At 42.5% G+C, this 288,358-nt stretch overlaps 5 protein-coding genes and 2 long non-coding RNA genes across 7 annotated transcripts; 1 reads left to right on the forward strand and 6 right to left on the reverse strand.

Annotated features, from left to right (window-relative positions):
- Positions 1 to 5,058: 5,058 nt before the first annotated feature.
- On the reverse strand, positions 5,059 to 6,942 carry LOC308309607 (glutamate--cysteine ligase catalytic subunit-like; the record flags this gene model as incomplete). The annotated part of the gene is made up of 1 exon (XM_080755516.1): positions 5,059 to 6,942. One exon carries the CDS (start codon positions 6,940 to 6,942, stop codon positions 5,059 to 5,061), a length of 1,884 nt encoding a protein of 627 aa, XP_080611642.1.
- Positions 6,943 to 37,965: 31,023 nt separating this feature from the next.
- Positions 37,966 to 42,531, reverse strand: LOC308309608 (interferon-induced very large GTPase 1-like; the record flags this gene model as incomplete). The annotated part of the gene is made up of 2 exons (XM_080755517.1): positions 37,966 to 39,122; positions 39,444 to 42,531. Coding segments are annotated over 2 exons (4,245 nt in total), but the record flags the coding sequence as incomplete, so codon positions are not given.
- A 29-nt stretch (positions 42,532 to 42,560) lies between these two features.
- Positions 42,561 to 45,462, reverse strand: LOC308309981. The gene is made up of 4 exons (XR_013963444.1): positions 45,341 to 45,462; positions 44,128 to 44,269; positions 43,873 to 43,910; positions 42,561 to 42,699 (listed from the first exon to the last, which is right to left on the reverse strand). It is a non-coding gene; the product is annotated as an uncharacterized lncRNA (long non-coding RNA).
- Positions 45,463 to 47,187: 1,725 nt separating this feature from the next.
- LOC308309982 lies at positions 47,188 to 49,992 on the reverse strand. The gene is made up of 3 exons (XR_013963445.1): positions 49,861 to 49,992; positions 48,532 to 48,601; positions 47,188 to 47,277 (listed from the first exon to the last, which is right to left on the reverse strand). It is a non-coding gene; the product is annotated as an uncharacterized lncRNA (long non-coding RNA).
- Positions 49,993 to 118,521: 68,529 nt separating this feature from the next.
- On the forward strand, positions 118,522 to 232,133 carry LOC308310227 (matrix metalloproteinase-17-like). Its single transcript, XM_080756445.1, has 11 exons — positions 118,522 to 118,902; positions 118,933 to 119,083; positions 161,146 to 161,278; positions 162,176 to 162,311; positions 179,486 to 179,772; positions 213,099 to 213,275; positions 216,226 to 216,328; positions 221,265 to 221,347; positions 224,492 to 224,644; positions 226,797 to 227,057; positions 230,280 to 232,133. Exons 2-11 carry the CDS (start codon positions 118,937 to 118,939, stop codon positions 230,603 to 230,605), a joined length of 1,806 nt encoding a protein of 601 aa, XP_080612571.1. The 5' UTR covers positions 118,522 to 118,902; positions 118,933 to 118,936; the 3' UTR covers positions 230,606 to 232,133.
- Positions 190,898 to 194,633, reverse strand: LOC308310228 (uncharacterized protein). The gene is made up of 5 exons (XM_080756446.1): positions 194,430 to 194,633; positions 192,703 to 192,996; positions 191,747 to 191,889; positions 191,181 to 191,284; positions 190,898 to 191,076 (listed from the first exon to the last, which is right to left on the reverse strand). The coding sequence occupies exons 1-5, from the start codon at positions 194,611 to 194,613 to the stop codon at positions 190,953 to 190,955; spliced, it is 849 nt and encodes a 282-aa protein (XP_080612572.1). The 5' UTR covers positions 194,614 to 194,633; the 3' UTR covers positions 190,898 to 190,952.
- Positions 232,134 to 234,393: 2,260 nt separating the features above from the next.
- Positions 234,394 to 236,904, reverse strand: LOC308309609 (conserved oligomeric Golgi complex subunit 3-like; the record flags this gene model as incomplete). The annotated part of the gene is made up of 1 exon (XM_080755518.1): positions 234,394 to 236,904. One exon carries the CDS (start codon positions 236,902 to 236,904, stop codon positions 234,394 to 234,396), a length of 2,511 nt encoding a protein of 836 aa, XP_080611644.1.
- Between the last annotated feature and the right edge of the window lie 51,454 nt (positions 236,905 to 288,358).

Below are 288,358 nucleotides of genomic sequence, written 5' to 3' on the forward strand. Positions count from 1 at the left end.
AATGGAATAAATGAGAGGGATTAGTTCTCAACACAACCCTTAGCTTGAGTCCTAAACAAATCCAAACGGCGCTCTCAGCGAGAAATTATTCCTCCCACGGGACAGACAGCACAGCAACTTTTACAACGTTATTTATATACAGTAGCACATTTGAATGAAATGTGCTTGGTCTAGATGCAGTTGGATTGAGTGCTTGATTGACAACATATATCTGCTTTTTGAGTGGTGCAACCACTCCTACAATCAGCAATGTCCATGTACCTACCTGTGTGTACACCTGTGTGTATGAGCCTGAGTATGTTACTGATTTATACCAGTAGGGGGCGGCAGAAACAGAGGGAGGGGTAGTGCTGTGTAATGAGAGAGAGAGAGAGAGAGAGAGAGAGAGAGAGAGAGGGAGGGGGGGGGGGGGGAATTGCACCACTCAGTTCACACGTGTGTGATTTTACACATAATTAAGGCCTTATTGAATTTTTTTCACAGCAGTGAAATACGTCCTCATTCTCACTGATTGCTTTCAAACTGCAAGCAATCAAACTTGTTCATCATTCTGATCTTAAAGGACCACTTCACCACTTTTCAAGTATCTTCATATAATAGGTCCTCACTAATAATCATGATAAAATGGCACGATTTGTTTCTGTGTCTCATAGGAGTGCTGTGGGCAGTTTAGAAACTGTCCTCCAGTGACATCATTAGGCAGGTTTTTTTTTTAACAAATGTTTAGATTTTCATTATCGTGAGAATGATGACTTCCATTTTCGCATTGCAACTTTTCAGGACTAGAAAGCCTGCAGTTTCTATTAGCTTGTATTCCCCATCAATGATGTCACATGGAGGACGGTTTCTGAACTGCTCGCAGCCCTCCTATGAGACAGACCGAGTAGAAAACAATTGCGCCATTTTTTCATGATTATTAGTGAGGACCTATAATATGAACATGGGTTGAAAAGTGGTGAAGTGGTCCTTTAAGAGGTCCTGTGGCATTCAAACATGTCGATGACATTCAAAGGGTTGTCATTCTGTGCTGTTTTTCCACCTTGACTAAACAGTTTAGTTTCCTAATCCGTGTCTTTGTCTGAATGGTTGGTATGAATTTATTTTGTTGTGATGCTGTTTTTTTTTGTTGCTTGTGTGTTTGTGCCCACGTGCACGCCTTTCTTTGCAGCTGTCGCTGTAGTTACACTGATGGATTGAGCTATAAATCGTTTGCAGCCTCAACCCTTCTCCTCCCTTCCACCTACCGTCTACATTGATTTATTTAGAGAATCCATCTTCAGGACGTAGTCTATGCATATTGATTGCATTCAGTCTCATGCCCTAATTGACTTTTACTGTATTCTTTCACAGTCACATACTGTGTTTGCGTCCTTCAACAAACACACGCACGCACGGTCGCACACATGCACAGTCGCACGCACGCACACACATGCGCACACCAAGTTGCTTCTGTGGAATATTAAATAAGTTGTTGTTCATGTCAGATGCATCTAGGTGTGTCCATGTGTGCGTATTAGTATGTGGATACTACACACTCAAATGCGTACACGCATATATGAACAATAATCTGTGTTTGAGTCCATGTGTGGTGTATGCACAGTTAAGTGTATACAGCATAGCTGTGCATGTCAACACCAACATCTGACTGATAACTGCACTGTGGAGCGCCTATCTCCACCAGGGGCTGTGTAAGCGGCAGAATGTGACATTGCAGGGATAATAATGTGTTTTTAGATTAGATTAGGTGTGTTAAATTGGAGCGTAAAGCTGTTGGACTGTATGCTAGTGGCATTGTTTGAGTAACAGAGTTCAAAGAGTGGCATAACGAATGCAGTAGTTTGTTGTTGCATCATTGAATGGTAGAAATTATATGTTACACAATGTTCTTCTCCATTGCATGATCAAGTACCAGGAAACATGTCCCAATACTATCTGTATTGATTTGGAGTTCACTGGTTCACATGACTTCTGTTAGCATAGTGGAGTATGGGCATCCAAATATGAAACGTTTGACTCTGTGTTGTTTAGAATACAATGTGGGTTCAGTCAGATTATGTTTTCATGATCGTAGGCATTGTTTGTTAAAGAAAATCTATAGCTAAGCCAACTGTAATCATGCATAATAAAAAAATATGCATGATAACATTTTTATAACATTCGTGTTACAGTATGTGCAGCGCCACTATGCTGCCGATTTGAAAAATATGTGGGGAATGACTTCTTTAGCCTATATAGCATGCACAAGCCATTAACGTTGATCTGTGTTGTATAGTTTATACGAGATTAGATCCAGACACACAGACAGACAGGGGGTGAAAAATAGGTGTGTTGCCACCGCAAGTTAAAATGTCTGTCTGAGCAGAGCGATTGCATATACAAAGTCAATGCAGAGGGGCGACGTGAACGAAGCATTCAGTTCCTCTCACATTAACTAGCAACATTGACCCCAAAGTGAAGTGATTCAAGCGGCTAGAATGATATTTCATCTTGAGGCGGGAACGCACAGTTATGCCTGGCAGATATGTGATAGTCTTAGAGTGTCTCTGCGGAAGACTTCATTCTGATTAATATTGCAATAAATTGCCATGTGACGTGTCACTCGACAAAATAACACTTTTTTTCCCTTGAAAATGTGTTCCTGCTGCTATACGCCGTACGGCACTCTGAGTTGAATTCCTGACTTCCATGATGTAACCTAATACTCCAGCGTTATTGATGTGTGTCGGACTCGGTACCCTGCCTTCCCTCTCCTGTGGCGGGGTGGTGATGCAAGCACGGCTGTCTAATTGATTGGACTGTGTGTCTGCCATGCTGTGTGCCATCCTCAGTCCCATTTGGCCGTTTCTAAAAAGGCCTGAAATACTTCAAATATTTATATAGCAGAATCAATGTTTTGGCTTCCAGCCCAGAATGGGACAGACACAAGGGGCCCAGATCTTCAGAGAACCTGTCATCACAATAGCAGGTATATAGCTCCCTAAGCAAAGTCTCAGAGAGAGACCTCGGGCAGCCTAATTTAACCCATTCTGACCTGAGATCAGATTCTAAAAATGTCTTCTACATCCTGACAGTTTTCCATTCTGACCTGAGATCAGATTCTAAAAATGTCTTCTATGTCAGTCGCTCTTCGATTTTTCATAAATAGCAGACCTACAAGCTCGTAGCCACTCGGTGGCGTGCTATGAGCTTGTAGATCTGCTATTTTTCAATAGCTAAAGCACAACGTAATGCTAACACCAAAAGGGGTTAACACTGACTGTGACACAGCTCAGCCGGCTAATGAATGCCTTTAGTGACATATTCCACAACGTACACTGCAGACACACTGTCACTCACGAAGTCTGTCACTTTCTCTGAACCCTGGTATGCAGATGCACGCACGCACACATCCACACGGATATCAAAATGGTACTGTACATACACCGGTACATGAGTTTTGGATAAAATCTGAAGAAGTAGTATCAAGTGTTTTGAAGAAGATGAAAAATTTAATGAAAACGATTAACATACCAATAAGAAGCCCTGAGGGCGAGAAGGCGGGACCGACTGACCCACCGACTTACGGGAAACGCAGGTTTTCATTAGGCTAGGTTTTCATAGTAAACTGCGACCTATATGTTAATGGTCGCAATAAATCCAGAGTGGAAGTGAAACGTGTGACGTCACTACCCGTACCCAGGCAGCGATCATTGCAGTCTCCATAGGGCTCTCTGTCTCCACCTCAATGGCACTCCACTGACTCATTCATTTTCTCGCACCGCCATTATTCAAACACCAAGGTCAACTGGGCTATTAGCCAACCATGAGTGGATGGAACAGTTTAATCATTTTAGACTTGACTGTCACAGAGGCATAGTGGGGGGGGGGGGGGGGGGGGGCAGAGAGGATCATCAGCCGTGTTTATAAGCGACGTCTTTGGCCTTGTTTTTCTGTAATGTTGCTTCTTGTAATTGCTTCTCAAACATTTTCATAATTATACAAAATATTTCACATTTTTCTTTTGAAAAGCTCACAATGTGTCACAACATGACACTTCAGCCACAGCCAAACACACATGGAGCTGAGCAGAAGAAAATTCTTAATTGACACAGCCACATTCACTGGATAGATTATACACATACAGGATACAGGCTGAAGCTGAAATACTATTTTAACACACAATGACTCTTCACCTCTTAAGCACAAGTTTATCTACCAGCCCCAGATAGATTTATACCTCTTTTCTGGATCTCTTGGCCCCCCTAAAGATAATTGAACCCTGTAGGAATATTCATGATGAGATGAGATCTGTGTTAAAATTACTCTTTTGTTATTTTAAATCTGAGCTATTGGTTTAAAAGGACAGTTTCATTAGTTCGAATACTAAATAAATCTTCAACACACTCAAGTATATATTTGAGAAAGACCGATATGGGTTATGGGTTGTATGTCCTGCCTGCTGTGATTGTGAATAAATGTACCTGGAGCGTTACAAAGTGAGTTGCGAGTCCTTGCTTTTGTTTAAGCACAGCGAAGCAAACAATTCTCTTTAAAATGCTAAAGGAAAGACAAAATGCCCAAGAAGGCATTATCTGTGACCAAAATACATAATTTATCGTAATTCATTAATATTTCGAAGAGTGGAACACAGTATTTACAGTACAAGATTAAAAACAAGCTATTGTACAACTGTACTACATTGCATATCATTATTGTACATCCACTACATCTCTATGCATGACACTAGCCTGGAATCCAGACTGATACACTTGGCGGATATTTTTTTCCCACTTGGCTGTCGAACAGATAGAACCAGTTTGAATTCCAGGATAGTGTGACACCACTGTACGATGAAGTATAATATAGGGTTAAGCAGACTAACCGGAAAGACACCCTGTGGGCGAGAAGCGACCTTGCCCTTTAGGGCGTGGTCGCTTCTCAAAAAAATTAAAACAGTATTGTTTTTAATATTACATTTTTCGATCAATCAAAAGAGTAATCGATAAAAGAATCATTAAGAACATGATCGATAGTTGCAGCCCTATTATATTTAGAATCTTTATGTGCATGAAACATTTCTCATGTGAATCTGTTGACCGGGTCTCCAATCAGTTCGGGACATCTCTCCTCTCCCTTCGCAATCCTGTCACACTTCCTCAGTAAGTCATAGTTGATCTTGTCAGTTATAACACTGTCCTGCTCATACTGGGGATGCTCTGCCACAAACTCTCTCATCCACTTCGCCATCGTCATCAGCTCACCGGAGGCACGTTTCTGTATGAGCTTCTGGTAATTCAGAATGGTGCGCTTGGTGTCGACGTCCACTTCTGTGTTTTCCAGGTAGCTGTTGACGACCGGGATAAGCCCTTGAAAGACCCCCTCCTTCCCGTTGATGATTGTGTCTATGCTCATCAGTGTGTACCCCTCGCAACCATCAATCTCCAGGCCGTTCTGAGTAGAGGTGTCGTCAAGTGGGTAGCAACCTTTGAAGATGTCTTTTCTGAAGTAAAACATGCCCTCCTGCACGGCGCTTCTTTTCTGTGCAACCTTCATGTTTTCGTCAACCTTTGACAAGGGGATCAGGAAGTCCAGTTTGTAGTACAGGATCACTCTGGTCAGCAGGACGACAAACACCACATATGCGGCGTTTTCAAAATCGGTGAGTTGAACCTCCATGGGGCGGAACTCGACCCTCCAGCCAATGTCTGAATTTGGAGGCGGCGGTTTGAACCTCAGTGTCTGCCAGTTGGTCGACTGTATATTCTCAAAGTGATCGGACTCGTTTTCATCGTCCAGGTTGATTTTCTCCTCAAAGAGCGCAAGGGGATCCCGGATGAAAAGGTGAGCTACGTGTTGGGCCAGTAGCTTGTCGATCCCTGCTGCTAGAAGTTGTCTGTTGATGTCCTCGTCTATTGTGAGATGAATGTCGTTGTACTTCTCACCACAGCTGGACAGGTAGCTGTCGATTGAGTCATATCTCGATTTGAAGATTCGGTACTTGTTGTCCTTCAGAGGCTTCAGCCCCCGCTCTTCCTGTGTCCTGTCGTCCACAGAGGCAGAAATAACCCCCCAGCGACAATCGATGTCCGACACGTGGCCTCTGTAGAAGGGCGAGGCGGCACTCAAAGCCATCAATATGGGGCAGAACGGTGCTAGTTGGTCATAAAGGTACCTTGCTTCGTCAATGCTGCAGGCTTGGAATGTCATCTGAAGGCAGCAGTTGCCCATTCCAAAGCCCATAGCGTCCATGTAGATGTGGTCTGGGAGAGCTGCGCTGGCTAACTCCCCGTCATCTTCGGGATACGTTTCCACAAATGGTGACGGGGTGTTTTTGTCCTTAAATATTGGCACGTTGATCACTACTTTCTCGCCTCTTCTGTGGCGTATGTTCCTGGTAAGGGTACTAAATCTTGGGTGTCTACATATGGCCTCGTCTGGAAAAAACAGCGACTTGGACACACCCATTTCGACAGGCGTTGGCTGGCGTTCCGGCCTAGTGAACCCTGGGCAGCCAAGCCTTGGAAATGAGGTGATGGTGCAAACCGTTTGATTGGCGTTTAGAACCGATGAGGCCTCTCTTCGTCTCTTCCCCATGTTATCCTCTACCATGTTGAGCTCCAGCATGGTCCCGCCGTAGGGCTGTCCGGGGGTCCCTTCGAGCATGTAGCTGGCATATTCTGGACTCCAGTGGGTTGGATGGTTGGGTTTTGTCTTTTCCCCTTTCTCTTGAAGCGTGTCCAGAACGTCCCCTGCATTCAGAAGAAGGCAGACCTTTTCATTATTTTCGTCCATTTCAATCAACATGTACTCCACCTCATCACCCCATTTCAAAACGTCCTTTTGACGATCCTTAACTTTATTATAGATGTTGAGAAACTGGATGATGCCATGTTTCCTGACATGGTCTGCATGTTTCTTGCATTCTTCCCAATTGAGCGGTGAGCCTTGAGACAACAAGCCCATTCAATCGTGCCGTGAACTGACGTTATGCTCTGAACTGATATTCCCATTAATAATACTGAGATGGAGAAGTGAGTTGATGTTGGGTTCTGGTCCAGTTCTTCCCTGCAGTTGACCTACAGTATGTCTCAAAAGAACAACTATACAGGTTCTTCCACTGACATCGTGGAATTTCTTTATTTAAGTGTATTGAAGTAACGTGACCATCTATGACGCCATGGGATTTCTAAATTTAGTAGATTGTAGTACCACAAACGTCTATATAGATTCTGGGTAAATGAGATCCCTAGATCCTAGATCCCGATATGGGCATAAGCACCCCATATATGGGCATGGATACTTGCGTAGGAAAGAGATGTCTGGAGCACTTGATCAAGTGGCCATACCTGTATTTGGTGATTTGGGATGAGCGTAATTTTGTTGAATAAATACAAAAAAGCATCTTCATAATGACAAAGTATACAGTATATATACTGTATATAAAAGAAAGAAAGAAAACATGTCACGGACGCCCTCCATGGATTCATGATAAGAAGTGTGATCCATTGAGGAATGTCCAAAAACAGATGTTTGGCCCGTCAAGGATTGCAAATGTCTTATGTTAAAGTATTTTTAAGAACTTTGCTACTGAACAGCCGTTCACATTTCTCAATGTAATAGACAGAGCTACGGGTGGCCAGAGCAGGCCATCCTACCTGAGAGCAGGATCCAAAGTAAGAATTGTTCGCGTGTTGTTTAACCCAGAAAAAGAAAATAATAAGACAGCTGCCAGATACTTTAACACCCAGGGCAATACCATGTCACTTTAACACTAGGTATAGTATAGGCGTATATTTCCACACGGTAGCCGTGTCACAATACTGTGGCTTTCCAGAACAAAGGCTATACTGACAGCATGCCCAAACTGTCAAGGTACATGTATTGTTGTGTTGGCCTTTTATTTGCCCCATATGACATGGCGTTGGGGTTGGGGGGAGCCCAGCAGCAGGTTGGTTGCCCAGTCTGATGAGTGATTTTTCGGTGAGACGTTCCAGGCCAGAGCAGAGTAAATCAGAGTTAAAGTAGGACTCTGCCACGGTCACAGCACACAAGGTCACCCCAATGCAGTTTTATTTGCAGGCAAAGAACAGTAAATTCTGGCAGCTCTACACACGGAATCCCGCCTCTCTCTCTCTCTCCCGCCAATGATTTTCACATCTCACTCAGCAGCCTCTCTTACATAATATCTGAATTGCACAAACATGGTTAAAGTTTGAATTATTCTTTGTGTTGTAATCTGATCGCCCATGGCTGTGTACTGTACTTGTACGTGAATACACAATGTACTAGATATGTATTGTGTACTGCCTGAACTGTAGCATACTTTATAGTTAGCTGCGGAGACATCTCAGACAGCAAGGTCAGCTTGCTGCAGTTAGCGGTTGTTATGTCTCAAGTGGTGTTGTCAGTTGTCACGTCATTAGGATCCAGCTCATATATATATATATATATAATATGGAATCAATTCAGGTTGGTATGATCCAGTGGGAGGGGCTTAGCCTTTATAAGTAGGGAGGCCTCCCACTGCCACTCAGTCAAGGTAGGATTGTGGAGGTGGAAGGATCTAGACTAGAGCCATCTGTCCAGTTAGCTGTAAATACCTTTGTTCTTCATTCTTCATGAATGGTGTGTAAAAGAAAGAAAGAAACCGCATCTCTGCATCACGAATCGCCTGGAGATTCTTCTGTATCGTTTCCAGTTCTTGTCAGTTTTTTCCTACCTGTCCTGAGCCTTTTATTTTGGCAAACACTACCCACACTATGAGTCAAAGTGTGACATTTCTCCATATCAATCCCTTCCTTCCTTCCTGACAGGCTGCCTAACTTCATATGATTTACTATGAACCTGCTTTCTCTCCCCTTCCTGTCGCCATGCCACTGTGGCACACACCTATTTATCATTTTTTCAACAGTTTCTCTTTGCTTCAAGTCTTCTACTTCACCCCAGTCTAACCTTCACTGGTTTCTCTCCTCTGTCCCATGTCATCTCTTCTTGATTCGTGCCGTCTTTTCTCTTCCTAATGATTGCCACCTCTCTTCGTCTGTAGCACACAGGCTTTCACGGTGTGATGCATTGTGGGCTTGTGGATAGACAATTTTCTATTTTACTATTATTATTATTATTATTATTATTTAGTCTGACCAGACTATAGTTATTGTCACACTTTGTTTTATTCTTCCGGAGTAACCTACCTAACATTACATTTCCATTGATAATGAATGGAAAATCTTACGTCATATTGTCTGAGCAAATAGAGTAAAAGTCTATGGCTATTTTATACATGAAACAGTTTAATATTTGAACTGGGGACCCCCCACTCTGAAAAGCACTTGTTGTAGGAGTGGGGGGTCCCCCATCTAAATGATGTATGGGCAGGTCAAGGAAAGTTTGCTGAGACAATATTGTATTGAAAGAGTGGTTTATGTATCAAAATCTTTGATCCAATCTGTAAAAACAGCAACACAGGATCTGATTATTGTCCATGACAGAGAAAGGCAGAGTGAAGAGGTATCAGCATGCATTCGCGTGAACTGACATTCAAAGTCCTTTCATGGAGGTGTGGGACAGTCACTAGACCATACACTCAGGGTCTGTTAGTTTGAGGGGGAACTGAGTTGGGCAACAGCAGTGATGCAAATTCATAGCCAGCCAGACTTGAAGTTGCACGGTTATGGTAGTGCAGACAAGTGCCACACACCTCCTTCGGAATATCACCCTAAACACCACCCTAAGTCCCACTAGCATCCCAATGCCAACCGAAAGTGAGTAGGCTACTTACTCACTGGGATGAGTCACTGCAGCATGTCAACCCAGTGAGCAGGCAAGCCAACTCTCTGACGATTATGGCAGCAATGGACAGAATGTATGCCAGCCGGCAAGGAGGTCTGCCTCTTCTGGGAGGCAAAGATCTGATCCGATGCTGGCTAGAAACGGGTTCATCAGAATTTTATATGCATGGGAAGAGCTTCCCCACTGTACCAGAGCTAAAAAGAAATGCATCTAAAATGCGACACATTCACAGATGGGTTCAAGTTCAGCAAACCTGTCCAGCCAAATTATTATATTTATGGAATTGAAAAGGCCGCCTTACCTTCCAATTACGCAGTTTGAAAGGGAAATCAAACAGCGAGACACATCTGAAATTAAACTGCAGCATCGAGGCTTCTAACTGGTATGAATTCATCACGTTGAAAAGCTATTGACCTGTCCTCTTCTCCCTCTCATATTCCTCTTTAATATTCCTTCACTTAATTCCTCTGTCCTCTCCCCACCACTCGTCTGATTATCTCCTTTGTCCTTTACTTAATTCTCCTCTCCTCCTGTCTACTCTCCTATCCTCTCATCTCCTCTCCATGCTCTCCTCGCCTCACATATCTGCTGTCTTTTGCCCGTATATGTTTGGGAGCTGACGTCCCTATCGCAAGAGAGCAGGTGTGAGAGCCTTTCTTCATCTGGCTCCGTTCCCCAGGAGGAGGATAAGCCTGCAAAATGTCAGGCCTATCTTTAACCTAAATCCCCTTTCCAATCAGCCATTTTGTGGCTCCAGGCCAATGCCATGCAATAAGCATAGGGAACAGAATTACATACAGTACATCCCCAGCTCGTTTGCACTGATTCGTCTTTGTCTATTGTTTGGCGCCTCTTACTTTGTAGTTTCTCTTCGCGTCCCTCCTCACCATCTCTGGTGTTTTCCCTCTACTGCCTGTTCTACAAGACTGCTCCGCTCATCTGCCTACTCGTTTGCTTGTTTCATCATTATTCTCCCTCTGTCACTGAGTGTGACCCAGAGAGAGAGAGAGAGAGAAGGGGGGGGGGGGGGGCAGGGGGAGGAGAGAAATAGTTTCTCAGATGAACTGGGACACCTTTATTCGTGTTTTAGCTGAAGACGATGTGTCCTGGTTAAGTCAAGGCTCTTGAGATATTCCTGACCTCCCTCTCTCTCTCTCTCTCTCTCTCTCTCTCTCTGCACGCACGCACTCATACACACACACACAATAGTGATGACCTATTAATACCTAATAGTACCATGTATTATTAATTGCCTCCACAGAAGCTGATTTCTTTACAGTACTGTAGTGTACAGTGTGTTCTCGTATCATCGTATACATCATCCTCACCGACTTCTTACTGACAGTTGAGAGTTGAAAGCCTCTTATATACACAACATATCAATGTTTGTGTAGGAAAGATTGTGCGTGGTTGTAGTGCCCTTCAAAAATGAAACACTGTTTGGCACAGGCCCTGTTGCAGGATGAGTGCCATATCACATCCTGCCTGATGGAATAGAAGGCAGGGGGATCTGTAGGCAGTTCCCTGCAGATAGGGCCAACCTTGTTTCCAATATAGAACATTGTACTCTGTTCATTGACCTGAATGGAGAGCACAAGTGAAACAGACGGGAGAGGAGCCATGTATATTAAATAGTGTGTGTACTTGATCATTATGTTCCTAGAAGTGATGGTATCACTGCTGGCATTGTTTCGGCCTATCTAGGGAGCTGTTGCATTCTGCTGGAACGTTCTACAGTACCTACCATACACTGTCACAGTTAATATATCTGCTGCTTTTGCATATCATTTTCTATATAGTTGCACCAGTACATGCATGCACCGGTTGTACTATTGAATTGAATTAAAATGAGTTGAGTCGAGTTGCCCCTTCACTGCATGTCCCACTGGAGGAAGTTGTGGACCAAGGTGTCTTTCACAATTCCTCCGGTCAATGATGCAAACATTGGTGGAAGGTTTCCCAGTTCGATCCCGGGCTCCCCCAGAGTTACTGTGCACCAATGGTAAATGCACCATTTACAACAAGCACATGATAACAGGGTCTCCACTGTGACGCCAGTATATAGCAAAGGCACACTCAGTTGGCAGTTGGGGAATGCCAAGGAATGTCAGGAACATTCTTGCATAGTCTTGCAGGAGACAATCCCAAATGGCATCACACACACTCCTGTCAGTACCTGACACAGTGCTGTTCCCCCATCCTGTAGCTAAAAGCAATGGAGCTTAGATGAGTCCTGGATTATCAGGTATAGGTGCCTTGTAAAATAATTTTCTTAAATTTCCCACAATTTTGCACATTGCTCATACAGTCTGGTCTGAAGCTGACCTGATCATAACCAATAAATAAAATCCTGTAGGCTATAGCTCCTTATTTCTTCCTCATATAAAGTCTAGACAGTGGCAGTGCCATGCAGGGTTGATGATGTCTGAACAGGCCAGCTCTTCTGCTACCCTATAGCCTTTATCACCGTTCTCCTCTTCGTCAAAAGATCCAACCCTATTCTTATTTGTGTCTGCTTCTCCAGCTGTGGACACGCTGAAGTGCTTAGATAGAGACTTCTGCATGGGCTTACATCACCCATGATGTAACGAAACATATTAAATGTGATTCATGTCATCAATACTAATTAACATGACATGTAGCATCTGGTAGCGCATCACTTAGTTATGACTATAGGGATGTCCCGATCATGTGTTTTTTCTCCCGATCTGATCATTTGATTTGAGTATCTGCCGATGCCGATTTTTGAGGGGCTCTCCTATATAGCTTTTGTCCTCACACGTCTCAATATTTGCCATTGACCATGAAAGGAGAAATTAGGTCAAATTTCCACCAAATATGACGTAAATTAAACATCAAAACATTAAACGCCATTGACAATGAAGGGAACATTTACACCATGTAGACGATCCGATTCCAATCATTTGAAAATAACGTGATTAAACCCACGATTTCCGATCACGTGATCGGCTTGGGACAACCCTAGTTGTGAGTTATCTATGACTTCAAATAGTTTATTGTGTGGATGATGGCCCCACTGATTATAATACTCTTAACCCTGCCATTGTCAGTGTCATCTTACACAGAAACCTTTGTTCTACTATATGGAGGATCATCCTCATAGTTTTGTTGTTGTTTAATCAAAAGGAATCCCAAACACTTTTATGTGTGCTATGTTCCACACTTTGAAAACATAGAATCTAGCTATTTATTTTACAGCAACTAAAAAAATATAGCCTATTCCTTCTTTCTTGGTTTGAATTGTCCATGCTGTGTTCTACTCTTTGAGATATACAGGTAACACAATCGCCCAGACTGGCAGTATTTTGGCCATCCAAAACTTTGAATTAATTTTAAAGCACAATCTATGTTTTCTTCGCTCTTGGATTTTAATTGTTTGCTCTCTGCTCCCTGTTATTAAAAGTGAATGTGTATCTTTGTCCCTTTTGATTGCACGTGGAATCGTGGATAACAATAAGCTCAGAGTTGACTGATTAAAGCCTTACTCTGCCGTGTGAATGTACCGGAAGGCCAATGTAATTTTAAAAGACAGACACGCACATGGGGGTAATTAGCGACACTAATGTAGCTGATGGTGGCCACGGGCCAATTATGTTACTTTTTAGATTTATTTTATTTATTTTGGAAAGGCAGAAGGCTGCATTATGTTGTGTAACCCGCACAGTGTTTTAATTAGTAACTACTGAGACAGTTTGTGTTTGTGTCTTTTGATAGAAAGGTGTTGTAGGTTGGGTTTATTTGGAAGGTAATTATGACTCTAGGGGAGAGAGGGCCTGCACGGGGAAGCTTGACTCAACCTGTCCCTCAACACACACAAACACACACACACACGCACACGCACACGCACACGCACACGCACACACACACACAAGCATGCAAGCGAGATGTTGTTTATAGAGCAAGACAATTATGAGCACAACATAATCATTATACAGTGGTGGGAAGTACTCACATTCTTTAAGTAAAAGTATCAATACTAGTACTGCAATATAGAAATACTTTGTACGAGTAAAAGTCCAGTAATCAAATTTTACTTGAGTAAAGAATAGCCTGATGAAGGCTGTATAGCCCGAAACGTTGCTGGTTCCCTATTAAACATTTTCACTGCATTTGAAGACTGCAGTGTGCGGATGTTTCTTCTTTTGCATGACGTCGGGCACTTGGTTGTCCTTCTCCTACGCACCTGTCGCTTGTAGGTGTGCAAAAGCCTTGCACACTATTGGCATCAAAATATACTTGAAGTACCAAAAGTAAAAGTACTCATTTGTCCCGTTTTCAATCATTATTTATGACCATTGTAAAGTACAAATACTACAAACTTGTACTCAAGTACAGTACTTGAGTACATGAACTTAGTCACATTCCACCACTGCTATTACATTATTCTATTGCGTATTATGGAAGACTTGCTATAGACGCATACCTACAGTGCTCAGAATCTATAGGGGTATACTGAGGTAGAGTCAGACTGGACTCAGAATCTATAGGGGTATACTGAGGTAGAGTCAGACTGGACTCAGAATCTATAGGGGTATACTGAGGTAGAGTCAGACTGGACTCAGAATCTATAGGGGTATACTGAGGTAGAGTCAGACTGGACTCAGAATCTATAGGGGTATACTGAGGTAGAGTCAGACTGGACTCAGAATCTATAGGGGTATACTGAGGTAGAGTCAGACTGGACTCAGAATCTATAGGGGTATACTGAGGTAGAGTCAGACTGGACTCAGAATCTATAGGGGTATACTGAGGTAGAGTCAGACTGGACTCAGAATCTATAGGGGTATACTGAGGTAGAGTCAGACTGGACTCAGAATCTATAGGGGTATACTGAGGTAGAGTCAGACTGGACTCAGAATCTATAGGGGTATACTGAGGTAGAGTCAGACTGGACTCAGAATCTATAGGGGTATACTGAGGTAGAGTCAGACTGGACTCAGAATCTATAGGGGTATACTGAGGTAGAGTCAGACTGGACTCAGAATCTATAGGGGTATACTGAGGTAGAGTCAGACTGGACTCAGAATCTATAGGGGTATACTGAGGTAGAGTCAGACTGGACTCAGAATCTATAGGGGTATACTGAGGTAGAGTCAGACTGGACTCAGAATCTATAGGGGTATACTGAGGTAGAGTCAGACTGGACTCAGAATCTATAGGGGTATACTGAGGTAGAGTCAGACTGGACTCAGAAACAAGGAGCTCAAAGGGCAAAGAGAGAGCACCACACCTCGCCCACATCCTCTTCCTCGCCCACCTCCTCAAGACGAAAAGAAGGAGGAACACAAGAAAAGGTCATGGTCACAGTCAAGGTTGAGGTCAAAGTCCAGACAGGCTCTATAGGACACTATGAGTATTGATAAACAATATGACACTATGGAACCAGCTCATTTGGAACCTCATTTGTACCTTCTAAGAACTTCACTTATATATCCAAAAGATTACATGAATCTATGCAACCTAAGGTCCCTGGGAAAATGCCCTACATGCCCTTGTAGGTCGACACCAGTGTTTTGAATTGGATGTGAGCAGTTTCATAACAGGAGAGCTTGTGAGCGGAGATGACAGAGCTATGGGGTCTAGAGAGCAGAGGAGACAAAGGAGTGGTCCATGAGAGGGTGATGAAAATGAACCTGTCCAAACACCTTGGAAGGTTTGGCCAGACAAGCAGGAGGAGAACCACTAGAGACAAGGTTTTGGGATAATTAGGTCAGAATGGAAAAGCCGGTGGTTGACTGTGTCAAATGCTGCAGATGGGTCGAGATTAAGATGGATGAGGACTAGTGTTGGAGGCAGCATGGACTGTGAGAACTGCTGTCTCAGTGGAATGGGCAGGTTTGCATCCTGACTGGTTCGGTTCCAAAGGTTATTATTTGAGATATTGAATCCAGTATAGGACTGAAAATAACCAATAGACAAGCTCATAGCACATTGCATTGTGATGCAATTTAAGCTTTAAGCTCAGATCTTTGCCTATTTTTTTTATTTATGTCTGTCTATTATGACACATGAAAAGTTAAATGGAGTAAATTGAGATTTTGAAGGCATACAAAGCTTATGCTTTCATTTCATTGTGAAAATTAAAACGTCATGAATGGAGTTGATGGAGGGGCCACATTTGCACAATCTTAAATTAATTTTGTTAAATGTCTTGCTGTATCCCTCTTCTTTTATGTGCCTCTCCCTTCCCAGCATTTTATCCCTTGGTAATCCAGACCAATTTCTCATTATCAGTAGCTGATTGTAACTGTAATTATGCCTGCTTCTTGGTGTCACTTTGACAAGCCCTAATGTAATTTCTGCAGATGGAATCGTTTGAACCCCAGCTTTTAAATCACTTACAGTATGTGAATTAAATAGCAGCGGTCGGGGGGAGTTATATTCTGTGTCAGATGTTATGCTCCTCTATTTTACATCTTGGTGATTATAAAGAATTATGAAGGAAACTCTCACGTACTGTACAGTATATCTCTGCCTCCCATTCTCGTTTCTTTTGATTGGATTTCTTATTATTTCCGTGTGATTGTTAAAAGGAGGTGCATTTGGTTACATTTGTACAGTGGTGGAAAACGTTCTCGCGCATTTTTTTAATTAAATGTACTTGAGTAAAAGTACAAAAGTATTGGCAATTTGGCATCGAAATGTACTTAAAGTACCAAAAGGAAAAGTATAATGTATACAAATCATTTGTAAATAGCAGATGTACAAGCATTGAGATGCATTATGAGCTTGTAGATGTACATAGGGTTGAAGTGGTTAATGTATGTAATAATAATAAAAGTATCTATAACAAAAAAATACATCGCATGGATGCATCTGTTGACCTCAGTGATGTATCCTGAGGTCAACAGGATTTCGGGTCTACCAACATCATACCCCTCACTCAGGCGACCCAGCCGGGGTGATCAAGTCCCGACTTACGTCCCAGTAGCTACCCTCAATCAGTCCCACTAGGGCAAAACCAGGGCCACACAATCCGTTGGAACTACTCCAGAACTACTCTGCCAGGGCTGGGAGGTACACTCAGGAGTGGTGGGCAATGGTTCCGCAGGGACATGGTGCTGTGGTTCCGCTTACTGCCTTGCATGGCCCTCCTAAAGGCCTCACGAGGGTTGTTGGGCTTCCCCCTCACGGAGGACACATGCTGGGGCGCTAACCCATACTGCTCACCCGGGTGCCCGTCTACATTCCGGCTGTCACCCGTCTCTCCGGTGGTCACCAGACTATACCTGGTTGTCACATAGTCTATTCCTATGACTCACTATAAATATAATAACTATAACGACTGTGTGCTCTTTGTGACCTGGGAGTTGTAGAGGATGAGTTTGATTTTGTCTTCTATTGTCCACTATACCATGATTTAAGAAACGTTTTATTTGACGCGGTCCGTGCGATATTAGTCTGGTTTATTAACCAGGCTAATTGGTGTTAGCATTACGTTATGCTTTAGCTATTGAAAAAATAGAGCTTGCAGATCTGCTATTTTTGAAAAATCGTGAAAATATTTATTTCAGAAAACTGTAGGATTTAGAAGAATTATTTTACTTTTCACTACTAAAGGGCGCTCCGCGGGTCGCATTTGGCCCGCGGGCCGCCAGTTGAATACCCCTGTCCCATAAGGCATGGAACAGAACAGTTGAATACCCCTGTCCCATAAGGCATGGAACAGAACAGTTGAATACCCCTGTCCCATAAGGCATGGAACAGAACAGTTGAATACCCCTGTCCCATAAGGCATGGAACAGAACAGTTGAATACCCCTGTCCCATAAGGCATGGAACAGAACAGTTGAATACCCCTGTCCCATAAGGCATGGAACAGAACAGTTGAATACCCCTGTCCCATAAGGCATGGAACAGTTGAATACCCCTGTCCCATAAGGCATGGAACAGAACAGACAGTTGAATACCCCTGTCCCATAAGGCATGGAACAGTTGAATACCCCTGTCCCATAAGGCATGGAACAGAACAGTTGAATACCCCTGTCCCATAAGGCATGGAACAGTTGAATACCCCTGTCCCATAAGGCATGGAACAGAACAGACAGTTGAATACCCCTGTCCCATAAGGCATGGAACAGAACAGACAGTTGAATACCCCTGTCAACAGAACAGACAGTTGAATACCCCTGTCCCATAAGGCATGGAACAGAACAGACAGTTGAATACCCCTGTCCCGTAAGGCATGGAACAGAACAGACAGTTGAATACCCCTGTCCCATAAGGCATGGAACAGAACAGACAGTTGAATACCCCTGTCCCATAAGGCATGGAACAGAACAGACAGTTGAATACCCCTGTCCCATAAGGCATGGAACAGAACAGACGGTTGAATACCCCTGTCCCATAAGGCATGGAACAGAACAGACAGTTGAATACCCCTGTCCCATAAGGCATGGAACAGAACAGACGGTTGAATACCCCTGTCCCATAAGGCATGGAACAGAACAGACAGTTGAATACCCCTGTCCCATAAGGCATGGAACAGAACAGACAGTTGAATACCCCTGTCAACAGAACAGAACAGTTGAATACCCCTGTCCCATAAGGCATGGAACAGAACAGACAGTTGAATACCCCTGTCCCATAAGGCATGGAACAGAACAGACAGTTGAATACCCCTGTCCCATAAGGCATGGAACAGACAGTTGAATACCCCTGTCCCATAAGGCATGGAACAGAACAGACAGTTGAATACCCCTGTCCCATAAGGCATGGAACAGAACAGACAGTTGAATACCCCTGTCCCATAAGGCATGGAACAGAACAGACAGTTGAATACCCCTGTCCCATAAGGCATGGAACAGAACAGACAGAATAACAGAGAGAGAGAGGGATGAGTGCAGACGGAGGTGGAGAGAGAGAGGAGTGACAGAATATAGAAGAAGAGTGAGAGAAAAGGCAGGAGCACAAGAGCGAGGGATGAACACGGACCGGAGGATGTGCTGCTGCATGGGTGTTAACCCAGACAGACAGGGCTAAGTAATAATCCTGCTCCTGTCTAGCGTGCGTGTGCGTGTGATAAATATACAGTTTAGGTTGTGTGAATCTGGACTCTGGTTGTGTACATGGAATTTAAATGTGAATGCTGTATTAAGCCTTTTTTCTGCTTGTATACGATTACGTATACGTTGTCTGCTTGTCAAATAAAACAAGCCTTAAACATTCGAGCTCACCCAATACCTCCTCAAGCTGTGAGCTGTTGGCAAATTGAGCTGAATTGTGTGCGACTTCACCTTGAATAAATTAATCAAATCCAATCTACGAGCCTGATCTTCTTGCGCAGGTCGTTCCAAAGCCCAGGCAAGGCAATGTACTTTTATTTATACATAATAGAGTGTCATACACAATGGCAATTCAAGGGGCTTTACATAAGGCATACATATTCTGTAGTAGTATATGGCTGGTTTAAAAGAATATAGTTCACACAAGAAATTACTTAATTTCTATTTTTACTCGCCACACGATGTGTTGCATGTTTTTGGCTAGGAGTATACTCAGCTGATAGACAGCTTGCATCCGATTGGCTTTCCACTCCATAGTCTCGTGGACATAATATTCTGGAGGGGTGGTGCGATTATGAATTAACAAAAATATTGTGTCATTGAACAAATTTAAACATACTGAAACATACATATGACGTTTTTGGGCTGCTGGAAGTAATGATTGGCCTATAGTATTTTGTTATATGATATTAGGATATAAGGAAAGCTCCACGCACGCACACATGTACACACGCACACACGTATTTTGAGAGAGTGGACCTGTACCAAACTTCTTGAAGCTTCCTGATATCTGAGTAATGAAAAATGTAACACTTAAGAACACTTCAGTCCAGAAGAACTAGAACTGAAAATGTGCACTATAAGTGCTTGAGGTAAGCTGATAGCTTGCTTTCTCCTCCCTGTATGCTGAAGGCCTGTCAAAACACAACACTGGCCTTTGACAATCACCCATCAGCTTCACTGACAGGATTTAGAGGCCTGCCTGTACCAGCACCACTCCAACTACTAGTGCTTCTGCTATACACACATCTCCAGGCTATGGGACATGTTTTTGATGGTATGGAGTGGGTCAACAAAGAAAGTGCAAACCTTCATCAATAAATGTCTCGAAAGAATCCTGAATATACACTGGCCAGACAAGATCAGCAATAAGGACGAAGACACAACAACGACCAGCAGCAGACGAAATTGAGGGAAGAAGATGGATATGGATCGGTGCACATACGCAAACCACTGTCAAACGCCACCAGGCAGGCTCTAGCCTCGGTACCCAGGCTTTTGACAGGCTCTGACTTGGAACCCTCAAGGGAAGAGAAACAGAGGCCGGCCCCAAAACACCTGGCGGAGGGATCTCCAGTCAGACACCAAGAGGCTGGGATGCACCTGGTCACAGATAGAAAAGAACGCCAGTGAATGAGAACTCTCGAGGTCCCTTGTCAACGGCCTTGGGCATATACCCTGGTAAGGGTGTCAGGCATAAGTAAGTAAGTATTTAGTAAGTAAGTGGGGCTAATCGGACACAAGATGTCCATCTTGCGTATGTGTACCAATTGGCTCATCCTTTCAGCTGAACTTGAGGCCATGCTGCTATATTGCCATGTACCATGTAGTCAATAATTTATGCATGTAAAAATATATTTTCCAGCTGATCTGATTCTGTTCTATCAAGTACTATCAAGTATGATTGCTGTAAGGTTTTCTGAGGTGTGCGGTCCCATTAGTAGACCTAACCAGACTGGGAGGTCTGAAACCTTATCTTAGTCCTATTGAAACGTGCCACTGGCTCTGATGTCTCTGAAAGGGTTCAACGTGATGTAATTAGTTGTGGGTATGTAAATCCAACAGGTAATCTTTGGTTTTAACTCCTTAATTAGGCTTTAGAGTCCATGCCTCTGAGTAATGTTTGATTTCATGTGTTTACTTTCATTCAAAGTCTGAGGAAAGGCAGCTTATTCTCTGCCGAACAGCAGCACCAGCAAAAATCCAAAATCGATGATTTCATGACTTATCTAACTTACTTTATTCATGCTCTCTAATATAATTTGCTACAGTATATATACCTCTACACTTTGCTCCTTAAACCATCAGCTGACCCTTCCATGCCATGAATTGCATCAGGCTATAGCGGTGCAACAGTTAATTGAACTAATTGATCTTAAATAATCTATTTAAATGAAATCAATGTTCAGAAATCCATTGTTTTGTAGTATTCTGTGAGAAGAGAGCGGTACAATCTCAGACAGCAGAGGGAAATGAAGAGATGGAAAACCACTCAAACAGAACAACAGATGCTCACAGCGTGCCACATCACGACATTGTGAAATTGTAGATTGGCTACTTTCACTATTATCCGAGTATCCAAAAGAAAACATTCATGAATAGTTCTATTAATCAAACAAGTAATAATAGCTAAAAAGGCCATTGATAGTCCCACATCGGACCCTAATGAACACAACCAAGCTCACATTTGTGTACGTGCAGCGTGCCTATAACTCCTGTCCTATCTATCCTATAACTCCTGTCCTATATCTTTATACTTTTTCCCCATTTTCCTGTCCTCACTACAGGCTACCCCCTCCCTCCCTCTGTCTCTGTATACTTCCTCTATTATTCTCTCTTCCCTCTATATTCTATATCCCTCAATGGGCAGTATTACATCTTGTCTCCAAATTTCAACTTTTCACGTTGAAATATGTAAAACAAATAATGCTCCACTTCGCCATACAAGTGTGTCACCACAAAAGTAGGGGGGAAAAAATCAGATCTACATGCTCACAACACCTTGCGATGCGTGAAATGTTAATAAAAAAAAGTTAAGTTTTGGGACATACATGGTTTCCTTCCACCCGACAGTGAAGATATGATATCTTTATATTGTGCCTGTCCTCGCCACAGCCTATACCCCCTCCTCGCTCTTTCTTTCTCGGTATACTTTGTCCAATATTCTGTCTTGTCTTGTCTTCCTTTTGGCTTGTCTTCTTTTCTTTTTTTACCTCTCTCTCTCTGCCTCCTCCACCTACCTGTACATACCTTCCACAATGCTTCCTCCCTGGCTCTTGGCTCTTTCTCTAGAGGAATAACTATATTCATGACTTTCTTTTTCTGAGTTTTGCCACTGGCCTCATGTTGCCTTTTGGTGTGTGTGTGTGTGTGTGTGTGTGTGTGTGTGTGTGTGTGTGTGTGTGTGTGTGGTGTGTGTGTGGTGTGTGTGTGTGTGTGTGTGTGCGCACATATATGTGTCCATGTTTGCGTGTTACTATCTCTCCAGTGTCTCTAGAACCTTAGCGTCAAGGTACACATTGCTGTGATATTGCATGGAGATGTTTGAGTATTGAGTAGAATTTGTGTGTCTTATATGCACTGGTTCTCAAAGTGCGGTTCCAGGGTGTCCCCAGCACAGCACAATGTTTTAAATACAGCATCATAATCAGCTATTTGATCATATACCATCTCCGAGATGTATTTATTCATTTATTTGGACAAACGTGTAATATGTTTTGAAACACTTTTTGAAATGTTGTATGGGGTTGCCTGGCAAACAATCTTTCCAGATGTAGGTCCGTGACCAAAATACATAGTCATTTGGGGGTCCTTGACCTGAGAATGTTTGATAAGCAGTGTATTAAAGGACCCTGGTTTTTTGGCGGCATTATGGCCATTGACGGGTTGAGTTGGTTTGGCTTAATCTGTACTATATGGCTTTAATCTGGGTTGGATTTGCTGCAGGAGAATCCCCCCTTCTGCTCATTAGGTTTGGATGACCAGAAGGGTGGGGATATATTGTATTCCTTGCTTCAATTTAAATACAAATTTATAACCATGGTGAAGACTCGCATATGGCAAAAACCTCAAGGAGGACTGTGGGAAATGACAATCTTTATGAGCATATACAAAAACATATACAGTATATGCTAAAAAATTTCTCTACAGTATAGTGCAAAAAGTGTGAAGTGGTGTACAAACATTTTGTTCGTGCAACCATCGTTTGCGACCATTGTCAGTGCCAACTCACAAGTATATAGTTTTTAAGCATGCCATTTTCAATACTTAAATATTACAAATTGACTGAGCCAGCATTTCAATTGGACAGGGAGTTAGGTGTAATCTTTGACTCAAGTACTCAAGTACTAGTGTTGAGTACAGACAGTAGAGGTAAAGAAGAGAGAGAGAGGTAATATATTAGAGATTAGAACGCTCTGTATGCACCATTTGTCTGTCGGGTTAATGTGGACAGTATCGACCACAAAGCCACGAACCGACATTATACTGCTTTACTGCCTGGTCTTTAAAGACGAAGGATGCCTTTCTCTTCTACCTCGTGCCATTTCATTTAAAAAGCTCCGTGTCCAGAATTAAATGATGACGTTCTACAAACCCATACTATAGCTGGCGGGATGAAATAAATTCAGCTCTGCTTTCTTATTTTAAACAAAACTGTGCCGTGAATTAAGATCTTAATTAGGACCATGCATATTTAATGTGACGCTCCGTCCAGCAAAGTTTTAAAAACTAGATTTTCCAATTGATATTTCATTATGATTAAAATAGTCCACAGTTTCAACATGCAGGATTTATACATGATCTTTCCAAATTATTGGAACTAGGTTATTGGAACTAAAGTGCCTGGCACATCCGCAGCTGTTCCACTGGCACTCACAGTTGAATTGGTACGTGCGCGCATGCGTGCGTGCGTGCGTGCGTGCGTGCGTGCGTGCGTGCGTGCGTGCGTGTCAGTCTGACTGTCTGTCTGTGTGAGTGTGTGTGCTCTGCATAGCCGAAATGCATAAGCGTTCCTTTTTTAAATTCCTATTTTTGAGTCCACTCCAAGGAACAGCAATGTCCATATGTGTGGTTAACCTGTGTGGTTAATGAGCACCATATAATGAGTACCAGTAGGGGCGCTGTTGTGCCATGCAGAAACAGAGAGAGAGAGAGACACTGTTCCCTGCTAATATGAGAGAGAGAGAGAGAGAGAGAGAGAGAGAGAGAGAGAGAGAGAGAGACACTGTTCCCTGCTAATGAGAGAGAGAGAGAGAGAGAGAGGAGATGGGGGGGGGGCGGGGGGAGGGGAGTTGCACCACTCGGTTCACACAGGTGTGATTTTTGATGTACATATACTGGATTTGGGTTTGGCACTCCACTGAAAACCATATGATGTGCAACTTTTTTTCTCATTCAGTGTGTGTGCCTGTCTGTCTGTGTGAGTGTGCGTGTGCGTGTGTCAGTGCATGTGGGTGTGTGCAAGCGTGTGTGCATGTACTGTATGTGTGTGCATGTATGTGCAAGCATGTGTGAGTGTGTGCGTGTGTGCGTGTGAGTGCGCGTGCCAGTGGCCTGTGCAGCAAGGAAAGAGAAAATTGGGTAAGTGTGGCTTCTCTCTCTCTGGTCACAGGAAGGGCAAACGTGTATTAAGTCAAACTGCAGAATCCATGGTGTTGATTTAACTCTGAGGACATGTGCAGCCGCGGGGTCCATTTGGTTACACACCCCACCCTCAGAGTTAAATGACCACGGTGGATTTCACTGTGTGTACTCGGCGGTCCTGAGCAGCCTCTCCTTTCTGCTCCCTGCTCACATTGGTGAGATAATATAGCGTCCCGCTGCAGGCAATCAGCAAAATGTAAAAGTAGTACATGCTGTATATTTCATCCTTAATTCTCTTTTTTGTCTCTCTCCCGTTGCCTCCCACACATTGGGAGTGTGTGTGTGTGTGTGTGTGTGTGTGTGTGTGTGTGTGTGTGTGTGTGTGTGCGCGTGTCTACGGCTAATCTCACAAACCATTGGAATGATCAGCACCAGCTGTCTTGTGCAAGCAGCCAGTATAGGCCAAGGAAGTAAATATATATATTGTGTGAATTAACCATCCCTCCAAATGGAGTGATATTTGATGTGTATATTCTAGTGCATGGGTCTTGAACAGGGGGAGCACCTGTGGAACATTAGCCGGAAATCTACAAGCTCACAATGCCTCGCACGTTGTATACTATAATAATAATGTCGGCTGGGAGGTATAGAGCTGGTCGTCCAATGATCCGTGGGTCAGCGGTTCGAATCCTGCAGGCTCCTCCTGTCCACATGTCGAAGTGTCCTTGGGCAAGACACTGAACCCCGCCTTGCCTCCAGTGGTTGCCACCATTGGTGTGTGCATGTGGGAAGTGAGGACGCTGGCGTTGACTGTTCGCCGCTTCACCTCCCAATGTATGGATGACCATTGTAAAGCGCTTTGAGTAGGCACGTAGTGCATAGAAAAGCGCTATAAAATGCAATCCATTATTATTATTAGTGACTCAGTGAGGGTCCATGTTTCATCATCACTGTCTCAGCTAAGGGGTCATTGGAGCCCTGCTCTAGAGTGTATTTGACTTTAATGACATACTGTACATACTGTACTTTTTGGTTTTGTTCTTCTACTTCTTGGAAAATGCCCTATAGCTCCCTTGACATGCCTCCAGTAGATGAAGGGTGTTCACCTATGGTTAGGAACTATATATTGTGCTGTCATTTAGTACTAGTCAGTTCATATTTATCACCTTTTAGGATGATCTTCTGTGTGTATAATACGTGTTTGAAATGACACCTCTGCCCCGAAGGTGCTTTTGCTGTGAGGCCGTAATGCTGTTTTTCTGTTCGAAGCTTCAATAAATTGTACACTTCACCCTGCCTGGAATATTAATAAGAGAACCACGTATGCTGGATGGAATGCAATGAATGGCAGTGGTCTTGTGGTGGGTTTTGATTAGGTGCACTTTTTTAGCTGCATGGCTTTTAGCCTGTTTTTTTTCTCCCCAATGTATTTGTTATGCCAATTGTTATTCATCCCCACACATTTCTGTATGTTGTCAGTCACTGTTGTATCCTACTGGCTCACACCTGCCAGTGAGGATCCCCCACCGGGAGGATGTGGTTCCTCCGTCCTACTCCTCCCGCCCAACACCTGCTGTCAGGTGCCGGCCCAGCCCGTATGAGTACGTGCAGTGACAGATATCACCCTCCCCGCCCGGCTTCCCTTCGCCACAGGCCAATATGGGCCTTTCTCGGCCCCACCCCTCTCCCACTGTGTATATTGTGTTTTATATGGAGGGGGTGGGGCGGAGGTGAGCGGGCGGGGTTGACATACTGTATGCCCTCACTGGGCTGCGTTCAAGACACTTGCCTTGTGTCTGACACCTGACTTGTGTCTGAACACAGAACACAATTGGAGAGGGGTGGGGCCCTTATTGTGTTTGTATAAACTGCTCGACCGCTCGCTTCTAGACTACTCAGTGGTGGGCCGGTATTTTACCCTTAATCCAAACACCCCCCAATCGGTGTGTTTTGAACAAGCGAACAACATTACCATCCTCAGATCCTCGCTCTCTCACTAGCGGGGCTAAACATACTGTACTGAAGGTCTTAAGATATTTAGTATTGGCATAATACTGTCACAGTCAGTAGGCCTACATATATTTTTTATCATACAATAATGTCAAATGTTCCTTCTCCCAGTCGGGTCCCTCTCGATCTACAAGCTCACGTAGTGACACGACCTGAGCTTGAAGATTGACTAGTTGTTGACACTCAGCCTGCATTTTCATTTCGTTTCACTTCATAATGGGCGTGGCTAGCGATTCAGTGCTGGAGCCAGGCCGGTAAATGGGGAAAAGGAGGGGACCTAGTAATAGACCTCTGGGGGAATCTGTATATTGTTTAAGTGGTTTAATGTTCTTAAGGAAGGTTCTGTCAGGATTACCTTCCCATGCCCTCTCATGTAGTTTAATGTGTAAATCATGCAGGCCATGAATCACGGCAGTAAATCTGTCAAGATTGGAACTACTTGGCCATCATCATAGGTAACAGAAAGTCATAAAAAAAACTGCTAATATGATTGTCATCCCTCTGCACTGATACCCTGTGCCTTTGAGCAAGCCGTTGACACACACACACACACACATGCACACACACAAGCGCACGCACGCGCACGCGTGCGCACACACATGCACACACACACACACACACACACAAACACACACACACACACACACACACACACACACACACACACACACACACACACACACACACTGATGATGTGCTGATAATATGATATATGTGTTCCACCCTCAGTCAGGCCTTTAGGACTCCCTCCAGAATCGTCACTCTGGGCCTGCTTTGTGTGTCAGCCAACTCAGCAGAACCAGATAAAAACGTCCACAGCTCACTGGCACCCTAAAACCACTTAAACCCTTTTCACAAGGTTGACCGCAGTCTCCCAAGGCTCTATACATAGGCATCCTAATTTATTTTCCCCCACTACACCGCGGGTGCATTTCGATATAGCGCACTGGTGCAATGCAAACCAATACGTGAGTGTGCTCCCGGCACACATAATCTAACGCACCCCACATATCTTTGCCAAAAATAGTTAATCAGCTCCGAATTCCGCCCAATGTTTTCTCCAGACTAAACACATATGGGTTTGTAACAGAGTGGTCCTCTGTTACTTATTCTGCACAACATATTGGCACTTTATTAACTTGCACAGTTGTATTTTGCAGTCATGATTTTATTGTTGAATACCGTTTCCTGTTTAGCTGAGATGGCCACTATGTTTGGGAAGTGCAATAATGTGGAGTTCTATTGTTGAGGTTTGATTGAATGCCTAACAATTGTCTGTGATGTGTGATTCAGTAAGGATTGGGCTGGACCATGTCAGGATAGCGGGGTGTTAAGATGTGCGCTTGGGATTGCTTATTTATGTTGTAGTGTTGAAGGACTTATTATATAACTTGTATAGTTCATGTAGGTCACAGAAACTTAACATTTGTATGGTTTAAGGTTATTTATTTATATGTAATTATTGTATGCTTATTTATGGTATGTTAGCATGTTCTCATTTGAAGACACCCTGTAAATGGGATAGTCCATTCTCATTATCTCCAGCTGGGTATAAAAGGCTGCCATTTCCTGCATTTATGCCAGTTGGTAGTGCTCCTTTGGTGAATAAACATACCATTGGTTAACCTTTACCAATGCCTCTGTGCTGTTTCTCCAGCCACTAACGCGGTCAGTGAACCCAAAGTTAATAATTGGTGGCATGTCTGGTCTTTTGGTTGGTACCATGTTAAGTGCATATTGTTAAGTGGCTGTTTGTCAGTTTTCCAAAAGAAAGTTGAGCTTGTACGGTGTTCATTTGGTCTCTCTTTCTTGTTTGGTTGTTGCTAAAACTGAGCCCATACTCCTATATGGTGTCTCTTTTTTAGTAATATTCGTTTGGTGAACCTGTATTTGTTAAAAGAAAGTAACATGGTGTTTTTTCTTTTTCTCTGTCCTGTTTGTGATCGGCTGGAGTTGCTGTGGTAGGTATGTGGCTCGTATTTTGTGCACCTTTAAGTTTGGTTAGTTTAGGTGAATTGGAAAAACTAAAAACTGTTAGACTACCAAATCTCTTAATTAGAATCTCTGTAGTGGGGCTGCTAAGAGGCAGAGTTAAGAGTGGTGGCAGAGCTGTTGGTTCTAGCCTACGTGGCAAATGTGGCGTTCTATGGAAAGCGGGCCAGTACAGATCTGGTTCTGGAGGGTCGGGTCCCCGGAGCCGTGCTGGCCTACCGAGAGTGACTGGGGGGGGCCCAGTCACCACCCTGGGGGCTTGGGAGCATCCATCGTCTCCGGGAGGTGGAACTCAAGGTGACTCTGCTATGACAGCGGGAGAAACTTGGGTGACACCACCTGTCTGACGGGGTGCCTCCTATCGGCATAACCACCGCTCCCCCAGTCTGAAGATGCAGCCACGGGAGAGAAATGCCGGTCTGGAGCGCGGTGCTCCTGCTCTAAGCCCACCACTCAAGTGCCTCGGTCCCATATGCTGCAGAGAAGGTGAGAGTGAAATTCTGTTTTTCAGCGTTTATGTTGAATGTGTTGCTGCCACGGGAAGATTGGCTTAACCTGTGAGGAGCTTGTTATACTAAATGGTGCAGGAAATCGAGTCATATAGCTGCTTTTGCCCTCCGTTCAGTTGTGCTGGTATCGCACTAATTTTGATATGATGCAGTGGTGCTGTGATGGCACCGTTCGTATTTCTGTAATCCATAACCTTATACAGATGAGGGTGGACAAGAAATGTAGTGAAATGTTTTGTTTGGCCGTGTTGTGGTGTGTGCAAACTCCGGAGGCTGGCACCCATGGCAGCAGTCAAACCTTGTAGCGTTTCTTTTTGTTTCGTTCAAGTTGTCCTATGTTGGACTTGGGTACATTTAGTGGTTGTGCATTCAACCGTAGAGGTTATTTAAACAAAGTGGGTTTTTATACCTCGTTCTGGGGTCATGTCGTTGGTGGTAAATTACCTAAACCATTGTGGTCTGTTAGTGTGTAATTCAAACTGATTCTGAAAGTGTGACAGGTTATTTTATAACCTTACCTTGCGTACCAAATGTTGAATGTAGTTTGGGTATTCGTTTTGTTAGTTGGCAAGGCATTTACCACACAACAAAATGTGGTTTTGATATATGGTGTTTTAAACTGTTCAGGTACTACTCGTTTCTTGTCACTGCTATTTTGATATGGACAGGCCGCGGTTTTGCGTCTATTTTTGCCATGATGTTGTAGAGGCTTCAGAGGCTTCTTTAAATTATATTTGTAGCATTTTTCTATGCGCGTCCGCGACGCTGTTTTTTTTAGAAATAGTCGGATTTTTGCGAGCAGAAACCAAATTCGTTTTTGCATACCGGTGGTTACACTTTTTCGTGGATTCCTAAATTGTGAAGGGGTTTGGTGAGCCATTACCCTGACGTACTAAAGTGGAATTCAGGCATGTGTTTTATTGCCACGGTTTTTTCGATAGCACTTGACACTTTACACTTTTTGGAGTAAAGGCTTGTGTTTTGTGTCTGCTAGTGCTTGAACAGGTTGAACTTTTGTTCAGTATGTATTGTCGAGAAAGCGTCGAGGCGTACAAGTTAAGTGATTGTGGATCCAATCAAATTTAGTGATCATGTAATTGAGCAGATTCATCCTTGGATTTTTTTTTTTTCGCACTAAAAAGGTTGAGATTGTGAAGGGTGGTGCTCTGAATGTACCGTGATTGATCTGTCATGTGGTTTTGCTTGAACCATATTGGTCTGTGTAGTGATTTAACTAGTTCTAACGTGAGACAGGTTATTTGGCATAACCCTACATACCGATCTGAACCAGTTTGATGTTGGGCATATGAAAGTTAATTCTAAAATGAGAAGGGTTACGTGGTAACCTGACGTACCAAAGTGAATTTGTTTATGTGTTCTGTCTTTGTTTTTTTTTTTCCTGTCAAGGTTTTGTTACACTGAAGGTCTGGTCTAGAGAAGACTTTCACAGGGTGTAGTTTCTCTCTTAGGGTGGAGGGTGTGACAGCTGTTGGCTGTTTTGATTATGTTTGATTAATGACTATTTAATATATATAGAGCTGGTGCTATCATATCTCTATATATTTATTAGTATGCTCGTTTAGCAGGTACTAGGTTATAGGAGGAGCGCCTATTATGTTGCCTGGTACTGGTTGTTGCTTCTGTCCCCTGCAGGTGCTGAGCATTGTTGTCCCTAATGTGTTGCCGTCCTGAGGAGGGCCTGGCTTGGAGCCTGATCAGCCCTCGGATTGGTCCTGTGGCAGCTCAGGCCTTGCTTCCTGGACTATAAAGCTCACTCTCTGTCTGGACTTCGGGGTGGGAACACTGCTGCGTATGGTGTGGGAGCACTCCAGCGTGTGGCCTTCCCTCCAGCCGACTGCTTATGTGTTTCATGTCAGGTTTAGTTGTAGTTCCATTTGTCTGTGTGTTAGGTTGTGTCGTTTGTTCATCATCATGTAAGTCATTCTATAATTCTGGGCTCACAGAGCCATTCTGGTTATCATTCTGTCCGCCATTTTGTCATGCACTAAGCCACTTTGTTATTTATTCTGCTGTGAGTATTAAACCAAATACTCTTTTATGAGCCGTGTTGTTCTTTCATACATGTTACGGGCAGTAAAACCCCTAGACTTGAACCGTTTCGTAACACCTACAGGGTTAAAAAGTCAAACATTGCTGGCAGCTGAGAACACTGAACACATTCTTTAAGTGTACCAGCAAATCAATCTGAGAAACTCATCCCTGACAAACAGTGCAGGTTAAAGAATCGTACGTTAGATTTGGTGGACTGCTTTCCCCCTGCAGCCTGAACACTGGAGCAGGTGGGGGACCCGGGGAGTTGTGTAAGACGGCAGCTGAGTGCCTTGCGTCTTGCCTCTCCCCCGCAGCTGGGGCGATAACCACAGACACACACTCTTCACTCCACTCCAGCATGATAGAGGTGCTCTCTCAGGGCGTCCACAGATGTTACCGTCACCTCCATCAGATGGCCTCATTTGGTGCAGCCAGACAGCCTCTCTGAGGATTAGCTCCAAAAAAAACTAAAGAAAGATTCTCCAGTTAGGGATGTCCCGATTTTTTCGCTTCCGAACCGATCCCGATACCTCAATTTCTGTGTTAGCCTATACCGAAAACCGATACCAGTGTCGTGATTTCATGTTGTGTTTATAGCTATCTAGCTATGTATCTCGTGTTGTGTTTATAGCAGACTCCTCACTCAAATGTGCACTTGCAGTTTGGGCAACTCCAAAACAAATGTACCAACATTTTATTTACCTGCCATAGTGTCAACCCCTTACCCCTGTGTCGGATCTGTGGTTAGACTGGCGATACCGATATGACCCGATATGACAAATAAGGGCCGATCCGATACTTTTCCCAATACCGATACAGTATCGGGACATCTCTAAAATTTCTCCTCAATTAGTTTTTGGATCGAGAAGCGTGGTTCTTCTTTTGAATAGACTTTTGAAATAATCAATGACTTCAGCCCAATTACTATTACAATGGCGGTGTGCAAAAGAAATAGCGGAAACAATCAATATACAGGTTCACAATGTGTCATATACCACGTGTTGTGAGCATGCTGTAGATCTGCTATCGTATCAGCTATTTTTGCTATGAATACGGGTGTGCCTTAGGATTTTTCACCTGCACATTGGTGAGCCTTGCGCACAACAAGTTTGAAAATCACTGATAGGAATTGATTGCCTGTAAAATTAACCACAGTCATTTTACCAATAAATGAATCATATTTTTAAAAAACCATGCCATCATCTATCATCATAGCACCAACCACTAAGATTGAAGACGACATACAGTGTGCGGTCCCCATTAGCTACAGCAATGCTACTGAATGGCCTGCCCAATAAAACACTGTTGAATAGCTGCTCTGTTTGGCCCATTGGGTCGAAGAAACGGCCATTACATAAACATTTTGATCATTTTCACACACTGTTTAAATCCATCTCTAGCCTATAGGTTCCCCTCAGATGCCTTTACTACATTGTTGTATCCAGTTTAGAGCCTTTTATAATTTGGTTCAGTGTCTACCACATTGAATTATACAGCCCAATAGCTTTTACTGTACTGTGTGTAACAGTGTCTTCTTTAAAATCAGCGTAGTTTATTGTTAACTTGAATGCCCGGATGTAGTTGGAACTGCCTGCAACTGCCTGTCATAATTACACCCCCCTCCCTATCTAAGTATTGGACAGTATTAAGATGTTGATATTGATTTTGTATTCATCTCTAGGGCCCCTAATCACACCTTAGAAAGCATGAGTGTCTATTTCAAACACTGTGTTTTTAGATGGGAGTGTAATTATGCCGCTGAATTATGAGCACCTGTTATATGGTCTATTTGTTTTGGAGTTGCCCAAACTGCAAGTGCACATTTGAGTGAGGAGTCTGCTATAAACACAACACGAGATATTCATCCTGTTTCCACCTTTACCTCCCCTAATCATACCCTGGCTACAAAACACTATAGTGTCTAGTGTCTACAGTACTTCAAACACAGTTAGAACACTGGGAGGCGGTGGGGCCTGGGAGGACAGACACCCCAGGTGTCACCCGTGTTTTTCACCCGTGTTTAGTGATAGAGAGAAATCCCATACACCCACGATGGCCGTTTCTTTAGTTCTTTTCTCTTTTTGCCATTCTCATATGTCCCCGGAACGGGTGGACTAAAGGAGAAGTTCTAAGGCAGAAAATGATACAACAACAACAACAACACCGGCCTCCGAACCGAAAAGCACCGAGAGGTGTCGGAACCGGAGCCGAACGTAACTACCTAGAATATGAGCACTGTTAGGGCCGATTCATACTCCTATTTTATAGCCGAATAAAAGTCGGTTCGGCGCTGTAGAGCCTACAATTTGACGTCATTTGAGGTTCGGGGGGGCGGGTACCGTCCTAAAGTCGGCTCTTCGGTGCTACTGAAAATTTCTGACGAGCCGAAATCATTTCGGCACTACAGCGCCGAAACAGCGGTAAAATAGGAGTATGAATCGCCCCTTACCCGTACAAAACCAGAGGACCCGAAATTAACAAATGCCAATTTTATCATTAAGAGTTGTAGTATATTATTAACTTATTTCTTACCTAAATGTACCCCGCTGTTGTTAGTGGTGCTGCAGCGTAGACAGTCAATCATTGCGGACAGTTTGTAAATAAAAAAATCACACCCGTGTGAAGTGAGGGGCACAACTGAATTTATTTGATTGGTTAGCCGATTTGCTCGTCTACATATGAAGTAAATGTTCCCTTATTGTCAAAGGCATTTAATGTTTGTGTTGGCACAAATTTACGTCATATTTGGCAGACATTTGACTTAATTTCTCCTTTCATTGTCAATGGCAAATATTGAGACGTGTGGGTCAACTATTAGCCTACAACAAACTAGGTCCAAGCGGGACTATTTCCATTTGGTTTGCAATTTTCGTTTCACCTTCTGTCGGAGCAGCAGACCATATTGTTTTGGTGCTTTCATTGTGCTTTGCAGAGCATATCAAGTTAAACACGCTATGACAACTGTCCGTCTTTGCCGTGTCATATTTTAGGAAAGAGTCGCATTCCTTGCATTTTGCAGCGCTGACCTTATTCCCATCATTGTAAACTATTATAACAAACGAGGTCCAAGTGGGACTGTTCCCATCTGTTTTCTCCTCATGGTATTGGTACACTCTGTCACACAATTTTCATTTCACCTCTTTCATTTCCAATTTTTCCACTGCTTTCTTTCTTGTTGTTGCTGTCTCTATTACTGTAGAGGAGGGAGCGGGGGCTATTGACAGCTGTAGCGGCCAATCGCCGGGTCCACTCGGGTTTTAGTCATTACTCGAGGTCTGAGACATACCGCTCCGAACATACTCTTCTTGTGATTGGAACCGGAACCGGTTCAGTTCGGACCCAGGGTATTTTCGGATCTCTCTGGCTTACCCGAAGACCTCTAACAATGAGTCATCAGGGTGAAAATGGCATTAACTTCAGAAAGGGAAAGTGGAAGATGGAGGCAGGATAGAAGGAGAGAGACATAGGCAAATAACAAAGAATTGAGAACTGTATAGAAAGAGGCACAAAGAGAGATGGATACTTCAAATACACGGAAATCAAACAGAGCATGCAGTACGCACACATCTAAGCCAGAAATGTTAAATATGCGTTTAAGAACCCCCACTGTGGTGTTCTTTTATCTCTCTACCCTAACTGAAGGTGCCTCCAGGCCTCTTTGCTTTCATGACCAGCATCATTCATTTATCATTATACTTTTTAATGCCAGAGTACCTCAAAGACCACAATACTACTACTACAACTAATACTACAACCCAGAACTAAGATTTTAAATATGACGGCTGAATGTCAAAGTCGAAGAAAGTCAAAATTAAATTTGACTTGCTGTTGAACTCTGCTTGTCTACAGCTTATGGCTAAATGGTTGGAATAAAAATTGCTTTAATCTCAGAGAGAGGGAGAGAGCAATAATAATAACTATTAGTAGAAAATGGCAGAGCGGGACCAGCAGAAAGCCTGAGGGGGGAGAATAGTGCTAGTGAGAAAATAAAAATATGGCAAGGAAGGCAAGGAAGTAATTTAAAAGTCACAATTCATCATCAGTCTCTTTCTATATGACTTGAATTGAAATGTAAATGTTTTTAACCACTAAAACCCTCTAGTTGACCAGAGTCCCACCGGGTTCTATACTAGGCCCAGTCGCATTATCCCTCTATACACCAAATATCTTCACTAAAAGTAGTAACCTACAAGCTCACAATGTGCTGTGTTGCTCCTTGTTGTGAACTTGTAGATTTTCGAAGAACGTTTCACCCAGAATACGGATGCTGTTCATGGGGAAACCTCACTCCTTCCTTTTTTTTAAAAGCACTTTTTTTCTCCTATGTCCTATCCTATCCTATCCTATCCTATATGATGGTATAAAACCGTTTGAACACGACAAGGTTGAGTTCCTCCAAACGTAAGCACACCATTGTTGAGATAATTAGCTGAGGGAAAGCAACCACACATCCCTTGCCTCCGTACATAAATATATTTATAGACCAGTGATTCTCAAAGTGGGGTCTGGGGATCCCAGGGGTCCTTGAAGGGGTTCCATGCGGGTCCCTAGCAAAATGAATTAATACAGTATATAGCATCAAAACGACTTTAACCCTATTTTTTCTTTGTCGATTTGAAAATAGCAGATAGCAGAAGCTCACAGCGCGTCAAAAACCTTGAAAACCTTTTTATTAACCCGAGAATGTAGCGCGAGAATGTAGCGCAAGCCTGCGATTTCTAAGCTTGGATTCCCACTCGATGATGTCACTGGTAGGCCACAGCCCTTCTCTGAGACACAGACCAAGTAGATGACCCAAAAAGAAATGTAACCGTTGTATCATGAGCGGAAGTGAAGACCATGAATGTATAATGAAAATCGGTGTGGTCATTCTTCAACCCATTTAGGCCTGACTCGAAAAAAATAAAAATAAAACGTCTAAATCCTGGCAGTTTTCTGAAATACCTCATGTTTCTCTGTGAGTAGATTGTGGTCTGGGGTTTTCTGGCTCAAACAAGTGCTCAGATCTTCCTGTGGAATGTGACATAAGAGCCAGCAAATCCCATATATGTCAATGGGAATTTCCCAGCAGATGTCACATGTTTTTCCTGTTTTCATTGCAGCTCAAAAAGCTTCACAGACACAGAGAAAATCCCAGCCCACAGAAAATCCACTGAATGTTCAAAGTTCAGATTTTTGGGTATAACTGAGGTCATAAAACAAAACAAACAAAATGTATTAATGAAAGAACATTAATGTCATGAACCCTTTAATACATTAAACTGTATAATCTTCTCATTGTCAATAACGGTCCTTTAAACGATGCATGGGCAACAGGCGGCCCGGGGGACACATGCGGCCCCCACCTTCACTTAATGCGGCCCTGCAGGTTCCAAACATTCAAACAAGACCGAATTTAATTACTTCAGTATTAAAATATTATTGTCTTGTTTATGTCCAATTTATTTGTATTTAGTTTATAAAGTTAACATAACTATTGAAGGCATTTTAAAGGAATTTGAAAATTCAGCATTTCAATTCAAATATAGCAAAACTAACTGATCTACAAGCTCAAAATTCATCGCAGTGCGATGCGTTTTGAGCTTGTAGATCAGCAATTTTTGCTACAACAGTAATGCAATGTGGCCCCTCTGGAGGGTGTGCGGAAATATAGTGGCCCTCTCCATCGTCAAAGTTTCCCACCCCTGCATTAAACAATACACTCTAATGGATATATTGAATCTGATAATACAATCTTTCTACTTGTATTTGTCACTGTTGTTGCTTTTTGCCATGAACATAATTGTGTGTAAGTGTTTTTGCTGTTTTGTTGTTAGTACTGACCAAAGAAAAATTCCCACATTGTGGACGAATTAAACTAACTAACTAACTTTCAGTTATACAAAAAACAATCAGATGTTTTGATCAATTACAAAATATTTATTTGATGATTTACAGTAAATGACTTACAACAAAAAGTTCAATCAACTAATAAAGTAGTACCGGTATCCATGTATCACTTCTATAATGTTCTGTGAAAATGGACAGATTTAAAATGACGTGTCGATGAAGTAATACATATTTTCATCAATATTTGTTTCCACCATATTTTAGAAAGTAAAACATATTTTCATGTTTTTGTTTCAAATGAAGTCTTCTTAAATGCTGCATATTGTTTAATCTGTTTCTCAAACACCCTGTGATAAATCTTAATCTAAATACATAGAAAATGACACATTTTGAATGAAAGAAATATATGTTCATGTGACAGTTAAATGTTCACTTTATCATGATGAAATAAAGGAGAAAGTACATAATATATTCAGAAACTAGTCTGTATGATGACTTAATTGTCGCATACATAAATGTAGAATCAAAAAAACTTTTAGTTCTGCATATTATTCAACAGAATGTGTTTTGGGAATCTCAGTTGCCTTTAAAAACTAAAGTTAACCAAGCCTTCTTCTAATACATTTTCATAATAAAATCCACATGGGGCCATCTATAGGTCTGTGAGTGAGTCTGTGTGTCTGGCTAGGACTAATATTGCAATTTGCAATTTCACAAGTTCACAATTTGTGAACTCAATACTGCCATCATCTGACGGAGTCAGGTTAAGTCTAATCAGCATCAAATTACTTTTGCTCACTACTACGCCACAGATGTGTTGTTTTGTGTATATTTAGCTGTTAGTGTTCTTTAACACTCGCATGTCTGAAGTAAGGCCAGGCACCACACAAGCTGACTTCAGGTCAAAAATACCTTTGTTCATGCAATGTTATTGACTACTGTCTCCAGAGGCTTTGACTTCCCCCGGCGGGGTAGAGACATTGTTATTGGCTGTCTCCAGAGGCTTTGACCTCCCCCAGCGGGGTAGAGACATTGTCTTTTAAATTGGACAATGGGTGTGTAGAGCCCAGGATCACAGATGATGATTGACACAAGGGTGAAAAATGGGTTACAAAATCGTGGGATAAAAAATATATTTAAAAAAAAAACAGGCAGAGATGCTATAAGTATGCCGACATTCCTATTTAGAAAATGTTTCAGATGTAAAAGAAAAAAAAGAACAGTTGATTTGAATCGAATATTTACGAAAGGTCATGGAAGGAAACCTTCTGAGAGCTTCACGGGCAAAGATAATCAACTTCAAAATCTCAAAATGGGTCAGAAAGACCTCAAAAACACTCAAGTGTTAAGAGTCATCAAACGATGGTATCGGATTGTGTCACTTTGAAGAGGGTTGTGAATGTTTCAAGTCACAGATTACATCTCCTTCAAGCTTTCAATAGCTTCCTTTTGGGTGATCTCTCTCCATTCTTCTGGAATCCCTTGGCTGCCCACAAACTTTTTGCCATAATTATTCTCCAGTTCCTCTTGAAATGCACAGATAAACCACTTCCAGTAAACCAATTTTGATTCATCAGGTGTGATCTTCCAGTTGGCATACTTTTCACCAGCTTTTCGATACTCTTTGAACAGAAAGAGATCTGAACAATCTGCTGAATTGTAGAAACTTCCATCACCTCCAACCTCTGTTGTGCAGAAAGGAAGAGAAAGTATTAGTGTGCCTATAAGGTGCCATCCGCAAATCCCTGGCGAACGATGAAAACGGACGTTGTGATCGTCGTCAGGAATGTGATTCTCTAGGGTGTTGGTGCAAATGGCGCCACAGAACGGACACTGTGCCCAGCAACACTTGCACAAATGGTCGATGAGAATTTGATCTGGGCTCACACGGACATCCTCCGTGTTGATCGAGAGGCTGTTTAAATCCTCCTTCATGGAACGGAGACCTTTCTTGATCTCATCTTTAAGAAAATCAAATTGGTTTATGTCATTGAAGTTTCCCTTGCAGTTTGTGTCGAATCTTAGATCATCCTTTAACAGACTGGAAAACTCCTCCAGCCACATGTTGGTGTTTCCTTTCCGAGTCGTGACTTTCTCTGTCGCGTCATGCACTGCTTGATCCAGAAGCTGGCACACATCATCCACATGATTCTTCATGATACCGAGTACCCTGTCATGGTTGGTGGTGATGTATTCCTTCACCTTTTCTTTTATAAATGTCTCCATGTGTTTCCTTGGCTTTGTGATGTAGTTCATGTAACTGTCAAAGTCCGCTCCCTCTGCCAGTGCTCCTAAAACGTGTCTCTCCAAGTTCACCCTGTTCCCGCTGAAGGGAGAGAGACTACTTTTCATCTCTCCAGCCAAGTGAAGGGCGGTCTTGTCATAGACAGACTGAGTGGCAGACTCCTTAAGTTTGCTACAGATCAACTCACCGAGCACAGCAGCAGAAGAGTTTCCTTTAAAATAGCCTATGAACACGTTGTAGTATTGGTCCTTTTGTTCTTCCAAATGAGTGAGTGGATCATTGTTGATCTTGAATTCTTTGTGAGACTTGGAAAGACAACTCTCTGCAGCTTGAAATACATGAAGTAAAAGATCAACTTTAAACGCAGGTTTAAGGGCGTATGACTTGGCTGAATCAAATTGTTTGAACTGGTGTATGACCTTCTTTGCTAGTTCTTGCAAGTAACTGCTATTGTAGCCTCTGGTTCGAACAGGTTTGCTCTCAATCAAGGCAACGGATTGATCCACAATATTGCGAATGAAGGTTCTAGCCTTTTCATAAGGAAGTAGGTCTGCATTAAACCCAATCTTTTTCCACCCTTTAGAGACCAGGCCTATAGGGCTTACATAATCTGAATAATCCCCTAGATGTGATAGGTTTTTGTATTTACCACAGCTTCTGCGTCCATGATAATGCTCAATGCCCATCTCCTGAAAGATATCATCTTCATCCTCTTGAATGTTGATCTCTTTTATGGAAGGAATATCAGCTTTGAATTCAGTAACCCAAATTTCCCAAAGAACATTGAACGCCTTTTTGAGTTCCTTTTCTCCCTTTGCCTCCCCTTTTAATTGACCGGCAAGGGCTTTGCTCTCCTGTAGCAGCTTGTTCTCGTACACCGTCTTCTTATCATCCAGCTTCTTCCGAGCATCTCTCTGCTGAATAATCTCCTCAAGCTTCTGTTTGGATCCTTTCACCAGTTCACCATGGAACTCTTTAATTTTGTTTTCAAATCGTCCTCTCCACTGAACCAGTATGTCTTTATCTTTAATGGCATCAAAGTGCTCTTTCATCTGTTGTACCACTTCTTCATGAGACTTGTTCATTCCTTTGACGAGCTCATTTTGAATCTTGACAATGGTTGTGCCATTATCAATCCTGGTGTGGAGTTGGTTTTCAGTGTTCAACATGGCTTGCCTTAAAGCAAAGGTCCATTTCCCATACTCTTCTTCAAGTGTTCTGTACACTGAAATTTCCCTTGTGTTTTTGAAACTGAAAACAAAGTTTTCTTTCAGCAGGGCATTCCAGAGGTCTTCGATGGTGCTTTTGAATTCTGACAGTGGAATTCCACGAGACTCTTTTGCTTTAGAGAGGATCATGTCCTTCAGATCTTGGATGCTCTCACTATAGCCCGGGTTTGGAGGAGCCATGGGTGGACTGCCTTCCCACAGCTGGGCAAAGTATTTCACATCGGTTTCCACATCAAATGCAATTATATCACTGAAGAACTCTGCATTGACCACTTCCTCCTTGGCAGCTAGCTTCGTCATCGCATCAAGATCTTCTTGTAGTCGTCTCTTCCCCTCCTTGTTTTTGTTACCAGCCTCGATATCTGTGACATTCTGATGAACAAACATACAATTTGGAGTCATCTTAACCTTCTTCATCCTCATGAAGGCCTGAACGGCAATGTGAAGAATGTCTTGCATGTCAGACGTATTCTCTCCAAAGATGTTGATCAGAGTCATGTTTCCCAGGCCAATGACAAACGTTGCCAGTTCGTTGTCATGGTGATACGTATTCTTCCCCGCCAGCTCGAGAGCACGCAGGCCTTCGGTGTCCACGACCAGGACGTAGTCGAACTGGTAGACCTCCTGTTTCTCCTTTGACACTTTCACCAGCTGCATGAAGGCTCCTCTGGTGCACCTGCCGGCGCTCACCGCAAACTGCAATCCAAACATTGCGTTCAGCATGGTGGATTTGCCGCTGCTCTGGATGCCTAAAATTGACAAGACAAAAACCCTCTTGTCTCCCAGTGTCTTGACGACCTCGTCTAGAACACTGGTGATCCACGTTAAAGGCACGTGAGCTGCATCTCCGTCCATCAGCTCCATTGGATGTCCTGCGATCATGAGCTCTGCAGCCAGCTTGGGGTATTCAGAGTGTCCTACTTTATTTGGAGATGCATGAGCTTCGTACATTTGTCCCAATTCTCTCAGGATGTGCTCAAATCCAACTGTCGCTGAATACAGTTTCTCGGCAATGACTTCCAACTCCTTTTGCTTCTCCTCCAGTTGTTTTGGATTGTCACGCTTCTTTTTCAAAGCCAAGACCGCTGACCACTTTGCATCATATTCCTGGTTGATTTGATAAAGATCGTCTGTTGAGAAGGTATCCAGTAAGATTCCAATCCATTTTAGGAAGTAACGTTTTTCATCCCCTTTCAGAGACTGCAGGTTTTGAACAAACAGCTTCATCAGCTCACTGGAGGATTTGTGTCGTTGTTCAGTTCTTTTTTGCTCCATTTCTTTTTCTTTTTTAGATTTGTCTTTCTCCTTCTCGTCTCCTTGGAGACGATACCGATCTTTATTGAGTTTGCACCACTCATGCCACATTTTGCCTTGGCATGGCAGAAATGTGTCTTTGATCTCTGAAAGCTTCTTTCCTTGAAGCAATGTCAGAATCTGCACAGCAGCAGATTTCCCTCTTTGGCATGGGCGTTCAGCTTCATCTGTTCTGATTCCAGAGGCACTTGCCATGGTATCAAGCTGGAAGGATTTATGTGGTGTTGACAAAATCTTTCTAAGTATTGTTTTCAATTCTGTAGCCACATCTGACTGACTTCTACCCTTCAGACCCATTTTATATTTTCCTGATCCTATCCCAGCTGTAGCAGAATCATCATCAGCTCGGAGACAAATGAGATGATTTGGAAGCTTGAAAAGGTCTGACAGAATTTTCCAACCTTTGTCACCTTTTCCCAGAGTAGGTACAAGGACAACGTTGACTGAAGCCTTGTTGATCAGTATCTCACGCTGTTTTTCATGTAATACAGCATCTCCATGAAGGTTACAGAAGGCAACGCAGTCAGAGAAAGTGTCATTGGCTTTTCCAGCAGGGAAATACCAGGCAATCTCTGCCATACCATCTATCAGGCAGTGAGATTTGGTGGCGCCTGGACAGTGCCTATGAAAGAACGTGCTGTGACGGTCATTGACTATGGTATTCATCAGCTGAGATTTAGATGACGACAAGGTGTGATCATCTCCGACAGAGGTGTCGGAGCCAAGACGGAAAAATGACACCATAGGTATCTCAGCTTGACAGATGGGCATGTTCTTACTTGTGATGTAACCTGATTTATCAGTCACCTTCCAGGATTTTCTGAGTTGTCTAAAAGTCCATAAAGGACACTCGATATCCCCTGTGAACGGGTCTGGCACTAGCAAAGGTAAGGCATACTGACACTGGGCTAGTTTAGTAATCATGTTCTGCCTGAGGAAGCTATCTGAGCAGTGAAACACAGCCATCTGAACATCCATCGGATGGACGTGGCTCTGCTTCAGGCTCTGGCTAGTGTCTACATTGGAGCCGAATATAATATCAAAGTCACAGTCTTCTGTGTCAACGTCATCAGCGACTTCAGTAATTGCTGAATGCTTGTCCTCGGTACTGCCCACTGCTACTGGGATGTACCTGGCTCTGTGGTCTAGCATCAACAACTTCTGAAGGAACGTGTGAGCTACGTCTTTCTCAGTTATTTCATCATGCTTCTTTATAGAAGGGAGAATTTTCAGAAAGTCAGCAGTAGTCAACTTATCTTTATAGTGGTGTTTGAGGTTAAGTCTAGAAAACAGTTCATCGACTTTCCGAAGTTGCTCTTCTGGGACGATGTGATTCTTCACAGGTTTGTGTACTTTGCCAACCTTTAAAAAGAAAAAGAAAACACATAGAAAACAAAGTTAATACATTTACACATAATGATGTTAAAGGTAGTGATTTTCTTTTTTTAAATAAGTGTTGTGATAGTAATCATTGTTATAGAGTGTGTGTTCAGTAACGGTGTTAAATAGCTCTATATTGTGACAGTAATCATTGCTATAGAGTGTGTGTTCAGTAACGGTGTTAAATAGCTCTATATTGTGACAGTAATCATTGCTATAGAGTGTTTGTTCAGTAACAGGGGTCTCCATGTCTCTCCAGCTTTTTTTTAACAGAAAATGCATTGCAATCAGGATACAGATTGGCTGAAATCTTGTCACCTACCTGAAAATGCCTTTTCTGTTTATTAAAGAGCTGGAGAGACATGGAGACCTCTGTTACTGAACACACTCTATAGCAGTGGTAACCAACCTTTTCAAGCCCAAGAGCCCATTTTATTCCCAATTGTAAGCCAAGATCTACCACTAAAACGTGTTAGAAAAAACACTTGTTTTTTTGCTATTTCTGACAGGCTCAATGCATGTGCACACATCCACACAAAGACTAAAGCTTAAATTAGAATAAATACTTATAGTAAGTTATATTATCAATGTCAAATAATATTAAGACAAATTAGAAATAATTAGTATTAGAAATACTAAATCTGGTTCATATTTAGTGATTGCCAGTCTGAGGGTGTCATTAAGATGTGAGTCAGTCATACGAGTTCTAAACTTGGATTTTATTATTTTCATTTGTGAAAAGGCCATTTCACATAAGTACGTGGAACCAAAGTATAGGCATGCAGCTTCAGTGCACACGACACAATCAGGGGATACTTCTCTGCTTACAAGAGACCAAAATTCCTTCTCTTTAGCTCTGACCTGCAGGTGACAGTCACTTACTAATCCAATAATCTCCATTTAAATATCTGAAGTTAATGCAAACACATCCTGCATTTTATCGGACAGCAGTTCAATGACAGTAGGCTCAGTAAAGAGGAAAGGGTTTGATACAAAAGCAGCTACTTGAGCTACAATGATTACTGTCAGAATATAGTGATTTAACCTTTTAACAAAAAATATCACTCACACTACAATTAAATCAATCCGATATGATGCAAACAGTCAGGTCAGGACTAAATAATGCACTTAACTTAAAAAATTAAGATAACTTACATCATCCTTGTTCTTGATTTTGTCTTCAATGGCGGAACCTGTTTGAATCAATAAGGATTAAAGAAGGTTAAACCTATAGTAAGCATCTTAATGCTACTTTAAAAGCTAAAGTTACAGTATTTTGTGATTGCAAATGTTTTCCTGAAAGTCATTGCAAAAAGCAATTGCAAAAATGTTCTGGTTTTGTCAGTTTTTGTTGTTGTTTAAGTTTAAATATTCAAGTATTGAAATTATGAATAATTGCACCTGTCTCACTTTTATCATGTGTGTGTATGTGTGTTTTATCATCAGGATTAGTGCTGCTGGTCTTTGAAGACTTTTTCCATCCGCTGTCTCTGAGCTTCCAGGAACATCCTGGACCATCCTCCTTCTCTGAGCTTCCAGGACCATCAGCTTTCTAAGAAAATGGAAACATTTTGAATTACCGGTATATGAAAAACAGTTAAAATGTATCTCCTCCCAGAATCTTTGATCAAAATGCACGAAAACTAATACACTTGAACTTTGGACCTATACGGACAAATAATCGTAGCACATTTTTTCTAAGTGAAAAAATTAAGTTTTTATGAGCCAATGAAAATTGCTGTTTTGGGAAACTTCTTCTGCACCTAATACCTATATGAATACTGCATGATGTTACTGTTTAGAATGAGTCAACTGACTGTGTCTGCATAGCTCTACCCAGCCCCTGCAAGACTGTAAGTAGGCTTAATTAATTGACCATTCACTGGGCTTCGAGCTTCATTAACTGACGAATCACAGGAGGGGGCTTCATTAATCCACCATTCACGGCGCTCCAGGCTTCATTAACATAACTGACCAATGACGGAAGCTGGGGAAGATCCCGGCTTCATTAACTGGCCAATGGAATGACTTGACGGCAGCCATCTTGCTTTTTATTTATATGGGCGAGTGGAAATGTAATGCTAATTAATTAATTATAGGTCCAGCAAGCAAATCATGATGGTCTGTTTGTAAGACATGGACGCAGAGGTTGTTGGTGTATTGGTAGCATTGATATTGCTACAGTCAGGGTTCCCACAAGTTTAGTTCCCACAATTCATTTTTTTAACAATTCATATTCTACAACATTTCCAAATGTATTTTTACCCCATTTCCAGGCCTAAATATATAACAGCCTATGGCAAATAATGGCCTAGGTCCTTATAAACGCCCGGGGTCCGAATCGATTTTGCATATTAACATCCCGGGCTACTATTTGGTATACGGTAATTACTTTTTAAAAGCAACTTGAACAACACTGCTGATTATTGGCTTAGGAATGGAACAAAAAACGAACAATTGATCCTGAATAGGATGGGGCAGGTCTACGCTGCTGTATTTTAACATCAGTTATTATGGTGGTACTTGGAGAGTACAGTATTCTTCTGTGGTGGTATAAAAAGGTTAAAATCCCCTGCTTTAAAGTAAATTATTCAAAAAACATTTGAAAGGTATGTCATCTTACCTTATTCCTTTTCTCAAGATTTCTCTCCTTTTCTCTTCTTTCTTCTCTTTTTCTTCTTCCCCCTTCTTCCTCTTCCATTTTTCTTCTTCCCCCCCTCTCACAGTCTAGTGTTCCTTGAACCTATTTGGATTAAAACAAATAATAATAATAATAATCAGGTTAAACAATACAGTTCACATCTCATGCTGTTTCATTTAAATGTAAAAATCACGATTCACGACCCCCGGTCATGTAAAAGAAACGTCTGGGGTGTTCACTTAAGTGAAATATCCCTTTAACTAACGTCGATAGCGTATCATCAGGTGCATTGCTCACACGCCTTTATATCTTATCTCAGCTACTATGTGTAAATATTTAGATTATTTGTTTCCCTTTATTTATAAAAACAATGGAGTGATGCACAAAAACTAATTTCACACTGTTTTACACTTGTAAACTGTGACTATAGAGAGTATGCACATGCATGCTTTTCCCATCAGGACACGCCCCCCTCATCTAGACTGAGTGGCAAAACATTGAGCAGCATGGAGTGTTGGAGTTTGGAAGCGCTCGTTGGAAATCCCGTCCTGCGTACCACCTGTTTCTAAATGTCACATAATGCAGGAGGCAGCAAAATGTTGTGTTATTGAAAACAAGCACTTCCGAACTCTGACACTTATATCTGCAAAATAATCAAATGCAGGGCATTTCTTGACAGAAAGTAGCTCATAACGTTTCTATAGGGGATTTTTATCCTTTGCAGATAGAAAGAGGATAATTCAAGCTTTTCGTACAGCTGCAATGTTGGTGAGTTTAACATTGTGTAATGCAATCAGACAGGACTTTTCTGTTTGGATGAATGGGCTGTCAAGGCCAGAAATAGTTTTTTGCCACGCGCATATACCCTCTATAAAGCTGACATGTTGTTCATTTATGACACACTACAGATAAATAGGGTAAAAACGTTAACTAATAGCTATCACAATGACACTTCTCCAGTTGATACTTACATTAAGAGTAAGACTTGGCTTTTCTATCACAAGTTTTCTGAAATTATATGTTTAAATATGCAAATTCTGCATTATATGTGCTAATTTGCATACTTTTTGGGATAATACATCTGAAGATCGGATAAGGCCCTGCAGGTTGAAAATTATTGTTTCGTTTTCTTGACATATTATAGAGACAAAGGAAATTACAAATGAGGGGATTTTAGAATATCTCTTCTCATCGCTCCAGAAATCAGAAAATACTGTCAACAGGCCAATTTTGTTGTTTTTAGGAATAAAAGATGTAAATCATGCTATGTATATATAATTATATTATATTAATATATCAACAAACCTTTCTGTAAATACCTGCAGGAAATAGATATGAATAAAACTGGAAGGTTTGGTGTATGTGAGCAACTGAAGTGGAGATTCTTTGTTCCAGGTGGAAAACTCAATTTGGGAAAACTGCTTTTTTGTATTGATAGATAGATTTGTATTGTAAAATTACAAAACGTTTTATTTGAAGCCATTAATTTGAGACACAATATCTCATCCAATATACTTGGCAACAACATGTCATTCCATATACCGTTGGAAAGGTCTGGACCTCGAGCTGACTGTGGTTTAATCCAATTCATAATTTAATTTTCACCCAGCAAAACGAGCCGTCATTGGCTAAAATAAACATCTAAATGTGTATTTTGAAGGTTTATTTTGCATTTGTTTGAAAGAAGATGTGTAGGAAGCAAAATAGCAAACATTCTCAAAACTATTTCCACCTGCCATGTCTCGCCTACATAGGCATTCATTATGTTCAGTTCTGAGAATGAGTTTTTCTTAAAATCGAAGTATTGACCTGGTGAATAAATGCTTCTTACCTGCTGTCTCCATTGCGTCTGAAGCTCTTCTCAGTTGTGTCGTTATCTTCTCCAACTAGTTGTCATCTCTCAGCTTCAGCATCGACAGCTTTGAGAAGGAAAACAGGACATTAACTGGTTTGTTCTGGTATTCAGACAGTTTTTAAGTTGCTTGATTTAGTATTTGATATTGATTTTAGCTGCCATCAAAATATTTTTGGAAAATTAGCATCTCCATGAAGCTTGTTAGCATACTGAAGCAGATAATATGGCCTAAATCATCACTTTTTTCCCAAGTCAAGAGTCTCAACAAAACCATCTATTATGATATGATACATAATACATATCATATCTTCCTTTTCAGGCAGCACTTGGCACCTGCCCACAGAGCCAAAACTACTACTAGTTTCAAGCCTGTTTTCAACTCGCTGTTTCTCTGCAAGACATTACTCTACAAGCCATATCTCCAAAACAGGTGGGTCAAACTGAACAACCAATATGTCAAATTTGGCAACAATTATTACTTACAGTAATTATTATTACTGTGTTAAAACTACTAGTAACTGGTGTACTGACCATGGTATTACTGTGCTTAACTGACCAGACAACTGGCCTGACCTGAAACTCACAGAGAATCTAGGTTGTATTGTCAAGAGGAAGGTGTGAGACATAAGAATGAACAATACAAATTAATTTACGGTGGTTATCAAAGTAAACCTGGGCTTCCATAAGACCTCAACAGTGCCACAGGCTGATCACCTCCATGCCACGCCCCATTAATGAAATAATTTGTTCAAAAGTAGCCCAGACAAAGTATTAACTGCATATACATTTTTGATGGTCGATATTTCTCGTTTAAAAAAATATCTTTCTTAGTAGTCTCGTAAAATATTCTAATTTGAACAGAGATAGAGGTATAGGATTTTTTTGATTTTCATGAGCTGTATGCCATACTAAAACAAAAAAAGGTTTTAAATACTTCACTTTATGGACAATGAATTGAGAATATATGAAAGTTTCACTTTTTGAATTATATTACGGAAGAAAATGAACTTTTACACAATATTCTAATTCATTGAGATGGAGATGGAGTGTGTGTGTGTGTGTGTGTGTGTGTGTATGTGTGTGTGTGTGTGTGTGTGTGTGTGTGTGTGTGTGTGTGTGTGTGTGTGTGTGTGTGTGTGTGTGTGTGTGTGTGTGTGTGTGTGTGTGTGTGTGTGTGTGTGTGTGTGTGTGTGTGTGTGTGTGTGTGTGTGAGTGAGAGAAAGGGAGGGAGAGAGGGAGAGAGAGAGAGAGTGCGTGCGTGCGTGCTCCAATGTTCATGGTCAAATAATTGCACATAATGATCCTGACGGTACGGTACCTGGCTGGTGGCTGCAAGGAATTCTGACGTTCCTGACGATCCTGAGGATAAACCAGTCACGCCAGAGGCTCTGCACAGATAAACACAGTTCAAAGGGTTAATATTACTATAATGCTTCCTATCCATACATTCTGTAGTCTGATATGACAACATTAAAACATAGATTATAGTGGCTAACAAATACAAAACATTCAAAATGCATACTTAATTCCCTCTCTCTTGTCCGTGTGTAGAAAGATGCTTAAGGATGTCAGTGGTGCATCTAACATCTCACTGCTGATCACCACAGTATATATATATATATATATATATATATATGCTGTGTAGGGACCACGTACAGCTGACTCAGACAGGCAATATCTTCATAAGACATTAACCTCTGTACTTTAAGAATTAAATCTGATATCATGATGTGTGAGTGACATATTTACTTTTACTCCCCTATTGTATTAGTGTAGTTCTATAAAGAAATGTAGTTTTATGATTTCCATGAAACCATGTGGTTTCAAGGGAATAACGTCCGATACACAGCTCAGCAAATTTAATGTCAGTAGGTTGGGGTGCAAAACCCAAACTCAACTGTACTACACCATAGGCTACCGTACGTGGGGATCTGTAACTGACACTATCGAATAAGTAATTGCATATTTTGTCCCCAAAAGTCTTACTTTGCATTTTCAACATTAGCAGTCCCCCCTCCCCTATTCTGCAGTGTTTATTTACCTCTAAAAGGTGTACTGTATAGTGTACACATTATAAATAAACACTCAAACCCACAGTTCCACCAAGGCTCTAGAAAATAGTAATAATTAGTGATGCACCGAATATTCGGCCGCAGAAAGAAATCGGCAGAAAATGAATAGTGTATGCAATTAATGCATTCAAAAGAGCAGAATAAATGTTTTATGGATCCATAACAGTGATTATTATTTAAGTTAAGTTTTGCCATAACCATAACATAACATTTGTAGAATCAAACTCAGGTCTTAATGGGTTAAGTGGGGATACTAAAACAGCGATATTCAGTTACACTTCATACCAATTATACTGTGCGGATGTAGGTATGTTAAGTACATGGCATTATAGGCAAAAGCTTTCTAAATCTTTCACATTTTCCAAATATTTACAAGTTTGTAGGTCAACTATTTTCGCTATTTGTTGTACAACAAAGTATATAGTGCTCAAGTGGCATTCTGGACTAGACCTGTCTGACTGGAAACATTGTGGTTGCAAGGACTGACCTTCTGACCTGTCTGACTCTGAAATGACAACATTAAAACATAGATTAGTTAGCTTTGCAGAACTAAAAACAACATTAAAAATGCATACTTAATTCACTCTCTCTTGTCCGTGTGTAGAAAGATGCTTGTTCCTTGTCAGCATTGCATCCAACACCTCACTGCTGATCACAGAATATTGGCGTACAGAGTATAGAGTAGGCTACTTCATCAGGCCTCTTCTACTGCAGTGAACGGTAGAGTGACTGATGTTAGTCTGCCACAAACGTTACTCTTTTACCTGCATTTTATACTAACACTAACATTCCAAAGATGCCCAGAACATGATGAACCTGTTTAGTTTATGGCTGCTCCAACAGTAGTGGCATCATTAAAAAAAACAAAAACAAAACGGAATGTCAAAATATCCACCGCAGGGTCTGAGACCAGAACATTTAGTAATGGTTGAGACGAAGCAGTGAAAGGTCCTGAAAGATACATAACGTCAGTCTTACCCAATACCCAATCTTTCAGTTTTATGATCACATGGCTGCTGTACTTTATACCTTATACTAAGCATTTAAAGTATAAGGTATACAGTACGGCAGCCTTGTGTTCATAAAACAGAAAGATTGGGTAGGCCTATTGGGTAAGACTGACGTTATGTATCTTTCAGGACCTTTCACTGCTTCGTCTCAACCATTACTCAATGGCTCTGGTCTCAGACCCTGCGGTGGATATTTTGACATTCCGTTTTAGTTTTTTTGGAACGTTGCCACTACTGCTGGATCAGCTATAAACTAAACAGGTTCATCTCGATGTTCTGGGCATCTTTGTAATTTGTTAGTGTTAGTAAAATGCAGGTAAAAGAGTGAGTTTGAGGCAGCTACTAACTTCAGTCACTCTACCGTTCACTGCAGTAGAAGAGGTGCGCCTGGTGAGGGTTTAAACCCCGCAGATATGTCGAGTCCGCCTACAGGAAATACGTAAGCTGCGACCTGCATGAGACCTGAATTCGTCTATAGTGGTTGCACCACTCAAAAAACAGGAAAAGAACACTTATGCTAATATCAAACTTATGCCACAAAAAAAATCACAATATCCAGTCTTATTATATAAATACAATTACTGATGCCTAGGGTGACTAGATCCAAAGTGTTCATTTGAGGGGCAGAAATATCACTTGTGTGGGACAGGGGGGACGGGACGGGGTTAGCGACTTATTACTTAAAACCTTTGTGTAGGGTTAGACAACATTAAATGAGAAGGTTGCCTCTGGCTATATCACATTTTTCCGATTTTGATTCTGGAAGTTTCATGGTGATGATTTCTTAAAATGTGTCATCCAATTCACCTAGGTGAAACTAACATGTAAATATATAAAAAACTCCTCCTACTTTACTTGAAACAGTTTAAACTATATTAACCCATTTAGGCCTGACGTCGAAATTTAAAAAATGTCTTCTATGGCTTTGCCTACTCATTTGGTAATCTCGTCTCAAAAACTCCTGGGAACCCAGATTAGGTAATCATAGCCCACATTTGGAGGTCTAGCTCACAAATGCGGCATGTCTGTCATGAGATTGTAGATCTATTTTCTATAGCTATTTTCAACGAAGATATGTAGTGTAGAGCAGTGCATGGTTCCCAAACCTTTTCATCTCAAGGACCCCCAAATTGACACTAATTGGCCCGTGGACCCTCCATTTGAAGAGATATGCCAGGGACCCCCCCCCCAAATAAGAGATGGTTGTTTTACGGCTCTAGCAGTGATTCTCAACTTGGACCCCCAGTTTGAGGTGCATATTAGTCTACTACAGTTTAATGGCATTTGTATCTCTGGGACCCCCAATTTATATTGTAAAATCAATGTAAATTTAACTCTGAGAGTGTACAAATGGAACCAAAATGGACCTGTTTGGTTCCAAAACTATCATTTAGCTGGGGACCCCCTGGAACTTTCTCAAAGACCCCTGGGGGTCCCCGCCGGACCCCACTTTGGGAACCACTGGTGTAGAGTGAAAACAGAATAGTCATTACAAAAATAACATAAATGCATATTTGTCCACAAATAGAAAATAATACTTTCACCCATATGATGGCATGCCTTGAACAGGTCCGTCCAGGTTCATACAGTGAGAAAAGATTAACTAACTGACAACACTGAAGGAGTCGCATGTCACCGTGTCCTCTTATTGTGCTGTTCTGCATACCAAACAAGAACATTCATGGTATTTTCTCATTACTTGACTGTGTTACTTATTGGTAATGCCATGACTCATCAGGGCTGTGTGTGTGTGTGTGTGTGTGTGTGTGTGTGTGTGTGTGTGTGTGTGTGTGTGTGTGTGTGTGTGTGTGTGTGTGTGTGTGTGTGTGTGTGTGTGTGTGTGTGTGTGTGTGTGTGTGTGACCCAAATCATGAGTTCATGACTATATTGTTCTCTTTTCTCGTAGGCTACCAGTAATGTAAACCAACCAGAATCTCAACTGAGAATACAGGTTCTGTTTAAAGCTCCGTCTATAAAGAGACACAATTTGGCCATGCAGTTCAAACCAGGAAGTTATGCGGGAACGCCTATGAGTGCCAAAAAAATACTTTCTAGCATTGACAGCTCATACGTACATCCAAACAGAAAAGTCCAATATGATTGCATTAAACGACGTTAGACAACATTAAACTCACTTTGCCACTCGATTTGCCATTCACTTTATGCATGCGCATACCCTCTATAGCTAAAGTATGACATAATGATTAAAACACCGAAAGGGGTTCCCACCCAAAAACTGAAAATACACTAGTATAGAGCCCTGAAGGACTCAACAACATATGCCGTTTAACTGGTAAAAATTTCAAAAAGTAATTCCATGAATTAGGAAAAGAAAAATACATCATGTACATTTTTGTATGTTATGCTGAAAAGGTTTGGGAACCCATGAAGTAGACGGAAAGTAATTACTGAAAAACATGCCATCGTCATCCATTTTTAATTGTGTGCCTCGTACCGCGGCGTCGTACTGGAAATGAACATGCAGACCCACCAGGACACAGTACCACAAACCACAGCATATTCCAGCACTGCATTGCATGCACGTGTGCATTGCATATTTTTTATTGTCATATCTGTAACACCATTGGCTCATGTAAATCGTTTGCTGCCAGGTGGAAAAGAAAACTTGTATTCCCAATGTTTCTGATTATTATTTAAAAAAAAAACATTTTAAAATTGTGAAAATGTATAACCCATCTACAATTCCACTACGTTTGTGCAACACTTGTATGATGGAACTAGGACATTCATTTGGGATTTTCTTTTTAATATGTAGATACAAGGTTTCTGCCTGAGATATTGCTTAAAGCAACCGTTCAGAATGCACTCTGTTCATTCTGAACCTGAGAAATACAATCCTCCACAATACTAAATGAACTTTGAAGACAACACTCCACTAATGAGCTTGCAGAACTCAAACAGATTTCTTTCCCCCTTAACTTCCACATTATAATTAACTTTTTTTCTTTTGAATTTGATATATCGGAGCTGTTTTCCTTATTCATTAAGAACACAGAATATGCTGCGTTACTCAAAATGACGGATGGTGACGGAGTGCGGCTGTATGTTTTAGCGGGCCTCACCACTCAATAAAATCAATAGTGTTAATTTATCCTCGTGTAACACTGAGGATGGAAATGTAACCACATGGACCCTCGCGGATCCATTTAGTTACATGTGCACGTTCTCAGACTTAAATTGACACTCAGGATTTGTCTGTGCACCCCCCCCCCCCCCCCCCCGCTGTGATTAGAATGCCACCAGGAGTTACTGCAGGGGTTGTTAATAAGGGAGATTAGGTGGATCAAGCTGAATAAGTGGCACACACACACAATAGCTTCTTGTAATTTGTGACCTTATGCCCGCAATCCATTACATGATCATGACTCCACCATCAGTAAGACCCCTCTGGCTTCCTGTCTCTCCAGTATAATATATGAATTTGTATACATTATTGTATATAGATATTTATGATATGCACAAAGGAGACGCATGTCAGCAGTGAATGTCACCTCCTGTCTACGGTGAAATTGTGTTCACCTCCCCTTGTACGTCTCCTGACAGATGGCTTTTGAGGCCTGTTTTGAAAGAAGCCATGCAGTGCATCCACATTTTTCAGGGAATTCCACACTTGAATCTTGAATGATTCATGTGACACAGCTATGACATCAGGGACAGGAAGTCTGCCGATGTTCAATGTGGCAATAAGACCGGTTTAGCTTGTTTTCCAGAGGGGAGGATCAGGGTCTTGGGGAATATTCTGCTTGAAATTCTCTGCAGAGAGTGTTGGAGAAATGTGTCAGTTGTCTCTTGCTGGGTCTGACCTTTTCAGTGCAGGTGCCTCCACTTTTGTGGCCATTTCCCCACAACTGTGTGTGTAATACTGTGTATATATCATTTATGTTATAATACTTGCATCAAACATTCCCAATGTTCACACACGTTCACACATTTACATTTATTTATTTATTCACGTATGAGGAATATCTTGAAACTTCATGACTTACGAACGGTATGTGTGAGACATGATGCTGCGCTATGGCTATTGTTACAGTACGTTTTAACAGCGGGAGACCTGAGAGACCAATGGCGAGCATCGCTTGAATTTCATTGGCTTCCGCCCACTATCGCCGGGCCACATCAAAGTGCCACATCAAAGTTCCGCCTGTGAAGTGAGCACATTCCCCAAATTGTCTCTGCCAAGACGACAAAAGAAATGCCCCACAGCACCGTGGATGGACAGGCTTTCAGACTTGAGCGCTAATTGCCTTTTAGAACCAAAGTGAAAGATTCCCAAACGGAAGACGATTACTGCAAGAAGCGTTACAATACGAGAAAGTAGAAAAGTTGAAAACGGAGCTCTGTGAAGCAAGGAAAATAGCAATTGCCCCAGACTCACTGGTGTGGGTGATGGCTGATTTAAGCAGTCGCACCTGATCACAGTCCAATTAGTTTAGACTGAGACCAGGTGTGACTGCTTATATTGGGCTTCACCACAGCTCTCATAACAGAGTCATTACAGTATGGCACCATCAGCTGTCATGACTGTCACATCCTTCTCCAGTGACTGGGAGATTGCTGTGCTGTCCTGCAAGCAAAGCTCAGATGAAAGACACTCCACAGAAAATAGAGCAGCTCAGTTTAGAGATGCCACTTAAGAAGAATTGGGGTATATTAACGTGTGTATGACAGTGCCACAACTTTAGATTGGGTATCTTCAGTTCTGCACACTTTCAAACAGTATAATTATTAAAGGGAAACTTCACCATTTTTGCAAAATAAATATATGTTAATGACGTTTAGAAGATTTTGAACACTTTCCTGGGGGTCTTTATGTGTGTAATAATATGTGGTTTTAGATATTTTAGATTTTAGCAGTGAGCCCAGTCAAGTCTGTTTTTTTTTTTTCAGAGATCCTTTTCTTTTCTTTATAGGCTAATTATTAGTATAATAAGTTGCTAAAACATTAATTATCATAGACATACATAGTATTTATGATGATAAATGCATCAAATCTTTATTATTAGGATTATATGGTCATATTATTGGGTTAGTTTTGGCTTGTTTTTGGAGTTGGGTTGGCTTATTTCTGTCACGAGTTGGCAACACTGCCATGGAGCAACATGGCGTCGCCCGTACGGTCTTCGCGTCTCGTCCTCTTTAGATAGTCCTTGGTGTACATGTTGTCTCAGTAAGACAGCCCTCCCCCTAGCCACAAGGAGGAGCAGTGCACCAAAGCATTATGGGAATTGTAGTCCAGGAAGGAAGTGAGCCCAGTGTCCATGACATCAGAGACACTGGGCTCACTGCTAAAATCTAAAATATCTAAAACCACAAAGACCCCCGGGAAAGTGTTCTAAATCTTCTAAATGTCATTAACATAAATGTTTTTGCAAAAAGGGTGAAGTGTCCCTTTAACAGTGTCAGAGCTATTAACATATACAATATATTGTCAATTTGTAATCCCAGCAGTTTTATTGGGTCTCTGCCCACCTGGCCATAAGATTCAGAGTAGCGAACAAAGATTTATGGATTTATGTTTACTACAAGCCAAAAGGGCTATAGCCTTATCGTGGAAAAAGATAGGCAAACCTAGTATTGCTCAGTGGTTTAGGGAGTTGTCATTGTGTCTACCTCTGGAAAGAATCACGTATGCTTTAAAGAATAAACAGAAGATATTTGATAGGATATGGGGAAAGTTTATTTAGTATATTACGGTTAATGACTTGTCTTATTTAATGGGGGAAATTGTTTGATCTTGTTCTCTGCAGCTGTTTGTTTTTGGTCTTGTTTGTTGTTTGACTCTGTTATTGTTGCCATTCGAGTGCCATTATTATTATTATGTACGTACTGTATGTTGTTGTTTTGTTTTGTTTGTTTTTCATTTTGGGTAATTGTATTGTCTGTATTGTGTATTGTTTTGTTTGTTGTATTGTCTGTTTGTACAAAAAAAAAATGCAATAAATATATTGTTAAAAAAAAAAAAAAAAAAGAACAGTCACTCTGCAGTTGAATGATGTATCAATTTAGGGGCAATTCACACTATGGTCCCGGGTGTGCACTCGGGACCACTTCGAAGATGTTGTGGTAGTGTGAATGATGCGTATACCGTTCCCGGGAGCGGATCGCCCCAACCGTACCCGGGACCGCATGGGGGGCGGGTCTCTGGACCGTTGAAGTGTATTCAGTTTTATTAATGAGGTACTCAGCAGCCCTGAGACCCGTAACAGAGGCTTGTCATGTCAGCTGTCAATCAATCAACTCAATGAAGGCCAATGGAAGACGATTTATTGGGCTGTAAAACAATATGCCCATTTTGACCTATTTTGTTTTTCCCGCAAATATTTGATGCTGCTGCTTTAGATTCTACCAGCAGAGGCCCACAGCAGAGCATACCCTGCTCTATGCAGGGTATGGCAGCATCCTGGGTCCTAAGGCCTTCAGGAGGCTGAAACCCTGTACTGGCATAAGCCAGTTGGATGGCCTCCTGCACAATACACCGGGAAAGCCATACTTTAGTAATATGGGTTTTCTTTAGCTCTGGTACCCCATGTTACAAATACCCATACCCTTCCTGAAGGGAGATGTCTTGGTCATGTACAGTCTGAATATTTCATATCTTTTGTCAGGTGTGCGCTGTGAACAACAAGTGTGACTCAGCCTTTTTCCACATTACCACATTTAACCAGACAAGGAAGGTAAAAAATATATATATACAAGGAACAAGGAACTGAAAAATTATACTCTGGGAAATCGAAACAATAAAGTTCCTTTAAGGACAGCATGGTTTTGTTATGCGTACACACCCATGGCACTGTGCCAAGAGAACTCACAAAACAAGATAAACGCACGCACACGCAGTCAAGTTGTCTACCGATGTTAACCATCTCAAACCCTCACCCTAACCTAACCTCCCACGGGACAGCACACCTAAACCTAACCTAACCCTTAACGCACCCCTCACCAACCTTAATCCGGTCGTCTTAACGCACCCCTCACCAACCTTATGTCTAACCAAAGGATGCCTCCAGAGCCACTTCCAATGTGATTGAACTATAGGCTCTGGGGCTGACAAATATTAGCCCCAATGTTGAGTAAATCAACAAAGGTGTGGCAGCACCAGGAGAGTGTGACCCAACTTAATGTGTTTTAAGAGTGTTTAATTATTTAATAATTTCGTTTTATGAAGGTTTACAATTAATACTGTGAATTAATTGCACTAGCAAAGTGTAACATGCAGTGAGGACGGAACGTTTGTTCTAGCCCAGGTTCTCTGGGGTCCCAATATAAGGAGCACAGCTTCCGGTTCCCCTCAGTTACATTCTGGAAAGAAAAGCAATTTCATTGCTCCGTCTTTATCCCTGTTTATTCAGGTTCAGTTTTATTAATGAGGTACTCAGCAGCCCTGAGACCCGTAACAGAGGCTTGTCATGTCAGCTGTCAATCAATCAACTCAATGAAGGCCAATGGAAGACGATTTATTGGGCTGTAAAACAATATGCCCATTTTGACCTATTTTGTTTTTCCCGCAAATATTTGATGCTGCTGCTTTAGATTCTACCAGCAGAGGCCCACAGCAGAGCATACCCTGCTCTATGCAGGGTATGGCAGCATCCTGGGTCCTAAGGCCTTCAGGAGGCTGAAACCCTGTACTGGCATAAGCCAGTTGGATGGCCTCCTGCACAATACACCGGGAAAGCCATACTTTAGTAATATGGGTTTTCTTTAGCTCTGGTACCCCATGTTACAAATACCCATACCCTTCCTGAAGGGAGATGTCTTGGTCATGTACAGTCTGAATATTTCATATCTTTTGTCAGGTGTGCGCTGTGAACAACAAGTGTGACTCAGCCTTTTTCCACATTACCACATTTAACCAGACAAGGAAGGTAAAAAATATATATATACAAGGAACAAGGAACTGAAAAATTATACTCTGGGAAATCGAAACAATAAAGTTCCTTTAAGGACAGCATGGTTTTGTTATGCGTACACACCCATGGCACTGTGCCAAGAGAACTCACAAATCAAGATAAACGCACGCACACGCAGTCAAGTTGTCTACCGATGTTAACCATCTCAAACCCTCACCCTAACCTAACCTCCCACGGGACAGCACACCTAAACCTAACCTAACCCTTAACGCACCCCTCACCAACCTTAATCCGGTCGTCTTAACGCACCCCTCACCAACCTTATGTCTAACCAAAGGATGCCTCCAGAGCCACTTCCAATGTGATTGAACTATAGGCTCTGGGGCTGACAAATATTAGCCCCAATGTTGAGTAAATCAACAAAGGTGTGGCAGCACCAGGAGAGTGTGACCCAACTTAATGTGTTTTAAGAGTCTGTTTAATTATTTAATAATTTCGTTTTATGAAGGTTTACAATTAATACTGTGAATTAATTGCACTAGCAAAGTGTAACATGCAGTGAGGACGGAACGTTTGTTCTAGCCCAGGTTCTCTGGGGTCCCAATATAAGGAGCACAGCTTCCGGTTCCCCTCAGTTACATTCTGGAAAGAAAAGCAATTTCATTGCTCCGTCTTTATCCCTGTTTATTCAGGTTCAGTTTTATTAATGAGGTACTCAGCAGCCCTGAGACCCGTAACAGAGGCTTGTCATGTCAGCTGTCAATCAATCAACTCAATGAAGGCCAATGGAAGACGATTTATTGGGCTGTAAAACAATATGCCCATTTTGACCTATTTTGTTTTTCCCGCAAATATTTGATGCTGCTGCTTTAGATTCTACCAGCAGAGGCCCACAGCAGAGCATACCCTGCTCTATGCAGGGTATGGCAGCATCCTGGGTCCTAAGGCCTTCAGGAGGCTGAAACCCTGTACTGGCATAAGCCAGTTGGATGGCCTCCTGCACAATACACCGGGAAAGCCATACTTTAGTAATATGGGTTTTCTTTAGCTCTGGTACCCCATGTTACAAATACCCATACCCTTCCTGAAGGGAGATGTCTTGGTCATGTACAGTCTGAATATTTCATATCTTTTGTCAGGTGTGCGCTGTGAACAACAAGTGTGACTCAGCCTTTTTCCACATTACCACATTTAACCAGACAAGGAAGGTAAAAAATATATATATACAAGGAACAAGGAACTGAAAAATTATACTCTGGGAAATCGAAACAATAAAGTTCCTTTAAGGACAGCATGGTTTTGTTATGCGTACACACCCATGGCACTGTGCCAAGAGAACTCACAAATCAAGATAAACGCACGCACACGCAGTCAAGTTGTCTACCGATGTTAACCATCTCAAACCCTCACCCTAACCTAACCTCCCACGGGACAGCACACCTAAACCTAACCTAACCCTTAACGCACCCCTCACCAACCTTAATCCGGTCGTCTTAACGCACCCCTCACCAACCTTATGTCTAACCAAAGGATGCCTCCAGAGCCACTTCCAATGTGATTGAACTATAGGCTCTGGGGCTGACAAATATTAGCCCCAATGTTGAGTAAATCAACAAAGGTGTGGCAGCACCAGGAGAGTGTGACCCAACTTAATGTGTTTTAAGAGTGTTTAATTATTTAATAATTTCGTTTTATGAAGGTTTACAATTAATACTGTGAATTAATTGCACTAGCAAAGTGTAACATGCAGTGAGGACGGAACGTTTGTTCTAGCCCAGGTTCTCTGGGGTCCCAATATAAGGAGCACAGCTTCCGGTTCCCCTCAGTTACATTCTGGAAAGAAAAGCAATTTCATTGCTCCGTCTTTATCCCTGTTTATTCAGGTTCAGTTTTATTAATGAGGTACTCAGCAGCCCTGAGACCCGTAACAGAGGCTTGTCATGTCAGCTGTCAATCAATCAACTCAATGAAGGCCAATGGAAGACGATTTATTGGGCTGTAAAACAATATGCCCATTTTGACCTATTTTGTTTTTCCCGCAAATATTTGATGCTGCTGCTTTAGATTCTACCAGCAGAGGCCCACAGCAGAGCATACCCTGCTCTATGCAGGGTATGGCAGCATCCTGGGTCCTAAGGCCTTCAGGAGGCTGAAACCCTGTACTGGCATAAGCCAGTTGGATGGCCTCCTGCACAATACACCGGGAAAGCCATACTTTAGTAATATGGGTTTTCTTTAGCTCTGGTACCCCATGTTACAAATACCCATACCCTTCCTGAAGGGAGATGTCTTGGTCATGTACAGTCTGAATATTTCATATCTTTTGTCAGGTGTGCGCTGTGAACAACAAGTGTGACTCAGCCTTTTTCCACATTACCACATTTAACCAGACAAGGAAGGTAAAAAATATATATATACAAGGAACAAGGAACTGAAAAATTATACTCTGGGAAATCGAAACAATAAAGTTCCTTTAAGGACAGCATGGTTTTGTTATGCGTACACACCCATGGCACTGTGCCAAGAGAACTCACAAATCAAGATAAACGCACGCACACGCAGTCAAGTTGTCTACCGATGTTAACCATCTCAAACCCTCACCCTAACCTAACCTCCCACGGGACAGCACACCTAAACCTAACCTAACCCTTAACGCACCCCTCACCAACCTTAATCCGGTCGTCTTAACGCACCCCTCACCAACCTTATGTCTAACCAAAGGATGCCTCCAGAGCCACTTCCAATGTGATTGAACTATAGGCTCTGGGGCTGACAAATATTAGCCCCAATGTTGAGTAAATCAACAAAGGTGTGGCAGCACCAGGAGAGTGTGACCCAACTTAATGTGTTTTAAGAGTCTGTTTAATTATTTAATAATTTCGTTTTATGAAGGTTTACAATTAATACTGTGAATTAATTGCACTAGCAAAGTGTAACATGCAGTGAGGACGGAACGTTTGTTCTAGCCCAGGTTCTCTGGGGTCCCAATATAAGGAGCACAGCTTCCGGTTCCCCTCAGTTACATTCTGGAAAGAAAAGCAATTTCATTGCTCCGTCTTTATCCCTGTTTATTCAGGTTCAGTTTTATTAATGAGGTACTCAGCAGCCCTGAGACCCGTAACAGAGGCTTGTCATGTCAGCTGTCAATCAATCAACTCAATGAAGGCCAATGGAAGACGATTTATTGGGCTGTAAAACAATATGCCCATTTTGACCTATTTTGTTTTTCCCGCAAATATTTGATGCTGCTGCTTTAGATTCTACCAGCAGAGGCCCACAGCAGAGCATACCCTGCTCTATGCAGGGTATGGCAGCATCCTGGGTCCTAAGGCCTTCAGGAGGCTGAAACCCTGTACTGGCATAAGCCAGTTGGATGGCCTCCTGCACAATACACCGGGAAAGCCATACTTTAGTAATATGGGTTTTCTTTAGCTCTGGTACCCCATGTTACAAATACCCATACCCTTCCTGAAGGGAGATGTCTTGGTCATGTACAGTCTGAATATTTCATATCTTTTGTCAGGTGTGCGCTGTGAACAACAAGTGTGACTCAGCCTTTTTCCACATTACCACATTTAACCAGACAAGGAAGGTAAAAAATATATATATACAAGGAACAAGGAACTGAAAAATTATACTCTGGGAAATCGAAACAATAAAGTTCCTTTAAGGACAGCATGGTTTTGTTATGCGTACACACCCATGGCACTGTGCCAAGAGAACTCACAAATCAAGATAAACGCACGCACACGCAGTCAAGTTGTCTACCGATGTTAACCATCTCAAACCCTCACCCTAACCTAACCTCCCACGGGACAGCACACCTAAACCTAACCTAACCCTTAACGCACCCCTCACCAACCTTAATCCGGTCGTCTTAACGCACCCCTCACCAACCTTATGTCTAACCAAAGGATGCCTCCAGAGCCACTTCCAATGTGATTGAACTATAGGCTCTGGGGCTGACAAATATTAGCCCCAATGTTGAGTAAATCAACAAAGGTGTGGCAGCACCAGGAGAGTGTGACCCAACTTAATGTGTTTTAAGAGTGTTTAATTATTTAATAATTTCGTTTTATGAAGGTTTACAATTAATACTGTGAATTAATTGCACTAGCAAAGTGTAACATGCAGTGAGGACGGAACGTTTGTTCTAGCCCAGGTTCTCTGGGGTCCCAATATAAGGAGCACAGCTTCCGGTTCCCCTCAGTTACATTCTGGAAAGAAAAGCAATTTCATTGCTCCGTCTTTATCCCTGTTTATTCAGGTTCAGTTTTATTAATGAGGTACTCAGCAGCCCTGAGACCCGTAACAGAGGCTTGTCATGTCAGCTGTCAATCAATCAACTCAATGAAGGCCAATGGAAGACGATTTATTGGGCTGTAAAACAATATGCCCATTTTGACCTATTTTGTTTTTCCCGCAAATATTTGATGCTGCTGCTTTAGATTCTACCAGCAGAGGCCCACAGCAGAGCATACCCTGCTCTATGCAGGGTATGGCAGCATCCTGGGTCCTAAGGCCTTCAGGAGGCTGAAACCCTGTACTGGCATAAGCCAGTTGGATGGCCTCCTGCACAATACACCGGGAAAGCCATACTTTAGTAATATGGGTTTTCTTTAGCTCTGGTACCCCATGTTACAAATACCCATACCCTTCCTGAAGGGAGATGTCTTGGTCATGTGACGTCAAACTCCATTTGAACTATGTTGGATGCATTGAAAACACCTGTCCTTGCTTCTGAAACTATATTAAGTATGAACTATACTATAGGATGCCGGGAAAACAAATGAACCTATAGCATCTGTCTATATAATTTAAATCTAAGTCTAAATTAATCTGTCATGCATGACATGCATCAATGCATCAATTCTCTGTGTGCATTTAGTTATTGAATTGTTGTCGACTTGATGATAGTTCACACAACTGTGTGTGTTGCAGTGCGAACACTCTACCCAGTATTTCCTACTGTACATACTACAACATAAAATGTTGAAATGAGGTTTGGACAAAAATACTGTTCTTTATGTGAAACCAGGAGACACAAACAATGAATTGGTGCATGGATAAGGTTACTTATAAGTTAAAACCATAGAGCTCACCTGTCCAGCATTACTCAGCACCCTGGACAGCTCACAGTTCATGTGGTTCAGGACCATGGACAGAGCTCACCTGTCCAGCACTACTCAGCACCCTGGACAGCTCCACTCTGCTCAAACCTACTGTAGCCCCCTTTTTGAAACTAGCTCCTCGCCACTCCCTCTACACACTTCCACTTGGTTTGAGAATAGAGGTATAAATAATAGAGACGACACTGGATGGGAGAGGAATCCCGGTGCCGTCTCTATTATTTATATATCTATGCTCAAACAAAGTGGAAGTGTGTAGGACGAGTGGCGAGGAGCTAGTTTCAAAAAGGGAGGCTCATTGCAACACACAGCTTTCCGTATTCCGTACAGTTTAGATGCCATGACCGAGATAATGAGATTAACCTAAAAGAAAAATCTGCACACCAATTAGCCTGTCGCTAAGTCCCACCCAAGCCCGTTGTTGGCCAATACCACATTAGCAACGGTTACTAGGTTAGGATCCTCGGTCAAGCTTGCAATGCTGGTCAAAATGGTTAAGCAGTGTCAATAAATATATTTGACGTACAGCATGTGTGGGTTTGTTTTCTTACCTTATGAGCAAACTAGTCCATTCCATGAATTATTTAGCTCCGTTGTGCAGTTTAATAGTAGCCTACATATTAGAAATAAAAATAGGCTCTCATTGACTTCCATTGTAACAGGGAAACAACTCTCAAACTCACTCTTTTAGAACACTAGGCTGATTATGACCGTTTTATTTTTAATAAAAATATCAACATTGTAATGTTTTTGTTTTGACTTCGGTGTTGCCACATTGTGTGAGAGATATAAGCCAACCCACCTCCAAAAACAAGCCAACTCTTAAAGCCAAATCAAGAAAAACAAGCCAAAACAAACACAATAATATGACCATATATAATCCTAATAAAAATATTGTATGCATTTATCATTATAAATACTATGTAGGCCTATGTCTATGGTAATTAATGTTTTGGTAATGTATTACAGTATACTAATTAGCCTTAAGCCAAAAGTAGCGGGAAATAAGCAGACTTGGCAACCCTTTCAAGTTTGTGTGGAAAGAAGTTCCTGTTTGCCTACAAAACGATCTGATTGGTCCAAATCTGTACACACACTTCTGAAGTAGCCTCGGTCCCAGACTTACCATCCAGACCGTTGGATGTAAACAAATGCATTTGATCTCGTCCATGACCACTTGTCGCAAACACCATACACAATATTGGACGTGTTTGAGGGAGACGCTTTAGGAGAATTATCTTGGACTGCAGCTGGGTGCATCTCAAACAGCATGGCGACTTGTTTACAAACGATCGGCACACCAGAACCGCTTCACTGTATATCTCCAACCAATATAGTTACTTTATAAATCTATCAAAAGACGAAAATAAGATGGCATGAGTTTTCCTGATGTCATAAACTGTCAGAATCAGCTTTTGTTGTGTTTGCTTATGTGCTATCTGACTGATTTTGAGAGCTGTTTCCCCGTTACAATGGGATCAATGAGAGCCTATTTTTATAGATACTATTAAACTGCACAACGGAGCGAAATAATTCATGGAATGGACTAATTTGCTCATAAGGTAAGAAAACAAACCCACACATGCTGTACAGCAAATATATGTATTGACACCGCTTAACCATTCTGACCAGCATTGCAAGCTTGACCGAGGATCCTAACCTATAGTAACCGTTGCTAATGTGGTATTGACCAACAACGGGCTTGGGTGGGACTATAGCGACAGGCTAATTGATGCTCCCAAAATATCTTTACTGAATGGTAACGTTTCGGGCCGCAGCTCTTCCTCAGACCTTCAAGGTCTAAAAACTTTCAACAAAACTTTCACTTCGAACAAAAACAAAGGCCGCTGCTAAAATGTTTTACATGATTATTTATCTCATGTATAGGCAAGGCAGTGCTGTTTGCAGGCAGTGCACTCATACCTGTGAACCCCGTTGTAGAGCAGCCTCTTCACCCAGACAGACAACCGCTGTAGGCTATAATGTGCATGAGAGAAAATGCAGGCTCACAATACAGACAGCTGAAGACCAGACTGCTCTGTGCTCCCTCACCTATCAATCAGCCTTCCACACCTTTATTGGAATGCCTACTATACAGTAGTTCATGAGTGGTGCTCACACATTTTCTTGTCAATGACCCAAAAATGTGTGTGTTTGGCTGTGGGAAAATATTTGATGCCAGGGACCCACTGGAACCCTGTATACCTCTGGGATTCTCTGGACCCCACATTTAGAACCATGTGGTATATAGAATAGATGTTTCATGTGTAGTGTTCTGTATCCTGGATGCCAAATTATTATGGTGAGGGTAACTCTCCCTGACCTCTCATTATAAAGTTAATACGATGTTAATACAACCTTGTGTTAACCAACCCACATGCAGCTAACTGTATATATTGTGACATGGCTTGACTCCTAGCAACGTGAGAGCATTTGGATGAAACATTGATTCTAGAACGTCTAGTGCAGGGTGGAGAACCAAAGTGTATGACGAAATAGTAACATGGTCGCTGTGTGAAATGTGGTCAATAGCATATCCTTTACGGTCGGTCACGCACAGCCACCCACTGCTCCCACCCCAAACTGTGGCCCCCATACAGGCAACTCATGATCAATAATTCACCCATTGCTGTCTTCCCACTCCTGCAGTGTAAGTGCCAAATCTAAGACGCGCTTTTCATTGCCTGACTCTCTGTGAAATACTTGATCTCTTTCCAAGTTTCCATTCCAACCTCTGCTCAGTTGGACATCAGTATCATTCACTTTTTAGATTTCCCTCAGTTCATCCTCGGTGACAGCTGGACAGACGTTAGTCGGCCTCATCACTGTTCCCCCAACGCAGGGGGATACTGTGCCCCGTCACTCTCCTCCTCTCGCTTCTCTTCTTAGTTTCTCTGATGTCTTTTATCATTTCATCCCATGTGACAGCTAGGCTTTCCTTCTGCAATTGGACCTTGACCGCTATATCTGTATATTGTGTTTCTCTACCCCGCAGTGGTGTAAAGTAATCTTCTAAATCCTCCCGCTCGTAGCGCGCCACTCGGTGGCTTATGAGCTTGTAGATCTGCTATTTTTCAATAGCTAAATTATAACATAATGTTTATAACAAAAGGGGTTCCCGCCCAAAATGGGTTTTGAAGTATTTGTACCTCAAAACACACATTAAGCACTTCAGCCCTACATGTCGGCCATTCGAAAATAGCCAATCTGAAAGCCCGCAATTTGTCGTGATGCGACACATTGTGAGCTTGTAGATCTGCTATTTTCAAAATATTTGTATACATTTGAAAACTTGAAATGGGACATTCTGCATAATGGGTACTTTCTACTTTTGGTACTTTAAGTACATTTTGATGCCGATACTTTTGTACTTTTACTCAAGTACATTTTGAATTCCAGACCTTTACTTATAGCCTACAGCCCTACACAGTATTTCTATATTGCAGTATTGATACTTTTACTTACGTAAAACAATTGAGTAGTTTTTCCAGTACTGCTACCCTGCTCTAATGCCAGCTGCTGAAGACAAGAGGACAGCATTATGATGCAGCTCAATGAGCAGCATCATTTCCTCTCTGTTGATCTTAACCCATTCTGACCTGAGATCAGATTCATACGAGGTTTCCACTGGACACACACTGGTCTGATGAACCCATTCTGACCTGAGATCAGATTCTAAAAATGTCAGTCGTTCTTCGAATTTTTCAAAAATAGCAGACCTACAAGCTCGTATCGCGCCACTCGGTGGCGCGATATGAGCTTGTAGATCTGCTATTTTTCAATAGGTAAAGCATAACATGATGCTAACACCAAAATGGGTGCCCGGTCAGAATGGGTTAATGCTTACACTGTAGCATTCCTGTAGCGAGTCTAGAGCATTCAGCTTGTTGTATTGGTACTGTTATTTTACTGTTGCAGCAGCAGCTGTTGTTTATTGATTAATCGGCCAGTTTGTTAAAGAAACCTACCGATGTCAATACATGTCTATTCCCACCTTCGGCCATAACAATATAGACAGTCTCAATCAATGAATGGCTTTATTGTTATTTTCATTAGGTGTTTTGACTTGTGGATAGTGGATACATATTTCCAAGATATTAACCAGAATAATCAATGTTAGTGTTGGCTATGTATATGGCACGGATGTTTCCATTTTATTCATAAATGAAGCTTTTCTATTTTCACCTATGCTTTGGAAAATGCGTGGCAGTCAAGTACACCTTAAGTAGCATATACTGGTATAGTATGCTACTGAGGACGATGTAGACGGAGAGACTGAGAGATGGGCCATTAGAAGTTGTGTGTGTGTGTGTGTGTGTGTGTGTGTGTGTGTGTGTGTGTGTGTGTGTGTGTGCGCGTTCGTCCGTTCGTGTCTGCTGCGTGTGTGTCCTACTAGTCCTGACAAGCTTGTGTGATTTAATACGTATGACAGCACCTCATGACAGCGATTAGAGTTGTACAGTTGTAACATCTATCGGGGAGGCCAGCGGGCAGGCATGCATGAGTACTTCACAGAGTCTAAATTAACACTTAATGTGTGTGCGTGTGTGTGTGTGTGTGTGTGTGTGTGTGTGTGTGTGTGTTTACCCTCTGGACAAAAAAAAGGTCGCCTGATTGATTTAGATCTTGTGGAGAAGAAGGTGATAATTAAAACGTGCTCCTGCCCACCCAATGTGCCCATACACTGGCTGTCTGCCGATAGAGCCTGAGAAGGTAATTTGTTTGTTTTAATATAGCAGCCTGAGAAGCAGGCGGTCCCAGGTTTGAATCCCAGCCCCGGCAATGTGTGTTAAAGGTGTCCCTCAGCAGCAAGACACTTACAGTAGCCCCTAACTCGACTGCTTGCTCCCCCATCATGTGAGTCAAGTTTTGAAATTGATTCTACCATTTTGCACTGACAAAATGATGTGTCAAATCGGCGTTCTAGGCCTCGACGGCATCGAATCCAAAACATCTGGCATCGTTCGGGCTCTGTTATATAGTGGCTTTTTCCAAAGCACTTCACAATGAATGCACATCCACCCTTTCACACACACACAATGCCAGGAGCGGGGTCCTGAACCGTCCGGGAGCCTTCTGAGTTCCAGATGGCCGCTCTACCTCCTCAGCCACTTCTTCCGGGAAGCACCATTCCTCTTCAATTCCTTTTACATTTCTTTTAAGCCTTTACCTATCCATGCGAGTGAGCTTATTCAGCAATGTCCTCTAATATTAATAAAGCTATGCATTTATGGATATGTATTCACCTAGGAGCTGCTTTGTAAAAAAAAAAAAAAAAAGTCTTCCACTGTTGCTCATTGAGCTGCTCTGTCGGAGCACTGTGGGATTAAGTGCTTGGGGAGACAAGGGACTGGGGATTAAGTACATACATTATACTTTAGGGAAGTACTTTAAAGAGTATTAGTCTCTACTTACTGTCCTAACTGCACTAATGCCATTGTGAACGGTTATGGAATACGTCTGGTATAGCTCCGCAGTCGGTGTACAATTTAGTTCCAACGTTGACTCTGTTGTCTGTCTGTCTGTCTGTCTGTCTGTCTGTCTGTCTGTCTGTCTGTCTGTCTGTCTGTCTGTCTGTCTGTCTGTCTGTCTGTCTGTCTGTCTGTCTGTCTGTCCCTCCCTCCAAATGTGTAACATCTATCAGGGGAGGCCAGTGGGCAACCATGCATGCATGTGTACAATGCAATGACTTACGATTCCAAGCCTATTCCAATGCAACTACGGTGCTGAGTCTGCAGAAGCTCAGCATTGTTACTCACTTGGCTAGAGCCTCGCAGGGATAAGCTATAGGACACACATGCCATGGCAGGGAGGAAAGGGGAAGCGCAATACCATCATTGGGGGTGGTCATTTTCATGGTATTTCGTGCGGTTTGACATTATAATGCATAAACACTTCTTAAAGTTTATGGAATTCAACTTCAACTGAAGGGTATAGTAAAATATAGCAAGGCTTCACAACTACCACAGATGGCTAGCATAAATCATACGATATCTCTGCAAGTTATCAATCTGAAGTGCGTCATTTTCGAAACGATGGCTTGTTACACTTTGGTTCAATTTTAAATTACCTTTTCCCAAATGTCCCTTTCCCCTCCAGTATCTTTCTTCAGTATAGAAACCAGAGAGGAAGATGATGATGAGGCAGTTTTATTGTCAATAACTAAAATATTATATAATCCTGCAGGGGCATAACCCACCTCTGGCTTCCATATTTCAAACCACCAGTTGTGAGATTCAATATGTCTGTTAATGGAGGCAATATGAATTTTGGCAATTTGGGGGCATATTTTCCTGTCCCAGACATGAAAGGGAGAGGGAGTGAGACTGCTGCAGCACGTGAAAGACTGCTGCAGCAGGACTGGGAAGTAAGATGAATACAGGGCTTCTGATGGATGATTTCTCTATCAGCCATGGTTGTCTAATAGAATAAGCAACCCCAATCTCTTCCTTCACCTCCCTGTTTCTGTTCGTCTGCCGACGTCACGTTGTCTCTTTTGTTCAGATGGCTGAAATGCAGACAATGCTCGCCACCTCCACGACCTTCCGGTACATCCTGGAAAGAACAGCGATTGCAACCCTATTGCCTTTTATTGAAAAGACATCCCCTTGAGTTGTATCATCTGGTTTTCGAGGGGGTCCTTATAACAAAATGACAGCGAGTATGGTAGACAATGCAACAAATACATCCATGCATATAAACAAGGACAACTTGACAAAACAGAAGCAAAGGTTCTCCTGAAACTGGCCGCTCCCACCAAACCTGACACCATATTACATAAAAGAATGAAAATGTAATTATATTGTGCATGTAATGTGCATATCATCACCTGCACACCAGATTAGAGGAATTTTCTAAATATGGATTAATTAAAAACGATATAAAAAAAAGGCGTCCAAAGGCGCCATTGGCACTCTTCGCCACCAGGGGGAGGCGTCCAAAGGCATCATGTGGCATAGAATGAGTTTGAATGAGATCAGTGCAGATTTGCAAAAGATCATTTTCAGTCTTGGGATTTTTTGTGTGGCTTTAAGCCCTGTCTCTACCTCACCATGGTGGTGACATGGAGCCACAGTCCTTCAGCCATATACTCGGCATGTGGTATCCGTATCCTTCCCCTCCCGGAGCTGTACTTGGCCTGGATGTTTTGAGCTTTCATCTCCCTGCTTGTCTTGGTGTTTTGTCACCTTCCTTTGATCCAGCAGCGTGTGAGTATGATTAGGAGTAATGCAGGTATACCATGTGTTTCTCCGGCATTGTAAAGTGTGATTTGAGGATTTCTTGAAGTATCTGACATTTGTGGCCTGACAAATCCCTCTGTATATCAGCAGGATGGATGAGACACACAGTCATATTTTTTGACTATTGTCTTTTCGGTACAAGCATGGAATGGATGATTGATATGGTTTCTTGTATCGTGTCTGAAAAGAAGCATTCAAAATGTTCTCCAAATTGATGACGGAGTCATTCTTTGCTGCATAGAATAATTGTGCCAATGCCAGGGGATTCTGTGAAGAATTGCATTGTTTTGTTCATTTTATAGCTCTCCTCCCCAATCCATCCCTCTCAGATATTCACTCTCTCATTTGCTCATTCTCTCCCCATCTGTCTTTTTCCTCCGCACCTGGCCGGCTTCACTTTAAAATCTGTTTTGTTTGATGATTTTCACTCTGATGTCTCTCAGCTTCACTGTGGCCTTCCATATTTGAAACGGAGCTACTTTCTAATGCAAACTGTCAATACATTTTGAATAAGAATTTCCCAAGCGTGTTGACTTTTTCACTGAGAAGTGGGGTTTGATAAGGTCATGGATCCGCTCAACAAACAATTGAATGTCATTAATTTCATGATCGATTCACTACCATCTACCGGGCATTTGTATAAATATTGTCAATGGGAAATGTGGATTGGAATGAAACTGCTATTGCATTGTGAATCAATGACACTAAATTACAAGTTCAGTGTCATTTCCTTTGCCAATAAATGACGTTCATTATTATTTATTGTAAATTATAACACAGTCAAATTGGAACTTCCTGCAAGGTGCAGTCAACCATTGTATGAAAGCAATAATATACTCAAGGCTGTTATGTATGCTTTCAGGTGTGTTGTTGCCATGCACTCCACTTTGCATCGAGCCAACAACGCCCGTAGCCACAATGCACAACCATGGCCTTTTGTGTATTGCTGTTGCATAATGATGATGTATTATAAAGTGACTGAAGTCACTTCACAATGCCAGTAGCAAAAGCAATGTATCTCATGCACAACATATTGTTTTTCTTTTCTTTAATTTTTGATGCTCTTCTCTGCTTTTAGTTTCCTATGCCGGTTAATTAATTCCCACACATTTCTGTGTTTCTCTTTGCTCTTGTAACATATACTGACTCACCGGCCAGGGAGGAGCCCCCATCGGCTTCTGTCGTATAATTCCATATAAATGAAACCAAATTACTAGGCTAAGTCAGTAAAATGTCTCATCATTGTAGGACTCATCATATAGTATAGTTCATAACTACTTTAATATACAAGGGTCCGTCGTAGACTTCTCACTTTCCAGAGCCAGGAATGTTTACACTTCACACCTGAATCTGAAGCTATTTTTCTAACCCTTTTGAAGCTTGCTCTCCTGGGGTGGGACTCCAGAATCTTCCGGTGAGCATTTGGTCACTCTCTGTCACTGACTTTCACTGAGTAACTGTTCCACAGTTAACTTAAAGAATGACTTTCAACAATCTGTCAGTATAGAATAATGAGAAACGCTATAACTATTAATAGTGAGTGCAATTTGTACTGGTTTAAAAGGTGCTATAAGATTATAGTTTTCGTTACTGGGTTAAAGTCTGTTCAGTTCCATTTTAGTTCAGTTATGTTTAACTATGTTCATTAGAGTGTGTTCAGTTTCATCTATTGCCTAGTGCCGATTATGTTTAACTATGTTCATTAGAGTGTGTTCAGTTTCATCTATTGCCTAGTGCCGATTATGTTTAACTATGTTCATTGTATCTTTAAGTCATCATTATCTGTTGTTCTATTGCAAAGTTAGAACTAATTCCATGCACAGTGTCTCTGCTGATAGGCCGCCTCTCTGTAAACTGAAGAAGCCACTAGCCCAGATTTAATTTGTCGAAAAGTCAGGAAGTGCCTAGTTCATGTACTGGAAAGGAGGGATCAGATCTGTGTATATAACGCCTTGTAGTATTTGTGAATGGGGCTGTTCGAACGAGTCTTCATTTGGCTCTTACTAGGCTGGTTGGAACAGACAACTGCATGTACCTTTTTAACATGTTTGCTTTCTAGCGAATGAATCTCTTGTGTTTTACCAAATAAATGCTGAGATCTGGAGGACCTTTGTCCTGCCTTCCTTCTTCACTCCCCGTGCGGACGACACACACATCGGTGATCTTATACGACACCTACACTACACTACCTACCACTCCTACAAACACTGGTCAGTTGTGTGTGTATAGATAGACGCTTGGCCAAACCAGATGCACTGCAGTGGATTCAAACCCCTTGGCACCCCAATTACTTTGGCCCTCTGTCACCCGAGCAGACACACACACACACACACACACACACACACACACACACACACACACACACACACACACACACACACACACGTGCTGGCCAGTTCTGTCAGTGTTATCCTAGCATTGGTGAGTTGCAACTGTGGCACTCGGCCACTGGGGAGAATGCTTTGCAGGTGGAAAAACTCACACATTGTCCTCAATAACATGAACACTTGCTCAGTCGCTCTCCCAACACACTTATACAGTGTACGGCAGAACTTGGTTAACTGTAATAATGGGCTGGACCTATCGGGGTCCTTTTACTATCTCTGAGTTCAACTAACACTCTGACATAGCGACGTGTGCACTGCAGGGGCTTTGTGGTACACTGAAAAGTTTTCTGTTCAGTATAGACAGATACAGTATAAATGATGCCATAGACTCTTTGCTGTCCCTTAATGACTGTAAAATGGTTCAACTGGAAACTTTATTGATTCCACTCTGGACTAGAGAGCGCCTGACCTGATGACGAGACCACATCTTTGGCTCTCATTATTCCCGTCTTGCCTCAGCACTGCGTGACACGCGGGTCTAGAATCCAGCAGCTCGCCTCGCCAATTCCTTCGTTTCCTTAGAGGCTTTCATTTGATCATTATTATTTCCCTTTCTGTAACTCAGTGCAGCTGCAGTGGCTATGATAAGACAGATGTGATGCCTTGTACAGCACTTTTACTGGGTAATTGTCCAGTGTTGCTGAAGACTAGATGCAGTAAGTAACAAACAGAATGCAGCACGAATGCTTTCTCCCGGAAGAATGTGTCTGCGCCCCTTTTCCCCAAAGCAGAAGTTATTTTATGCCTTCTAAGCACGCCACTTGTAGAGTTTGTGTAACACTCAGCAGCTCCGTTGGTTAATAATATTCCAGATGCCAAGGGGGAGTGTTTGCCCGTGCAGAGGGGCTGACGCATACTGAGTAGAGTAGACTGATGTTTTCTTCAGCCTCGGACAGTATAAGCACTTCATTACCTCGCTCAGTTACCCACTTCGCATGTTCAACATCATTGTTCGCCGAGGACACACTGTTGATGGTGTCGTCGTAATTGTGACTATATAGCTTCAGGGGCGATGGCCTCCTAAGCTGGAGGCTGAGAAATACTGCATGTGTACTGTACTATACTGTACGTATAGAGTTAATTGCCTAATGGCGTCAAAGTGGCAGTGGCGAGGTTAGTTGGTTTTAATAGGGCTCTGCCATAGGAGAACAGGACATAACTATGTGTTCTTTAGGCTACTAAATGTGGTTGTGCTGAGATGGGAGTTTGTGTGGAGATCTGACAACTTCTTCCTTTGGTCCTTTAAGGCTTTTTTTTATTTTGATCTTTTACTTTTAATAAACTGGAACATGAACGATGTATGTATACATCCTACGAATTATGCAACCTAGTGGCTCTTTTCAAGGTGTTCAAGAAACATATTGAACATATTTTATATGAATGAACTTGAATAACCCATTCTGTCTTGACTGCTCATAACCCTTCCAATGGTGCCTGAAATAATGACAACACCCCAGCCACACTTTAAATCACACTTCTATATAATAATAATCAAATGGAGCTCATAACATCTGCACTGATTGATTCCAGACAAAATGGTTTCCTGGCTCTCACACTTTAATTAACTTCCACTGAGTTGGAAGTGTGATACAATGACAATGTGGAATTGTGTTTGTGGCTGGGTTTCCTGCTCAGAAATGTTTGTTTAGATTGCTGTTTGTTTTCGAGGGTCCCTCCTATGTCCAGCTTTGAGGGTTTGTGTCTGGGCCATGGCTCAGTGGTCCAGGCACGCAGTGTGCCGCGTGTTCGACTCCCGATCCCGACGGCCTTTACTGCATGTCTTCCCCCCATCTCTCTCCCCATTTCCTGTCAGCCTACTGTCTGTCCCTCCTTAAAAAATATAAAATAAAGCTTCTTGTAGGCAACCCAGAAATCTGCAATGGGTTCCCTATAGATTTCTAATGGAAATTGTAATCATTTGGATTCAATAAATTAAGAAAATAAGCTCCCTGGCAAACAAAGCCTTAACAGCTTTTGTTCAACAAGATAATCTTAACAAATCAACACACTTTTAATCTTTTTTTCTTTCTTTTAAATACAAATACAAATATAGTTAAAACAACACATAAGCGCTTAACTCACTTTGGGGTTTAAGGATTACAAACTAACACTCACGGAAGAGGGATATAATTTGCTAGTTTTAAATGGCTGTCACTAATCAAAACATGCACACAGTGCAATATGGTGATGGTTTAAGCATCACTCACAATGTTTGGGAATGGTGGTGCATAATGGGATAAATAGTTAGTGCCCAACTATCACTTCCACAATAGGGAGCTGTTTGTGATGTCTTTGCCCATCCGTTTTACAGAGGCTAACCGTAAGATAAAGGCATACCATGACTAATGTGCTGCTGTTAGTAATCCTTAGTTGGGTTGCACATTTTGCAACCCACATACAGTATGTACAGTACACAGTGTATATGTACTACTATGTGTACTGTACTGATTACTCAGACGCTTTAAAGTCCTGTGGATCATGGTGATTATTTGTGACCTTTTCAAAGTGAATGTTTATGCTATTCCTTCAGTTTCTCAGTAGGAACTTGGGGCTCTGTTAAGCCCTTTGATTATGCAAGAAAGAAATGCAAAGTTCATGGCAGTGACTTCCAAAAGAGGCTCTGGCAGGATTAATGCTTATGTGCCACACTTTCAACTATTGTCACTCTGTGTCCTTTGTTTTTGTGCCCCCTCTCGATCTGAAGCCCCTTTCAGGTACCATGTGACTTCAGAATGTCCATTGTCCAGGCACCTCTCTTCAAGTGGGTTTAGACAACAGTATACCAAAACGTGAAATTTAAACCCTATGAGCAGAAAAATAATGAAGTGTGTGTTTGACTAGGGTTTGACTGCTTTACACGCAATTTGGTCATCAAGAATATGGGATAAGAGAACCATTTTAGAGAGTGCCAGGGAGATTCTACAACTATATTCATATTGTCTCAGCACAAGTATAATTTACACAACGAGTCTCTGTTTTAATATTTGTGACGCTTTTTGATACATATCGGCAAGACTAACTATTCAGGAGAAAGCTCATTATTATTTTATTTTATAACCGAAATGAGTTAATAGCACAGGCAGAATCTTCACATTCTAATCTAGAGCATGTCTGAAATAAATCGACTGCTTAACTAGGTGAAATGTTGGCCACAGAAGTGAACCTTTCAAGCCTGTTTTCTCAACTCGTTGTTTTCTGCAAGACATTGCTCTATAAGCCATATCTCTAAAACTGGTGGGTCAAACTGAACAACCAATATGTCAAGCTGTGATGAAGCTATGATTCCCTGCTTTCATATGATGGAAATGAAAAGAAAATCAATGACTTAGCCTCGGTCAGAAACTGTCAAATTTTTCATATTATGGAGCATTTGAACTTGCATGGGGTGTGACAGCAAAATGTGCTCCAACTTTGGAGGACACACACAACAACTAGTTTCTCTGATAGGTCTCATCATGAATTGTTTATTGTTTCAAAGGTAATTCAATTCTATTACATTATAGTGATTCTTCTGGTTTTATTTCTTTAGTTAATCATTTATACACTTTGTTCTCTAATTTCTCTACAATGCATAGATGTGTACATATCACAGTACAAAGACATCTGAGAGGATATTATCCTCTGCTCTTTGGCTACATTTCATACATAGCTAAATCATGGTCATTCTGACGTTCGTTTTATTGGTCCAGGGGGACTTATCCATCCAGCACAATAAATTATTAGATTAATTTCTAAAGAAATGAACACCCAGTGTAGTTGAGAGAGTTTTATATGAATTCTATACTCTAGATAAGATTTACAGACAACATAATTGTGTAGTGAATTAACCATCAAATTAATTGTTTTGTCCTTGATGCTCTATTACTAATAATTACTAATGTATTGACATCTCCAGCCAAACAAAGAGGCACATTCATTAGGACACTGAATTGAATCTGCATCTCATTACCATTTTATGAATATCACTTCGATTTCAAATGCCAATTTGGTGCTCGCACGCACGCACACACAGTTATTTCACAATGAATTTGATATGCACGACAGTACACAAGATCACGTGATCACCAGAGAGAGAGAGAGAGAGAGAATTAAAGGGAGACTGCAGGGCACTATGAAGTGATATAGGAAGGGAATGATTCATTGATTCATTGATTCCTTTATTGCACACATACACGTCGCAGGCACATACACTGCCTGTATATTGTACACTGTGTACAGGCAAGTCTGCAGGAGACAGCTCGTGTGTGCAAGACACAAGAATGACGATTAATCCTAGAATACTAAACACAGATGATTTTCACCTGGACAATTATATATTTGTATAAATTTCATAATGTTCCTGATGTCTGAGGTGGGTGTGGGTCTTTCAGTACCTTCATAATGCTCAGTGACATCATAGAAGGTAGAAGGCCACATCCCTGGCTTTATTGTACAGACAGGTGTTCGGGTGAGTTTCACCCACGTTCAGTGATGGAGTGAAAAAGTCAGCTATACAAAGATGCAAAGCTTTGCATCTTTGTATCTCTTGCATCTGCCCGTGTGAACGCAGCATTACACAAGCCGACCAACCTGCCCTCTCTCTCGCGCCCGTGGCGTGAACACTGCCAAATGGGCTTGTTGTATAGCCGAAGCGCCTGCGGGCCGAGCCAGAGCCACTATGGCTGCCAGGAATTGATGTCAGCAGGCCTGAGGCCTCCCACGCAGACACCTCAGCTTAAAGATCATGGTGCTGATTAACCACAACATCCGTATTGTGGGGGGCAGCTTTCGCAGGAAAATAGCAGACCGACAAGCTCACAACACAAACTGGATCGACCGAGCGCCACATGTCTTTTACTTTAACTCCATTCACACAACAATTATACACCTCAAATAACATTGGTGAAAATAGCAGATCTATACAAGATACTCAACACGTCTCATTGCGTTGTGCGCTTGTAGTTCTGCTATATTAGCACAGCAGAATGTCTGTCCCAGAATAGGGTCCATGTGGTCATTTAATACAAGGCCAGTGACTAAAGTAGCTGCCTGGAGAGTGAAAAACCTCAGGGCACCTTGGTCAGAAATGCAGACAGAGTGGTCTAATTTAGACCGGCAGAGAAAAGACGCCTCAGCATCTCACTTGGTAAACGTTAGGAATAGACATACTCAGTCTTTCTCTTCATGCCTCTCTCTCTTTCTCTCTCTCTCTCTCTCTCTCTCTCATTGGCCATTGGCCCACCAGGCCAATGGCAAAAGTATGTTTTGCACTCCGTCCGTCCGTGTGTGTGTGTGTGTGTGTGTGTGTGTGTGTGTGTGTGTGTGTGTGTGTGTGTGTGTGTGTGTGTGTGTGTGTGTGTGTGTGTGTGTGTGTGTGTGTGTGTGTGTGTGTGTGTGTGTGTGTGTGTGTGTGTGTGTGTGTGTGTGTGTGTGTGTGTGTGTGTGTGTGTGTGTGTGTGTGTGTGTGTGTGTGTCTGTCCGTCCGTCCGTCTGTGGACAGCTAATCTCCGGCACCGTTGGCTTGATCGCAGCCATACTCTGCACACACACTCCCTAAATGCCACAGCTGAACCTCTGCCCCAAGGTTTTCCGTGAAATTGTGCATGCACATTCCCACTAGGCCGAGGAAGAAATGCCAATTGAACATTATCAACTCATCCTCATGGTTGCGCTATAACTGGTCGATTAGTGTTTTCACCTCTAACTGCACAGATCTTTTTCACATCTGCTCTTTGTAGCGCTACCAGGAGGCCGACATATGTAAAACACATTTTCTAATATTACTCTAATATTATCCAAATTTCACGCAAATCGGTACACATGCTCTCCATACTCATGTGATCGAGACGGTTTTGTTTAATTTCTCATAATCCACTCTGATTGGCTACAATTGGCTTCTAAACACACACAAACACACACAAACATGTACTCCTAAACATTTTGCCAAACATCACACACACTCCTATCCTCCTGGTCCACTCCTATCCACCTGTGCCCAGAAGGGCACTTTTTCTAGTTCTTTCTTTCTTTGACGCTCCCTCTGGTGATTTGGAGTTCTTCCCTGCAATTTATAATTGAGAGAACACAGTCGGTGACAATCCTTCTTCTGTGTACCTCAACTCGGGGCCAGCTAGGGCCGCTCCTGGTCTCACTTCAGCTTCATTTCCACAGGTCTTAATTAGACCACTCTACTCTCTGTCTAGTGTCTGTGACCATCAAGGTGCCCTGTCCTCGGCTCACTCCACATAGTTTTCACTAGTTTATTTCTTTTAAATCCCACTCCCACCCAAACAAACAGATACGAGGCTGGCCCATCAAGATAATGTGATTGCTATGTTAATCTACGGATCGTTTTCCTGTATAGCCATACCTCAACACTGCCAGATGTGCCCTGGATATCCTTCAGAGATAGGTGGAGTTGAGGGGTCAGTTTCCCACTTAATTTGTTTTGCTGAGCCTGCGTTCGGGCAATGTTTCGTAATCAACAAAGTCAATTCACCCTCGCTGCAAGTTCGCAACTTCAATCAACTTTGCTATTGGAAACACATTGGGGTGTATGCAAAACAGGAAGCTGCATGCCTTACTCTTTCAAAATGTATAACTTTATTTTTCTTCAAGGATTAAAAAGAACTGTTAGAACTTGTGACTTGAAAGGAAGGTACGTTTCTCAGAGCTTTGATTTGGTTATTTTCTCCCCCGCAAACTTTTGAAAATTGGCTCCTTTTGTAATGCTCATCAAGGTGTTTTTAGTTCCCCCCCCCCTCTTCAAAAAAGAGTGCTGGGTTACGCCCGGAAATAGCTGATCTAGAAGCTCTCAACGCATCGCAACTTGTAGATCTGCTATTTTTGCTATCGTTGTCCAAAAATGCCCTCTTATGGGATTTCCTGCCCCTCTAACACTCTCTGCACGTCCCTGGTACACAGTGGTACAGTCTCAGTCAACGTAAGGGGGTGGTGAAAAGCAGAGGGAGAAAAAGGCATTTAAAAAGAAATCTAGTTTAAGATGCCGTGCACATGTATGTAATGAAGCTTGTGTCCCTGAAAATGTTCATCCCCGGCCCCACAACAGCAGCAGAGAGACGCTAGCAGACACCGTCAAGGCTGCTTGCCGAAGTTGCCGTGCCAGCCAAGCCTCAGAGTCAGTTGTTATTATTTAAGTTTCAGATCAATACGTTGGAATGGATAACTACGGAGCCCCTGAGTGGCCATGGTATAAGAAAGATAAATTAGAGAAGATATCTCGTCCGGACCAGATAATATCTTGTACAATATATTATCTCGTCCGGTCAAGATGTTATCTCATCCGGACAATCCGTAGATAACAAAGCCCCTCTCTGGTTTAAACATAATCCGAAGTGCACCAAATCAGGTAATGTTATTAAAGAATGTTGTAGGTATAAAAACAGTTATTGGAAGAAAAAAGCATGTTTTTTTCCCCCCCAAGTCAAACAGTCAGACAGACGGTCTCGCAGCAGGATAAATATAGGGGGAGGTGTGTAAATCTTTTGCGTTTGTTTGTGTCAAACAGTGTACACTACATACACTATTCATGAATGACTTGAGAGAGTTGGAGATAGAGAAAGATAGAGGGCGAGAGATAGATACGTATTTGTATGTCGTCTGCAAAGCAGTGGTGGCGGATCATCGGATGTTAAGCTTTAGCTTATGTGTCTGAGTGGTAATATAAATGGAAATCGATCTTTAAAGGGACACTTTGTGTGTGTTTAAAGGGACACTTTGTGTGTGTGTGTGTGTGTGTGTGTGTGTGTGTGTGTGTGTGTGTGTGAGAGAGTGAGAGAGAGACCCCCCGGGAAAGTGATCTGAAACGTTTACAAAGTATTTGAAATAAGACATTTAACCACATTCATTCAAGGGTTGTCAAGTATGGCAGTTTCCATCCATAATATGTCACTTTCAGTTTGCAGCAACAATCCCACGTTGGAGCAGCAAAAGGCTACTGCAGTGTTGCGATGGGTGTTTTTTCATCATCGTGTTTACGTGCATTTGGAAAGGCTACTGGGAAATAAGAGTTGGTTCCCAAGGGAGGGCACATTTAATTTACTGCCTCAGCTTCACCCAGCAGATGGCTGCTCGCTCGGATTATCCAGGAATTAAGTGTCTTGCTTGCTTCAACACATGGGCGAGCCAAGTGGTGAACTTTCCGATTCCCAGAGGGCCTCTGTGCACACTCACCTATAGCCGCATTTGGTATTTGAAGATCCAGAAGTAAAAAACTAAAATACTTTCAATTTACTTTAGGAGTCGGGATTGTTTGTGTTTCTGTGAATATACAGTAAAGCAGAAAAACACAGTTTAGAGCTCAGGACAGGGAATTGAATCTACAATTGTGTTTGTGTGCATTATCTGGATATCTATTCAATTGAGTTGAGTGGAGTGCATTGAGTGTATTTGAAGTGGATGTTGTTTGCCTCTTCGTTGCAATGCAACACTTTGCGAAATTGTCTGTCATCATGACATCACGAGTTGCATGATTTATGAGTAGGCCTACAACACTCATAAACACATTATTATACTTTATGAGTAGGCCTACAACACTCATAAACACATTGTTATTATACTTTATGAGTAGGCCTACAACACTCATAAACACATTATTATACTTTATGAGTAGGCCTACAACACTCATAAACACATTATTATACTTTATGAGTAGGCCTACAACACTCATAAACACATTGTTATTATACTTTATGAGTAGGCCTACAACACTCATAAACACATTGTTATTATACTTTCATACATGTCACCCACTGTCAGGTTTTTTGGACCTTGTCCAAAAAACTGTTACGTTTCAGGAAATGGGAAAATACATACATGTATGCCATAAATTAACACGATTTGCCTTCGGTTCATATATTTGGGAAAGTGACCCAGACTAACATGTGTTCCAGTGAATCCAATGTAGTTATTAGTCACAAGCCACAAGCTATATATTTATGTATTTATTTATTTGTCAAACCTGCAGACACAATTAACAACTTTCACTTCAAATTCAAAACTAGTTGCATTGTGAGGTGTTGTAAGCTCGGCTCGATCTGCTATTTTTGCTATTTTGTGTGACACTGTAGTTAGTATGACATTGGAGTTAGTTAGTTAGTTAGTTTAAATTTGGAGTTAGAGGTTTCTGTCCGACAGCAACGATACGATAGTCTATATTGGTTTAATACCTTACATCTTTTTCTGTGTCGTCTTTTCTCGCTGACTCTGGTCTCTTCCAACTCTTTCGAGGCAATGTCCACAGTTAAAGTTAAGGAAAGAAATGTGCTACAGAAATAAAAGTTTAATTGTCTCTCCGCAATAACAAAATGACAATGGCCCCCTGGCCTCTAAAAGTCAACAGATGGAGAAATCCCTTTTATTTTATTTTATTGTCAGCTTATGTTACTGTACTTATACAGTACATTGCTGAAAAAATAAAACTATTACAGTAAAGTAATAAGATTCAAACAGTAGCCATACAAATAGAATGTATCATGGTGTACAAATAGAATATAACCATGGTAAAACATAACTCCTTAAACCTAAGCTCTAAATGTTTAATACAAACACTTAAGCCCAACCTCAATCTTTTCGTGCGTGAAAGCATAACTAATATTTAAACCATAAACACAACCATTTCCTTTGTTGTGGTCGAGGATGAGGACAATAATATTGTTCCCAATTGTTCTCAAATTCTACTATACTTGTGCGGATATTTGGCGCTAATACAATATGCACACGAATGCACGCACGCACGCACGCACACACACACACACACACACACACACACACACACACACACACACACACACACACACCTTAGTAGATCAAGGAGCATGCCACTGTCTCGTTACACCTTGATTTCTGATGGGACTTTGATTGCCTTGTAATTGCCTAATCTCACCTTGTGATCAATGACAATTGGTACCACGTTGGACTGCAATAAAGGAGGAGAGAGAGAGAGAGAGAGAGAGAGAGAGAGAGAGAGAGAGAGAGAGAGAGAGAGAGAGAGAGAGAGAGAGAGAGAGAGAGATCTGTAATGCCTATGTGTACAGTATGTATGTGTCTATCAGACATTGAGAGAAAGATGTTTTCCCTCACCAAGAAGCACTAGTCATGTAGCGGCCATATATTTATTCTTCATGTTCAGCTAGTTAGTCGCTAATAATGGACAGGCTGGGTGGTGTCTGTATTTAGTTTTCAGCCTTCTTTAGCACATTTTATTACTCTGCCTTTGGTCGCATGTGTAGCCTACACTCTCAGACTTTTAACACTGAGAATTGTTAAAGATGCATACCCAGACTTTCACAGATCTTCACCTGTTGCTAATAAGTCTGTTGATGTTCTAATTCTGTGTGGGCGAGCAGTAAAAGAGATACAAAATGTAATGAATATGAAAACCTGCCTTGCAGAACCAATGTGAACTGTGAACTGGAGTGTCTAATCTGGACGTATAGGCATACAGTCGGCGTAGCCTGGGATCAATACCTGGGATCAATTCCATTTCTGCGTTTCTGATCCGGTTACAAGAAGTCTCTAAGAAGAGCATACCAGCACTCACGGACATGTCGTTTAAGGCACTTTATTGTTTTATGGTTGCCATAGTATATGCTGAAGAGCAGACAGCACAACGTATGCCTTTCGGCTGGTGACGCGAGATTATAGTCGGTGTGGTAAAAAGGCCTTCGCCAGCCGTCTAAGCCCTTACAATGAATTTAAATGTATCCAGACGATTGGTGAGTGGAGTGGAGATGGGTGTAGATATCCTATGGTCTGGCTATGCACGACTATACGTTTCTGCTGCCAACTGAGTCTCCCCCTGTGGGATGGACCATGTTAACCTCCATCATCCGTCCCAGAGACATGAGACTCTGTGGTAGCAGCAGCAGCTCAGTAGATCAGTCGGTATAGGGACTTGGCTGTGGAACCGGTGGGGCGGCTGGTTTAGGTCCAACATTGACCACAGCCTGCAGTGTGGAGTGGTAGCTGGAGATGTGCCAGTTCACTGCTGAGGTGCCCTTGCGCTGAAACTCTAACCGCCCCCGGGCCCCGCTACTTGGCAACCCGTCAGTCTGCCATCTCTCCACATTGCATTAGTAAAGTTAATCTTTTCTTCTGGAATTGAAGTTGAGCTCAAACTCATTCTGTTAAGGATAGCTGAGAATGTCTGAGGGCTCCGAAGTACATATTTGCAATCTATTTTAGCTGACAATTGCAGTGAGTTACTTTTTTATGGACGTATATGGCCTTAGTTGTCAGGGTCTGTCTCTGCACGGACCATGTCTCCACCCTGGCCACTCCCTCATTCCATTCCATCACACTGCTCACCTGTCTCCTACTCCCTCGTCAGCCCGCCCCACCTGTGAACACTTTGACAATTTACCTGCTCCCTATTTAACTGGACTCCTTACAAACACTCACTGTCAGAACATTTGTCTTCGTCCCTGAGCTGTACCCCTATGTTCCTGGTTCTGTTTCTCCTTGAAAGGTTTGCGTTTTTGGACTTTATGACTTACTGCCTTGTTCTCTACAGTGTTGCCTTTTGGACTTCCTGAGCTTACAGCTACTTTTGTTTTGTTACCCTTACTACCTTGGCTTAAATAAATCTTTGAATTTTGAATCTGGTTTGTGGCTCTGCATTTTTGGGTTCAGTCATCTTGGTATCATAACATTAGTCCTACTCCTCCTCCCAGCCAACACTCCCCACTGACAGGTAGTTACTAGTTACCCCCCCTTTTGATTTACATCAAAATGGCATGTGAGCACAAACCCACAATTCAACATTTTGGTTTTAAGATGTTGATGTTAATTTTGTATTCATCCTTAGGACCCCAAATCACACCTTGGAAAGCATGAGTGTCTATTTCAAACAACTGGGGGGTCATATTTTGACAGCCTGAATAATTTGACCCCCCAGTATTAGGATTAGGGATGGAGCTCGTTAGTTTTTATTGATAACGATCACCTTATCAATAAGGCTTATCGAGCCGGGTTCTTATCGAGCCCACTATCGAGCATTTTCTATTATTTTGAGGAAAGACAGGAGACAATACATTCTGTAAAGAACCAGTATCTTTTACTAGGGCCTTCAAATACAGTACATTTCTAACACGGGGGTCAAATTATGACTACCTGTGGTATGTCAGTGGGGAGTGTTGGCTGGGAGGAGGAGTAGTACTAAGGCCCTATACGTCATATCTGGGGGGGGGTACTACCTGTCAGTGGGGAGTGTTGTTTGGGAGGATGAATGAATATCAACATCCTAATACATCCTAATACTGGGGGGTCAAATTATGACAGGAAATTTGCATTTGTGTGACCTCCCCAGTCAAAAAACATGTTTGAAATAGACACTCGTGCTTACCAAGGTGTGATTTGCGGTCCTAAGGATGAATACAAAATGAATATCAACATCTTAAAACCAAAATGTTGAATTGTGGGTTTGAGCTCACATGCATTGTGACCATGTTGTAATGCTGTATGATAGGTGTGAGGAAATCATAGCATGCATGTACTGTACAGCTGTGCAGTTTTAGCTGATAAGTCCCTTATGTCAAACACAATACAAAATTGGTTTCACCTTCTTGCATATATGCTTTACCTGTTTTTCAAATTTTAGGTTTTTATCCAAGATAATTCCTAAATATTTTACTTCACTCATTTCAACAAGAGTTTAATTTTTTATGGCCTTTTTTAGGTCCAGGAACACTGTCCCCACGACATGTCCCTTCGCCAGTCGACCTTTGAACCTGTCAAGTAAGTAACAGTTAACTGTCTCTGTGGAATGTTTAGGTCTAAATCCAAACTGCTGTGCGTGCAGTAGTTGGTTAGACTCTAAATGTTCAGTTAGTTGCATAGCAACAATTCTTTCCAATATTTTTGAGACAACAGGAAGAATATAGCAATAGGTCTATAATTTCCAGCTAAGTCCTTGTCTCCTGACTTATGGATCGGAGCAATTATTGCCATTTTCCAGTTTACATGACGTTCTTACATTGCTTCCTTCTAATGTGTCTGTCAGTCCATCGAGAACTTTAATCCCACACAAGATATCTCGAAAACAATGTATCTACTGTATTGAGTTTTATTTATATATTATCTATTTATTTATTTATTCTGTTTGACCAGAATGGAACAGAGCCTTCATTAGTATCATCGGTAACACCTGTGAAGGAAGTAGGCAAGAGGCCCAAGTTCTTTCCAAAATGGTGTGTGTGCATATAGCCCATATTTCAGGGGATCCACTGGGTCTGAGCAGCCAGCAGCAGAGTCAGATGCCCCCTCCTCTCCTGGCGTCTGCTGCTGCTGTCCAGCCCTGTTCTCACAGACAAACAGTCCTGCAATGCTTCTCTGGACTCCAGTGTAGAGCAGCCAGGTTCATTCTGCATCCTCCCAGGATCCCAACTGTGGAACATTGACAGAGCTTTCAATACAATGCCCCCCTGAGCAATGTGTCAGTGAGAGCAGACAGAATGCAGACAGTGTAATTATTGATTGGCTGCCATATGGACCAGCGCCCACATGCCTGGAGAGGTTGCATTGTCTCACTCAGTGATAACGATTGGCTGATCCTCAAGTGTGAGTGTACGTTCAAACTGGCATCAAGTCTGAACAGCAGAAAAACACATTACCGGTACTTTTTTTTTCTCCAGCAAACCAGATTTGAACCTCATTCCACGGTGGTTTGAAATGCAAATTCAAATCAGATTTCTAAAGATGTGTCTCAGTCTGGAGACGTGGACACTGAAGCCTGATTTATAATTCTGTATAAGAAATCTTCGCTCGCTGGAAATAGCGGATCTCCAAGGTCATACCGTGTCGCATTGTGCTCGCATTGTGACATTGTAGATCTGCTATTTTCAGTGAGCAACACTGTTGTAAAACAGAGTTAAGCATTATTCACACCTGGGTCATTATGTCGACTCGTTACCACAGCAAACCAATGCAGAATCCGATCGGATCACTTACACAGAACAGTGTGGACAGTCAGTCCACAAATTGGATTTGCCTACAGTCTGTGTGCCCTGTGCTTATATATCAGCAGGGTGTGTGGTTTTGTGTGTGTTTCTAAAACCCATAGGCGGATTTACCATTGGGCTAGGGTGGGCTGCAGCCCGGGGGCCCCCGACTGAGATCAAGTGAGATTTATGTTTAGTTATTGCATATTTAGTATTATGGTTAAAACATTGAGAGCTTCTGCTCTGCTGTCTGCACTGACAGTGACAGTGACGCTGTGTTGTGGGGTAGCTGTGACCCCCTGCCAATGTCGACTAGTTGTCTGTCTGCCTGCCTGCCTTTCTCCTTTGGGGGGGCTGGGTACCTCAGAATTACAGCAAAATTAAAACAAGATATTCAGTCTGTTAGCATTTGTCCCATTTTGTATTCACGCTAAAGTTAGTAGCGTTCCAGATGCCATGTGACTAAATTCATGTTGCATTCTGTTTGTGCCACCCCACCAGTATGCCAGTTAAACTGTCATGCAAAATTAATGAAACTTTATGGCAGCAATTTCATTTCCAAGCCTGCCGAGTACACTGTACCCTTCAGTGAAAAGCCACAAGAGGACTGGAATCTACTCATTTTCTTTTGGGCTAGAGCCAATTTGTTTCAAACTAATGTATTATGTCAGAGCTGGTATTTTTCTTCTCCAAAGCAAACTCTGACAAGATAATTCTTTATTACTCTGTATTAGTTCTGTGCTACTGCAATAGCCAGTGAATTACAGGATGTCATGACATTTTTTCCATATATTAATCTAATCAAATTTAGTCTTCACTGTGGTAGTCCCACCAGCATCAAGCCGGTTTAAATCGGATTTGAAAATAAGACCCTGTGTTGATTAATAATATGTTACCTACTGAATTCACAGCATTGACTCATAATATCTTACTTACCATATATTGGTGAAAAGATTGGCTTTGAAATAAGCTGTTTTTAAGTGATTTTCTCTATATGTAATGAGACAAGAATCGTGGTGGTGTTGTATGCCTTATACATAGACTATACTGTAATTTGCACTCTCTAATATTATTTGACTTAACAGAGCTTGAGTTTACTATTGATACTACGGGAACGATACAAGTTGGAAATGCATGACCCCACTCAGTTATGCAGTACCTGTTGTGTTGTCAGACTACCAGTTGTACCCATCTGTGTCAGCCTGTGTACCTTTATGCCCAATTGCCGATATAGCAATAATATGAATATTTTATCTGAGGATTGGCATTTGGCACTATAGTAATAGATGTTGCATGAAGAATAAGGCAATGACAAAGTCTAATGACATACGCAAGCATTCGGTCCCATTTTAGTCTGCCTCCGAGCAGACGCGAGTTTGAGCAGGCATCCGTCAAAATTCCCGGACAAAGAAAGAGTGATGAATCAGACTCCTATAGCGTGGGAAGTTGCATAAGTCTGCATGCATGCGTATGAGCAAAATATGAGCAATCTTAGCGGATGAGGCCCAATGTAGCGGTAAATGCTTCTGACCTACAGTCATTGTTCATAACGTCAATGGTAGACATGTTGAGATAATGTGACGTAATATACCTCCAATCACTGAAGAAATCATCTCTCTCTCTCTCTCTCTCTCTCTCTCTCTCTGCCTTCCCCCCCAAAAAAAACATTTGAGTACATACCTGCATTCCATATTCCTGTTGTCATGTTAAATGCTTATAATTTGACAGTGAAACAGTCTGCCATGAGTCCATATTCATAATGCATAATGCAATGTGTTTGATAATGTGAGTGATACAGCTGTATTTGTTTTTTAAATAATAATAGTATTTTAGCCACATTGTTTAGTATAGTCTGTCGTGTCTACCAAATTCATGCAATTTGAACATAATTCAGCACTATGTGTTTCCATCCAATAGATACAGTAGGTCAATGTGAGGCCCTTTGCTCACTTCACCAAAGTCAGTATATGCTCCCCTTGAAGAAACTGCTGCCCACCCTTGCCCTGAGCCATATACATAATACTGTACAGCTTGTACTGTACATCTGCTATTGTTGAACATTTAAAAAACAGAATCTTGAAAGTGTGAGAACGACATGGTTCCGAAGGCCTCCGGCCTTAATGGCCCCCTTGCTGGGGTAAGAAGACAGTTCTACAAAGGAGAACATCTACTAGCCGGTGGAATGCTGTGCCTTCCCTGACCATTTTTTACAGCCATGCAGCCCTAATATTTCCCGACACTGTCTGAGAGAAATGAAGGGATTTGTACTTAAGAGTGGGTGCCTGACCTGTCACGTACTGCACTGAGACACGAGCCAGCCATACTAAAATACATTAGAGCAGCTCAGCTGGGGAATCTAATTTAAGGAAAGGATGGGTGAGAGGGGAGAGGGAGGGACAGGGAAGACAGAGCACTTGCATTTATCTGCAGGATTGGAGTGGCAGTGGCTCAGTATAGAGCCATCGTCTGGTAACCAGAAGGTTCCCAGTTTAATCCCCGGCTCGTCCTGCCATATTTCAAAGTGTCCTTGAGTAAAGACAGCAACCACCTCTATAACTGCTCCTGGTGGTTTGCGTCTGCTATCAGTGGGTGAAAGTGAATTGTATATCGTTGCTGTCTAGAAGACTGGCACAAACCTGGTATCTTTTTTGTTTATTTATAAAATCATTTTCGTGAATTAATATCCTATTTTATACTTTGTCGTATGACATGTGTCATGCGAAAGTAGTGGGAATTTCCCATCCACAAGCACTGCAGTTGTGACATTTTAGATCTTCTACTTTTGCAACTTTTGAGAAATGTTGAAATGTGTGTCAATATTTTGTCCAATTAAGGGACACACCAGGTTCAAAGGATTATGCATGGTCGGAATGAGATGATGTATGATGATAAGAGCGCCCTTCACTTCACACGGGTGTGATTTATTTATTTATTTAGTCAATAATCAAAAGAAAAAAAGTTGTTTTGGGGTAAACTATCCAAACCCATTCAGGACGGGAACCCCCTTCAGGGGTTCTTGTTGCCATGTACAGTATAGCAACATGACATTTTAGAAAAAATGTAATACACATTTTTTAATTTGAATTTCAGTATTTAGAAGGCATTTCTTTAATCAGCCTCAGTCCTAAATGGGTTAACAAGAAGTTAAAGGAAGAACTTCAAAAATATGAACAAGATAATAGCTACATTGGGTCACGGTTTGCGCTTGACAGCATCAGTATACAGTAACAAGAAATGCAGACAAAGGGAGAGTTCAATTCAGCTCACCCATATCCTTGCAGCGGGAGTGCATGGCAAGGCTCTGAGCTATAGGGGACGGGAGGGAATCAATGATGAAGGGCCACCGAGTCAGGGTTTGCCGTTGACCTCTAACACTACATCATGTGCCTGTCATCGCCACGATCTCTCCGAGAGCTCGGGAGTGACAGCTAACCTTACTCTCGCAGCCAGGTGTTCATATTTCATCCATTCTCTGTTGGGATTATATAGCAGCCCCACAGGAAATAGACGCACGCACAAGTGACTCCCGGCGGCTGGGATATAACAGCCCGCCGTCTCGACATTAAACAAATAAACACTGGAGGTCGCGACCTGTCTGGGTCTGAATGACAGGCATGCCACCCGGCCCGGCTGGGTGTCCCCATGGCAACAGCACACTGTTCTTATTCTGGCCTTTGACCAAATTGTCTATAAAACACACAGAATCCCCCCTCCCCAGGGGCTGTGAGAGACACAATAAGGAGGGAGGGGGACAAAAGCTTTGCAACCACTCACAACAGTTTTGCGTTCCCTCACAAGTGTTAATGCATGCATTTAATAACATCGCACACAAGACGTCTGCAAGAGGAGGCATAAGTCATGGGTCTCATGGGGAGAGTAGGTCCTTTATACACGTCGGGAGTGTGACGAATAAAGGAATGTTAATTTGGTGATGCCTCACTCGCACAGGTTGATTCTTTTATTCACTGTGACAAATCGACCTAATTAAAAAGAAAAAGAAAAAAGAAGATGCAGCTTCATGGCCGCGTAGTATTGCCATTCTCTGTCGATGTGCCGACACAAACGGCTCTTTAGATTAATGTGAATTAATCTCACAAAATAAACACTCTTAGTGTGTAAGGATTATATATAAAAAGATGGGTTATATGGATATATATATATATATTGCTCCAGATCTGCGCCGTGCATCAGTGATGGAAAGATTGATGCCAGCTTTAATCACAAGTCCTGACCTATAGCATGGGAGAAACGAGGCTCTGAGACAGACATGGCCATTAGAGACTTTGACAGCCATGTCTATAGTTAATTAGAGGACCAGGCCCGTGAAAACAGCTCAAATTCCTTGTAAAACACACTAGCGCTGCGCTCGCTGCACAGACTGCTGCAGGGGGGGTCACACTGGGTGGGTCATATTCGCCCCATGAAGTTTCCATGTATGCATGGTGTGGAACTGTGGATGATTGACGGCTGACCACATGAAACCCAGGGCGTCAAACCAGACTGTATAGACTCCCATAATGTTGCCTAGATTCTAGGCCAATGGAAGCGCTGAAAACGTTCCGGGGTCAAATGTATGTCCCGCCTCCCCGCCACTTACATTCTTGTAAATAAAATGTATCGAAGTATACATTATAGCTTGCTGCTTAACATAAATGGAAAGTATATTTAAAGATGAACGGAAATGATGAGCAGATGACAGCTGCGCCTTTCTCAGCTTTTGGGAGGTACTTCTAGACTATCAGAGATTCTGCAATAGTTCTCTATATGTTGTAGTGACATTTTATTGTAGGCCTATCCTGTTTTCTGTGGTGTACTTTAGTTTCACTAGAAATCCCCAGTGTTTCCTGTTTAACCTCCTAGTTGTCTGCGTTGTCTGGACATACCTTGTGGACTATTGTGAATTTGTGTCCTGTTTGCCCCAGCCAATCCCTGTGTCGATTGTCTTTGAAGTTTGAATTTCACCATGTGTCTACATTTTGAGCTTGTATGGCTGTTCTCTGCAAATATATTTGGTGTAGAGGGGGGGGAAAGGGAGAGGACCAAGTACAGAGCCCTGGAGACCCCAGTCAATTAAGTATAGGGTTACAAATGTTACCATGTGGACCCCTAACGGTCCATTTGATTACATTTGTGCACTCTCTGAGATACGAATGGTTAAATCCCACTCAAGGTCCTGTGGTTCCAGTTGGACTCTTGACTGTGGCTGTGTCCTCATCTGCTCCAGGCAGCGGCATAAAGTATTATGGCCATTGATTTGTGGACTTTATTGACCCTTGATCAAGTAACTCTTCATGGAATAGAAGATTAAGGGCTAGATCACATAAGAAAAAGCGGCAGAAAAAGGTAAAAGCGGCACTATGTAACGTCTCTATATGAATTTGACCTGATGCTAAAGCAGGTAGGCTCTATTAGCTCAATGGTAAAGAATCATGTGTGAAGTGAGGGGCGCTCTTATCCTCGTACATCGTCTAGGCGACGTAAATTCTCCATTCATTGTTAATGGGAATTTTGTGTAGGACAAAAATACTGATTTGCTCGTCCTATATACCCTCAAAAGTCACACCCGTGTAAAGTGAGGGGCGCTCTTATCGTCATACATCATATCATTCTGGCCAATCACATTTTGCGTCCTCGCTTTTGTCTTCAATGTTTGTGTTTACACAATGTTCGTGTTTACAAAAAATGGTCATTCAATAATGACAGATCCAGATTGGAGCTGGGACACAGTGTGGTCTAATGTTATGCTGTCTTCTAGGAATCCTGATTATCAACAAATTCATTACAATTTTGTTCATCGAATGAATGTACTTGTCCCCCCCGTAGTTTATGTGCTATGAGGATTTTAACCCATTCTGACCTGAGATCAGATTCATACGAGGTTTCCACTGGACACACACTGGTCTGATTAACCCATTCTGACCTGAGATCAGATTCTAAAAAATGTCAGTCGTTCTTCGATTTTTCAAAAATAGCAGACCTACAAGCTCGTATCGCGCCACTCGGTGGCGCGATATGAGCTTGTAGATCTGCTATTTTTCAATAGCTAAAGCATAACATGATGCCAACACCAAAATGGGTGCCCGGTCAGAATGGGTTAAATAATCCCAACTGCACATTCTGCACTTCGAACACCATAGGAACATTCTTCCATAATGGTTTGGGAGTGTCCAAGTGTTCTCACATTTTGGAATATGGTTGCTGCTAATCTTTCGACACTTTTACAAATTAACATTACACCCTCTCCATCTTCATTCATATTTGTATCCCAATTGCCATTAAATAATACCCGTATCCGTGTCTTCTTTGCTGGCGTAATGGCCGCAAGGAAGATGGTTGCTATATACGCGCTGGAAACCTCCTCATACATTGAGCCAATGGGCTTTGACCTTTTTAGATATCATCTGGAGATTGCACGGAGCGAAAGAGAAAGCATTAATATTTGGTCTAGTATTGTAGAGATGGTCAAGGACATGATTTAGTCTTTATTTTCCTGTTGCACAGTGGTAGGAATCTTGGCACAGGTGTGCATTCTTTGGCACCATGGTTCCGGGGGGAGGGGTTGTTTTTGTCTTCCTTTTCTTTTGCTGTTTTGGTTATTCATTTATGGTGTTTGATTGTGCTATTTTGTCTTAAATAAAAAAACATTTGATAACAAAAAAATTATAAAAAGCCCATTCAATGTCAATGGCATTCAATGTTTGTGTTTACACAAACAATCAAAGCTGGACATAGGAGGGGCTAGCGCCCCTACAAAAAAAACAGTTAATTAATTCATAACATTGTGCCAGTTTAACCACCTTAATAAGTTCAATCACAAAAAACAATGTCCCTATAACCGTAACCCTACCTTGAGCTCACTAAAACTATGCCTAAAACCAACCTCACACTAACACATTTATTGCATTGGCTATTGAGACGCAGGACTAATGGACGGCTGACAACTCAAGTAGGTGTTCTATTACACAATTTAGTCAGGTTTGAAAACAAAGCTATTTCAGACTTCAGAGTGAACGTCATTATATTTAACAACCGACCCTTTCATTTTGTCTAGAACTCAATTTGATAAAAGGTCCATTACACTTAATATTAGTAGAAACAAAAATATGTCATTCTTTTATTTGTATTCAAAAGTCTCTAACGGCTCATGTTAGTCTAGAAGTATCGAAAGTGTTTGTGGCTGCATGGACATATTGGACAGGGGAAACTGTCCAGACTTTCAAGATGGAGATTTACTAAGGATTAATGTATACAAGCAGCATATCCACTGGCCTGCATTTACTCTGCAGAAAGGATTGTGCTGAGCACGGAACCGTTATTGCTTCTTGGCGCTCTACTGTTCTTTTCTTGGCCCTCCAAGGCATGTTTTTTCATGCCCTGGCACAACAAGCGTCCCCATTAGGCAGAGAGAAATATCAGCATTTTGTTCTTTTTATATACCCATTCAGGGAAAAAAGAAAAGTTCTGAGGGGGTATTCAATGGGAAATTGTCCCATAGACCAGCGGTTCCCAAACTTTTCCGTGCCAAGTACCTTCAAGTAGTCTATTGTCTCTGGCCCTATTGTGAAATGACTTAATAAGGAAAATAATCTACAAGCTTACATGCATAATGACTCATACAGCTGCTTTTTATAGCCGTTTCTATTTTCGACAGGACCGAAATAGGGATGCCAGTTTGCAAGCTTTGAAAACCACAGCCGTAGACCACCCATGCTCTCACACACACACACACACACACACACACACACACACACACACACACACACACACACACACACACACACACACACACACACACACACACACACACACACACACACACACACACACAGCGCATAGATACATCTCCAGTAGCACTCCACCACTGGCTCCACGGCCCACACAGCCCACATGGCCAACATAATCATTGTGTGTCACTGTTGCAGTGCATTGTCCTGTGTCTCTGGATTGACCCCTCTCCCATCATCCCCGGAGGGTTTGCTGTTTTCCAGCCAAATCTCGCCTGTGCAGTCACTTGTAACTCCCAGACAAAGAAATAAGTAAATAAATGTCTAAAACCAGCATGGATTTTCAGACTAGGCCATTCTTTCTCCAGACCGCGCAGTTTTGCAGGCCGTGTTGTGGGCTCAAACCCGGTTACATAATGCACGTTAAATGGCTGGAAATAGGGCACTGGGAAGTCGTTGGATCACGCCAGATACCAACAAAAGCAACAGCGGATTTCCCTCTGAATGAACTCTCCTGAAATATAATATTTTTTTTTTGGTCTGTGTTTATTTTCTATCCATTTCATGTTCCAGTGATCTCACATCCTCTGCTCGTCCCGGAGCAGAGGCCCAGAGCAAAACATATGAGTAGTCACATCCTCTGCTCGTCCGGGAGCAGAGGCCCAGAGCAAAACATATGAGTACTTATGGACTGACTAATTAGAGCCTGAGAGCGCTACGGGGATCCACCTTCATTTTAAATTGTGATTGTGTGCTATCATTTACATCCCTCGTGTGTGTGTGTGTGTGTGTGTGTGTGTGTGTGTGTGTGTGTGTGTGTGTGTGTGTGTGTGTGTGTGTGTGTGTGTGTGTGTGTGTGTGTGTGTGTGTGTGTGTGTGTGTGTGTGTGTGTGTGTGTGTGTGTGTGTGTGTGTGTGTGTGTGTGTGTGTGTGTGTGTGTGTGTGTGTGTGTGTGTGCGTGCGTGCGTGCGTGCGTGCGTGCGTGCGCGCACGTGTGTTGGTGTTCATTTAAATATCAACATTAATTAACGAGAAATGTATATGTTGATGATGAAGTGTAATGCAGTCAAGCATTTATTCCAGCTGTGAACAAATTTCAATATGAGCAGCAGCAGACATCTCTTTACCAAGGTCATCTTAAATACTGTTTGTCCGTCTGTCCGTCCCTATAGTGTGTGTATGTGCGCATCCAATGCATATTGGACTGAAGGGAGACCGTGGGGCAGGCTGTTCGGGCAGACCTCTGATGTCACTCCCTGCCATAACCATCTATCCATCTACTTTCTCAAATGAATCTGCAAGAACCTAAATTCCCGTAATGCCTCGCAACTCCAAATGCCCCAATTAGCATCTTCCCCGTTGGATTTATCTGTGCCTCGCATCACTTTTGTCCCACCCTGCTAACTGAGATCCTCTAGACGGAGAGAATTGGTTAGCTTCATTTCAGCCTCAGGATGTTGAAATCACGGGGGAAGCTTGTTCTGGCAAAGTGTGGCCTAATTGTGTAATTCCCCACAGACTACTGTCCGGTGTGTTATGATTCAGAATCATCTCTATGGCGCCCTCCGATAGACATTTATGGAAAGGCTTTTATAGGCCTCCACACACAGGAGGTCATTTCACTAACTTAGAGATTCTTCTGACAGAATGTCAACAGTCAACAGTGGTACAATTGATTGATATCTATTGACAAAATGCACATGCAGGAAGGAACATTATAAATATCTGTCAAACTGATAAAACACTAACGCGCTTACTTCCATTGTGGTCCTTTGACAATGTATGTGAAAGTCCATACCCTATCCAGGGCACATTGGCATATATCCCTTTCACAAGCATATGATTTCTTCGCATTATTATGTCACTGGTAGTGGTAGGTGGGTTTCCAACGCCCTCCTCTTTAGACATAGACCGAGTAGAAACAAATGGTACCATATTATAATGAGCATTAGCCACGAGGAATTTTATGAAGATAGGTTGAAAATTGGTGAAATTGTCCTTTGGAGCAGGGGTGGACAATGGAGAGGGCCACATGCACTCACTCCAGAGGGCCACATTGCATATTACTGTCGTAGCAAAAATAGCCGATCTACAAGCTCAAAACCTGTCGCAGTAGCTTGTAGATCAGCTCATTTTGAAATCCTGAATAATGTTTTGCTATTTTTGAATTGGAATCCTGAAAAGAACATTTGTATTGAATTTCAAATGCATTTATTTATAGTTATGTTGACTTTATGAACTAAATACAAATACATTGGACATAAAATAAAAGACAATAACATTTTAATACTAGTAATTGGCTGAAATCAATAATAGGTCAATAATATGTATCGGGTCGCCAGTTTCCCATGTAGCTTTAGAGTATCAAAAGTAAAAGTAATCAAGTAAAAAAAAGCAAGTGCACTAGTATTTGTTTACCCCAGTATGTGTTTACGCCCTGCTTCTTCACTGACATTTGACACTCCTCCCGTGGTCACACTCAAGGGTTCTGCCACCTTCCAGATTCCAATTTAACCTGTGGCCATATAGTCTGCTTTGAATGGGTCAAATGCAGTCTGACCCCATGCTCAATGGCCCGCGTCAATCCCGCGTTTTTGTGTCTGCAAAGGGTAATTCAAATGTTGTCCGTGTCACTATGGCCAAGCATCAAACAGTGTGGTGTCAGTTTGTCATGGCCGATCATGTGACTGGGTTGAGAAATGGTCCTTGATGTGATTGAAAACGGTGAGTCACAAAGACAACGTGTTAGTCCAGTGGGAGGGCTGAATTCTCCCTCTAAGAAAAACTGAAAAGAACCATATTAACTCTCAAATCAAATTCCCATCCAGTGGTGCCGTCTCCACTGAGAAAATGGGACATATTTCTAATCTACAAGAAATGCATTTTTCTGCCTGGAATAATAATAATAATTATAATAATGATGGCATCCTGTCAGCGACCGGGTGTGATTTTTACGGGGGCCAGTTTCGAAGATAGAAACTCCAGTCTATAGAAATGTAATCAAAGGATAATGAGCACATCACACAGCTAGCTCTGCATGAATCACATGTAATTCACTGTATTAGTGATTCATTGAGTTGATTGAGTTGGAAAAGAAAGAAAGAAAGAAAGAAAGAAAGAAAGAAAGAAAGAAAGAAAGAAAGAAAGAAAGAAAGATAATTACACTGGCCTTGTACGGAAATGTGATAATTTCTACCGGCAGAGAGTAAAGCTTCAATGAAATTATTATCACAATCTGATGCCAGGGAGGAGAAGAAAAATGGATGGACCTTGGGAACATAATGGCAGATCTGCAGAGGAATGATGAATGGGCGTCTTCTATAATGGCCTCTCTGCTGCGTGGCTAGCATGCATGCAGAGGCTGCTTGTCCCTTTGGAAGGGAGAGAGGAATGCAGCCAAATCCTCTCCTCTGATCCTATTGATGGCCCAAACTGAGCTCTGATTGAGAAGGTAGTCGCTTCAGAGAGCACGACTCCCTCCTGTATTTCTCACTAATGCAGTTCCTCTTGAGCTGAAAAGATGTCATTTGCTCCCCGGTGGTGTCTCAGACAGTCACAGCCTTGTGCTAAAACCCTTGCGAGTTGCATTGTAATGTTGAAAAGACAACCTGAATCCAAGCAAATTGCTTACCGGTAGATTGGGGTTTTCCCCCTTTTTTTTTGAGGGATGAAGGGGTCAAGACATTTTGAAAATCAATAAACAGATAAGTCACCACTAGGTGGTATAGGATGTCATGCCTTGTGTTTACCCCGGTTGAACATAAACAGCGCACGCACACACACACACACACACACACACACACACACACACACACATACATACCGGTGCTGTGTGTTACACAGCGAATCTCATGGTGCTTCCTATAGAGGGCTGAGGAAGTGTGTGTTGCTGTTTGATGATGGTGCACTGATGCCAGGTGACTTTCATGGCCATTCGATTAGCTGATAACAAACCAATGTGGAACATTAAAGTTGTTTTGTTGATGGTGCAGCTGTGCAGTCTCTCTTGGGAAGACACGGTGACCTTCATGATGATTTAGCCTATAACAAGCTAGTTTTGGTGTTATAAGTGTAGAGTGCTGAGAGAAAGAAATTCTTGGTGGCATTGGTGGACCAAGCAAGGGAAAACGGTCAAAAGTATTTCAAGGTGCAGGCAAACTGTTTTGTCATGTGGGAATTTGTTGGCAAGCTTCCGTCGGGAAAATCACTTTTGGTCTCAGTATAGAAAGTCAAAACAGTAAAAACTAGGGATGTCCCAATACACTTTTTTAGCTTCCGATCCGATCCCCGATACCTCAATTTCTGTGTTAGCCGATGCCGATACCGAATACAGATACCAGTGTCGTGATCTCAGTCAATACAGTAACTATTATGATACAATAATGAATCATTCCAAACCCTAACCTATATGCAGAGCAGAATTAAGACGATAGTACCCATTCATTACCAAAGTTAAGAAGAGAGCATTTTCATTTTAATTAATAACCACCTAAAAGAAAGCAACCCAGACACGCCATTAGTCAGCTGGTCCAGGGACTGTGTGCAAACACAAGCCAGACGGAAAACCCATTGGACTTTACCAGATTATAAGAAAACAACCTGACATACTGGAAAGAGACAACCCAAAACCAAAATGGAATGTTATCTAACCTATCCTAAATAAGGAATGCTGCTAATTGTCCCAAAGGTGACTGCAAAAGATTGCTATTTGTGATCCCCTCCAACTATATACTTTCCCCATTTCTTTTTCTTAAATTGTTCTTATTATGTTTGGATACTTCTCGTCAGTGGGGCGAACGGTTCTCGAGTTAAGTGGATTACAACAGTACACACACACAGACAGACTTGGTGCATTTATAGATTAGATACAACATACACAAAATGCAGTGTACTGTGCGTTCAAGGCAGAAGAGTGCATCGCCAGTTCATTTGTATAGAAGATTGCAAGTGTGTTTTTCTTTTGTGGCACATGCACAAAAGGAAATTTCACAATTGCTCATTTGCACATCACATCATTGTGCAGGTCAATTAACAAATGAAATCGTCATCTTGACTTATATAATCATGCACACCCGTGTGAAGGGAGGGGCGCTAATATATAAAGTCTAACTCATGTTGCTACTGTATGATATGGTGATGTAATGGTGAAGAAAAACAAAGACAGACAAAACAAACATTAAACTCTCTTTATTGTTAATGGCATTTAATGTTTGTTTAGCTAAAAACAAACATTAAACCCGAGGGGATAGCGCCATTCAATAATTACCTAACAAGCTAAAAAGTGAAAAAATAAATGAATGCAACAGCACGCATTCAAATAGCTCAGTAATAGTATCACACACAGTTTCCCTCTGGGTGCATGCAGGTATAAAATGGTGAAATCAGCCTTGAAAATGTGTGGAATGGCATGGAAGAGAAACGGAAATTGATTATCGGTGGGACGGAAGGGTAAGGGAAGGTCGTGGGGGTGGAATGGATGTTAGACGGAGGGGGTCCTTTTAGTTGGTCACATTGTCCTATACCATCCAGGAGTTGAGTCTTCTGCATGCTCTTTAGTTCTTTCATTGGGGTGACTCGCCATCACGGTTCATGAGAAGCAGTACTGTTGTCTGTGGTGATAATGAACATGACACCTTCACATCTGCCTGTTCAGGGGACTATTTAAAAAAATCTTTATAGTCCAGTTCAGGGGTATCTTATCTTCTTGTTTTTGAGGGGCGCTATAGCCCCTCCTATATACAGCTTTTTGTCACAACTCATGTCACATTTGCCATCGACAATGAAAGGAGAATTACAAGTGTCTGAGCAAATCGGCTTTTTAAACACAGTGCAACTGTTTTAATTCAGCTCGTGGCTGATAAGAGCTAGCGCCCCTCACTTCACACGGGTGTCCCAGTGGTATCTTGTTGTAACCAGGTACTTATCCTTGTTTCATTATTCTTATTTTCCACATGCATCTTGTTTAAAGGTGTTAAACTGTCTTTTACAAGCGTAGCACTCACGCTGCTTAATGATTCGAAGGGCCTATAAAACACACTCTGCTCATGAAGTTCACAGACTTCACTCAGGGTGGGGCTCAGACCCGATACTAAACTCTGTTTGGTCAACTTTAAGTTCATTGCCGCTCTTCTCTGGCATGAAGTAGTAAGACGTAATTATTACTACAGTAAAATGAAGCATAATATCATAATATTTTGACGAGGGGTAACATCCTCCCTTCTTAAAGCTATGCACTCCAGGTGCAGCAGACATGCTTGCAGGGTTGTGATCCGGGGTGAGGGGTTGCGGGGACAAGCTGCAGTCTCCTACCTACAGCATATGGGACTAGGGAAGGGGGTATCAATGGTATCACTGCTACTGGTGAGTGGGGGGCCCGGCGTTCCAGCATCCCCTCCTCAACAGCAGTGCTTGACTGTTTGTTTACAGTTATCCATCTGGCCCACACTACCACACACACCCCCTGGAGCTGTTAGCCTCCAGGTTGTCCTCGGCTGCCCCTGTAGACCCTTCAGGCTTAGCCCGCTGATATATGCAAATACATCAGCAAGCTTGAGTCCGAGCACAGGATTATGTATCCATGTTGTCTTTCTTGATCAAAGCAGACAAATTTGATGGATACAAATTAATTGTATTAAATGTATGCATCAACTTAAAGAGATTAACTGCAACCAGGGCTGGCACTAGGCAATCAGGCGCTCTGGGCAAAATAATGAAAGTGCAACCTTGGACTTGGACATGTGATAAAACACCTCATATTACTGTCAGCTATTTAAAACCATTATGTTGTTAACTTAACACCAACATTGAGTGTAGGTCATAACAAAATACAACACCATCGACCACACATAGTGCTACAGGTACAAATTTATTTTCTGGGCAAATGTAACTCAAAATGTGGAAAATGACAACAGGAGCCACCGGGATAATACAGCACACAATGCACATCTTAAAATTTAATTCATATAGTCTATACAGCAAAAGTTTCCCAGTGAGTGAGTGAGCGAGTGAGACATTATATTTCACTATGATCAACTCCTAATGATAATGAATATCCGTAGATAATATCCACGATTATTATTATTATTATTATTATTATTATTCTTTCTCTGTTTTTTAAGAAAAGGTTCTCCATTCGATATCTCTGCTGAGGGATTGACTGAGTCTTCGTTTTGCAGGACAATATTGTTCTTCAGCTGCTTTGGGCTCCTTAATTAACACGCTCTATTCTGACTGTGTCTGAGATGCAGTGTCTGAACTGGTAGTCAGATAGCTTACAGTAAGCTATAAAAGGCAGGTCAGCAGCCAAACCCACCTGCTCTTCTCTCTGTCTCACTACTCTTGTGTTTGCTGGCTGTGCTGCTGTCTTCCTTCCACTGCTATACCTGTGAGTCCCAGCCACACCACTCTCTTCCCCTGCTGCCGTGGGCTCCATTTTTTGACATCGGTAACGGTAGCCACAGCCGGCAACCTGTGAAAAGAATTAATTAAACAATATTTTGTTAATTTAGGATGTAATTCAGGGCTGTGTGTGTGTGTGTGTGTGTGTGTGTGTGTGTGCGTGTGTGCACTGACTGTTTGCGTGCGTGCGTGGTGTATGAGTGGCATGAATGGATTAAATCTGAGCCTGTCTGTTGAAGACCACAGTGTGGCTGAGGGCACCAAGCAGCAATATCCGAGTGTAAAATTACACTGCTTCTGTCTATAGTGCAAGTGTCCTGTTGACAGAAACAGTGACAGTGTGCCAAAATCACACGGCATCCTTGGTTCATTTCAGTCAAGCACAAAGCACCACAGAAACAGAGACAAATAGCACACTGTGTAAGTGGGCCAGTCAGTGGACCCCGGCCCGCGCGTTGGGAATCCATGCTTTATCGCAGTGCTTCTCAAAGTCGAGTTCGAGTTTGAGGAGGAGTCCTGCAGGGGGTCCCTCTGCAAATTTATAGCTATATAGTGTCTTCCCCTGAACAACCACTTTTACCCTATTTTATGTATTGGCTATTAAAATATAGCATTCACAGCAGACCGGGTCTGCAGCCCCTACAGAGCATGTATAATGGTCCCGCAGTTTAAATATAAATCTAAGCTCTCAGTTAAACTATAACATCTTGTATCGTTACTGTCTATATAACCCAGTGGTTCCCAAAGTGGGGTCCGGGAACCCCTAAGGCTAGGGGTTCTTGAGAGTGTTCTAGGGGGTCACCAGCTAAAATGATAATTAGGAACCAAATGGACCCTTATGGGTCTGTAACTCAGAGAGGTACACTCTCTGAGTTACAGACCCATAAGGGTGGCAGCGGGGGGGGGCAGTGTCTTGAATGTACAGGGTTTGATGAGGGCCCAGGTCCCTCATCAAAATGACTCCCTGCACAGATAACTTTGGGGCAGTCCCGTCATCTGCCAGACGATGGCGCCGCTCGTCGGCAGTCTCGTCGTACTGCCGGGGCAGATGGCCGTGTGCACGGCTGCACGCATCCACCTGGGTGACGTCAGACTGCTGGGCGAGTTGCTTTGGCATGGGATCAACTTTGACCAAGAAATGAAGAAATGAATAGAATTCTTGTAAGGCCGGATGATGCTATGGTACTGCACTTCTGCTGTTTCCAATGCAGGCTCATTAGACGGGGCGCACACCAGGACTAATGATATGGTGATGGATGTGATCTCCGTCTGGCTTTGAATTGGGACCAGAGCTCGTCAGCAACAAAACGTAACACAGACAGACGAACAATTTGAACCCTATAGTGTCCCTATTCTGGGGGCGAAGAAAATGGGGTACCCCCACATGGGGTACTCTGGTCAACATGCAGTATAACTATAGCACGTATAAGCTTTAAGTGGTTAAAAACACAAGTCCAAACAAAGAAAAACTTTCCGTAAATGGCATTGTTTTTTGCTTTCGACTCATTTGCATGCAGGCATAAATAAGCGGAAGCTGCTGTGTTTTCATTGATTGATGTTTGTATTTTTAGGGACAACAGCAATGCATAACATGACCATTATATTTGTACATATCTGTCATCTGTCAAAAGTTTAAAGCACAAAAAAGACCTTGAGAGCTTATTGAGGGATGACGAGTGCATTTTCCCGCCGCCAATATGCCGACAACACCCGTGTTTGGCTGCCGTGGTGTTTCTCTGCGGCCTCAGTCCGACTCCGACGCCCCACCTGCCGCTGCCGGAGAATGAATGTACTCGCTCCTTCTGGGAGGCTTATTTCCATTAGAATGAATGCACTCGCTCCTTCTGGGAGGCTTATTTATATTAATGAATGCACTCGCTCCTTCTGGGAGGCTTATTTCCATTGTGGTCCTTTGAGTGCAAATGTGTTGGGTAGTAGCAGATACCTTAATGAACCTATAATCATTATGTTCAGCACCTGCCTACTATAGATAGGAATGGACAGGGAAAAAAACAATCATTATTTATACAATTGTAATCTTCAGTAGTACACTTCTGCTGCACAAGCACGTACTGCTGTTAATTGGATCCTTTACTCATACAAGGATCGTGTATTATTAGCAATGATGCATTACGAGGCAACGCTGCAGCTTCAGAAAGTAGGTTGAAAACATGCAATTAATGACCCTACATTCACAATACTTTAGACCAGGAGACCGGGAAAGCAGCGCATGGTCGCAGCAGCACGTCTTCTGACGATCAGTTCTACCAAGATGTGTGTAATTCACATAACGTTCTACTCTGTGCATGGGGTTCATTGTCCATTCTGCTTCATTCCCCTGCTTCTCAGACAAAGGGCTGTGCAGATGACTGAAGTAATCGAGGGAAAGGTCCCCGTCCCCCGTCCCCCCCCTCCACCCACCCTCACCCCAACATCCCTGTACGTTGGCGGGCCCCCCCGCCTTGCCACTCACTCTGATTTAGCTGCTAATTAAGGGAGTGCTTTGAAAGGGTTAGCGGGCCTTGTGCGGGGACACATAAAACCATGAGCCTTTTCTTTTCTGTGTTATAGACTCATGCTGCCACAGCATAACCTTCACAGCTTCTCGGCGAGCAGGCAAAAATGTCTGTCGGATGTTTTTTGCTGTTTACATAATAATAAATAATAATAATGTGTACACTTACAATTTGGGCATTTTGCAGACATGTGATACATGTCTGCAAAAGTGCTTTCAAGTGCTTGCTTCTGCTTGTTTCACGCAGGCTCAATCACTTTCAATGTTGGCAAGTCCCTGTTTTGGATGTGACAACATTGTGAGTTTGTAGATAAGCTTGGGGGGGGGGGGGGGGGGTAGATCTTAAGTGGTTAAGTATGTGTGCTATTGGCATCCTTTGCAGGTGTCGTTCTGCGGAGCTTACTTACTTTACTTTACTTCTGCGGAGCTACACACACAACACACAACAAATGTATGTGGCCGGCGTGAAGGAAGAGGAAGAGATGAGGATGGCTGGGTGAAGCGAGTACGGATTGACTTTGTGTTTGAGTAGGGACGCTCTGTGATTGGCCAGTAGACACTTTTGAGTGGCAGTCGGGGCGAACGCTCTCACCAGAAATTATTTACTATTCTGTGCCTATTGGGTTGCACCTCGAAAAGGTGAGCAACACATAGGTGAACACGGACATTGCTGTTCCTTGGAGTGGTTGCACCACTCAAAAAGGTTTGCACACGGTATGAAACAAGTTAGCTTTTTTTAATTCCAAAGTTTTCTCAGGCGAGACGTATACAGTGACGTGACATTTTGGTATCTTCTAGCTGCAGTGTGACATTAGCTTTGGAAAGAGGGGGAACAGAAGAGAGTGTCAGGCGGGAGCAAGGAGGCGTGTAAAGGATAGCCAGAGAAATAGGTGACTGGGGGAGGATAACAGGAGTGAGAGAGTCTACTTACAAGGAGAGAGAAGCAGGTGGGAGAAATGGGATGGGGAGAGAGAGATAGAGGTAGAGGCCACATCAACGTCCGAGGCCTTAATGCCTTAATGCACATTAGGGTGGCTGTGGCTCAGGAGGTAGAGCAGGTCGTCCAATGATCCCTGGGTCGGCGGTTTGAATCCCGGCTCCTCCTGTCCACATATCGAAGTGTCCTTGGGCAAGACACTGAACCCTACATTGCCTCCAATGAGTTGGTCGGTGTGAGCTTGCCACCCATTGGTGTGTGAATGTGGGAAGTGAGGACGCTGGCGTCGACTGTTCGCTGGCGTTGACTGTTCGCCGCTTCACCTCCCAATGTATGATTGAATGAACCATTGTAAAGCGTTTTGAGCACTTGGAAAAGCGCTATAAAAATGCAATTCATTACAACAGAAGACATGGGCAGCTTAGGCAATTTCATGGAGTCCGAGAAGATGGCGATAATCCAGTTAAATTGAAGAATGGGAATGTCAATGGATCCTTGTTCATCCAGCTATTAATCCTTTTATACATCCTCGCACATGGATAGCTTTATATGGTTAGAATTGACTGGGGATAATACTTTATTCAATACAGCCCTACTGATATACCCTTTCTTGCTACTGGGATGATGGTGATGCTGTTGTTAAATATTTGGTCTTGATTGTGTAGGATGGGACACAAAAAGCCTGTTAGTATCTGTATTTTAAGCTACAGTGCCTCAGGGACGCTTGGCTGTGAATAGTTCTTCACATTGCATTGAACCTTTCTAGTTTTAATGGAATGACTAAATGGGATGAGACAAGACAGCCACAGAGGTTTAACAGAGTGTGCCTTTCTCTAACTGCGTGCGTGTGTGTGTGTGTGTGTGTGTGTGTGTGTGTGTGTGTGTGTGTGTGTGTGTGTGTGTGTGTGTGTGTGTGTGTGTGTGTGTGTGTCTGTGTCTGTGTCTGTGTCTGTGCGCGTGCGCGTGCTGTGTGCGTGTTTCACCATTGAGTACAATGACAAAAGTGCAAGAGTGTTCCTTTGTGACATTGGTGCAGAGACTTCTGACTACCGGTATTCACAAGGTAGACTCAAGTGGTACACAGCACAAGTCCCTGCGACATACTAGCGTCATGTCCAGGGGGTGTACTTGTACATCAAGCTGCCTCACGCTACAGAAACAGGAGATAGGAGCTTCCCTATGGGCCTCATGGCTCGGCAAGGCTATGTACACAGCACACCATAACATACAATATTATTACATATATAATGCAAAAAGCGACAGGCCTAAGGTTGAGATGGGTTACTTGGGGTAATGCTAAGTGATTTCTTTGTGTTATTGTTTAGCCTACTGTCATTTTATTATTATCGTGTGATATTGTCTTGTTTTCTTATCTATGGAGAACTGTATTTTTTTGTAAAATTGTTATTCTCCAATAAAATTATTTATATATTAAAAAAAAGAGACAGGCCAAGACGAACTTTGGACGGTACGGTATACATACTGTATCACTCCATATGTTCGGACTGTAAATCTCACCATGATGTGTTGAAGTCTATAACACCCATACAGTACGTTGGCGAGCTGTCACCTCTGCCTTTTCAAAAGATTCATTTGTTCTTCATGTGGAAGCCACAGATCAAATGTGTGGACTTTTGTTGGATTTACGAGGGAGGGCGGCTTCTCTGATATGGATTACGATGGGGTTACATTTTTACAAAATGTATGTAAGGCCTGACATTTTGAAGGGCTGACCCCCCTCAGAAGGGTACATTTATCTTCCTGTTAAAAGAATCATGTGTCTCGGCTGTGCTTCTTCTTTAAAGCCAGATAACCAGTCTTCTCCATATATGGTCATCCAGTAGAGGGTTTGATGATGTCAGCTTGACATATGGAGCGTGTCACGGGGTGTGATGTCACTAGACGTGATGAACTGACAACCATATATGGAGATTTAAGGGTCTTCGTGATGTCACATGACGTCACGAGGCGTGACCATATATGGAGACGTGATGCCACGAGGCGTGACCATATATGGAAGCGTGGGTGACTAACTAACGGACGGACGGACGGACAGACGGACGGACGGACGGACGAGAGATGCAGGTTTTCATAGTAAATGCGACCTACAGTTGCAACAAATATTGTTTCGCATCAGGAAGGGGAAGGGTTAGTTAAGTTATGCAATGATTCTCCACCAGCAGGGGTTCGGGGGTGGAATTCAAATTTAGTTTAGGGTTTAGGCTGTGGCAGGATTCCTATTTCATTCACATCGAAACCACCAATCAAATTTCAGTTTTAGTTGTTACTGTAATTTCCCTGAACACCCCTATCTCGGAAGCACACACACACACACACACACACACACACACACACACACACACACACACACACACACACACAGGCGAACCGATAAACAAACAATGCAAAGAAAAAGAAAATAAATTGAATGGGGTAGAGAATGAGATATGTGGATGCCAGATGGACTCTCGAATGGTTTTCATTTAACAAACCAAATGGAATGTCAAAATGAGGTTGAGTTTGTGAGTCACAAGCCTATTCTCCCTGTCTCATAAGGATTATAAATCCTCGTGTAAATGAAGGGGGTCAAGGCTCTTTCTGGTACACAGAAGGTATACATACCAGGCATGTTCTCTCAAACAGCACAGCAGTGCTGTGAAGATTGTCTCGTCACTGTTTATCATTCCATTAATGTTCATTTTAGGTATCAAATCAGGAAATTGACTATTTAGATCCTGGATAGTGACCATTATGTATAATGAATGACACATAATTGTTGTAGTTGAACCTCGGTGTAGAAGGGTGAACTCACAGACTTTGCTTGTCTTGTATAGGTGTTGTATTTCTATGTCATGTTCTTGTTCTAGTTGTTTTGGTTCTATGTTTCATGTCAGCTTATGTGTAATCAGACATCATCAGTATATTAGTTTTGTTCCCCAGTCAGTCCTTATCGTTTGTCTGTATTCAACTGTTCACTTGCATTAAATTCCCATTCTTGGGTTTTGAACACTATTCTGCCTATAGCTGTCTGCATTTGGGTCCTCACCAGCACCACCAGATCGTGACAGTGAATATCTTGTGTCTAAGGGCCAGGTCCATTTTTAAAAAGGTTACCCCTGGAGAAAATCTATGTACCGTACTCTGGTATAAAATTCAATTACTTTGAAAAGTGGCATGCCACTTTGAAAAGTGGCATCACCTCCACCATCTGTTCTCTCCCAGAGGAGGCATGTGTCAGTGGAGTGGGATGTTCTGAAGCCGGATTGGAATTTGATACTTTTCAACCTGTTCATAGACTATTTTCTCCATCACTTTTGAGATGGAGCTAAGAATAGAAATAGGGCAGTAGTTGCCGGGGTCTAATTTGCTCCCTTTCCTGTGCAGGGGGGTTTACTTTGGCCAGGGCCAGGGACAGGGACAGGTCCCCCAAGATATCATCTTGGGGGACCTGTCCCTGTTTGATGGAGAGGTTTATTATGTGGGTGATGATTGGAGCTATACTGTAGAGATGGCCGAGTCGAGAAATATTGTCATGGCCAGTGGCCTTGTGGGGTTGAAGGGCACAGTTTTTTAAGTAGCCTACCGCCTCCGTTGTTACCATTGCTAATCTTTACAAACACCTAGGTTTTTGTAGAAGGCTTTGATGTGCTCTACACCAAAGCGCCCGGAGTGGAAGGGCAGTTTGTTGCAATGTTTGTAAAGAAGAGGTTTCAAATTCAATGTTCAAGGTGTTTATTTTCACACACAATACAGCAGCGGTGACATTTGTAACAGTTTAGCAATAATAAGAACAAGATAAAATAAATCTAAACAGATACCTGTATGTTTGATCAGTAGGGATTCAATTTAAACAGTCTTATCTTGTCTTGATTGAAAACCATGCATTTTGCACTTATTTTTTTACCATCAGATGATGAAATTCCCCAGAGATGCCACATATTTCAGTATCTTGCCATCAAAGCACAGCATTAGCATAACGTGTGACTGCTGTAATTATGTCATGCCATATGAATGCCATATTGCCAAGTATATATACGGGAAGGGTTAGTTAATAGTTATGCAGTGAAATAGGAATCCTGTCCCAGCCTAAAACTTCACAATTTGAATTCAATTCCTGAACCTCTGCTGGCGATGATTCACTGCATAACCCTTCATAGTTAGATATAATCCATTTTTCGCAAAGGTTCTGGGTTAAATCCCGGGCACTGCCAACTCAGCATATCTAGTAGCACATCTTGATGTAAGTGCTCCGCCTCAGCAATCCATCTCCCAGTGCGTTGTAAAGGGGATGCACACCCTGATACTGACAATAAGCCACTCCAACCTCTTTACTTATTCATGGAGCCCCTTTAATCACTTATAGTATCTTCGCACAGCAGCATCTTGGGAGATATAGCGGCCATTTGGGAACTGTACGTTTCCCTGTAGTAATCCTCGGCTCTTCCTGGCTTATTGACAAAGTGTCCTTGAGCAAGACACTGAACCCCAACTGCTCCCTGGGTGCCGTTCAATAGTTGACCACTGCTCCTAATAGTTAGGATGGGTACATGTAGACGTTAGATTCAAGGTACTGTATGTGCAAAATGTGCACATACAGTAAAAAGTTGGAAATCCATGCCCCACCGGCACCCAGGTATGCAATAACCGTTGTACCCTTCTGTCTGCCTGTCTGTTTCCGGTGTGTCTGAGCAACCAGATTGCCATGATATGCCATTGGCGTATCAGTGGTGCTGGAAAAATGCCTATCCGACCGTCTTGACACCGCACTGCCTTGGGACTGTCAGACGGTTCTCGTGATATGTGAACAGACACATGTACACACGTACACATGCACAGACAGACGTATGGGGATGATTTAGTTAATTCCCTTTTCATATAGGTAATAGCCTTGCCATTAGAATTCACTGCATGGTTTCACTTTTACACCTTCAGTTTTAACCATTACAATTAAGTCACGTTTTATAGGTGTGAATAATAACTGCCAAGCATCTGTTGATTTAATTGATTTTCCGTGTTTTAATTAACACCCAAGAGTATTGTCGGTAATAGTTGTATCTATTACTTTAAAGCACCCTTTGTTTCCATACTTACACAGTAGTTATTATGAGTCATGAGACAAAACAGCAGGCCAGCCATTTGGCCCAGGACTATTATTAATGGGATTACAATTTACACATTGCAATGCACACACATTTAAAACGAATCCGCAAAAACGGAGTACATTTTGTCATAAAAAGCAGGCTATGTTTCCACAAACAGATGCATTCTTCATTTGTTTTCTCGTCTGCATTTGTGACATATGGGTGCCATAAATACTGGACTATCCTTCACATGCCGGTTGTACAGGAAAACAGAAAGATCATCTGTAAAATGTATACAAACAAACAAGGCTGGTACTGTGTTAAAACAACAACACTACTAGGGCTTTGACAAAATCTGCCCTATTACAGTATGTCCAAATATAGTCCATGATAGTGGGAAAGATTCATCAAGGTCTGGACTCTGTGGGACTTGTAGGAAGCTGTGGACTGGTAAGGTAATTAGCTGGAGAACTAAAACGATATTAATACCAAGCTTTTGACTGTGACTGACTAATATTAGACTCTAATTGGACTCATCAGTTTGCCTCCATGGCCTAATTCTGCCTTTTTCCATGCACCATAATTACAATGAAATGTGTAAACAGTAAAAAAGAAGATTTTTTTTACTTGTAATGCATTGATCAGAGCTATGATCACAAAGATGTGGCCATGTTACAGTGTTGTAACACTGCTTTACTCCGTGTTTGGCACAAACACTGGACAGTGTTTGTGCCAAGTTTGGTGCGGAGCAATGGTGTGCCTCGTGCCTGTGTGGCTGGGTTGTACAACATGGTCCTTGGTGTGATGTGTTTGTGTCCACCATCCACCGTCAGTCCGCCACCCTCTAGGCAATTTTAAATTAGGATGTAATAGCCACATAAAATACCTTATCTCTCCTTGCAAAAGTGTATCTATAATGTGAAGCGTAAATATTGAATTGACACTATACTAGAGTATATCTGTCTGTTCATAGTCAGCATAATTTTATTTTTTACCAGTGCGCACGGTGACGGTGTTTCAACAGACTTAGTAGTACACACACACACACACACACACACACACACACACACACACACACACACACACACACACACACCTTGTCACATAAACAAGATTTATGAACTTGAAATGAACCTATAGCTCTCTTTCCCTGGCGCCCCTTCAGCCAAAAGCAATAATTAGCAAAAAACATTTATCCTAACCTTAATCAAATAATTACACTGCCACTGGTACTTGCAGCAGGGTCTCAGATTGTTGCTATCCTTTTCAATTTCCTTTTTTTCCCTTTTTTTACTCTACTCCAACACTGTATAATACCAGATTTTCTATCCAAAATGCATGCAACTCCGTCATTAATCACAGCCTTCTCTTTTGGGAGGCAGTGCAGGGACTTTTCGGTAGCCTGACAGCCAGGAACAATATATGTCCCATGGGCTAATTTACTGCTCATTTTATGCTATCTCTGTACTACATTAGATACTGAAGCTGCTATTTCACCTTCAACTTGAATTGGGTTTCAACACGCACAGGCGCCAGTGGCGTGGCTACAACTATGATTCTATTAACCTTGTTCTGCTCAAAGATGATTGGTCAGCCTCCATCGACATCTAAAACAGGATGAAATACCAAATGGCTCGTAAAACAGATGATTTTTCCTTTCTTTCTGTCTAGTTGCAGATGAACTGAAAACAAAAAGTAAGATTTAATCAACACCTGAGTGCGAAAACAATGCAAAACAGAAACACGTAAAAGCATTCTGACCACATGGGACCTTTAAAATTCCTATGATGCATTACTTTTTGATTTATAGGTTTATTCATATTATAGTCATCTAAAATGTTTTAGTTTTAGTCTAGTATTAGTATTAGTGCGTGTGTGTGTCGTGCAGATGGGATACCTGTTAGGTATTGAGTGTGTGTTGCTTGCTTGCTTTGGCAATGTAAACATATTATGTTTTCTCATGCCAATAAAGCCTAATGTCAGTCTATATTAAATTGCATTACCGACACTGTACATAATTTGGTTTTATATTCAAACGGGTAAGGACTAGTACACATAGTTTGTCAGTTACCCCCATAGTATATTCAGACTCACAGATAAACTTCAAATGGAATCAGACAGCATTCATTCTTATTCTCATTCTGTGTTTGTGTTCCAAACAGTGAATGGAAAGGGGGACAAGACGCATGTGGAGGCTTGGGAATAAATTAAGTTACCTCTTGACATCCGTAGAAAGACCCAAGCTCAGCCTTAAGAGCACCCAATCTAAGAGGATTCTTAGATAACGAAAATATGAGAGGCCCATATCTGTTGCCCACATATCACCAACCTTTTGGATTCTCTTCTTTTAATATCCTAAAGTGTGCTTCTTTTAGACTCAAAGGACGAGGAAAAGATGGTCATTTTATTTGATTTTATTTTTTTAGAGCAGCTTTGCTGTCTCTCTCTCTCTCTCTGCCTTCAGTCCTTTATCAGCTGGGACATTTCAGCTGATTGTATCGGTGCTGGGTTACATTCAAAGGAATTTCCAGCACTCACGGACGGGGTACCTTCAGGTACTTTATTTAATGGGTACGGGCAGAGCCATAGAGTAAGACAGAGTTATGACAACTCCGTTCACTTCATGGGGCCAGTCCAATGTCTACATAGAAGAGCATGGCGAAGCGCACAACAAGTCCTGCATGGACCGGAAGTTGGCAGAAATGCATTGGACTCAGGCAACAGCCCAGCTTTAACGATCTAAAATCCCTTTATTTTAGATAGTTTTTTAGTAATAGTACAACATAAATAATTACAGAGACTTTAGTTGTTACTGTGCAATACTTTACAACAGTTGGTGTGTTGCACACATGCCTAGAATTGCTCTTATTTGCGCCGCCCTCGTTGAAAACAATGTATTTCAAACTCCAGCTTGTCCCAGTTCAGGCTGCATGAACAGCGCTCGAGCGCTCAGTTTTCTGCCCCCTCAATGTCGTAACTCTGTCTTACTCTGGCTCTGGGTACGGGCAGCACACAATCGTATATATGGTATGTACGCTATTTAGATAGATGCATGCTGGTGAGAATATAATTTAGAGCAGGTCTGTTTACTTGACCACTTAACCTGTTGGTGTTCTTGCCACATGCTCTGATCTTGCACTTTAGCCTATGTCACTCTGGATGAGAGCATGCTAAATGCCTTATTGATTATAATTGAAATCATTGACCTTCGTCATTACTTTGCTTAGACGTTGGTCAATTAAATGAACAATATCGATCTGGATATTAAAGTCATGTGTCGGTAATAGAGTTATAATCAATGTCCCAAGACAGGTTCACAGAATGCAGATTTTACGGGGGCCAGTTTCGAATTGCAGCTGTCCGTAGGAGCCCTCTGAGAATGGTTTTGAAGGACTCAAGGGAGTCTGAAGGAGTCATGGGAAAAGCCTGGTCTTTCTTTCAAGGTCACGATCTAAACGAACAAAACAGCAGTACAAGATGTCCTGCAGTTCAAGTGAGACATGACAAAGACTAATTTGTTGGCAGAACCTTTTGAGAAGAGGTTGTGCGAGGTGAGAGCTTTTATATGAGATTGGGATGAGATAGATTAGGAATTAAATGTGATCTGTACAGTACTAGCCTCGCTAATGTAAATTGCCCCAGGCAGATTGAGTCTGGTGTCGCTCAATTGATGGCGTATTTCGCGGACCCGCGGTAGCGTAAGGGTTCGTCTGGAACCAGGCTATAACCAACCAGGGCCCAGTATGCAAATATAGGTGTACTGTCTGTGACGTACATTGCAAGAGATTAATTTTTCACAACAAAGATGGATGCAGCCATAATAAACGGGACATTTGTGCTCGTACTGGCTAGTACGTGTTTTTTTTATTTTAGGATTTTTAGGGTTAGGGTTACGTTGTGGCATCTCCCCCGGTCACCAGGCCCCCTGTATCCCCTTTGAGATGAACTAAACCCTGCAAAATGGTGACAGCCTGGGAGCCCAAGAGCGTCTCTTCCTGTTTTTGGTGGATGGAAATGACGCTCGTGCATACAGTAGCTTCAACTTGCAGCGTCGGCAAAGCGTTTCCGTTTTCTTTTTTACGACACGTCACGTCAACTTGCAGCTGCGAGCGATCGTCATTTCTATGCACCAGCTGTTTAAAAACCCGGAAGAGACGCCTGGACACCGTGTTTTGTGCACCAAAGGTGTGCTCACGCCCTCTGTCTGTCTGTCCGTCCGTCCGTCTGTCTGTGAACAGATAATGTCATTATCTCTGTTGTCATGTGATCAAGACTAGCTTCCAAAGTCTGCGCGTGCGCAGTAGTGGCCCATTTTGCACAAAACACAAATCATGAATGCAGCGGCTGCGTTCTGTTAAACTTTGCATGTATACATTCCAGGAAGAATTGCCACCCTAAATCTATCTGTACTCTACTACTATTATCTGACAGCGTATTTGTACAGACAGACAGTGTATTTTGTACTATCTGACTATGTGTTTAAACTTTGCAGTGTAGTACCATACAGTATGTGACGGGTGTTATCTGACAGTGTGTTGATTTGTTCTGACAGTATGTCTGTACTATGTGACAGTTTATTTGACCGTGTACATGTACTGATGGTGTATTCATTTGTACATCTTATATCTGTACTCTACTACTACTGACAGTGTATTTGTACAATATGACTGTGTGTTTGTACTGCCCAACAGTGTGTGCTGTGAATATAACTATATCTCTGCGTTTGTACGTGTGTACTATCTATCTGACATTGTATTTGACAGTACTAATACTATCTGACATGATCTGACTTGTCTGACTGTGTTTGTGTGTTACCTTATGTGTGATTTGTGCATTTATCCTAAACGTCCTCGCAGACTGGATGTGTTTTTCAGAAAAACAGTGGAAAAACGCAGCTAAAAACCCCCAAAACACAGCAGTGTGCACTGTGCAGACACCTTTAATATTCAGATTGTCTCGATTCTGTATAATTATCTCTCCGGTTTAGCAAATTGTTTGTGTGCTTTCCTGTAATGGCTTCTCTTCTCTTCTCTTTTTGTGGAGATTGCAGAGTAATGAGGGGTAGAAAATAGTGTCTCTGCATTTCAGAAGCGCGTGCTCTTTCTTCAGTCCAAGAAGCTAAAACCTGCTGATATGTATATTTAATTAGGTGTCAGTTCACTCCGTGAACATTCCTTCTGGGAGCTCATGACTTAAATGTCAAAAAAATAAAAAATAAATAAAAAGAACAGCCACAGCATGTACCGTAGAACTGGCTGACTAATTAAGCCGAGACAATAATAATATATCTGTTTAAAGTTTTCAAACAGAAACTTCATGTGGAATGGAGTCCCTATAGCTATTAACCCATCGTTTAGCTGCCTCTTTTACTGTACATATACATACAATATTTCTTCTCCATTGTTTAGCCCAGGTTCTCAAACATTCTCGCGGCCAGGGACCCCAGCATTGGTATGGCAGCGGACCCCGGCCACCGTCTGAAAAGATTTTTGTTGCAGAGAACCCAATTTATTTGTTCAAATGTTTCAATAATGATTCAAGATTTTCCTAAACATTTTGAAAATAGCAGATTATTAAGGTCACGATGGGTTGAGCTTGTAGATCAACTATTTTCGAATAGCCAAATAGGGTCAGGTTGTGATGATATAATAAATATATATGAATAAGTGGCCATGATGAAGGTTATAGCGACCGAAGGTCGCAGTTAACTGGAATCGTGCATTTTGCGTGTGTTGCTCTGGCACCATATATGGTGCCCATGTCTCGTGACATCATGTGACTTCATCGGGGATGGAGATGTGGAGACCCTGATGTCATAGTAAATGCGACCTGCTGTCGCAGTTAGACTAGGCGTCATCAATATTGGCCAGCAACTCTACATCTGACCTCAAACCTCAAACCCTTAGATCTCCATACTGTATGGATGTATGTCAGAACCTTTTCTGACATTCCATTATGTTGATCCTTCCCCATCCATCCTTCCTCTTCAATGTCTCCCTTTTCCTTTTGACTTATACCTGACCATTCAAATTTCAAACTCTAGACGGGCCTGCCCCAAAGTTATTAGTGTAGCCTGGCAGCCGGCAAAAACTAGAGTTCTCAACACGCCCGAAAATTAAGGCCCGGCCATATACTGTATGGAACTCATCTGTTCTGACATTCCATATATTGATCTGACCTCATCAAACCCTGTACACTCAAGACATGCTCCTTATATGGCCAGTACAGAATTAATTCCATGTTTTTTTTGTAACCCTTTTTTCTCCCCTGTGTCAATTATCTAATGTGATCCTGGGCTCTACACACCCTCCGCCAACCTGGGGAGAAAGTTGCTCCTTTACACCTGACAGGGGGGAGTTTCCCTGGTTGGACGTAGCGCATGGAAGGAACACGTTATTCCAACCAGTTCCTTTCGCCTCCATCAGGCGTCCCCGGCTGGCCAGGGGGAGGCAGTTTAGAGACCAGGATTACTGCATGTTTTTTGTGAGGGTACCTACCCTAGGGGACACGGGGAGAACATGCAAACTCCACACAGAAAGGCCCTTTCGCCAACCCGGCCTCGGGTGGACACTGAAGGAGGAAACACGCCGCCAGCACCCACAGCGTCCCGAGCGGGAATCGAACCCAGGACCTTCTAGCTGTGAGGCGACAGCACTATTAACTCCATGTTGATCTGACCCCCCAATGCCAATGCGCCAGCGCTCGCACAGCAGTCTGCCGTCTGCTGTGTGTGTGTGTGTGTGTGTGTGTGTGTGTGTGTGTGTGTGTGTGTGTGTGTGTGTGTGTGCGTGTGCATGTGTCTGCATGTGTATGTAAATGTGGGCAATGTGCATTACTTGGAAACTTTGGCACTATATAATAAATGGCAGGTAACATTAGAAATGCCTCATAAAATCTGCCTGAGTCTACACAGCAAAATCCTCAGTGTTCATTCATCCAATTGTCACTCTGAGAGTAGCCTGCTTACAAATGTGGGTTTGTCTGGTTTGTCTTGTCCCCTCACTTCACACTGGTTATTTTTATTAGTTACAGTATAGCATATTTGTTGTTCCTTTTCATAATGATTAGTAGAAGTTCATAATGAATGCATGTGTACCGTACGTGAATGCAATCAATATAGTGACCTCACAACATTTTGTTTTATTTTGTTTAGTTAGTTTTGCAAGTATTGTTTCAGTTAGTAACCCCCCTTTCAGTTGGAAACCATATGGGAGATGTGGTTAGACTCCCGTCTCACTCTATAATAAGTGAGCTTTTTGGAAGCAATTTGTGTGCCACTGCCAAGGCATTTCTTATTGAAAACAATAGACCTTTTTCAGCCAACCAGCATACAATAGTAGAGTAAACAGGTGTTACCAATGCTACAAATTAAGGTTCCAGGTGAAAGTGAGCCTGGCAGGCTTCTATTCTTGTGCATGTTGGATCACTGGACAGGCTCTGCACACTAAATTAATTTTAAATTGTATCTTTGGTAACACCTGTGTGTGTGTGTGTACTGTCTGTACGTGTACACTTTTAATTTTTCATTTTTCAAGCCAATATGGCTGTTGTGAAACACTGCACTGGCCAATTAATTGTCAATGGCTACAAAAATTACCTTTTAATAAATTGTTAGCATATGTTCCCCTGTAGGTAGATGATTAAACATATACGCCCTAAACCTTATGTGCAGCAGTAGAGTGGAAAATAGGCCTATAACATTATGAATCTGCCTTAACGTGCAGATTCCTCACCCCCGTCCCAGGCAATCTAATATTAAATAAACTAAGACATTTTCTGATAGCCCATAATGGAGCAAGAATGGCATATTTAATTGCGACGGGGTCATTGGCCCTAACCCAGCGGCCCATTATACTTATAACCCATATATTTGATGTGTGAAACTGCGTATGAAGCGCGTCATGAATTAAGAAACCACTGCTGTGCTGAATCCCTCCTCCTCCTCCAGTCTCAGCTACAAGAGAAGTTTCCCCCCACATTCTACTCTCTGCAGCTACTGTTGTTAGAGTCAGCTGTAGCAGAACGCACATTTACCCATGTGGGACAGAACTTAGAAGATACACCAAAGCTCGGATTGTTGTTACTACGGGACATATTTAAAGAGATTGATAATGGGCAAGCTCAAGTTGTGTATATGCACCGTCTGGGCTTCCAGAATATCGCCGTTATGTTTGAGCATTGGCTAAATTCTCTCTAAATCTGGCATCGGATGTGATGTGTTTCGTGCGTTTACGCGCAACAGTGAAGTATAGGGTTTTTTCTGCTTCTTCTTTTCTTTTTACCGGTGATTTCCCCTGCAAATGAGAAGAATCTGGACTGGTTCCCGAGAAGGCGAGGGTTGGACCCGGACCGGTCTCCTAGCCCTCCAGGAGTAGCCCGCGGTGGGGCATGATCTTAGAGTATATATACTCTATGGGCATGATTCCTCTGATTTTCCAGAAGTGGAGGAGTGCGCGGCGCGTGTGGATTATTCACCCGGAGATGCTGCTGTTGTCCGTGTTTTGTTTTGTTTCTCTGGCAAGAGCAGCACCGTCTCTCACGACGGAACAGCTGGACATGGGGGTGGTAAGTTTTGTCTTTTCCTACCACACACACACACACACACACACACACACACACACACACACACACACACACACGTGTGGCCAATTGGCCATTGGCATTGATTGAATTGAACCCCAAACAACCCCGCAGCAGCGCGGCGGTTTCGCTGAGCTACGTTTCTTTCTTTTTTTGGGTAGACGTTACAACAGATGAAAGAGCGTGTCAACTGTCAATAATAGGCTTCTACTCTAGAATCAGAATGTGAGGAATTGAATTAGCCAAAATGGAATAAATGCGCCGTGTTACTGTTTCTTATTGGCAGCGTATAGCCTACACTGCCCAGTCTGCCCTACAGAGTAGACCTACAGACACAGTCTACTGACATGTCACAATGTCACATGTAGAGCCCCTTAGGAGACGGACGGGACACAAAGCTACGCGATAGTAAACTACTGTCATGCAGAGGGCTTTCTCACCAGAGCGCAAATCATTCCTGGATAGAAATAGTAGTGTATAGCTGAGCATAAGTGCATAAATTATGATATCTGATGCCAAGTTCAAACAATGGCTATTTTGAGCTATAGCGTAGGCTATGTATGTAGTAAATGACTAAAACAGATCTAAGAATACCTGACAGTTGGTTGGTAGAACAGAAGGTATGTGGAACTTGAGCTTGTTAATGTGGAAGTCAATTTCCGAATGAATCCTAGGGGGGCTAGTGCTACCAATATCTAGGCATACCTACCGGTATAATATTGAAAATCCTGCCAAAATTGATAGAATCAAATCAATACGAGTGACATTCCTGTTCCAAACTTCCATGGACATTTTTATCCATATTGCGCACGGTAATAATGCAAGAAAGGGCTTTGAAACGACTCCATGGAAGATGTATTTGTTGTTGCTGCCCGGGGAAATGGAGAGTGATAAAGCAATACCTTTTTAAGAATTCCAATATGCAATTGACCAAAAATAAGTATATATATATATATATATATATATATATATATATATATATATATATATAGCCGGAGCAGCTTGCTACTATAAAAACCATGGCGAATGATGTTCATCCCAAATTGTGTCTGTAGCCTATTGTCCCTTGTAGCTTCTGTGACAATTAAGGATCATTTTGTAGGCCTATGTTCTTTAATCTATGCTTTATTACTATTTGCATTGCTCTTCTCTTTCCCATTTTAACACGGCATCCATTGTATTGCCAGGAGGAGGTTGTATTGTTAGACTGTCACTTGGCATTGGCAGGAAATTCGTAAATTTGTGCCATTACAATTTGCAACCAGTGCTATTATAGTCAGCTGGCCTTTGACCAAACTTAAGGTTTACAGGCAGAGGATCAAATGACCTTTCTACATTTTATCTGTAAATGTAGAAAGATACAGACCACACCAATGCACTGTTTAATAGTAGTCTAATGCATTACTGATAAATTGTGAAGTCTTCTGACACACACACACACACTAACACACACACACACACACACACACACACACACACACACACACACACACACACACACACACACACACACACACACACACACACACTAAGCCACCCACTTAACCACAAGTGCAGAGGCTTTCCATCAAATTACAGTCAGAGCATATGCAATTTCAGCATTTGAGGGGAACGGATCTTAAGAGTTACAATATAATCTGTGCTATGATTTCTGCTCATCAAGTCGTTTTACTCCTGGGGGCTTTTCTCTGTTTGTACAGAAATCCCAGGCTCCCTGGTGCACCGTTGATGTAACATCCAAATTAGTTTCCATTCATCCAGAAAAGGACACTTGGTTGTTTACCGACTTTATCACGCACACGCACACACCCGTGCACACACGCACTCATGCACGCACAGTCGCAAATGCACAGCAAGTGAGGAAAGAATATATTTCACCATCAAATAGCATTTGATTTAAATTAATAAAGGCACAGTGGTGTAGTTGCAGTGTCATCCCAGCTGGATGGGGGTATAAAAAAAACTACAGAGGCTGGGCAGCTGGTGGTATAATGATTGCTTTGTATTGTTTGTCTTTGTAAGGAGGCAGTAAGGTAGTTCAAACCAAAGAGGTCAGCTTTTTTCTTTTTTTAGGGGGGGGGGGGAAGCTTTTTCTGCATTTATTTGGTAGGGTACAGTAAGCTGACAGGAAATGGGGAGTGACATGCAGCAAAGGTCGAACCTATGGCACGCTGTCAGGATTAGCAGCCTAGGTACCTGGACTGGACCGCTAGGCCGGCCCGGGCCAGGTCAGTGGTCTTGTTATATCATGTCAATCGATAATCACTCGATTGGGCTCTGGCTTGCATCAATGAAAGTAACATAGCATCATTTAAGCTCCTAGCAGTATCATAAAGAATATTTGGGGGCCCCCTTACAATATCGATGCCAATAACCAATATACATTTCAGCAAGATCTGAAGGAGAAGCACATGTGGCATATTGACCTACTGTATCTATCAACTGACACTGGCTACGTTTACATGGACAGTTAAATCCCCTTTTCATTCAGAATAAAAGTTAAATCCTATTAAAAGTTCTCATGTAAACACCTACAAAAACTTAAATCTGAATGAAAATGGTCAATCTGATTTAAACTTAGATCTGATGTGACCGGTTTATTCCATTTTTAAATCCTATTGAAACAATGTGGACTCATGTAAACACTCATTCGGATTAAAGTTCATTCTGGTCTTTCTGTGCATGCTTGTTTCCATGTAATTGGTATGGCTATATTATGCTCTTGTTTTGCGATTAATTATATTAATAAATTATATTCGAAACCTCTCATAGGCTACAGGATAAATCAAATATAAAGTAATACGGCATAAAAGTGTTTTTCTATTATTATTATTTTGTTTTACTGAAATGTAGTGTAGTAAAAGTAAAAAAATTGGAAAGTAAAGTAGAAATACCTCAAAATTGTACTTTAGTACTAAAGTAAATTTAGTACTTTCCACCACTGGACGTAAACATATCCGCCCGCCCCCTATCCAATCAGAAGTCTTCCCAGCCCCAAACCTGATGTGGAATGAAATAATGGGATTTAAAAGTATTGTCCATGTAAACACTCATTCGGAATAACCTTTCCCATGTAAACACGCAGCAAAAAACATTACTTCTGAATTAATTCATTCTGAAGTTTTCATTCTGAATGAAAAAGCCCTCATGTAACCGCAGCCAATGTCACCAATGCTCCTACAAAGCACCAGGTGCGGTGTGTGTGTGTGTGTGTGTGTGTGCGTGCGTGTGTGCGTACGCACGCGCACACATACACGATAACCGTTACACAGTTCACGTTGTCTTAGTGTGAACTGTGTACCATTAAAATCCCCCCTGAGGTTTAGCGGTACACTAAACGCCACACCCTGACATCCTGTATCTGTCTTAAAGAACAGACTCTCATTTTGCTGCGTAATTTCTTTAATGAGACCACCATCTGGCCCCATCTGCAGAGGAGAAGAGAAGTGAATTTCACCCTTCTCACTTCCACCGTGCTTTTCTCGTATTCCTTCTCCCTCCCACTGATACTTAATACATTAACCCTGGTGTCTCTATTTTTGGGGCAGGTCATTATAGGCATTTTCCAAAATGTGTGATTGTGTGCTTCTATGGTCAACTATTAGTCTTACACAACAAAGTATAGTTTAAGTGGTTAAATTACTGATGGTCTCTCCACCACCACTAGGCCTACTCTCTCATCATTAGTGATTCTCTCTCTCTCTCTCTCTCTCTCTCTCTCTCTCTCTCTCTCTCTCTCTCTCTCTCTCTCGAGCTCGTTCCTTTTTCTCTCTCTTCCTCCCTCAAATTAGCAGTGTCACATTCACTCAGCTTAATCTCATGCACCCACCTGGCACTCTCCCTGAGATCCAGATAGTAAGCTTTCCTTCACCGGCCATTCCCGGATCTTCTAATTATGCCTACAGCCCCCTGCGAATGAGGGGGGAATCAAAGAGAAAGCTGGATTTATTGACAGCCAAGGGAAAATATAGAGTATGCTGTGCATCAGCCTGAACAAAAGACGGTAAGGGAAAGAAAGCCCACGCCGAACAGAAAAGAACGGCATATCTCCATCTATTCACTGGCGGACATATAGTAGAAGCAGTAGATGCAGTCGCATTGGGGCCTGCGGGGGGAGAGGGCCCGGCGGCCGCTCCTACCGTAGTAAACTGTAAACTCTCTATCCGCCCCGCCCGCGGCACGATAATTGTGCTGAAAACCTTGGCCCGTCCGCCCGCCCCGTGGGACAACCCGTGGCCCCGGCCTGTGCATCACTGCAGCCTCAACTTACTAGCTCCGTTTGTAATGACTATTGAGCTATATGTCGATATGTTTCTTTCGATATGCAACCTGTGAGCCTACTGTATGTATATTCATTGCCTCAGGTATGCTGCAGCTGAGTCACATTGAGGTTTTTAGTCCAAGTGGTACGGCCCCGGTCGGCGTTCACCGCGCGGGAGGTGGGCCTGGGCTGTCTATCTCGCATCAGGGCCCGTGGGACATTCCCGCCACCACTGCATCTAGTCAACTGACAAACATAATCAATAGTGTTTCTCCTGGGATCGAGAACAAATGAACCAAGGGGATAATTTGCATCTGCAGAGAGAGAGAGAGGAGAGGAATCATATTTCCCTTAATTGTCCTCATCAGCTCTGTGTGAGTGTGCATGGTGAATTATGCAAGATTGTAATATCCAGACATTGTAAAGTGCTGGATGATACCGTCTCCATGTCACTGTGCTCACACTCCCAGTGCTGGATGATACCGTCACTGTGCTCACACTCCCAGGCTAGTGCTGGATGATAGCGTCTCCATGTCACTGTGCTCACACTCCCAGGCTGTAAGCCTAGAATACTCCTGTCCTACTTCTATCAAGTGCTGTGACCTTCTGTCCCTCACCATTGCATTGTGGGGGCTCAGATTTAGGGCAAAGAGATTATTTCAGTAACGTGTCCAGTGGGACAGGACAGCAGCTTGTAAGAAATATAAAGATACTGAGAGAGACAATTAACTAATACTACTAATAATAATAATAATAAACAAGGTTACAAAGTGCTTTACAAATGACAGGAACAGTCAATAATCACGGATAATACTATGGAAACGCTATGGCAAAAAAGTAGGCCTTCAGAGGTGATTTAAATGATGCCACTGGTTTTGCTACCCTCAGATCCTCAGGTAGAGTGTGCAAAGCCTAGGTGCCTGAGGGCCACAGAAGCCCAATCACCTGATGTAATGAGGAAGGATTTAGGAGCAACCAATTGGACGCCATCTGAGGATCTGCTCTCAGGCTCATACGGGGCATACTGGGGCATACTGGCATATCTCAATCTGACAAGGATCCTAACCTTGCAACACTTTCAAAGTCATCAGTGGAATCTTAAATTCAATTCTGATACAACTCACAGGCGACCAGTGGAGAGAAGCAATCATATAGAAAGAGATGGCATTGGCAACCCGTCCAAGTGTCACCCTAGGCTTGCTAAGTGTAAAGTTTTGCAGAGAGTTAAAGTTTGAGGACATTGAGACCCTTCAGAAAATCTGCCAGAGGTAGGGAAACGATGTTTAATTCCCTTGGGAGTCAAAGTGTTAATTCTTTGATTTGAATATATAAAATACAATTGCATTTATAGGCCTACAGCACAATGTCCGTTTTTTTATGATTTTGCACCATCTCCCTAAGTCAGAGAAGTTCAAATACATTTACAACAATGGCATCCAGAGGCGGATTAACCCTTCGTGGTGCCCATGGTGCCACGATCCATTTTGTCAGCCGGGGGGGGGGGGGCGCTCTTGTGGCAATAGCTGAGTGAATCTTTTTTCACTTTCTCCATGCCATTTGGTGCCCCCCAACAAGGTTGGTGCCCTGTGCTACAGCACCTAAAGCCCTTCCGTTAAGCCGACCCTGATGGCATCTTATGTTTCGGCTTTCACTTTATCACTCTGCAAGACAGTCCATCACTATGACTTTCACGGTTGAACTGGCTGATGAAACTGAGATGCAGACTCTCCCAAATCCCCTGGATAATTTGATTCAGAACCCAATCCCTCACCCTAACACCAACCAAAGTAACAATGCCTGCCCTAGCCCATCACGGTGAAATGCCTAACCTTCAATAAAATTGAAGTGAAACTACCAGTATACCAGTAAGGGTTGTGCCGATGTATGAAAAGGGGGCAATGGGGGGGAGTTGCCAAATCTTTGGGAAGTCAACACACTGAAAAGTACCGTAGTGTTGTCATCACTAGGACAAATATGATGTTATAATTAGTATAATATACCGGTAGGCCAATTTGTCATAGTCCACATGTAGCATACTGTACATGAACCGGATTCTACAGCTGTGTGTGTGTGTGTGTGTGTGTGTGTGTGTGTGTGTGTGGACTGAAATTATGCAATAGTGGACCAGGCATCCACCTGGAAACGCAAAGCTCAGCGGCTTTACATTCACATACTGTACCAGTAATACACCAACATGAACTATTTGAAATGCTGTTTCAGCTGTTCTGTCTTTAGACATGTCAAATAATGAGCTTTGCGTGCTTTGAACTTGCACTTGCTCAAATAGCGGACCGGACATACTGTAGCGATCTTTATAAATGTCACGAATAAGACCAACACTATACTGCCCATGTCTGCCGAAAGAGTTCTAACAAGTAGATCAAACAGCACTGCCCTCTAGTCTGGCTGTAACATAATGAATCCTATAGCTCTGTGGAAGGTTGGTTCATATTTAGTTATTTGATCTAAAACTACAATATACCTGTAATGCGTTATTTATTTATTGTTAAATAGTTGCACTATGACAGAGGGTGTGTTATACATTAAATACATTTCAGCTTGACCTTAAATCTGGAGTCTTGGCTTGTGTTGGTAATAATAATAATGCATTTTATTTATAAAGCACTTTACATTCTTTCGAATCTCAGAGTGCTACGTGACTGCACATCTCAGTGGCTTGTGTTGGTGTACTGTTTCTCAAAGCAGACAACTGCTCCACAAGACCACAACCTCTGAATGCTACATAGAGCCTGTACCAAACCTCCTGCATGCAGATACAGTAACAGAAGCTGTCATTTGTTTGTCATTTCTGTTCACGAAAATATATTTTAAGAAATATTTTTGAAGCAAGCAAGCATAGGCTTGAACTAATTTGATTTACAACACATGCGTGACTGCAAAGGCTAAATGGAAGTGGGTGTGAGGGTGGGGGGTGTGAGCTTCCGCCTTACTCTGTATGATTTCCAGTGCTTCCGTTGCAGAGACTGTATGGTGCAAGCATTTGAACATTGTATGAGCCAACGGTCTCGCTCGACAGACTAGTATAGCTGTTGCATGTCTGCACCTGGAGGAGCATTGTAATTGGCTAGTAGTGCACACACAGAAATGTATTGTAAACCACACATCATACAGACATTAAGGCTAAAAGCATAACAAAAAGGTCTGTGGGACTTATTTCCATTGTGGTCCTATATGTATTCATTCATTCATTGCACGCACAACACACGCACGTCTCCATCTGCTGGATGGAGTCACAATGGTTGTCTGTTATTTGTCATTGGCTATACTATGAATCTGTGGGGTGCTTTTCATACAATAATGTTACCCTATACGTCTGAGTAAAAAAATGAAAACATTGAGCAGGGTGGCCTGGCCTGTGCTGGTTCAGTAAAATGATAGGAGGTTCAGTCTCCACAACAGCCACGTTGGCTGGCCGTCCATCCCAGTCAAAGTGACATTGAGAATAACGATGAACACCTGTGTGCACCAGCGGGATCGTCACCCCTCCGGTGAAGTGGTAACATATGTTTGGCTCAGAGACGCTAATTCCTAATTATACTTGCTATGATGGAGTGCATGAAGTGCACTACAAGCATTTGTCAAACAACGATGACAGGCAAAGATGGCAGAAGCTGTGTTGCAAAAGAGTACTGTGTCACACGCCTTTAAGCTTAAGCACTATTCACTCCCCAACATGCCAGCTTGGAGCGTTTCAAGTACAGAGTGGCCTAAATGCTGCCTTTGCAGTCAACTCACGAGACAGTGATTCGTTTCATGTATTGGAAAACCAAAAGCGCCAAGCGGATGTCTTTACAGTAGTTAATGGATCAAACTGTGTGGGCAACTGAACAGAATTAAGTTCTCTCCGCAAGACGAGTTACACGCGATCCTCCTCCATTCTCCATTGGCTCCTGCTGATGTCAATGCTTAACAGAGGTTTAGGAGCAAGCGGGGCCATTCCAAGACTCCCCTTATAGAAAACCCCAAATCAAGTCCATGTGGCGTCCCAGTCCTATTTTAACAGAGGGAGCCCCCCTCCCTCTCTCTGTCTCAGACCAGATCAAGGCCGTGGTCGTCTGTAGCTATCCAAAGGACCGAGCAGATCTAGTAATTACTGTGGGTTTTGGTGTTGGCTGGCGCGCATGTGGAGGCTTAAAATAACACAGAGGCCAGGCAGCTCTGCTGCTTTTAAAACACCATCAAGTAAACCCCAAAGCAACAACATAACTCCTATTAATTGTTTCCAGAAATTGTCAGATTCATAATGAAAGGCGTGCGTGTGTACGTACATGCAGGCTTGCTAAGTTACTTGTGTATGCATTTGCCAGAGTGGCCGCTAGTCAAAATGAAACAAGAAAAATTAATTTAATTGAAAGAAGATTCCCAACTGTAGTCCCTTGGGCTGAACAAGATTATTGTGTGTGGCTGATTGATGGCTCTGTTTCACTTTCTCTCTTCTCTCTAACTCGCTCTGAGACACACAGCAGGTGATCCTACAATTTGTCTCTTATGAGCATTAGTCAATTCTTAACAAGTTTGAGGAGAGAGGAGGGCAGAAAATAGTGGAGAAACCACTGATGAAGAAGTGTTTGATGTGCTGAGAGATCAACTTCCAACAGTCTATCTAACGATCTTGTGAAGTGCCCTCATTTCTCTGCAGGTCCAAGTGAAATGAGAGATAGAGAAGGAACGGGCGAGGGGGACATGGACAGTATAAAGTACAAAGATAAGAGAAACAGATTGAGAAGGAAGAAGACGGGGGCATTATGGGAGTCCCAGAACATATTTTGGTTTGGGTAATGTATTTAATATTATTTTATGATAGTCAGTTTGTGCCAGAGAATAATATCAAGTTGTCTTTTCCCTCTTATCAACAATTACCCCTTTAGATACTGTGGTCCCAAAATGAGACCCGGACCCTAATGGATGTGTGAAATCCGTTCTGATGGATTCCGTCTTTTCTTTTTTTCCCCCGCCATTTTATTTTAATGAGGGACGCAAACCCTAATTGGACTCGTCAAATTAATTCAGCGATTCATATCTCAAGAGAGTAGCAGACCCGGACTGCAAGATATATTACAGAACAGAGCCGACTGGCAGACTATTGGGCTATATGAATCTGACAAAGCTAATAATTACAATTGCTATGAAAATGCAGTTTTACCAGTAGATGCCAACGAATGGCTACTCCATTATGGAAGCTGGCAGCTACGTAGCAGACTAGCAGTCAATAAGAAATGAAATTGAATGTTTTTGAATGCTCACCGAAGAAGGAATCGCACAGCTTTTGATCTGCTCTCAACTCAGCTTGCAGCCTAATGTGTGCAGCTCAACTTGAAAACTTGAAACGGGGACATTGTGCACAATACTTACGTAATACACAGTACTTTTGCTTTTGGTACATTAACCCATTCTGACCTGAGATCAGATTCACACGAGGTTTCCACGGGACACACACTGGTCTGATTAACCCATTCTGACCTGAGATCAGATTCTAAAAATGTCAGTCGTTCTTCGAATTTTTCAAAAATAGCAGACCTACAAGCTCGTATCGCGCCACTCGGTGGCGCGATATGAGCTTGTAGATCTGCTATTTTTCAATAGGTAAAGCATAACATGATGCTAACACCAAAATGGGTGCCCGGTCAGAATGGGTTAAGTATATTTTGATTCCAATACGTTTTAGTACGTTTACTCAAAGTAAAATTTTACTTGCAATGAAGTAGTTCTACACTGCAGTATTGATACTTTTACTTAAGTAACAAATAATAAATATGAGTACTTTTTTCCACCACTGCCTGCGGTATGTTACCTCAGCCCTATATTCCCTCAACCCTAACCGTGACCCCATAAGCTGAGGGGACATGGGGCTGACCACCGACCCAGTAATGTAAGGTAATGAATTCCGAACCTATTTGCCCATAATAAAACACAGAATCGAACTCTGCAAGTCTTGGATATTTTCAGTTTGGGAGGACCTGTGCAGAGTGCAGAGCTCTAGTCCTTAGTCACACTACAAATAGAACACGAATACAGGAATAGTATCTAGATCTGATCAATCAAATGAGGGGGCGGACAGCACAGCGAGACACTGGTTGTAAATTTAGTAGCAATGTATGATGCAGCCTTTCAGCAGACTCATTGGGTCCGATGCCATACATACACTGTGCAGAATTTGGAATGTAAACAAAGCAATGTTTGATTAATGGAGAAAAAAAAGAGAAGAAAATGTGGATATTTGAAGTCTGCAATGCACTGCCTGCTGATCGGAACACACAATACATTCTATGCCTGGTTTGATCTCGGCGCAGACTCCTCATTCTGACAGTGTCGGTTGAGATGGATTTCCAATAAATGGAGGACTACATGGATATACTCTACATTTGTGCCGGTTCTGATGGAGCACGAGCGAAGCTACAGTGTGTAGGCAGTCATTCAGGTGGTACAAAGGAAAGGAACACGTTGTATTTCCGCACAAAAGGGACATTCAGTATTGATCTCTAGAGTTTAGACATAGTTGTGATAAGAGAACAATAATTCCTGCTAGCGTACTGACAAACGTCTGAAATATTGTTAAACCAACTCCTGTATTTTCTTCACCCTAAACCTTTCCGACTTGTATTGCCTGCCATTTTCCTTCCAAGGGTAGATCCGTACTTTATTGTGGAGCCAAACTGAAAATAACACAGTTCCACTGTAATCATTTGTACACATGATTAAACCCCGTCTGACCTTTCTGTCTCTCTCATTCGCTCTGTGGTTTTGTCTGGACCACATAGTCCCTGTGAAGATGCTTAGAAGTCTTCGAACTTGACATTTATTAACGGTTTGTAATTACGCTTCAGTTAGGAAACAAAAGATTAAGCATTGCTATCAATGATAAACAAAAATACTTTCAGTCAAGTCAGTGATTGGTTGCATTTTGCTGTGCTGCAATTTCCTGCAAAGTCAAATCTTTTTTGTTTTGTTTTAGTGCTGTTATTAACGGTGATGACCTGGTTGACCATCATGGACAAAGTGTATTGATCTAGTGAATAACGCATTGGGCCTTAGAAAAGAAGGGCTGTATAGGAGGGTGATGATGGCTGTCCTTGTAGATTCTTAAATCACTCTACACGCAACACCATCTTTACAGTCTTTTACATATACTGGAAGCTATTCTCATTTAAAAGTAGGTCTGGAGGATTATCACTTTGATAATATATATAAAGCATTCAGGAATTGGAATTTGGAACAAATGTGCATCGTTACATCACATTATATGGTTTTTCGATTAGTGCTTTTAAAACCAAATACTGTAGCTCCATGAACCTATTTATGGTTCTACTATACGCTACATTACTTTTATCTGACGTCTACAAGTTACAAAAACATATTCATTACATTCCTTTGTTACCAGAGTTGTAGGGGTTTCTCTAGTATATAGTGCTCTCTTCAATTTATAACCTGAATCCCCTGTTATGAATCAGGTAGATAAAGATTTCCTGCCTCTGTTGCAGATGCTGAAGTCCATAGATATTGTACTGAAGGTCGTGTTATTATCATTTAACCCGAATCAATTCTATTTTACGCTGCAGTGCCAGCAGTTTGCAAAGGGCCATAACCATATTTTACACTTTGTAATGACACAGCTTTAATAAAAGGATCACCTTGGAATTAAATGGTTCTGTTTCAATAAGTGCCAATATGTCACACTAGGAATATATTACTGTAGTCTACTCTGCACTTGAAGTCATGTACAGATATCTGCATAATCGTTCTTATTTAAGTGAGTAGGTCGGACCGTAGGAGTGGCTTATTGTCGTCAGCCGAACAATGAAGGGATGTATCCCCTTTACACGGTATACCAGGGGTTCTCAACGTTTTTGTCTGGTGACACCCGGAGATACTTTGGCAGTGTCTCAGGACCCCCACCCCACCCCCTCCCGACCCCCAATATAAATTGACTGCTACAATAACCTTAATAATAGACAATACACCATAAATAAATACTGAAACCAGATAATCATTAGGGAAGGTGTATATGTGTACTATGTAAACTCTTCATTTCCATTTTCCAGTCATTCAGTTGCAAAAGAAAAAAATTGGGACCCCCCCCAAAAGAATGTGGCGGCCCCCAGAGGGGTCGCGACCCACGGGTTGAGAACCCCAGTACTAGACCAGTGATACCCAAAAAACGTTCATGTCAACGCAGTGGCGTGGCGTATCTACAATAAGGCGAGGACAGGCGCCTGTCCAAATCCATTTCTGCCTGGCCAAAATCCATATACACTGAGACAAAATCACACCTGTGTGAATTGAGTGGTGCAACTCCCCCCACTCTCTCTCTCATTAGCAGGCAACAGTGCAACATAGGGACATTTGACAAACACCAGACCTGAGAACTATTGGTGGACAGCGGATTGGCCAATGGCGCATAGAGTGTGACCCTCAATCACCCATTGGAATGCAAATGCATGCCTTTCATGCCTTGGTACAAGTTGGTAGCCTACTCGTCTGGCAGGTATATCTCTTTGAAAACATTTAGTGCTTCTGATTGTGCGTGGGGAGGAGAGGGGACGACGACGGCGACACATCTTGCCTGCCCGACATGTAAGTCCTGGAAACGCCTCTGTGTCAACGACCCCCAAATTGACACTAATTAGCCTGCGGACCCCCATTTGACAATGTACCCCAAGGACCCCCATAAGAGAATATTTCTACGGCTCTAGCAGTGATTCTCAACCCGTTTCATTTCAAGGACTCCCCGTTTGACATGCATTAGGCTAAGGTCCCCTATTTAATGGCATTTCTATCTCTGAGACCCCACTTTGTATTGTAAAATCAATGTTAATTTAACCCAAGAATGTACAAATGGAACCAAAGCGGGGGACCCCTGGAACTCTCTCAAGGACCCCACTTTGGGAACCACTGTACAGATGGCAGATGGATGGCTGAGGTGAAGCATCACACCTACTGTACTGCCCTGCTCCCAGTACTTACCGAGCATCTGACCCGAGACTCATGCACGCTCACTAGGACTGAAAGCAGAACATCACGATCCAAAGGTGAGAGCTCTTAACAAGTTGAGCTGCACTATTTCATTGATCTGTTGGGTTTGGGTTTGAAATGTTAAGACACGAGGGCCAAAAAAATAAGCTTTGTAAAGCTTTAGGCATTTTGCATCCGTCAACTTCGATCCGTTTCTGCTCAGTGCACAATGATTTTCCCACCAGTGTGGCATCGTGAACGCCTCTTGTCTCTCAGCCCAACACATACAGTAACAGTAGAATGGTAGCAGGCCCTGCGGCTAGGCTATGCATGTGCTTGGCAAGCAGCTCCTGGCTGCATGGCTTCACATCTTTGTCCACAGGGGGTTTTTTCAACAGGGGGTTAATTACCAGTCATTAGTTTAAAAAAAAAAAAGTACAAAAGCCGTGTGATCAAATGGAGCGGTTATCAACCGCAAGGAGGGATTATCTCCTACCGCCTGTGAAGGCTGTCTCTATCGACCTGCCCACACTCTGTCGTCAACCACAGAAAGGAGGAGAGATGTAATTTCAAAGAGCAGAGCCAGAAGGAATTGATAGTATTGTGAACAACGTCCTTCATGCACACAATTGGATGAATATGGACTTCCCAGCATTCCTTGGAGAATTTTCTATTGTTGTTGTTATTTGCTGTTGAGGAATGTGTTATTAGAATGCATGTGTTTTTATGTTGTGTACAATTTACAAATTCAAATCTAGTCAGAGACAGAGATTGATTTGATCTATTTTCATTACTTTTGTATATAAAATAGGTCTTACTCTCAACCAATTAACAATTTGGTTGCCAAGTTTTCAGAATAAAGGCCAAATAGAGTATACCAGAGTGCCCAGCCTCGTACCCTAGTCAAAATATGGCCATTGAGGAAAATTAATTGGGGAACCCTGCGCTACTGTATGTGCACATGCATACATAGGTGGTGTGCCTCTTTCCAGGGCCGGATTTATCCTCCTAAGGGCCCCCGGGCTAGACAACATTTCAGGGCCCTCCTGGGCATTTTGGTCGCGCGGCAACGCCGGCCCCACCAAAAGAGAGAGGCAGGCAGGCAGGCAGGCAGGCAGGCAGGCTGACTGACTGACTGACTAGTCGCTGCCATGCACAGCGGTTTCCACAGCTACCCCACAACACAGTGTCACTGTCTGAGCAGAAGCTCTCAATGTTTTAACCATAATTCCGTGTGGCACAGTACCCAGTCAGTCTCATCCTCCACTCTCTGACCTGGTCTGTGGTCTGTGGGAGGCCCCTGTAGACGTCCATGTTTTTGATGTGGTCCACCCATGTGCCATTAAGTAACATTCTCGTGTAGACGCCGTCGAGGGCCTTTTCCCCGCTGTGCTATATTAATGTTTTTTAAAACCCTCATATTTTGACTATTTTAATCAACATAAACTTCACACTTTTCATCCAGTTCAGCCAATTTTCAAACGCTTGTGTGATGATGACACTTAACGTGTTCTCATGTTGTACTCACTAAAAATAACACGTCTTGAAAATTAGAATATGTTATTTTGGTCGAGCGTCGGTTTGTAAGACACGTTGACACCAAAGCGTAAATCAGGCTGTAGCCAAATAAAGCTCATGTGGCAACCAGTGGTATTCAGTATTCACCCCATGGTGCCACATTCTGTTACGCTACGGTACTGAGAGCTGTTTCTAAATAAAGCTTTGGCTTGCTTTCTTGTTCTTTGTGTGCACTCTTTGTAACAGTGGTAGGTGATGTGTTTTAGGTACACCAGAGGGTGTGTGTGTGTGTGTGTGTGTGTGTGTGTGTGTGTGTGTGTGTGTGTGTGTGTGTGTGTGTGTGTGTGTGTGTGTGTGTGTGTGTGTGTGTGTGTGTGTGTGTGTGTGTGTGTGTGTGTGTGTGTGTGTGTGTGTGGTGTGTGTGTACAATTCAACTAATACTCAAGGATTCAGCTGTTTCTCGTTGTTTCTTTTGTTATTCTCTTGGTAAGTTTTTTGGGGGGCTTTTTAAAGCGAGTGTGAGTGAGTGTGTTTTGTGATTGTTTGACTGTGCGTGCCTCTCTCCTGTCTTGGTGACATATGGAATGTATCTCCCGGCGGGCTACTGGCCACTGAGCTTCATTCAGTAATTGTGTTTGTGGCCTTTGGCTGGCCACCACATGACACCACCACCACCCAGTAGCATCAAAGACTCTTTTGGTGATATCTCCACCCCCTTTATTTTCTCCTTCTTCCTTTGCCACATAGATTTAACCTCATGTGTGGAGCTATACTCGTGCCATATACTGTAGATACTAGTTTGTAACTACTCAAACCCTATTTTCAAACATTTTCAAATTGTTCAAAACGTTCTCAAAATATATCTATACAACATATATCTTTCAATATGGCCAAGCTGAGTTTGCACTGTGTGTCTGTATAAAGAGTGTGGAAGTTGGCCGGGTGGGTTATTGATCAAACCCTTGTAGAAACATTTCCCCCTAGCAAATCTCTTCATCACATCGTACTTTTTATTTATATTATTTTGTGCAAAACAAATGCTTGCAATGGATTCAGAATCATGAACAACTCCTAGTTTGACCCCTCGGAAATGTTTCCCGCACAAGGTTAAGAGTACCCCAACTTTCAGCAGCTGTCACAGATTCCCCTGTCACAGATTCCCCTGTGAAATTTCAGTCTTTGTGAGATTTGTTACTAGATACCTTTACATATTGATGAATACATTTCTTGGTAAGGAATTTATTCATTGTATATATATATATATATATTTATGATGATTTCGGGTGTGACGGGACAGTACAGTAGAGGGATGCCCATTTCTCAACCGTTTCGGACGTGGGACGGCTGCCGGAACCGGCCCCCTGGGTGGTCTGGATGTCCCGGGACCCCCCGGGGACACCCACACTGTAACTCTCATTTCTCAACCGTTTAGGACACGGGGCGGCTCGCCAGAGTTGCACCACTCAGAGTTCACACAGGTGTGATTTTTTTTTTTTAAATATCCCCTGACTACAGCTTCAGTACTGGTATCAAAACAACCATGTTCGTAGTCTGCTACAATTTACAGAGGCACCTGATACTATAAGCCAGTGCATATCCATATTGAACAAACCTTCCTCTTACATGTTTGTATCCACAAAATGCCTGAAATAGAAACTTGCCCTCTGCTACATACACACAAGTTGTTGTCACGTTCCAGTGGCGCCTTCAGCTAGTTAGCCTCTGTCAACCAGTGTAACAGCTGCACTCCAGGACAATCAAACTCGCACGCGCACACGCACACACACACGCACACAGGCACTTCTTTCTGGATTTCCATCAATTATATTCTTCCCCTCCAGCTCCGTACATTCAACAGCACTGCGTAGATGACTGACCACAATAGCAGGATTGATCCCACACACACACACGCACACACACACACACACACACACACACACACACACACACACACACACACACACACACACGTGTACGGACATATACGAATGCACACACAATTATATGCATGCATACCCTAAAACTCAAATTGATAAGATAAGAAACTTAACCCATTAAGATTCTACAAAATGCCTTCTAAGTGGGTAGTTCACACAAGCTCAAGGGGTTTCAAAGAAGTTTTAAAGCAAGCTTGACAGCTTGTAGATCTGCAAAGCAAGATGTTTTCCCGCTTTGAATGAGTTAAACATGGTTTAAAGCGTACCCGAGGACACAAGAAGCATTGTCTCCTCTGTGCAGCCTGACTACCTATCTCTTCAGCAGCATTTAAAGTAATTGTAAATTGTAAAAGAGAGCAGACTGTAAGCTTTCAGAAACGTACAATGCCAACGTTTTTCTTTGGTGACTTGGCTGAACTGCAAAATAAACTTGCACACTTTTGCTATTACTTCAACACATTATAGAAATATACACACACCTGAAATGTTACAGCCTTTGTGAACATCCCGTTTGTAATTCATACCGGTGATTTATTTTAAATGTATTTCTTTAAACAGAATTCTAGATTTGCTAGAGCCGTCCGTAATCAGCTTACAGGTTGTTGACAAGGGTTTTCATGTCTGCTAAGCAACGATAGAACAGGTCCCTGTTGGCACCAACATCCCAAGGATACAGTGGTCTACCCTCACCTGATTTAATGATAGAACAGGTCCCTGTTGGCACCAACATCCCAAGGATACAGTGGTCTACCCTCACCTGATTTAATGATAGAACAGGTCCCTGTTGGCACCAACATCCCAAGGATACAGTGGTCTACCCTCACCTGATTTAATGATAGAACAGGTCCCTGTTGGCACCAACATCCCAAGGATACAGTGGTCTACCCTCACCTGATTTAATGATAGAACAGGTCCCTGTTGGCACCAACATCCCAAGGATACAGTGGTCTACCCTCACCTGATTTAATGATAGAACAGGTCCCTGTTGGCACCAACATCCCAAGGATACAGTGGTCTACCCTCACCTGATTTAATGATAGAACAGGTCCCTGTTGGCACCAACATCCCAAGGATACAGTGGTCTACCCTCACCTGATTTAGCCACAAACGGCCCTTTGTGTGCTTGTGGAGCTAGGAGCAGACAATGGAACTCATCATTGAAGCTTTCCCACTCCAACAACTAAAAGGAGGATTAGTCACCCTCCAAGCAGCAGAGCAGGAGGCAACAGCTTTGCTCGAGGACTTTTCATTCACCAAGTAAACAAATGGAATGTTCCCTCGTTGGTTCTCGTCATGTGGTCCGGCCGTCCGGGGGACCACCGGGGGTCCTTCATGGGGTCCCTATAGGTAAATGATTGATAGTTAGGAACATTTGTACACATTCAGAGTGCTATTAACACTGAGCATTGTACACGCTCAGAGCCAGAATGAAATGAACACTGAGGATTTTACTGTAAAATAAGTGTCCAAAAAAAGTTATGGGAATACATGGCCTAATTTGTATCTAACTGGGCGTGGATTATAAAATTATCTAACGCTTACAGTAGGTTAAAAAAGCAATGTTTTGGATCGTGTACTTGACTCGTGTACAACAGGCATTGTTGTTGGCTTTTTATTGCTTTTACCTTCAATACCCCAATGATTTCTCTCTTGGATGAACGTAACAGGATATTAATACTTAATAATACTTATCCCGCCCCTTTGGAACCAAAACAAATGAAAATCCTTTCCATCAGCACGAGTCTTGCAAGGCCCACCCACACCTATATTCATTGAATGGAAATCACCAGCCTTCTCACAGATATCATATAATCCCCACTTCTTCATTTCAGTAGCTGATCAACTACGAGTGCATGTGTCCCTCCGTACTCTCTGGTGTCATGGGAATGTCCTCCCGAGCGACTAAGGGAATATGAATCCATACATGCAGTACATAGGCTGTCGTCTCTCTGGTATGAAACTCTTGTTAACCGGTGACTGTGACGTCTCCATTGGGGCCTATTGGTGCGCGGAGGATACAGAAATATGGAAGCAATGTGAGTGTTTTTGTCATCAAAAACTCATCTCATCAAAACACATGCAGGCATACATGACTGTGCAAGTGTGTTTATTTCCTTTCTCATACTGTCAGCACTGATCCAATGTTTGTTCGATGTGACTAAGAACACTTAAAATTAGTATAAAATCTAAATTAGGTTACACCTTTACTTCAGGCCCAATCAAATGGAATAGTAGCCTTTATATGAATTCAAGTCTTAAAGCTTAAAGACAGCTGTCGTGTGAGAGGCCAGAATTGTCCATAAAGAACAGAAGCCTTTCTGCTATTTATGCACATTGTCCAGACAAACGACATTAAGGAGATTGCTATGCAAATTCAGGAAATAATAGGTAACACGTTAATTACCTACCTTTGTGGAGGTGATTGGCAGCCACGCATGGAAGTATAGGAATGCATAGAGTTGCACAGAAAAAACACGTACGCCTACAGAGTCAGACATGGCAAAGAACAATGGTGTACTGCTATAAATGATCTGTGCTAGCCTACTGTACGTATTGTATAAAACTCATCTCTTTTGTATAAAACTCATCTCTTTATCTTCTGACGTTCATATTATCTCTGCGTCTTTAGAATCTAGATACTGTAGATTAGATTAGATGTCTTCTTGTACTGTACCTCTATGCTATTTAGATGGATGTAGGGGTTGTTGCTCGCTTGTCCACACTAGATGCGATATGCTATTTGGACAGATACTTTGACACCGGCTCTAGTTATTGTGTAGCAATTCATAGTTTTCTTTGCATTCACTGTGTTTGACCACTTACCCTGTTTTAGGTTATTTCAAGATATTTACGCAGATTTCGAAGTTGCTCTGGACAAAGAGTGTCTGACAAATGCCCGAATTGTAAATTGTACATCTCTGAATAATACATCTATGGGACTTATAGGCCTACTGTAGTACTGTACTATATGGCCATAATAAATGCAAAGAACATTGTAAAGCTGTCTGTTTCTGTACGGAGGAGAAAAAAAGGCCTCAATGTAAATCAGCCTAAAGCCATTATATAGCCATGATATTTGTTCATGTCCAGATTACATCCACATCGAACAATCTTTGGATCTGAGGATTTCTGTCGCATGTAACGCGAGTGAAGGTGTTCTGTGGTATTATTAATAATATGCATATCGTACATACGTACTGTCAGAGGTCGACATGAGCTATGATCTCCCCGTTTACACTGGGGCCACTGATATGCAGTAATTTATTTATTCAGCTGCAGCTGTGTAGTGAGAATCACCCGATTCAGTCGTCTGTTTCCGCCCTATCCTGTTTGGCAGGATAACTTGACGTCTTGTTTAAGGCAAGCTGGAAACTGAGAATGGACAGTGCCATTCACAGCACTTGAAAAAGGTTACCAGCTGTAAATGGTAAATGACATTGAGTCATTGACAATGCACGAGTTGAAATGAAAGATACTATATTTGGGAGAACCACATCGCTTTACCATGAGAAACAACTGCTCCATTCAGTGTTTTACCAAGGAGGAAGTTTGACATTATTTCCTCAAAGGTTTTGACTTCCTCTTCCTGGAAGTGTCCAATTTAACTGAAAGGGACGCACTATTCCATTATTCATGGTTAGGGTGAGGGTTAACCAACACATCTGTGTGTTTTGAATCATCCTCTCTTGTTCATGTGTGTGTATGCATTCATACTTTTCATAGGCATGCCATTCAGTAACACACTATATTTCACACAAATCTCAAAGTGCTACATTGATTAAAATATAATTATACATAAAAAAAAATGAAATTAATACAATTCTGAAGAGACATCCCTTCCCAACTAAACATGCGGCTAAGAAAAAGTTCCATGTTTAATCAATACGTCCATTTAGGCAAATGCCTCGTTGAAAAGAAAGGTTGGGTTGTAGGAATGTAATATTGTCTATGTAGCTACTCTCACCTGAGGGGGAGAGGCAGAGAGGCAGATGACTGATGACCCTCCAGAAGTGTGTATTGCATAATACTGCTCGGTGTTGAATCCTAAGCAGCGTGTTATTGATCAGAAGCGTGTTTGTTTGTTTGCGCTGCCACCAGCCGTGGGACTATGAATGCCCCAGAGCAGGCAGAATCTGTCTATCTGACAGAGACCCCATGGCTGGATGAACTGGAAGAACAGTGAGTAACCACTCGGGAGGTGGCAGTGATACAGAGGGCGAGATAGGGGGCTTGTGAGATAGAAGAGACGGTGTCTGTTAATGAGTGTTAATTAATGCTACTGCTGATGGAAGCTACAGCATCTTATTGGACTTTGATCAATATCCTAATTAGCATCCTGTCTGCTGTCTGGTATTGTGCTTCCCTCAGGGAGACTGAGGCCCACTGCAACACTGTGTGTGTATACGGGCTGACCTGTGAGTTGTGACTGAAGTTGTTGAATCCACAGTCAGAGGCGTCTGATGGCAACCGGTGGTTCTCAAAGTGGGGTCCGGGGGCCCTTCTTTGAGGGGGTTCCAGGGTGTCCTCAGCCAAATGTGTTAACCCATTCTGACCTGAGATCAGATTCTAAAAATGTCTTCTACATCCTGACAGTTTTATGAAAAAGCTATGTTTCTATGTCAGTCGATAAAAAAAAAAATAGCAGACCTACAAGCTTGACCTATGACCTATGAGCTTGTAGATCTGCTATTTTTCAATAGCTAAAGCATAACATAATGCTAACACCAAAAGGGGTTCCTGCCCAAAATGGACATCAGCTATTTACAAGCTTACAACTATTTTCGAAAAGATCTTGGAAGAAATGTGAACATTTTGGAATATCTTGGAAATATTTTTAGGAACGGAAATCCCTGGCACAAAATGTTTGCAGATGGGGTCCGTGGCCAAATACTAATTTGGGGGTCCTTCCTTGGCATGAAGACGTTCAGTTCAGTGAAAAAAGTGACACCATGCATCCCTGCTAATGTCCAATCCACCTCCTTCCCGCCTGGTTGCCATAATATTTCTAAAAACTACAATTTCAACCTACATGGTTTGGGAGGAAAATGTCAAAACGGTTCGTAAATGTTAAAAAAAATAAGCTCACAATACACCACAATGCTACCACTTGCCTCACATCGTGAGCTTGTTTATTGGATATTTTTGCCTTATTTGCAAGACACTCATATGACGATATATAAAATATGGCATACAAGGCTGTTCCTAGACATTGGTTGTAACACTAACCACTAATTACAGAAACAAATTGACCTAACCTAGAGCATGCAGCTGGTATACTAATGAGGCTAATGAGAACTTATAGAACCAAATAAGACTAATGTGAATTTATGGAACCTAATGAGGGCAGCAGGGTAAGTAATTATTCATGTGGACTAATTTATTCTTAGGAAGGTTTTGGATTCATTTCACACCTCAGGTTGTGAAAAAAATGTTTTATTTATTTGTTTTATAATCCCCTTTAAAGAAAGTTTAAAAAGAGGCTTAAGTGATTAAGGGTTAACAGCTACTTTGCTCAGTTTCAGTTTGGAGTGATTCAGGTGTTGCTGAGGCTCGGCTTAAGCTCAGGCATGTGCACAAATAGACATCAAAGGGGGCTTGAGCCCCTGCCCCTGCCCTACCCGTCTGTAAAAGGCTTCCAGACAATGAATGCAGCATTTTCTATGGTGCCATGCCATACCCGAAGGCAGCATTCAGGAGAATTCCCATGTCGTACGCTGCATCTCCAGTAGCTAAAGAGTGCAGGGTTGCTCCTCGAAAGTAGCTGATCACAAACAAAAATCGAAGAAATTCCTTAAAAATACATTGAAAACTTAATGTTTAAGAAGTAGTGAAATCTATCTAGGTCTCAACTAGTTTGGGTCCTGGGAAAATGTTGAATTTCTCTTTCGAGTCTTGAGCTAAAAGGTCTGGGAATCTTCACCTCCAGAAGTATATAGTAATAATAAAAGAATGATGTGCTTCAGCACCATGGCCAGCTCCTCTCTGCTCTAACCTGGAATAGACCTGTGTAAGGGGCCTAGTGTACACACATATCAGACGAACATGCTCTGTGCCGTCCGTGTTTCAATGCTTTTCCAATGGAAGTCACGTGGTTTGACCAAACACTTGTTTGATGGGGGGAGGGGGGAAATCAAACACAAGTGTTGGGTCTAACCACGTCCAAGGAGTCTTGGGCTAAAAACGGCCATTGCAATCATCACAAATGTGATGAGGTCACAAGTGGCTATGGCCGTTTTAGCCCATAGTGTTTAGTGTTTCTTGTGCAAAACTAATGCTTGAAATGGATTCAGAATCATGAAAACCCCCTAGTTTGACATGTGTTTTCATGAATGTATAGACAATATTTTAGGCCAATAAAAAAAAGACTATATATCAAATGTCCCACTTTAAAGGAAAAGAAGCCTGTTGGCTGGCGGAATGTTATGTGATCCGGCAGCACCATGGCCTCTGCTCTCACCTGGATCAGAGTACCCACCCAGCAGGAGCACAGTCATTCAGGCAGTCCAGTCGTGCACTTGTGCAGAGAATGTTATAGATAAGAGAGGCATGGGGGCTGAAATAAATACCCTAAAAGGGAGCTAAACGCAGCCAGAAATACATCTGGCAGTAAATGAGTTGATAAAGTATTCAATCAATCACGTGAAACGTGTTGGATTCCATTCCAACACAGTGGGCTTATACATTTAACCTTGTCCTGATCCATCTGCTGTGATCCTCAGTTTAACAAGCGTCCCCATGGGACTCTCTCCATCCTAGAACACCTTCTGATGAAAGCTCACTCACCCACCTTCCATTCTTCTGATATGCGTGCACGGACACACACACACACACACACACACACACACACACACACACTCAATGTGTAAAGATATTGCATCAATGGCATATGTTTACATTTTCTATATGCATTTAATATCACACACCCGTCACCCGATAAGCAATGCAGTGACCATTTTTTGTTCCTTGGACTTTTTTTTTTTTTAATTTACCATTACTGACTGCATCAGTAATGGTGTCGATGAGAAATACTTGACCCTGTTGGAAAGGTTTGTAAGATAAGATCTAGCAGCAACAGCAGTATAAGGCAAGGCAGTAAGCGTGAAACACAGGAGAGGTACAGGAGAGAGAGAGAGAGGAGAGAGAAGACTAAAGATGAAATGAAATAGTCTCACAGTCTAGTCTGTGGCTGAATGTGCTCCTCAGTCCCCATCCCCGCTAGCACATTGTATGTGAGGGATGAGAGGGTTCACCGGGATGGGGTCGAGCTCTGTAATCATCCTCTCCTTCGCAAACCACCTCCAGAATACCCAGTTAACTCTGAAAAGGCTGGTGAGGACGGCCATATACCTCCATATTCAGTTTGTTAGCTTCCATTTTGGATTGGTCTACCATTGTCCACCTCCCGATGATGATGACAATGCACAAATAACTAAGTCTACCAAATAATGTCTCACTGTTCTTTTCACTTTGTTATTTTTCAAGAACATACACACCTCCTGTACGCACGCACACACACACACACACACACACACACACACACACACACACACACACACACACACACACACACACACACACCTAATTAAGTCAAAACATGCATTTTTGTGGAAGAGAATTCTCATCTCTTTAAACATGCATTTTCGTCTTGTATCGAACAAATAAAAACATACTTGTATGTAGTTATATGGACGACTTTTTTGACAATCTGAAAGAAAACATCTTTTGTACTAAGATGTCTCAGAGGAGTTGCTGAGCTGTCGTTGCTCAGGCTAACTTTTGATGACGGATGAGACATGTTATACGGCTGCAAGCTGATACTCTGTGGGAGACGGCGTCTGCAGATACAGTGCACTCAAAGATCAAATCATGACTTTTAAGAGGGGAAAGAGGCAAAAAATGCATCAAGCAGATCATCTCAGACAGATCATATCTAGACAGCGTGCCTTTTCAGTCTCACTGTTTACCGCCCGGTGAACCGGCTTCCAATTTAGCGTTGGATTAAATGCATGGCCTCGCCTCAGCCTCAGCCTCTGGTTGTCACCTCCAATCTCCTTCTCTCTCTGTCTCCTTTGGCCGGCTTTGTTTCTCCTCTGTTTTCACAGGTGAAATCATCCTTCACTAAAAATGTGTTTACTTTCAAACTCTGGCACTGGTTGTATATTCAAGTGCTTCCAAGACACACAAACATGAGCAAACGTTCACTGGGCCTCATTTATCAAATGTGAAAAAGCATTTGATCGTGAATTGCTCGTAAATGCATTCATGCAAGCAATGTGGGATTCAAAAATGTTTTTGTATAGCTTGCCAGTTTGTTTGTAGGATCCAAAGAGATTTCACAAGTGCTCTGTACCGTTTGTATATTTGTACGCATGAATGTCAAAAACAAACTTGTATTATTCTTTAGTTTCAGTTCATATCATTCTTTTAGTTGTACTATGATGGAGCCTTGGCACTAGTGTCAGCTGAGGCTGCTGAAATACCGCTTATTCTCAAGGCGCAGAAGAGACAGCTTGTTGAATATTCAAACAAATGTGCTCTCAACATCGGCACAGGAAAAAACCCACTTAATAATAATTAAGTAATTGTGTTTTCACTGAAGCTAAACGTAAGCAATCAACACTTCACCGAATCCAAAACAGTGCAGAAGTAGGAGTACCGTAATACATTTAGGTACTATTAAGCCACTTAAACTCACAATGCCGATATCGATATTGTCAGATAATGGCAAATACTGTATATCGGCCAAACCCATAGTATGTGTATCAGGCGGGCTCTAATCCAATGGATCACATTGTGGGGTCCAGGGAGTGGGACCCCTCAGTTGTTCCTTGAGGGGGTCCTAAATGAACCCTTACAGGTCCGTAACTCTGCGTACAAAATCCAAATGGAACCAAAGCTCCATGGTGGTTGTTATGGTGGTTGGAGCAGTGGCTCACAGTGTAGTCACCCCTCTGGTCTGTGGTGCTTCATAGCTTTTGGGAAGGTCAGGGCAGGTCACAGGGTTAAATGTCTCCTGATGACTCATTTCCCGTCCATAAGGCTGGAGATGGAGCACTCTGAGCAGCTGCTGTTCGGGGGACACAGACACAGACAGAGAGGAGCTTTGTGGGACGGAACAGGTCATGTTCACAACAAATTCAGCTTTTCAGAGAGGTTGCCGTGGAAATTCCAGGGTGGCAACTGCCAGCTGACAGCTCTAATGTTAGCTGTGTGTGTGTGTGTGTGTGTGTGTGTGTGTGTGTGTGTCTGTGCGTGCGCGGTACTGTGGCTGCGTTTATGTGTGTGCTTGCACATGTGCACGTGCGTGTTTCTCGCTGAGTTGTGTCTGTGTGTGTGTGTGTGTGTGTGTGCCTTTGTGTGTTCATGCATGTGCATGTGTGCACACGCACGCACGCACGCACGCACACGCACGCACGTGTGTGTGTATGTGAGACATGCAGTTTTGCAGTAGCAGTGGGTTCCTTTGAGGACGGAGGAATTGGGTGTGTCGTGAACTTTGACCTGTGGGGAATCAGGAAGACGGTTGGGCCCATGTGAGAAGAGGTGTTATGTGGTTTTTGACATGGCTGTCTCCAGTCTGCCGCAGGGAGACAGTGACTGTTGTGACCAGGGTCACTGACACCAACACATGTTTACTGTTATCAAGGTGTTGTTTGAGGTACTACTAGACAATAATGTTGGCCAATAGCCTACCGCAGTGGTAGGCGACCTTAGGCACGGGTGCCATCATTGGCACATGGGAGGGTAATCACAGGCCTAAGTGTGAGAGATTTGTTTTTGTTTTTGTTTTTTGTAGTCAATTATATTATGTACTCTAACACATATGTACTCTAACACACACACAAATTACATCCTGCGAATAATCATTCAAACTGTGATCTATGACTGAGGAATGAGTCTGATCTGAGTCTAATGATCATAAACTGTATGCCCTGATGAGAAAGAAAATAGTTCTGAAGAAAAGGTTGGTATTATGGACAATATAATATTGATATAGCACGCTGACAATCAAGGAAATAAAAAAACATGGCACTTCATGTCAAAAAGGTTGCCAACCCCTGGCCTACCTCAACTGAATCTGATCTACTCCAGGCATCAAATCCCAATATTTATTTTAAATGCCAAGTACATTTTCTATGTTCATTTGACCCATTGAAACCTGAGAAAGCATCTCTGTCATTTTAGATTTTATACCATCATTTTATACAAAACTCTTGAGTGTGTACAACATGGAACCAAACGGACCCTTATTCATTTTGTACACACTCGGAGTCAAGTGAGCATTTCACTGGGCATTTTACTGTGTAGGTGAACATCAAGTGTCTTAATGACTCAATCAATTATGCAGGTGGTGAGAGCCCACGCCGCCCTGCTTCGCCACGACTGCCCCCTCAACACTCATTTCATTGCATTGTTCAAACTGGTGTAATGGGCGGGAGAATCATATACTCATACTCTTTCCCTCTCGTTCTCTCCCCTCATATCTCTGTATTTCTCTCTCTCTCTCTCTCTCTCTCTCTCTCGCTCTCTCGCTCTCTCTGTCTTGTGTTAAGGTCATGGGCCACAATGGAAATTGGTCAAGGACTTTATCTCCCCCTCGCTGGCTCACTCAGAGAGTCACATTGTGCCGTATAAGATTGCCATGCCAACACGATAGTGTACACAAAGGTGTCGCACGCGCACAGACATGTGAAGTGGGTGCAGTCATCCTGAACATCTGACTCGAATAAGAACGATTCTGTAAAAGAGTGTGAGTGGGTGCGCGCACACGTCTTGTGACTTGATCAGATACTCGCAGTTGTGTGCTTTTCTTTTTTTGCGGTGGCATAAACGGAAAGATGGAGGGAATAGATTAAGGTCATGGCTGCTCCTCGTACCCTTTTCATGTGACAGCAGGAAAAACATGAATTCTGAGTTTCATGTCTGCCTGTTCGCTTTACCTTCATCTGTGTTTACCCCAAATGTGGCACAATCCTATATTTCTCAAGCCCTGTACTTTGTTGTATGTTGTCAATAATAATCAGATATTTTCACTGAATGCACAATGTTGTCGCTGGATGTTCAGCTGTTCTGCCGTTCCTATAGAATAGGGACACTATAGGGTTCATGTGGTTAATTTGGTTGGACGTATAAATCTGAATTTTGAGGTAATCCAATCTCATGGGCCAACCACCCTACCAGATCCATACCTTGACCGTAACCTCGCCAAACGCAAAGTCTCTCAACCTCTCCATTCCTCGCACAAAGGAGCAGTTCATCCACAAAATTGCTTATTTTCGATCAATTACACACCCCCATGAAGCCTTGAATTCGTGGAGATATATATATATATTTTTTTTGTTTACTGGTGGAGACTCAAAGAGTCATCAAAGAGTCTCCTTCTGACCGATGACCCGGTCATCAAACGATTCATTGGCTTTGGAATGTAACAAAAACATTGAAAATTCACTCCATGAAGTGAATTCAAGGCTTCATGGAGTGTGTAATTGATAGAAAATAAGTAATGTTTTGGGTGAACTACTCCTTTAATGACAAAACACAACTCATTTTAACCAAGGCCATGTGTGATGTGCCTGCAGTCTATTTAACATTGTGGGTATGTTGGGTAAGAGAGTGGCGACACGCTTTGATCTCGCCACAAAGCGGGGTGCCTATGGTCTATAGTTCCAAACATTGGAACTATCCCATTGAAATAGAATGAGCACTTCCGCATTCCATTGTTACAATGGGAGTCATTCAATTCAATTTTCAATTCAAAGGAGATTTATTGGCATGTGAATACAAATGTTTACATTGCCAAAGCAAGTATCACAGTACAATAAGAGTTGAAAATGGGGAAACTATATACAGCATTTTGTAAACAGAGTCACATTGCATCGTTATGTACATGTTATAACGGGGTATAAAGCTTTTTTTTTAAACAAATAGCAGCACTTTTTTGCAGTCAACTGAACTGGGGGACAAATGGCAGCATTTTTCTCAGGGCTATTTAAATCGTATACAGAAAACACAGATTTCAGATCTGTTTAAAGGTAGCAACTCTGTTTACATGTGCAAGGTCCAGCGGTCTACAATTGGTACAGATAGTAGTCAAGGAGTCAATGCTAGTGTCGCCACTCTCTTACTAGATTTCTCTGGGCCCACTGCCAATAGATAATGCAACTCTGTCAGCCATCTAATAAAAGCATGTGCGTGTGTGCGTGTGTGCGTGCGTGCGTGTGTGCGTTTGCGCGCGCTATAAAAGAAGAGTGCTGTGCATGCACGCATGTAGTGGGCTGCAGTACTATGATGTAGCCCCCTACATCACATCTAGGCCACCAGCTGAAGTGGGAATTCTACACTCGACAACACATTCCTGACACCATGTCTATCCCTGTCTCTGTCCAACCGACACCACATCAATTCGGTAGCAGACCCAGCAGCGTGTCTGTGTCAAGCGCTGTGTTAAACCCAGTTTGCTCTACTAAGACCGCTAATATGTTGGCCACATATTGGACTATCTATTTGTGTCTTAATGTGAAGTGCACTTGGCACATGCCATTGTGTTATTATGCTGCACAGCATAACGCTGATCTTATCTTACGATACTGTAGGCTGCCTGGAGTGCAACCTCAACATGTTCAAGAACTGTTTTGTTTCCCCACTTCCTGAATTTCCTGAATGAGGGTGGGATTTGACCTTCTTCATACCAGCTCAGTGACCTTGTGGATAGAGTGTCCGGCCTGAGACTGTGAGGTCGGGGTTCAATCCCCGGCCGTGTCATACCAACTATAAAAACATTGTTACCCAATGCCTCCCTGTTTGACACTCGATCAGCAAAAAGGGTTTGAAGCTTCATGTCCAGGCTGTATGCTTGTACATTTAATTGTTATTGATGACCGTCAATCTCAGTGTTGGCTGTCAGCTGGCTAAGCCATTTTCACTTTTCTTCAAAACACATTTTGACTTTTGTTCAAAACACACTTTTTGCTCTTCCACCTACAGCTTTTGTGCAAATATTACAAAAATCGGTAGTCATAATTTCTGGCCCTATCCAATTACAACACCACAGGCAGAATTTTCATACTCCGTATCGTTCGGCTGTAATTGGCTTCCAAAGTTAGTGCGATGGGCCTGTTTCCCCCCAATCAGTAATGTGATCTACTACATCGCATTACCCACACTTTTCATTTGGTGTTCATATTCAGAACGGGTAATGTCTAGTAACTATAATTAAAGGCATTTGAAAGGCATTTGAAATTAAACAGAAATGTTACTTTCAGGATTCCAAATCAAAAATATCTACAATTTCAAAACGCGTTGCACTGCGACGCGTTTTGAGCTTGTATATCGGCAATTTTTTGCCACAGCAGTAATATGCCATGTGGCCCTCTGGAGTGAGTGTGGAAATATAGTGGCCCTCTCCCACTCCTGATCTATAGCTGGTGCTGTATGCCTGCAGTTAAGCGCCGTAAGGCTGTGTACCGAACTGTACTTCTTCAACAGCACATTGCACACGCCACAATATGTGCCGTCCCAGACTCTTCTGTCTTCGTGATAACATGACTGTCACAATGTACTGTACAGTGCGTTGCTCGACCAGACACCATGTCCATCTTTATGTCTCACTCCCTCACACCAGACACCGGTCAAATCCTCAAGTGTTAACCCTGAGAGTGGAGCCTGTGCATGCGTACACTCCCCAAACGTAAATACTATTACATATTGATTCTTGACCTGGCCATGATGAAAGGGATGATGTGCAGTCCTGTTGGTTCTATTCAAATACTTAACCTTCTTTTACGTATCATGTTCCACCAAAACTATACATTAATTTCCCTTCTTTTTTCTTTTTTTTACCACATTTAGCCTTTTCGGATAAAACTGGAATTAGAGCAGACATGTAACTACATGGAATACACAGTGTTTTTACTTTTTCCCAACTTGACTTTTCTTTCTTTTCTTTTTAGAAAAGAAAATATTACGGAAATATTACGCTGGCAATTATTCTGTTTATTTAATGCCAATACACAAGGCTACAGTAGTCTTTTCAATCGGAGTGTTACTAATTTATAAAATGCCAGAGAGCAACCTAACACCCAAGTTGTGCTCACTGATGCTGCTTATTTATGAAACACTTAATGGAGAAACTGTTATTTTCTTCTACAGCAGAGCCAAGCGGAGCATGCATAAAAGGTTCATCGGCGTTCACCGCGAGGTGTGAAATGAATCCAAAACCTGCCTGAGGAGAAATGTGTCCACGTGAATAATGACTAAAAGCCCTGGCCTCATTTGTTTCCATAAATTCACATTAGTCCTATTTGGTTCTATAAGTTCTCATTAGCCTCATTACCATATGTACGCTCTAGTATAGGCCCATTTGCTTCTGTAAGCAGTTAAGTGTTGTGAAGTGCTGCTAAAACACATGGTTAGGCGTGTAGTCTTCATTTAACCTCTTGAACCCCAGCATCCATATTCCATATTATGGCTGGGAACATATGTATTGATATAGTTCAGTAACAAGCTCTGCTCTTTAGTAAAAAAAGAAAATGCAGGATATCAATTGTATCCAATCAGGGGAAACACAGGATACAGGACAGTGTTGTGTTGATTTCGTCGACTAAAACTAAGACGAAAAATGTCGTCGACAACCATTTTCCACTGACCGAAACTAAATGAAAACTAAGCTATGATGACTAAGACTAAAAAAAACTAAAATGGGCAATTAAGTCAACAAATAAAAACTAGACTAAAATGTTAGGAAGGGACTAGTGGACAAGAGATCCATTGGACAAGAGATCCAGCACAAGTCATTTTACACTTGGTTGCATGCTGAAAATAGCAGCTATTTTCAGAAAGTATAAAATCTGTCATGACGGCATCAAGGCCCGCCAAAATACATTTTAGTCGACTAAAATCTTATATTTAGTCTAACACTAAAACATTCCAGATGACTGCAATGTGACTAAAACTAAATGAAAACTATTCAAGAGACTATGGGCTGTATTTTGCGTGTCTTAAGTAGTATTATTATTATTATTATTATTATTCCCTAACTTGAGTAAACTAAAGACCTGGAGGCGTGATCAATGCTCTTTGGCCACTCAGAATAGCCAAATGGCATTGATCACGCCTCCAGGTCTTTAGTTTACTCAAGTTAGGGAATAAGACCTGGTACTTAAGACACGCAAAATACAGCCCTATGACTAAAACTAAAATCTAAATTTGCTGCCAAAAACAACACTGATACAGGATGAAGAAGTGAAATTGGAAGTGATGAAACGAACACAAAAAAATAACAGACGAAACTGGAACCGAACACCGTGAAATTGAAGCTCTTTGGGGTTCTCTCTGCTGATTGGATAAAATTGGTACCATGACTTCAAAATGGAATATATCATTTTGTTTTCCACCTACACCAAATCTTTATTTATTTTCTAATGGAATATAGAGCTATAAAAAACATTTTCTCTCAGAGTAAATGTTTTAAGTAAGCAACATGCAATCTAGTATAAATAAATCTATTAAGTAACTCGGACACTGAGTAAATATCAAATCTTACATTGCTAAACAATATGCTATGTAAATGACATACATTACATAACACGTACATATTCATGAACAAGTAACTACATACATATGGATGTAGTAACTAACATCTGCACAGGCAACAACTACTAAGAACAACTACTTTGTGTCAGACAGGAATAGCACAAAAAACAACAACCCTATAATGATAATTGAACTCAAGCATTTTTACACTCTAGTTTGATGGCAGAAATGTTCATGTTTGTGCAGTTGATGGGTTTGAAAGATTGAGACACAGCTGCAGTAGTGGAGCCCACAGTACACGCCACATTAATATTAATATAAGTCATGCTGTGTAACTTTTTCAATTAAACTAAAGCTGGGTTTTTTTTATACATCTTTCACTGGTATATTTTTCACAATAACCATTCCACATAAATGTGTTTTTTCTGCTCCATATGCAGTCACTCGTGCCAAAATGACGCAAGGATCGGAAATTCATATATTTTCGTTTAAAAATAACCCTGGCAAACTGGTGATAGGACACTGCAGTGCTTGTTTTGGAGCGGTATCTCCTGTGTTTTTGTTTGAAACTGAATTCTCAGTTCCAACTTCCAACAGAAAGAGGTGTTGTCAAAATAAACAACTATTGAAATGGATGTTACACGGTGGGACTTTAAATTTGTCTGTGCATCCTATCCTTTTGACACGGTTCTCCAACTAAGAGTACAAGGGATGTATCATTTGTTTGGCCGGTTAGATATGGCTATAATTAAATACTGTCAGCAGCATATTGTTGTCACTGTGGTTTAATGCGTAGGCTCTGATGTATGTCCTGGGTTCAATTCCCGAGCCGAGAACTTTGTCAGTTGTCACTCCCCTACTCTCTCCCTGTCTATCTTCACTGTGGACTGTAAATAATGGCAAATAATGGCTCTGGCTCAGAAATAGTGTTCGAAGTGTCCTTAAACAAGACACTGACTGAACTTTGCTCCGATGAGCAGGTTGGTGCCTTGCATGGTTTCTTCCGCCATCGGTGTATGAATGTTTGTATTTATGGGTGTAAAATACCTCGGAGGAAAGCCGGTCTTGGATCAATGAACAGCCAATATAGTGTCAGAGCATCAAAGGGAACTAAAACACAGGTCTTTGTATGAGCGTCCCACGGTCTCCCACTGGCTTCAGCTCTCCTATTCTCCTATTCGCTGAGCTTCTATCATACAGTAGGTCTCTTTGGTTCCATACTGCAGCTTATAGGCCAAGGTAATGCACGTGCGTATGTGTGTGCACTGTCGCCCTTGAACCTGGACCCATTGAAACTGGGGAAGCATCTGTGTCCTTTTAGTCACTTCGAGCTAAAAAGCATTATTCTATACTTTGGCAAGTCCAAAAGGCAGATATACAAGCTAGTTGTTGCTTGTAGATTTGCTATCTTTTTTAAATCATGAAAATGTGTGCACATTTTTGAATATATGCACATACTATGTATACTTTTAAAAAACATGTTTAACTAAAATCTTTGCTTCTGGAGGTCCCTGTAACAAACTATTTTGAGATGGGGGCCGTCGGCTAAATACATACATTTTTGGGGTCTTTTGTTATATATTTGGGGGCTTTTCTGCCTTTTATTTGATAGTGACAAAGTAAGCACTAAGCTGACAGGAAATGGGGGGAGAGAGATGGGGAGTGACGCGCAGCAAAGGACGTCGGGATTGGCAGTCGAGCAACCCAGGCCATTTAGGGGGTCTTTGACATGAAAAGGTTTGAGCACCACTGATTTATAGCGACATACGTATTTTCTCCAGAAAACTGTTTAGAAGACAGCCGGCCTCGGGTCTTCAAGGGTAAAGTTGCTAGGCGGTGTTTTGTAGTGGTGGTTAAGGTCACAGAGAACAGTGTCAGGAATCATTTCAGTGGTCTGCTTCTCCACAAGCTTAGCCCGTCACACGCCTTCTGCACTGGTTCAGAATGCTGATGTGCGCGTCGTCGTGTTATCGATTGGATCACACCGGTTTATGCTGCTGTCTCACCTGTGTGAGTATTGATATGTGCTGTGTGTGTGTGTATGACCTAATCATCCTGTTATAGCCACTAACCAATCTCCCCCTTTCTCTCTCCTGCCCTCATTCTGTCTGCTGTGCTTATTTCTGTCTGAGATCCCCCGGTGCATCTGCTCTGCATGCTAACAATTAGGGCACAGGTTTGGATGCGGTGTGTGGTATCATTGGTAATCCGTGGCATCTCACAACGTGTGTGTGTGTGTGTGTGTGTGTGTGTGTGTGTGTGTGTGTGTGTGTGTGTGTGTGTGTGTGTGTGTGTGTGTGTGTGTGTGTGTGTGTGTGTGTGTGTGTGTGTGTGTGTGTGTGTGTGTGTGTGTGTGTGTGTGTGTGTGTGTGTGTGTGTGTGTGTGTGTGTGTGTGTGTGTAAACAATTTATCCATTCAGCAGATGCTCTTAAACGCCTTCCCTGCTAAGGGCGAGATTAGACGAGATAAATGTATATGATCACAGATCGCCTAGGACGAAATCGTCGCGACCTCGCGGGACCATTGCCAGCGCTTCCAACGAAAGTATCTGCCCTGTGCCCCGGAAATTATTCCAGTGTAGTAAGTCAATTCCAGTCAATTCCAGTGGTGTCGCTTCAAATAGGGGGCCAGCCATGCGGCCTGAAAACCGTGATGCTCTGAGCCAACATCGCCATCTATCTAGTGGTCGGTGGGGAAGATTCAGTGCAGGAGCAGCAGGTGGGTATTGCGGTCACTATATTGCATTGTTGGGACAAAAAATAGACCTGAGTCAGAAGGCAAAGCTCTCGATATACTGACTCGATATTCATTCCTACTCTCTCACCTAGTGTATGGCCAAACTGCTTGTATTGTGGATACAAGCGGTTTGATCTATTGGGCATTCCATGATGAAACATAATGCAATGCTGGCATGAAGTCACTATAACGGCATACTGTCTGCTGTGGCATCAATTATGCTCACCCTGGTTGTTTGACAAGGGGTTCATGCCACTTTCTCTGACCTTGCACTCTGTAAGTCGCTCTGATAGGAGCATGTGGTAAATGCCTAAATTATAATTGTAATAATCATTCCACTCCCAGGCACAGTATGAGTAATATTACAGGCTTAGTTGTAATAGTCTTATAGAAAAAGATTCTAGTGGAAAATGTAGATTATTGTGCAGTCTATGCATTTAACCCATTTTGGGTGGGAACTCCTGCATCATGTTATGCTTTAGCTATTGAAAAATAGCAGATCTACAAGCTCATAGCGCGCCACTGAGTGCGCGCTACGAGCTTGTAGGTCTGCTATTTTTGAAAAATCGAAGAACGACTGACATGGAAACATAGCGTTTTCAGAAAACTGTCAAGAACTGTCAGGAACCCCCTGTGGTTCTGGTACAGCACCAAGGGGCAGAACCCCCTTGGTTCTGGTACAGCACGAACCCCCTTGGTTCTGGTACAGCACCAAGGGGCAGAACCCCACGCTGGAATTGAAGCTCACTTCCAGGTTCTTTCAGAATGGTGGGACCTTTTTTGCCCCAGTGCCGCACCACGCCTAAAATCTCTGGCACCATGCCAAGACAAGCCAAGAAAAAAAGTGTGTGAGTGAAATGTTTAACATTATACTACAGGCAATTGGTTGAAATAAGTCCTCAAGCATGTGCTGAAATGGGCATGACGGAACACCTGGAGACGTTAATAGAAGATTTGAGAACAGAATAATCAAAAATCAATCAACACACATTGTTATCAATCAAAAATAACAATGTGTGTTATGAAACTTCTCTCATCTGACTCCTCTTCTATTTTGAGGGCAATCGTAATGAATTAATCAAAAATTATCAAATTAATTAATGAATAAATCAAAAAATGATTCTCCCCCCAGCCAGCACCGGGGCAAAGCTTTTTCCTGTTATAATCTCAATGAGGTTCTGGGGCAAACTTTACACTTGATTTTATTACTTTAGTAAACTTTTCCATAAACGGCTGCATGCGGTTGCAGCCAATAGCATTCATTCCCGTTTTCATTTCAGACTGGATATAGAAAGATGGCAGATTTGAAATTGCTGAAAAATATTACAAAATATATATATATTTACGGTCTGGAGAAACCAATAGTCACTTTGTCCATGTATTGCCACATCACATTGTTACCCACTTGGTTGGCTGGAGTCCCTCAGGGCTCTTTACTAGTTACTTTTCTGTTTTCTACATTAAACATCTTCACTGAAAATAGCTGATCTACGAACTCACAATGCGTCGACTCGTAATATTGCAGGCCTTAATATCTGTTATTTTCTGCCAAAGCTTTCCTCAGAATAAGGCTGGTGGCTGTGGTTTAAGTGGATACAAAAGTTGGTGAAATACTTGTTGCAGTTTCAAGGTGGAGAAAGAACAAAACACACAGAACATAATAACTGTTTTAGGGACATAAACAGGAGGGCTTTCAATATTTTCAAGAAGATATGATTGAATATGCTGCTATTGAAAACACTCATATTGTCTTCTTTTTCCTGCTTGTTTCACTCTGTTGTTTCAAGGTTCAAGGTTCAGCTTTATTGTTCCACTAGGGAAAATTGGGTTTGCAGCCACAATAATCCGAGCAGTCCCCAATTTAAAAAGCACAATACATAACAGACAATACAACACAAAACAAAATGGCACACTACAAAGCTTCTTTTCACTCTCTTCTCTCTCCCTTAAAAAGTGAAAGCAGCATGCAGACAATGTGCAAAAAAGCAGCATGCAGATAAAGTGCAAAAACAACGCTAACCATGCTAACTGAACTCTCCATGGAATTCACAGCTTATTCTTTGATGGAGTTTCTCTTGTTTAACTTTCGTTGCTCTTGTTTCTATATTATTCCTCTTGTTTCTTTCTCTTGTTCCTCTCTGGCTTCGGGTGTTTCATGTTTGGTAGGTCTCAGGTTTTGTAATAACAAAACACACACACACACACACACACACACACACACACACACACACACACACACACACACACACACACACACACACACACACACACACAGTCACTGCGTTGCTATCAGTGTGAGTCTGACAGTTAGATTAGATAAATGACATGGTTTGCTATTCCTGTGCAGAACTCTGACTTTACGGTGTGTGCACACAGAGTAAGCAAGTAAGTAGATTGTGCAAGCACACACGCACAACACCCACGCTCATACACATACGCATACACACGAACAGTTTCATTTGCATTTATATGTACAAAAATATATGTATTTTTTTGGGGGGGAGAAAGGAGTGATATCCTTGGGCGTATATCAAACAGCACTTTCTCACAACATGACAGCTTTCTCAGAGCACGCCTTCAGACATAATTGCATGGTGAGAGGCCATTCTCACACTTGACTTGTTGTGTGAGTCGCATTGAATGCTAGAGCCAAAACCTGTTTGTTTATTCTGTTTGGTTTGGTGAGGTGAGAAGAACAGACACACTCGGGTGACAACTCTGGGAACCAGATTAAACGTATTCAGCATACAGTATCTGAATGTTGTCACTTCTGTCACAAGAAAGATGATAAAATATCAGTTCTTCAATGCAGTATTTGTAGTTCTTATGAAGGAGTGCAATCATTCCCACACGTTCAGGTGATGGGAGCGTAGTGTACAGAGGCTGTTTGTTCATCGTCTGCCCCACAATGGGAAAACCTGGGCTTGAACCGAGGTAGCTAGTATCATCAGGTACTGCTTTAGTGAAACAGAGAGAGTTGCACTGTTGCCTGCTAATTACAATGTGGAGCGTGTGTGCATGCGAGAGACAGAGGGAGGGAGGGGGAGAGGGGGAGCCGTTACGTTGCATGATTACCTTCTGAGAAAAGTAACTTGTTCGATTATTTTTAACTAGCATTGCTTTTGGAAAAGGTAAGCTGTTATATAATGACGTTATTCCTAGCACCGTTACACCCAACACTGCCAAGAATTACAGTTGTTGAGGTCAATACAACTGGCATTCTGTGCAATGATTCTTGTCTATGGACCGTTACCCTTACAACAGTCGGTCGGTTACCTTCCATTCTGCCTGAACGAGAACCCTTCGGAGAATCCCAATGGTTTTGGCCTTACTTTGCCCTGTCAGCGGAATGAATTGCTGATGTTGTTATTAGTGTGGTTGTTGTCGTCAGACCTCTGAATCAACTGACATTACTGCAATCTTTCCACTTTTTCCATTTCACTTTCCCCCTTGTTACCATTACTCCTGGTGGCATCTTGCTCTAAAATCAATGTTTCCTGGTTGCCATCCCCCGCCCCACACGTCTCTCTCCCAACATATTTGCTTCTTCCTGTTGATATTGTATAAATGAGATGTAGGGGAATTAGCTAGATGATAAACCCTTTTTCATGCACTAAACTAAAGGACATCTCCAGCAACCAATGGCTTAATTGCCTGCACCCAAACTCATTCCGCAAAACATGTGGGTGCTGACTCCTGTTTAATAGTGCAAGCAGTAAAGCTATTAGATCTTTTGTATTATTGAATTAAAACTGGCTAGGGTCCATGCTAGCTTCTAACTGTAACCAGCAGTGATGGTTTGCAAATGGAATCCGAAAACGGAGTCGGCCCTGCTTAGGTACACAGCTCAGATGTACTCTCTCAAATACAGAACTTCAAGCCCATCTCTCTTCCATGTGTATCCATGCATGCAATATGCACACCGGTATTCCCATATGCAGCTCCTGTACATATATAGCTGCATATGGGAATACATTTTGTGAGGTAAACCATGACACTGGGATTGGGAAAGCTTTTATCCTATACTAAAATGGGCTTCAGCGTGGATCGGCAGGCGGACGGACCATGTCATCATGTCACCATGACTCAGCCCTAACTATATCAGGAGTTCCCAATGCAGCTATGCCCAAACATGTTGGCAACTTGGCATCAAACAAATCAGGTACCGCCATAAATGTGCACAAAGGGCGGCATATAGTGATGACATAAAGGATCTCCATATACTGTATGGGTAATAAAGGGACGTGGACTGACAGATACAGAGATCTCCATATACATTAGCAATGCCTGCACCAGATCTCATTATACATTATCAATGCCTGCACCACTTCCCTACAAACTTTCAACCTATTTACAAACTTTCCTTGAACACTGTGCTAGCATGCCCTTGCCCATTTGTCAAGGGAATTGATTCACTCCCTTGTGCTTCCCGAAGAAACTCAGGTTAATTCAACTTTTGATATAAACTTTTTTTCACCTCTCATACATCGGAATGGGCCAATGGTCGGACAAGCCCATATCAGGTACCGGAATGTTAAGGTCATTTAGCTAATGTTGGTGGAGGAGGGGTTCCTTACCATAGATCCGAGTCACTCACCTTTCAGTGCTGATCAAAAACCCATATAAAGTCAACCACATCTGACTGGCCACGTGATCTGGAAGGAGGGCAGGCTCAGCTGTTGTGGAACTGAACAGACGAGGAGCAGAGCAGGAGAACGAGAGACTCGCATTCCTGCTAATACAATCTTAGTATAAATTTAGGAAACCTCTGCCTGTCCTCATTAGTATTCCCCCTCCGTGCCAATCGACCTGAACATGAGCATTGGGCATTCTTCATCTGATTATTACATTTATTAGCATTTCTGTGAACTCTCACTCTGCTGTGGGTGGAAATCCCCTCCATTTTTCTCCTTAGTGGGTTGACCAATAGATTTCAAATTGCACACTGACATTGACCTATATGTACTGTAAGCGGATTCTTCCCTTTTCCCAAACTTATAAGCTCTTTATAAGCATTTCTGTGAGTGGCAGGTTTAATTCCAATATTGTGCTTTCCTCTTTATAGTAGCATGCTGTACCTATACCTGTGCTCACCGCTCAGGGTTATACACACAAACAGCACCACAGAGAATGCCAGCAGTGTGAGAAAGACAGCTGAGTCGATGGTGCAAAGTTATTAAAAAACAACAACTTTGATTAAAAGGCCTAGCAAAGCAGCAGACTCAGCAAGCCTGTATGTGTGTTATTCATGTGCAGCGAGCTTAGCTTTAATTATAAAACGGTCTTATCAATCGTGTCGGCATGAATCGACCCATAGAAGTGACTTTGTCCGTCCCTGGTGGTGTCCCTGTGTCACTATGTATGTTTAGGGTACCAACAGGGAGCGCAGTTGCACCACTCACTTCAGATTGGTCAGATATTTTACAGTTGTCGTTCTCATGCATTGTCTCCTGGAGGAGTTACTTGGTCTAGTACTCAGAGGAGCACCTGGAGGAGTTACTTGGTCTAGTACTCAGAGGAGCACCTGGAGGAGTTACTTGGTCTAGCACTCAGAGGAGCACCTGGAGGAGTTACTTGGTGCTCCTAAAATGTGGCGACCCATCTCATCGGATGGATAAAAGAGGGATGCATGAATAACTTATAGCAAAACAATATTTATTGGATAAGTGGGGACTGGGGAGTCAATGTAGAGTATTGCAACTCTAGATTCATCCCATTATAAAAAGAAATCTAGAGTTGCAAATTGCAGCTATAGGTGTATTCCAGCCCTATGCATATTCTAATACAAACTTCTTAATACTTCCTAAGGATAATATGAGCATCAAAGCAATATTTAGACAAATTTTATTTTTTTTAATTTAAATAGCCGATCTACTAGCTCACAACGTGTTGCGGAGGCGACACGTTGTGAGCTTGCAGATCAGCTATTTGTTTAACATACGACACGTCGTACGGCGAAGCATACGTCAGGCTTCCCTTTTGTTTTTAGCTGAGGCGACGTACACAGTCAACACAGAGTCAGACACACATGGCTCCTCGGTGCAAAATAAACAGTGTACACTACCCGACTTTACGATAATAAGGGACAGTATGTCGGGTCACGCTGTTGTCATGTTGATAAGCTTCATGTTGTGCAGCAGCAGTGCCAGTCCGCAATGCTTTGCACTGTGAGAGACGGCATCGCACACGAGCAACTTGCTCCAGCACCCGGAAAACAAACACAAGCACAGCGGCCAATGGGAGGAGTGCAAAGCATCCAAAGCATGCCCTTTTACAACTTTTACTTTTTAGTTCGCTCCACATCTGAAACGGAGAAGCCGAATCATTTGTGTCAGGTTTTTGATTGACGGCGCATAATGAATTTTGACGACCCATGCGCACTGGCTGCACCGCTTATGTGCAGCCCTGGGTATATGAATCTGAAATTGACTGACTTGAACTTGAACTTTTGACTTTCTCCAAATGTAAACTGTTTATTTTTGCCACAGGCGATATGATCTGTAGTTCGCACGTCTGAAGACAAGTCTGCACAGAGGTTCGGTGTGTGTGTGTGTGTGTGTGTGTGTGTGTGTGCTGTGCATCACGGATCTGGATTAGTAGGCAAAAAAAGACTAAAAGAAAGACACTGTCAAATCAATAGTGATTATGAAAGGGAAATAGCCAAAAATAATTCAACCTGGTGAATATTGCTCTTTCCATAAATATTCAGCAGCCAAACGTCTTAATTTGTCCAAACAAGCTTGCACACATACAAACACACCCACACAGACTCACCTACTGCACACACACACACACACACACACACACACACACACACACACGCACGCACAACTGTCGGATAAACAGCAGGCTAAATCGGATAAATGACAAGCAGGTGTAATTCATTCTCTGTGCTTTGAAATGCATGCCTCAGGATCAATTTGTGCTCTTTTTAACACGCAGGAGAGTGTAGATTTGGTTGTGTGTACAAACTGTACATACACTCTTGGAGTTAAATTAACACTAAATATTACTGTGTAGAATACTTGGAATACCCTTGAAATGAGTGGAATGACAGTTTAACACTCTCCTGTGTCAATTGTTTCTCTTCCAGGATTGGCTGAGCAAGTTTGGTTACCTCCCCCCGTCTGACCCAGTGAATGGCCAGCTTCAGACCAAGGAGGCTCTGACCGAGGCCATCAAAGCCATGCAGAGGTTTGGAGGCCTGCAGGAGACTGGCATCTTAGGTATGTCACTGTCATGTATCTGGGTGGGTTTGGAGGCCTGCAGGAGACTGGCATCTTAGGTATGTCACTGTCATGTATCTGGGTGGGTTGGGAGGCCTGCAGGAGACTGACATCTTAGGTATACGTCACTGTCATGTATCTGGGTGGGTTTGGAGGCCTGCAGGAGACTGGCATCTTAGGTATGTCACTGTCATGTATCTGGGTGGGTTGGGGGGGCCTGCAGGAGACTGGCATCTTAGGTATGTCACTGTCATGTATCTGGGTGGGTTGGGGGGCCTGCAGGAGACTGGCATCTTAGGTATGTCACTGTCATGTATCTGTATCTGGGTGGGTTTGGGGGCCTGCAGGAGACTGGCATCTTAGGTATGTCACTGTGTGTCTGGGTGGGTTGGGGGGCCTGCAGGAGACTGGCATCTTAGGTATGTCACTGTGTGTCTGGGTGGGTTGGGAGGTATGTGATTAAATGTGCAAAATACTCCTGTTGGTTTAACTCTGAAGAGGACCGGTAATTGTGTCTGAGTTACAAATGGATACATTAATTCCAAGGATTCTGAACCCCAGCATGGGATGCACACACAGATCCGACACACCAAAGGTCCGACATGTGGAAATCACCCGTCGCTCCCGACAATGCGTTGGTCCGACATGCGTTGCGCCGTGCTTGCGGTTAGGTTTTGGGTAGGGTGTCGGACCAATAGTATGTCGGAAATAAGGCATGTATTCCCCCCCCAGCATGCCTATTCTGGGGAGAACTGTGAGAACAGAATCAGTTTTAATTGTATGTCAGCTTTTTAATGTCTCTAATGTTATTGATCACATTGATCAGTTTGTTCATATTGTGCAGACCATGGCTGAAAGTTACACGTTGCTGTTCCGCTCTGTTCTGCTCCTTTCCAGACCAACCTACCCTGGGCCTGATGAGTACCCCCAGGTGTTCCCTGCCTGATGTGTCCGAGACCGAGGTGGCGAGAGGCCGCAGGAGGCGAAGTCCCACTCCCCAGAACAAATGGGCTAAAAGACATCTCTCTTGGAGGTAAAGCAGGTTTCTTGTCTGCTATGTTCAGCTTGCAAGCAAGCATACGATGCGTTGTCTTTTAGTTCTACTCCATCTCTTCTCCACTAGTCCCTCCCTAACATTTTAGTCTAGTTTTTATTTGTTGACCAAAAATAAATATGGTCTTACTTTTAGTTAACATACTGTAGCTTAGTCTTTATTTATTTTTGAGTGGTGCAACCACTCCAAGGAACAGCAATGTCCGTGTTCACCCATGTGCTCACCTATGTGTCCGCCTATGCATGTGGCCATGAGCACCAGAATGACTATTAGTACCAGTAGGGGCGCTGTTGTGCCAGAAACGGAGAGAGAGATAGTGCTGCACGTGCTGCACTGTTGCCTGCTAATGAGAGAGAGAGAGAGAGAGAGGAGGAGGGGGAGAGGGAAGTTGCACCACTCAGTTCACACGGGTGTGATTTTTTATTTAGTTTCCGTCGGTGAAAAAAGGGCAGTCGAAGAAACTTTCGTCGTCATAGTCGACAAAGTCGGCACTAGAGCAAAGGCCTCGTCACTCAGTCATTCCGTAATGGATCCGTGTTAGCCCGGCAGCATGGAACATCTGTCACAGGATAGGGTTAAATTATGGAAGGAGAGAGCCAAGCAGATGCTCGGTCTCCATGCTGATTTACACACGTTATGAGCCTGAACCAGCTACTTCACAGCAGCCAGGAGAGTGAGGAATGGGAGCTATAGCTGTAGTCTGGTCGGTGGAAAGACACCACTGTGTGCGTGCGTGTGTGTGTGTGTGTGTGTGTGTGTGTGTGTGTGTGTGTGTGTGTGTGTGTGTGTGTGTGTGTGTGTGTGTGTGTGTGTGTGTGTGTGTGTGTGTGTGTGTGTGTGTGTGTGTGTGTGTGTGTGTGTGTGTGTGTGTGTGTGTGTGTGTGTGTGTGTGTGTGTGTGTGTGTGACAGAATGAGAGATAGATGCTTGGCGAATTGTGTGTGCGTGCATGAGAGACAGATTCTTGCATGGTAACATCAACATGTCTTCATGCTTTATGACATTTATCTTCTTTGTATACCACACACAAACGTGCCTCTCACGTTTATTGTCACAGATCATGCAAGCAATAGTTTGTATAGCGGCATTATGGAAAGTGAAACTCTCGTGCACTTCCTCAACAGTGTCGGATATAAAACACCTTGGTGGTGGCTAACAAGCTGCATTAGTCAGTCCTGGCTTTTGTCATTTCTCCCTCTCTCGTCAGCCTCCCCTCCCCTCCCCTCCCCTCCCCTCCCCTCTCCTCTCCTCTCCTCTCCTCTCCTCTCCTCTCCTCTCCTCTCCTCTCCTCTCCTCTCCTCTCCTCTCCTCTCCTCTCCTCTCCTCTCCTCCCCTCTCCTCTCCCCTCCGCTCTCCTCTCTCTCCTCTGTTGCTGTCTCACTTGTGTACCGGTGCCACTCAAACAGCTTGCTCCTGTCAGCCCTTCACCGCCGTCTGTGCAGCCTGTCTGCTCAGATCGCAGGAGCCACCTTTATATTTAACAAAACTGCAAAAGGAAGGACATCAATTTATTCACCCTGGAGCCCACTGCCAGACTACACAGATGGTGGATTTATTGTAACTTTATGATAAACTCCTGTGGAATGTGTGTTGACTTCAAACCCAGAGAGATCGCCATATGGTGTCACTGAAAACTTCGTAGCAACATGTTGATATTCTGTCCATGTAGGTCTCCTTATTTGGGCGTGGGGGGAGTTGATGATAGAATTTGTAGTCCTGTGTGTTATTTAATTTCATTGATTTAATACCTGTTTTATATCAGTGCTCTCCCCTGGAACACAGAGATAAATGAAATGGATAGTTCTGGTGTTACAGTTGGCAGGGGAAGAGTAACACTCATTTCGGTTCCCTCGGCATCCTGCGTACAGTATTTGTGCCAGGTTTGACAACAAATACATTACATTTGAAATGACTCTGAAACAAGGCAGATATTCCTTGTTTGTGCAGGCGTTCGCGGGGACTACTTTCTTGTAAATAACAATGTTTCTACGATAAAAATTATTTCTACAACTGTTTTAACTGGAGCATGGTTTCGGGGATTTTTATGTTGCCATTTTGGTAACCATTTAATAAAGGCAATAAGACACGCAAGGCCCCATGGTTTATCTGTGATTTCAGAGCAGCTATAGGGGGTTGTAGGCACTCTGCGTCGTGCCCAACAACAGCCTTTAGCTGTTCTCAAATCACTGTGAACCATGCACGTCGCACGGCCTCTTGGGGCATATTGCTTTTATTTTTATTGTTTCCTCAGCACTTCTCATATAACATTTGGAAGATTGTTGTGATGGTTTGATGGTTGTATAACACTTCTGCCTTTATTAGGATAGCATACACCACAGGGAATGACAGGGCTAAGCAGAAGTGAAGCAGTAAAGTTAATACGCCAGATTCAAGACCACAGGTCCCACGCACGCACGCACGCTGTATACAGAGAGAGAGAGGCAGAGACCCCCCCACCGCACGCACGCTGTATACAGAGAGAGAGAGGCAGAGACCCCCCCACCGCACGCACGCTGTATACAGAGAGAGAGAGGCAGAGACCCCCCCACCGCACGCATGCTGTATACAGAGAGAGAGAGGCAGAGACCCCCCCACCGTACGCACGCTGTATACAGAGAGAGAGAGACAGAGACCCCACCACTCCCTTGAGTATAGGGATGCCGCTTTATCACATAAGCCATAGGCTAGTGACGATGGACCCAAAAATTGGAGATACCCCTACCGGAGGTAGAACCAAACACAACATAGTTTTTCCTCATCTCTACGGCCTCCCATACATGAAATGGATTCTTGTGTAAAAATATTTTACTGCAAAAGTGGTGAAAATGATATATAAAGTTATACACCCCAAACTAAAATGAAAGCCTGTCCGTCTGGGGGTTGAGGCACTTAAAGTCTTGTAGATTCACAAAGGACTGCCACCCCAGAGAGAGAAAGAGAAGAGAGACTAAGAGAATGAGTGAAGCTAATACAGTCTCATGCTGTTTTATTGACTGAGATGGATATTTACCAGTGGGCCAGAGGGAACATCAGGAATGATGATCAATACGAGGACAAAATGCAACCACAAGCTGGCAGCAGAACAGCTGCAGAATGCATAGATTATCATAAATTCTGTAGATTTTTCTGAAATAGTTATTTTCTTCTTTTTTCATTCCATCATTGCGTCATTGTGAAAAGGAAAATATACATTATATAAAGTATTATATAAGTATTGGAGCAAGAATTTCCTTCAGTGTAACATACTGTACATAATACTGTCTTAGCTTAACCCTGGGATAAACGTGTGTATATAAAGCATGTTTGGATTAATGATGTGAAGATTGTAGCGCTTCACCAACAAGGTCGTTTTTAGCATAGTGGACCCTAGACCTCTTCGGTAGGAGTCACTAAAACACAATTGAACACAGTACATTTCAAACGCATTGTGAATGCGCACAGACAGTACATTCTTTAGCTGGCAAGCATAGCTGTGTTCATTAAATACGAACATGCGCCCACGTGTGGCACACACGCACAACCTGAATGTTTTTTCCCACTGGAACCCCCTGCTCGGATGAACTAAAGAGAATCCACTCAGCGCAGCGGCCTTATGCCGTGGAGGCGTCAAAAGTGTCACCTCGGGGCGAGCAAGAAGAGCTGGGGTGCTGCGCTGCTGAGGCGGTGTGCCAGCCCGCCACCCCCTCCCTACACACGCCCTGAGGCCATGTTCTTCATGGTTTCTTCAACCAAGCTTATCCAATACTTTTTGCATATCAATGTGAACAACACACACACAGAGAGGAAGTATATATCGATTCAAGCCTGACTGTTTTACTCCTACAACCTGTTTCTTTTAGGCAAAAGTTGAAGCAAGCATGCTGCGAGGCTGATCCCATGCTGGTCTGACCAATCGAACAGCATACCCAAATAGTACTATACTGACTTCTTGAGACAAATGTGAGTCGTGACAAAACGGCAAATGTTTGACTGGAATGTGGAAGTACAGTTCTCAAGTCATAAAATCGCGTACCCCCGAGAATCGTAACGTAACGTTGTGGGTACCCTCGAGACGTAATTTGCGTGTGAATGGACGTTCTATAATAGGTCAGTATATTTGATCATGTGGACTGGGAGATATACTGTGAGTCATTGGATGATGATGGCGTCGATGAGTGTGCATATACGTGGTCATGGGATTCATCCAGAAGTGTATAAAGGACCAGAAGCCGTGGATTAACAGGTACGCGAGACATCGCCTTTGCCTCCGGAGACAAAGCAGAGGGGAAACAAAGCGGCTTTGCCCCTCCACCACAAAATCTCCTTATTTCTCACATAAGTCGTTGGCAGGTACGAAAAGCCTGTTATGTTCTCTGCACAGTGGTCACAGCAACTCAACTGTAATATTACAGCCAGAAGACTGAGATACTGAGATGTGTGGCAGTGACTCGCGTAGCATGTGGCCGGCACTACACACCAGATCGGACCGCGGGAGTGATAGGACTGATGGGCCAACAATGAGGACACGGCCAACAGAAGAGATGGCAACAACCTGAAATAGCGGTGCCATGCAGGAGAACATCGACGTCAATGTCAACCATACCAACGAGTAGATCGTGATACAGGAAGGACCCCATCACCGGGTCTGCTGGAGAGAGAGTCAGCAACTCCCAAGTTCGTCTGCAATGTCCGGACCAGCAACACAACACAACACAACGCACGCACACCAATGCGGCACGCAACACAGGCACACACGCACGCCAATGCGGCACGCACGCACGCCAATACGGCACACACACACACACACACACATCTTAGACACACTGCACGACTAGTTAGCATCAGGCTAATCATGTTAGCCCATTATCATCCAGCAGACTGGCAGACGTGCCAGAGGCTAATCAGCTTATTACCAGATGTATGGGTTCTAAAAATGTGAGGAGAGTAATTGCAAAAACGCAGTAAAAAAAATAAAAAGTGTGGATTTAAAACGGTGCGTTATGGTAAGGGTCCATGTTTAGGATTGTACTGTGGCTGTGTAGTAATAGAGGATGGAGGAAGGGTACAGTACGTATGAGAGGAAGTGGCTGTGTAGTAATAGAGGATGGAGGAAGGGTACAGTACTTATGAGTGGAAGTGGCTGTGTAGTAATAGAGGATGGAGGAAGGGTACAGTACGTATTAGAGGAAGTGGCTGTGTAGTAATAGAGGATGGAGGAAGGGTACAGTACTTATGAGAGGAAGTGGCTGTGTAGTAATAGAGGATGGAGGAAGGGTACAGTACTTATGAGAGGAAGTGGCTGTGTAGTAATAGAGGATGGAGGAAGGGTACAGTACTTATGAGAGGAAGAAGAGGATGAGAGTTCTATGTATCTTGTGGTGGACAGTAACAGTACATTTACTCAAGTACCCTAAATGAGTGTTTACTTGAGTAGTAGTAAGTACTTTGGGAGACTAAGTGGATATTTGGTGGAGACCTTTCCCTCCACTGTATTTTTATTATTATTTTTATATATTTAGTAAAATTCAATACAGCAATGCATTGACATTAAAAAGTAAATTAATTGTAGCCTAATTTGTACTTACAGTAAGTTGCCTACTCAAGTACTTAAACTCATGTACACATGTGACAGAGCAACTTTCACTTGTAGTTGACTCAAGTACTGTAGGTTTGAGTACTTCGCCCACCGCTGCATTTTCCCATGCAGCTGCAGTAAATTACTTCCACACTTCCACACACAGATTGGGCGCTCTCATTATAGATAAACGATGGCTGAGCCAGTGGAGAGTGTCAAGTCTCACAAAGGTCTTCTCCCTCTCTGGTCTCAGACCGGCTGCAGTCGAGACCACCAGCCTGGAGTCACTGATTGTTGTTATCGCACAAAAGAAAATGGACAGGAGGTGTCATTCTCGGCGAGGGGAAAAAAGAGGCTGAGATGGAATCACTAAAGGCACACAGAGAATGTGAGAAAGATATCTGGACTCTGGAGAGAGAGCAAAGGAGGTTTTACAATAGAATCCTCAGTGTTAATTCAAGTATTTTTGAGGGCTGCTAGCCCCTCCTATGCCAAGCTTTCCTTTCTTGTAAACACAAACATTGAAGATAAAAGTGAAGACGGAAATGTGAGAACGCAAATTGTGATTGGCCAGAATGAGATGATGTATGATCATGGTAAGAGCGCCCCTCACTTCACACGAGTGATCTTTTTTTTTCTTTTTTTTTTTTAGGTGCACTAGCCCTTCCAACGTCTGGTTTTCAGACATGGCGTCATGCGGCAGCCAAGTCTATGGACTTTTAATGTTTGTCTTATTCATGCTCCACCCAAAAATCAGCAAGCCCCCAAAAATCAACCAAGTTGCCACTTGTGGCAGCCAAGTCTATTGACTTTTCATGTTTTCTTTAAATGAACAACTACTACTAAAGCTAGGACATTCTGTGGACCTGGTTCCACTGTGTATTTCAGACTTCATGTGTCAGTCGTCTGTGACTTTGGGCACGGCATGATCACAGCCCCATTGACCCATTATATCATTTGAGTTCCAAAACATTTCAAAATATATAAAAGATGAACAATAAAAAAATGAATTGTGGCAGTACTGTAGCCTGTACTCTGGCAGTGTGCATACACAGTTTGGCACTCATCCGTTTAGGGATTTTCACGACTACGATTATCTCTGGACAGACAGACATTCTGTAATAGACCCTCTTGGTGATTTTCAACCTAAATTGTTACCTAAATACCACTGTTTGTTGTTCTATGAGAAGATTAGTCAAGTGTGTCGTTCAATGTCTCAGAGAGAGAGAGAGAGAGAGAGAGGAGAAAAATAGAAACAGATGCATAGTTTTGGAGAGAACGGGAACCCTTTAATGTAGAAGCATCATTCACTTATTTTATTTTTTAGATGCGCTAGCGCCTCCTATAAACAGCTATAGTGTAGATTCTGTCTTAACACAAACATTAAATGAAATTGACAATGATGCAAATCGGCTGTCGGAATGACTGTCGGAATGTCGGTGGAAACCATTGGCCAATAAGGGACCACCATTCTTGGTGACGTAACTACGGTATGTTTCAAGGTTGGTATAAGCGCCCCTCACGGGACAAGCATATTCATGAACTTTACAACCAACGTAATACTTCATCTACGGCGTGTGTGCGTGCGTGCATGTGTGCGTGTTATTATTATGAATTAAGCATTAGGTGCAAAGCCTCCACTCCTTAGAGCACTACCATATGGTGGTAGACGTTGTTCGGTCTCCGTAAAATGTCAAAGTTGATGACCCCCCACTTCTATCTTTCTAAATGGTACTTTGAGTCAGTGTTAACATTTTCTGCAGTCGGCTGTTATGGCAGACAAGGCCATAACAGCATAACAGCTGACTCTCTCTCTCTCTCTCTGTCTCTCTCTCTCTTGCTCTCTCTCTCTCTCTCTCTCTCTCTCTCTCTCTCAACCTCCCTCTTTCCACTCCTCTGTGATTCTGTCAATCTCTCTCTCCCCGATACTAATTATCTCCACCTGAGTCATCAGGCAGAGAGTCATTGTGGTTGTGATTGTGGGGGGGTGGGGGGTTGAGGAGGTGGTGACAGTGCTATCTAATTAAATGTCAAATAGGGACGAAGAAAGTACAATGATTGTTAGAGAGAGTTGTGTGTGTGTGTGTGTGTGTGTGTGTGTGTGTGTGTGTGTGTGTGTGTGCACCCATGTGCTCACACGTGCCTGTGTGCTCACAATGTGTCACAGACGTGTTGTGAGCTTGTTGTTCGGCTATTTTCGGAGCGTGACACCAACACACAGCCATGCACAAAATTACTTTTCTTAGGTCGCATTCTCACCTAACACACTCGAAGTTTGGATTCTTGCATATCTAATTTGCTGTGGTTTGCCTTCACACTGTGCTGCCATCCACAGCAATTGGAAACGCAGCAGGGAACTTCATCAATGTGTTCCATTCATAAAGTACACAGTGAAATCTATGGTGTGAAAAATAATACTTCGGTCTTCGAGTAATAGTTAGGACGTAAAATTAGGGTAACGTGTGTCGGGGACTAGACGTCTCTCTCTCTCTCACTCTTGTGTGCACACGTGCGTGCGTGTGTGTTTACGCAGACAGCAACACAAAATGAATTTTGTTCAGTTTAATCGACATGAAGAAAGTTCCCACTCCCTCCCCACACAGTGACAGCAGGATCACTCACGTTATCCGTCTGTGCGTAAACATAGAGTACTGCATATTTACGCACAGACAGACTGAATATTCTGTACACTACAGTGTTTTATATGTGTTTCCTTAAGCAATTGATTAATGTACTCGTCACATTTCAATGAGGGCTTCAGTCTCCTACTCTCCTTATTTGCCCACGTCTATCCACGGTTAAACAGGACATCTTTGCGCTGCGTAAAATGAATATCCCTTCTCCGTCTTCAACTGTGTTTAGCTTAATTTCCTTAATTTGCTGCGGATTGCATTGCCACCTGCACCGAATCGAAATCAAATGCGATTGGAAGCGAAGCGAAACCCCCGTTTTTTGGCGGAGTAGAATGCGGTTCTTTGATGCGCATTTCGAATGAGGCTTCACACCTGCCAACTGAAGTGCACTTTCCGACAATGTGCAGCAGGATTCGTTTTAATCGCAGTAAAGCTTTCTGGTGTGAAGGCGACCGTAGTTATACACCAAAATTGTCTATGTATACCGGTAGTCATAGTTTTGGTCACTCATCATAGTTTAGTGTCTATTTCATTTTTATTTCGTTTTCGACACTTAAAAAAGGTAGTCAACGAAAAAAAATTGTCATAGTCGACAAAATAGTCGACAACGCACAAGCACAGTCTCCCACGGTGCTGCTAGGTTAAATGGGAGTGAAGCAGCCTTTATCCATCCATCTGTCTGGCTGACTAATGGACCAAAATGACCTTAAATCGCATCCAGAATAGGTCACAGGTCTGTTCCCGGGTGGAGGCTATTGTTACTTTTTGATTGTTGTAATCCTGCAGATGACCACGTCTGGTTCCCATGGTAATAATGTAAAAGTACACTTAATGACCTCTGTCCCAGGAGGGAAACCCTTACATGTTTCCATACCTTCACTTTTGGACAAAAATAGCGAAAATAGCAGATCTACAAGTTCACAATGCTGCAGCCTGCAACGCGTTGGGAGCTTGTAGATCAGCTATTTCTGGGGCGCAACCCAGCAATCTTTATCTACTGTAGATGCGGTGTATGACATGGATTTCTAAACAAATTAGTTCAATGTAAAATGCTGCGTTCAAGTTCAGGAGACTTCGGGGAAAATGGCAATTCTCCTGAATGCTGCCTTCCGGTATGGCATGGAAAGGAGAGGCATTTGCATTTCTTTCACTGTAGTAAATGCTGCATTCATGGTCTGGAGAGGGCAGTTGTTTTACAGACGGGTAAAAGGGCAGGGGCTGAAGCCCACTTTGATGTCTGTGTGTACACGTCCTTGCATACCTTCCTGTCATGAATTCTATTCTCGCTCGCTCGCTCGTGTCCGTTACACAGCTCTTAATTACAGTTCTGTCAGTAGAACCGTCCGGCTCACTTGTTCTCCTTTCTTGTGTGTACACATCATCACTATCCTTGTATTTCCTCTGTCATGTGGCTATTTTCAGCAAGTGTAAAATCAGTTACGACGGCATCAAGGCCCGCCAAAACACACTTTTGTCCACTAAATCAACTGTAGATTTAGTAAGCTAAAATCTTATGATATTCAGTCAACTAAAACTAGTCTAAACACGAAAACATTCCAGGTGAATAAAATGTGACTAAAAGTAAATAAACGTTTCAAGAGACTAATGACTAAAACTAAAGAAATTTGCTGCCAAAAACAACACTGATCTCAGGGACGCCTTTAGGGAATTTCATTAGATTTGGATTTTGACTGACAAACTTATATATTTTTATTCTTATTGACACAATGTTTGCTGTGTGTGCGCATCCCTTTTTTAAACATATGTTCATTGATTTTTCTTTACGACATAGTATTCTTAAAACAAATTTTCACATATATTTTTACACTCGAATGGTAGCACAAACACTAAAACTAAAACAGGATTATGTCCATGAATACATGAAACAAAACACATTACATACAATTAAACAAATGATAAATGCCCCCATCACAATTCCTTACCCAACAGCTGACAACTCACTATGCATCCAAAGCCTCTTCAATGTCACCCCGCTTAATGAAGTCCAAGAACCTCTGTTTATTTACCTTTTTAAATGGTGCCCCATTTGCAAGGTACATGCAGCCGTTTTGGCAGAGAAGATTGGCAAAATGTTTGTGGTCCCAAACCACGTACTATTATTACATATTATGCTACATTCTGTATTTTTCTTTTCTTTGTGCCGTGGAAAGGACTTGTCTGTTTTGTCCCACACCTTGTCGAGAGTCTTCATTCTCAACTCTCTCTCCACAAGTCAGCAGTGCAGCACAGATTCATAGAAACCTTATGGTGTCATGGATGTGGGGGAGGATATACAGTATACCTTTGAGTTGTACAGGTGAATGAAAGATATAGACTAATCCTGTCCTTGAGCTACAGGCAGTATATGGGTTTCAATGAAATGAGGAATGGATAGAGAAACGTATCACACTGCCGAAGGGGGCATTTAGTAGATATAGATAGGGAGCTAAAACAGCACACATTTAAGATGATTCATTATGATTTAGTTACTTTGTTCAAGAATGGAACCTTGATGATACATTCTAAAATGCAGTGGGTAGGCCGACGTGAGAACACGTTTGTTGTGGTGCATGTAAGTGTGGAAATCCCAAATCTCTCTCTCTCTCTCTCTCTCTCCCTCTATGCCTCTCGCTCTCTCTCCATCTTCATTTCCGTCTCTCATGACCCCGTCTCCATTTCCCCACCAACTTTTCAACCGTACTTATTTCTTCCTCGTCGTCACCGTCCTCTTCTCCATCAAACCTGAGAATCATCTCTTACCCTCTCTGTCACTTTCTCTCATTTCCCTCATTTCCACCTTCGCTTCCTGTTACCGCGTCACCTCCCATCAACTTTGGTGCCATTTCCCATTCCGTTAGCTGCAGAGAAACGTGGCATAATTTGTGCTCCTGCTTTGTGGTCTCGCTCTCTCTCTCTCTCTCTCTCTCTCTCTCTCTCTCTCTCCTCTCCCCACACACACACGCACGCACACGCACACACAATATTTGGATAAATGCCTACATAGTACTATGCTGACAAAACACACATTATCCTGCAGTCTCTCTCTCTCTCTCTCTCTCTCTCTCTCTCTCTCTCTGTTGACTTGAACCCAGATAGGCGTAACCCAAACACAACACACAGGTTCAGTGTTTACTTGTGAATTCAGAACCCACAGACAGTCAAACGAGCCAGATAATCAGTCCCTGGGGACAAACAATCTGATAAGGAGCACTGGAGCAGGCTAGGCAGGTAATCCAAGGCCTGGCGTTGCAGTCGGGGCGTGCTGTACCAAACGGGCGGGTCAGGACAATCAGAAAACACAGAGATTAGTAGAACACACAAGACAAGAGAGAAGCACTGCTGCTGCGTTTTTATACAGGGGGAGTCAGTGAGGGAATGGAAGGAGACGGCCGGGTCTGATTGGCAAATATGATCTGTGCACAGGTGAGCTGATGTGGTCAGATCTGGAAGAAAAGGACGCAAAATATAGACTTTAAAAGGCCGGAATTCACGCCAAGCACAATACAACAATCAGTATGTGAGAGTCCACACTGGTGCTGAAAGACACATGCAATACCATATGGATAATCTGACTGGTTATTAATTGTAAGGAGGCGAGATAGGCTACCTGTAATGTAATGCCAGCCTACCAGCTGGCTGTAATCTCCTAATTTCTCTTAATGACAAAGCTATCACTGATAGATTTAAGGCTCATTCATACTCCAGTTTTAGGTGATAAGGTGACCACAGAAACGGTGGTTAGTAAAAACAGAGACGTGTTGGGGTGAGCCGTGAGTCTCTTATCACCATGGCGTAGTTTATGGAGTACGATGAGGCCTTTAGCCTAATGACAAAACTATCGCCGATTCCGGGGGTGCGGGCAATTGCATCCCAGATGTTCTTCTGATGGATTTGGATTGGATTGACAGTGTTGAACGTGATCCAAATGATATCTTTTGCCACTATCACTTTGTTATAGTTGTGGTGTGAGTGGACTCTGACAACCACTTTGAGTTAGAATGAGTTTTTAAAATGGCATTATCGTTCTTGATGTGAATGTTAGGATGATGGGATGAAACCTCTCTGTGGCTGCATGGGTCTGTCATCATATATTGCAGTATAATATATTAGCATTCAAGCTTTGTTTGTAAAACGGCGAGTTGAAAATACCACAAAGGGAGAACCAATGGAATGATGTTTTCACATTACGTGATACTATTGTCTCCAAGTGAAGGAGCATTCTATCAGATTACCCTTGACCTTCTTCTCCAAATGTAGTTTATCGATCTAAGGCTTTTTGAGTGCCTTCTCCTGTAAGAGTATTATCGATCTGCATGTTATAAGGCAGCTACTTGAGCTCCTTTTTGAAGGTGCATGAATATATGTCGTATAAGATGGAGCGGACAATTTCTGCTTTAAAGGAGCATTCAGTGATTTGGGTGATTTGGAAAACCCCCCCGATCCGCCCCAGTAACAAGATGTGCACGTGCACCAAGGTCCGCCCCCACTCGATCATGATTGGAGGAAGCAAGGCCCCTCTTATCCTGATTGGATGAAGGCTGGGCCCTCTGGCCAAAAAAACGAAACTGTTTTTTTTACCACGGGGGTGAACTGGTGACAGGGAGGAACTCCTTATATGGTCAGCACACTCTATAGGAGAGGATTATCAAAAAAATAAAATGTGATATTGGAATTAAGTGAAATCACTGAATATACCGTTTAAGAGGGGAGAGTTTGATGATCAAGGATGCTTGATGTCAATGTTGATCCCTTCATACAGTAGGTTGTACCCAAATGTCCAGGGAAGCATGACTATATACAGTATGGAAAAACCAGAGTTCTTCATAGTTGATTATCCAAAATAGCACAAGGGACAGTAACATTGCAACCAGAGTATTGGTGAATAGTACCCTCTAATATTGCAAAAATGATCGTTAAATTATTTAATTTGACATTTTTCAAGGCACAGATACAGGCAAATTAGGAAAGCGCTTCGGCAAATGAGCTCTTATCAGCATTTTCATCTCATTTCCTACAACAGACATGTTATGCCCCCCTTCTTGTTAATAATTGATTTTAGTGTGAGAATAAAGGGGAAAACCTCTCATCATCATCTCCCTTTCGGTCCATTTGGACCAATACTATGTCTTGTTATTGGCTGGTTTGTGCGATGTGAGAGGAGGCCGGGGTCTCTGCTCAGTTGCCTGTATGGTTTCCCACCCAGCCAGCTTCAGCAGATGAAACTGATTAAATTCCCATCGATTGAGTACCTGTTTTTCACATGTGCTGCCCCTGTGCGGGTTGCTGGCTTGATCGAGTGGACAAATAGCCTTGGTAGAGAGGGTTATTAGGTGTGTGTGTGTGTGTGTGTGTGTGTGTGTGTGTGTGTGTGTGTGTGTGTGTGTGTGTGTGTGTGTGTGTGTGTGTGTGTGTGTGTGTGTGTGTGTGTGTGTGTGTGTGTGTGTGTGTGTGTGTGTGTGTGTGTGTGTGCGTGCGTGTACTGAGGAAGGGCAATAGAAGATGCTGACAGAGGAGGTGCGATGAGGGTGGGACAGGTGAGAAGGAACAGAGAGAGAGGCGAGTGGAGATTCAGATGAATGAAAGAGAACAGTGTCTGCACACAACGGGTAATGCTGAAACATCTCCTCTGAAGTTGTACTGCTACTCAACGTTTCGATCTCATCATGACATTACAATATCCATTACCAGTGTACTGCAGACCCGGCCTATTCTTCTTTTTGATTTATCTGTTTGTCTTGCATCCGGACCACGGATGTGCGTGCATTACCTTCTTCATGAGATTCAGATTAATCACATGACTCAAAAATCCTCACAGGCAACAAGGTCTTGTGTCAGAGACACTAGATCAACATACGTTAGTCAGCACAAAAAAAACAGCTCTAAATACATGAATAAAACAATCTGTCATCGTTATAAATAACCAAATATAACCAAGTGTAAATTGACAACTGTCCGCCTGATAGCAGAAGGAATGAAGGATTTACTGTAGCCACTTTGTTCTCCTAAGGAAGCGGAAAATTATAACCCTGGGCTGAGGACGTTACAGTGAATTCACTGGACAGAACATGGTCAGGTTGGCGAATAATTCCTTTCTGGGCCACCTGTTTCTCCCAAAGGAAGCACACGTCTCTTTGTTGGGCTCCAATTATTTTGAAGCACACTTTCGGAACGCCATTTAGGCTATTCTTGTCCTTGACAGACAATCCATTGAACCAGCAAGTAAATGAGAAAGTTAGAACTTTCAATGATAAAAAATACATTACATCAAATAAGTCCCCAGATATAATTATTCTTTATATGAACTACTCACTCTGTGCTGCCTAGAATTCATGAAGGCTTTTTTATCCTCACATACCCCCACAGGGAATGAAGAACTGAAGATATTTGATGAGTTGGAGAAGTTAATAGGGGACCAAGTTTAACAACAGAAAAAATACACCAATAGATCTGATTATATTATTAATACTCACAAAACTCCCACAGTATAAGCCAAGTGTCATTATGCTCAGAGCATGGAAGGCATTATTGATCAGACTTTGCTACTTTATGTATTTCGAGGTAGTCAGTTTCAAGGACGAACCAGGAGAGCGCATGTGTGAGCGTGTGCGTTCGAACTGGTCTCGTGTTGGTGATGCAGTGAAAATGAGCATACATACAAGAGAAGGTCTGATTGATACCTAGTTTATTGAAATGTTCCTGCTGCTGTGTAGTCAGAGAGGAACGGTGATAGATAGAAAGGTGCTAAGAGGGGGGCAGAGAAAGGATGAAAGAAAGCGAGAGGTCTGTGGGGAGAAGCACTGAATGAATACCTCTGAAATGTGCAGCTGAAAGCTTGTTTTTGTGATCTCCTGCCAGAGTTCAGTTCAGAGCAATGCACAATACATGTATATAGAAGCCAGGTATTGTCCACATGTCTATCAGGGTGAGCGAGCAGCAGGCGCACCCAGCATGAGATAGACAACACCATGACGTCACAGCAAATATGCACACCAGGGCTGGTGACGAATAAACGAAACAAAAAACATATCGCTCATTCATTCATACATGTTGATGCCTTTATACTTATCTTGCTACATATTATAATCATGGTTTGTGTGCGGATGTACTAATGACACAAACAACCAGTCGTAGATGAAGTACTCAGATTATGTATAGAAGCGCCACAATGTAGACCAGACCAAACCAAAAGGCCTGAGTAATAAAAACTAGCTTGTTGTATTGAAGTAAGTGGTTAATGCATGGTATTATTATTACTATTACTATTATTATCTCTACTAAACTACCGGTAACTCTACAAAGTTAGTAGTAACTGAAGCTGTCAAATTATTGAAGTAAAAAAGTAAATGTCATCCATCGCGGTGGCAACAGCTCCACCAGAGTGCTCCAGACTTCCCTCTCCAGAGCAACATTAGTAACTTCCTCCTGGGGGATCCTGAGACGTTCCAAGGCCAGTGAGTCGATGTGATTGCTACAACTGCGCCTCCCCCGTGGGTCTCCTCCCAGTGGGACGTGCCTCCCTATAGGGAGATGCCAGAGAGGCATCCTAACCAGATGCCCGAACCACCTAAGCTGCCTCCTTTCCAAGCAAAGAAGCAGCGACTGTACTCCGAGTCTCTCTCACGCGACTGAACAACTCACCCTATCTCTAAGGGAGATGCCAGGCCCCTTCGACAAAAAGTAATTTCGTCCCCTTGTATTCGCGACCTTATTCCTTCGGTCATGACCCACACTTCATGAACATAGGTGAGAGTAGGAACGAAGATTGCTTCGTAGACAGAGAGCTCTGCCTTCTGGTTCAGTTCTCTTTTTGTCACAACAGTGCGGTACAGCGACTGCTGCTGCTCCAATTCTTCGGCTGATTTCCTTCTCCGTCCTCCCCTCACTCATGAACAAGACCCGAGATACTTAAACTCCTTCACCTGGGTTAATTCCCTACTTTCCTGCACAATCTGCACAATCTATCAGTTTCCTGCTTGAACCATGGCCTCAGATTTGGATATTACATTATTATATTATTTTTTTATTTGGCTAGATTTGGATAATACAATATTTGCCTCTGAGATATTGGAATAGAAGTACTTATGAAGTATTAACCGATTGACATACTTAAGTAAAGCAAGTATGTACAGTACTTTGGTAATTGTAATTTGTTACTTTCCACTACTGCAAACATTTTTAGGGTGAATAATTGATAACATGAAAAATTCTGTGTGTAATAAGGGTCGTTAGTCTAGACTAAGACAGACTTTGGCTCCCAAATGCATCTGGTCATCCGGTCAGGGTCATTTATCCACTCCCATTTCGCCTGTACAGACAAATAGATGCTTAGCAGAAATGAGCAAAATTCTCATCTTTTACCCGGATGGAATCATGAGGTAATGGAATGAATTACAGACTCTTATTATCTTGCACTCCCCTATAATCTTTCTCATGTCATCTCCTCTGCATGCTTCCTCAGAGGGCAGACAGAAATATAGAGAAATAACTTAAATATGCAAAGCCTATTGATGCCAGGTTGAACGTGCGCAGACAGTAACCTGGAAATAATGATTGATTTCATCCAGATGTCTTTACAAATGTGAAAACTGCTATTAGCTCAAACAATATCGATCAGACAATTATGTAATCATTTGTCTCTTTTGGGTGGAAACCTCATATGTCCAAAACGGTTTATTTTCGGGATTAAAATAAAAAAATAGCGCCTGGGCCATGGTCCAGGCACCTTGGCTGGTAATCCAGTCTGGCAGTGTGCCGCGGGTTCGACTCCCGATCCCGACGGCCTTTACTGCATGTCACCCCCCCCATCTCTCTCCCTATTTCCTGTCAGCCTACTGTCTGTCCCTCCATAAAAAAAAATAAAGGTGAAATGAAAAATAGCAAAAGTAGCATTTCGACAAGCTAGAAACGTGAGCTGCCACTTTTGATCCTTTTGTGTGACGGGCCTATACTCTCCCTCTCATCCCACAGGGTGAGGACCTTCCCCAAGGAGTCACCTCTGCTGGGGAGAGACACGGTGCGTGCTCTCATGTACTACGCTCTGAAGGTCTGGAGCGACATCGCGCCGCTCAACTTCCACGAGGTGGCGGGCAACGACGCCGACATCCAGATAGACTTCACCAAGGCGGAGCACAACGACGGGTACCCCTTCGACGGCCCGGGGGGCACCGTGGCACACGCCTTCTTCCCCGGGGAGCGCTTCACCGCCGGGGACACCCACTTTGACGACGACGAGGCCTGGACCTTCAGGGCACCAGGTGAGGCACGTTGGTCGCCGAGAGCATATATAGTGTGTGGCTGTGGCTCGTGCAGCATCTACCTGTGTATGCATCCGTCCATACAGTATGGTGTGTGCGTGCGTGCGTGCGGCTGTGCTGAGATGAGATGATATATATATATCAAACCCAAACGTCTAGTTGTCTGTTTTAAGTAGATTTCAGGAAACGAACACGATGGTTATAGATATGATCTTATTAATCACAAATCCTCTCCTCTCCCATCTCCATATCTTGTTGCCCCATCAATTTCCTCTCCTATCTTGCGCTTTCCTCACCTCACTTGATCCCTCCCATCATCCCACATATCCCTCTCCTCTCCCTTTAATCTGGTCGGGTGGACTTGAAAACATGACTCATGCTGCCTCACTCCATCATCCGCTCCCCCTCTGCCTGTACCCCTGTCTCTGAAAGATGAGAGCAGAGACTGAGGGAAGGGTGATGAGGGAGAAAAGGATAATGTGACGCTCGTGGGGAACATTATGGCCAAAACATTCTAGACTCCCAAGGTAGGCTGTGAGCGCGAGGCAGGGCATGGCATGACTAGAATCATTATAGACGAGGAAGGAGAGCCAGTTTTTTGTTTGCCTTCACAGTTGTCCCAGTCTGTTAACTAGAACAGCTCAACTCTTCTCAAAAACCAAGCTATGCATGTGTCTAGCCTTTGTTCATGCTCCATATTCACTATTTAATTTTTGATTTATTCAAACTATGTATATACAGCAGTAGCATACAACTGAAATAATGGAGGCGGAGAATATATTGGTTACAAGCGATGCTTGTTATAAAGCGAAGAATTGTTCAGTCCATTCCTTCCCATTTCATCAAGAAATTGATGAGGCAGAATTTTAATCTGCCGATGTTGGAAGCTCTTTAGAGCTTTTAGAGAGAACAAAAACATTTAAATATCACAGCAGCCAACACATTCAGAGACATACAGATGGTGTATTTTGATGATAATTTGGTGATCATTTTGAACACATTTTGAAGAAGTTAAAACTCAAGTCCATATTGACGAGGTGCTATCAATCAAGGAGAAGGTTGGTGTTGGAGGAGTGGAGGCTTTGAGTGGCGGGTTTTGGGGCGAGGAGTTCTTTGAGTTGGGGCGGGGGGCATTTACAGGGATTGAAAATCAAAGGTTTCGCTTATGGGGGCTCCTGACACATTTTGAGATGGGGTATGTACGTCCGCAGCCAAATTCATATAATTTTGGGGGGTCCTTGACGTGAAAAGGTTTTGAGCACCCCTGATAGTACAGTAGCTGATAGTACTGTAGCAACATATGTTTTTCAGAAAACTGTGAGGTTCGGAAATGTGTGTTCGGAAATGCGCACCGGGAATGAGCTCTGGTTTTTTTTGTGCACTGGGCGGTGATGTCATAGAGCACGAGTGTGGCTTATTTACGAACGACCAGTTAAAACGACAAAGGAGCATTTTCCCCGCCCGGGAGTGCTCGAGACACCGCAGTGATGCACGCACATGCACTGGACAAGCCCAACTTTCTGAGTAGGGTCGGTAAGTGCAGGCACTCAGCACACCCGGGATGCAGCGCACTAGATTTTCCAACGACAACACGCTGTGAGTGACACTGAATAAACAAATGACAAGAGTGCACACCAGTGCGCTCAGTGCGAATTCCCAAACACACCCTTAGAAAACATTTGTAGAATCGGCCTCAGGACCGTCTTGATGGGTTCTACTGTACCACCTATTAAAACCAATTATACAGGTCGTTTCGAGGAAGCAATCTGATTGGTTGAAACAGCCTTCTAGCCGTGGTTCAAACGAGCACCACTCCACACCTAATCAAAACAAAGAATTCAGCTGCTCTGTTTTCCTAGAGTGCAGCAAACTAGGCTAGGTAGTTTCTTGGGACATTGGTGGTCGTAGTGACTACATCTGTCATCTGTCAGCGATTTTCTTAGTTTTAAGGGTGATTATTGCCACTTCAGTGCTTGCTGAACTCGACTACGTCTCGTTCCTGACCGCATCACTGTCGTGGCAATAATCACTTTTAAACCACACCCTCTCGTGTAATATTGCTTAATTAACCCATTTAGGCCTGATGTCGAAATTGAATGTCTTTTTTTCTGAAAAACCTCATGTTTCTATATCAGTACTGGTTCTCAATATTTCATGTGACGGACCCCAATAGAATATGTTGTATGGACCCACCAGAAGCAAAGATTTGAGTTAAAAACTGAAACTCTGAAAGAATATATATTCAAAGATTTGAGCTTGTAGATCTGCTATTTTTCCATAGCTAAAGTATAACATAATGCTTGAAACACCAAAAGGGGGTTCCTGCCCAAAAACACCTATAACATCATTATAGTTTTACTACTGTACAACCATAACCATGATAACAACATGTCCGCAAGGATGAACACATTTTGTGTACACAGGGGCTGTGTCGGAGCCCCAACATTGGATATTGATAAGCTCTGATGTGGAGAGACACATGAAAACAGAAACAGAAGGTCATCATGGGTTCATGAAACTCTTCAAAGACGGTCGGGAGGTCCTTCAACATATTTCATAGTCCAGTGGCTTTGAACATATTTTCCATTAGCAATTTCTCTCTCTCTCTCACTCACTCACTCACGCAAACACACAAACACACACAAACACACACAAACACACACAAACACACTCAACACTCACACACTCACACGATGCACACCGGTGCATGCCCTTTAAATGTTATCTTATTCTTATCATTCATATTCTAATTGAATTTAAAACTGCTACATTGAACGTGAGTGATCAGAGAGTGAGCAGAGTCTATGCATGTTTTGAACCTACAGTACGTAGATGCACATCTTAATGGGAATAATGCAGCCTGTGACGAGATTCTGACCAGGTTTATGTCTACAGTGCAGTCACTTTATGCTGCAAATGCTTACAGTATGCTTCAAAATTGAGTAAAAGTAAAAAAAATATTGGTAGCAAAATATATATCCTTACAAAATTAAAAGTACTCATTATGCAGAATGTCCCATTTTACAAGTTTCTAGCGTTGCATTGTGGGTGTGGGGCGCTTCCGTTTTGGGCTTCCATTCGTTCCTTCGCACTTGTTTTTTTCATTTACGCAACATCTATAGAATCCGACCAGTCCTTTCCACCCCTAACCCTCATCCTTTCATCCCGTTTGGGCTATTGTAACGCCCTCTATTCATCACTCCGCAAAGGATCCATACACCGCCTACAGTTAGTACAGAACGCAGCCGTAAGACTCATCACTGGAACAAGAAAATCTGAACACATCACCCCGGTACTGGCCTCATTACACTGGCTCCCTGTACATTTTAGAATTGATTTTAAGATTGTAATACTGACTTTTAAAGCTCGGAATGGCCTGACACCGCAATACCTAGCGGATCTTCTTAAACCCCACCAGCCTGTTCGCCAATTAAGGTCCTCTACTATTTTCTAGAGAAAGTATGCTCTAGAAAACGCCAATGTTCCCATCACGCTCTCCGAACATCGCGGATCTGTTCAACACCACGGACAGCACTTTAGATTCCGAGAAAAAAGCCTGCAAAGGCGCGTCCTAAAACAGAAGCCAGTGTGGTTGAGTGAAAACAATCGGTGCGGGCGGGGCCCTAGCAACGGTGCATAGCAACCAGAGCGGTTCAAAAAATGAAACGCATCGAGGCAATGTTCTAGCGATATTAAACGCCTTAAGACGAGCCTGCTCGTCACGCGTACCCAGCGCATGGCACAAAATTAATTGTTCAGGACGAGTATACCTGTCATACGGTCCCAACGTGTTAATATTTTGTAATAATAATCCAAATCTATAAAGTAACTAGTAACAACAGTTTTCAAATAATTGTATGGAGTATATTAAAGTAAAGGTACTGAGAATTGGAAATACTCCAGTAAAATGCCTCCAAAATCTATTCAAGTACAGTACTTGAGTACATGTAATAAAAGAACATCATCATTATCATCGAAATGTGCACACTTTGCCTGACCAGTGACCACTCCTCACTTCCCTAAAAGCTCGCCCGTGGGTGCACAGAAGGACACAACTGCATTTGCTTCACAACATGGTCACGCAGCATGACAATGACAAGTGCGACAGGTGTAAAATAGCAATGTTTTGGCAGACAAGCTGTGTTCTTCAAGATTAATGTGGCATTCAATGCCCACAGCTGCTTGAAAGATTTATTTGAACACGTGGATTTGTGGAAGTGTGCAGAAATAACCACATAGTGATTGAACAGAGTTGAGCAAACAGAGAATAATTGTATCTAGATTAGTAATTTAGACTAAAGTGAAGTGGTTTAAAGTGGCTTTCTTTTTGTATTGGTTTACTAATGACTTTGTATGTTGTCCAATTTGCTGTTCCAAAGGTTCTACCTGACACTATGCTAATCAAATTAATACAACAATGTTGTCAAAGCTTGATACAATTAAGTCTTCCATAACATTTCAGCACTTGCACAGCAGACCCAGGATCAAATAAAGAAAAAATACCTAAAAGTTGTACAGTACTTAGTAACTAGTAAATGTCCTAGTTACTTTCCACCACTGAATGAGACCGTCGGCTGCTTCTACGGCAGCCTAACGTAACTGAGACCCTCTTCTACAGCAGCCTAACGTAACTGCTGCACCGGCTTAGGAAGTCTCACCTTGCACATAATCATTCATGCGCGCTTTCACTTATCTAATCAACCCCATCCCTGTCCTACAGCACACACATCTAATATGTCTCTTATGTTATTGAATAGTTTGGCTTTGATATGTTTAGCCCCCATCCTGTGCTTATTGCTGTGTTTTCCTGTCCTCTCTCTGTTAAGTGACAGATGCGAGGCACTGAGGCACAGGGAAGTAACTTAATTAAACAATGCTTCATTTTCTCTGAAGTCGCACTCTGTCACGTCCACCTTGCTGCAAGGCCCAGTTGATGAATCATGTGTTCAATGGCATCGCCGCCTTGTCCGTAATTCAGACGACGTCTAAGCTGATGTTCTACTTCTTATCAACACCTCTTATCTTATATAATATCGCGTATAAGGCGGGAAGCTTGAAGTCCTCCTTGGTTTAGCATTCTTCCTCGTAGGATATCAGATAACAGCACGAGTTGTTGTTCACATCAACAACTTTTTTCCTGCATCCAGATAACCTAAGATTTAAAGGTTAGGTCAGCTTTAAAGTTCAAAAGTGAACGTTTTGACTGCAGCAGATTGCAACAGTATAATCTTCTCAAGAGGGATGGATGTTATCAGATGACTGCAAAGCTAAATAATTGCTTTTGCTTTAATATGCAAAGTGTTTAACAGTGGAAATACTAATCCTTTTTGCTGTATTTTTCATCTACAGTCCACCTGACCCAAATGGATCATATTTAACTGAAACCTCCTTAAACTCTACAGATTTATGTCATTGCCAGTGATTTTAACATGTTGGTGATGATGGTGCTTTTTAATGTTTTATTAATATCAGGTAGTTCTTTAAAAATGGCCCAGGACATATACTCTGGAGTCTTGTTTTTGGTTTGAATATTGATTATTTATTTTATGGATCACAACTGATTTGATTTGTCATTTAATCCAGTCCTTTGCCCTGCCTGCATAGCATTAGCTCACACATTCCTTTCCATTTTAACTGCTTTATGCACAAGTAATGTTGACTACTTGGTGCAGTCTTTTAATGAACCCTGCCTCTCAGCCATGGATAAAGGGACCCCAATTAAAACTAAATTGGCTCCTTTGATCAAGTCATCCCCTTAGATAAATTACAATATTCGCTCTCTATAGCGAGACTGCAGGACAGGTGAATGCCTGTGGAAATCATGTCTGCTATCTTTTATTTAAAACAACTTCTAATAATGTGCTAAACTTTAGCACATTATCAAAAGTTGGCTAAAGGATGTTAGTGCTACTTACTTCTTTATTCTTGTGCCTAAAAGTCAGCACAGTAGTTTTATTTGACACCTTTTGTAACTAGAGGTTCGAGCCACTATGCAGCACTACACCACTTATCCGACCAATATGTCTATGCCTGCCGGCACTCCCATTAGACAATTTTAATATAGGATAGGATATTGTTACTCCTGCAGCTGTTTCTCACCTGATGAACGTACCCCTCCCCCTCCAAACAAACAAAAAGTAAAATAAATTACATTCACAAATAACGTTGTATGAAAAGTTGTGCTATACTGGCAGTCAGAGCAGTGACAAAGGGAGGGCAGGGATATCTTCTTTTCCACTGTGAGGAAACTTGTCTTGGACTCGAACACTACATGTATACAGAACTGTACGTGCCTCTATGATGGCATTAAAAACATATAAACAAAGCAATACACGCTGAGCAAATCACAACCACAAATTACACATATTGCACATGCTCCAGTACATATAATGCAAGAAATTACACAACCTGTTATGTTGATGATGATGTACTATGTTTGTGCAAGCCCTACAGCCACAAGCACTGCAATTACATTTTTAATTGGTACAGTAGGTACAACTTTTTTCTTAATGGTTAGGTTTACATTGGAGTACTCGTAACATCTCAGCGCTTTCAAGTAGAAACCTTGTGTCTCCGTAGTTTGTAGATTAATGCCCTGTTTTATCATAGTGTAGTTGTCACACAAAAGCTGCGAAAATAGCCGATCTGCAAGCTCACAGCGTATTTGCGTTGTGAAATAAAAAGTGGTTACGTGTTTATGTGGGGTTTTTTTATGGATATTGAACCGATGAAAAGTATTAACAAGAACCGGAAACTAAATAATATCTACATTGGATCCATTGGGACACACAGGTTATTTTTCCAAGGTTTCCACCCGGCAGCGATTGTCTGCGGGATGGTAAGAGAAGGAGAACAATGTTCTCTGGGCTTGTCTGAGAACAGACCACTCATCCATTCACTATACTATGGCGTTCTTTCCTCCTCTGTCTGTACCAGACGAGCAGGCTTGGATTTGTATTCTGCCCTATCATGTTGACATTCTTTGCCCAGTTATGCTGTTAAATACGGCCTGGTGGTAGAATTCAAATATGATCCTCTGATGCACCCCGAGAGTCTGCATAAAAGAGGCAGCTACCCGTTCTGCATTAGTCTGAGTATAGCAGCCATTTGAACATTTTAATAATGACTCGAAAATACTGTTCCTGAAGAAACGGTGAGGGCTCGAGTAGTTTGCGGCGCGATCCGTTTGGAGCCATGCCGTCGTTTCTAACGGCAACCTTGAACCTGTCACTCAACTTCACATGCACACCCGTTCACATACACACACACACACACACACACACACACACACACACACACACACACACACACACACACACACACACACACACACCTCCGTTGTCAGGCCCCGCCCTGACTGGCACCCCAGCAAAAAAAAAAAAAAAGGTACCATTCAAACCGCTACAAGTTCTCTACTCGATGATGAGGTATTGACCCACATGGTGTCACAGCCCCGCTCCTTCTGTCTTCCTATTGATTGACCCACATTTCGTCACAGTCCAGAGGGTAAACGGCCCCGGGGACAATTAGCAATAGTGGACGCGCTACTCGAACCCACAACTAGAAAGAAGAAACCGTGTGGTTGCAGTGCGATTGTTCTTCACTGGCTCCCGATGGAATTATTATTGGGGTGACTTACAGCTCTGTATTGATCACCTGCCTACATTAGAGCTCTACTGTACAGTATGTCTCCAGCAGGTCTCGTTCAGGTCCTCTGATCAGGTAGCCTGGTTAATAAACCAGACCGAATCAGCCGTTGGCAAAAGAAAATTGCCTGCCGGCGGATTACGGTCTGGAGAGGCTCAATTGTACGCCCATTTCCTACACCAGATAAATGGGGCGGCCAATCGGGACACGGTATGCAATATGGGCGGGCTTTGGTACAGTGACTTTCAATGCTTGAGACCTTTGACTGACAGTAGCTCTGACCAATTGCGTCAAAGAGAAAATGTTTCAACCCGCCGCCCTGCAAATGAAATCCAGAGATACAATCCGTGAAGTTGTGATCTCGTTTGTTAGTTATCTTGTTTGTTCGTAGTATGAGTGTTGCAGTGTCAAGGCTGTTGTACGTACAACACGGCATGTGGGCGCCGCCATTGTCCCTCTAGAGGTTTCGAGTTGGTCACGTGATCCTGGGTGTTGCAGTGTGATTCAGGCTGACTGGAGTATGTTACGATCGTATACAGGGCATGGACGCCACCATTACGGAGATTCTAAACACAAAGCGCCCCCCCTCCCGTCCTGTTTCAGGAGGGGAGGGGAGACCCGGGAGAGGCAAGCAGTGTGATTCAAGGGTGAATGGAGTATTACGATGGTGGCCACACAAGTGACCGAAATTAATCAGTAAAAAAAACGCAAATCACATAAAACTACGGGGTCCACATCGGAGCGTCGGGGATTCAAACTGTGTGTTAACATTATCATAATTGTATCCCACCCCAACTCCTCCCAGTGCAGCCAGCATGTTATATATATTTTTTTTAAATATATATTTTATACACTGTATGTTTATATGCTATAATTACTGTGTAAAGCACTTTGTGACATATCTGCTCTCGACTGGTGCTTTATAAATAAAGTGACATACTCACTTACCTCAAACTGAGGTCACCCAATGCCATCGTTAAATTTGCACAATTAGTGCTGAGTTAGCAAAATGTTAAATGCCCCATTTATTGGGCCGGCTCTTCTCCTGCTGGTTGATTGATAGTTCAGGTATCCATGGTACTTTTCTGGGGTCATTTAAACGAGGCCTGGAATTGCTTTTTTGTTGTTTTGACAGGCAACAGATTGCCATTATTAATTATCTCTCTAACTGATGCCCTGCAAAGACTTGCAGACTGAATACCGTGGCTTCAACAAAAAGCCTCATTAAGCAGTAGTTTTTCTTTTCCTTCTTTTTTGCATGACTTCCAAGTCATTGCTGTGTGTGCGTGAGCGTGCGTGCGTGTGCACACGTGTCTGTGTGTGCACACGTGTCTGTGATTGTGTGTAGGTGAGGTGGAGTGATGAATGAGAGCGTAACAGATGTGTTTCTACATGGTTGGTGAACATGTAAGCTGCAGTAAGGGGGTGGTCACACCCACACACACATCACTACAGGTGCAGCTGCTTCAAGACGCCTCGGCAAAGCTGTGTCGGCAAAACAGTGCGACATGCCTGCCGTTGCTGTGCTACTGGATAAGTGTTTGAGAAATGAGTTTCCCTTGAGTTATGTAGTTCATCATAATTATACCGGGGATATAAACCTTTCGTCTTCATTTGCCAAAGTCCCACCGTTCCTGCCACATCTCCTGGCAACAGGAAGAAGTGCTGTGGAGCGGGCCGTACCAAACAACGGTTTCACTGGCTACACATTTCTTGGTTTCTGTAGTTTGTATTGTACCCTTTGGACAAGTGGGAAATCATCTTTGTTCCTGATATACAGTACTCTTGATAGTGAAAATGTATGCACTACACAAACACCATGAAATAATGTCTGAATCTAAAATCGACGCACCTAACTATATGAAGTTATCCAACCATGGCTCTGGCTCATACACACCCCCAGGCATAGTTTAGATAAGAAATGTGGAGTACCGGTTCAGTCTAATGTCACAGTATACATTTTATGCTGAATGGTCAGGTGCCGTATTATCCCTGGAGAAGATACGGTGGTTGACCAATCAGTGTAAACTTTAAGCCTCCTCGGTTTAGTCTACCACTCCCTCAGACTGGGAAAGTAAAGGCTGGGTATGTGATGTCCATGTGCTGTTACATGTTCCCACTTTAAAGGGTAGAATTTCAATAATTTCAGCAAAACACATTTTCAAACTAATCCAAGGGCCAAATCATGCGAGCAAGTAATAATTATAATTTCTTTCCTCTTATTTCACCCTATTAGTTGCCAATTTACGTAATAGGTTGTGTGTAATTATTGTGACAAATGTGATAAGGTGCTAAATACATAAGCCTAATATAGGACTGTGGTTCCGTGAAATAAAGAACATTGAGAATGATGTGAGTCATAATGAAAGGCTGGCCACTAGCTGTGCTTTCTATCTAGAGTGCTGCATCCTCATTAAACTTTAAACACGCTTCTGTGGGTTACATATTGTATATACCATACAGTAGTTCTTAACGCATTGGAATTCGGGAAAGCATGGCTTTGCGGTCCGGGCACCTAGGCTCCAATGTAGCCTGACAACGTGTTGTGGGTTCGAGTCCCGATCCCCGACGGCCTTGCTGTGTGTCACTCCCCATTTCCTGTCTACCTACTGTCAATAAAGACATAAAAATCCCCAAAATAAATCTGGAAAGCATCTGTGCCATTTTAGATTTTCAGGTTGGCAACTTGGCTATTCAAATAGACTATATTCAAGCTAAATTAAAGCACGCTTGTATCTGCTATTTTGGGACAAAAGTGAGGGGCGTCTTATCATCATACATCATCATACACATTACGTGCTCAACAAATTAAATCATCACAAATGTCATTCCGGCCAATCACAATTTGCGTCTTCACTTTTCCGCCCTTGGACATAGGAGGGGCTCAAAAATCGAGACGTTGAATAATTTTGAATTGGGACAAAGTTTGAGAACTACTGATTCAGAAGGCATTTGTAGAATGGTCCTCGGTTCTTAAGTACAATTCTGCTGTATTTGTACTTTACTGAGTATTTCCAATTCAAATACTATAATTATTTCTACTCCACTACATCTCAGATCCTAATATTGTACTTTTACTCAACTATTTTTTTTTTTTAACTTTAGTTACTAGTTACTTTGTAAATTTGTATTATTATTACAGCAACAAGTAACTTCAGCCCAATATACATTTCTATCATTTGATCTACTAGCTAACATTATTGTGACTCTGACGCATTGAGAGCTTGTAGATCTGCTATTTTCAAACGATTTGAAAACTTGAAATGATAGACATTCTACATAATGAGTACTTTTGGTACTTTAAGTAAATCTTAATGCCAGAACTTTTGTACTTTTACTCAAGTGCATTTTGAATTCCGGTCTTTTACTTGCAACATATAGTATTTGAATACTGCAGTATTAATACTTTTACTTAAGTAGAAAGTACTTCTTCCACCACTGTGTGTACTTGGTGGGGTTTATATGATCTTCACTACTAATTACTACTGTAGCAGAAACACGGAGCTGCAGTTTGATCAATGAAGTGAAAACCATCACTTCTCACAGATCGAGGCCCTTGGAGATGAACAGTACCCATTAAACCATGCTCCAGGGTCGGTCCCGGGATAGAACCTTGTACAGTCTCCACGGGCATCGGGATATCCACTGGCCCAGTACCTGCACAATAAACAACAATTTATTGAACCACATGCACTCAGTCACTCACATACAGTGACTTTGATAGAATTACAATATAAAAACATTAATGTTAAATGTCTCACTGTGTTGTCAGTGGTGTTCCATCAACCCACGTCCATCTGCCCTCAGTCCTGGTCAGACCAATCCATGAATAACGACCAGCACCACTCAATCCATTGATGAATACCTGATTATTTGTACATGATTGAATCATCATTAATTGTGTCTCCAATACATTCACTTCTTCACTATAATCATGGAATTAGATCTGAGAACCCATCGTCAAAAAATAAAGGAAAAATCACACCAATGTGAATTGAGTGGTGCAACTCCCCTCTCTCCCCACCCTCTCTCTCATTAGCAGGCAACAGTGCAGCACTATCCCTCTCTCTGTTTCTGTCACAACAGCGCCCCTACTGGTAATAACTGGTGCTCATTAACACATACATAGGCGGACACATAGGTGAACACGGACATTGCTGTTCCTTGGAGTGGTTGCACCACTCAAAAATAACACCCTATTTCCTTGAGTCGTATCTGGATGATGGACACCTGGACACACTCGCGCTCAAACACACACACACACACACACAGACACACACACACACACGGGCACACGGACACACGCGGACACACGGACACAACTAACCTGTTCTTCTCCACTGTTAATGACCACCAGATCAGCTCCTAGACTCCGACATTCGTCTCTACCTTCCTGCCATGATTTCTTCTCAGTAGTTATGTAGTAACAGCTGCGTCCAAACTTCTTCCATCCACAGGGACACGACTTGTCTAAAAACATCAAACAGGAGATTTACTGATGGGTTTTCAATGTACCGATAATTAATTCTAACACAGTTGTAATAATAATAGTAGTCAGAGATGTAGTGGAGTGGAGGCAAAACTATTCATCTATTATATCTACAAGCTCATCTACGAGCTTGTAGGTCTGCTATTTTATTTAAATCGAAGAACGACTGACATAGAAACATAGCTTTTTACTGTCAGGATGTAGAAGACATTTTTAGAATCTGATCTCAGGTCAAAATGGGTTAAATATTTCAATTTTGTCGTAGGCCTATGTAGCATTACGCGGAAGCGTGGATTGAACCCGGGGGCCGGGGCTCCCACTCACCAGACCAACGCGCAGCCTACCGTGCCAATAGGGCTGAGCCCGATTAGCAGGACTGTTGCAGGCTGGGTCTCGGCTGCATGGAGGCTACACCTACTTCCTACTACTACAAATATTGTAGTTTTTACTCCACTACATTTATTTGACAGATTTAGTTATACTTTATATATTTAGATTATTAATATTAAATCTATTTCAGCAGCCGTCCCCATTGATGATGTCATTGGTAGGCAGGTTTCTGAACTGTTCACATAGACAAATTATGCCATGTTATAATGAGCATTAGTGACGCCGATATATTATATAAAGATGAGCTTGAAAACGGGTGACGTGCATCTTAAGAATAATGATTGTTCTATGATAGTTGTCATACACCAGCAGTGATGAGCTTACTCAGAATCTCTACCTCTATATCCCAGATAATAATTAAAATATCAATGATATTATTTAATTTATTTTGTATCTTCTCTCACCTGCTGTCTGAGTCTTCAGCTGGTTTACTTCACGTTGAAGCCGGTCCTTCTCCAGCGTCAGGTCGGTGTTGACGGAATTTAGCTGGTTCTTCTCCTGCGTCAGGTCGGTGTTGACGGAATTTAGCCGGTTCTTCTCCTGCGTCAGGTCGGTGTTGACGGAATTTAGCCGGTTCTTCTCCTGCGTCAGTTTGGTATTCTCCAAGATCAGAGTATGGTAGTTGGACTTGTTGGACAGCGTGTAATGATCATGTACCAGGGTGTCGTTGGCCATGATGTTACTGCAGGGTGAACGATCTGCGAAGGACAGAAATGGATGATAAAGACAGTTATCGCTACTGTTCATGATGAGGTCAAGCATCTGTGGTGGAACACTTTATTTGAGAAGAAAATCTCAACGTGTTAATTATCCTTTTTTCATGTGCATTGTCACTTGTCAACACTACTTTATTCATCATACTTTTCAGATGCATATCATGCAATGCAATAATACAAAAAGAAACGATGAATTTGATTACAAAAATAAATAAATGATAATAATAATAATAATAATTAAAAAGTCAACATTTTGGGTTAAAGCCGTGGTGGCCTTAATTGTTTCCTGTATGCATCTACCTTTGTCCAGCACCAGCGAGGAACTGGATGTGCGCAAGACTTCTGCTTTTTAAACAAGGCCTTAATAGTTGTCACAGCTAGAAAATGTCAAGCAACAAACTCCATGCAATACTCACAGCTCACGCCCAGGCCTGTGATCACACCGGGTGCAGGTCTTTTTTCCGACAGCATATTGATCCGAAACCTCAATCCTAACCTAACCCTAACCGCAAGCACGGGAGCAGCGCATGTTGGACCATCGCTTTTTCGCATCGCAGCGACGGTCCCCCCGCTGCGGAGCGGATCGTTGCCCCGTCGGCTAGAATGCTGTCGGAAAATAGTCCGCCTCCCGATCACACCCAGCCGTATAAGACACACAGCTAGGCAACAAACTCCCTGAGTGAGTGATGTGGTAGTTTAGTGACATGTAATACTCACAGTACACAGCCTGGGCTATGTTGCCACCGGACAGTATAAGACACAAAATCACCACAGCAACAACTCTGAAAGGCCTTCTCCCTGTTAAGACAAAGACAAGATAAGAGTAAATGCCGTTAGCTAAACCCAACCGGACCAAAGTACTCTAAAATAAAATACTAAAATACTTTTACACATAAAGTGAATGACTTCTATAACTGTCCTCGGCCTCAACTCTCCTCGGTCTCACATTCTTTGTCAAGACTGGAAAAGCATAAATATATGTATCTATATGTATATATATATATATATATATATATATATATATATGTATATGTATGACAGCTTTCAAGGATGAGAGGCTTGAACTATTGACAAGTTAACAAATGGTAACTATCTTGATTATTACTCCTTGATTGGTTTAATGAAAATGGCACTTGTGATTTTTTGTAAATGATGTACTTAGTTAATTCAGTCAGAACTCACAAATATGCATAAGATGTAATGCGAGCGTGAATGCTCTTTTATCTTGGCATTATCTTGCTACAGTTTCTCTCTCTCGCACACGCACACGCACACACATTCACACACACACAGACAAACATATACATACAGTGGGAGAAGGAGGGAGGGAGATAATTTAAAATCGTTGAACCTAGGGTTTAAAAGGTTTAAACGTGTTTGTATTGGTGATTTTTAGTCTTAGTAATATCTCTTACCAGACTTCTTCTTGGTCTGAAGATCTCCATAGACGGCATCGTCTATCTTGTGCCGATCAAGACACTCATAATGTCCTTCTTCAGACATTTCTACATTAGTTCTTCTTGTAGTGACGATGGTTTCATTCTCGTAGTCTGCATCGTCTTGGACCTCAATGTTTTCAGAATGCCTCGCTACAGCCATCTGTACCTTTATGACTTCAATTCTTCCTGCATGTTTTTGACCTTCTTCACAACACACTGAGTATATTATATACAATACCCTAAACGATGACAGCGCTGTTATTTTGACCCACACACACACACACACACGCTTATTCAGTTTCCCTGCTATCATGTCATGATCTCTCTAAAGTTACACAACACACAACTGTCCAGTTTTAAGAACACCAAAAAAAAAAAAAAAGTTAAACGACAAATAAGGACACATTTTATTGAGCCGACAGGTTTTAGTCAAAATGATGTAGCAGGTATATAAGATATACAAGTGAATGAATGCATTCCACCAAAGATCCCTCGCATATTATTTATTGACACTTTTATTTTGTAATGTTTTGTGCAATAGATCGTTTTGGGAGCATATGTGTTATTATATTTTGAAGTCCTCACTCCTTCCTGCTGTGATGTCATCCACCTGCGTTTGCTTCCACCTCTCTCTCTTGTTTGAAGCCAGACATATCATTGGTCCGATATCTCAAACCCTCACCCTAACCCTAACCTCCCACGGGGCAGCAGCACACCTAAACCCAACCTTAACCCTCTCCCAACCCTTAACGCACCCCTCACCAACCTTAATAGGCCTATCTCACAGCCCTTCCTCGCCCCCTTTCCAGACCTAGTGGTGCTGACGTGACGTCACTCCATAGACTTTACATGTTAAAAGACCTACATTCAGAAGCCATAAACAACGCATAAACGTTATTCTATTTGGTTTAGAGGTCTTAACATCTTGTTTTCTTCATAATAATATTGGTCTTTTACATTTTAACATTTGGAAACGGCCACTTATACATACACACACACACACGCACACGTGTGGGGATTGAAAAACCATAAAACCTGGGTGATCTACTGTATGCTATCAAATTGTATGTTTATTCACGCAGCATAGTACTGTACATTATATGAATGATACATTCTTTGGCTGATTTTAGTTTCTACCCTTCTAAGGACCAGCTGAGACCCCAACTTTGAGAACCAATGGTGTAGTGACGGGCGGGAACCCCTTTTGGTGTTTTAAGAATTATGTTATACTATTGAAAAATAGCAGATCTACAAGCTCATAGCGCGGCACCGAGTGCCACGCTACGAGCTTGTAGGTCTGCTATTTTTGAGAAATCGTGAAAATGTGGTGCAAATCTTTGAATATATTCTGTCAGAGCGATCGTTTTTAACTCAATCTTTGCTTCATGGGGGGTCCCTGGAACAACATATTTTCAGATGGGGGTCGGCGGCCTATTGCATATATTTTTGGGGTCCTTGACATGGAAAACTTTGAAAAATAGAAACATAGGCTTTTCAGAAAACTGTCAGGATTTAGAAGACATTTGCAGAACTGTCTTCAGGTCTAAATGGTTAAAGAGCGTACCGGACCGGATGCATCTGATATGATCTATTGCACCACGGATATGTCAACATGATGTCGAAATGAGTCATAGTTCTCTCTTTTTGTATCTTTTTGTCATCAGTTTCCTCCTTTAAGTGAAAGAAAAGTAGTGTCAAAATATCTTTTGTATATTCTGTTTCAAAACGGGCCGTATGCGGTTACACTCAGACTGTAGTAGCTTTTCGTGCCCTTTACTTTAGAATCATATGATGGACTGACTGATCTTCTATTCATTTATATAATATGCGAGATCAGATTGAAACCTAGAAACCTCTCGAACAACTCATCTTCTTTAAAGCAATGTACACAATTTAAGGAAATGGCTTCCTTGGAATGCGAGTCAATCAATAAATAGTGAATAAATACATAAGCTTAAGCAACACAATATAGTTTATTGTTTTATCAAGGTGGTACTGAACAGATCAGTGCATTTTTGTAGCAACAATTATATGAATATATTCAGGATAGGTAGCCTATAAAGGACCTTCTGTATAAAAAAAAACAATACTTTCAAACTGAACAATACTGCACGATTAAAATGTGTACATTTGCGTTATTCTTTTCTATAATATTAATGAATTCGAAATGAATCAGTAAAAATCACTGACCTAAATAAAGAGATATCTTTTTGGGGTGAACTATCCCTTTAAGATCTTTCAACCTGCTCTGCTAGCTGAACATCTGAACAACATTATTCATGCATATTCATACATTTTATTTTTTATTTTTTTATCCCACGATTTTGTAACCCATTTTTCACCCCCGTGTCAATTATCTAATGTGATCCTGGGCTCTACACACCCTCCGCCAACCTGGGGAGAGCAACGGACTTGAACTCATGCTTCCTTCATGCATGAGTGTCCAAGTTGATCCTTTGCACCTGACAGGGGGGAGTTTCCCTGGTTGGACGTAGCGCGTGGAAGGAACACGTTATTCCAACCAGTTCCTTTCCCCTCCATCAGGCGCCCCGGCTGGCCAGGGGGAGGCAGTTTAGAGACCAGGATTACTGCATGTTTTTGTGAGGGTACCTACCCTAGGGGACACAGGGAGAACATGTGAGGGTTCCTACCCTAGGGGACACGGGGAGAACATGCAAACGACCACACCGAATACATTTTAAACATATTCATGATTCATATTCATACACTAAACACATATTACTCCAGAAATATAAAAATGTTCAAAAAGATCAAAAATAGCATATGTACAAACTCAAAACACGCTCTCTGAGCTTAGAGCGGCTATTTTATAGGGCCTCAAGTAGTTAAACATGTTCCCAACCTGTGGGTCAGGATCCCCTGGGTCCTACCGTCCACAGATGACAGCAAATTGAAAAATACCAATAAAAGAATTACAAAAAAAGCACTTTCTGCATCAAAATTAATGCAACAAATTCTACAGGTGCTGAACAAGAAATATACGTACAATGAAAAGGAAGGGTTGTCCGTACAGTTGTGTGGACATCCCTTCCTTTTCAACAAACTATACTATAACATAAGAAAGAGGCAACACTTGTGAAAATCACTGATATACAAGCTCACTTGTATAGCATAGCTCGCATAGCGTCAGCACCAAGCTGTGACAGCTTGAATATCTTCTATTTTTGAACGCTTGAATCTAAAATGATTTTTCAATATTTAAAGCATAATGTTATGCTTTAGCTATTGAAAAATAGCAGATGCTTACACCAAAAGGTGTTCCTGCCCAAAATGAGTTAAGTACAATTTTGCTGTATTTGTACTTTACTGAGTATTTCCAATTCAAATACTATAATTATTTCTACTCCACTACATCTCAGATCCTAATATTGTACTTTTACTCAACTATTGTTTTTTGAAAACTTTAGTTACTAGTTACTTTGTACATTTTTATTATTATTACAGTAACAAGTAACTTCAGCCCAATATACATTTCTATCATTTTATCTACTAGCTAACATTATTGTGACTCTGACGCATTGAGAGCTTGTAGATCTACTATTTTCAAACGATTTTTAGACATTTGAAAACTTGAAATGATAGACATTCTACATAATGAGTACTTTTGGTACTTTAAGTAAATCTTAATGCCAGAACTTGTGTACTTTTACTCAAGTGCATTTTGAATTCCGGTCTTTTACTTGCAACATATAGTATTTGAATACTGCAGTATTGATACTTTTACTTAAGTAGAAAGTACTTTTTCCACCACTGTTTGTACTTTACTGTTTATATAATATAATAATAATAACTTTACTTGTATAGCACTTTTCAAAAACAAGTTTACAAAGTGCTTCACATACAATACACAAACAGGCAATTAAAATCAACAATGAAAATTTGTCAAATAGAAAATACAAAAAAATAATAATGAGAGATAAGATAAAAAGCAGAAACTTGGACTGTTCATTCAAACTCATTAAAAGCCTTTAAATAATAGTGGGTTTTTAAGAGTTTTTTAAAAGTGGACACTGAAGTGGTCTGTCGGAGTTCCAGAGGTAGTTGGTTCCACAGCAGTGGAGCCCTAGCAGCAAAGGCTCTGCCGCCTTGCGTCACCAGCTTTGTGTTGGGGGGGTTGAGTAAAACTTTGTCTGCTGATCTGAGGTTACGGGAAGGTATGTGCGGGGACAAGAGGTCGGAAATGTGTAGGTGCTAGTCCATTTAGTGATTTAAAAACAAACAAGTTAAGTTTAAAATCAATTCTGTACATGACTGGTAACCAATGCAGTGAGGCGAGAACAGGAGTAATATGGTCATATCTCCTGGTCTTTGTAAGAACTCTGGCTGCTGTGTTTGTACTAGTTGAAGGCGATTGATGGATTTCTTTGGGAGTCCAGAAAAAAGAGAATTGCAGTAGTCCAGATGGTTGGTGACAAAGGCATGAATAAGGGTTTGTGCATCGCTGAATGAAAGAAATGATCAGATTTTTGCAATATTCCTGATTTGGTACTGTAGATGGCTGTTTTCGTGATGTTGGTGAAGTGCTTTGAGAAGTTTAGATCAGAATCAAATAAAACTATATGATCTTCACTACTAATTACTACTGTAGTAGAACACGGAGCTGCAGTTTGATCAATGACGTGAAAACCATCACTTCTCACAGGTTGAGACCCATCCATCAGAACATGGCCAATTAAACCATGTTCCAGGGACAGCCACGTGAAAGAACTGTGCACAGTCTCCATTGTTGGCATCGGGATATCCACTGTGCCAGTACCTGCACAATAAACAACAATTTATTGAACCACATGCACTCAGTCACTCACATACAGTGACTTTGATAGAATTACAATATAAAAACATGTTAAATGTCTCACTGTGTTGTCACTGGTGTTCCATCCACCCACGTCCATCTGCTCCCAGTCCTGGTCAGACCAATCCATGAATCAGAATCACCACCTCTCAATCCATAGATGAATACCTGATTAGTACATGATTGAATCATCATTAATTGTGTATCCAATACATTCACTTCTTCACTATGATCATGGAATTAGATCTGAGAACCCATCGTCAAAAAATAAAGGAAAAATCACACCAATGTGAATTGAGTGGTGCAACTCCCCTCTCTCTCCCCCCCCCCTCTCTCTCATTAGCAGGCATCTCTCTCTCTGTTTCTGGCACAACAGCGCCCCTACTGGTAATAACTGGTGCTCATTAACACATACTTAGGCGGACACATAGGTGAACACGGACATTGCTGTGTCGTATTGAGTCGTATCTGGATGATGGACACCTGGACACACTCACGCTCAAACACACACACACACACACACACACACACACACGGACACACACACGGACACACACGGACACAACTAACCTGTTCTTCTCCACTGTTAATGACCACCAGATCAGCTCCTTGACTCCGACATTCGTCTCTACCTTCCTGCCATGATTTCTTCTCAGTAGTTCTGTAGTAACAGCTGCGTCCAAACTTCTTCCATCCACTGGGACAGCCATACTTGTCTAAAAACATCAAACAGGAGATTTACTGATGGATTTTCAATGTACCGATAATGAATTCTAACACATAGTTGTAATAATAATAGTAGTCAGAGATGTAGTGGAGTGGAGGCAAAACTATTCATCTATTATATCTACAAGCTCATCTACGAGCTTGTAGGTCTGCTATTTTATTTAAATCGAAGAACGACTGACATAGAAACATAGCTTTTTCCGAAAACTGTCAGGATGTAGAAGACATTTTTAGAATCTGATCTCAGGTCAAAATGGGTTAAATATTTCAATTTTGTGGTAGGCCTATGTAGCATTACGTGGAAGCGTGGATTGAACCCGGGGGGCCGGGGCTCCCACTCACCAGACCAACACGCAGCCTACCGTGCCAATAGGGCTGAGCCCGATTAGCAGGACTGTTGCAGGCTGGGTCTCAGCTGCATGGAGGCTACACCTACTTCCTACTACTACAAATATTGTAGTTTTTACTCCACTACATTTATTTGACAGATTTAGTTATACTTTATATATTTAGATTATTAATATTAAATCTATTTCAGCAGCCATCCCCATTGATGATGTCATTGTTAGGCAGGTTTCTAAACTGTCCACATAGACAAATTATGCCATGTTATAATGAGCATTAGTGACGCCGATATATTATATAAAGATGAGCTTGAAAACAGGTGACATGCATCTTAAGAATAATGATTGTTCTATGATAGTTGTCATACATCAGCAGTGATGAGCTTACTCAGAATCTCTACCTCTATATCCCAGATAATAATTTAAATATCAATGATATTATTTAAGTTATTTTGTATCTTCTCTCACCAGTCTTCAGCTGGTTTACTTCACGTTGAAGCCGGTTCTTCTCCTGCGTCAGGTCGGTGTTGACGGAATTTAGCCGGTTCTTCTCCTGCGTCAGGTCGGTGTTGACGGAATTTAGCCGGTTCTTCTCCTGCGTCAGGTCGGTGTTGACGGAATTTAGCCGGTTCTTCTCCTGTGTCAGGTCGGTGTTGACGGAATTTAGCCGGTTCTTCTCCTGCGTCAGGTCGGTGTTGACGGAATTTAGCCGGTTCTTCTCCTGCGTCAGGTCGGTGTTGACGGAATTTAGCCGGTTCTTCTCCTGCGTCAGGTCGGTGTTGACGGAATTGACCCGGTTCTTCTCCTGCGTCAGGTCGGTGATGACGGAATTTAGCCGGTTCTTCTCCCGCGTCAGGTCGGTGTTCTCCAAGATCAGAGTATGGTAGTTGGACTTGTTGGACAGCGTGTTACGATCATGTACCAGGGTGTCGTTGGCCATGATGTTACTGCCGGGTGAATGATCTGCGAAGGACAGAAATGGATGAGAAAGACAGTTATTGCTACTGTTCATGATGAGGTCAAGCATCTGTGGTGGAAAACTTTATTTGAGAAGAAAATCTCAACGTTGTTAATTATCCTTTTTTTCATGTGCATTGTCAACACTACTTTATTCATCATACTTTTCAGATGCATATCATGCAATGCAATAATACAAAAATAAACGATGAATTTGATTACAAAAATAAATGAATGATGATAATAATAATAATAATTATCAACATTTTGGGTTAAAGCCGTGGTGGCCTTAATTGTTTCCTGTATGCATCTACCTTTGTCCAGCACCAGCGAGGAACTAGATGTGCGCAAGACTTCTGCTTTTTAAACAAGGCCTTAATAGTTGTCACAGCTAGAAAATGTCAAGCAACAAACTCTATGCAATACTCACAGCTCACGCCCAGGCCTGTGATCACACCCAGCTAGGCAACAAACTCCCTGAGTGAGTGATGTGGTAGTTTAGTGACATGTAATACTCACAGTACACAGCCTGGGCTATGTTGCCACCGGACAGTATAAGACACAAAATCACCACAGCAACAACTCTGAAAGGCCTTCTCCCTGTTAAGACAAAAACAAGATAAGAGTAAATGCCGTTAGCTAAACCCAACCGGACCAAAGTACTCTAAAATAAAATACTAAAATACTTTTACACATAAAGTGAATCACTTCTATAACTGTCCTCTCTCTCACTCTCCTCTGTCTCATATTCTTTGTCAAGACTGGAAAAGCATAAATATATGTATGTATATGTATGACAGCTTTCAAGGATGAGAGGCTTGAACTATTGACAAGTTAACAAATGGTAACTATCTTGATTATTACTCTTAGAGTTCTTGATTGGTTTAATGAAAATGGCACTTATGATTTTTTGTAAATGATGTACTTAGTTAATTCAGTCAGAGAACTCACAAATATACATAAGATGTAATGCGTGCGTGAATGCTCTTTTATCTTGGCATTATCTTGCTACAGTTTCTCTCTCTCTCTCTCGCACACGCACACGCACACACATTCACACACACACACACACAAACATATACATACAGTGGGAGAAGGAGGGAGGGAGATCATTTAAAATCGTTGAACCTAGGGTTTAAAAGGTTTAAACGTTTTGTATTGGTGATTTTTAGTCTTAGTAATATCTCTTACCAGACTTCTTCTTGGTCTGAAGATCTCCATAGACGGCATCGTCTATCTTGTGCCGATCAAGACACTCATAATGTTCTTCTTCAGACATTTCTACATTAGTTCTTCTTGTAGTGACGATGGTTTCATTCTCGTAGTCTGCATCGTCTTGGACCTCAATGTTTTTCTTTCACAACACGGAGTATATATGCTATCTTCACTACCCTAAGCGATGACAGCACTGTTATTTTGACCCACACACACACACACACACGCTAATGCAGTTTCCCTGCTATCATGTCATGATCTCTCTAAAGTTACACAACACACAACTGTCCAGTTTTAAGAACACCAACACCAACGATGTTAAAAGTTCAATGACAAATAAGGACACATTTTATTGAGCTGACAGGTTTTAATCAAAATGATGTAGCAGATATATAAGATATACAAGTGAATGAATGCATTTCACCAAAGATCCCTCACATACGGTATTATTTATTGACACTTTTATTTTGTAATGTTTTGTGCAATAGATCGTTTTGGGAGCATATGTGTTATATTTTGAAATCCTCACTCCTTCCTGCTGTGATGTCATCCGCCTGCGTTTGCTTCCACCTCTCTCTCTTGTTTGAAGCCAGACCATAGAGCCAGACATATCATTGGTCCGATATCTCAAACCCTCACCCTAACCCTAACCTCCCACGGGGCAGCAGCACACCTAAACCCAACCTTAACCCTCTCCCAACCCCCTCACCAACCTTAATAGGCCTATCTCACAGCCCTTCCCTGCCCCCTTTCCAGACCTAGTGGTGCTGACGTGACGTCACTCCATAGACTTTACATGTTAAAAGACCTACATTCAGAAGCCATAAACAACGCATAAACGTTATTCTATTTGGTTTAGAGGTCTTAACATCTTGTTTTCTTCATAATAATATTGGTCTTTTACATTTTAACATTTGGAAACGGCCACTTATACATACACACACGCACACGTCTCCATGATATGATCTATTGCACCACGGATATGTCAACATGAAGTCGAAATTAGTCATAGTTCTCTCTTTTTGTATCTTTTTGTCATCAGTTTCCTCCTTTAAGTGAAAGAAAAGTTTGACGGAATTTAGCCGTCAAATCTCAACGTTGTTAATTATCCTTTTTTTCATGTGCATTGTCAACACTACTTTATTCATCATACTTTTCAGATGCATATCATGCAATGCAATAATACAAAAATAAACGATGAATTTGATTACAAAAATAAATGAATGATGATAATAATAATAATAATTATCAACATTTTGGGTTAAAGCCGTGGTGGCCTTAATTGTTTCCTGTATGCATCTACCTTTGTCCAGCACCAGCGAGGAACTAGATGTGCGCAAGACTTCTGCTTTTTAAACAAGGCCTTAATAGTTGTCACAGCTAGAAAATGTCAAGCAACAAACTCTATGCAATACTCACAGCTCACGCCCAGGCCTGTGATCACACCCAGCTAGGCAACAAACTCCCTGAGTGAGTGATGTGGTAGTTTAGTGACATGTAATACTCACAGTACACAGCCTGGGCTATGTTGCCACCGGACAGTATAAGACACAAAATCACCACAGCAACAACTCTGAAAGGCCTTCTCCCTGTTAAGACAAAAACAAGATAAGAGTAAATGCCGTTAGCTAAACCCAACCGGACCAAAGTACTCTAAAATAAAATACTAAAATACTTTTACACATAAAGTGAATCACTTCTATAACTGTCCTCTCTCTCACTCTCCTCTGTCTCATATTCTTTGTCAAGACTGGAAAAGCATAAATATATGTATGTATATGTATGACAGCTTTCAAGGATGAGAGGCTTGAACTATTGACAAGTTAACAAATGGTAACTATCTTGATTATTACTCTTAGAGTTCTTGATTGGTTTAATGAAAATGGCACTTATGATTTTTTGTAAATGATGTACTTAGTTAATTCAGTCAGAGAACTCACAAATATACATAAGATGTAATGCGTGCGTGAATGCTCTTTTATCTTGGCATTATCTTGCTACAGTTTCTCTCTCTCTCTCTCGCACACGCACACGCACACACATTCACACACACACACACACAAACATATACATACAGTGGGAGAAGGAGGGAGGGAGATCATTTAAAATCGTTGAACCTAGGGTTTAAAAGGTTTAAACGTTTTGTATTGGTGATTTTTAGTCTTAGTAATATCTCTTACCAGACTTCTTCTTGGTCTGAAGATCTCCATAGACGGCATCGTCTATCTTGTGCCGATCAAGACACTCATAATGTTCTTCTTCAGACATTTCTACATTAGTTCTTCTTGTAGTGACGATGGTTTCATTCTCGTAGTCTGCATCGTCTTGGACCTCAATGTTTTTCTTTCACAACACGGAGTATATATGCTATCTTCACTACCCTAAGCGATGACAGCACTGTTATTTTGACCCACACACACACACACACACGCTAATGCAGTTTCCCTGCTATCATGTCATGATCTCTCTAAAGTTACACAACACACAACTGTCCAGTTTTAAGAACACCAACACCAACGATGTTAAAAGTTCAATGACAAATAAGGACACATTTTATTGAGCTGACAGGTTTTAATCAAAATGATGTAGCAGATATATAAGATATACAAGTGAATGAATGCATTTCACCAAAGATCCCTCACATACGGTATTATTTATTGACACTTTTATTTTGTAATGTTTTGTGCAATAGATCGTTTTGGGAGCATATGTGTTATATTTTGAAATCCTCACTCCTTCCTGCTGTGATGTCATCCGCCTGCGTTTGCTTCCACCTCTCTCTCTTGTTTGAAGCCAGACCATAGAGCCAGACATATCATTGGTCCGATATCTCAAACCCTCACCCTAACCCTAACCTCCCACGGGGCAGCAGCACACCTAAACCCAACCTTAACCCTCTCCCAACCCCCTCACCAACCTTAATAGGCCTATCTCACAGCCCTTCCCTGCCCCCTTTCCAGACCTAGTGGTGCTGACGTGACGTCACTCCATAGACTTTACATGTTAAAAGACCTACATTCAGAAGCCATAAACAACGCATAAACGTTATTCTATTTGGTTTAGAGGTCTTAACATCTTGTTTTCTTCATAATAATATTGGTCTTTTACATTTTAACATTTGGAAACGGCCACTTATACATACACACACGCACACGTCTCCATGATATGATCTATTGCACCACGGATATGTCAACATGAAGTCGAAATTAGTCATAGTTCTCTCTTTTTGTATCTTTTTGTCATCAGTTTCCTCCTTTAAGTGAAAGAAAAGTATAGTGTCAAAATATCTTTTGTATATTCGGTTTCAAAACAGGCCGTATGCGGGTACACTATAGTACTATAGTACAAGCTCATAGCTCGCCACTGAGCTTGTAGGTCTGCTGTTTCTGAACAATCGTGAAAATGCGGCACAAATCTTTGAATATATATTATTTCAGAAGACTTATTTTATTTCGACGTCAGGCCTAAATGGGTTATCTCAACGGTAGTGGCAGGGCTGATTGGAAATGGGCTTGGCCCCCTTTTACTTGGCAGAACTTCTTGAACACCATAAGCCGGTCAGAGCCATGCGGTCAGCACACCTCTCACTATTGATCCCCCAAACAGCCCTACCTAAAACCAGGGGAGGGAGACCGTGCTTTCACTGTGGCTGCCCTGAGGCTCTGCAATAGTCTTCCTCTTCACATCAGCCCCGGTCCATTGAGACTTTTTTTCGACCTGGCTTTTAAAGGACCACTTCACCACTGTTCAACCTATCTTCATATAATAGGTCCTCACTAATAATCATGAAACAATGGTGCAATATTTTTCTACTCGGTCTGTGTCTCATAGGAGGGCTGTGGGCAGTTCAGAAACCGTCCTCCAGTGACATCATCGATGGGGAATACGAGCTATTAAAAACTGCAGGCTTTCTAGTCCTGAAAAGTTGCAATGCGAAAATGGAAGCCATTGTTCTCACGATAATGAAAATCTAAATATTTTTGTTTAAAACAATATCTGCTTAACACTTTAACTGCTACAGGTTCTAGCGGACCATGGCTTACTGGTGCTGAAGGCTTAACATGGGCTTTTTGAACTTTTTGGGGGGCCCACAGCGAGGGGCCTCTTATAGCGAAAATCACAATCGCATAAATAAAAAGAAAGCCCAACTTGTCCACTTCAATTTTAAAAAAAAATTATGATTCTACCATCTTCCATTCTGGAGATATTGACCTTTTTCTAACACCTGCTTTTGCCTGCACGCTGCTTGTGAAAAAAAACAACAGAGATATGGAGGCCTGAAGTTGACAGACATTTCAGTTCAGTTTTTTTAGTTCAAAAGACCGATATAAAATTGAGCACAAATAATATCCTATACAAACCATATACCGAATGAAAGCCCTGAATGTCTACTTTTAGGAGGAAAACAGTACACATTGTACACATATACAGTTTGTCACTAATTGGCTATTGAATGCAGCTTGCGCCCACCAGAGAACTTTAGAGAAGGCATGGACCCGAAGAACTATTATTCACAAAATAAGGCCTATAGCGACATGTACATACTATATACCGTATGAAACAGTAGACTCTCTGCTTTCATAAGAAAAATACCACCCAGAAAAATCACACCCCTGTGAAGTGAGCAGTGCAATTGCACTGCTCACTTCACACCGTATGTTTCATACGGTATATAGTATGTACATGTCGCTATAGGCCTTATTTTGTGAATAATAGTTATTCAGGCCCATGCCATCTCTAAAGTTCTCTGAAAAAGATAATTTTAGAGAAAGCATGGACCTAACAACTAAATATTCACAAAATAAGGCCTATAGCGACATGTACATACTATATACCGTATGAAACAGAATACTCTCTGCTTTCATAAGAAAAATACTAATACTGTAATAATAATAGAAATCACACCCCAGTGAAGTGAGCAGTGCAATGTTGCACTGCTCACTTCACAACATTGCACTGCTCACTTCACAGGGGTGTGATTTTTATTATTACGAGTAAGACGCGTGAACGCGGAAGGCGAACGCAGATCGTAAATTGCAATAACAATTAGAATAAATTACAGACATGATCTGCAGGGTGTCATAGTTAGTGCTTGGACCACGCCAGCTCCATATATGGTCACAAAAGACGCCATCACACTCATGTCACCATGACTCAGCCATAACCATATAAGGAGTCCCCAAAGCAGGACCACGCCATCACACTCATGTCACCATGACTCACAAATCACTCAGCTCCATATATGGGCACAAAAGGGCCAGGTCCACATATACAGTAAGCGGGACAGACAGACACACACACACACACACACACACACACACAGACAGACAGACAGACAGACAGACGTGATCTGCTAGGTCTCATAGTAAGTGCTCATTGCATTCGCAATTACAGTATTAGTTTTTTTCTTATGAAAGCAGAGAGTCTTGATGCACATTATCTGATCATAAAACGGACTTGGAAACTTTCTTCTGCCTGCATCGTGGTCAGTCTCTCTCCTAAGTTGTTAGATAATATAAATCAGCCTCAATCGTAGCCCCATATGTGCCCTCTCCCTACGCTCATTGAACTCATTCTGTGATTCGAGCTACAATCGCAGTAACGGGGGGTGGGGGGGGGGGGGGGGGGGGGGCAACTAGGCTTTGAGGAAATGATCTTGCATAATCAACATTATTGTCGATTGTCGTGTGCCGCTCCAAACATGTCCAGACATACCACTAACCTCATCGATCCAGTCTCGCGTATCTATAAGGTGAGACGCGAGACTGGATCGGATTGTGTCTGGACATGTTTGGAAAAAAAAACAACAAGAAAAACAACGAGTAAGGGGGGTGGCTGGTTGGATGCGGCAGCAGCAGAAGCAGCACGTCAACGTATTTGGAAGAAAAAAAACGAGAAAGCACCACCTGTCGTTGCAAGACAAACACCCGTATGTTGCTGATAGACAGATAATAATCGATCCGATTTTGTCCTGCCGTTCATTTTATCACATTAGGTGCAGGGCAGGCTGCTCGACGGTGAGTTTATAATAGCCTGTTGTAACGAGAAAGGGGGATGGATTGGATGGTTGGATGCGAGCAGCGCAGCAGCAGCAGCAGTACGGCTTGCGATCAGCGACCAACGTATCATGGCGGGCCCTCGATAATGATGTGCAATCTGTCCATGACTAACTCCACATGTGTCTGGCAAACGTTACGTTATGAAATCAAATGCCGATCGTTGCAGGTTTATATACGGGCAGAGAGCAAATCGCGTTGTATCTTGTTCCGAGAATGAGAGTGCAAGCCTTGCAGTTGAAAGCAGTGGGGACTCGGGAGTGGGGGGGGAACTGCCAATGCGATCCAAGAGGAAGAGACCCCCCCCCCCACCATTCTCCCTCGGGAGAAACCATGTAGAAACAGGAGGGGAGGGGGAATCGAGTGTATTCACACAAACAAGAGCATTGTCCCATCCATTTTAGATCCCCTGACATCTGCGTTGGTCTATGCCGGACGGCCGTCTCCATTACGTCGTACGTCCTCGCATAGACCAACCAATAGGCGGTGCCAGACGCTTCTCAGACCAACACCTCTTTTCAGCAGGGGGGGGTTTTAACTCTTTTTAGAGCCGATCGGTGTTACATTATGAGTTGTCCGGGCGCAAATATAGTTGAACTATAGTAATCAATAAAAAAACGTTTTTTGGACCATAAAACGTATAAAAACGTTATGCGCTTCTTAGGGGTGGCTATAATAAAACGTTTAAAAACGCTTTCAGCATTCTATGAGTTAATGGGTTAATCAATCTGTGTCCCAGTTGCAGTACATCTAGATTCTTCACCTTCACGGTACTGACTGCACATTAAACAACCTCAAACATATAGTAGGGGACTATGCATTTCACCAAGCTCTTCATCATCCTACATGACGTCTGACGCTGCTGATAGACCTGCTGTAATATTGTATCCGCAGGAGCGCCATCCATCAATGTGTTTACTTGTGAATTCATTAAGTGCCCTGTACTAACCCTTGCAAGTCAAGTAAGCCGTAGTGTATATATGTATTTAATTTTGTATTGTATAATAAAGTCCTCTCTAAAGGGGCATTTCACCTCAAATAAAAAGCATTTCCCTGATCTATACTGTAGCCTACAGCTGTTGGCAGGCGTAGAAAATATGTCTCAGTGATGGAAGTCTGTGGAATATTGATATTATCGTTTCTGCAAAGAGGCTTTGCGGTTGTGTTTTTAAAATGTAGTTTTTTCTCACGTTGTGTTACACAAACCAAATGGCATTGAGAGCTTCATTGCCCACTGAAACTATCTGAATCGACAGCACCAAGGCCATTTTGTAATTCATCGAAATTCCACTAGTCAGAGCCACAGGGTCACCCCACACAGTAAAATCACGAGTGTTAATTTTTTAGTATTACATTTATTTTAGTGTAAACGTGGACCTGCAAGGTTCTCTCAGTCTGTGAATCTTACTGTGCATCTTAACATCATACAATCTTTCATGAAATATTTTCTGACAGAACGCCTTCCTGTGAATCTCACTCTCTTCGGTAGCATGTCATTGTTCCGACCTCCCGTTAGTCTGACTGATTACTAACACTATCCCAACCCCTAACCTTAACCTCAGTCTTAACCGGCCACATAGGTCGGAGTTACTGGCTTCGATTCCCGCTAGGGACGTGTTCTCTCCTCCGCGTCATCAGTGCCCATACCCGAGGCGGGGTTGGCAAAATTGCCTTTCTGTGTGGAGTTTGCATGTTCTCCCCGTGTCCCCTAGGGTAGGTACCCTCACAGAAACATGCAGTAATCCTGGTCTCTAAACTACCTCCCCCTGGCCAGCCGGGGCGCCTGATGGAGGGGAAAAGAACTGGTTGGAATAACGTGTTCCTTCCACGCGCTACACCCTGTCAGGTGAAAAGAAGCAGCTTGGACTCCTCTAGCATAGAAGGAAGCATGAGGTCAGTCTGCTGCCCCCCCAGGTTGGCAGAGGAAGTGATTACATTAGATAATTGACACTGGGTGAAAAAGGATTACAGTTTTCATCATTCATAAAGTTTCATCATTCATAAAGACTGCTGTAAATTAAACTAGAGTGCCGTTAATCATCCACCCACTGCATAACACTGATGCCATTATTTTATGTTTGCATTGATTCCTGCATTTGCCCATAAAGGGCTCTGTCCTTGTCAGTGAGACAGTTTACTATACAACGACAGCCCACAAACATCTCTGTCCTTGTCAGTGAGACAGTTTACTATACAAATACAGCCCACAAACATCTCTGTCCTTGTCATTGAGACAGTTTACTAAAACGACAGCCCACAAACATCTCTGTCCTTGTCAGTGAGACAGTTTACTAAAACGACAGCCCACAAACATCTCTGTCCTTGTCAGTGAGACAGTTTACTACAACGACTGACAGCCCACAAACATCTCTGTCCTTGTCAGTGAGACAGTTTACTAAAACGACAGCCCACAAACATCTCTGTCCTTGTCAGTGAGACAGTTTACTATACAACGACAGCCCACAAACATCTCTGTCCTTGTCAGTGAGACAGTTTACTACAACGACTGACAGCCCACAAACATCTCTGTCCTTGTCAGTGAGACAGTTTACTACAACGACTGACAGCCCACAAACATCTCTGTCCTTGTCAGTGAGACAGTTTACTCCAACGACTGACTGCCCACAAACAGCTCTGAGACGCTTTCTATGTCATCAGTTCTCAACGTGGGGTCTGGGGGACCCGCCAGGGTCCTTGAGGAGGTTCCAGGTGTCCCCAGATTGATCGTTATATATAGGAGCAGACTCACAGCGCTTTGGGCACCAGTATAAAGTATACATACGGTATATACGTAACCACGGTCTGTGGACCTCACCTATGCACATCATAAATGCAATACATTCAAGAAAGCATGTATACATGTGCAGTCTCTCTCTCTCCCTCCCTCCCTCTACTGTGATTCTCTGGGTTCTTGTGTCCATCTGTTTCTAGTTATTCTATGTATGATCCCTCTGTCTCTCTATGCACTCTTCTCTTCTCTTCTGTTCTCTCTCATTAAGCTTACATCGCTGTCTCTCCCTCTCCTGCTAGGTTTCTCTCGCACGCACGCTCACAGCCCCACACCCACACACACACACACACACACACACACGCACACACACACACTTTCTGTTACTGTGCATTACAAGTCTTCAGAACTTGGCTCATCCACCCAAATCTGTGAGTTCTGACTTTGATGACAGACATTAAAGTCCATCCTGTGACCTCAGAGATTAGAAACTTGCTGGTATCTAAATAAGATTACACACTACTGATTTCCCTTTACTGTACGTCTCTCTCTCTCTCTCTCTCTCTCTCTCTCTCTCTCTCTCTCTCTCTCTCTCTCTCTCTCTCTCTCTCTCTCTCTCTCTCTCTCTCTCTCTCTCCCCCTTCCTTCCTTTCCACTCCCCACCATGTGCTCCTGTAGATTACAGTCAGCATTTTGGCCGCTGAACATATCCCAGCTGACTACTGTAGCCATGACTGCATCTCATACATTGTCCTTTGTGAGTGTAGAAATGAGGTGTCACTAAGCCAAGTCCACTGTGAAGGCTAAAAGCCTCCTGACTCCGGAAGCTCTGCCTCTAGAATAAGCGATTGCTCCGTCACACGTTAGCATTCCATGCGTTAGCGGTTTTTTCTTAGCGGCTCTCTCGCGTAGCGGAATCAGACAACGGGAGGGGGGGTGGGGGGGTTGTTGCTTGGTGGCTTTTCATTTCCCAAATGTGCTTGGGGGGGAAATGCTTTTATAAGCCGCACAGTCTCCTCAGGTGTGTCTTTCCACACTCAGATTTTGATTGGCAGCCTGAGGGCTCAGGTAGTATTCCCAATAGTTATCGCACACAGCACCGTGTGCCTGGAAGCATTTAGAGCCTCCAAGCTGTCTGCCGCAACTCTTAACTTCAACTAGATAAATATTAGTTGAAAAAATGGCTGGTTGAATGTACACTTTCTTCTTACCATTACAATGTGTTCAAAAACATTATACAGTAAGGCATACAGTAAGGCAGCCAAGGTCCATCTGGTTCCATTTCTACACTCGTTTAATTCAAAATTGTTAAATTAATAGGATTTACTATGTGATACTGATTCTATTCGTCAGTGATATGCGACCTTTGTGATTTGAGAATGATGTTGATGTCGTGAACTGATGATTAGAGTGAAGTATTAATCATGAAATCATTCTAGTCAAAGTGAAAATGCACTCCACTGTCCTCCCTCCCTCCTACCCCCCCATCCCTATTGGCCAGTCAGATGAGTTAAGAGGCCATGACTGTGCTAAGTAGCAGCAAAAAGAACACTTCACTACTCATACCATAGCTAAAGGTGATTTAGGTGATTCTGTGGTTTCCTTGACAACAAGAGGAAAAAGAGACAGCCTGCAAAATGCATTCTTTTGTATAGTGATCTGAACCTAACTCTGTACTCTCTCTCTCTTTCTCTCTCTCTCTCTCTCTCTCTCTCCCCCCCCCCCCCTCTCTCTCTCTCTCTCTCTCTCTCTCTCTCCCCCTCCCCCCCCCCCCTCTCTCTCTCTCTCTCTGTGTCTCTCTCTCAGATGCTCATGGGATGGACCTGTTTGCCGTTGCTGTCCATGAGTTCGGTCATGCCATTGGCTTGGCCCACACGTCAGCCATGGAGTCCATCATGAGACCATACTACCAGGGGCCCGTGGGCGACCCCCTCAAGTACGACTTACCCTATGAAGACAAGGTCCGCGTCTGGCAGCTTTACGGTAGGGCTAACCGAAATGAAATCGAAATCGATCAATATGCCGGTTATGTATAAATGTCATTAAAAGTACACTAAGAACTTTATTTGCAAAGCATCTTTCAAAAACATAGTTACAAGGCGCTGTACTGTGCCTGTCTATGAATGAGAGAGTGCGTAATGTTCTTGTGCATCTCTTAATGAGTGACGGAGTGTCTGTATTTTGTATGCATATCCTGGCCTAGTTTTCCCCCTCATCTTGTGTTCCACCTCCTCCTTACCTCCGCCCATCTCCTCCCTCCCTCCTTCCCTCCCCTGCACTCATGTCCTCATTTCTCTCCTCCCTCCCTCCCTCCTTCTCCATCATCTTCCTCCATATCAAGACCTTTCCTTTTACACCAATCCCGGCCACACTGGTAGCATGGTTCGTGGTTGTGGTCTGGAACGACGCATCCTACGTAGTAACAAAAATCCTTTTATATAATTCAGTCTGACGAGAACCCAGTGGAAAGTACTCAGTGTGTGTGTGTGTGTGTGTGTGTGTGTGTGTGTGTGTGTGTGTGTGTGTGTGTGTGTGTGTGTGTGTGTGTGTGTGTGTGTGTGTGTGTGTGTGTGTGTGTGTGTGTTACGGGCGATGCGGGAGGCCTCATTAGTTTCTTTAGAAGAACTTTATTGATTTATTTAGCTTAAAACTGGAGAGTCTGGCTGGAGAGAGGAGGTTTAATTGCCATTCCATATGGCATCAGCCTGTTATCACACCACACCATGATAGACGCCTGGCGATAGTGGATAAAGTAGGAGAAAGGAGGAGAGGGGGATGAAGACTACAGGCTAATGAGACGGAAAGAGTAAACAATGGCTGTGAGCAACGTAGACCAGCCGCTGGTAGAAGTCCTTACATGAGTTCACCTCAGTCCACTTGGGTTCGCTTCAGTTCAGTTACGGGGTGCCATTTGTGATCCCATGCCGTGCCACCCCCTACCGTTCACATTTAATGTCAAATGTCCTTCTTCGATGCATATTTTCCTCTACCTTTGAAAGTTTTTCACACACAAAGTGCCTCTAAATCCACACGTTATGACTCGTTGTGAGCTTGTAGATCAGCTATTTTCACGCATTTATTTTATTTTATGATCAGTACTTTATTTTAGATTTTTTTACAAACACATAAAACAGAAAACCAAAAATACAAACACAAGCAACAACCACAGAGTATGTATTCATGGACAGACAAGATAGATAAGATAAACAAATTAAAAAAATATATATATCAAATTCAAACTTGAAAATAGTTTACATTGTTTACACGACCAAACGCAGCATCATCAACCGTATCATAATGTGTAGTGATACAATAAACAATCAAGAGGGCATTGCCTGACCATGGATCACACCAAGGGACCTGCAACATTACTGAGGAACACGTCCCACTTCAGATCATATTTATCCAACTGATTATTCATCTTAAAGGATAACCTCTCCAAAGCAGCCACAATACCGAGCTGAGTGAACCATACATGTGCTGGAGGTAAAACCTCAGACTTCCATTCCTTAACAATGATTTTCCTGCCCACCATTAATGCTGTATGAATCCAGTCAGCTAGAGGTGCAGGGAGGTGTTTTAGTGGCGATGGATCACCCAGAATAAAGAGAGCCGGTGTATAAGGAATATCCTGGTTTGTGATTTGCATTATATTCTCATGAATAGCACACCATAGCGTCTGTACCCTAGGGCACTCCCACAATACATGAATAAGTGTACCGAGGTCCTCATCACACCTCCAGCAAACCGGACTATGTCTGAGCTTAGCCTTGAACAATCTTCTCAGAGTCCAGTAGACTCTATTCATTATTTTAAATTGAACTAATCTGGTTCTAAGTTCACGGGACATCTTCTTTGAGTTCCGTAGAATCATCTTCCATTCACCGTCAGTAAAGGATTGATTTAAATCAACCTCCCAAACACTCTTTACGCTTGAGGGCTGACCTTGGTGTGCTATCATAATTGAATAATATGTTGACGCCTCATGCCCAGTTCCAAATATTGCTAACACCGTTTTCAAAAGGTCAAACTCTGTCGGCATATTGGAGTGAGCTCTTACATTTGTCAATAGTAATTGCCTAATTTGAAGATATTTCCAGAAGTGATTACGTGGAAGACCATATTGATCAGCAAGTTCTGTGAAACTTTTAAATGCATCTCCCTCATACAAATCTTTCAGAGCCAGAATACCTCTTTCTACCCATAGATTCCAAATGAATGGTCTATATCAATAAGGAGTTTGGGATTCAGCCAAATACTGGAAGATGGGTTAAGGTATAAGTTAAATTTGAAAAAAAGCGACATTCTCTTCCACACCCAACGTAAGTGGAGAAAAATGGGATGGTCACTAACAACCTCAGGTAGTTGAGCAGTGGTAAAAGATACAGTACCAAAGGTAGGCTATCAGAGAAGTGGTTTCACGCATTTTGAAATAGTGTTTATCTTTTTGCCACCTTCTATTGCATTTTAAATGTTTGCTATAATGTCTGTGTTTTATGTATTGTTCTTTTTTTCTCTTTCTATCCCTCTGTATATCTTGAACACAAAGTAGTTGTGAATGTAATGCCATTCAGTTTAATACTGTTACTGTAAATTCCGTTTCATGAAATTTTATTTCCATCAATTCAGTAGATCCCACCTAAACTGACCTGAAGTGACCTGCTGTACTGTACTGTACTGTACTGTACTGTACTGTACTGTACTGTACTGTACTGTACTGTACAGATGCGTAATTAAAAGAAAACTTGTGTCAAAAAACGTAATTGATGGAAATAACTGCAATGTGTTCAGGAGAAAAAATGGGAAAGAACAATTACATAAAACACATTATAGCAAAAATAAACCATGCATACATAATAAAGTGCATAATGAACTGTTCAAGGCTGCGGTGGTCGGTGCGTGGCAGTTGACCCTTGACCCTTGCCCTCTCCAGGTGTCAGGGAGTCTGTGTCACACACCAACCGACCAGTGAACCCCTCCCAGACGGAGGAACCCCCCGTCCTGCTAGACCTGCCGGAAAACAGATCCACTGTTCAGTGAGTACAATCCTGTATAATGTCCACAATGCTTCTCAAATGTTTTTTAATTTCAAAGACCGCCAGGTTTGGTTTGCACCGTTCAGGCCACGGAACCCCGTGTCTCAGAGAGTGTACAAATGGAACCAAATGGAACGGAATCCACTTGGTTTCATTTGTACACTCTCGGAGTTACAGACCTGTAGCTGATATGTACTGTATTTACATGACAAAGACATGGTAAATATTCCGTATTTAATATTCAAATCAACAACACTTTTATGGGGGCGCAATTAAGCAAATTATTTAGATGTCAGTCTAATGTCATTTTCATTTTAACCATTAATAAAGTGCACATATGATATTTGACTTGGCGTTCAGCTCTGCTGCATTTTCTCCCTGCTCGGCACGATTGAATACCATCATAAAACATTAAGAGCAGGGAGATAGATATACAATAAAACCCATTGGGGAGCATAAATAACAGAGCCCACCGGTGGTGCTGGGGTGGTGGTGGGAGAACACATCAAATAACAACCATAGCGGAAGGCAGGTAGAGCATGCAGTCTAGTGAGCTTAAGTAGCCCGCCCAATTGGTCAGCTGACTGCCACATCAGCGAATGACGTGTGGGACTTGCACACTTATACACCCACATAGTAATGCCGCATGTTAACCCCTTGAGTATAGTATGCGCCTCTGAGCACGGCATGAACCCCCTCGAGTATGTCTGACTGAACTAACTCCGCAGGCTACGCATCATTTATGTACTGTATGCCCTATACTGTCTGGAATTTATACTTTGAGGTACTGCGCCTCGCATTGCAAGGCATATCGAGTGAGTTTGTCTTGCCCAAAATAGAGATGCCAGGTTAAAAAGTGGTTAAAGCTGTATTGTTGGATACACAAGCAGGATTATCATTACAAGCCAGTGGGCCTGGAAACAAGCCATCTCTCTCCCTCCCCTGCAACACACTCCCCTGTCTTATCAAATTGCCTTGACAAAGCAAGACAAATCAAACAATTTAGCTTCTGCCTGCAGTTTAGTTTTTCGTGTCAAGGGAAAAGGTAGTGAGGTTAAGAAGTCATCTTGTGCTGAAGAAAACCCACCAAAATGCAGTAGTGGGAGTCATGGTTGTGGAGGTGGTGGGAAGATTTTAACCATTAAACCATTAGTCAAGTCAACCGGAGTCTATACTTGGCCCGTACTTTTTCGTGCACCAAATGTCTTCGCCAGAAATGGCCTTTCTACAGTACAAGCTAAGCTTATGGATCAGCTATTTTCACCGAATGTTTTCCTGTTATGACATGCCCAGAATAGAGACACTAGGATTCATGTGGTTAGATTGCAAGGGAGGTGCCACTGCCAAGGAGATTTTACAAATCTCGCAAGAGCTTTAGGAGAGGAGGACATAGGCCACAACGCTACGTTTAGATAACAGAGGTTTCCAAGAGTCCCGTTGTGTACTCACTTTTTATTCTGACAGTGAAACGCTGTAGTGTGCATGCCAGGTGGTAAGGTCGGTGGCGGTGTGACGCACTGCCAGATAGACCAGTCACGCATGCGTAGAACCACTTCCGCTCTACTTCCTATCACACGGCTGTTTGTTTACATTAACCAATCAGGGGCGTAACTAGCGTGACAAAGATTGCGTTGGTCGACCAGCCTGTGTGGGGGCCTACTAGAGCCCTGCACGGGCCCAAAATATGGGTCCCCGGGCGGGGCCGTTTTGTCAGGCCGAGGCCGGGACCTTGCAGGGCTCTGGGGCCTACTGACGTCTAGTCGTTACATTTGTATTCCTAGGATGAGCGGGGCGAGGGAGTGCTTGCTCATTCTAGGAACTAAAATATCAACTACAGCTCTGCTCCAATGTAATCAGCATACACAACGTGAGCCGATGTGAGCCATGACATCACAGGGAGTCCCTCTCGTACCCGTTTACATGGAGGCGGAGCATTTCCAAAGATTTCCACTCTGGAAGTAAAGGGGTGACTTGATCTAAATAAAGTCATACAAGCTCCAATAACGATGAACAATACAATCAAAACAACAATTGATTCAACATTCACAAAGAGGTCTGACAAGATTACCAAACAACTTTCATTTCAATTAAAGTTTATTAAAGTGCCAAATCACAACAAGTTGTCTCAAGGCACATTACATGGAGCAGAGACTCAACATTGTGCCACCCTGAGCAAGTTATTTGCCAATTTGCCATGAATCTTCTATGTGAGATTTCAGACAATAATTTTACCCTATGAACATTCAACCAAAAATTCAAGCAAAAACATCTCACTAAGCCCTTTACTTATTGTTCCAATAACATTTGAAGAAGGCATTGGAACAATGTGATTGGTCCAATGTTACAGCGAATAAAGTTTAGGAAATCTATATAACAGTTTTATTGAGTGGCATGTAAGTTAAGCTGTAGCACACACACACACACACACACACACACACACACACACACACACACACACACACACAAACTAGAAAGGTTAGTGATACATGCTTTTTCATCAGGCCAGGTGGCCTATCGTAAGCCTATCGTAAGCCGTTGTAAGCCAGAGGAAGTGATCGACATACTTTCACAACACTTAGAAATAAAGTTGTACCTCAGATCCCTAAAGATAAAGCTCACTTTCTTTTTCATTAAAAAGGACGGATGGGGCAAATGGAAAATTGATCTGGGAAAAAACTTTAACTTGATAGAATGAAACAAAGACACCAAATCCAATGACGCTCCAGGTGAATTGTGCTCCGACTAATGACTTGGACATTATCGTCGGTAGCTTCTACAATGTTTCGACTGAGCTCAAGTTGAAGAATTGACAATTCACTTTGAATGCCTTATCGATGGCAGAAAACCAGTGTTTAGTCTTAAGGGGATGTATCTGTTTATGAGGTTGTAAAACATAAATTTGTCTTTGAAAAGTTCTAACGCCACGTCTGGACAGTAACTTCATAAAGCACTGTAGAGAGGCTAATGCACACCCAAATGCACACCTCATAAACCTGTCCATAAAACAGAGTGCCATCCACCTGGAAAACTGCAAAGGTTACCCCTGTCTTTACCCCCTTAAACCCCTTAAGCGTCCGTATTCTGGCCTTGTGATAATAGCAGTAACTTTAATAGCCTCCCTCCTGGCCAGCCGGGGCGCTTGGTGGAGGGGAATGGAACTGGTTGGAATAACCTGGGAAACCCCCCCCTGTCAGGCATTGAAGGAAACATGAGGTCAGTCCGTTGCTCTCCCCAGGTTGGCAGAGGCAGTGTAGTGCCCAGGATTGGACTGGGTGACAAAAATGTTAGTTTTTTTGGGCGGTCCAAACCATTTATCTTACCAGTTTTGTCAAAGGTGACTATAAGAAGTAACCATGCAGAACAACAGAACAACATCACTATACATACAGTGAGATTTATTATACGACCAGGGGTGACTTTAGATCTTTCACCGTGATGAACCGTGATGCACTTCTCTCTTGAAACTGTCACACTTTGCATTCCCCTCTGCTGGATGGAATCGTTAACGTCAAATAGGAAAAGAGAAATGGCTAATGCTGACGTGCTGATAAATGTGCAGTTTTGTGCACCATCCCAATTCAGTACACACGTTAAATCAATTTGTGGAGTGGCACTTAGAGCTAGCAGAAAAAACATGGATGGCTGTCATGACGTGCACATATTTGTTGGTATAATTACATCTCATTGAAACCAGAATGCATAATATTGTCATGAGGATCCACAGACTGACTTGTCTTGCATTTACTTTCTTTCTAGTCCAGCATACAATGTTACTGTACCTACTGTAGACCAGGGATTCTCAACCTGGTCTAGTTTATCTTTTATTATTTTTTGCAACAGAATTGCTGGAAAATCGAAATGAAGAGTTTACATAGTACACATGGTACATGCATACACTTTGATTATATCTGGTTTCAGTATTTATGTATAATGTATTTTTCTATTTTTAAGGTTTATTGTAGCTGTCAAATTGTATTGGGGTGGGGAGGGGGTTGGGGGCGCGAGACATGGCCAAAGCATTTCCCAGCCAAAAACGTTGAGAACCCCTGAACTGTCCTAGACTACAAAATGAAATGCCTTCATTCGGCATCTGATACTGACGCTCACACATACTGGATACACGCACGCACAGCACAGACAGACAGTAAAAAAAACATGTTTGACTTACGTGTGAAATGTCGCTGCCTGTGTCTCACCTCCTTTCAAACATTGACTGGTTCAGCGGCTCACTTCTTGTCCACGGATCCACTTGTGCAGAAGGTGGATTAGCGCTGCTGACACAGGTCACTGACGTAGTCCTCTCTGCAGTGACATGGAGTTGTGAATAGAGATCTTTGTTGATAGGATCACTGGTGGGCTTCTACTCACACAGAGAGCCCTGTGGTGGTAATTGCCTCGTCATTTGCATGCCACTCGTTTAAACCCCTAGAAACCCATGGATCAATGCACTGGGGGAGCTGATGTCATGCTGATCATCACGTCTATAATGAAGTAATGATATCGCCTGGGTGTGATTGAAATTCAGACACGCATGCATGCATGCGCACACACACACACACTCTCACACACACACACACACACACACACACACACACACACACACACACACACACACACACATTTGAATTTCAATCACACCCAGGCGATATCATTACTTCATTATAGACGTTGATGATCAGCATGACATCAGCTCCCCCAGTGCATACAGATGCAGCACACACACTGTACATACTTGGGCACATACATTCGGTATTTCAGGCGCAGATGGTTAGTGAAGACATAATGAACAAGAGTAACGTTATGTTGTTATACATTATGAGTCACAAGTTACAGGCTTGTCCGGGCTGTTTCATGACTGAAACATGATTTTGTTTCCCCTCTTCTTTCCTTTTTGTCTTCCCCTCCTCCCGTTCTCTCCTCCTCCTCTCCGTCTCAGACTGGGATCAGACGCCCCAGACAGATGCACCAGTAACTTTGATGCGGTGGCCCAGATACGAGGCGAGGCCTTTTTTTTCAAAGGTACGGAAACCCCAAAGTAAGGAAAGCGTGAGGGAGGAGAGCAAGGGGGAAGACCAAATGAAGAGTTTGATTAGACCAGTGGTCCGGGGACCGCCGGTCGTCCTTGGGGCGGTTCCAGGTGGTCCCCAGCTAAATGATGGAGAGTTGATCTTTAACTCTTGAGAGCGTACAGGTCCATTTGGTTTCATTTGACGCTCTCAAAGGCTTACATTATTTTTCAACATCTACAGTACATTACTTAATTTACAAGAAGTCTACACAATGTAGAATTGTTATTTTGAACAACGTTTGTCAAAAGCATGGAATTGTAGACAAAATCCAACGACAACTCAACACAAAGAACTAAAATATTCTTTAGTCCGTGGCTCAAAAGCCGAATAAATAATGGACCTTGAAATGAAAAGCGTTGAAAAGCACTGGATTAGACAATGAGAGAATGAGAGGAAGACAGAGTGTACGGACGTGCGGCACAGACTAAACAAAAACAATCGATTGTAAAAAGCGAATACAGCAGATCTACTAGCTCACAATGTGTCATGGTGAGCTATTTGCGTACTGTACCTTCATTACCTTGTACTACAAAGTTTAAAATATAGCGATTAATCAATCTAATCGATGTAGTCTTATTATAAAAATAAACTCCATTAGAATTTGTGCGCAATGATGCGTACTTACTTTTTATTATAAAAAAGTACTTCTCTATTATCCCATTTTGGATTATTTGATAAATCAAAAAAGTATAACGATAAAGTGATCACTATGAAGATGATTGATGGTTGCAGGCCTGAGGCCGTAGTCGTGGTGACTGATTGAGATCCCACTATTCCCATTCATTTAAAGGGCTTCTGATAACTTCTGAGTCTAAGGATATCAATGTGTCCGTATGGTTTCATCTCAATTTCCTATTAATCACAATACATTTTGTACAGAACCGCTGCTGTGTTTGTACATCTACAAAGTAGAAATCCTTGTGTTAGTTTAATTCGGAGAGTGTGGAAATGTAACCAAATCCTTGCTTTTAACAATGTGTTACATTTTGAACACTTACTCAGAGTTACAAAATGTACAAATTAAGGATTTTTACTGTGCATGTCTGTCAGCTAGCTTCAGGAGCTGTTTACCGCTGCTCCCATTTCTCACACATACTGACCTTGGGGGGAAAGTCATTCAAAAGTCATTTCACTCTTACTTCCTCAAGACTCAAATTACTTTCTGGCATAAGCCAAATGTCACTCTCACCTCCAAAATACATTTAGTTCACAATGCAGTAGCTAGTTTCTTACTGGTGTTAACTGCAGAGAGCACATCTGACTTCTTTCCTTTGGCTCCACGTTCGGTAGAATTAGAATTTATATTAACCTTAGAACACTAAACACGGGTGACTTTCATTTGGACAATTATATTTTCTGTAATTTTCATAATGTTGCTGATGTCTGAGGTGGGTGGGTCTTTCAGTACCTTCATAATGCTCAGTGATCATCATAGAAGGTACAGTAGGTTTGTTTCCTTGCCCACGCCCCTGTTTTTTTCTACAGGCAGGTGTTTGGGTGAATTCCACAGACTGATATACCAACCTACACAGTATAGAAATAATAGCCAGTTCTCAGCCTTGGGGGCCCATCTGGCATTTCCAAAGTCTAGGCTTAATATCTAAAGTCCACCGTGCATTGGATTTACCTCTCATTGCCAAACAAAACTTGGCCGTGCTCTCTCTTAGGACAGTGAGTCAGACTGTAGTGGTCAGTGCCAGAATGAAGTGAGTAGGTCACGCAGCTGGAGAACTGCAGTCCAACACGGCCCAAGGCTTCAATACAAACGTATAGTGATACCCGTCCCTATCCTCAAGCTGAACTATGGTTCATGGCTGAACTATGGTTCAGCTTGAGGACAACTACACCAGATCAAGCCCCCAGGGCAGCCGGTGAAACCTTGAAGCCATCCCAAAGCTGGAACAGCAGGCGGGCAAAGTCACGAGTAAAAGAGTGCGCAGCTGGGGGTTTAACAGAGCGCTCATTCATGAATGGATTCAGGTGCGTTCAGGGAGGTTTTGGTGCGCAAATCAAGAAAATGTGGAAGTAGAGTGTTCTTCCGGATGCTTCAAACGCCACTGAGCGACTTTAATTGGAATCTAGTTTATATAACTCTATGCACCACTAACACACTCAAAAGCAATAGTAAAGTGTGATCCTAAATTGGTGGTCTTCAGTCGCTGTGCTAGTCATGACATTTTCACCACGTTCTCCTCATTGGCGTTGGTCTTTTAAGCCAATGAGGAGTCTACAATGCCTTCCCATACTCTGAACGGGCGTAAGAGCTCCGGTCACAGAATTTGATGTGATCAGTCAGTCCGGAACGTCCTCTCAGACTATGGGGTCACATGACAACTGCAGGTGCTACATGGAGTTGTGCATCAGTTGGTTCAATAATCTAAACATTACACATTACATTTTGATGGAACAATCAATCAGTCCTCTCTCTGGTCACTGTACCAGCACATTTGCATTCAGTTGACTTGCCTGTTCTGTTTTCCATTTTGCCATCATGTCTAGACCGTAGACACATTTTAGACCAGGCACAATTTTCAGTACACAGCAGTGCTGAACCGTTCTTTTGGTTGCATCTGTGGAAATATCTTTGTAATCATGTGGATTAGTGTAGATGTTTGGGGGAATTGTACATGTATCTGCTATGGTTTTTGAGCTGTGCCTAACCGCTCCAATGACTGGCCGCGTGTGTCTCGCGTGTGTGTGTGTGTGTGTGTGTGTGTGTGTGTGTGTGTGTGTGTGTATGTGTGTCTGTCTGTCTGTGGACAGCAGCAATACCGCTGGGTGACCTATCAAGTGCAGCTGTTTTTGTATCCTTTGAAAGTATTGTGAGGTTACAGGTGCATGATGGGAAGCCGAGTTTTTTGTCTAACACCAATGTCACTTTTTTATTATTATTATTATTATTATTATTTATTTGTAGAGTCTGCATCAGGTCTTTAAGCATACAATGTTTCCAAAGATCAGCGGCGATATCCGTACATCGCTTTGACAGCATGGAAAATGGATCCACAGATCCGGCACGCACCACTGTGTACTTGCACTTGTTTTTCCTAATTGCAACGTCTGTGTTTGGTCTCTCTACTCTCTTTCCACGCAGGGAAGTATTTCTGGCGTCTAACCAGAGAGAAACACCTGGTGTCTCTGCGTCCCGCTCTGATCCATAGCTTCTGGAGAGGCCTGCCAGCCAACCTGCACAGTGTGGACGCCATATACGAGAGACCCGGAGACCACAAGATCGTTTTCTTTAAAGGTATTCTAAAGTTCTAAAGTTCTAAAATTCCCAAAGTGGGGTCCGGGGACCCCTAGGGGTCCTTGAGAGAGTTCCCCAGCTAAATGATAATTAGAAACCTTATGGGTCTGTAACTCAGAGAGTGTACAAATGGACTAACGGGTCCATTTGGTTCCATTTGTACACTCTCAGAGTTAAATTAACATTGATTTTACAATATAAATTGGGGGTCCCAGAGATAGAAATGCCATTAAATGGGGGACTGTAGCATAATTCTTTCTTGAGATTAAACTGGTTGAGAATCACAGCTAGAGCCGTAAAAAATCTCTTATGGGGGTCCATATCTTTTCAAATGGGGATCTGTGGGGCTAATAAGTGTCAATTTGGGGGTCCTTGACATGCAAACGTTTGGGAACCACTGTTCTAAACAAAACATTGGACGCTAGTTTATCTATACAGATCTGTCTTGGTCAGTTGCCCTCGTGTTTTTGTTAGTTTTGTTTTTCTTGACCACAAATGCTGAGAATGTTATTTTGATTAATGTACAGTAGCATGTTATTTAGAATGTAGACATTGTTCCTTCTGCACTACGTGTGTCTCTATTTACCTTGTTTGTGGACTAGACTGCATTCTTACTCTGCTTATGTCGATTGCATTTGCCAAGTTGCTGTGGATGAGAGCGTCTTATAAATGGCCAATTTGTATGCTCCTGCAGAAGCACTTCCTTCTGAGTCATTTTAAAAGCAGAATAGCAGACAAGACAGTTTCAACAATTTCAACACAAAGGTGCAAAATGCACCTATGCAACATACTTAACCACTTCAACCATGACAAATTAACCACTTCAACCATGGCGCCTCATACATGGCATGTCAATATAGCCGTAGCTCCATTAGATGACATGTTGTGGGCTTGTCTTTCAGCTATTTATGAAATCATTTAGAAAGGTTTTTGTGGTTAAGGGGTTAAAGAATAAAGATGAAAATGTGCTGTGTGGCGTGTGCATTGCATAGTAGAGAGACATGAAGGAAAAAACTCTCTCTCAAATACACACACACACACACACACACACACACACACAACCTTGTGGTGAAAAAAATATTTTAATTAAGAAAGTGTTCTTATATACAGTATCTAACAGATGGTGACAGAATAGTATCCCACTGGGTTCGTTCTTCAGTGCTACGATGACAAAAACAAATCATCTTCTTTATTACCCGGCAGGTGAAAAATGTCCTTTGATAATTTGACATCACAAATACATCATACGTCAGTGAATCATGGCGTAAACATGCAGATATTTGATTTGATTGTCTTTCATACAAAAGCAAATGAATCTGGGTAATAACATAAGCAGTTTTTCTGCAACACACCAATATTGTTTTGTCGACAAAATCAACTTTAGATTTAGTAGTAGATAAATGTGAGCAGTTTAGGGAGAACAGTAGGGAGATTTTCTTTTTCTTTTTTTCTTTTCAATTTGAGTATGTAAACACTGGGTAGGTGAGAACGCGCTAAGCTTTTAAAAACTTCTTCCTACTCCCTTTTCGAACATGGAGCTATAACTTTCTCATCGTGTTGTAATAATGCTGTCTTATTATTTTATGTTCTTTAAAAGGGATATATGTTTTGTATATATTTTTGATCTGGGCCCTTCTAGAATAAATAATTTGGACCACAAACAAAGGATTGAAAAAAATAAAATAAAGAAAACTAAATGGCATAGTTTGAATTAGCGGCTTGCCCCTGTGGACGCAAAACGTCTGGACGTCTGGATATCTAACAATATGGCCCATGTTAAAAAATAATCACACATATGTTAATAAAAAAAATATATATATATAATAATAATAATCACACCCATGTGAAGTGAGCAGTGCCTTTTTATCATCATGATGATGATGATGTATAGAGCCACAATGACCTCACATGACGGTAACCACAGTAACCGTACTGAGATAGACTAATAGACACCCATGATGACGCACAAAGTCACATGTTGGCCCCGGTTAGCACGTTCCCCTTTAAGCAGCATCCACGTTATTAGACAGGGATGAAGCACATAATGTGCAGTATGTCCATTTGATGCTCGAGCGAGTTACACCAGATTCGGTCTACTTTGGTTGGGGACCTTGACTCACCACGCCTCTCTGTCCCGCCCCCCCACGCACAGGTCTAAAATACTGGGTCTTCAAAGACAACAACGTGGAGGAGGGATACCCCCGTCCGATCAGCGACTTCGGCCTGCCGATGGAGGGCGTGGTGGACGCGGCCTTCGTCTGGCTGCACAACGACAAGACCTACTTCTTCAAGGACAATCACTACTGGCGTTACGACGACCACCTGAGACGGATGGACCCGGGCTACCCCAAAGACGCCACGCTGTGGAAGGGGCTGCCTCCGCACCTGGACGACGCCATCAGGTGGTCTGACGGTGAGTGTCCTGAACGCTATGAGAGCAGGGCTCCTCAGAGTGGGGGCGCCGCGACGGCAAGTCCAGGGCAGAGCCGTAGAGTAACGTCGTCAACTCCATTCACTTCGTGGGGCCAGTCCAATGGCGGCCGTTCTAAATAGACTTCTATTGGCGAAGAGTGACAATGTCCTGGACCGGAAGTTGGCAGGATGCGCTGGACTCGGGATCCGAAATACAATTTTATTTTAGATCGTTTCTTAGTAATAGTACAACATAAACATTACGGAGACTTTAGTTGTCACTGTACAGTACTTTAAAAACATTTGTCATGTTGCACACATGCCTAAAATTGCTGATATTTGCGCCGCCCTCGTTGAACACAATGTATTTCAAACTCCAGCTTGTCACTCTCCATGCTGCATGAACAGCACTCGAGTGCTCAGTTTTCTGCCCCCTCAATGTCGTAACTCTGTCTTACTCTATGGCTCTGGTCCAGGGGTGGCACAGAATGCATTATAGCATCAGTTTATTAACCACTTAAACCCTCTGTACTTAGTCAAATGGACGCGAGTTGCACTGTACTTGCATGCCTTCTTTTTCGATCTACACCAAATCTCTCCACCAAAAATGGCAGATCTACAAGCTCACAACGAGCTTGTAGATGGGCTGTTTTGGGCAAATGTGCTCCCCTGAATAGGGATGCTGGGGTTAAATGACATACTGTATCTTCACGGGAAAGTACTTACGTACTGTAATATGACCTAAATGTATAGGTGCTATGCAACAATGTAATTCAGGATGAAAACGTTATATCCCTGAGCCAAAACGTTTTGAGAACCACTGCTGGCTATAGAGTCCCTATTCTGGGCACAAAGATTCTGCGAAAATAGCAGATCTTCATCATGTTGTGATGCAATATGTTGTGAGCCTGTAGATCAAATATGTTATACATGAGACAACGATATACCGTACAGGGAAGTGTAAATCAGGCTTAAATATAATAATTGATATAAAATAATTGACACGAGACGCTGAAAAGAATGATTCCATCAGTGCTCTAGTTCAGCTGAAACACACTAAATGTTCAGCTGGAGGGGAGCTTTAGCCTTTAGCCCCCAAAAGAGAGAGGCAGGCAGGCAGACAAACTAGTTGCTGAATGGATGCAGCCACTAGTAGCCAGTAGTGCACAAAACATTTCACAATGTCCTCTATAAAATCACAGTAAGAGAGATGAGCAATAAAGAAAGAGTAAAGCCACTAATAGTGCACTAATGCAGTTGCCAGCTTTTCAGCAAAATATTGGGGGTATTTTATTTTAATTTTGGTGTAATTTTGAGGTACCCAGCCCCCAGAGAGAGAAACAGAGAGAGAGACAGACAGACAGACAGACAGACAGACAGACAGACAGACAGCTGTGCATGCATGGCAGGCTTTAGGGCTTCCCACAGCTACCCCACAACACGGCATCACTCATGTCTGCAGTGCAGACAGCAGAGCAGAAGCTCTCAATGTTTAACCATAATAATAAATATACAATAACTAAACATAAATCAAATCATATTAAAAGCCCACCCTAGCCCAATGGTAAGTCTGCCTCCATATGGCAAAATGTGTTGTATTTTATATTGTAAATATCAAGAAAAGAAGTTTAGTACAGCAGTGTGTGCCCACGCGGTCACACACAAGCGAGCAGGTTAATATGGGCAAATACTTTGTGAACGTTCCCAATGCCATGAATTATGCATGTGAAGTGTACATGAATTATATGAATATGAATACAATTAAAGTAGTAGTAGAAGTATAGTAAGCGAGGTGAAGAAAGGAAGGCAGAGGGTCAGATGTATTACATGAGTCTACAATAACACGTAGGCGTTGTTACTGTATGTTATTTCCCCTGTGGTGACCGCCATCGATCCATGCCCTCGCTTACTGTAGATATTGAAGTTGCACCTGTAGAAAAATCTATATATGTTTTTATTTGTACACTGTTATTATTGGTTAAGGTGTGTTTAATATACGCACGTGTTTAATATATGTGTGCGTGCGTGCGTGAGTGCGTGCACACTGTGAAATGTCTGTGCTTGTGTGCAGATCTACGTATATGGCCCAAGGACATTTATTGACATTGCATGATAATAGATGATAATGCATGATAATAGACTGATATGAGTACATGTGCGAATCCTTTTGATGAAGATTTGAAAAAACAGGATCTGAGCAAGCAGTTTGAGCATCGACTGCAGTGCATCAAACCCTTTGCCAAATGTGCCCTTTGAAGTGTTGCAGAGAAATTGAGAATACAGACGACCTTATGCTGAGCGAAACAACAACTACTTTGTTTTACGAGGTCATGGCCGGTGTTCTGTAGCTTGTTCTGCACAAGCTAACAGGTCTGGGAGAAAAGGCTAACCACTGAAAAGCAGACAAGGCTCAAGGAGATGGCTCACGCATGGTCTCACATGCGTTGGCACCTAACCCGGAAGTCGCAACCCGCTTTCCCATACGCATGTGGGCAGGATGGCAATTTCAGGGATAGCGCAACAACACGCCCATCAGCCACACCTCCAGGCGCAAATATGGGAGTTGGCATATTGTATTGTGGGTAATGCCGCCGTAAGATAATGTTTATGGCCAGTACCAGCTGTCTTGTGCGTAATTAACGGATAGTGGGTAGTGCCAATGTACCCATAGTACACTACAGTATTGTATACAGCCACACACTGCTTCTCCACACTGCTTCTGACTAGTCTAGCTAACGCCACTCTGGAATGAGATACTGCCAGTTTAAGGTTCACATGAACTTGTAATCCAGCAGTACAGTACAATACCAAGAGGTGGGGGGGGGGGGGGGGGGCATGGCAACATTGCAGGCTGTACAATTCTTGTCCACAACAGTGTGTCAACAACACAAATACAATTGGAACTCAGGGTTTGCACAGCTAGTCTCAGTCAGAGAAAGAGAAATGGAGATAGAATCTATAAGAGAGAAGTATTATAGACTAAAGATAAAATGGAGAGAGAGAGAGAGATGTGAGGAAGAAAGGGAATGTTGTGATAAATACTGGAGAGGAAATGGGAAACGTCAACTTCTCCAACTCATTTAGTACTCATGGTCACAGCATGTGGGTACAAGTGCATGCTCTTGATAATGATCTCTATACTGTATGCTTGCTCCATCAGTTTGAATCCTTTTTATATTTATTCTCTCTCTCTATCTCCCCCTCTCCGCCCATCTTCTTGCAGGCTCCTCCTACTTCTTCAAGGGGAAGGAGTACTGGCGTGTGCTGGCCAGCGACATGGAGGTGGAGGTGGGCTATCCCCGGCTCATTGCTAAGGACTGGCTGGTGTGCACGGAGATGCAGTCGGACTCCCCGGACACGGAGTCCAACGGCACGGCGACGAGGGTCAACGGGCAGCACCACCCGGACCACGCAGAGAACGGCTACGAGGTGTGCTCCTGCACCTCGGACACGGCCTCCCCCCTGGGGGTCCATCGCTCCCCCTCCCCCCTCTGGCTCCTGACGCCGCTCTGGACGCTGTCACTGGCCCTCCTGCCCTCACTGCTATGATGTTAAAGAAAGGGAAGAGACTTTCAAACTGAATCAGGAAGTAGTATGGCCAAGTCGGCTGAGAGCGGGGTCGATGGCCCCTTGACTCTTTAATCACATGAAGCCTAGCGTCCCTATTCTGGGGGGGCCAAACATTTGCTGAAAAATAGCCGCTCTATGAGCTCACAAGGGGGGTCACCAGCACGACCCCCTTGTGAGCTCGTAGGTTGGCTGTTTTCGCCGAAGAGATTTGGTGCAGGGAGGAAAAGGAAGGGTCCTGGTAAAGACCCTTGGGAGACCCCAGTCAATGAAGTATGAAGGGTTTGTTAAGGGTGGTTAATGTGAGGACCAGTGTTTACTCAGATGAAACCGCAACAGGATAATTTGTTCTTGTAATTACAAATCTGTTGATATCTTTTAGTTGTTATTTATTTCCCATGATATCGAGTGAATACTTTTTATAGGAAGCGTACGTGTTTTTATTGCAGCTAACATCAGTGTGTGTGTGTGTGTGTGTGTGTGTGTGTGTGTGGGGGGGGGGGCGCCTAATTCTGGAAATGTTGGTGGCACGCTATGTCAGTTACACATGACCACAGTTTCTGTATCCCTTTCCACTATATATTTTGAAGTATTCCAGAAAATAATTATTTATTTTAGGGAAACGACGTTGAAATAGATCGATAGGAATTAGGTCAATGAGAGATTTAATGGTATTCCGAGGTCATCAATGCTGATTAGTATTCATTATGCACATGTTTACAGCGACAGTATCTGGCCACGACAGTGTTGACAGGTGAATTGCACCCTGAAACTTAGAAGGGTAAAACAAAATGCAGTAAATGGCACCCAGGAAAGCCATCACACATCCTGTGTATGTTTCCTGCTATTATGATAAGTGCTTTAATATCAATCTAAGGATCCATGCTTATTTAAATTGTATAAGGTCTGAAGTAGCTGAAAGAACTTGATGTTCACTGGAATCAGGATGGATGGATGGATGGATGGATGGATGCTAACTCTTAATGCCATCATAACTTCTCTCCCATGGCCTTTTGTGATCTTTGCTTTGTATCCATGGAATCATGAAGTAAATTCTCTACCCATATCAAAGTGAGCAACAGAAAGAAAGATGTTTTCAGAGAAAAACATTTACAATAATGGATGAGGGAAGATAATGTCATAATGTCTCCAACAGGGATGCTGTGGGTGTGTGTTCTCTCCTCCGCGTCATCAGCCCCCATTACCCTAGGTGGGGTTGGTGAAAGGGCCTTTCTGTGTGGAGTTTGAAGTAATCCTGGTCGCTATACTGCCTCCCCCTTATCAGCCGGAGCGCCTGATGGAGGGGAAAGGAACTGGTTGGAATAACGTGTTCCTTCCACGCGCTACATCCCACCAGGGAAACTCCCCCCTGTCAGGTGAGAAGAAGCGGCACCGCTCACTCCTCATGCATTGAAGGAATCCCCACTTTGGCAGAGGGTGAGTAGCGCCCAGGATTACAGCTTGGGCAATTGAAAAAATGGGTTACAAAAATCGTGGTATATTTTTTTTTTACAAAACAAAAATAATGTCTCCCTGGACACTTTCCTTCAACTAGAGTCTGGAGACCAGACCAAGGATTGGATGTACAGCATAGGAGAATGTCATTAGATCGCTTTTAGTCCTCTCAACATGGCAACTGCCTGGATTTATTTTTATTATTGTTAAAATATGTTTACATACACTACAATATAAATAGATACATATATTTGAATTGAAAAGGTCTATGGCTGTTTAAGAAGATTATTGTGAGCATTTCAGGCTGTGTTTTCTATTAAACGTGAGATATTTTTGTAGAAAATAAAGAATCACAATATCTTGTTTGCCAAAAATAATAAAACCGAATGTTTCTTGGTGATTCATTTGATAAACTAGAAAGACTGTTGTTACTGTGTACTGAGTACAAATCTCTGTCAGGAGTTCTCCCACCATCTTTCTATCTGTGGAGCATATTGCAAAGAAAAAGCATGGGAAAATGGAGGGAAGAGCGATGATAAAGGATTCTGGTTATTAATGCCTTTTTGCCAATTATATGATGTTTGTACAGGCCGGACTGGGAATACAAATCTGAAAAAGACGTGCGTGTCCGTACAGTACGTGCGTGCAGAGGGAGAGGGAGGTCTGTTGACGAGGAGGTTTATTGGAATATGTAGGAATCTGAAGGTGTTTTGGAAGCACAGAATTGGCTCCTGGGGACACCTGTGGACCAAGCCATCCGTGGCAGAACGTTCTGGATGCTGCAGGGCTGCATAGAATAAGCAATCAATCACCCTGGAGATATATTGCACTGCTACTGAAGAGTATACAAGTCGAGAGCAATCCCAATCACCTGAAGGAGCCTCTCTGCTGCACTTCTGCAGTAGCGTATTGATCACAGAATTTTATGGTGGTAGTTGGATGGTGTTTGATCCAACTGAGACTGCTGGATGTCCCCATGTCTGTCATCCATTGACTTACATTATATATAGCATTGTCAGTTTGGCCCAAACTTAAAATCTATCTTAAAAAGCCATGTGTCAGGATTATTTCTTTTTTTTGTTAAAGGCACTGTCAATGCTTTCAGGGAAAATGATTTAAACCAGTTACAAACTGTATCATATTGTTGGAAAGTTTGACTAAAGTAAGCATGTAAGAGCAAGCAACTTGTAAAAGTAATTCTTATGTTTGTGGACACTGGTTTTGAAAACACTGGATATACCTGTAGCTTTTTAGGTTCAACAAACAGTCTTACACTGCCCTCTTCTGGTGGCTACAAGTGGTGAACACAACAATGATCCAAGTAATCAAGTTTATCAGTTTGGGTGATGAATAGCCATTAGCCCACTCTAAGATTAGGTTTAGCCTACAAGGAGAATCACCTGGACGATGTAGAATTAGTGAAGTCTACTTAATTTCAATAGATAAAGTAAGAAAGACAATGGCATCAATTAATTAGATCAATTATCTTTTCTAAAATAAATGATTAAACACAGGCAACGCTCTTTTGAATTGAAAAATACATCATTGACCTCTGTTCTTATAGAGGGTCCTATTACAATAACAACATTTCAAAGAACCGTGTGTGTGTGTGTGTGTGTGTGTGTGTGTGTGTGTGTGTGGCAGCAGGTGTGCTTGGCTGATTGTGTGAGTGATTTTGTAGATTGTTGGAAGGAGCTGATTGGTTCCAGGCTTCTGGAGGCAGTTTAAAAGGCAATTTTTCATTCCACTACAGCCAGCTAACACATTTTGTATGCTTGTAGATACAGTTTGGAGAGTTATGGAGGTCCATGCCCTAATGCTTACCAAACCGCAGGGTCCTAGAAATATCCATCCTATACACCACAGTCTCCAATTAAGTTGACCATAAGGGTCCGAGCACAGCGGCATCAAGCAGCACGCTCCTGCAGACATCAAGTGCACTGGTCAATGACATTTTGGCAGGCACGTGCAATACACCATGCTTTCACTGCATATCACATACAACACTATACTGACGTATTTCCTGTTAAAGTCAATTTGTAGATGTTGTATATCAACAAACTAATCAAAGAAAAAAAAGGAATAAAGATATTTTGGGAATGTTGTTTAGCTGCATTTTCAATGTTCATTTCTTTTTGAAAATGTTTATGTACACGTACGTACTATAATTATTTAAAACTTAAGTTTTATACTGAGGAAGACCATGGGCAAGTGCCCAGTCCAGATTGTGGACTACACACAAACACACACTGGAGTCACAGCCAGCCCCACTATGCTGTGAAGGAAATCCTCCACAGTCACAACAAGCCCGGAGGCTATCTATTCACAGACAGCAGCAGGTTAATCTGTTCTGTAGCGGGACATGCAATTATTTGAAGGTCTTCTCTGCTGTATTCCTCCTGAAGCAAGGTATGGAGTTGCTGGAATACTCGCTGGATGTTATTCTGCACAGGCGTGAGAAGAAGGGACTCTGTGTCTCTGTTAGCCAGATACAGGGACATGCTCTGTAAAGTGGCTGGCAGCTTGCTCTCCATCGCCCGGTATGTAGACGTCACCATATCATTGATCTTTGCTGGCTGTGCCCAATGCTGCTGGGAGAGATTGTATGGAAGACCTTCTTTGATTGCCATGCTTTTCAGATCTTCCACCTTGGTGAGAAACTCCTGAAGGTTCCCCGCGAAGATCTGCGTCTGCTGCTGTATGAACTGCTCACAGCTGACCGTGAGTTGCTCGTCCACATCCTTCTTAGAGTCAGTGCAGTGCTCCTTTATCTCCGGTCTTCCCTCTAACAGGAACTCGAGTATGGCATTGTAACTGTTGAATCTGAAGAATCTGCTAACAGCCCTCGGGTTTAGTATTTTAAATGCTGCATTTCGCGTTTTCTTTAGGTCCAGTGAGATTTCTTTGATGGCGAAATCAATGCGGTAGGGGGCAATCTGTTGGCGCATTATCATCAGGTGTTTGATCAGGAACAGTTGCCCATCTACTTGGGTTTTGTTTTTAGCGATGATGTCGGAGGCTTTAAGCAGTGACTGTATGCAGGCAGATAAGGCTTCTTGAGATAGACCCTGGAAGACCACCCTATCTATACTCCTGTAGAGCTTGGACAGACAAGACAGTGTTCTTCTGACCGTAGGGTACCACATGCCATGCAGGTCAGCAGGAGAAATGTCCTTTATTATCCCAGCATTGCTGTTTCTCCTGGCCACCAGACCCTCAAGCTGCACGTCAGAGAGTGAAGAATCGTGCGACGCCACCTTTAAGCTCCGAGAGATTCTCTCCATGGTCTCCAGTTTCTCCGGGTAGGCCAGGTCCCCTGGAGCAGGGTTGTAGCCAGAGATATCGCTCTGAATGTAAATGTGAGTCCTGTAGACGAGTCTCTCCTGGACATCCTCCAGCATCTGCTTCAGCAGCACTTCAAAGGCGCCCAGCTGACAAGCCTCGTCGTGTACGTGGTCTTCCAGCATCTCGTCCCCGAGGATGCAACAGAGGTCGGACAGCGTCTCCAGGTGGATTACGTGGACGACCAGTGGTCGGAGCACATCATACAGGGACGAGCACAACTTCTCTAACCGTTCATCTAGCTTGGTCGTAGGTTTAGAGAAGAACTCTTTGTACAGCTGGTGCTCATCCTGGCAGACGTGAACCATGAAGGCACAGCTGCTGCGCACCAGCGCGCAATGGTCTTTGCTGTTTTGACGAGTCAGTTCAGTAACGGTGGACGTGATGCTGGGACTGAGCAGCTGTTCTCTGTGCTCTAGGTAGCACAGGTGTATCTCATCTAGGAGTTGATAATACTCTGGGATCGTCTCAGTCCGCTCCTCTATATGTTCAATGAGGGATCTAACTTTGGGTGCAGCAACTCTAAACTTGGCATAGTATTGTGTAAAGGCATCCTCTGCATTGACCGAGCCCAGCGGATCCTTTCTGGTTAACTGGCTGGTGAGATTCTGCATGGTGTTAACAATGTGGCGCTTCATTAAAAGCGTAGCTTTGGAAATGCATTGTTTAAACTTGAGCATATGAACTGGGTAGTCTTTGAAGTTTGGATGGGAAGAAACGTACTCAATGCAGTCATGCAACCTTGACAGCGTTGGTATAAAACCTTCACTGGCTACAGACAACATGGGTGCACTCAATTGTGTGTTTATGGTGTCCAACTCATCAAGGTGCGACAGTGTCTGCTGTATAGCATCTGCCAGGCCAACGTGCTCTGTCTGCTCTTTAAGCAGTTGCTGAAATGCCTCATGCAGGGTTCCTGTCTCAGTAGATACAAGCAGGTACTGCTTCTGAAGGGACTGCAGATGTTCCAGAGCAGCATTAACGGATTCCAAAATAGAATTGCACTGCTCCTGGTAGCAATTTAGATGGTCTCTGGTCTTCCTGTATTTCTCTGCCTCGTCCTGGTCCATTTTTGATTCTAGCTTGGCAAACCAGGAAGACATCTGTTGTGCAGTTTCTATCCTGTCATTCTCCATATGGAGCATTTGGAACCCCCTGAACAGGACATCTTCTGTTGAGCCTGGCACCGTTGTGAATGGTGACTTTAAAGAACACAACGGGAAACTACACAAGTCCTCAGCTGGCAACTCGGAAGGAATTGAGAGTGTTTCGGCAGCAGCCTGGATTTCAAGGATGGAGTCTGATTGCTTCTTTGTGAGGGGTGCTATTGCGTTGTCACATAGATCCCATAACAAAAGTTTCTCACGCGTTTCATCCGAAACTGACAATCTATAGACGCCATCCTCCTTCCGGACAGCACCGCCAACATCAGCAGCAACAAAGGGATTCTCTGATGGCGCTATGTGCTGCACTGGGCACACCATTCTAGTCTTAAGCCTGACTAGTGCAGTACCCATTATCAGAGTAGCTGGAGGCAAGTCTATGACGTCAGTACAATTATGTCAGTCATCTCCATATTTGGGTATATGTTATATACGGCATATACCCATATACATTCATTAAAACACAGTTTGCCCATGGACAACGCTGAACGGACTCAAGTTTGCTATACTATATGCAAACTTGAGTCCGTTCAGCGTTGTCCATGGGCAAACTGTGTTTTAATGAATGTGAGAAGCCGACAGACAGACAGACAGATATACAGAGATATATAGAGATTCCTGGAATTAGTGCAGTACTCATTATCAGACTCAGGCCTTGTTTATGCCGACCGTAGAGACCGGCTTCCTCGTCTGGCTAGTGGTGATGATCAGCTGCTGAGTTCCTTTAGGGAATGAGGATCAAATATGTTGAAGAACAGCTTGAGCTTATTTGCACTTACCACCCCCGTGCTTCACTTCCCCTGTAACACTCACATGCACACTGTGTGTGCGTGTGCGTGCACACCTAACCCCCGGAGTGTGTGCTGTTCTTGGGCATGACACTTACAGTATCCCCTAATTGCTCCCTATGAGCAGGTTGGTGCCTTGCATGGTTTCTTCTGCCATGTAACTTTCCTCTTCTACCCTGAATTTGAACACTGTTTCCTGCTCCAAGTGCATTGGGCTAATAGAGCTGGCCTGCTTGCTCTGGGAATAAATGTAATCTTGACCGTCAGGTCAACATTTGTCAGATCCTGTATATAGGTGAGACATGACCTTTGACACAAACTTAATAGAAGGGTAGGGAGACAAAATACAATCACCCCAATTGTATAAGTTATATATTGTATTAACATACTCTACCATACAGATTGAACAATATTACTAATATGTTAGTAATTAGCAGAAGATACAGGTATGGGTTTATTTCACTCCAATAGGTCAATAAACAATTCAGGGGACACAACGTAAAACAGCAACAAAAACATCTAAATCTAAACAAAAATCATACACTCTCCAGAAACACTACTGTAGGTACCTGATGCTGCTCTTCTTAGGCATGGTCAGTCATTATTTAATTTTTTTGAGACATTCAAACTCATTGTAGAGAAGCACAGAAACGTAGCAACAATAGTAACAAAAACAGTAACAATATGGCAGTGAGTCATCCCGGAGTCTGTGCTTATTATGCAGACAGAGACACCTGAATTCAGATTTGATTTGAATTCACCTTGGCTTGACATGACAATTTTCTTTTCTTTTTTTTAGTATCAAACGTATAGTCAATAAATTAATTGCAAAGTAAAGAAGTGGTCAAAGTCTATGGTATTCACACCACAATTAGTCTATTCATGGACTGGTCAAGTTTGCAGCTGGTATAGTCACCAGTAGGTAGAAACATGCAAAGGTAACCAACAGCATATTTCTCCCTGTAGGCCTGGGCCGTGGCTCAGCGGTCCAGGCACCTTGGCCGGTAGCCAGAGCCTGGCAGTGTGCCGCGGGTTCGACTCCCGATCCCAATGGCCTTTACTGCATGTCACTCCCCCATTTCTGTCAGCCTACTGTCTGTCTCTATAAAAATTATAAAACGAAAGGCGAAAGCCGCAAAAAAAAACATTAATAAAAATAAATTCTCCCTTTTCCTTGATCTTTTAGTAAACAGAAAATTACAGGTTGGTTGCCAATTTCATCCAATCACGAGAGAGAGAACCCATTTATCAGCTTCAATTTGATCTAGTTCCAATTCCAATTTTGCGTTTGTTTCATTACTTCCAATTTCATTTATTTAGTCTGTATCCTGTTCTCTCTGATTGGAGGAAATGAGTATCCTCCTGAACAGAAAATGTATGTTCTGTTTACTAAAGAGCTGGAGAGACAGGGATCCGCCTGGTACTGTAACAAATATTATATCACTTACAGCTGTGGTTTTAAACCCTTTTCACATCAAGGCCCATTATTTATTCAGCATTTGAGCCACGGACCACCATTTGATGACATTTAGCCTCTCAGACCCAAAACTTGCAAATATTGATCAAAATAATTCTTCTACATTCTCTAATTGTGTAGACTTCTTGTAAATTAAGTACTCTGATTGTGTAGACCTTGAGAGCGTAAACTGTTTGACCTTGAGAGCGTAAAATGTTATGCTCAAAAGAATTAAAGGTATATAAGGGTCCATTTGGTTATCAACTATACATAATTTAGCTGGGGACCACCTGGAACCCCCTCAAGGGCTTTTGTTTTTGTGCACAGCAACACTCTTTAATACTGTCCAATACCATTTGTCACACTCATGCTTTCTAAGGTGTGATTTGGGGCCCTAAAGATGAATACAAAATGAATATCAACATCCTAATATACTGTCCAATAATTAGATAGGGAGGGGGGTGAAATTATGACAGGCAGTTTCTGTTGTCAAAAAACACTTTGAAATACACTCATGCTTTCTAATACAAAATCAATATCAACATCTTAAAACTAAAATGTATGCCATGAAATATTCTTTAAGGGCATGTCATGTGATCTACCTGCACGGCCTTTGTGATCTACTGGTAGATCACGATATATGCACCCCTGTTCTAGACCTTTCTTTATACTATGCAATGTATAGTGCTTTCAAATCATGTTTTCAAAAATGTTTTATTGTACACAGGTTGAGGTCTCGTATAAGCCCTTTGGTCTTCCTGCCTCCTCCTTGCAATTTCATTTTTTATGTATTTTCCCTTTTGTATTGTTTTTATACTGTGCTAAATAAAATAAAATCTAACTTTTTCCAGAAAGATTTTTTTTTTTTTTATAATAAGAAAAATAGAGAGACAAATGTCCATTCAGCATTCATACTGCCTCCAAACGGTTCTGTGTTCTGAATGCCAGACCACGCCCAGTCACTAATCTGATCAATGAATCGCAGCTGTAGCATCTTGCTCTGTCGTCTACTCTACAGCGACTGAATCCAAGCCAGCAGAATGGATTTAATACCTGGATGCGTTTCTGACATACTGTGGGCAATCAATCCCTCGTGGAGGTAGGCAGATCTGAGAGACATGCAGGAGTTCTGAATGATGTAAATGTGTAGTTGCGTTGGGATGGAGTACTGTATGTATTGGGCTTTAGGTCCAGGAGTGACCCGGTTCCATCTGAGGCAGGGTATCGATCTTCAAGATGAAGTCATTGGATGCACAGGATGGAGAACAGATAGACCAGGACGGGAGCCAACATGGAGCAAGCCCTAAGAAAGAGAAAGAAAGACACTATTTTTTCACATTTCTTGTACATATTTGAATTGAGATATCACTTGATTAAACTGATCAACAGCTTTGACATGGATTGGACAATACTGGTGATATCATAAATAATAATGTGCGTGTGCGCACATGCGTACCAGTGTGCTGTAGAATAGCATGAGTTAAAAACGTACAGGAACACTGTGAAAGAATATATATTCAAAGAGTTGAACACATTATTTTTTGCAGATCTACAAGTTCTCATTCTCACTCTGCAGTCCTCTAGGAAAAGGTGTTGCAGTATGCGTTACAAAAGTTTATTTCCCCAAGCCATCACACAGTGATGTGCAATATCCTCTATCCTTTCTCCTATAAGAAGACTGCATGTGTGCAATATTTGTCTCATTATGAACTGACTGATTTTATCAGTAGTGTTTAGTATTGTAGTTTTAGATTATAGTAACTTAAGCCAGTGGAACTGAATTTCAGTCAATTATGCATTTCATGCACTGTTGCATGACAATAAGCCTGTAACCGAAAGCTTGTTTCTTGAAAGTTATATTTTAAATAGTATAGCCCAATCAGACCAATAAACCAGTGGACATACTGTACCCCTAAAAGGCCATATGAGCCATAATATGTATTATTACTCTTGCCATTATATTGCTGTTATATTTCAAATTATAGCCCAATCAGACCAATATACCAGTCATATATGTCCAGCAAGCCACCCTTACCTTCTTCAGTTGATGATGTGCACAGAGAACAGGTGCCCCCTGTTGGCCAGCATGGAAGTTACACCAGGGTAGCAGGGAAGAGACAGGTGGACCAATGACTATTTCTGTCTTCAAGCCAGATGACTGTGGCAACCAGCTCCTGCATGACAAAGAGACTAGCACTATATAAACATATAAATAACAAATAAATAGTATACAGAGAAAAGAAAGCAGACATGCATCTTACTACATCTCAAAGGCAAATATTACACTTTTCACTGAACCACATTCATTTGAAACCTTAGTTACAAGTTACTTTGCAGATTTACATTAAACAAATTAGTCAAATTTGACTACATTTACTTTGTTACTTTAAGTATAGATTAGATTTAAGCATAAGCACATTGGCTGGAGTCTCCTTGGACGTCCTCTGGAGTGTGTTGGTTTCCTGTGGTGATTTTCTGTAACAGGTTTGTTTTAAGGGACGAGGTTGTTAACCTCACTCCCAACCCCCAATATGGAGGACTAGGGGTTGTCCTTAGTCTGACCGCTGCCCTTTGAGCTGCCTGGCATGGTTGGACCTGCCAGGGGAGCCCTCTGGGTCAACGGGTCACAAGCTCCGCCACCACGTCAAGGTGACAACCCATGGACGGAGAACCCAATTTAGTCATTGCCAATTCCCAATTGTCCCCAAGTGTCCTGAAGTCCCTGTTGCTGCTATAAACTGCTATGTGCATCAAGGATATTAGAGTTAACTGAAATTAGTGAATAACAAACATATTTGGGGATTTTAGTTTAGTTTTTTCCTACTCTTCCAGGTAACAGAAACAAATAAAAACTAGGGTAAAAGACTACCGGTAATACAATTTATCTAAAAATCATATAGAGAAAATGTCCTTACTTTTAGTCAAATATTTAATACAAAAAACTATTAGTACTATTACTACTGTACCAGTTTCAACTGTGACTATCTTTTAAAATAGTATTTTTTAATTACCTTTCTGAATCTCACCCCCTGATAAATAACCCGTATTACAATACAAACTGAACCCAACACTACAATTAATATATACTAAACTAGAAACTAAGCCTTCTCCAAAACATAAAACTATAAACTTTAAAACTAAATTAAAAACAAGTTTAAAACTAAATTCAGAACTATAACAACCTTGATGTGCATCAGCAGCTTCCACAGTGCAGCAAAAAGTACATGATCACTTGATCCATTGCCAGATTCCCACCTGCAAACACTGTAGCCAAATTGTGTTTGTTGGAGCGCCAGCCAAACTGGATGCACTGCTGCTGCTGGGTGTTGAACCAAGCTACCTGCAGTGGTGGGAGAGTGTTTTACCTCTACCGTCATCCAGACGCTCCATAATGTTTAGATTGTGTGTGCATATGTAGATAGAAAGAGAAACGGAGACAAACAGATAAGATAGATGCACAGATTCACTTTTAGTTTTTTTGTCATTTATCATGTAAATCAGTAAATGTGCTTACACAGTAGCATACAAAGGTCTCTGTCCTTGTGTTGTGTTTGTGTCTGTGTGAGTAGGCCTGTGTGGGAATAGGAACACGTCCACGCGCACCAGGAGCAGTTAGGAGCAGGGCTCAACTAACCCAGCTCAACTGGGGGGACCTCTGTGACCAATCAAGAGGGACTCCTCCTCACTCCTGTCGAAGTCCACTTAACACCCTGTCACACCCTCCACCCGCATCCAAAACCTTGGCACATTTTTGACCCCACCCTTTCTTTTTTTTCCCCACAAAATTACAAGTCATCACATTACATATATCACAACTTAGAAATCCATCCAGAAAATATGCTGCTTGTCATCATATAAAAACATCAAATACATACATCATAATACATAATACACACATCAAATAGCGCACAGACACTTAGGCGCCAGAGAGCGCGAGCAAACAGCACCATGCTTTGGTGCCATGTGTACTATCCGCAGCACCCCCTAACGCCCAAATGCCTGCACCTGGCTGCTCTGAAGGTCTCGCCACCCGCCAACAAATAGCACCATGCTTTGGTGCCATGTGTGTCTACCACCTCCAAAGTCCTCAATAAACTGCAATATGTCCAGAACATAGCTGCTTACCATTACCCGTTCCAGAGACCATATTACACCAGTACTCCGTGACAGTCACTGGCTACCGGTCAAACAAAGTATCCACTTAAAAACACTCCTGACCACCTACAAAGCACTAAACAACCTGGCTCCCCCATACCTCTGTGACCAATCAGAAGGGACTTCTCTTCACTCCTGTTGAGGACAGGTCCACTTAACCAACTGCCACCAATGTGCTGTAACTCCAGCCAAAAGCACTCCAAGGCAATCTGGACAAAAACAAAGTGACAGCCTAGGGATTCAATATTTTTTTGTAATTTATCATGTAAATCAGTAAATGTGCTTACACAGTAACATACAAAGGTCTCTACTGGGGGGCCCTCTGTCACCAATCAGAAGGGACTCCTCCTCACTCCTGTCGAAATCCATAGAAAGACACAAAGTGACATCCCAGTGTGGTATTCACATTTGTTAATATTGCCAACTCGGGCCAGGGGATCTACATCGTCAGGTCCTCCTTCTGGGTTTGAGGCTCAGCATGGCGGCTCCCCGCTGTCCACACGCAGCTCTTCGCTCAAGGCTGACCCAAGCAAGGCATCCCAGTCAAAGTCAAAGGTCACGATCACGTCCTCTATGGGGCTGGTGCTGCTCAACGGCTCTTCACTGTACAGACCCAGCTCCCCACTCAAGGTTGAGTCGACCGTAAGGACGTCCAAGTCCAACTTGACCGCTAGGTCATCCTCTCTGGGGCCGATCTCCTTGCCTGGCTGTTTCTGTCCCACGCTGGTGGCGTCATCAAAGCCCCTGATCAACTGCTGCGACACAGACTGGCCGCCTGTGGGGTTACAGGGACGACAAACCGTTTGCAGGGAGTTGGCTGGGAGTGGGATCTGCATGAGTGGGCTAGGCAGTGACGGGTCCTTGTTGAAGTCGGAAGTCCACTTGTTGAGAGCACGGAGAAGGATGCCCTTGGCATACTGCGGGTCGACCGTCCAAAAGCCTCCCTTACCTGGGTAATCTCCCTGCCGAGAGACACTGATGAACTCCTTAATGGTGGACAGGTTGTGCCGGATGGAGCTCTTCCAGGAGTCAGGCTTGTCGTGGTGGCGGAAGTAGGGGAAGTTGTCCATGAACCACTGGTAAATGGAGGTGGCGGCGATGTCGCTCTTCCTGCTGGCTTGCATGGCCATGCAGATCATCATGGGGTAGGTGTACGGCGGCTTCTTTCCACGGGTGCCGCAGGGCACGATGCCAGGGAGGCTCTTCTGCGTCAGACTGCAGGCCAGCGTCATGGTCTGGAAGGGTGCTGGGTCCGCAGCCAGAGGGGACAAAGGCACCCGAGAAGAACTCACCGGCTGGCGGCAGCTGATGGCAGGATGCGTCTGGTGGTGGTGGCGGCCGGACAGCGGAGGCTCCCTCCGCCTGGCTGGGACCCTCTGCCGCTGGCACCAGGGACGGAGACGCCACAGGCCGGTGGCCTGAGCAGCCACTGCAGGCTGGTCAGGCTGTCATCCACGTTGACCGAGAAGGAGGTGTTGTCCGGTTCCTTGCCCCGGGGGGAGGTCGTCACCATCTCGGACCAGGAGACTGCACCACACAGCATGGCTCTACTCTGAAACCTCTGCTCTCTGCCACACCTTCCTATTCCTTCTCTCTCTGTGTGTGTGTGTGTGTGTGTGTGTGTGTGTGTGTGTGTGTGTGTGTATACACACACCAGTACTGGTCTGTCTTCTCCTTGTCCTTCTTCCTACTTCCTGCTGCACTGAGGAGAGAGAGAGAGAGAGAGAGAGAGAGAGAGAGAGAGAGAGAGAGAGAGAGAGAGAGAGAGAGAGAGAGAGAGAGAGAGAGAGAGAGAGAGAGAGAGAGAGAGAGAGAGAGAGAGAGAGAGAGAATTAACACACAAAATTCAATTGTAATTAAAAAAATAGCCAAAGTATAAAATAGGGCTAAAGTTGTTGATACTTATTTTGTATTAATAATCTAAATCTGCAAAGCAACTAGTACTTAACTAAGGCTGTCAGTGGGGCAAGCAAACCTACCATAGAAACAACTGGCTACAAGCAGGATGGGAAATTCTATGAATAAAAATGATTTTTTTGTTTAAAGCATCAATGTGGTGTTTTAATTTAGATGTTATCATAAACCAAATGTAACAAATATATCTGAATAGTATACTCAGTCCTAGTCCTACAGTACTAACTCCGTTATGAACACTTTGAAAATATCACCGCATCGAAGCTTAACGGTTCTATTTGACAAGAGTATAGCGACTAGCGACAGGACGAGTTGAGTGATTTCATGTAGTCATCGACGACAACATAGTCATTTTCAAATATAAAAAAAGCTTTAACATCTAAAAACAAAACAGCTGTAAATGATCCACAGTGAGTTCGGTTAGATAGCATTTACATAACACACTTCGCAACAGTCAAACATTTTGCAATCGACAAATCATAAAAATGTTCCACCACAATTCCGTTAAAACGGCATTTTGAAGAAAATCAACTCACCTTTTTCAAACTGGTCGACGATGAACGAAAGGACGTGGTCGTCGAAAAGAAAAAGCCAAACGTTCAAACCACAGAAGCAGTAAGAAGATGAAAGAAAGGACAAACGAAGATGAAAACAATGATCAGTAAGTCTGTGTTGTATCGTCAACGGGTTTCCTTCGAGGAGCTGATGGGATGCGACTGAATCAAACAATGTCTGAGAAGCATCTAACGGTTCTAACCTCCTCAGCATACACCTGCTTCTGGAGTCCGTCCTGCAACGCCATTGGCCCGCTGCCGCTGCCTTCTGATTGGTCCCGGCTCTGATCACGCACAGTTCACGCAGTGAACGTCCAATCAGAGCATGCTCCTTCCGCCTGGTCCCGCCTCAGAGAACGTCCGCGGGAAAACTAAACTACTGTACCGGTTCCGTTCCGTTCCGTCCAGTGAGTCCATGAATGAACATGGTAAGCTAACGTTGTTGAATTATTATAGAATGCTTATGCTACTAACGTATTATAGTTATGGTTGTTTGTTAAGCGTTTCTATAAATTCAGTCACATTATTTACATAATATGTCTCCAGTAAACCGGGTGGAGCTGTTTGTTTACTTTACTGTACTGTTTTGCCAGGAACTACTTTATGTGGAAGAACACACTGCTCGGTTCTAGGTGCTGTTAGGTGCTGCACTGCCTGCACAGCAGCATTGAATTATCTGTTGATTATCACAGAAGCTTCAAAGGACGCGTTGTCGAATGTCGAGTTCGCTCTGTGGACTGGAGTGGGCTGTGGGCTAGCATTGAATACCACCACCACCAACAACAACCAACAACATTGTAATCATCATTTGACTGTTATTTATGAGTGTGTATTTTGTGTTGTTGTCTTGTTGCACTAGTAAATTAAAAAGGGGGGAATTAGGACTAGGAGTGTATAGTGTATGTAGGCTACTGTTTAGCCAGGAGCTACTTTATGGTAGAACAAGATACATGCAAATCAAGGTTATATAGCAGTCCTGTTTTTATGGAAACAAGCCATAGTGCTTTCTTGGGGTCAAGTAGACAAGTATTACATATGGGTATTACATGCGTTTGTATATTAAACTGTACTCTTCTGTGCTTTTTTTGTGTGCAAACTGTTAATACTCCATAATAATCAATTCAAAAGTGCTCATGGTCTCGTCTCGCATGTGCAGCACCATATGTTGGCTTGTAGTGGTGGACATTTTTGCCACAGACATACAAAATTAATGGACAATATTACCAGAAACGCATGAATAGATAACCCTGAATGACCATAACAGGACTGTAACTTTGAGTGTACAAAAGGGGTCCATTTGGTTCCATTCGAAGGGGGTCTTTGCAAATAAGAAAACCTAAAAGTAAGTGGGTGTTATATGATCAAAATAAGAACATTATGTTGTGTAAAATAAAATAATAAAATGCCACGGACACATTTGTCCGTATATGGACATGTTGGTGACCACTGCTCATGTGGCTCATGTGGGCCCTAACCACTCCGGTATCGGGTCACCCTGACAATTGAATAATTTCTGTTCTGTTTTATCTTTAACTTATAGTGCAAGAGCAAATCCGGCAGCCACTCGTCAGCCCCACCAACCCACCATGATGTGACGGATTGAGAGAGTCAGCGGAAGCGGATGAGAGAGTGGACGTGGGGAAAGCATCCCAGGGCTGCCACAGCCCACAGGCTCATGTTTGAAGCCAAGAACCAGGATGCCCTTCCAGTCCTACTACCAAAGAGCAAGTCCACGCTAGTCCATGCAGGTACCCTGCCTCACACTTGCATTGCATACATGTTGCAACAACCGATGGTGTAACAATCACCCTGAAATGTCAAAATGTTAATGTTGAAGATGTTTATTTGCCACAAATTCATAATTGACAAATCCAGTCGTACATAAAGTAATACACCAAGGGTTTACTATCCCTATATCTCTTTTTGTAGTGTACTTACATCACATCTTATAATTCAGTAACACATTAAAGAGCCCATGGGTCACACTGATTCGCCTACTATGGTAGATAGCTATTGATAGCTATTTCAACGCGCTACGCTGTTTTCAATGTTTGCAGGGTTCAGGTAATTGTAGGGGAGAGACAAATGGACATTTCTAGACTGGATTTCGAATCCAAGGATTTTCAAATCTTTTCGAAATTCATCCAATCTTTCCAGAGGGATTTTCTCAGAGAAATGTTGCTCAGTGTAGCCCCCTAGTGGTACCTGAGAGGTAGAGAGACAGTGGATTATGGAGAGGAAAACTGTATAATATAACAAAGAGATGGACAGAGAGAAATCTAACCAAGATGGAGAGAGGGACAGAGATGACAGAGATGTAGAGTTAGACATAATTTGGATGATAATTACATAATCTCTAGGTGTCCTGCTGAGGAGGTAGACTGTTGCGAGGCCGTGAGCCGTGACGTTGACATCTGGTAAGGTAGCGAGGAGAGTATTTTCAGAACACTGACCCTTGGTGGCAGGAGGAGGGGACTGCAGCGACAAGGGAGCGTTGGGCATGAAGCCATAATAGTCAAACTGGATAGGAAAATTAAAAAAATGGGAATTATTTAAATGTAACTGTGTGTGTGTGTGCGTGCGTGCATGCGTGCGTGTGCATCAGGGTCATCAATGTGAAACCAGGAACTGATGAGAAGTAGTATACCAGTAGAAAATAGTATCATAGTAGAAATGTTGACCTCTTAGTTAGAAGTTGTGGGTGTAATAATGTACCTGACCATTGTTGACCGCGGCGTGCTGTACCGATGCTGTGAAGATCACCATGGTAATGAAGTATGACAGCTCATCAACACAACTGAATGACTTAGGAAAACCTGAGTGATGAGACAGAACAACGTGCCATTATATCCATGCAAGCAGGGACGTGCACACATAGACATCAAAGGGGGCTTCAGCCCCTGCCCTTTTACCCGTCTGTAAAACAACTGCCCTTTCCAGACCACGAATGCAGCATGAGACAAAAATGCAAATGCCACACTCCTTTCCATGCCTTGCCGGAAGGCAGCATTCAGGAGATTTGCTTTTTTTCCGAAGTCTCCTGAGCGTGAACACAGTACCAGCACAATACAACACAAGTAGTTCTCAACGCGTCGCATCTCGATGCGTTGATTGTGATTGTCATTGTCATTGTGAGAATATAGGCCACAGTAAGTTATAAATTAGTCTTGTGTAATGCTAATAATGGTTCCCAAAGTTAAATGACAGTTTGGAACCAAATAGACCCTCATGGTAATGTAACTCTGTGTACAAATGGAACCAAATGGTTTGGTTCCATTTGTACACTCTCAGAGTTAAATTAACATTGATTTTACAATAATAAATTGGGGGACCCAGAAATAGAAATGCCATTAAATGGGGGTCTGTAGACTAATATGCATGTCAAACTAGGGGTCCTTGAAATTAAATGGGTTGAGATTCACTGCTAGAGCCCTAAAAATCTTCTCTTATGGGGGTTATATCTTTTCAAATGGGGGTTCGTGGGCTAATTAGTGTCAATTTGGGGGTCCTTGACATGAAAAAGTTTGGGAACCACTGACATACAGTACTCCTAACTTGACAATATCAAATATGTCACCCCTACTAGTACTAAACAAGCAAACAAGAAGAACAAAAAAATGGTGGTGAACCTTTGTTGTCGTCCGCAAGTCGTCCAAACACGAGGATCTCGTTGATCCAGCTCTGAAGTTCAGAATCCCTGATGACGGCATAATGGTCATGATAATAGTAGCTGACCACGCCCTCAACATACCTGCCAGCCAATCACAATGCTGAGTTTAGTGCATTGTTTTATTTTAGTTAATGCTAATTGCTCTGCTTAAAGTGGCAGAGATGTAAAGCAGGCCTCTTGTGATGTTCTAATAGTGATTTCTGACTGAAACGGTTCTGAACGCTTGTCTCAGTAATTGAAGTTAACTGTAGTCGTAGTTACCACCAGCCACAGTACTCCTGATGATACTTCTAGTGTACCTGTGTATGATGTTCCAGAGCCTTAGCCCATCATCTCTGTAGTAGAAGTTGGGAACAGAATCCAGTCCTCTGTCGATGATGTCATCAGGGAGACATATGGACCTGTATGTCAACCCAGCCGCTGCCTTTCTCATGAAGGACAAAGTGCCTGGACCACCCGCTGCCGTGTACTATAAATACAAACACACTGTTGATGTACACAATGGTATACGTTTCATGGGAATCTGTCCATTAGATTTTCAGTATGGAAAAGGCCACAGTTAAGTGTCACTAAAATCAATGGTGTTAAAGTGACTCCAATATTGGATTTCGCTCTTGATTTTAGATGAATAAATACCTCTGTGAATGTTCCGGTGTCTGAAATGAGCAGCGATCGGGCCAGTGTGTCGATCTCCAGAGTGTAGCGGAAATGAGGAATAAGCAGCTAAAGAGGGAAGAAGATTATGAACTGCAGTACATGAAGAAGTATGAGAGATACTGTAAGCAACAGACTATATATACAAAGCTATATTCAGACAGACATCAGTAGACTTTATAGATAGATGCACACTGTAGAGAAGCAGAAGTATAAGTGTCACATGTATGGATTACTGCATGCACTTGTGTCTGGCCATTTCACCACATAGTTATTTTATGCTAAAACACACTGGGTTAAGTGCGTGAGTGCCACACCGTGTATTCTTGTTTTATTGTATTTTGATTTGGTACTCTCTAGTCCTTCACCGTTTGTTTTTGTTACCTCACTTGAAAATAATACACTGAATTCATGTTATCCATCAGCGTTTCTCCATTCACTGGATGTTTTCACAGACCACCTATTATGGACAGAACAATACAAGTGTCATGTTTTATTGTATGTGCACGAGCGCCTTCAACCTTGAGCCACTATACTGTACCTTGTACAGTGGGTGGACTGTGGGGAGGTTCCTCAGCGTGGCCATGGCAAAGACCTCGGATAATAGATGGGTTCGAAGAAAGTGGACGTTTAGTTCATGCTCAGCAAAGTCAGCACCCCGGACAAATATCTTTGCTAATATCCAGTCGTGTTGTGAGTCAGATGGGAGGAATATGGGATTGTCCTCTGAGGGTTCCTGATGTAACTGGAGAGAGACGCAGAGGTGGATACATACTAGCGTCATGTCCAGGGGGTGTACTTGTACATCAAGCTGCCTCACGCTACAGAAACAGGAGATAGGCTCCTGCCCTATGGCCTCATGGCTCGGCAAGGCTACTTACTTACTGCATTACTACTACTACTACTACTATAGTACCTGTATAGCAATGGGCACTAGCTGGTCTCGAGGAGTCAAGTAGAGCAGTACTAGTGGAGAAGACAGATACTGCTGTTTGCCATTGATGACATTGGGCGTCAGTCCATCCAACCTCTCGTAGTCAACCAGAAAGATGTTACCTCTCTGTTTGGACAATGGACATACATATATGGCCATTTCATAATTCATTCCATACAGTATGTTGATCTGAACCCCATGCCAAAGCGCCAGCACTCGCCCAGCAGTCTGACCTCGCCCCAAAGAGCGAGGTCGGCAGCCCTCAGGGCGTCTTACTGGTTAGTAGTATAGTGGCAGTACTGTATAGCAATAGAAGTAACTGTATTACCGCAATCTCGTCTTGAAGGCTGATCCCTCTCTGCAGTGAGAGTCGGACCATGTCGTCAGTAACGGGGAAGTTTGGGGGTGTCTGTGAACACCTCCTGATCAACATGGGGTTCACTCCATTCAGAAACTGGTGGCCAAAAAAACTGTCCTCCTTCCAATGTTTCTCTAGGTATTCTGGAAGATAGAATATAGCGTGGAAGGGAGACCTTAGCTTTGTTAAGTTGTTGTTGTTGTTGTTGTTTTAGACTAGAGGGTTTAACCATAAATATAACTTACTACATGCACCAGATTTCTTCTCTGTGAAAACCTGGTGTATTTCATCCATAGAAGACCAGGGATGTTCTTCACATAGGAGTCCCTCTAGACCCAACTCTGCTAGACTATGGAGAGAAATAACAGTTACAACAACTACTGCCTATCTACCTACTGCATACTGATAACCACCAGTGCATCTATCACTGACACTGTTACTAATACTATCACTCCCACCACCAGCACTACAATGTACAATTTAGGCATTTAGCAGACTCTCTTAATCCAGAGTGATTTACAGTAAAGCAAGAATAACATGGTAATACATTGTGAATACAATAGTCATCAAGAATCATAAGGAAGCTTAACATCTTACACTAAAGCTAGAGTATACACTATAGAGGGCTATGAGTATGTCTACATAAAATGCTATTTGCATACGCCTGTAAGGTCGTCGAGTGCTACGGCAAGTGCTACGGGCTAAAGCGGTATTCATAGTCTGGATTTTCGGTGGTGAGGTGACCACCAAACTACAACATGACGTCACGAGCGCGGTGAAGAGCAAACCACCGCCACCGCCCCAGCCCTTCTCTCTGTTTTTACCACCGGAAATCTAGACTATGAATGAGCCTTAAGATGGAGCCTGAAGAGGTGGCTTTTCAGACTACGGCACTACTACTACTGCTACTACTACTACTAGAACGATACCACTATACTTCCATGTGCACCACTTTTACAACTTACGCTTCTCCAACAGTTAAAATCAACTGTGTGGCTTTGGTGATGGAGAACTGCACCTCACGAGGAAGAGAAGAAAATCCATTTGTACGTATCGACTCTGGGAGGCCGTCTGCGTAGTTACTCCACCTACAGAGAGACAACATAACCTGCCACGTTCATGATGTAAGTGTGTGTGTGTGTGTGTGTGTGTGTGTGTGTGTGTGTGTGTGTGTGTGTGTGTGTGTGTGTGTGTGTGTGTGTGTGTGTGTGTGTGTGTGTGTGTGTGTGTGTGTGTGTGTGTGTGTGTGTGTGTGTGTGTGTGTGTGTGTGCGTGTGCGCGCGTGCGGATGGAGATGAAGATGTATTGAAATACCTGTAGACTTCACGTCGATATTCTAGCTCATGAATTCTTTGCTGTAGTAGTTCAGGCCTCATGTCCTCAAATATTAACTTGGCTTTAAGAAAAAATATATATGTGATTGAATTAATATTTTACATTTGATGTGCATAATAAGTCTGACAACATCCAGATTTCCCAGGGGTGCCAAGTTGCTCACTGTGGCACTTACGGTATGGTAAATCTAACTGGATATTACAAAACATAATCCTATATTAGCATAATTTGGATATAGGTCACCTACCAATCAAATAGATTTGAGAGGGCTATGGATTAAGAAGAGTAGAAGGATAAAGGCAGAGAGAGCAATAGGTAGAGAAAAAGATAAACGTGTGATCATTTAAACAGAGTGAGGGAGAGAGACTGGATTATTATGGAAAGAAAGAGGGAGGGAGAGTTATAATGTAAACAGGAGTGGCATTTGGCTACTGTATGTACTTGTTGGGTTATATTGAAAAGAGCTAGAGAGACACATGGAAACGGCAAGATACACTTGGTTAAAATGAGAAGATACATTTGTTTATAAGAGGAGAGAGAGAGAGAGCTAAATAAAGAGTAAAGCACAAACATAGACCATAACATTATATTCCCACTTTGAGGGCAATTTAAACGCTTTTTCTTTCGTAGTCAAATAAGTAGTTTTGTGATTCACATGGAGTAAAAGGAGGAATGAGAGAAAAGTTTTATGGATTTGATTGCATTTCTTTTCTGTATTTCTTTTTTTCACGGTGCCACCAACCTATTGCATCGCGCAGGGTGAGCGTGCGGCCGCCGTCGACAAATCGGTGGCAGGGGAAGACCGAGGCCCTGCCCTCTGGTGTTGTCACCTTGACCTTGGAGCAGTACCAGGCAGTGATGGACGGAGGCGTGTCCAACGAGACAAAGAGAAGGACGCCCAGACTGTGTGGACAAGTCACCTCCCACTCCTCTACCTGGGAGAGGGGGGAGAGCCACGGGGGAAAAAGGCAAGTCATATCAACTTTGTGTCGTTACGGAGAGAATTACAAATATTTCACGTAGATTTTTCTGTTGGTGGTGGTATTAACTGCAACACCTTGTGTCACATAACTCAAGTGATTATAACCAGTGGTTCCCAAAGTGAGGTCCGGGGACCCCCAGGGGTCCTTGAGGGAGTTCCAGGGGGTCCCCAGCTAAATGATAGTTAGGAACCAAATGGACCCTTATGGGTCTGTAACTCTGAGAGTGTACAAATTTGTATACTCAGAGTTACTCATTAACATTGATTTTACAATATAAATTGGGGGTCCCAGAGATAGAAATGCCATTAAATGAAATTAAACAGGTTGAGAATCACTGCTAGAGCCGTAAAAATGGGTACCTGTCTCCTGGCATATCTTTTCAAATGGGGGTCCGTGGGCTGATTAGTATCAATTTGGGGGTCCTTGACGTGAAAAAATGTGGGAACCACTGATTATAACAACTATGCTGTCATGGATTTGTTATCATTATTTGAAGTTTGAGAAATGAATGAACATTCCTTGCTGTTAGCTAGAACATAACCAGTAGAGTAGTAATGATTTATAACTTTATATCGCACATAACGTGGAACTCACCGTTTCTTCTGCTTTACATGGTGAGCAACAGCAGGTATTTGTCACGGCTCTGCAGAACTGTATATAACGCTCAGACAGTTAATACAAATGTACAATTCAGGTTTTAAACAAAATGCTCTCATCCAGAGCGACTTACAGTACAAACAGCATTGTTCAAGTGAGTGCACAAGCAAGAACCATGCTGCAAAGTAAAAAGGTCAACAAAAAAGTTAATAGTTATTTCAGACACAAAGACGGTAAGTTGATAAGTAAGGGTGATACAGTCCTGAACAAAAGTGATATCGATCCAAGCCAGCCGGGGGCGCACAAATCTTTTCAGCAATGAACCAGACATATTGATTCATGCTTGTCGTAGCTCAGTTACAACAATACATGATAATTGTTTGACTGTGTGACAACACCCATGTTTTTAAAAAGCTAAGAAATGGGATAAACCATTTGTGTACTAAGCTAAAATGATTATTTATATTTATTATTATTATTATTATTATTATTATTATTATTATTATTATGCAGGCAAACTAATGTTTTGGTAAAGTTTTTCAATGCACACTGTTCATAAAAGTACAAAATCAAATGCAATGCACTTGATGTAGAACTACTGGAATGTATGCATTAATACAGTATGATAATATTAATATTACTATTGCTCCTCTATACTATTACTACAGCTGCCATTATCACTATTACCACCAATCACTATCACTGATAGTTGTAGTCTAGTTTATTACTATTACTAAACCCAAGGCAGACATGCATACCCATACCACTTACCGACCAATCAGCGAGTCTAACTTTATTACTGGAGCCCCTAGTTCCAGTTAATTGGATGTAGGTATGGTGTGTGTCTCCGGTCAAGAATACATCTCGCTGGTAAACCTGGACGCTGTATTTGACCACCATGACAGCTGACAGAGAAAATAAATAATATAAATATAAATTGTACACGCACACACACACACACACACACAAACAATTTAAATTTGAAGGTGCAGGCAGCCTGCACCAACATCTCTTGTTCTACATCTCTCTACATCCATGATCTTCCCACAAAATGTCATGAAAATCCATCCCTGAATTCAATCCAAGTGAGAGTCTGCTGTCTCTCCTCTCTCTGCCCTTGGAGTCCTGTTTCTTTTCTACACTGTCCTATCAGAAAGTTCAGAAACACATGCAAAAAAGATAAAAGAAACAAACAAGAAGACAGGACTGATAACCCATGCCACGCACTGCTGTGGGCAAGGTGATAAAGTTCATTTGTATTACCATTAAATTAAGTTTTATCTTAAGGTGTCCAGGTGGCATAGAGGCCATCCACCAATGCAGAGGGAGAGGGTTCACTGCCGATGTGTATCTAGATGTAGGAAATTAAATTACACGAGATCACATCATGACACAGTCGGGCAACAAATCTCTTTTATAGTGTCTCTCCAAATTCGGACTGTAACTTGCAATAAAAAAACGATTAAAGGAAAACAATGTTTTGGTACACAGGCCTTCATCGGGTTATCAGGTTATCAACAGACCTCATAAACAATGAAGCCACACACACACTACAGCAGCAGCGCATAAATACAATACACTATCCCATCCAACAGATTCATCACTTCACTTGCCGGCCCTTTTCCTCAAAAACAATGTATTTGATTTTGAACAGACCATATGAAAACAAATGTGTATGTTCTCTGCTAGGATGACAAGTTGAACCCATACAGATCATAATATACTGTAGTACAGTAGGTTGATAATAATGATGTGCAAATGCGGTATAATGATATGTTCTGGTCGGGGTCTTTTCTTAGGATGAACTTTCTAGTTCCATTACGTTCTGCTCAACACATGGAATTCAAACCTCAGTCACACTACCAGTGGTTCCCAAACTATTTCATGTAAAGGATCCCTCAAATTGATACTAATTTGCCCACGGACCCCCATTTGAAAAGATATTCCAGGACCAGTGATTCTCAACCTGTTTAATTTCAAGGACCCCCAGTTTGACATGCATTAGTCTAATGGGGGTCCATTGGATGGCATTTCTATCTCTGGGAGCCCAATTTATATTGTAAATTGTTAATTTAACTCTGAGAGTGTACAACCATTTGTACACTCTGAGTTACAGACCCATAAGGGTCCATTTGGTTCCCAGCTATCTCTAATTGAGCTAGGTACCCCCTGGAACTCCCCCAGGGACCCCTAGGGGTCCCCGGACCCCACTTTGGGAACCATAATAATATAATATAATATAGTGCAGTGGTGACTCCATATTATGGAGTCTTCCACAGAGTGACACAGCAGGAAGATAAAACACTCACCACAACCATTTTCCGGAAAAAGACCGTTCACTGTTCACCCCTTTCATGCTCCACAAGCTCTAGAGACATCCTCTCCATTGGCCAATTATTGCACCTTAGAAGGTTATGTTCCAGTAGGAAGGAATTTATAGTCAAATCACAAGATATTCCAGGGCACTGCGGTCCAAGGAACGTGGTCCATTATTATGGTCTTTGATCCATGCACTGCATACGGCATACGCCCTGTTGCTAGGCCTGTCACAATTATCGCATAATCGCCTGATCGCAATTATCTTTGCATTTCTTTTCCTTCATAAAATAAATAATGGATGAAATTAAGAGAAATAATGGTCCAGAAACAGTTGAAATTGTTGAGCGACATAATGTATGAGGACTGGGATGTGTTTGATGACTAGATAGTAACTTAAAGTTCATATAATCTTTTTTATTTTAGATATTTTTGGGGCTATTTTTATTGATAGTCCACAGTGAAAAGAGGGAGAGAGTCGGGGAGGTAATGCAGCAATAAGGTCCACCGGGCTATGGCATCGAACCAGGTACTCGCTGTCATCAGAGCTTATGTGTGGTTGTAAGAAATAGTAAAACGTTCACAACTTTTACTTGTAGATTAGCTATGTTGGGCCAAACAAAATTACAAATTAGAGACAAATGAGCAGAAGTACAGTGTAGTTTTTCTCAGTATAGAAGGAGTCTGTAAGTGCCTAACCACTCGACTGTCTGTCTAGGAAGGAATCGACAAAGACCATGATGTGCCTGATGAAAGTTGAAATAATATGGTTATGGATCATTCCTCATCTCTGATTTTATGTTGACCCATTCATCAAAAAAAAAAAATCTACGCATTTGATTACATCATTTGTTTATTCCCTCTATATAAGCCAGTTTTGTCTGTTTTACATATCATTACTTACCAGCTCAGTGGCCTTGTGGTTAGAGTGTCCACCCTGAGACTGGGATGTTGGGGTTCAATCCCCGGGCCGGGTCATACCAAAGACTCTAAAAATGGGACCCAGTGCCTCCCTGCTTGATACTCAGCATCAAGGGTTGGATTGGGGGTAAGTCCCTGCGACATACTAGCGTCATGTCCAGGTGGTGTACTTGTACGTACATCAAGCTGCCTCACGCTACAGAAACAGGAGTTAGGCTCCTGCCCTATGGGCCCCATGGCTCGGCAAAGGCTACTTACTTACTACTTACATTAATTAACACCTATTTGAATTAATTCCATACTTCATCTGTGCACTTTTATTTAATTTGTAGCACATTATATTGCATTCTATTGCATGTTAATGTTATTAACTCAACGTAAATAACATTTTATTTAAGTTGTGTAGTATTATTACTACCTCTCCTCTGCTAATTCTAATAATTCTACTACTACTACTACTACTACTACTATACTATCGTAGCCTACTGTATTTACTTAGTAACAAAGTTTAATCAATTCAAGTTCCAAATGAATGCTCAAGCCAAATTTTGAAAACCACCTTAAAGATGAAATTCATAACTTTCATGTCCTATGCAGGATTCTAACCATGGTTTCTACAGTTGAGCTATTTTAGCCTACAGGAAAGCTCATTTGGGAAGAAGAGCTTTATGTAATACCACTTGTCAACCAACAGTAGTCCAACAGAATCTATAGTTTAGGAAAATATATCATTCTTACCTCGAATTGCCTATACTCCAAAGCACAGTACACTTATGAAATGAAGAATTATTTTACTATAAGCTCAAGTATCAACTCAAGTATCACTCAAATGACCTGTCAAGAAGAGAAAGAATGTAAGTGGAACAAGGGAGAGAGAGAGGGGGGGGGGGGGGGGGGCAGAAAATAGTTACAATAACACTGATAAGACAATTTCTAAGGTGTGGGGCAGGACAACACACACACACACACACACACACACACGCACACACACACGCATACCCAAACAGACACATTTACTTGCACACTATTAAAAAGGTAAGCCTGGGTAACACTGCCTTTTATCTACATAAGCAAATAATTGTTTTCATTCAGAAAAACATTTTGCATTCTTACGTTGCTGAAAATCGGCATACTATCACGTAGAGCAAGAATTCATATTAGTGTGTAGGCCTACTGTGTGTTTGTGTGTGTGTGTGTGTGTGTGTGTGTGTGTGTGTGAAATGAATTGAAATGCATGAACAACCATGCACTTCAGAAACATGGATTGTTTAATAATAATAGTGTAAGTTTTAGTTTACATACTGTTTTACAGTATAAAAGACAGATAAAATATTACAACATGAAAATGAGATAAAACAAGATTAGCTAGAGATAAATAAAATAAAAGGGATATTTTACACAAGAAAAGAAAAGGAACTACGACTTTCAATAGCGTAACCATGATACTGTATGCCACTTCAGTACACTAAAGTATAAAAGTATAAAAATTGTGTGATGTATTAGTAAACTATTTATTTTGTGAAAATGATTAGGCTATTTTTAAAGGACTTAAAGGTTAAATGTGCATAAACATAAAGCGGTGCTATCAATATAAAACACAAACCATATGTTCTCACAGATAACACAACACACACAGACATGTTACAAATGATTAGAATTAGAATGTGTGAATAAGATCAGAGAAGATGAGATAAGATGTGTGCTGAATTCAATCTCCAATCTATAAGTCCCAGGTGTGTGTGTGTGTGTGTGTGCGTGCGTGCGTGCGTTCGTCCGTCCCTCTGTCTGTCCCCAGGAGTACAGTACAGTACTGATGCCATAGAGTGCCGAAGTCCTGACGTCACTCGCTCGTCCCCTCGATTCCCCTGGTTCACAGAAGTAATTTCTCTATGGAGAATAACATGGGCTCATCTTAAAGTCGTTTCATATAAGCGTTGTGGTCCAAAAATAAACAAGCTGTCTCTGCGTTATTGTCAGGGAGGTGTCTCTGTATCGTTTGCGACAGTCAGTCACTCATATATAGTCTGTTTCTAGCGAAAATGTAACTAATTCAGTAGCAGTAACAACAGCGTTTTCTCTCAGTCAGTTGAGTCTTCATATCCATATTTAGTGAAAGGGCCTGGATGATTTGTTGATTTGTTTATTTTTCAAACAGTTATTATATGCCTCCCTCTGGCCAGCCGGGGCGCCTGATGGAGGGGAAAGGAACTGGTTGGAATAACGTGTTCCTTCCACGCGCTACGTCCAACCAGGGAAAACTCCCCCCTGTCAGGTGTAAAGGAGCAACTTGGACACTCAGGCATGAAGGAAGCATGAGTTCAAGTCCGTTGCTCTCCCCTTGTCCCCCATATATGGGGACTAGGTTGGTGGAGGGTGTGTAGAGCCCAGGATTACATTAGATGATTGACACAGGGGTGAAAAATATATAAATAAACGGTTATTATATGAGGCGATCTAAAATGGGGATTACAATGCAAATAAAAAGTACATGAACCCGTGGATTTGCGCCCTCTACCGATATTGACGTCAGACTCCGGTTCTATTGATGCCTGATGTCATACAGAGGCCATCAAGTAGGCCTACTCTGATAACAGGTACTTGCAATAAGTACTCCGACAACAAGTGCACTCAAATTTCTAATTTTGGAGGCAATGCTTCTGCAGTCACAATGTGCAGGTCAGAACTGTGTCACCAGCAAGCCCCAACATAAAAAATCACACCTGTGTGAAGCGAGAGGCGCTCTTATCATCATACATCTTCATATACTGTTACATCATATACATCACATTCCGTCAGCCAATCAAATCATCTTGTCTTCAATGTTTCATACAGTAAGGGCCCTATCTTGCCACCCCTTAAACCTTTTAAACTAGCCGATCTACATCGACACATTGTGAGCTTGTAGATCAGCTATTTGATCAGCCAATCAAATCATCGCTAAAAATCACACACACACACACACACACACACACACACACACACACACACACACAAAGCTGGGCATAGTGTCCCTCAAAAATAGAAAATAAAAAGGCTGATTGGTGTGGCTCACCAAAGTACATCATGACATACAGTGAAGAGTCGCGGGTCCTTTTCATACCGGGTCAGCTGTGAGGGAAAGGACCATATGTGCTCCTGGTGAGGTGACCCACCTAGTCGCCCAACTAAAAACATTTTAGCCTCTTAAAATCCAACCCTATAGTATTGGTCCTTGTAGTGAGAGGTGGAATCAGCTACTGACTAACAGGGCTCTTGCATATAGGCTATTGGCCTGTGCAGTGTGGATGAAGCCCACATACGTATAGTGTGTACATTATGGCCCACGTTATCACAGACCAAGCCTACTGAAGAGTCAAGGTCAAAGGTCAAGGCTGTACATGTATAGTTACCTCTTGTGGACGAGTAGTACATACAAGTAAGCAAGGGTATTCTACTACAAGCTAATTATCTGAATATTTCATACCTGCATTTGCAGTCTTGTGTTGTAACAGATTTATTTAGTTGTAGTTTTTTTTGCTTTGTTTGTAGAATATTCTAGGGGGATAAAAGGCAGTGGCAGTCTATTAATCTTCCTCCACATCCTGTCTTTTCTCCGCCCACTTCCCTGTGATATTGCGTTGCACCTGACATTAATTAAGGTCGTATATTTCTGCTCTCGTCTGCTCTGGTTCAGGCCAGGTAATTCGTTTACTTTTGAACTTGTTTTTAGTTAGCAGACACACTCAGACACGCTAATTTTAAGTAGGCTAGTAGTATTTATTATTGTGACAGGTCAGGCTGGTGGCGCCATGGCTATGTTTTTGTATTGTATTTGTATTTGTGCAGGTTCAGCTACCAATGCTAGCTAAGCTAGTATAATACATAGTAGCTAAATTTACTTTAATGTGAAATTGTGTTTTGTGTATAAGACAATTGTTATCAAGTTGCTGAAGGCATTATCAATTTGTGTGTCTGTGAATGGGTCATATCCAGGCATTTTAACAGGCAGTCACCACTAGATGCTGCTATAGTCCACTCTGACTTGAGCTCTGTATTGTTGTCCTTACAGAATACAGAAATGCAAGTACTGTGTAAAGGCATTTGTGCCAGCAAAATGCCCAACACTTTGATACCAAAGATATATCATGAATTGAAGCATCATGGCTGCATTCAAAATTGATTTTATGTATGCCTATCGCCTATAATTTCACTGTACGTGTAGCTTAAGTGTGTGTGTGTGTGTGTGTGTGTGTGTGTGTGTCTACACTTTAGAAATGGTCTTATCAGTGTTATTGTAACTATTTTCTGCCCCCTCTCTCTCTTTCTCTCCCTCATTGTTTCACTTGCATTCTCTCACTCACACACACACACACACACACACACACACACACACACACACACACACACACACACACACGTCATGTTATTATTTTCAGGGTCATATCTGCCAATACCGATTCTTACCGTTTCCGATATTATACAGCGACCACAATGGAAACAAGCCTAGGCCCTAGGGCCGATTCATACTCCTATTTTACCGCTGTAGTGCCAAAATGATTTCGGATCGTGACACATTTTCAGTAGCACCGAAGAGCCGACTTTTGGACGGTACCGCCCCCCCGAACCTCAAATGACGTCACATTGTAGGCTCTACAGAGCTCTAAAATAGGAGTATGAATCGCACCTTAGGCGGGGCTTGGCCCAAAGCCTGTTAATAAAGTATTCAATCAATCAATAAATAGCCTATACTCTTTTTCCAAGTGTCTGTTTTCAATACTGAATGACTACTGAATGAGTACAAAGCCATTGACGGACACATTATTATTGCGTCAGCAATATCAGTGAAAATAATTGGGATTATTTTGAGACCGATCCGATGCGATATGGCATTTTTATGGCCGATTCCGATACGCAGGTTGGCTGTGCAAGGGCTATATGATGCGCTCTACCAGGTGAGCCACTGAGGTGCTCTGAATGCAGTATTCTTTTGTTTCAACAGTAACATATTTACTACAAACTGAATTTTATTTTGTGGGTAATCACATGAGGTTTACACATTAGCATGTCTACAAATTAATTTAAACTTTTTTAGTTGCTGATGCACCTGCTAATATAATACTATTTGTTCTTCACAGGAAATGGCACACGTGTGGACTGGGAAAGTCTTCGAATAATCAAGTTCATGATCGTAGGTGAGTCTTTTAATTGTGGCCTGTCTGATAAATGTATTCTCACTCGCATCACATCTTACGTTGATGCTTCATCAGGTACAGTACATTTCGTGTCCGAAGATCTACTTCTAACTAGGTGTTGAGCTTGTTCCAAAGTCACATTGCATGCTTTAAGGTCCTGGGATATTACATCCAGCCAGCGGCTGTGTGTGTGTGGGGTGGGGTCGTCTCTAACCGTGTTGGATGTTCCACGGTCAGGTGGATGACGTGGCCATACCAACACACTCATTGCATTGTGAGCTTGTAGTACAGTAAATAAATAGGTAGCCTGGTTCATACAGCCTGATTCGCTGTGTTCCATTAATTTGTTTGTCACTTTTACTACAAATCACAGAACGCAGCGAATCAGGCTGTAAACCAGGCTAGTTAAATAGGCTACTTGCAGGGGCATTTTGGGGCACTCCAGTTAGCTAAGGAGATAGGGTTTAAGTGGTTTATATTGTTGTACAACTGTGTTGCAAAAAAGAAGAAAGAAAGATTTACACATACCGTAGATTAGATTTAACTACATACAGCCAACACAGAGGAAATTGATGGTTTGTTGTACAACTGCATCGCTCGCTAAATATTATTTTCAAAGTTTCAACTTAATTAAATACTTATATTTTCGGCAAGCATTATAAATTGGGTTTGACTGTTTCTTCTTGTTGGTCCCAATACTGGTATATTAATCTTCTTATATGTTTACAGTGGGATTATGTTTGTTCACAGAAAGTCAATGTTCTCTAAAAATATTTGAAAAATGGTGTGCTGATAACCTTATTCACAGAACATTATGTCCTAACATTCTTAAAATGCTTTAAGCTGCATTTATTCTCCCCAGAACTGTAGCCTATCCTGTTGGAGTCGGATAACATGCTTTAAAGAATTATACAAATCCTTTGTAACATTCATGTTTTTTTTAACATTGTTAGAATATTGACATTTTTTAAAAACTATTCAGCTGCATTTTGTTTTTTTTATCTTCGCAGAATATTATGATTTTTATATCCCGAGTCAGTTTCAAGAGTTAAGACCCAGTTTTGGGCAAGCACTGCAGTGCTGCATGATTTATACTTGAGTATGACGTTGCTGTGAAAGGGGATAACTGATAACTTATAAGCTGTGGAATTGTTGGCTAAAATATTTACATTTACATCCTTGTTAAGGAGTCTTTCAGATGGCAGGACAGAGATTTGCATGTGAAAAGCCCAAACTATTCGTTTTCATATTCAATAATTTTTTACATGGAAATTAAATCGGATGTATGTAGGTCATTCAGTAATCAGTCATTCAGTCTCATTAGTCAACTCAAAACCTTCCAAGTAAGTGTGTGCAACTGTGCATGCATCTACTTTAGATCTGTGGACACTGGACAGGAAGTGTGATTGGACTGATGGATTCATTCTTGTATAAGGCACGTGAAACCTGGTTCTATTTGAACAGTTTATAGCTAGTGTTCCCAGAGAAGTGGAGGTTTATCTGAATCAACTTGAAGGCAACTGAGTTGACAGATGTATTTGAAATGGCACACAGTAGTAAATCCTACGCCTGATTTGGAGAAAAATACCTTTTATGGAGAAATATGAAAGGGACTACAAACAGAGGACGTGCACAAATCATGGAGTAAATAAAGGACAGCTTTTTAAAGTTTTCAGATTCTCCCCATGCTTCTAAAATATGCACTTTTTTTGCATATGATCAGATTTAGCACACAAGCCTCTTGACACATTTTGATACTGACACTGGCATACGTTTATGCTGCCAATACATCAGGATTTTGCCCTGTTAACACATGCACAGAATGTACGCTATAGTTGCATAAACGACGTAAGAATAATCGTTCCGATGAACACTAGTTTCACCTGTAAACACAGGAGTGAACTTTGATGTCATGAATGCTGTCTTGAATGTGAAATGGCTATGATAATTTTGATATTTTGTATCCAAGTGGAAATGTTGGCCTAAAGGTGGCAGTAGTGGAAAGGCCACAGGATGGGGGGGTCACCAAAATCAGTTGGGCTCATCCTCCACAAGGTGTGCAGCAAATGCCATAGCATTTGCAAATGTCACAGCAGTGTTCGGCAAACCTCATTTAAAGCAGAGTAGGCTTTTGAAAAGAAAGTAATTTGGAGCAGTTAAACTTTTTTTATATAATTAAAAAAAAGGGTCTACCTTGTCAGGGTGTATTTCTCAAGTACCTGCTCCCCGATGGATTTTCCCTCGCTTAGAGCTCTTTTCCCTCTGATTGTCCCAGTAGTTCTGATTCACTTGCATCTCAGCTCAAACTTGACAGGTGTCACTATACAGTTATGTGTCACCCGGCTCTATTGTCACAACAATGGCAACTTTAACAAACATATATTGCAGACAGCAGCTCATCTGTGCTCAAGTTTACCCACACACCTGTTTTGTTTGGCTGATATTTTAAGTAGTTAAGTTTGCCGGAAGACAAATTATATAAGCATATATAGCAGTGGTTTGGAAGTTATGGCTGGACTGTATTTTCAAAACTAATTAAAATTGCTGTTTGCACAATTCTGGCATCCGTGCCCCTGTGGATATAGGCTACTCCTTTAAAAAGTGGAACATACCTTTCCCGTCAGGCCAATCTTTTGTTGCAAACTACTGTAGCAGTGTAATTGGCAGGACTTAGAATGAATTTAACTCTGGGAGTGTCATTTTTCTTTGTCCCACATGGGCCCATTATACGATATAGGCTATGCTTGACTCTGAAGTGAATAGTTTTACTTTTTTTCTGTGTTCCCTCTTTCTAAAACAGATGGTTCCTATTCGGAATGGGTACCGAAATTCACTTCCACATTAGAACCGATAACAACATGCTGTGTACCAGGTACCCATAAAAAATAATGTCATTTTGGTTCTGCATATCGGTTCCTACACGCGCAATGAAAAAAATGCTGATTCTGATTCTGACTTGATTCGCGGGACATTGTTCTGTTTGCGGGACGCAGAACAGACAGTCCAATTTTGGGACTGTCCCACGGAATCGATAAGCAGAACCGGAATCGGTATCGGACTCATAAAAATCCTAACGATACCCATCCCTGGTTCCAAACCTTGATCATGATTAGCCGAGTGAGTCCCGCTATAAAATACCTGTTTAACACCTACCTTTAACCACATCAGCATCATTCACTATTACAACCAAATGGACCCATTTGTGGCCATTTTTGGTTGAACTATCACTCAGGACTCACTTGAACTATCACTCAGGATTTCTATTCAGTGCAACTTGGATTTTTGTGGGTGTTACAGAAGTGTTGGATTTAGTATCAACCCAGGGGTTTTCTATAGGACAAACATGCTCCCTCTTCCATTAACACACTGTAAGACTGCAGTCTGAATTCAGATGTAGTCTACATGCAAAACCTCAATAAAACTGATTTGATCATCCAGGCCGAGAAAGAACCTATTTTAATTATATTATTTCTCAACTTCCCTTCAACTATGCAATGTCCTTCCCCCACCACTAGATGACACCAGATACTGGTCTCTTATGAACCAAATCCCAAGAAAAAAGCTGGACTCCCTGATTCCTCATCCAAAGTGAGCCATGCAGTGATTTGCTCAAGATTGTAGGTTAATCATTAATTTCCATCAACAATGATTCTCTTCCACAACAAATTATTCACTAAAGCCATGAACAGGTCTCCGCTACACTTATGATTAATAATTTGACATTTGAACTCTGGTTCATGACCTCTTCCCGATGGCTAAATCTGGTTTTTTAAGCAAGAATGCTGAAATTGTCACACATTGCAGTTATATTGAAATGTATGCTTTTATTTGAAATTCTTCAAACTGAAGAAAATATGTTTCCGTCAATCATCACTACAAAAAATTAATTAAACAGAATTGCAATTGCCAAGCAGTACAAACACTATGACCCGCTCAGTTGCCTTGTGATTAGATTGGGAGGTCGGGGTTCAATCCCTGGCTGTGTCATACCAAAGACTATAAAAATGAGACCCAATGCCTCCCTGCTTGGCACTCAGCATCAATATAAAGGTTGGATTGTGGGAAAGTCCCTGCAACATAGTAGCATCGTATCCGTGGGGTGTACTTGTGCATCATGGCTGGGGGATGTATTTGTACATTAGGCCTCACACCTCACACTATGCAGAAACAGGAGATGGGCTCAGGCTACTAAAATTACTACTACTAATTACTAATACTAAATATGGGGCGAGGCTACCCCTCCCCAAACCCCTCCCCTACTGGACATGGGTTAACCCCTACTGGGCAGGGTTTCTCCTTCTCTTTTACAGAGAAGCCGTGTTATAATGTAGTAGACTCTGGAAAAAGCATTCTAGCACGGCTCGTTAGGCAATAGACTTTCAATCTGTACCTCCTGGGTTCGAATCCTGCTCATGCCATAATTTTTGTGTCCACCGCAAACAAAATTTTTTTGCTTGATAAAGTAAAGTTTGCTTTGGTCCGACATGCTTTGCGTCGTACTTGCGGTTAGGGTTAGGTTTGTGGTTTGGGGTAGGGTTAGTGATAGTAATGTCCGACATACAGTACATGTTCAACCACATGCGTTGCGTCGTGCTTGCGGTTAGGGTTATGTTTGCATTTTTAACATAATAAAGAAACGCTTGAATTAAAGTAGACCTATTGTGTTTTACAAAGACATTTTTGAAATAACTGCACTGCCTAAATGCTCGCTACTTAACACAAGGCTTTGTAGTCTATTTTCATAGTCTATGTTCTGTTAAATAGCAGGCTCTCAAGCCAGGCCTGCCGTGACCCAAAATAAGGTTCAAAGGCATTCTTACAGAGGATAGCTATGACCAAAAAGTAAAAGTAACTCAAGCATGTTGTATGGGGCCTTGGGCAGTACCTTCACGAAGAGGATAAAATTTGGGTCATCAGTGATACCAGATGAGAACACCACAGGAATCAAGCAGCACTAAGATTCCTGTGTTTCTTTTCCCCACCCTCCATATGCTAATCATTAGTACAGTATAAGGACAAATGCAAGGAACAAAAAATTGGGGCAATGATCAAATCTTGACTTTAAAAACTTTTTTATAACTTAGAAAACTGTAAGACTACAATAGCTACAGTATAACTAATATACTAGTTATAGACACATTGGCTGTACACATTTTCTGTGAAAATGCAAGTGGCAACATTTTGATTTATTTCATCAATTACTGAGTCCAAGTTAATAACAAGGTCAGTTTCAGGGGCATTTAATTCTCATATAATGATCAGTCTGCTGAAACCAAAGGCACCATCCAGAACACTTTTGCATCATTACCAAAGACACGGCAACACTTGTGAATCATTAAGCTCAAGTTTAATGCCAACCGTGGAGAACTACGTGAAGTAATTTTCAAAGGGAGTCAATTCTCCCCAAAGAGGTCGTGTACCTACCCACTTTCTGAGGCCGTGCTGAAGTGGTCTGTGCTGTACTAAAGCTTTTTGCTAGTGCTCAGACCCAGGGGGGACGCTGGCTCAGCAGCAATTATAAAGAGCTCACATTCAACAGAGAAAACCCAGGCCGAAACCATAAGTCATTCATTAAGTGTGTGTGTGCGTGTGCGTGCGTGCGTGCGTGTGCGCGTGCACGCGTCCATTTGCATGTTTACATTACAGCCACCACATCTGTCAACATGAGTTGACTAACATTTGAGGGAAATTGCAATATTCATTAAAATTACGACGTTCCTGTACAGTACATACATCATTATGTGGTAACTGACAACAAACTGTGTTCATTACCATGACAATATCACAATTACGGCATTAGTGGAGATTGTTTAACTGTACACATTGCAGAAGAAATTAGGGCATACACAGTACATAGTAAAGTCCTGGGTGTGTTAACGTATCCATTTGTAACTCGGAAAGTATGCAAACTTGCGGGTCCATTTGGCGTTATTGAACACGGAGGATTTGAACGTGTACAGGACAACGTTGGTACAGTAACGTTAGTTGGCTGACTGCACTGTAAATTAAAATGGGATCCTTCACGGGGCACAGGATAGAGATAGGGCCGAGGTGAGCTCCAGAGGACCGGCACGAATAATAAATGAAGAAAATGAAGGGAAAAAGCAGTTATAATATCGACCTATTAATACACCTGAGATATGACATGTGCGGTACCTATATCTACCTGTCTGTCCGCCGCACAGTCCTGAGGGGCGAGGGAGATAATTAGAACTCTGCTGATGGACATTAGCGATAGGATAATGGGAGGGTGGGAGTGGGGGGTAGAAGTGGAGATAAAGAGGAAGAGACAGTTACAACCCTTTGGGTATCGGGGCTATAATGACTACTGTGGTCACTTAGAGCCTGATACCACTATAATGAAATACATCCTGTCTGGACAATAATAAGCTAATCAAAAAAGAAGGGAAAAAACGGTCCCAACACCACCGGATGATGAGACTGTCTGTCTGATAATAGATTTGACCCAGAAAGAATGAAACCTTTCTTTTTTTTCTGTCTTTCTCTCTCTTTCTTTTTGGACTTTTATAGAAAAGGACTTTACATACTGTGCCACATCTTTACTGCTTAATCCAGTGGTTTTCCAATGTTTTGTGCCCAGACAAAGGGCAAGTCAAAATCTCAAGGCACACATGCAGTCATAGCGAAAACAAGCTGTACAAGTGTACAAGCTCACACTGGTGTGTGAGATGCATTGTGAGAGCTGTTGTTTTTGGCATGCAACACTGTCATATACAGTATGACAGTATCAGGGCTACCACTGTAGTTGAATCTAGATTGGTTCCACTCCATTTCATTGCTTTAAAGGATTAAATATGTGTAGCAGGAATCTGGAATCAACATTTTGATAATCTGCAAAGATCTGTGCGGTTGTTGTCTTTCAAGTAGTATTTGACATTCAGGACATTCAGTTTAATTGATTAATTTGTTTCACTTAGAGTTCCAGGAATCATTTAGATATATTACATTTTTGCATGAACAATTACTAGCTCTTCTGAGCGTCTCATCTCTGCAACCATACATTTACTACAGTAAATCAAGGTTCAAAGTGTTATTGTTACATGTAAAGTTGAAGTTGCAGCAGTTTTTGTTTCATAAAAATCCACCATAGAAACGTTATGAGCTGCTTTCTGTCAAGAAATGCCCTGCATTTGATTATTTTATTTTGATCGAAGTGTCAGAGTTTGGAAGTGCTTGTTTTCAATAACACAACATTTTGCTGCCTCCTGCATTATGTGACATTTAGAAACAGGTGGTACGCAGGGCGGTTGAGTGATTTCCAACGGAGCGCTTCCAAACTCCAACACTCCATGCTGCTCAATGTTTTGCCACTCAGTCTAGATGAGGGGGGCGTGTCCTGATGGGATAATCATGCATGTGCATACTCTCTATAGTGGACTGGACTTTTCAACGTAATAACCCCAGCAACGATGGGCAGAATGATAATACGTTGCATAGCGCTTCATTATCAGCCCCAATATATAATGCCCCATGTCAGCGCAAATCAGCACGTCACAAGCCCATATAGGGCAGTGTGTGTGTGTGTGTGTGCCCGAACCATACTGTATATGGTATATTAAAGAGATCTCTTTATTTTTGTTAGGCAACCGTTTGATGTCTGTCCGTCCGTCCGTCCCCCCTTCCTGGTGACATAATTAGGCATACATCATAATCATGATCCTAGCAGGCACCGCTCACTTCGCACCAGTGTGATTTTTTTATTCCTATAAACGATGAATAATAATGAACAGTATGCCTTTCTTGATAGATCGTCCATCGCTGCCGTCTTCATTGAAGTATTCAACATTGGGCACAGAATCGCCATAATTGGAAACGAGCAACTTTCCTTCCCGCAGCACACACTCGACTCGATGTGTTTTTAACGAGTTCCGTCTGACTTCAGCAGAGCAGGACGTATTCTACGTTTAAGCCGTATATACGATAATGGCCAATGAGCTGAGGGCATTCAGACTGCCCAAAACGCTTGGGCCTCCATCCGCATCACCATGGCCTGTAGACTCGGGCCGTCCCTCATTAAATGGCGGGGCTCATCACCCTGACAACCGCATTGCAATGTGATATCATCAGTCATTATTATCCTTGTCATGCCTGTTGTCAAGGAAACACCCCCCATAGGTCACCACCATCGTGGCATATGTCTGGTGACAACCAGACAACAAAGTGCATTCTGCTTTATCCGCATAATAGAGCATGGCACTTACATGACACACACAGACATTACGCAGTGTAATAAATGGTACATTTGGTTCCATTTGCACACGCTCCCAATTAACACTGACACGTGTACTGTGTATACGCACTCTCTGTACACCAGTGGTTCCCAAAGTGGGGTCCGGGGACCCCTAGGGGTCCTTGAGGGAGTTCCAGGGGGTCCCCAGCTAAATCATAGTTAGCAACCAAATGGACCCTTGTGGGTCTGTAACTCTGAGAGTGTACACATGTCATTTGTACACTCTTCAGAGTTAAAATTAATATATATATATTTTACAATATAAATTGGGGTCTCCGAGATAGAAGAGACATTAAATGGGGGTCCGTAGACTAATGCATGTCAAACTGGGGGTCCTTGAAATTAAACGGGTTGAGAATCTCTGCTAGAGCCGTAAAAATATTCTCTTATGGGGGTCGCTGGCATATTTTTTCAAATGGGGGTCCGCACACTAATAAGTGTCAATTTGGGGGTCCTTGACATGAAAAAGTCTGGGAACCACTGCTGTGCACAAACATGTATGCTGTGTTGTGTATTATGTACAGTATATGGTTTTCGTTGTTTATTACCATACAGTCCCCATTTTATAATTACATGAACTGTGCCACAATATGTTGTATGGAGGAGGTGGCCGTAGATGAGTGGTAGCAGAGACGAAATGTTTTTATAATCGTTATGGGGGACCCATAACTATGGGTGGGCCAATCATGGGGGCCGAGATCCCTGGTCCAATTCCTCATGGGGGCCAATGCCCCCTGGCCCTCACAGACTCTATACGTCACTGAGTGGTATAGAGAGACCGACCGTCTGGCAATCAAAAATGCTTCCTGTTCGATCCTCGGCTGGCCCAGTCTGTGTCGAAGTGTCACTGAGAAAGACACGGTACTTAAACCCTATAACAGCTCCCCACCGTGTGCTGGATCAAATCCATCTGAGCAGCCGCCAGCTGGGTGGAGCAGTAAAAGCAATTTCCTCTCCCCATGGGGACCTGAAAATACCCCCTTCCCCCCCCTAAAGTACAGGCAATTATATTGATATGGTATGGCACAATTTACCCATTTTTGTCATGGTGAAAATCTAATATGATCATTTCTGTCTAGTGGTTAAATAACAATAGCATTGTGTACTGTTAACGTTATCTTTGTGGGGCATATCCTATGCCCAGCTTTGTGTGTTTGTGTGTACCCCATAGAGATGATTTCGTTGGCTGAGCAATGTGTGTACCAATATCGATGATTTGATTGGTTGATTATGTGTATGTGTCCATGGTACACACAACATTGAGGATGATGATGAGTGTGATTTGTAATTGTAAGGTTACACAATCACCATATTTAGCCTCCGTTTCTGTTACAGACATATGCAGCTGTTGTTGAGCACACACACACACACACACACACACACACACACACACACACACACACACACACACACACACACACACACACACACACACACACACACACACACACACACTAAACTCCATTCCTGTGATGGTATACAGTCTTGAAATGTATATCAACAACAAAACCCAAGGCTGAGCCAGAAAACACCCATCGTTAAGTAACACATGTACAAATGCCTTAGCATATGCTCAAGCCAGACAGTATAGGCCGATTGATGCCTCGACAGACCTTTGTGGAAAGAAAGGGGGGGGGGGGGAAGCCAACAAAGAGCTAGTGAACATGCACCAGGAACTATAGGCCTTCAACACATTATGACTAGAGCATCTGCTACATTGAAGACAGGCCCGTCTAACGACCACTGATCAACGTCCAGAAGCAATTAACACTTCCCACCAGGGAGGGAATAAAGAGGTTTTGCGAGGAAAAATGGGAAATGGAAAGCCCGCTGCCGGTAGCCAAGTCCCACCGAGGCAGATGTACTGTAGCTCAGCTTTAGACACAAGCATATCATCATCATCACACATTCACACTATGGCTGAGATCCAATGGTATGGAGGGTGTGTGTGTGTGTGGGGGGGGGGGGCTGTTAATGTTGTGAGCTTTTTCTCTATTTAGTTGATTACAAAATAATTATTACACTTTCCCCCCCATATTGATTTCATTGATATGTAAAAAAAATAAAAATAAGTGTGCTTCTCGATTATTCTATTAATTAAAAACAAGGTAATAAATAATTAAAGTTACATTTATAAGATATAGCAGTGGTTCCCAACCTTGTCTGGGTGAGGGAGGGCCCAGCTTTCACAGCCTACCCATCTGTGCACATAACGCGGCTGGCATGTTAACTATCAATAAAGGGATGAAAAGCCCCAGAAACAAATCTTTACAAAAAAACATCACATTAGCTAACTGTTTTCCAAGTGAAATAGAGCGCTGTCTATGGTGGCGGTAGCCGACAGCGCCGGGGGTTTTAGTGATGGTCTATGAGTTAAGTGGTCAGATGGGTGGTCCGCGTGCACTTTCAGAGCATGTTTAGTTTAATGTGTACCGGTTTCGAGTTGTGTGGGCCATGAGGTTGAGCTAGAGAGAAGATGAAGAAGGGGAGAGAGAGAGTTGTTATACATAGAGAGAGAGAGAGGGAGAGGGAACAGAGGGATGAAACAAAGAGAGTAAAGGGTATATTCCAGATGGTGAGACATACGGTAAGACGTGTCATCGACGGAGCTGGCAAGCTGATGTGACTTGAAGAGAAATGAAAGGATAAGGGACCTCTCTCTGTGTGTGTGTGTGTGTGTGTGTGTGTGTGTGTGTGTGTGTGTGTGTGTGTGTCCACCCTCCCTCTGTGTGTGCGTGTATGTGTGTGTGTGTGTGTGTGTGTGTCCACCCTCCCTCTCTGTGTGCATGTGCGCAAGGGTCTCATCGTTCTCAAAGTGTCATAATTGACACTCCATCATCTAGCATCTACAGACATCTCAATATTCAGGAAATGACACTCGTCCGCCTGACACTGAAACCTGCCACATGTCTTCCATCAAACACGCCCGCCGCTGCTCTCCATGTATATTAATTTGTGACCTTCACCTGCTCGGCTTTTCGTTTTATTTGTACACTGTCAAATCCTTAGTGCTCATTTAAACTACATGTTAAAGTCTTAAGTCCAAAAATAGACCTTTGACAGACAGCGGAGGTCCATTTTCATCGACGTATTCGAAACCCAGGATTTTGCAGTGGGGCGTCTGTGTCTGTGTTTTCACTGTAACCTGCAGGGGGCATTGGCACACTGTTTCAATGTTGCACAGGGAAAGAGGGAAGACAGATTATAGGTCCCCACGCTGGATGAGGCTCCCAAACGTGAAAGGTTTATGCAACGGTTCCTTGACCTTTACACCATGGACGTGCCGTTAGGAGCCTCTCGGCTCTCCATCAGACCGAGAGGCTCGAAACGTCACGTCCAACGGTTGAATAAACGCTTAAAGTTTTGGAGCATCGTCTAGTGTGCATACCTTAGCTATTATTCTAACCTCGGCCCGGCACCTGGTTTTCAGTGATTGGATGTGCGTGCTTTATTGTGCTTCTCTGCAAAAGGAAAGAGGGAAATTGGAACACTGTTTATGCATTAAGTTGTCAATGTCAAGTGTTGCTCAGTCATGAGAGTGCGTGCGCGTGCGTGCGCGTGTGTTTAAGATGCCAAGTTTGAAGAGCATCTGCTTGAAATATGTCACTATGGTGCTTGATTAAAATCTGCCAAGGGGTAGACATGGAGAGATCACGTTGAAAGGAACAACTGAATGTAATTGTGTCACAGAATGTTGACCCCATCGAAGCTCCAATTTCATATAGGATGGAGGGCCTTATGCTGTTGGAGGAGATAGGAAACCCTAGAGTCTACAGTACACGTTGGTGGTGTAAAGTGTGACATGACTTCAAATCAATATCACCATTATTTCGAACTTTTTAATCAATTACGGTACGATTAATGAACGATTTATGTCGCGGCGAGAACGCATCGTGACGAGATGCGTTATGAGCTGCAGCTGGTAGATCAGCTATTTTCGCAATTTTTCTATATGGCCCACCATTGTACAACAAAGTATGTACAGGGTTAAGTGGTACGTCAGACTAACACTTTTCCCATGTCGATTCATTGATAATATATATGAGAAAAAGGTTGGTTATTAATTAGTTATAATTAATATTGCTTTTGATATATATTTTGGTTATTTGCCCAGCCCTAGCTTAGATTGATGTCAGAACCTCCTCCTTGCTGAAGCCCCTAGAGAGCTGTAACCCTTGGCCATTAATTATGATCACATTTATTTATCTCCAGTGGGAACTGGGAATACACATTTTTACTTCAAATCCCCCCCCTCCCTCCCCCTCTTCATTCCCCTTTTCTCTCTCCAACCATCCAATTGTCTCCTCTATCTCTCTCCTGGGTACATTTATCAGTGGTGTGTGACGGCCTGCTGTAAAAACAAAACCTTTAATCGATCCGACACTGATTGAGCTGTGGGCTTATTAATAATGTATTAGACTTGGCTCATCTGCTCTGCTCCGGGCTGATCTGGACTTGGCCCCAGCTGGGAACTGGATCACAAGTTCTGAGATCCAGGGAAGGGAAAGTGGACCAATGCTGGGGTGTGTGTGTGTGTGTGTGTGTGTGTGTGTGTGTCTCCTGACTATTCAGGAGAGGGGGGGAGGAGAGGAGTATTACTTTATACTTTTAACCCATTCTGACCTGAGATCAGATTCTAAAAATGTCTTCTACATCCTGACAGTTTTCTGAAAAAGCTATGTTTCTACGTCAGTCGTTCTTCGATTTTTTCAAAAATATCAGACCTACAAGCTCATAGCGCGCCACTCGGTGGCGCGCTGTGAGCTTGTAGATCTGCTATTTTTAAATGGCTAAAGCATAGCATAATGCTAACACCAAAAGTGGGTTAATGCAGATTTCTGTAGCTATTTCTTTAACAATGTAACTGTGGTCATGGGCACGTTTGTCCTTGGGTATACCTCAGTGGAGCGTGTACCATATCAAGGCTCACGCCTTGTCTCAGCCGACCTGAGGCCCCTTTGCTGCATATCATTCCCTCTCTCTCTCTCTCTCCGTGTCTTGGTTTCTCCGGTGCTAGAGTTTGCAGTTATTTAGATGAGATAATAATTATGCGTACATGGTGTAGGTGTACACACAGAACAGGAGCCTTCGCCCTTCAGACAGCCTGTAATGGCCACGCCATCCAACAGCCTTTTTAGCGTGAATAAAAACACAGCTCGGATAATAAGCCTCTTTTTATTTTTTTAATTAAAGGTGCTAAGTATAAAAGACAATGTTTCGATGCTACCGCATCTTCTTCCTCGGAGTCATGAATGGCAGGCATGGGCTAGGATGGCATTGAAATACGGAGGAGTAGCAAGGGTAGTGCTCTCAATTAGACAGTCGACTAACCATAATAATAGCTTTTCAGCACACAAGGGTGCATACTGTGCGTTCTGTGCTGGAGTAAGATCATGCTGAATCAGAAGCCTTGATGGTCTATTAAATGTTACTGAAGTTTTATAATTATTTATAATGTTATTATAATTGATTTAATGTGTGGGCATTGCCGCTCTGTTCATTAACGCTCACCAGTATTCAGCAGCGATGCATTTTGGCTGTACAGTAGGCTACGCACAGTAGCAGTCAATCACTGTATCCAACTTTGAAAGTCAGGTGACAGCTTAGCCCGCATGTTAATCCTTTTTTGTGGGAGTTCCCCAGTCAAATTAGCTGGTGGGTACCCTTAAAGGTGCGTAATTAATTATACATAAAGGGTGTTCAGGTATAGGCAAAAGTACGCTTGAGTTACAACTGTACTTGGATCGCTTTTTTTTCCGTCTACACCAAATCTTTCCACCAAAACTAGCAGATACTGTATGCACAGCTACAAGCTCACAATCTCCTTGGCGATGCCAAAACAACATTTCATTGCACAGACTTGTATGAGCGTGTGACAAACAAAACTAAGCCTAGAGCTAAGACTGTCCTGTTCTGTTCCTCAAACCGGCAGGTGAAAAATGTGTTGAAACCTTGCAAGGAGATGCAGTTTTGCAGTCTGTTGCAAAATAACACAAACAACATTATTTCAGGCCGATGAGTACTGCGAAGTAGGGCACAACGTAGATTACGCCTACCAACTCTGTAGGTAGATGAATACTTTGAAGTATTAATTAATCAAATTAAGTTTTGCCAGTTACTTTCCACCTAAAAATACTTGAGGTTTGACGACTGTGGCTCAAGAGGTAGAGCAGGTCGTCCAATGATCCATGGGTCGGCGGTTCGAATCCCAGCTCCTCCTGTCTACATGTGCTGGTTGGTACCGAGCATGGCTTCCGCCGCAATCGTTGTATGAATGTGTACTGTGTGTGAATGGGTGAATGTAATGCCCAATCTATGGAAAGCTCCTTGGATAAAGGCGTTATATAAATTCTAATTTAAAACCCAACTCAGAGACATAAGAGGTCAAGTCATATGTCACAGACAACAGGAAGTGGTTTAGCAGAGAGGTCAATGATCTAGTCCATGGGTTCCCAAAGTGGGGTCCGGGGACTCCCAGGGGTCCTTTTATTTGTTTTTATTTTTGTATTAAGCTTAAGCAGATACAGGCTATGGGGAAAATACATTCAAAGAGCCTATCAATGATCTGCAGCTACTCAGTCAGGCGTACAGTATGTGTAAACTGAATGTTGGATGAATGACAGTCCTTGAGCTTTGTGGGATTACAGTCACATACTGAGGAGGTGTTTGTTCAGCCTCTTCTTGAAGGCGTGAACACTGCTAGATGTAATGTCTCCAACAACCACAGGGGGAAGGCTGTTCCATGTCCTTATAGCAGAGTGGAGAAAGCTCCTATCATCAAGGCATTTGGTGTTTGACTTGAAGGTTTCCAGAGCGTGGCTTGGTAGTACTCTCCGGGTGATTGGACCTGAGGTGTGAGCTTGAGGTAGTAGTGCTTTGAGGTCCACTGGACAGTTGGGAGTGTGCATCTTGTAGAGAACAGTTGTTGCAGCAACTGTTCTGCGATGACTCAGCTTGCCGATGGCGTACTGCTGTAGGGCGAGGTCCTCATCTACCCCGATGATCTTTAAGGCCTTCTTTTGGATGAGGTCTAACTGAGGGAGTTCCAGGGGGTCCCCAGCTAAATGATAGTTCTGAACCAAATGGACCCTTATATGGGTCTGTAACTCTGAGAGTGTACAAATTGAACCGTTTGGTTCCATTTGTACGCTCTCAGAGTTAAATTAAGTTAAATTAAAACTTACATTTTCCAATATACATTGGGGTCCCAGAGATAGAAATGCCATTAAATAGGGACCGTAGCTTAATTAAGGTCAAACCGGGGGCCCCTTGAAATTAAAATGGTTGAAAATCACTGCTAGAGCCGCACAAATATTCTCTTATGGGGGTCCCTGGCATGAGGGACCATGGGAACCAATGATCTAGTCAATAATTGAGTAGCCCAGCATTTGGTACGGGTGGTGTGCCGTTATACCTCAGGTCATAGTGACAGGAAAACAAAGTGGAAGGATAGGAGTAGAAAAAGAGACTCGCACAGAGATGATTGGAATGAATGATTGGTCTAATGAGAACATAATCTATGGTTCAACATCAGTGTATATTTATGCTAACACTATTGAATTACTGTTAGCATTCCTTAAGGGTAACAGATGCATATAGCATCTGGTGCCCATATTTCATCAGGAAAATTCAAGTAAAGCTGAGCCGCGACTCGGGAATTGGAAGGTTTCCGGTTAGATCCCCAGCTCCTCCTGGCTTAGTGTCCTTGAGCAAGACGGTTGTTGACCCTCTGCACTCTGTGCATGAATGTGTGAACTGTGATTAGTTGAATCTAATTGACAAGTGCTTTGGAGAAAGCAAGCTATACAAAGGCACCATTTTTTACCATTTAGAAAGTTAGACAAAACCTCCAATCACAGAACGTGAATACAAATTCTATAACTAACATGCTGAAATGTTCTGAATTTCAAGTTGCAAGAGATGGTGTTTTGTTGCTGACTGCAGTAGGAACTTCACATCAAGGGTGGCCAATCAGAAACATTCCCCTCAGGAATCATTGAAGTACATTAAAAAACACAGCGCATTCAGTACACCAATAGTACAAGCTTATCACCTGGGCACTGGATATGCAAATGTGTCTAATTTGTATGTGTCTGGCATAACATAGTGTCTACACAGTGAATATAATGGAACAGAATATACCCATTTATAACTGTATCCTAAGAGTTAAATTAACTAAATTTATCTAACTAAATTAACATAACATTGGAAGAATGGAGGTGGTCATCACCAAAAACGCTCTGAAAATGCACATCATGAAGATTGTTGAGAGAGAGAGAGTGGTCCTTCACTATACTGTACCTAAAGCAGTGGTTTTCATGTCAAGGACCCCCACATTGACACTAATTAGCCTGCGGACCCCCATTTGAAAATAATATGCCAGGGATCCCCATAAGAGGACCCCCAGTTTGACATGCATTATAGGCTTCGGACCCCCATTTAATGGCATTTCTCTCTCTGGGAGTATGAATCGGCCTGATGCTCGACGCAGGACATAAACCCCTCTCATCGCTCTCATAAACACTGTTGATAACCTGTACAGTCATTATATCCATTCATATACTCATTGGCAATGGATTTTCCATTCATATATTTCATATTAACTGGTGATAGATTAGACATGTATACTTATATTTGTTGATAGAATATAACAGTACATAACAACTCAGTCAGAACCAGTGCAGAGTGATATCTACAGACTTCAAGTCTTTGTGTGTGTGTGTGTGTGTGTGTGTGTGTGTGTGTGTGTGTGTGTGTGTGTGTGTGTGTGTGTGTGTGTGTGTGTGTGTGTGTGTGTGTGTGTGTGTGTGTGTGTGTGTGTGTGTGTGCGTGTGCGTGCGCACGCTGCATGGGAAAGCCACTAGATGCCAGCTGCCTTGTCCCCCCAAACACACAGACAGATACATTGCCTCCCAGCTCTGAATAATGAGGTGTCAAGTCCCTTTCTCACCCTGGGACCCCCGTTCACGCCTCATCCATTCTTGTCATCCCTCAAATTCAGCTCTCGCTCTGTGTGTCTTTATTTCTATATCTCTCCTCTCTTTCGCCTGAGTCCTGTCTGTCTGTCTGTCTGTCTGTCTGTCTGTCTGTCTGTCTGTCTGTCTGTCTGTCTGTCTGTCTGTAGGCTTTATGGCACTTGTCACAGGTGTGTGTGTGTGTGTGTGTGTGTGTGAGTGAGAGTGAGAGAGATCTATATATCTATCACAAACACACACAGTGCTGTGGTCAGAATCCTATTGGAATTGAGAGATGAGGGTTCTATTGAGAGTAATGACTGCTCAGCACCGGTCCCACTGCAGCCTCTTTAGTATAAACCACAGTCATTGGCCATTCTGGCTCACGTCTGAACTACCAGCTGTTCTGTTGGTCTCAGGTGGAAAAAGGTCGTTATTGTTATTAATGATGGTGTCATTAATCATGTTTAATATGCCACCATCAGATATGCTAAATATGTAGCAGGAAACTAAGCTGGCTGAGAATTAAACAGCCTGCTACAGTGCACCGCATTTTAGGCCTATAGCGTACAAGCTTCGCTCATGATTAGCTGGATGGAGGGCTGTGACACTTGTTGAGTACAGACAATGATCCCCGGAGCATGAGCCCAGTGTTCCATAAGACTTCATTAACTACTTACAACTTATATATACTTAATGTTAATAGTGAAAATAGCTATACAGTACAGATATAGCATCTATAAGCTGAGTGTGTGGATATTACACTGTGACACGTACGCACGCGCGCAGACACACACACACACACACACACACACACGCACACACACACACACACACACACACACACACACGCCACATTATGACATTTAATCTGTTTGGTAAAGGGACTAAGAACAGGACACCATATTTCAGCTCAAAGAGCTGTGTTTGGCATGATTATTATTTAATTTTGTTGTAAATAGTCTGGTGAAGATGTGGGGACCGAATGTGCTGCAATATGAAAAGTCCAGGTGGTGGAGTATGAATGTAAAGAGTTAGGGTCGATTCATACTCCTATTTTAGAGCCGAATAAAAGTCGGTTCGGCGCTGTAGAGCCTACAATTTGACGTCATTTGAGGTTCGGGGGGGCGGGTACCGTCCTAAAGTCGGCTCTTCGGTGCTACTGAAATTTTCTGACGAGCCGAAATCATTTCGGCACTACAGCGCCGAAACAGGAGTATGAATCGGCCCTTAAATGTTTGTGGAAAATATGGTCACTAAGAATGTCCTTTTGTTAAAGAAATTAACCACTTGAACAACGGGAATGGCGGAAACATTTGCCAAAAATCAACCTCCCGTTTGCTCAAGCAAGTGATTTTTACTGTACTCTTACACTGACAACATGTAATTCAAGATGACAGCAATAATTGATAACAGCTTGCTCCTGTGAGTAGAGTCATTATGTGTGTGTGAACGTAACCAAGGTGTCTGCGTGTTCTGTTGTCTTGAATTCTCCTTTCACTGACAATGAAAGAGCAATTCAATGAGTTCACCTCATGTTAGTAACTTATTGTCTCTGAAGTGAGAATGTGTTGGTGGATGCGGAGCAAAATAAACCATGAATGAGACTCATTATAATACAAATGCCTCCACAGTTCAATAGATGTTTCAAATGTAATTTCCCCCCAAAATAAATATCGTTCTTCACAGTCACCAAAAGAAAGGTAGACCATACTTTACTTTATCTTTATTGTGTATTTTCTGCTGGATCTCGTAATGTGGCTTTAGTAAGTACCCCTTGGGGGGGGAGAATTTTTTCCAGGTACCCCCTCATCCTCGCAACACGATAAGCTATTTAACAACCATACATTTAGATGCCATTGGAAATATTTGTATTATAACACATTTTCACAAAATGTATTTAAGATGACCTATTTGACAATGCAGAAACATAATTGTCTTCCTTGATGGGTCAACAACCACCATCAGCTGGTCACAGTCAACTGCCTGTCTGTTTCATTTCTATCCAAAAGCCCTTGAATGATGGAATATGATTTGTGCACAAATCATATTCAATAAGGATTACTGTGATTATGGTAAGCTCACATACCATAATTCACTGGCAAAAAATAAATAATAATAATCTAAATTATTTTGGGGACCCCTTGCTATGCGTCGTGGACCCCACTTTGGGAAATGTGGCTATAGGCTATGCTTCTCTGTAACGCTAGTGCCTGGTAATATAATTGTGAGCATGTTGTTGGCATTTGTTATTTGTTGCTCGGTCATGTAACTTAGTTTATTTTCTACTGCCATATCACGCTGCTCATGTGTCTCTCTAATGGACAGTCAGGAGGATTCTGTGGCCTATTAATGTCACCATTTTGCTGCATGGTGGCACTTGCAGTTATTATGTTTACAAAAAACAAAAAGGTATTTATGACGGTGTGTGTGTTCCCTCCGTATTTCCATGATTCAGACAGCGCGAGTACATGCTCTCTTCTCTCCGTTCCACATGCACTCATGCAGTCTCAGGCCGCTGGCAAAGCACTCTTGACCTTGGACCCGCCGGGAGGTCATTAAGTGTTTTGGTGCTCTGTGCCATGCGTGGACGCCCCAAAATCAGAACCGTTGCACGTCAACAGGGTTTGAAGCGGGCACTTGACGCCTCCAGTGTGGCTGGCTGCCCCAATCGCAGACAATGAATTTGCGGGCGTCTGCTGCTTTTAATGTGTCAGGGGGGCCTTCAGGATGCCAATGTCAGTCGGTTCAAACCACATTGTGAACCAACGTGGTTGGCCAACGCACTACTCCAGAACAAACACTATACTCTCTGGAGTTCGTCTCACCATAGTTCTGACGTTACTACATTTGTACTAAAGTTTATCTATTCACATTATCTCCACTATGTACAGTTCTCAATACCGTGTGTGAGTGTGTGCGTGTGAGCGACAGAGAGTGCGTGCACATGCATGCATTATTGTGTGCACGCGTGTGTACGTTCTCCTATGTTTTTCTTCACCTTGGGAGCCATCAATAACGGGCGCATGGAGCCGTAGGTGACAAGGACACACACACTCTCACACACACACACACACACACACACACACACACACACACACAAACACACACTCTCAAGCAAACTCAATCTCTCAAACACACACACACACACACACACACAAACTCCTGTCCTATGTTACCGTCGGTTACCTACCGGTCGAGTCTCGCTGACAACAGCTCTTCTAATATGCTGAGGAAGGCAGATCATCAACACTGCGTGTGTGTGTGTGTGTGTGTGTGTGTGTGTTAAAGAGTTTGTGTTTGTGTGTGCCTCTGTGATTGTGTGTGCATCTATGTATGTATACGGTATGTATGCGTGTGTGCCTGTGCGTGCGTGTGTGCATGTGTGTGTCTCAAACCAGGTGGAGACGGCAAACATTAACGAGTGGCTGCATTGATCTCATCCAATTAAGTCATCCTTTCTCACTGCTATTTGTATTTCCACACCGCCACATATTTTAAGGGTGAATACAGAGACACGAGGAGACAGACAGAGGGAGGAAGAAAATGAGGTATATCATTGAGGGAGGGGATGGGGGGGGCGGTAAGGGGAAAATAAATGGATGTAGGTGGAAGCAGATGAAAGGATAGAGAGAGAGAGAGAGATCATCATGGGCGTACATAGGTTCGGAGAGAGAGAGAGAGACAGTGGGGAGGGGATAATGTATTCTGCCAGTATGTAAATAGTGTGAAGCATAATGCTATTAGCAGTGATTATATTAGGCAGCTATTTCAAGGGGGAATCAGCACCCAGCTGCTATCACAGATGTTCGAAGACAGGAGAGGAGAGGAGAGGAGAGAAGAGGAGGTGTGGAAGGGATGAGTCGAGAGAGGCACTCGGAATGCTTCTGAGCACGGTGAATAACCTCTCCATTTGCATTTCCATTTGCGCACGGTTCAGTGCTGTTTTAGTCGAAACGGTTCCCGTTCCTGTATTTTCAGCCATAACCGTGCTCAGTGTGGCCAACGCATGCCGTTGCAGGGCTCACTGTCTGACACAGCCATTCAATGAGGCCCTGCTCTGTGGAATAGCACTAATGATCATCAGAGATTTGACACAGTAGGCTGCGCCAAATGCATTTCTGAGTTAATCCAACAATAAAATAATCAATTTGGGGGGAAAACAACATTAAAAGTTTGCTATAGTTGTGACTATTAAAAGTAACAGGGTTTATGTTTATGACAAATTTATTTAGTCGATTATAAAGAATCAATTCAACTTTTTGGAACGTCAATTTGTTATATAAAAAACCAAATATCTCAATTATTAAATTCAGCAAAAAAGTATATAATCGTGGAGAAAATAGATAACAGCATAACTTGTCAGATGGTCACAGTCGTATGTTCACAGAGTTCACTGTTGAATTAAGAAATGTCTCGATTTGTGTCACGATTATGCTGAAGTGAGAAAAACCTCTGCCTAATTATCAGACTATTTGACCTTGTAAAAAGTGTTAATTGTAACGAAATGGACCCAATGCTGCAGTGGAAAAAGAAAAAAGAAAGGAAGGACATGTGAAGGGGATAAAAGAGGATGACAAGAAGACAGGACAAGGAGGTTTGGACAGCAGAGGAGAGCAGAGTAAGACAGGGAGAGGACAGGACAAGGAGGTTTGGACAGCAGAGGGGAGCAGAGTAAGACAGGGAGAGGACAGGACAAGGAGGTTTGGACAGCAGAGGGGAGCAGAGTAAGACAGGGAGAGGACAGGACAAGGAGGTTTGGACAGCAGAGGGGAGCAGAGTAAGACGGAGAGGACAGGACAAGGAGGTTTGGACAGCAGAGTCGAGCAGAGTAAGTAGAGGACAGGGAGAGGACAGGACAAGGTGGTTTGGACAGCAGAGGGGAGCAGAGTAAGACAGGGAGAGGACAGGACAAGGTGGTTTGGACAGCAGAGGGGAGCAGAGTAAGACAGGGAGAGGACAGGACAAGGAGGTTTGGACAGCAGAGGGGAGCAGAGTAAGACAGGGAGAGGACAGGACAAGGAGGTTTGGACAGCAGAGGGGAGCAGAGTAAGACGGGGAGAGGACAGGACAAGGAGGTTTGGACAGCAGAGGGGAGCAGAGTAAGACAGGGAGAGGACAGGACAAGGTGGTTTGGACAGCAGAGGGGAGCAGAGTAAGTAGAGGACAGGGAGAGGACAGGACAAGGTGGTTTGGAAAGCAGAGGGGAGCAGAGTAAGTAGATGGAGATTATATGAAAGCAGAGTTGAAGGGCAGAAGCTAAATTGAGAATAGATTCAGAAGGAGAGGAAAGGAGGATTCGGCCATGCATGTTACTGTGTACAGTATGTGTTCAGAACTTCACACAACAATTGAGGGGCGAATTCACAAAAGGAATGCTTCAAAGCCACTATCTAATGTTAATAGAAGAAGATTAATGTACACATATCATATTGACATAATTTACTTTTGTTCTGTACCGCAAGGTGATGTTCCCCTCTTCCAGGTGTCACTGGGGTCACCTTAGTGCAGCGTAAAGACATTGTGTTGAAGACAATCACGTTCATCTGATCACTAACTGTTTAGGCTGTCCCCTCCAAAGGTGTCCAGCTTGCTTCCCACGGCGACAAGAATATCGGAATACCAATACGTACAGTATATGCTGCGAGTTGAACGTTCCACTGTGGCCATCTTGACACCATCCGTCCAACTCCTTAGATCCTCACAAGTTGTATTGCTTATTCGCAGAATATAATTTCAGAAGTAATTCCAGTTCTAGGTCAGTTGCGCACACACCGCGCCACAAAAAAGTATGTCCATCTAAAAGTATGAATTGATGAAGGTAAACGTTTAATATGGTCTCTGTCCGGTGGAAACCTCATTATGTCACTTTTCAGGATTCAAAATCAGCAAAAGTAGCAGATCGACGAGTTAACCCATTCTGACCTGAGATCAGATTCATACGAGGTTTCCACTGGACACACACTGGTCTGATTAACCCATTCTGACCTGAGATCAGATTCTAAAAATGTCAGTCGTTCTTCTAATTTTTCAAAAATAGCAGACCTACAAGCTCGTATCGCGCCACTCGGTGGCGCGATATGAGCTTGTAGATCTGCTATTTTTCAATAGGTAAAGCATAACATGATGCTAACACCAAAATGGGTGCCCGGTCAGAATGGGTTAACAATGTGTCGCTTCGCGCGTTTCGAGCTTGTAGATCTGCTCATTTTGATACGTGTGTGACGCTGGATACGAAACATCACAACGATTTAAATATGATAAGAGGGTGTCTGCCCAAAAGCAACAATATGATGTAGAAGGGTATTGGTAAATGGTAAATGGTGCATTTATGTATAGTATAGTGCTTTTATCCAAAGCGCTTTACATAGATGGGTGCATTACATTCACATCGGTGGAGGAAACCATGCAAGTTAAGGCACCAACCTGCACATCGGCAGCAATTAGGGGTTCAGACAGAGTCTTGCTCAAGGACACTAACTATTAGGATGAATAAAATATGACACATTACTATTTTAATTTCTACTGGCTTTTTTAGACTGGCCTATAATTGTCCTTCCGTTTTGACTTTGCACTAAGATCCGCCACTTTGGATCTTAATGTTATGGTCATTTTGTGGGATTATGCATGAAACAAAATGTGAGTGTTTTATTAAAAAAAAAATCCCACCCGTGTGAAGTAAGTGGTGCAACTCCATGTGGGCGAGCCGCCCGCGCCCGAAGTGGTCGAGAAATGACAGAGCTACCGTGTGGGGGTTCCCGTGGGTCGCCGGGGGGTCCCGGAACATCCGGACCCCCAGGAACGCGCCCAGGGGGCCGGGCCGGTTCCGGAAAGCCGCCCTGCGTCCGAAACGGTTGAGAAATGACAGAGTTACCGTTTGGGGGTCCCCAGAGGGTCCCTGTACTGTACTGTACTGTACTGTACTGTACTGTCACTGTACTGGACTGTCACTGTACTATATACTGTCACACCCGAAATCATCATATATACAGTTAAAATGTGTCCTTAATATGCTTAAATAATTGCAATCAGATATGAAACACGGGCAAACTTCACACGGCTGCAAAAAAAAGCCATGGCCGTGTTTGCTAATTATCATCACTAATTATATCATTAGCTTCTTTCATGAATCAGACCTTGAGCCGCTGCAGATAGAGGGTGCGAGTGGTGTGTCATCCATGGTGCTATAGCAGCAGCCGCACTGCATTCTTTAACAATTTGCCCCTGAGTGTCCATCTGCAGGCATCTATTGTATTCATTGTGTGTGTGTGTGTGTGTGTGTGTGTGTGTGTGTGTGTGTGTGTGTGTGTGTGTGTGTGTGTGTGTGTGTGTGTGTGTGTGTGTGTGTGTGTGTGTGTGTGTGTGTGTGTGTGTGTGTGTGTGTGTGTGCGTGTGCGCGTGCGTGTGTGCACGGGCGTATTTTTGCCCCTGCATGCTTTTCTCCATGGCCTGTCTCCTCCCCCCCTTCCCTCCACACCCTCTCATCCACCTCCCATGTCGAGGTATCCGTACTCTGTGTATTGTGATGTTTTTATCTGTATGTGATTGCTACAGCTCCTCCCAGCCAAAACATACCGCTCTCTGAAGGCACACACTGGCCTGTGAGCTTTAGCAGCAGCCCTCTGAGGAGCACATCTATAAAACATGAGCTCTCTCACACACACACGCACACGCACGCCTGTACGCACACTCGCCGAGAAACTGAGGGCTTGAGGGCTTACACTGCAGTGAACATCAGCACTTAAGTGAAAGTTTGCACGCAAACATGGCGGCCACGGGAGTTACCTCAGGCCAACAGCCGCGTCATACAGCGAATAAAGCACGCCCCTCACCTTGGCCTCTGGATCTGATTCGACTGTGGGAATGTTTATTTAATAGGCAGCATTTGTCCTTTCATGCTTTGACAGGATTCTTTCAAGACCTTCCCATCACCCCCAAAGGACTGATTGAGACGGAAAGGTGACAGGGAGAGAGGATGGGGGGAGGGAGAGAGAGAGAGAGAGAGAGAGATGGTGTGTGTGTGTGGGACTATACTGCTTCTATAACAGGATGGTTGTTGGTATATCAAGTAATAACGAACTGTTCTTCTGAAAGTTCTTGAGGGTGTTTGAATGTTGCTGAACTACCAGCTGTGTGTGTGTGTGTGTGTGTGTGTGTGTGTGTGTGTGTGTGTGTGTGTGTGTGTGTGTGTGTGTGTGTGTGTGTGTGTGTGTGTGTGTGTGTGTGTGTGTGTGTGTGTGTGTGTGTGTGTGTGTGTGTGTGTGTGTGTGTGTGTGTGTGTGTGTGTGTGCGTGTGTGTGTGTGCGTGCGTGCGTGTGTGTGAAATAAATATGTCACATTTCGCTCAGATGTTTTACTGTAATATTAAGTATATGTACTTTGACTGGCTCTCCACCCCCTGGTACACAGAACCATGTTATGATCTGGCACGCTGTGTTCATCTTTGGCTTGCCTCCTTCGCCCATGCATTTAATAATATGACTATAGTATTATATTCTGATCAAATTGTTGCTTTCTTTGTGCATTTCAATTAGTGTTTATCATGTGGAGTAAAAAAAAACAGCACTTGTTATCCAATCATTAATTATCTATCACTTGTCCAAATGAATTGGATTCATTTGGACGAGAAAGAAGAGAGAAAGAAATTGGCTTGTGTAACTGAATTGTCTAAGTTTGAAGAGTGCTGTAGTGCACTGCGACAGTCCAGGCAAACTTTGCTAATTACTATTGGCAGTGAAAGTTGGAATTATATTAATGAGGGTGT

The sequence above is a fragment of the Protomyctophum bolini genome (genome assembly GCF_963924005.1).
Source record: "Protomyctophum bolini genome assembly, chromosome: 22".
NCBI lineage: Eukaryota > Metazoa > Chordata > Actinopteri > Myctophiformes > Myctophidae > Protomyctophum > Protomyctophum bolini.

Coding starts and splice junctions, on each gene's coding strand:
- LOC308310227 (XM_080756445.1), top strand. CDS start 118,937: ATGATTCCTCTGATTTTCCAGAAGTGGAGGAGTGCGCGGCGCGTGTGG. Junction 213,276..216,225: donor CCGCGTCTGGCAGCTTTACG/GTAGGGCTAACC, acceptor TGCCCTCTCCAG/GTGTCAGGGAGTCTGTGTCA. Junction 221,348..224,491: donor CGAGGCCTTTTTTTTCAAAG/GTACGGAAACCC, acceptor CTTTCCACGCAG/GGAAGTATTTCTGGCGTCTA.
- LOC308310228 (XM_080756446.1), bottom strand. CDS start 194,613: ATGGCTGTAGCGAGGCATTCTGAAAACATTGAGGTCCAAGACGATGCA. Junction 191,890..192,702: donor GCTGAAGACTCAGACAGCAG/GTGAGAGAAGAT, acceptor TGATGTTTTTAG/ACAAGTCGTGTCCCTGTGGA. Junction 191,077..191,180: donor GGAACACCACTGACAACACA/GTGAGACATTTA, acceptor TTTATTGTGCAG/GTACTGGGCCAGTGGATATC.